Source organism: Prenolepis imparis, unplaced genomic scaffold (assembly GCF_030444845.1).
Source record: "Prenolepis imparis isolate NDT839.2.m4 unplaced genomic scaffold, iyPreImpa1.0 SCAF_5, whole genome shotgun sequence".
NCBI classification, from domain to species: Eukaryota; Metazoa; Arthropoda; class Insecta; order Hymenoptera; family Formicidae; genus Prenolepis; species Prenolepis imparis.
The window spans coordinates 2,836,386-3,124,743 of NW_028141163.1; the positions used below are offsets into that span (position 1 = coordinate 2,836,386).

Here is a 288,358-nt window from a genome sequence, read left to right on the forward strand (position 1 = left end):
TAATTATTTGCCTTTTTCTCTATATATTGCAATATAATATAAGTATTACCTTAGGAATGTATTTTATATTCAAACATATATTACTACAATAATATATAAGATACATCGATAAAATATTTGGTTCTTTGATAAAATTAAATGTTTAAGTGTTTTAAGAGAAAAACATATACATATAGCTAAATGGATTGAAAAATAATGTATTAGTTTATATTTTTTCTCGGAAGATATATATATTTTCAGAATATTTTTCTGAAGTTATAATTTAAAATTGTCTAAATTAATGAAAATACAATAGAGTTTAAGCGAAACAGGAACGCAAATATATCATTCATAATAATTATATACTAGACCACAATTTATTATTATAACATTTTTATTTATAAATTAAATATTGATATAAAAATAATATTAATGTCATATTTTTTTACATAAAATTTAAATATTTTTTTACATAAAATTTAAATATTTAACAACTCTTTTACATCATGTTTTTATTACGTTAATACTCTATTATTCTCTGAGATAAATTAGTTTAATAATTGATGTTTTATATATAAACAAATACATGTAGAAATTTTATTTAATTTTTTTTCGGTTAAATTAAACACTTTTTCTTTCAAAATATATTATAGATTAATTACTGTTTAATTTTATTTAATTAATTAATTTTTTTTTATTGTATTATATATATAAAAATGTGTATTCTCAATGTTATGAATGATAGATGATAAAATAGTAAAATTTGTTAAATTGAAACATTATACCTTTAGTAGATAATATCAGCGTTCTTTAATTATCTTCATGTTTTATTGATTGTTTCATCAAGAGATAGGGAAGTATTGAACAGATTTTTTATTTGGCAAATAACGATATGCGCATAAATTCTGTGTATAATAAGATGTAATTTAATAAATTTTTCCATAAAAAGCTAATAAAGCAAATCTTACATTTATATTTCTTTGTATAGCTATCTTTAAGTTATATACAAAGTTTTATTTTAATATTTTACAATATATTATTCAAAAATAATTGTCTTCAACTCCAAAGTATTTGCAATTTAAAATTTGATTTATTATAATTTAATAAATTTATTTTAAAAAATATAATAGTTTTACAAAATTTAGATATATGTGTATAAAATTATAAAAATCTTAGTTATATTTTAGTCAATTACAACTGAAAATTATAGGATATAAATAAAATTCGATTTTACCCAAATTGGACTTATTTGTAATTAATGTACATAACTAATTTAAAATACGGTACAAAGATTTCTAATATAATTATGAAGAGAAATATAATATTATATTATATATTTTTATAATTAATATATTACATATAAATTTGCATATTTTTTTGCAAAACCATTATTTTTCTATTTCAGGAAATCGAATTTTAAATTGCTAATATTTAATTATTTTTGAATAACATTGTAATATTAAATGCCAAAGATAACTATTATAATAAATACGAGCCTAATTTGCTTCACTAATTTTTCATAAGAAATTTCATTAAATTTTATTATACACAGAATTTATATGTATATGCATATCGAGAAATCTATTATTCTTCCTTTTTATCAGTATTCGAGTGTTTCAATATTTACCGGCTAATTTTTCTCCCTCTACCGCGCGACGCTTAAAAGAATGCATTAACATAGTATCCTCTAACAGAGCTGAACACAGTATAAATTTAAACAACATTTCCGTTTTTTTTCTTTCTCGTATAACTATGCGAGATGCAACGACGAAATTAATATACATAAGATCTCGATCTGTGACTAACGTCACAACAATAGAGAAAATCAAACAGGGAGGATTTTCCTGTCCGGGGATATATGATGTAAGTATAGAGCGGTGTAATGTGTGTCTTTTTTTTATTTACAACTTTACATTCATTTACGTTGCCAACTCGCCGAAGTGTATGTAATCCTCTTGATCTCCTTGTCGTTGCAGTTAGATGTGCTTTTCGTTTTTTAATTTGCGTGTCAGTGTCGGGACTGTCGGGTTACACTAGATATTGTCGAGGCAATAGCTATCCGTTCGACAAACTTTAGAGACAGAAATAGGCCTTACGCGTAATGAGCATTAAATACATGTTATATGCTCTTGTCATCTTGTAAGCTGATATTTTATAGGCGAAAATAGAGAAGGCGAAAGAAATGACGAAACAATATCGGATGAGAAGTAATATCACTCGACGAGATATATAAGTACAATAATGCATATCGATATTTTTCTACGTTTTATTATTGCTAAAATAGTAATCAAATCTCCTCAGTACGATCGACAACTCGCACATCGCGCAAGTGCACTAAAATAATATAATTTAATCTATGATACTAGAATTTCTTTAAATGTAACACGTCATAAACATTATTTTCCCGCAAAAATAAAAAACTATTATAGTTCTTATAATTGTGTATGTTCAAACGTTTATATAAGAATGTGTATATCGAACGTTTTATGGCAGTAAGATATTCTTTGTTTATATTTATATTTTTTTTAACAAGTAGCTAATAAAATCCTATTTATATAATTCTGATTTTATATAATTCTATTACATATTTTTATATAATTTTATTACATCATTACTCTACTGCCTATAAATCATGGTGCTAATCTGAAAAAAAAAAAAAAAAAAAAAAAAACCAGTCTATTTTTCAATATAATTATATAATTTAAATTAAACATTCGCAGGACACACAATAAACGCTCTTCACATTTTAATATTAGATATTACATGTCATTTATTTTTGCCATATAATCACATTCTTCACAGTTGCGGAAAAGTAGTATTCAGTGGATCACTTTTTGTTGATACAAAAATCTCAAGAAATTGCATTCTGAATATTTATGACAAAATGTCCCTATTGAAAATTGCTAAGTTTCTTTTATCATTGCTTTTCATAATATTTCATAATTCGTATTAATATATTTATGGATATGGAATATTTGTGTGTATAATACATGCCGCATCTTTAAAAATTTAGTTTTACTATTCTCAATATTTTTTTAAGTGTGTTTATATCTAAAACACTCTAATACTGTATATGTGTACGTAATTCTAAAATGTATATTGCTTTCTCTTTCAATGTGTCAAAAATTCACTACTACATTAATAATATTTTACTTTTCCGTCTTTTTTCGAGAGGAAAAAAATTTGGAGTAATATTATCGTTATTTACATTTTTTATTACAGAATATTTAATCACAGAGAATTCTGTGTACAATGCATACTTTTGTGTAGCTATTTCACACGCGATAATATACGCTCTGATTTAAATACTATATTTTGGCACAAATAAACTAATATCAAGAGAGACTCTTCATCCATTGAACTTATCTAATAAAAAATTTCTAAAAAAAAAATCAACATATGTGTATATGGCCTAAATGTTGATTTCCGGTTCCAAGCTCTCCGCTACGTATTTTTTTCCTACACTCGATCACAAATATATCCGGACATTAGAACGGGCAAGTTTGTGTTGCGTTGGTACGCACTATATCGTATACATTATACATGTATATATTATACACAGTATATTCTCCGTATACCCCACATTAACTTTATTTTATTGGTAGATAAACACAACAATATGATAAGATCGCTCGCTTGCTTTACGAAAGTACAAAAATAAGTATTGTCGTAGTGGACGAGGGAATATTGATATTATGAAAAAGGTGTGTGTGTATAATCGTGTTTTGATTTAATTGGCGCGCGCTCGCAAAAAACAAAAATAAAGAAGAACATCCTTACAGGAAATTAGTCTCCCTTGTCCGTGATCACACATAGAAAATAGAAATGCATTGCATCTTGCACATGCGTTCGCTCACTTACATATGTTTTCTCCATCCGTGCCGGATTAACCGCGGTTCGATCCTCATCATAGTTATACCTTGATAAATGCGCGCTATATGTTCGCATGCACATACATACACAACGCAAAGATTTTCTAAAATAAGACACGTTTAACTCTTGATAAATAATATATAATGATATATACGTGCATGCTGCAACGAAAGTATAGAAAAAGGAAAAAAAAAAAAAAAAAAAAGAAAGAAGATTTTATTCTGGTTTATTGTCGTACGAGGGAATCCACCATCACCGTATAAAGAGACGACAGGCAAGAACGCGAACATGGTTTCATCACCCGGTTATAAGAATCACCCGCTTGGGCGAGGCTACTTGGATTTGGCATGAGATTTTTTATGCTCAGTGTGTTCGTTACCCCAGACGATATTGTTCAGCGTCTCCCCGACGAAGTATAGAATCACGGAAAACATTAGCATCGCCGCGAAGAACAGGATCTGCAGCGGCTGCGTTAACACGTCCATCACGGGATACACCCAGACGCTGGTTTTGTAATAAATTATGTGTGACCTGAAATATTTAACACATTTAATTTTTCGAGATTTTTAGAATTATTAATTATAAATATATAATACGTAAAAATAAATGAAAACTTATGTAATAAATATAATAAATAAACTCGATTAATTTATTTGACAGCGCATGCCATTCCTCGATTTTACATAAAAACGATTGATATTTTTATATAAAGTTTGTTTAAATTTGATTAATATTTTTTGACAGAAATCAGCTGATTAAAACGTTAATTTGTTAATTAAATTTAAAAATAATAGTATGTAATAAAAATTATAAAATAATATGTTTTAAATAAAATGTTACAGTACTTTAAATTCGATTAATGTTTTTTGACAGTTATCAGCTGATTTCTGTCCAAAATTTTATTCGAGTTTAAAGTATTATAACACATTATTTATAACATTATTATTTTTATTTTTATAACATATTAATATATACGCTTTAATCAGCTAATTTTCTGTCAAAAAATATTAATCAAGTTTAAACAAACTGTACATAAAAATATCTTTCTTTTTTATGTAAAATTATCTATTACTAGAACAACACAGCGCGTAGCGCTTGTTCTAGTAATAGATAAATGTAAATGATACGACATTGTTTGTTGTATAAAGAGTGTTCTATACATATAAATAAGATAATATATATACATATATATAAAGATACAGACAGAGAAATCTAAAAAAAAAAAGATACTTATTTTTTAACAAGGGATACCATATAATATTGGTCTGCATCCTATTCTATATATAAGTTCTATATATAAATTCTGTATATATTTCTTACAATGTATTTTCTCCAGCTGATTATACGTATAGAGTTATTAAAGTTAAATATATAAAAATTATTAAAGTATTCCAATATACTTATTATATAAAGTGTTATTAAAGACCGGATACGCAGATCCGTTTCACTTACCAGCCTAAGTATAGGAGCATGAAGCTCAAGAGCATCCCAAGACCGCAAGATCGCTTGGGATATTGTCGTGGTGCGAGAATCATTTCGAGCACGGTCGTCGGCATAATCAGCGTGTGCATTACATGGTTCAACCAGAATGGAAGGTGATGGTCAAATGCTTGCGGGAATACTAATTCACGGTTCACGAACATTAATGTCCAGTAAGTCACGCCAACGAACTGTGCGAGACAGAATTGACATTACATTTTATCGAAATACATTATTTCGATAAATATTGTGCATCGATAGCAGATTATATTCATATAAAATCAAGCATATATAAAGTAAATTATCCACTTATCCTTAGATACAGGACAAATGCATAATTAGTTATACTTGTATGGAAAAGAGAGAGTAAAATTATGCCCCATTTAAAAAATGTCACAAAGTTTCGAATATTTTTGTTCATATCTTCTAAAGTGATTAAATTAATGCAAATAAATTTTTAATACAAAATTATTTTTTTAACATACTAGAATAATATAAGCGCCCGTCATTCTTCGAATTTATGTTAAAAATAATATTAAAAAAAAAATAATATAAAGTTTGCTTAAACTCGAGTAATATTTTTTGACAGAAATCAGCTTACTGTGAAAAAAATATTAATTGAGTTTAAAGTACTATAATATTTTATTTAAAACTATTATTTTAATTTTTATAACATATTATTTTAAAATATAATTAACAAATTAACGTTTTAATCTGCTGATTTCTATCAAAAAAGGAAACACTTTTAACGGAAACTACATTAAATAACAAAATAAAATAATAATATATTTAAATATATTTGCGATTGTGATGAATTTACTTAAGTAGGTTTATTCATACATGATATTTTTCTTATCTTTTTCATTAGAGCTAAACTATTGATATTTTCCGTTCTGGAATTTTGACATAAATACAACACTATAGAAAAAAATATGAAAAAATGAAATCAATTATACTTACTATGGCGACGGGAAATCCAAGACTCGCATGTAAATAATCCTTCAACTTTCGAATAAAGGGTGGATTCTTGGGGTTTACGTCATCGGTGCCGTAGAAATCGTTCAAGGAGCATAGTAAGAGGATTACGGTTTGTACAATCTAGAACACAATTGACATTTCAAACTGCTCCGATTAATGCGTCAATAAATATTTTAATTATTAGTACACAGTATATGGCTAGGATCATATATAAAAATATATCATTTAAAGCTAATTATGTGTGGTCCCTAAATTAATATTTTCGGCCGACGACCGATTTAAGCAACAATAGTCGGTTTCGTCATTAAGGCCCGTTTCTACCAACATCGGTTAACTTTAACCTCCGGTTAAATTATATCTTTGTCTCTTTTTAAGAACGTATCTGAAAAAAGACACACATATAGTTTAACCGTAGATTAAAGTTAACCGACGTTGGTAGAAACAGGCCTAAGATCGATTTGGATACATTAATAAAGCGGGCTGAAAATTGAGCGTGTAATTGGTCAAACACAAAAGTCAAACAGACGTCTGTGAAAGAGTTTTGAACGGTTCTCTTTCTTACTTTTTTGTACTTGAAATAAGCAGAAACATATATGTATATGTACATAAATGAATGATGAAGACTATTTGCTCAATTCAGAACAGCATACATATGTAAAATGTAAACTGCTATTGCAAATGTATACTTATCACTTAATATATTATTTGCATAGTTTACCATACACATATGACATATACACATTTGAGTGTGCAATCTTTTTCCAATCGCTTGATAAGTCGATTGGAGAAAGATTTCACACGTTAGTGTAAATTTTGTAATTAGTAGTCATATTATAATCAATACATGTGTTTATTACACATTATTAATATATACTTATTGTACGTAGCTTTACATCTCTTCCCTTCACTTTAGATATTTTTATTTAATTTTTTTTTCAAATATCTATATATAATAGATGATAATTTTCGTTATGTAATAGATATTAATTTCTTTTATATATATTGTCCCACGATTACCATGATTTTCAGGGTAAATTTTAGAGAAAATTCTCTCTGTGTATATTTATATAAATATAAATTTATATATTTATATATATATATATATATATATATATATGTATATATATATAAACACACGATCCTGAATACAATAAAATTTAAAGATCAAGCTATAGCGATGAGAGAATAAAATCTCGTTGCAATAAAATCTCGTTACGACAAACTTGATCAGATTTTAAATTAAATTCGGATTGTTGCGAGATCTCATTATACTTATAGCATATATCGCGATATATACAACGCGATTGAATCCTATCAACAATCCTAATAACAATTTCATTTGATACACTCGGTCTTTGAATGCCCACCTGTTCATTATAGCAAATAGCAAACCGGATTAATAAATCTGTAGACAAATGCATCGACAAATATTATTGAATGCTTTCAAATAACATTTGATAAGAGAACAAATAATTCAATTCGCTCTTTTATGAAAAAATTACCTGTTAATTATAATACTTCATGAAAATTTCAAAGAACAAAATATTTTAAATACGTCTACATATCTCGTATTATGCTAAATATTTCGTGACCTCAAGGACATAATCATATGGTAGTCTTACATCAACAACGTATTCACCTTGTTGTCATTCAAGTGGCGAGGCTCGAGTGGGGAGGACGTATACATTGTAATATTATTTATCGAATCGCGACAAATACTAGCGATTTATTTTATCTAAAATCACTACAAACTGCGTTTATTATCAAGTTGCGCGATTAATTAATCCCCGATGATTTTCGCGTATTAACCAACTAATATTAATTCGATTCACTTAATATCGCGCGACATTATAATTTTACCGACGTTATTATTGAATTTTTCGGTCATTAATAAAACATCGCGGTTAAAGAATGGATCGACTCCTGGCGTTGCATATTATCCATTTAATTAATAAATCATATTAAATCGCATCCTATATTTTAATCTCGCTTGTCAATCGGATACCGTAAACACGTTCCGGTGTTTATTAACCAGTGATTTATTAAAATAGATATTTTACGTGCCTTATTTTATCGGAATCTATCGCGCAAGTAATCAAGCGACTGTATATTCCCAGACATTTATTTTTTACACACATTCTACAGATATTTATCTTTTATTTTAACTAGAATGTTAAAGATTAACAAGTTGATCGTCAAGTCGTATTTGTAATGTTTTGTCCGAAAACCATATAAGTATCATACATAAATTGTTATAAATTATTATGCTGGCTATGCATTTCGAATGATACACACGTAATGTATTTTATACGAGGTTCTGTCAAAGCTTCTAAAAAAATACAATAAAAACAGAGCGTATCTTTAGTTTGTAAATGGATGGTTTATTACTGTGATGCGTGTATCTGATACGATATTCATGACAACTAATTTGTTAATTTGTTTACATAATAATACAAGATAATAATCATTCTAAAATAAAAATGTTTTAAAATTAGCATAACCGACAGACTAAAAATAACAATGTCACGAATTGCGTAAAAACCATGTTATTTTTGTAGCTTTTGCGTGTGAGTAGTTTTCGCGTTGTTTTTCAATGTATGTATATTGCAGTAATAAAGTGCGCATTCCGTGTGATTAACGTCAGAAATTTCGCGCGAAAAGTGCTGTGCAGTCATCGCGATGATCTAATGGTTAGTGCGAATGCAATCATAATCAACCGTGTTTTCGCAAGTGAGTGTCATGGGTGCTGCGAAGTAAAAAACGAACATAAAAGAAGGAGATGATCCGGAGAGGCTTCGGGTGATAGAAACAATTGTGGGATAAGCAGTTTTACGACTTATTTATGTATTGCTTTTCAGTTTTATTGCTTGCTCATCTCCGCGATAATTGCACTGTTCAACAAAAAATTATTTTTTTTCACTTATTAGAACGTCGTTTCTTCTACACAGAGAGAATTTTCTCTTAAAATTTACTCTGAAAATCATGGTAATAGTGAGACAATATGGTATGTGGAAAGAATTTTATGTGAATTTCTCTGATTAATATTTATCACGATAAAAATAATAATATCTATCACAATAAAATATAATTTTAATAATTTTACTATGCAGTTTAGTAACATTAATCAAACATGTTTTATATTTTATTGTGATAGATATTATTATTTTCAGTGCAGTTTTTTGGACGAATCCGGTTTCCAAATTGCTCAATTACGTCACAAGTTCGAGAAATTTGCAATTAAAATTGTAAAAGAGGATTATCTCTACCAACTTTGTCATTATAGTCACAATATATGACGTGCTGGAAAAGTTTTATTGCAATCAAAAAAAAAGTATATTGTTAAGATTTTCAACCTTCAAAAGGAATTTTTGGTGTCAGTTATAGTTAATATGATATTCATGATTCAATATGGGGTGTATGGATATCTTATTAACTATAACTAACACCAAAAATTCCTTTTGAGGGTTCAAAGTCCTAACAACATACTTTATTTTGATTGCAATAAAACTTCTCCAGGACGTCACATAATGTAGTTATAATATGACAAAGTAAAAATAGCTCTTTTTTTGTACTTTAATTGCAAATTTCTTAAAATTGTGACGTGATGGAACAATTTGGAAACTAGATTCGTGTTTAGCGTTCAAAAAACTATAAGAAATGACTAGTCACGTTCAAGTCAATTTTTTTTGTTAAACTGTGTTATCTATTTTAAATTGTCGTATATATTGTAAAATATTACCAGATTTTATTATAAGCACCTTAAAATATCTATAATAAAATAATTATATTAATTAATATTTGTATATAGACACGTGTAAAATATTTCTATATTTAAGATTCAAGATAATTATTTGGATTAGTTATATGAGAATTAAATTTTTATTTATTTTTTATCTATATGTTTCTCAAAAGTTATTAAACAATTTTTTTCTGGTAATTATCTATTTCATTAAATCTCTGGAATAATATCTGGAACAATTGAAATAGGAATAAATAAAAAATGGAATATAAATAAAAAAAAATGATTGCGCGCGTGATAATTAGTTCTTCAAATATTAATTATTTTTAGATACTTTTTTATGCATGTAATAAAATTTGGATCAATTTTTTATTTTACAACAATTATATACTACAATTCCACCATTGCGCATCGTTCAATGATAAATTATTTTTTATAATTTCGAGATAATAGATTTTTAAAAATTGTAACAAACTTTACATACACATACATATCTTTGTCCGCGCATGTATATGTATGTCACGTGCAGAACTCGAGAATTAATTAAACAACATTTGATAGAATTGATATGGGAGCTTATTCAGAATCGTTTGAGTTCAATTTCCATTTCAAACTATAATCAATCAATATGATTAGAAATTGACCTCTAACCTTGCTAGACCTTGCAAATCTTTTGTAAATCTCTGTCGCAGATAAGATTTTCATAACTCGAAGAGAAAATGCTTTTTATCATCATTAATAATACGCTCTTGAAGTTAGGTGATCTATGTTTCAGAAAATTCGGGAAAATATGTTTTGTATATTTTAGTTTAATTAAAAGGAAAATTTAATTTACTTAATAATATTTTATAATATATTGCGAATATTGAATATTTAATTTTGATATACATATATATTGATATTTTGATATATATTTTTTTTCTGACATAAGACATATTTTTCACAAAAGTTGAATATTAGATTATTCATAAAATATAATTTGTTTAAAAAATTGCAAAATAGAAATCATGCTACGTAACGATCATCGCAACGTGAATTGAATATTACTTACAAATTACCTATTAAATACACGAAAAATTACAAATATTAATATGTTCCGATAAAGTTTTGAATGATGACATTTATATTTTGATTAGTGCGCACAAAATTGTTTCTAGCACGAGAATAAAAAAAAAATTATAATACTTCTATATATTAATGACTTTTCTATAATTATTTCTATATATTTTATACATATACTATTTTTTATCCACATAAAAAAAGAGAAAGAAGGTTAATCGTTTCCAAAGAAAAGATGAAAAAAGATGTATGACTTACCATATTCCATATCGTTAAGTACTTCACGTTACCAGGATCAAAGTCTTCGAAACCTTTGGAGAAGCGATTAGTATAAGGATAGTGAAATTTGGTTAAGACATAGTGTAGTGCGAAGGTGTACACCACTAGACTGACCAGATGGACCCAAGTATTTATAGCGTTCGTCATCCTGGTGAAATTCTGTCAAATTCAATAAATGTGCAGAATTAGTAGAATATAGTAGCAATTGTGCGTTATAATAGCAAATCAATATCGATAAAGACTATGTATTTAGTTATCTATATATATTCATATATATATATATATATATATATATATATATATATATAATATCTATATGTATATTAAATATATTTAAGAACAGATCTAGAATATCAGATTAATTTCGATAGCAACAGTACATCGATATCGTGAATGCATGTTTTTGCTCTAATCTTTAATAATGCTAAAAATTTTTAATTATCAAATTTTTAAATTTTAATTATGTGTACACATACGATAAAATATCTGAATGCAATGTCTATATATATAATCGGATAAGTTTTATAATATCGGTAAATAAATTACTTTACAGTAATATAATATCGATATTAAGTTATGTAATATCGATTGTGTATGTATATGTGTATATATATATACAATGTGTGACATTAGAACTTAATACATTTAAATCGATTTTCCGATTATTACGTAAAAATATTGGTATGTATAACCGATATTTTTTTACAACAATTTCGAGTCCTGTAAATAACAAGATGATGTGAGATAAAATCAGTTTTTTTGTTAATTGGACAATTCATTGAATCATTGAATCATTGAATCATTGAATCATTGAACAATTCATTGAATCATTGAATTTTTTATCAATTATTGAACAATTCATTCGCCGAGTCACGTAATTATATTTAAATTTATACGTTATTAAAATCATTAATGTTATTCAGCATATTTTATACGCGTTTCGCATTGGCTCGCGCTTTAGCATGGATATAGCTTACAATAGCAATTTGTTTAACAATTACGATATCATGCATAAATGCCTCAGTTGATGAGTTAATATCGAAAAATTAGTTATTTAAAAAAAAAATTTAATGAAATGTATAAAATAAATGATTTTTGTGGTATTAATATTCTGTTAACAATCATGTAATATTCGTACACAAAATTCATTTATTATGATTACATTGTAATAATTTATTAGCTAATAACTATATTTTTGATAGATTTATACATTTTTCATTTGGCACATATCTAAGACTTTTATGGTTTGGCAATATAAAGCGATTAAATTAATTACACTGTACTTCACGTGGAGCAGTTAAAGCAAAACCAATCAATGCAAAAACTGATTTCTGATTTGTATAGTCTGTGAGTGTAACTTGTTTACGTTATTGCAACACAGCATTTGTGTATGTAATTTATTCGTGTAATTTACTCCCAAGGGGATCAAGAAAAAGAACAAAAACTTGCATCACTCTTTTTTCGCTATTTCAATTCTTAACATAATTATAGATTATTAGATTTTAAATATAATTTTAGCCTCGAATTTATATACGTGTGTTATGAAATTATTTATATACATTAGAACAATTGTAAGAAATATTTTCGAATGTAAGAAAAATATCAATTTAATTAAATATCAATTTAATATTATCCTGAAATCAGAAGTTATTGAAAATAGGCAAAATTATATTTTTGTATAACGCTTTAAAACCTTTTTTTTGCATTTCTCATGCGAAATGATGCAATTGAATCTTTTTTAAAGTAGTTAATGTAACTTCTTGCAACAATATTTTATTTTATAATAACACATTAACATATATCTACCATATTGAGATGCAAATATTGCCTGCATATTAATGCGTTTTTTAAGACAATTTTATATCGTACACAAGAGCTATGAAACCTTGGGAAAAATGATTGATATAAAATCTTTTTGCAGCATTATATACACAACTACAGCGTGTAGCGAAGATACAGTTTCCGATTAGAAACTTTGCGATTGCAATAATATAGTAATTGCACGTGTATTTTAATCACTTAATAATTACATAAATGACAAGATCCACGGGAATAACAAAATTTACGTAAGACTAGAACTACGTATCAATCTTAATAATGCTTATTCATGATAATAAGATGATAACGAGCTCTCTCGATTATGATGTTAGTAAAATATGACGATTTATTGTTTACTGTTTTTTTAAATAATTTATCATTAATTTTATTTTAAAAAAATATGCTAAGTCACTTTTATACATCTCTTATCGCAAAATTTTATTTTATATAAATATAATAATAGTTGGGTCGATTATTCTAAACTCGTATTAAATATAATAATAATTATGTAAAATTGTCTTAAAACTTGTGTATCTCATGTTCGCGAAAATTAAATTACTCTTTTTACATTATTTTTCACATATATATCTTATAGTCCCATCTCTTATACTCAATTCATCGAACAATATAATAAGATCAAATAGAATAATCAATGCCTTTATAGCCATCAATGTTAACAATTTCAAAAAAGATTATTGCAGATATAGAGATATGTGTGCGCGAATATATATAGATGCAATAATATTTTATAGGTGTATGTATAGGTATTGGTTCATATCAAAATATTAGAAAAATATAAGAATAAGAGTGTTTAACTCATTGTTAAACACGATTTGATCTTGCTTTACATGATTTGACATTACCTCGTTACTCCGTTGTTGATGATTTATTGTCAAGTTACGTAACGACCGAGAGGAACGTCGTTGGCTTCGCACTGATCACCATTCAACACTGACCGTTCGTATGCGACTGATGTTATACGCACATTAAAACTTATTAAAAGTTAGATAGTATTATCGAATGGCAAACACATGTATATCTATAAATACATGTACGTGTAGTTATAGGGATGATCTCACGTCAGTGTTGCGTCAGCAGTGATATAGATTGTGTCGGGACACGGGTTTTCGCTCGGTCTCGATGACGACCGCACGACGGCGCAGTCGATGATGAAAATGACGATGGCTACGCGTTCGACGATACCCGTGTATTACGATCCCTGGCCGCGGAAACTATGGCGGTTATATGACATTGCCACGCTAACGAAAACATATCAAGGCTAACGAGAACCATCTTCTTTCTCTTGCACACTTGAAGTTTGGGTGGGGAGAAGTATATTGATGGGAGAAGCTGAAAGACGAGTGAAGTGTATAGGAATTTTCTAGAAAGGAGAGAGAAATGTTTTGAGTGAATGACTTGACATGATATATATAATATCTTCGAAGCAATTTTTAAATTTAAAAAAAATAATAAAAATAGACAATTAAATAAGAGAGAAAGAACAGACATGTTCATTAGATAAGAAAAAGAACTTTGGAGAGAGAATAGTTGACTACAATATATTGTATAAAATAATTAAAATTATGCGTAGTTTTTAGTCTTAAATAATCATATTATCAATGATGCGTTTGTGTTTCAAAATATACTTTATTTAAACCATTTTGTATTTCATTAAATTTTAGACAATTTTAATTTATAACTTTAGAAAAATATTTTGAAAATATATATCTTCCGAGAAAAGATATAAACAAATAGATTTTTTAAAAATCCATTTAGCTATATATGTTTTTCTCGTCTTAAAACACTTAAACGTTTAATATATTTAAATAAACTTTTTTCGTCAAAGAAATATTTTGATTTTAATATTTAAAATAATTAAAATATATTATAATATATTTAAAATTTTTAAAATAATAATTTAATATTGTAAAAATATAATCTGACTATTTTTGTAAATCATCGATTTTTTCTCAGTTCCGTTAATGAGAGATATGATATAATAAAATTAAGAGTATTTTTATAATCCTTGACATACGTATGATATGAAAGGTCAGTGTTTTCATATTAGATTATATGATTCTCGATATCTTTTGCTCCCTGGATACAACAGATAATTTTTTCATTAAAAAGCATTTACATAATCTAAAGATTTTTAATTTTACATTTACTTAGTATATAGTATATAGATACAGAAATATTTTTTGTGTGTAATAGACATAATTATTTGCTTTTTTCTCTATATATTGCAATATAATATAATTATTACCTTAGGAATGTATTTTATATTCAAACATATATATTACTACAATAATATATAATATACATCGATAAAATATTTGATTCTTTAATAAAATTAAATGTTTAAGTGTTTTAAGAGAAAAACATACATATAGCTAAATGGATTGAAAAATAATGGATTAGTTTATATTTTTTTTCGGAAGATATATTTTCAGAATATTTTTCTAAAGTTATAATTTAAAATTGTCAAAATTAATGAAAATACAATAGAGTTTAAGCAAAACAGGAACGCAAATATATCATTGATAATAACTGTGTACTAGACAACCACAAATTATTATTATGACATTTCTATTTATAAATTAAATATTAATAAAAATAATATTAATGTCATATTTTTTTACATAAAATTTAAATTTTTAACAACTCTTTTACATTATGTTTTTATTAAGTTAATACTTTATTATTCTCTGAGATAAATTAGTTTAACAATTGATATTTTATAAACAAATACATGTAGAAATTTTATTCAATTTTTTCTTGGTTAAATTAAACACTTTCTCTTTCAAAATATATTATAGATTAATTACTGTTGAATTTAATTTAATTTAATTAATTAATTTTTTTATTGTATTATACATATATATAAAAATGTGTATTCTCAATGTTATGAATGATAGATGATAAAATAGTAAAATTTGTTAAATTGAAACATTATACCTTTAGTAGATAATATCAGCGTTCTTTAATTATCTTCATGTTTTATTGATTGTTTCATCAAGAGATAGGAAAGTATTGAACAGACTTTTTATTTGGCAAGTAATGATATGCGCATAAATTCTGTGTATATAATAAGATTTAATTTAGTAAAATTTTCTATAAAAAGCTATATAATAAAGCAAATCTTACATTTCTTTGTATAGCTATCTTTAAGCTATATACAAATTTTATTTTAACATTTTACAACATTATTCAAAAATAATTGTCTTCAACTCCAAAAGTATTAGCAATTTAAAATTTGATTTATTATAATAAATTTATTTTAAAAAATATAATAGTTTTACAAAATTTAGATATATATGTATAAAATTATAAAAATTTTAGTTATATTTTAGTCAATTACAAGTGAAAATTGTAGGATATAAATAAAATTCGATTTTACCCAAATTGGACTTATTTGTAATTAATGTGACTAATTTAAAATACGGTACAAAGATTTCTATAATTATGAAGAGAAATATATATTATATTACATATTTCTATAATTATATATATATAATATATTACATATATATATTTGCATTTTTTTGCAAAATCATAATTTTTTTATTTCAGGAAGTCGAATTTTAAATTGCTAATACCTAATCATTATTTTTGAATAACATTGTAATATATTTAAATGCCAAAGATAACTATTATAATAAATACGAGCCTAATTTGCTTTACTAATTTTTTATGAGAAATTTCATTAAATATAACCCTTTTTTTATTATACACAGAATTTATATATGCATATCGAGAAATCTATTATTCTTCCTTTTTATCAGTATCGAGTGTTTCAATATTTACCGGCTAATTTATCTCTTCCTACCGCGCGACGCTCAAAAGAATGCATTAACGTAGTATCCTTTAACAGAGCTGAACACAGTATAAAATTAAACATTTCCATTTTTCTTTCTCGTATAATTATGCGAGATGTAACGACGTAAATTAATATAAATAAGATCTCGATCTGTGACTAACATCACAACAATATTGACGTGAAAATTGATAATGTTGTCGAACGCGCGAACGAATATAATAATTCTTTTACCGATTCGTCGAGGTTATTACTTCGCTCGGTCATTTCGCCTCGTTGTTCGCCAACCTAGTGACGGCCCTGGACGGTCAGTAAGTCGCCGTATTCATCGAGCGGCGCCTACTTTAGTACGCTGTGACGAGTTAGTCGGTGCCGGCTGGCCGTGTCACGTCAGTGCACGCCATATTTCGAATCGCCAGTTTCGCGCCGGACGTTTCGAGCGGCGTTTCGACTCTCGTGACGTTTTGACATTTGACGTTTGACGCGCGCAAAATCTGCGACCCGAGAGCGGCGATGCGTCGCCGATAATCGTCATCGAAAAATAAATCGATTGTGCACCGATCATATTGGATCATCGTCTCATCGCGGAATTGTGTGTGGTTCTCTAAAACCGTTCGTAGAAGGCTCGGGTATACGAGGTAAGATCTTTTGTCTTGCGGGGTCTGTAATTAAGGTTACTGCAATTGTGTAATTTTGCAATAGTATTTTTATTATTATTATTATTATTCGCGCTATTCTAATGACTCTCCTCTGTATGCCTATAGCTTCTTTGAATAAATGTGCATAAATTTCTGCTTGATAAAAGCGTACGAGATATCGCAAATATTTCGGAATACTTTTTTTCAAGGTTATTTAAACTCATTTATCTTCATTAACGAAAGTTTGAAGTTAAGACGTAACTTTTTATTTCATTTGTGTTATTCGATTTAATATCCATAATGAAATTGGAGTTATCATGAGGAACATTCTATATGTATAATAACACACGATGTAAAATTCGTGATTACTCTAGAATACGCGCGCGGTTGCGAATTAGACAGGATTAGTGAAAGTGCACCGCAAAGACGGTTGCCTGGAGTTATGAAAATGTTACTTAATAAACATATTGACACTTGTGCAAGATTTGCAGCTGTGTGTCCATTATTATCATCTCTTTCACAAACAACTGCGTACGTAGGACGTACATATACTGGTCCATAAAAGAAATATCTCTTTTTTCTAGATGTTTTTTTTTCTTGTTTCTTTTTAGACACATTTATCTTTAATAGCATTCATATAAGAGTAATCGCGACAGCAGTGATAGAATAAATGCTCGTGATGCCATGTAATGCGACGCGAAAATCGATTGGTTATGAGTAATATCGTTCGTTTTATCTACGCTAATTCAATAGCGACCGCGAACTATTTGTAGTTTCTTACGGATGATAACCTGGCTTGTATATCAAAACAAGGCGCAGTCTGTTTAACATCGAAAGCCTTGAACATTTCACAGAAAGATGTCTGGGATTAAAAAATAATATCTCAAGCATGCGAAATTCTCACAATATATTTATATTATTTGAACAATTTATATACATCAGAGACAACAATAATTATCCCCCTCCCTCAAATTATGTTTCAAAATTCTTATTAAATGTTATATATAGTTTTATTTTTATTATAGTTATTTCTTTATACGAATATTTCAATTATTTTTCTATCTGACATTTGTAAACATATTTTTTATAATTATATTCATTTTCTATATATGTATATTTTGTATATATTTTATCTTTAGTAATTGATATTTTAATGGTATTAATATTAAAGTTCAATTAATATAAAATTAATATTAATTTAAATATAAAAGTGTTTATCCTTAATATAAAAATATTAAAGTAAAAGTTTCTGATATTTTTGTTTCGTTTTTCATATTTGATAAATGGTATCTAAATTTCTTCGCATCGAAATTTTTAGAATTTGAACTTTGTATTTTATTTCCAACTTTGTGTAGATGTGCAGATAAAATTACAGTATAAAGAAACGTTTAAAGTATATTTAACGTTTTATATGTATTGTGTTCAACAAATGTCATTAAGGGGCCGCGTAGATCGTAAGAAAATTATTAGACTTTTTATGGATGAGATATTACGATAGATTCTCACTGTACATGTTGAGGAAACGAGTGGAGGTAATGTCTCTCTTATTGTTGCCACACATCGCGTTTCTATACCGTTACATTACGCAACTTCTTCCTTTACTCTTGTATCGTCAGGAGTCACGCGCAAACGAAAGCGCGTTTCAGACAATATGTGTGTGTATATATATGTATATATATATATACACAAGAGAAGAAAAATATGTTTATATTTTCGTGCAAAAATATGTTACCGAAAAAAATTGCGGAGGATAATAATCGCCGCTATTGCGCACATTTTGCGTTATTCTATTTTTAAAACAGTTTTAAAATAATTTATACATATATATTGTCGATAAAAATTATCGAGAAGGTCGCTGCATTTACGCATCCTTAATGTCGATGTTATGCTTAAATATAATTATACGCAAAACGACATTAGTCGCAGTCTTTTGAGAAAAGATTTTGCACGACTGATGACTCGCATAGGTTGACATTATACATATTAGGTATTAGTGGAAGACATCGCGTGCGCGAGATAAATGCAAATGAAGAGGTTGTATTCTTAAAGTAAGACTAAAAACGATTTTTGTTGTACTTTAATGTTATATTGTACATTTTCATTATTTGTTATTTTTGTTTACCGTTTTAAAAGAAACAAAAGAAGAAAGAAGAATAAATAATAGTCGCGTTAATTCATTTTTAAACGTTACTTGTGCGTAAGCATTAATATTTAAAAAAAAGTCTCTGCAAAATATCATATATTATAGCGTGATCGTTTAATTATTTGCTTATCGCGACAAAAATTGAAGTACAAGATACATGTTTTTTTTTCTTGCCCCTATACGCTTCTTTAGAGAGGTCAAAGGAACTTATTAAAAATCTCGAATTGAGATTTATTTATTAAATTATTTATTTATTTAATCACGATGCTTCTTATTGTAAGGCAAATTTGTGTCTTGTGCACAACCAATTAATTTAAAGAAAAATTAATTTTTTTTTAACCTGATGCATTACCTCATCTGGCTCTTACTAGCTCGTTAAAATTTAAATATGTATTTGACAGAGAGCCTTACTAAAATTTTATTGTTAGTTCCAAGATTGTCACATGTGTACATACATTTGTCTCGATAGCGCGAAATCGATATAGACTTACTATTGGTTCGCTTTATGCAATATATTATTTTTTATAACATCTGTTCTGCAGTCGTTCTTTATTCGTTTGTACGTATATAAAAGGAATGCGCACATCGTACACTTTCGAAAAGCCGCATCAAGCTTTTGTGTTTCTAGAACAACCGAGGCGATGCATCAGCGCCGCTATTGTTCGACGATAATAAACCGGATGATGATGGACATCTGTGATAATTTTCTACGTATTTGTAGACTGATCAGAGATGAGATGCTAATGACGAGTTGTAGTACGACGAATATTATATCCAAATATTTTACGCGCATAATATAAAATGCGAATGAAAAATTTGGAGTAAGATTTTATCTTGCACATTCTGTATTCAAATAATTACATTGAGATTTTCCATTCAGCTTTTACACGTCATTATTCGCATGAGTCATAAAGTATCAAAATAATCATTAATCATGCAATTAATTATTAAATTATTTAAGTATGTATAATTAATTCCATGTAAATAACAATCTCTCAATATAATTAATATTTCAATAATATTGAACTATTAATTACTGAGAGATTGTTATTTACATGAAATTATTCACACAGTGTCTAAAGTTATTTATGCCTAATTTATTTGTGTGAGAATAAATGTATTTCGATAAAATACGACAATAATTTTTATTTAAACGCATAATCTCTTAATTTATACGAGTCATCAGTTCTAAATTCTTTTTCTAGGTTATTAGACTGCCTTCTAATGTTGTTTGTATATAATTATACGAAGCGCGTAACATTAACGCGCGCGCTAAACTAATTATAGATGAATGAGAAGCGACAGTGATGTGTAAATTATTAAAAAAAAAAAAAAAAAATTCATATATAAGTATCTGCTTAATATTCCATTGTCGGAATTTTTGAAGAAAATTTCATGAATTTTTTCCCCGAATATCTATATAAGATCGCGGGGGAGATTCGCAAAAATTTGTGGAATCGCAAAGATAGAGATTCGAGCTCGCCATTCGTGTCGAGATGCGAAATCGAATACGTACATGCATATTTGCATACGTCGTCGCTGTTCCGCTCGATTGACAACCGAATTTGCGCGATTTTTCGGACGCGCGGGATCACAATAGGGCAGGGAGAGACTGCAACGCGAAAGACCACGATGCGGTGAGTCAGCGGCGAGTCGATAACCGGCTCTCCTCTCTATTCGCTATCTCTCTTTCTCTCTCTATCTTTCCCCGTTTTGTATTTTTTTCTCTCTCTCTCGTACCATAATCTGCCGGTGATTTCCCTCGCTCCTTGTCTCTTCATGTTTCACATGTTGCTCTCTGACACTTTCCAACGAATCTGCGGATATCTCATTGCGTGCGGTTTATTCGGACGCGCAGGTACATCCCATCCTCTCGTGTTCTCCACCGCAACGTGGTTCTGATTAGAGGCGACAGAGAAAATCAAACAGGGAGGATTTTCCTGTCCAGGAATATATGAGCGTGTAAGTACGGTGTAATGTGTCTTATTTTTATTTGCAACTTTACATTCATTTACGTTGCCAACTCGCCGAAGTGTATGTAATCCTCGTTATCTTCTTGTCATTGCAGTTAGATGTGACTTTTCGTTTTTTAATTTGCGTGTCAGTGTCGGGACTGTCGGGTTACACTAGATATTGTCGAGGCAATAGCTATCCGTTCGACAAACTTTAGAGACAGAAATAGGCCTTACTTAATGAGCATTAAATACATGCTATATGCTCTTGTTATCTTGTAAGCTGATATATTATTTTCCATTAGAAATCTTTATCGCTAATAATTTAAATGCCTTTTAAGTGTCTTTTAAATGCCTTTTAAATGTCTATTAATCGAAGATAAATGATGTGTATCAACGCCGAGCAACGCGTTTTGTAATTTATGAAGACAATCTAATTTTTCGTATGAAATATATCTAAGAGATATCAATGAATGTCTATAATAATAGGGATGACTACGACATTCTATATCAGAAATGATTTTGAGATGACTTGCGTATTTCGTTAACTTACGAAATACCGAAGTATTGTTCTTTTCTTTCTCTTTCTTTCTTCCTCTGAAACCGGCTCCGAATTCAGAATATCGACTGCATAATTTTACGATTCATCTTTGGACAACGACTTTCATCGTGTTTTTTTCTGTCTCCTTTTTGCGTCAACAATAATAGAAATTAAACAGTTTATTTCTTGAAGTAATCATGCACGGATAATCAATTTTCTACTTCAATTTACTCGTAGAATTTACCTTGGAAATCATGATAATTATAGGGGACAATATAGTATGGAAAGAATTTTATGAGAATTTCTCTGATTAATATTTATCACAATAAAAATAATAATATCTGTCACAATAAAATATAAAACATGTTTGATTAATTTTACTAAACTGCATAGTAAAATTAATCAAACCATGATTTTCAGGGTAAATTCTAAGAGAAAATTCTCTCTGTGTGCATATTTTTATATTTAAATGAGGGAATTGAACTATTGCGTATTCAAATTTTTGCTTGATGTCTCAGTGTTATGTATACTCCAGTTTCTCGAAATAATCAACTCGATTGTGTTGACGAAGTTAGCGGTCGACTTGGAAAGTATAAAGGATCGCAAATCGATCGCTTGCCTGTTGCAAGGTCGTGCGAAACTTTCGCGAAATAATTATCCGAACCGGTCGAAAGAGCCGCTCGCGCAACTCGCGGCTCTTCTTACAAGGACGGTTCTCCATGAATCATTCGAGTATGTGAAGTTAGCCCTCCATTTTCTAAATTTTGAAAAAATTATTAGAGTTCTGGCTGCCCCCTCAAGAGTTCTAGAGTTCTCTATCGATTTTAGAAATAGTTCCGTCGTTTAAAGCATCGAAAATATCACTTGAAGTTATGGGGGGCTAACTTCACATTTTTTCGCAACTTTAAAGCCGTATAACTTTTTTATTATTAACTTTAGCACTATGGTTGATTAAGGATAATTGATAGAACTCTTTGGGGGGCTATCAGAACTCTCAATTAAATTGCCGGTTGTCGACAAAAATTTTCTAAGTTCGATAGAGGTGAATTTTTTTTCGGAAATCGGCAGTTCTGTTGACAGTTCTGGCAGCCCCCCGAATAGTTCTGAAGAAAACTATTAGCATTCGAAGCTCTACGATGCGAAATAGAAAAGTTCTCGTCGATCAAAATCCCGGAATCGAAAATTTTCAAAGTCCCCTAAAGGTAAAAATTTTTTTCGGAAATCGACAGTTCTGTTCGGAGTTCTGGTAGCCCCCCGAATAGTTCTGAAGAAAACTATTAGCATTCGAAGCTCTACGATGCGAAATAGAAAAGCTCTCGTCGATCAAAGTCGCGGATTCGAAAATTTTCAGTCCCCTAGGTGAAAAAATTTTTGTCGGAAATCGGCAGTTCTGTTCAGAGTTCTGGTGGCCCCCCGAATAGTTCTGAAGAAAACTATTAGCATTCGAAGCTCTATGGTGCGAAATAAATTTTTACCTTTAGGGGACTTTGAAAATTTTCGATTCCGGGACTTTGATCGACGAGAACTTTTCTATTTCGCATCGTAGAGCTTCGAATGCTAATAGTTTTCTTCAGAACTATTCGGGGGGCTACCAGAACTCCGAACAGAACTGCCGATTTCCGAAAAAAAATTCCCTCCATCGAACTTAGAAAATTTTTGTCGACAACCGGCAATTTAATTGAGAGTTCTGATAGCCCCCCAAAGAGTTCTATCAATTATCCTTAATCAACCATAGTGCTAAAGTTAATAATAAAAAAGTTATACGGCTTTAAAGTTGCGAAAAAATGTGAAGTTAGTCCCCCATAACTTCAAGTAATATTTTCGATGCTTTAAACGACGGAACTATTTCTAAAATCGATAGAGAACTCTAGAACTCTTGAGGGGGCAGCCAGAACTCTAATAATTTTTTCAAAATTTAGAAAATGGGGGGCTAACTTCACATACTCAAATCATTCTTCGGTGCAATGTGCGCTCAATGTATGTATAGTTGGATTCGCGCGAAAGAAGTAAAGTGAGAAATGAAAGTTTTGGCGAGCGCAATCAAATCGCATTTTTTATTTTATCGCGATATAAATCGCGTTTACGGGCATTATTTATTCAGTGGGAGCGGCTTTTAACAAGATAGAGTACTTTACGACTCGACCATCGGACTTTACATTATGTGCACTCATGTCCGAACATATGTATGTGCGATTCACAGCATTGCTTTTATCAGACACATTACTTCTTATATGTCAATTTTGTGTAATTTTTCGCAATTTTACATTATTTACATTATTATATAATTAAAAATAAGATATTATATCTAAGGAAATAAGATATTAAAATAAGATTATATCTAAGGAAATAAGATATTAAAATAAGATTATATCTAAGGAAATAAGATATTATATATCTAAGAGATATTATCATATAAATTTGATAATTGTAGAGTTGGAGTAAGAATACTAAATGTCAATGATTTCGAGATTAATATGATTTTCTATGCATGTCTTTCTTTATATAAGTAGAATAACTACATTTTTCATTTTATTTACATTCTTGATCCAATTTTTATTTTTTTATTTAACTTGGTCGAGAAATTGAGATAAATTCCTATTACTTTGCCAGAATATATACATATTTGATTTATATATAAATTTTTATAAAATTTCTTATATTAAATTTTTATTGAATAGAAATAATTTGCGCTTTTGTGTCTGTCTTTCTAATCAGTTATATAATAATAATAAATATAATATATTTTATATAAAATAGTCGATATTTTTCTGATAAAACTCTTAATTAATCTTTAATTATAAAAAATATTTTGTTTAAGATATCTCAAATAAATTCTATATTATAATATATAATCACATATAATCACATATAATAACTTTAAAAATATCATATAAATCGATATTTAAGAAATATTCTATATTTTTTTATATAAAAATGTGTGTAACAAAAAATATTTATTCCAATGTTTCAGACCGTTGGTGTATACGTAAAGGGAAAAAAAAAAAAAAAAAAAAAGATATAGCAAAATGTCCGAGTACTGTGAATATATGTGGTGTGATCCCGCACGTGGTCACAATAGCGTCGCCTTGGCACGTAGCATTTATGAAGAGGGGGGCAGGTTCGATAAGCGTGACAAGAAGCTAGCCATTAAGACTGTCAGAGCCATACTTCGACAAATGCCGGATGTAGGTAGGTAAAATAAAATCATACAAAGTCTAACTACCGAAATCAGCTCATCGTATCCTGTGCACGTAAAATTACAAAGATATTATAAACAAAAGTATTTATTATGATTTAATTTTAAATTTGCACTTTAGCAAGAAAATTCAACTTTGAGTCTTGAAAAAAAGTTATCTTTTTATCTAATATTACGTGTTTTTTAATCGAATAAATATATTGTAATACAAATTCTTCAGTTCACTTTACTTAATAAAAATATATATTTGATAAATGCATATGCATTTATATATAATATATATTTAAATAAAAAGTATATATATTAGAATTAATATAAAATAAAATAATTGTACAAAGTATGAATTAAATATTGAGAGATAAATAAAATAGACGCATCTACAGCAAAGAAAAAAATTCTAATAATTATATTACTTGAAAAAGGATTAAAAAATAATTCTCTGATTGAAAAAACGGAGTGAAAGAGAGTCAGTCAAAGTGCGAAGATTATTAATATATATTCTACGCGTAACCTCCGCGTAATATCCGCATACGGGATTGTGCTTCCGGTCATGCGTTTTCGCAGATAGCATTATAATGACGATCGGTTTTTCCGTCTGTTGTCTGCCTAGACCTGGGGCGTTGCACGGACGAATATATTACTCGCTTCCTGCTGGCCCGGAAGTATCGTACCGAGCAGGCGGCTGCTCTGATAGCCGCTTATCAGGCACAAATAACGCACCGCCAAGATATCTTCGGCAACCTCACCGCTCGGGATCCCGCCTTACAACGTGCGCTTCGCGCAGGTATACCAGGTGTTCTGCCCGCACGAGACAGGTATGATTATATGTGTGTATATGTATGTGAATCTACAATAAGTTTGCGAATTAATGTTCGAGGAATAACGAATAAATTCGTGATGTAATAAGGCCCCGTTATATTTATTCTTATCTTCTTTCCGCTATGCAATTAACACTTGGTACTACAATAGCGCGATTAGCACAGCTTCGTTTTGTAATAATTTGTATAATATATTTAATAATATATTATATAATAAATATATTAAATATATTATATAATATATTTCATATAATATATTTTTAAATATTTTATATAATATATATTATTAAATATTTTATATAATATATTTATATAATATATTTTTTTTCAACTATATACACACTCGATTAATGATCTATTTATAATGCTGAAGATAAAGTGCGCCTGAGATAAATTGAAATTTAGGACGATGGTGACATATGGGAGGAACAAAATTTTATTTTATTTTAATTATTATTTTAATGACTGGGAATAAGTTGTTGTTTATTTGTGTGATACTTAACTTGTTCGATTATAATTTTAAACGTTATTTTTTTATTTTACTATGAATCAATGTAGGAAAGGCAGATGCGTGCTGATTATTTTAGCATCGCAATGGAATCCCATAGCCGTGCCCGCATTGTCCGTTCAACGAGCTATCTTCTTAGTTCTGGAAATACTTATTCAGGATCCACGAAATCAGGTGCAAGTCACTTATCATCACTAATAATTGATTATTACTCCACGACTTTCACGAAGTTAATTTTATATTACTAATCTCTTTTTTTATCGCTTATTAAAAGACTCATAGCTTACGAAAGATTTATGTTGTATATTTAAAAGCTAAAAAAATATAATATTTTTTTTGTTTATAGCGTAAGCATAAAAACCACTCATACGCACACTACAAAAATATACATTTTATAATATATTAATATAAAAAAATGTTTTGAAATTATAGTTGAAACTATAATTTGATGCCGATTCACATATAGCTGAATCTCTACGCCTAGTCTAGACTCAATATTTATTTTCAAACTGGAATTATTGCATGCCTCCGAAATAGTCGATCTAACGATGATTTGTACTTTTTTTCTCAGCAATCTGGTTTCGTCGCTGTGATAGACTGGAGCGGATTCTCGTTACGGCAGGGTAGCGCGTTGGGCGCAGCGGCTTTGCGAAACCTAATAACTGCTCTACGTGGGCGATTTCCTGCCCGATTCAAAGCGATACACTTCCTTTCGGCGCCCCTGTACGTCCAAGCGACTCTGGCTCTGGTGAAGCCATTTCTGGATGAGAAGACGCGGAATAAGGTGAGGCTTGTGCATGATGCAGGCAACACTACGGCATTAAAAGACACGAATAAATTGCCAAGATACATTATAATCATATTTCAATACACAAAATGTAATTATAATTGTATTTAATTTTATTTCATTTTATTTAATTTTAAATTTGCTTAATGGAACCTATCAAAAATCAATTGGAACTTATCAATTGCATATACATATAGTTACAATCAATTGTCAACTGGACTTGAAAATTTAACTTTGATTATTCACGATTCTCATCTCTAGGAGAGATCATATCTATAGGAAATATTCAGCTTATAATAAAAATTAATCTTTATTGCTTATGGTAATGCGCGTGTAATCTGAAAATAGAAAAACGTGATAAAATAAAAATCATTGTAAAAATCGATGCGTAGCGCGGATGTGTATAGATGCTATATAAATTATCATTGCTCAGATAATGCGTCAGATAACTGTCAAGCGCGAAAAGCCGTTATTAACGTTCATCTTTTTTTTTTCTTTGCAGATCTATCTGCACGGCAACAATCTCAGCACGCTCCACGAGCACCTGCCAACGGACATCTTGCCGGCGGAGCTCGGTGGAACGGGACCAGCCTTCAACCCGGGATTATGGGCCGAGCCGGTCATCCACTCGGCGATGAAAGAGGCCGAGCTCGCCGCCGCCGCCACAAAGGGAAAAGAGCAGCTCGCCGACCAGAATACGTGCGTGCAAAAACCGACCAACGGATCGAAAACCGCAAACGGAAACCATCGGAGGAGTGACGACTCGTCCGTATTGACGAACGTGGATAAAACGCTCCTGAACAATCCTGCGAAGCTTCCCCCCGTAAAAACGCAAATGGATGTAGAATTAAACGTGATAAATAAGCGATCGGACGAACGAAGAGAAATGACGAAGCTTGCGACGAAAAACGGCGAGAGTAATGCTGAGGAACGATCGGTACTCAAACGAGACAATAACGGAAACGAGAGACATGATTCTGACGGCAGAACGGATCAGTTCAGGGATGACCTGGCGTTTCTCGACCCGGAGATCAACTTGAACGAGTTCGAAATGATTTCCAGCAGATCGGGCGGCGACGATAATTCATTGGATAACAGATTAGAAGAGAAGGCCCTCATCGTCGCTAGCAACAGCGAGGCACCGTCGGAAGAAACGAATCTCATAACGTAACGCTGATCTCCAGTTTATCCAAGGTATTGCTTCCTTGATAGGATTTTCTCCTTTTTTTTTATAAACGATATGAATCTGCAAATAACGGTCTCGAATAATCTCGAGGTAGCGTAATTTTATCGGTAATAGCAGCGGATTTCCTTATAGACTATTTCCTAGAATGTAATTTGGTGCGGTGCTTTTCTTGTTCCATTTTGCTGAAACATAAAATCGATATATAAAATTTTTACACTGATCCTGATATATTTTGCTAAGAACGAGTATTAATTAAGAGCACGACGTGAAAAGTCCTCCTGTATTTTCATACATTCTTGAAACTTATTTTATATTTAAAAAGATTAAATACATTTTTTAAAAATTAGAATAAGAGATAGAAAAAGAATATAACGTATATTTTCAGCTTCCAATTTATTATGATTCTTTCATTAAACATGTTTATTCATTATTATTGTGTTGGAATCTTTGTTTTATTAATTACATAAAGGCAGCTCTTATTAAAACAATTTAATTTGTATCAGAGAGATTATAACATGGAAACAATAGATATATATCTTCTCAATTATTCCTACATATTTTGAGATATAAGAATAAGAAAATATTTCGGAAATTGATTGTGATTGATCACTTTTTGAACTTGGTTGAGATTTGAAGAATGAATGAGAATTGAATGTGATTTTATAAATCACATACATGTCATACATATTTACAAACGTAAATTTCGTAGTCTCATTGAAATCGTGTTTTAGCAGCAAAATAAATCTTTGATACAATATATTATCTATTTTTTTAAAAATATTTTAGAGAGACACTTTAGATAGCATATTTATGAGTTAAAATGCAATCTTTTTAACTCACAAAGCTCGAATTATTTTAAAGAAACTATTGCAACTTGTTCTTCCAATGATTGCGTATTTCATTCATTAAATTTTTTTTCATGTTTGCATTTTATATATGTATGTGTGTACATATGTGTGTAGTATGGTATTTATTGGAATTAGTAAATCAAAAACACTTATCGAATGTTTTAAGATTAAGACAATTTGATATGCATTGCATCTAAGCATATTATAAATTTTTGACGTGATAAAACATTAGGTGAGTACTTAATTATATAAAATTATATTTTAAACGCGCGGCAATTTACATATTTTTCTTTTATATTATATCGACGAATTATCGACAAATTAAAATATTTTAATTAAAAAGTATTCAATTAAAATTTTAAAAGGTATCTCGATATATACATATTTGCGAAAATATTTATATTAATAAAATAGAGTTTATATGTTGATCGACATATGGCAGAGTAATGCTGGAAGAAGGAATCAATAGATATATATAGAAAAGAATATAATTGTGAAATGAAATAAATATATATATAATATAATAAAAATTTATTTCTTGGTAGATAAAATATATATATAATATATATATATATATATATATATATATATATATAAATTCTCAACATCAATACATATTTTAAATAACATTAAACGTCTTATCACATAATACCAAAAGCACCCTGCTACCATTTGAGTTCACATATATCACGTATGAAAATAGAAAATTCTATATAGAAATCTATGAGGTATATATAAATATACTGCAATTTAACATGTGTGAATATTATATTATATTATATACAACTATTTTGTCATATATGTCCGATTTAAGAGAAGTTTCAATTTTTTTTCTTTTTTCATGTAAAAGTGCACATACACGCGATGACATTCTAATTTTATATCAGATCGAACAATACTGTCTCAATATTAGTACAATCAATACAATCGGATACATCAACATTGATCGTAACATTAATTATCATCATATTATCTCATCAATTATATCATTATATTATCTCAAGAAATCCTAATCAAAAATTGGCCACAAGATTGAGAAAGAATACATTCTCATATTTAGAGATATTATAATACAAATATTTTCTTGGAATTTTATAAATGCAGTAGTAATAATGCATCATGTACTCTGTATCATGAAATTTACAGAATATCAAGTAATATAACAAATTATATACTTCATACTAAATGCATATTATATATGTATATATATAATAACCTTCATATAATAATTTTCATATATAAATTTGTACTTTATCTCGATAGTGTGTTCACGTACATATGAAAATCTTTGATATAAATAGTATAATACTTCGCAAGAAAAAGATGGCAGGGTTCGGTAAGATGAGGCGTTATGTGTATGTCATTCATTCATTCATTGAATTATTGTCTATGTTAGTACTGACATTAAGCTACTATTGCCGGAGGTACCCAACCTCCGAAACCTCGTTCCAATTCTTCTGCAACAGCTAGCGTCAGACGATCTTGATGAAGTCCCGCTACAACCTATAGGATTAGAAAAATAGATTATTTAAAATGCGATACCCTCATAATTCTAAGTAAAAATATCATGCAACGCAATACGCACCTGTATCCCAATGGGAAGCCCTTGTTTATTTAAGCCTAACGGACAAACTGTAGCCGGTAGGCCTAATACATTAATTATTGCGGTGTAAGAGAAATTGAACGGCTTGAACAATGGTTCGTAATGCATTGGAGCTGCAGTTGGATGCGCTGGATACAAGAACACACCATTCTCTCCCAAAATGTCCTGAAAAGTGCCATGAAGTGTTATAAAAGAATATTGCAAATAACATAATAGCGTTCAAAAAATTTATCTTGATATTGTATATAAATTTCTCTTCAAGATCTTAATCGTACCTTAAATTCTTGACGAAGATCTTTACTTTGTTGTATAAGTCGAACGTGTTTCTCGCTTCCATGCTTTATGCCGATTTTTTCGAATGCGGCAGTGAGAAGAGCGACCAAAGTGTGATTGCTCATGAATAACATCCACTTGATGAATTCCCAGCAAATATTAATCTGACCTTTTCTATCGGTTAACTCGTATGAAAAGTCCTTATCATCCTTCGCCGCCATATTTGCTAACCAGAGAGCTGTACTTTTTTTAAATTTTTTTACGTTTAATTTCGTGGCCTTAATCTTGTGCGCTTTCTCGAAATAGTTCAGTATTTTTTTCATTGCGTCCTTTATTTCCGGATCCACGGGAGAAACTAGATATTGACCGCCGTCGTCCTCCATATAATAGATCTAAATTCGTAAACATCGTTTCATTACACGATAAACTTATTAACCTTGCTTTCCCGCTGCAAAAGCATGCATGTATAAAGTAACATTAGGTTAAAGAGAAGTTAACTGTCTTTTATGAAATGTTAAATCAATTTGCCTTGATTTGTGAGATGTCCACTTTTTCATCTAGCTTCAGTAGGTCGGCATTCTTGTCCGCGAGAATCTTAAGAGTTAATGCAATATCTTGCGCGTATCTACACATTGGTCCAATAGCGAGTAATTGATCTTGATCATCACTGTGTGCACTTGGGTATTGGCCATCGTTCGAGACTATTCCTGTAATAAAAATATTCGCATTTTCACGAGACATCGATAATAAGAAACATGCGCGTTAGTCAAGTTCTCAATTTTCCTCACCCTTAGATGGCTTATGGCCAAAAATTCCATTGAAGAATGCCGGCATGCGAATAGAGCCGCCAATATCCGAGCCAATTCCAAGCGGTGATCCAGCTGCTGCTTGTATGCAGCCTTCGCCACCCGAAGAACCGCCTACAATGTGTCTGAAAGCGAATTACATGAAATAAAAAATTGTAAGAGAATAAAAAAATCTTTTGCCGCACGAGTTCTCTGTCGTACACTTAAATTCAAATTAGAGATATTGAAAAAATTGGATTTGTGCTCTCTATACATTAACATTTATATTGAATTAAAAATTCGCATTAAATTAAAAATGTATAATAATTATATTTTATACCATCAATCGTTATAATGACTATAATTTGCTATATTCTATATTTAATAAAATTGATTTCTTTCGAGCGTACCTTTTCGATAATTAAAATCTCGAAATAATTATATCTTCAATGAATATTATGATATATTATGCTATATTATGCTGATAATATTATATATCGTATATACCTCGTATTGTAGGGATTCTTAGTGGTACCAAACAAAAGGTTAGTGCTTTCCCACCACATCGCTAATTCTGAAACATTTGTCAATACCAGAGGTATAGCTCCAGCTGACCTCATTAATTTTATCACTTCTGCATCTTTATCAGCGACAGTGTTCTTTCGTAGAACTAGACCAGCTGTGTGTTGCATATTCGCTACCCTGATACAATCCTGCAATATAATAATTGAAGGGATATTTTCTTTTCTCTTCGCGATTATAATCGCGTAATTTCATGATATTAACGGATGATAAGCAAAAAACCTAATCGTTATCATTAATCTATTATATCCATTAGCTAATGAAATTGAAAACTAATGAGAATAAAAAGATATATATTTTACCTTGGTAGTAAAAGGTACACCAAACAATGGTTTCTCTTTGGCCAATAAATCTGCGGACGGAGCGTCTTGAGATTTCAACAATTGGTCGCATTTTCTCGCTTCTTCAAGAGCCTCCTCAAAACGTTCCGCGACTACACAGTTGAGTGTCGGTTGAATCTCTTTTATTCTTTCTATATATGAAGATACCACTTCCTCCGAAGTTAACTGTGAATAATAAGCAGTTATGTAGTTAATTTAACCGATATAAGTAAATGTATCATACAAGTCGATGATAAGTTTTATGCATCCCGGACATTTTTATTATCATGATAAACCAAGAAAGAGAAAAAGGAGAAACAGATCTTTAATCTTTTTTATACATACAAAATAATCAACGAAACAAAAAAAAGATAGAAAATATCTCTATTTAAATTGTTATTTGTGATTCATTATATTTTAATTTAAAATAGACATTAGTCATCATATAATGTAGAAATAAAACTTTATTTTGTCACGATGATTCGAAACGAGAGATAAATTACAAAATCGATGAGCGAATAGGAATTTATCAATATAAACTATTGAAAAATATTAAATATTCAAGAGATTCAGCAAAGAGTTTGAGAATAAATAGAGACTTACTTGTCTGTTTCGAATTTTTAACGCTAAAGTGGACGCGCTGTGCAGGAGAGTTAAATCTTTGATAGGTGGTTGAGATTCTGCCGGTCCGCTGATGTAAGCAATTAACAATAATATCCCTCTCACGATCACTTCCACGACGCGATGGAACACGTTCAGGATTTGTCGAGTTTGCATCTTGCTACGCGTTTGCTCTTCAATTGATATTCACCTGAACAAAATTTATAATCCATGTTTCTCATTAGTCTAAATGCATTCATATTACGCATGTACACTGAGAAAATTTTCTATTAGAATTTACCCTGAAAATCATGGTAATCATGGGACAATATAGTGTGGAAAGAATTTTATGAGAATTTCTCTGATTAATACTTATCACAATAAAAATAATAATATCTATCACAATAAAATGTAAAACATGTTTGATTAATTTTACTAAACTGTATAATAAAATTAAACATATTTTTATATTTTATTGTAATAGAGATATTATTATTTTTATTGTGATAAATATTAATCAGAGAAATTCTCATAAAATTCTTTCCATACCATATTGTCCCACGATTACCATGATTTTCAGGCTAAATTCTAAGAGAAAATTCTCTCTGTGTACTTTTTGCCGAGCACATTTTTAAGATTATGTACGGAGGTATATTTTTTTTCCTACGTATTAGATGCAAATTAGTTGAAATCCACGCTAGCTTTTAATTAAAATGCAGTTTAACTACACTCTTTTTTTTTAAAGCAATTTAACTGCACTCTTTTAAAATGCAATTTTCAAATGCATTTTAAAAGAGCAACTATTAAAATGCATTTAAAGATTTTAAAAAACAATTTTTGAACCTATTTTTAAAATTGTTTTTTTTTTTCGTTAAATTCAATTTCGCAAATATAATATGTAATAAAATTCATTCACATTACAAATTAGGTTTCGTTAACAAAAAATTCATCGTTATATTTTTGGATTTGAGATTATCTCGTAGTATGCAAGTATATATGATAACTTATCGTGCGTCATAATGCAAACTTTTTGTCATACTTGTTTTTTATTTCGTATTTCTATAATATGTATATATTACATTCGTGTAAATTACACAATATTATTTATGTTTTCGGATTGTCTACATTATCAAACACGATCTCTTAATGAATTTATTATTAAATAAACACATGTCGTAAATGAGATAGATTGCAATATAGGAAGAACATCAAGATAAAAAGATTAATTTTTTATTGTTTCGAATACAATCATAAATTTGATACGAAAGAAAAAGAAAAGTAAAAATTATAAAAAATTATGAAAAATATATAATGTTATTATAATACTTTATTATAAGTTTTTAAATTTAAATTTATTTTTTTCTAGTTCTTTATTCTGTATATGGAACATCTTATGTTGAAGAAAAAAATCAGCGATATTCTTTAAAACCTTCTATTATAAAAAAAAAATTTTTTGTTGTAAAAAATAAGTTTTGAATCAAAGTACAAAGTTGATCGATTTAGAACTTCGCTAAATAGGTGTGCAATTCCGTAATAAGGAGCGATACAATGCTTGATAAATTGCACGATTTGTCATGCGCGATTGCGTCTTCTCGTCACACTTTATGACTATGATTTAACCGACATGTTGGTGATAAATAAACGTCGGTATATAATAGGTAAGTGACGAAACATAAATCTCACACAATCAGTGTAGGAAAAAGCGCATTAATATTCTTAGCCAGACTGACCCCAGATAGAGAGAAGGAGAACGAGGATTCTACAACATAATACACGCTTACGCACTTGTTGCAGTGAACAACCATTAATGATGTAATCGCGAAATTACGTATCAAGGTTGACAGAACAATACGCGTGAGTTTAAACAGCTTTACAAATAACAGAATTAATACGACAGTCGTATGTACTTTGTTCCTATTTGGTTAAGTTTTTCCTACATAATCATCCGCACAATCGTTAGAATTTTAATTATACATGCATATAATGCTGTTGTGCGCTTAACATTGAAAGATAAAAATTTCAAAGTGCTTACTCTAAAAATACAGAGGGGTTGGTCACTAGTGGTGTACAAAAATTACCCTTGATACGGATTACCTTTAAATTACCTCAGATTACTTAAGATTACCTAATACAAATTATGCCCATCATACTTAGAATTTAGAATGATATTTTTTTCGATTATTCCCTTTTTTTAATTTAAAATTAATCTTAAAGAATTTTTTTAAATATATATTTTAATTTTTTTGTTGTAAACAGTAAACATTTTTTCCTATTTTGAAACATTAAAAAAATTTTTTTGATATATTTTAAAAATATTTTATTATTTCTTAACGCTGCCAATTTTATTCTCAAAAACGTTGGGAATGAAAATTTAATTTTTGTTACTGTTAGTTGTTTTCTTTGCAATATACATCCATAAAAATAAAGTGCGGTAAAAATGAAAATAATACCGGAATTACCGGCAGAATATTCAATACATGAAAATTGTAATATAGGTTTTGTTTTACCGTTAAATGACGATGGCTTATCAAAAGTTGTAGATAAGAATGCATTTCGCAATTTTTAAATGCTCGTGTGTTCGTGGCCTGAGAGAGGAAGACGTGGTACCGCGAAAACCTAACCACGACAATTCTTAAATTATAAAAAAGCACGTTTTTACGAAGCGTCGACTCTAAAAATCGACTGCAAATGTATATATTATTGTAAAAAGATACAATTCATCAATGACGTTCACTAAGTTCAAAAATTAAAGATTACCTTAGATTACCTACAGATTATTTGATATTACCCTTAGATTACTTAGATTTCCTATTAGAATATCCAAGATTACCTGAGAATGCTAAAGATTATTTAGAATTACCAAAAATTACCTTGAATTACCCAAAATTTCCTTTGGATTGCCGCTGAATTACCTAGCTCTTGTAGAAAAATTACCTCAGTGACCAACCCCTCGAAAAATACAAATTTTCACGTAGCATTTCAATAGCAATTATATAATACTCAAACTAGATTAAAAATTTGACAATTCCATAATTTTGCTTGTCAAATCAGTGCAAAATTATAAACTCTTAATTATAATCCTTGTAAAAGATCCAACTACGAATTGATTACTTTTAATATTAAATTATTCTTTAATATCAATATATATTTTTTTCTATAGTTTTTCATTTTATATATATATATATATATAAACGTTTAGTTTTTAGAATATTATTTAATATTACATACATAATTTTCACGTAGCATTTCAATAGCAATTATATAATACTCAAACTAGATTAAAAATTTGACAAACAGTTCCATAATTTTTGCTTGTCAAATCAGTGCAAAATTATGATAAACTCTTAATTATAATCCTTGTAAAAGATCCAACCACAAATTGATTACTTTTAATATATTAAATTCTTCAATGTCAATATATATATATTTTTTTTCTATAATTTTTTATTATATATACATATATATATATATATATATATATATATATATATATATATGTATGTATGTATGTATGTATAAACGTTAATTTTCAAAATATTACTTAATATTACATAAATATAAAATATCCAAATATTTATTATTAATATGATTAAAATTGTTTAATATTATATAAATATAAAGTTTATATAATATAAATATATTTTTCATGTTTCGAGACAATTTTAAAATGCGAACTAGATTTATTTTCCTCGTACGTAGTTTTTTTTCGGTCTCACCTAAATTATGTTTGCAAATTATACGTTACACGTGTATCTGGTCGAACGTTATACTTAAAACGAACAATATTCGTGACACGAAATGCTTCTCGTCGGGGCAAGGTTATTTTGTGCAATCACTCGAGATAGACGATTAAAGTATTACCACGTACTATGATTGAAATGCAGTAGAACAGCCGCGAGCAGAATTTAATATAGTATATCCTGTCGAAGATGTACAAGATTTCGAACGTCGATGCGAATCTTCTATTATATATTGCAATCGATAGAATTGTGTGTTCCAGGAAAATGTTAATTCAGCCAGTCATTATACGTATTAATATAAACTTCTTCGTTCATGGCTGTGTGGTCCATAAGATAGTTATTTTTTAAAATATTTTTACAACTGACAGATCTATTTATGACAAAGTTTGAACGATGGACATTATATTTGTGAAACTATGAAATATTAATACTTCTCTCTCTTTACATCACGATATAAAAATAGACTCATACATAACGAGCGAGATATGTAAACATAACAAAGTCTTCTCTCATAAAAGGTCATCTCTTTATTATTGCAATTATGTAATCGACATGTGTAAAAGATCTTAATAACTCTTCTCTTCCGTTTATAGATGGTAAGAATGAGTGAGTCGATATAGCCGGAATTAATAATTAGCCGGAATTAATAATTAATATCGAGGTTATCGAATATATCGAGAGCGAATCGAGAAAGGTTAACACTGTCGCAAAAAAAATATAAATAAATAAAAAAATACGCAAAAGGTTGATGTTGCGTGCGCGCAAAGAAACGCTTCGAATAAGCTAGGCGATGCGTGCATTTTATTTCACGATATATATTAAATATATTAAAACGCCAATGATAATACATTTTTTTTTTCTTTTAATCGATTCTCGGAAATACATATGTCACGTATGTCTCGTCGGTCGATCTAATCGATCGCATCAGGAATTTCGCCGACCGGAAAAGCTAACCAGCTCATAGCCATATGTCAGTCATTGACATTCACCTAATTTAGAACTCGTTTTCTCTCTTTCTCTCTCCCTCTCTATTTGTCTTTCTCTCTCGCAACTGTCACAGGACTATCAAAGAACAGTGAATATAAAATTTATCTGTTTCTCACAAATAACATCGAAAAAACTTTGAAGGTCGCGGCTGATTAAGAGGCTCCATAAATCGGAAGCCAACCGTTTCCACGATGATGTTGTTATTTATAATCCGGGGCCGTTCACGTGATACACTCGCGGTTCTCACGAGACGACGACTATCCTCCTCATGTCAATGTCAACATGGAAGATATAAGTCGATGCATCGATCCTTAGAGAAGAATCTTACGTCTTTCAGGACGATCTCTCCGAGATATAACGTTCTCGCGGAAATAAAGCTACCTGACCTATACCTGGCTACAGGAGACGCTTCGGCGTGCCGCGTCAGCGAAAGAAAAGGAAAAGCAGATGGAAAGAGAGAGAAAGAGAGAGGCAGAGATTTATTCACCGTAGATCCGGCCGGGCGGATAATAAGAGAGAGAGAGTGAGAGAGAGAGAGAGAGAGAGAGAGAGAGTGAGAGAGAGAGAGAGAGAGAGAGAGAGAGAGAGAGAGAGAGAGAGAGAGAGAGAGAGAGAGAGAGAAAGAGAGAGAGAGAGAACTCACCGATGGGGCGAACGGTTCGAACCAGGTGTCATCGACGGCAGGATGTTTACACGATCCCGTTGTAATTCCGCTCTATATCCGTTTCCTTCAATCCGTATCGTTCAACAAGAGAGACGCGGTTTTTTTTCAACCACTAGACTTCGACTGCCGCCGCGGCTCGCTCTTCTTCCAAGGAGCGACCAGCTCACTGACATCGACGAGAAGAGCCACCCACCGTTCACTGTATATATGCACGTATGTACAATGTATGTACATAGATGTGCCGCCGCCAGCCGCCAGTGAATACGCCGCGCGATTTACTCCCGAGCTCGGTTCGGCTCCAAGCCCGAGCTGTTCCGAACTGTCACGAGTCGAGCGGCTGCGCCTGCGCGCGACGCGAATATAAGAGCGGAGCGGACGTGAATTGCAGGAGCGAAATGAACGGACATCTTGAAAACCCGTTGGGCCCGCTGTCTCGTTTTTTATGCATGCGCATATTTATGTACGTACAGGATGTCATTGGACATTTACGATTTAAGTCTCAATAACAAATTTTCAATTTATAGAGGGTTTTTCCATTATAGAAATATTTATACGGATAAGAAGAAATATAATTAATATATAATGTATATTTATTTAATATATATTATATATATAAATTAATATATATTACACGTATTAATTGTAATATATATATATAATTTTTCTTTTTTTACTTGCTTATCGAGTCCATAAATTGATCTTTGAAATAAATTTTCCGTGTTCTTCATATGTCTTGATAAAAATAAATAATCATTGCGCGATATATTACATTTTCCGATTAATACATTTTTTCCAATAATAAAAGTGTGCATAATAATTAATTGTACAATAATTAATTAATTTTCCAATTTTTTTATAACGAGCAAATAAATTTTTCCAAAAAAATAAATTAAAGAAAGTAGAGCGTAAAGATAAGTGGCGACAAGACACATATATACGTCCCTGGCGCGAGACGTTCCACCAGCTGGCTGGACGGAGCATCCGAACCCTAACCTAACTAACCGTTTCTCCGAAACGTGACCGCGATTGTCGCGATATATACCCGACAGTGATTTCCGAGGTCGTTTTTTAAACCCTTCCGGCGAGGCGCACGCGTGTATTCGTTTCGTACGAGTGTATCGCGATATTCGACACGGCTTTGCGTGTTTAATCGTCCCCTATCACGACACGGTCGACATACATACGTAAATATTGTCCGGCAGTTGAACAAAATAACCTAATAATCTGCGACAGTTAGTCCGTATCGTATCGTATATCGTATGCGAGTATGTCGAAAGAGGGTCGAAATATGAGTATAATTTTGGTAAGTTCATGACAGATCCCGAAGATATGCTTTGTTCGCGGAAATCAACGAAAATCACGACGTAAAATTGGCGCGAAAAATAACACCTCGCTACACTTGCAAACACACGTAGAATTGTTTGGTCTCGCGATGTTTGAACTACGTAATATCTATATTATATATATGTACATATATAATTACACTTTCTGATACACAGGCAAGAAAATCGATTTCTGATTCATTTATCACGTATATGTACACATACTAATTGACAGATAAGATTATATATAATCTAGTTACATATTTTTTTATCTTATCTTATCTTATCACAATGAGAATGCATATTACAAAACATGCTCGTTATGTTATGACGACGAAACTATTTTGCGTATATGTGTGCGTGCGTGCGTGTGTGTGTGTGTATACACATATTTTATTCATTAAATTAAATGATTACTTTATTTCACGATTATTTGCGCGCGTCTAGAAAGTTTATACGATTAGATGAAAACTAAAGTTTCAGTATAGACAACACTTTGCTTGATTGCTTATGAAAATATAAGTAGCGCCTTTAATGCCGTGGTAAACTAGATGCGTACTTATGAATCATCTATTGAGAAGTCTATAAATGTAATAATAGAGGAACTGAATCAATATTATATCCACATATAAGTATGAGTATAATATTCTCTTTTATCGTTATTTTAGAGATTATAGACTTATTAGTTAATTTCAATAATTTATAAATTAGTAGTTAACTTTTTTATTAAAATTTAATTTTTTTAAATTAAAATTAGTTAATTTAATTTTATTAAAATTTTTATTAAAATTTAATTTTATATTTTGCAATACAAATAAGACATAAAACATTCTTCTATCTCCGATAATATTTCGTTTAAAGTCCAAAATATTTGAAAGTCAGCAAGGGTACATATAAGTAAGACTGCATATATCCATTGATGTGTAGCAGACCGAATGTCTCATTGCAACCAATTACCTCCTAATCACTCGACAAAGGTGCCTAATTTTATTATTACTCTGCTCTTTTGTCAGCAAGAATGTCGAGATGTTTCGTAAGTCGTGAACGAAAACGGCAGTCGAAGTTAATTTTACATGATAAAGCATTTCTCGAATCTGCTTCAGTTGCTTTAATGTCCTTACGTAGTATATTTTTTTCTTCAATTTTTTTGATATAAGAAAATTAAATGTTTCATTTTTAATTTAACACTTTTCAGATTTCTTACATTCTTTCTTGTTTTATCTTAAATAAAATTGCGCAGTAAGACTCTAATATATATATTTAATTTAATTTTATCATCAAATTTTTCAGAGAGATTCTCTCTCTATTTTTCTCTCATTTAACTCTTATTGAATTTTTTTATCATTGAAGTGATTTTAATCTTAAATTCTTTAAAAAACATGATATGAGAGAGAGAGAATGAAATGAAAATAAAACAAAGTTAAAATAAAAAATATATTCTTTAATAGAAAATGTTATTTAATATTAATATTAAACTTTTTCTATATAGAGATTTATATTGGATTCAAGATTATATATTTTTAATTGTTAATCCATTGTGTGTCTAATCTTTAAGATTTTAATACATAGATAATATAAATAAAGGGAGATAAAATGTTTTTATAGTTTTCTTAAATGCCAGAATTTATTGGAGTTTTTTCTACTCCTCCATCAATTAAAGCCGCAATCGTGCACATCGATGCACATGGTTGATTATAAGTATGCTAAGTTGCGTTTATTGAGGGACAATTAAAATTGCGCAGAGAAACTGTACGTAGAAAGCGAATCCGAGAGCGAATGTTAGTCGTGTCTTGACGTGTCTCGCTTTCTAAATTTCGAATCATATAATGTAGATAAAACGATGACGATAACCTTGCGATCAGCGCAGTAATGATGCATATTGCTGCAAAATCGATCTTGATGGATTTTTAATTTTTAGAAAATGTATCAACACATTTATAAGCAGAAAGAAATTACTTGATATATGAAGAAGTTATTAATGTCATTCTAATCAAATGTTTAATATTGTGAGAGACAATAACATGATGAAAAATTTTAGGAAAAACTTAGAAAAATTAATTTGTCCTTTTTAGAGACTAAATGATTCCACTAAAATTAATTAATTATTACAAAACTCTTGCTGCATGTAACGAATGATTGCGTAACTGTGTTTTAATTTACGAAATGTAAATTTTAATATTTTTATCTAGACTGTTAATCTAATGTAAATTTATAATAATAATTAGATATATATAATTATATATCGTTTTTAAAATAAAAATTAATTATTCTTATGGAAATACATAATACTATTTGATATTTATATATTACTTTTTTTACATTTGTGACAGATCTCTACAAGCTAAACCATGCGGTCTTCAGTGGGATATATCTGACGAAGCGTAACGCTTTTATTTTTTCAAACTACCGTGTGTATTTAAAAGGGAAAACTGATGGAGTCGACGAAGAAAAACGTTTCTCCGAAATTTCAACCGAGAGATCAGATTGGAAAAGGCAAACATCAGAATTGTGATACCGGTGATATTCAAGAAAAAATGAAGAAAGTAGACGTGAAAACTTCTTCACCTACCAGTCTGTTGGCCAAAAACACTTTGGTGTTACCTACTGGAGTCATTAGACCCGAACGAGTGAAAGCAAAAACCGAAACAATGCCATCGTCCGGATCTGCTACCGGTGAGAATATCCAATTATTTTTAACAAATATTGATTAGTCCAATCATTCAAAACGGAAGAAATAATAATCATCATATTCTTTCCTCATTCTGCAGAAAAATCTCTGTAAAGAAATATAAAAAAAAAAATACAAACGAACATAAAAAAAGCATGCTTTTTAATACTTTCTTATTTTTTCTACTTTTTGTGAGAGGAATAAAATTTTCAAAACTTTGTCTCATGCATTTTGATGGGAAAAAATTCTGTAAACGAAAACTATATGCAAGAGAGAGAATCTTCTTTCTACCCATTTTTTTCTCATCACACCGCGATCCAGAAGAGAACGTGCGAGTCTTATTATTTCATTCCAACAATATACGTGTTCCATTGTTGAATTGGATGATCAATAGATTTCCGTGTTACTGACTTCCCTGCCGTTGATCTTGGTACTCGGAGAAGCGCTCCGAGACTGGAAAGAGATCCTGCGTGTTGAGCTGCGAGTCGAGCGTCGTATCTATATCGCTACTATATTGATCTACCTGTCTCAGGGTTATATTCGGCCGCGTGTTTCAGCGCAGTACCCTCCGGTCCTTCACCACGAGATCACCGGAGAGATCTCGTCGCTCGACTCTCGCACATTCGCGGATTTTTCCTCCCGTTTTCTTACTTTCAGAATCATTAGCAGTTGCACCACTTCGCGCGTTGCCTCTCTCTCTCTCTCTCTCTCTCGCTAATGTAAATGACGTCGAGTGACGTCCCTTTTTCGGGTATACAAGCGCATTTAAAGTGAGCACCGCGTTGGAGACGCGCGCGTCATCTCGCCACGATGCATAATAAATGGTCCTCCTCGTATCTTTATTATTAGTACGTTGGTTGGATCGATCTCGTGACCTAAACCACACACACATACACACACACAGGCGGTCGAAACCATTTTCCATGCTATATAACTGCTGCACTTTTAGTCGAAACTATTTAACTCGAGTAGCATTGTTGAATTAACCGGGGGAGGATTTGGTTCACTTCGAGTTTATCTCCCCATTTTAGAAGTTTTATCAAATCAGATTTCATAATCAAGTGTATCTCTCTCGAAGAATTTAAACTAGCTTTTTAATTTTTAACGTAATAATTGTTTGACCTTTTAGGATGTTGTGCGGTGTTAATTAAGCTCCAAATAATGGATGAGTTTTGCACTTTATTTGAGATTTATTAAAGAAAAAATGAACGAAATTTTGTAACGTGCGAAAAGGACAATAAATTTCTTTAACATTATTACACACACATGTCTATATTTTTACAAATGAAAAACTAGTACTCTAAATTTATCAAAAAATATATCGTTATAAAAAAAGAACGATAAATATGGAATATATTTAGAAAGATAGGGAAAAAACATATAATATAATAATAAAAATTAAAAAATAAAATGCATTAAAGAGCAGCATTTCATTGCCTTGAAAATAGCAATTAAAGGACAATACGAGATATTGGATATCAGACAGGTGTCGGATTATCAGTTATTGGATTAAAAATTGGCGATCAATGATGTGGCGAACGATATTTGCGAATCTGTGAGAGTCTGTTTGAAGTTAAATTCACATGGTATTTCCGCCTCGTGAATTAACTAAACGTTCGTAATTACATGCACTTTAATTAATTAATTGGTTTTAATTGTTATATAGCAGAGTCGAGGCATCAATAGTTTCCGAGTTACAAGCGATTGAAAAGGAAGGGCTTTTCGCAAACTATACTACACTCTGTAGAGTTGAAAAGTTAGCAAAACTACTACTCTCCAGTTAATGGAATTATTTTAATAGAATTTTAATTTCACTTTATGAGATATATGTATATTTATATGATGAAAAAAATTGGAAATTTGCAAATAATTATGATCTCTCTCGACACTTTTGTTAAGGAAAAATTTGGTTCAAAAAAATAATTGATTAGAAAATATTTTTATATAATCTTATGAATTTATATATACACACATGTATAAATGTGTATATATATTCATAGCTTTTATCGATGCACACACATATATGACCTCGATATTTACCTGTAACATTATTACATCTCTAACGTACGTTCGATACTATTAATATGTTTCTTTCAAGGACAGATTCTTCTATTTATCTTTTCCGTTCTACTTCGTATGCGTGAAGAAAATTGAATTTTCACGTGGTATCAAGTCAACATTGAAAAATGTTCTGAGAATTTTTTGCGGCTTTCACCTTTCTCCTTTTTTCACGAAGTAATCATGAAAATGATCGTGTCTCCGCGATTTTTATCGTTCCTATGAAAAAATGCCACGATGCTGCGGCGCTTCTTTGGTTTCCGCCGCGGATGGCGATGGGTCTCCGCAGAGTCTTGGTCTGCAGATCCAGGATGGTTAGTAATTAGTGTAATTGCCAATTAATCCATTTTCGCGATCACGTGTATGCGCACGTGCTTATTGTTGTGAATAAATGGTGCCCTTTATACTCTCGAGCATTAATTTATATAGTAGATAGACGATGTCTGTTGCGTGCGAGAAAGAAGTGGAAGAAACAATTTTTTTTTAATATTAAAAATATGATAAAGTAAGGATAGATTATCCATTACAAAAAAAGTCACAACTCAAATTAAAAATTTGCAAAATAGAACTAAAGTAATAAAGATGTAATTTTAATTTATTTACGATAATTTTAATTGTGATATAATTAATTGTAAATTAGATAGAAAAATTAAATAGATTTACGCGCAGCTAAAGTTTGAAATTTATAGGATATAAGGATATGCGTGATACTTTTTTATTTAGACACGAGTTTTTAAATATATTTTTAAATAAGTTTATCTAATACACAATTTACGGAAAAATGTCATGTATATATAAATGATTAAAAAAATTTTTTTTTACAGGAAACCCACGAAATAAAACAGCCTTAGCACCAGGGCATAGTCTGATGGATTGGATCCGTCTGGGTAACTCGGGAGTCGATTTAACCGGAGTCGGTGGTGTACCACGAATAGTAACATTATCCGAGCTTGCTAATCATAACAAGCAAACCGACGCTTGGATCGCAATACGTGGTTTGTTTATTTCTGCACTTTATGCTGTCTCATTAGGAGAAGAACTTTTTTTCTCGTCGGCGCAATTATCTATAAACACGCTACACATGACAAAGACCGTAGCGTTAAATTATATAATTACATGATAATTAAAATCTACTCTATGATTTACTTGTTGACTTATGTACGCATAAATCGACGATTTTGATTCTTTTCGAAATTCTTTAAAAGAAAAATTCTTAAAATTCTTATTAAATTATCTAATTTAAAATATCTTTAAATTTTTATTCTATGTTTAAAAACTTTCACTTTTCCCCATTTTAACATTTAATTTCGTTTGCAGGAGTGGTATTCAATGTTACGCGTTATATGGATTTCCATCCGGGAGGAGTGGACGAATTGATGAAAGGTGTCGGCAAGGATGCTACGCAGTTATTCGATAACGTAAGATCCTTCACTCGCCGTCGTATCATTTTGTATTGCTGCGTCATCTTGCTAAGTGGTAATTGTTTTTATGTACCCGTAGATCGTTAATTCCAGGTGCACGCTTGGGTCAACTATCAGAGCATTCTACAAAAATGCGTCGTAGGCAAATTAAGCCGCGGCGGATCTTCCACGTCGAGTACCACTTCTTCCGTAACGGAAAAGTCGATTTCGAGTGCGAACAACCGTTCGTCCGTGACGTTAGATCTAAGCAAAAGTTCCACTGGTGAGTTCCTATTGTAGCTGTTGCATCGTGTCGTTTTCTGGGTCATCTATATTTAGAGAAGCATCGCTGAATTAATAGATCGTATTGGTTTGTTACAATTGCCTTTGTATATGTTTGTGCGCACCATTTTTTTTTTTTTTTTTTTTTTTTTCCCAAGAATAAACATTGAAAATTATATTCTTCAAAATATTATCAATTTTTACAAATTATTTTTAATTATTTTACTTATAAGTTAAGATGCTTTTGTTCAAATTTCTCTCTATTGGATTTATTATACTATTATATTTCTATATATTAAATTAATGATTTATTATTAGAATACATTGTGAACAGAGAGATAGATAGAATGAAATATATCAAGTTTCATATATTATAATTTTATGCATATTGCAGCAAGATATTTAATTGTTTTAGGACAAAAAACAGTTGAAGAAAACTCTTTAGATTCATGTAATGTAAATATGGATTGGCGGCAAACATCTAACTCCATCACTCTTTTTTATCAAACTATACGCGACTCTCCGGGAATATATTATCAATTGCAAAGGATAAGTGATTCAAAGATCATCTTTAAGCTCACTTTCGAAAAGCACATTATCATCGATGAGCTCGAATTAATTGCAGATGTGGAATGGCCGCCAGTGTGTAAAAGAGATTTCGATATAATGCAGGTAAATTTTATTTTAAATGGATTCATAAAAAACATATTTATCTCCAACACACGTTCCGTAAATTCGTGATTTAAATGTTGTAGGTAGATTTTACGTTCACAAAGAAGATTAAAGATATTTGGAAATCTCAGGGAAACCATACATTATCGCGAGAATCAATCACGAACAAACGCACGTACAGAGAGTACAAAGTACTCAGTAATACACCCCTTTGCAAACTAGTTAATTTATTAGTTTTGCGTGCGACAGATTTTCTAGAACTAATTCCCATTGGTAGACACATAGAAGTTAAAATGAATATAATGGGTAAATATACAATTATATAGATATTTTCTTTCGACGGGTTTTCTGTATGATATACATATATTTATAAAAGCACTGTCAAAAATATACTGATATATTCTGTTATATTTGTTGTAGGAATGGAAGTATCAAGATCATATACGCCTGTCCCACCGTGCCTTCATCCTGAAGATATGGCGCCAAATTACAAGCCAGATTGTATTTGTTTAATGATAAAGCGATATCCGAATGGCACACTCAGTCCGTCCATCACCAAATTACAACCTGGCCAAACCCTTACAGTGAGCGATGGTTTAGGTGCCTTTGTAATCGAATCGTTCGATCGGCATCCTGTCATTCATATGATGGCAGGTGGAACGGGTTTAACCGCGATGTTAGGAATAATTCAGCGAGCACTGGCAAGACGCAGCGTGTAAGCATAAGTACAGATATAGTATACTCTTGGTTTTTTTGTTTTTGTTTTTTGAGACTTTATTTGTGAATCTTAATTTCTCTCATTCTTGAATGTTTGAAATAATATAAAATAACAACAAAATAGTGAAAAACATGATATTAAGTATCGATAACAATATAGACAATTGCTCAATTAATAATATAATATTATTTGTTCTGTATGTCTTTCCTTAATTGATCTAACACTTTTCCAGAAAATTAATCAATCTTCTAAACTTCAATAAGGACGAAGACAATATGTTTTATGTGGCACAACTTGACAAAGTGTCTGCAGAGAAGAAGTAAGTATACACACAGAATGAAAGTTTGTGAGTGCATGCTTCAAATTTTGACAATTATGCTTAATTATTTCTGTAATTATTTCTATAAAAATGAAAGAGAAATTTTATCAAACTAAATTTTATCTAAATATTTGATACCTATTTTATTAGATTCAAAGTTACGTATATCCTTTCGCAAGGAGGGGATAAGTGGGAGGGTAGACGCGGTACTGTATCTGATGAATTGTTGAAGGAATTAATTGGCGAGTGTTCATCAGAGGGATTTGTATTTATGTGTGGACCAAAAGGATTTATGCTGTCTGCAAAAAAGTATACGAAAGCTTTTATTTATTAAACTTATATTAAGTAACATTATAATTTTATTATTATTCTCATCAAATTTATATGAATAAGTATCAACTTTTATTATAAAAAAGTAAAATATATATATGATTATTTTTAATTACTAACATCAGTTGTTATTTTTAACAATTTGCGAATTGATTTCCTTGATTATTATTGATGTATTATCATGTTTTAGGTGTATTCAGAATCTTGGTTGGAAGCCTCATCAAACATACGAATTCGACGATTAATCGTCTGCGTTGAAAGTATACGTGCCGAATATGTGTTTTCTTTCTTTCTAGAAAGCCTAATAAAAGATGATACTCGTACCTGTTGAATCACCTTTAGATAAACATTAGTGCAGATGTTCTGTGACAGCCATGTGGACTGTCATTAATGTGTCTATAACCAATGTGTATTTTTCTGGAATAATGAAGATTTTTAAGCACTTTTACTCCCGTCTCCGCCCATAATGATACATTCTTAGCTGCGAAAGATTGTAATACACACACTGTCTGTGTAGATTTACATGTCATTTTGCAATTGCGTGGCAATCAGGAAATAGAGATAAATTTGCGCGATTTAGGTAAAAGACCGAGGATATAACTCATATAAATATAAATATAAAAGATCTTTTTCATATAATTTTATTATGATTTTTTAAATCATTGTTTTGCATCTGTTGCAGAGAAAACGTTTCGTTAAAAAGATTGTCTTTATTAAAATGAATATTTGACAGGAAATCAGGTAATTTTTACTCTTTTAATTCGCCTTTTAATTTTCCTGATTTATGTATCATATTATTTGCGTACAGAAACGTAATTTAAAAACATGTTATATTGATATATGATATGACACATGATTGTTATTTATATTCCTACGTTATTATGTGATACAACTGATGATGATTTGAGGTTTTTTTTTCATGCCAAGTATAATAGCAAAGGTACTAATTTGGATTTTATATAGTATATTAGCTATAATTAGCTGTTGAGTTACAATCATACACATAGACAACATGCACATCTTTTCTATGAAGATTTCAAACGCCCATAACATAATGCACAATTAAATAAGCGGACAAAAATGCAGTGAGGATAATTGGTGAGTTTTTGTTCTTTAATTATGATTGTGGAATTTTGTATATTTCATTTACATAAGATGAATGATTTTTAATAAATGCGTATTATTTATTATTAATACGTATTGTATATACTATTTATATAATATTTTATTTATGTAAATAATTAAGATGAAATATTAGATTAAGATTCAAATTATATATTCTTTGAAAAAAGGTGATATATAAAAATGCTGTGCATTTATTATATATATATATATATATATATATATATATATATATATATATATACATATATTAATTAATTGAGATATTAATATTAATTGAGAATAAATGAATATTGAATGATTGCTGAAAGATCACTCGTGTTTTCTTATATTAAAATTTGAACATGCCATTATTTTTTTAGCTATATCTTGAAAGAAAGAGTTTTTCCTTTGTTAATTAATTAATTTTTAATTCTAATTATATAACTCATATAATTTGATAATTAGAAATTCAAATAAATTGCTACCTATTATTACTAATTAAATAATAATTTTACTTTTTTGAAATTTAATTTGCACTTTGTGATATTACATATATTTTTAATTTTATTTGCAGATATTCTTACGCGCGGTTTTTGTGTTTTGCGCTCTTGAAAGTAAACGCTCTTATCTCTGCTACAGTCGAAAAAACTTTGTGACACACGACGACTAAGATCCTCATATTTTCCCTCCTCACCTTCTGCATGTTCTTCACCTACATCGTGTGAGTGCTACAAAAATCGAAGAAATATACAACTCGGCTCTCGCCTCCGTTAAATTTCTTACGTTGAAAAACTGCCAAAGAGTATCCCGAGAGTGATATCCAGTGGATATAGCAAAGATGTAAATTTTCACCTTCAATCTCTCCGAGATGCCCCGCCACCCCCAATAATGTACACCGGGATATTTATCTTAGGCAACCGAGGGAAGAAAGCCGAAGAAGAAGAAGAAGTAGAAGAAGCGAGAGAGCGTAATAATAACGCACCCCCGTCCAACCCCCGGCCGTCACTCATCACCGGGCGAGCGGTTTACACAAAAGGGGCACCTCGCCGACCGCTCGACCGATAAGAGAACTTTCCATAATGCAAAACTTTGTCGAGACCGGCTTAATTTTCCGGCGCCGTATACACAGAAGTGCCTATTGATCGCGGCAAGTTCTTCTTCCCCGCGAGATATGACGTAACGACATCACAAGAGAGGCGGACAGCAAGATGAATGTCTTTCGATGTCGGCGGCGGCAAAGAAAATTATGTCACACAGGCGACGCGGCGCCTGTTGGATCTCAATCGCTCGATCGTGCGACCCCCTTTCCTCGTGTATATGTATGTGTGTATCCTTCCTTCCCGCCTCTCATCGGATAGTTACATAGCATGCGGCAAATTGCGCAAAAAGCTCGGGTACATTTTAAGCAAGATTGCTTGAAAACTTAACGATCTGGATACGTGTTCCCTCGTTATTATTACGCTATTTCGTCAGGGGGTTTCGAAATCTCTGCGATTTACGAGTATTTAATAATACACTTTGATTTTTATACGCGTAGAATCATTGAAACTTCCTTTTTTTTTCTTTTTTTTTCGACGAAGTGGGACACGTGGATATTGTGAAAGCGCTATGTCTTCGTCGTGTAATGATACGCTAACTCTCCCGAAAGTCACAGCTGACGAGAGATAAATGCCTCCTCTAAGAACACGTGTCCGCGGTAAACCTCCGTTTCTTCGTGAGCGTATTTGAAAACCCGATATCCCGTGATGTGGTCGACCGATATTGAAAATTAAAATTCTGTACACCTATATACAGCGGGAACGAATTTACCTCATATCTCGCGCCTCTGTCTACCATCAAAATAATAGTTCGTCGACATACAATGTCGACGTGTAGCGATGAGACACGTGCTCCTGCGGAGAGGAAAAACTGATGAACCAGCGATCAATTCAATTTGTAATTTTCTCGGAAAATCTAAAGCACGAATAATTCAAATCTCTACATTACACGATCCATATCTATCAGAAAATAATCAAGTTAAATTGATTTTTTCAATTGACTGATACGTGCATCAGGAAGATTCTTCTAAATAATCTTCTAAAAATGAAGTAAGAAAAAGTCAGCAACAAATATATATTAAAGATTAGCAGATTATATATATACATATATATTTTTTTAAATAGAATTTATAATTAAGTTGATTATGCCAAAAAATGTAATTACAGATTTTTAATTACAGAAAAATTATAGAAGATGTGATGAATAGAAGGGTATTTGCAAAACGAAATGTATTGGCATTTACATATTTTGGAGCGAACTGCCGAATGCATTATACACAATGGTCAAATAATGCATCGCGTTGCAAGAAAAAGGATGGCATTATTCCACAGTCTGCGGAATCGATCGCGCATTCGCTCTTTTGACACGATCGAGATAGAACTACGCATACGAAATAGGAAGAGGCGAAAAAGTTCTTTTGTAATACGAGCATGGTTACGTAAATACTTTGCCGATGAAAGGGGATGTAGAAAGGGTCATGTGGCAAGATGCGAGAAGTTTCGGTAGATGAGATAGCTGCTCGAGTGTGTCGGAAAGTGCAACAGTTTCTCTTATCAGTACGCTCGATAAAATAAGAATCTACTGAGAAAGCTACTAAGTAATGACGAAAAGTTAGTTGAGAAAAATGGACGAGTAAATGGATGCTTTATGCAATATTATCGTAGTTCTCTGTGCGAAAAAAGGAAAGAATATTGCATACTGCGCGAAACATGTACGTATGACGAATGAAGTATATACCTGTCTTTCAAGTCTTTCTATCAGAATGATGTCATCACCTTTTGCATATGGTATCGGTATCGAAATTGCTATTTGCAGACAGATCCGTGAGAAGCATGAATTTATCGTACTGCGGAATAGAAATCGGCAGCTGGATGACATCATAGTGGAGTGAGAAAGTGCACTTACGTTTTTCTGAGTTTTTACCGAGGAAAGAATCGACGAAAAAGTATCGTTTCGTAAAAGCTGCTCTTGCAATTTTAATGGATCGTAATTTAGTCCCGTTGTAATATATATATCGAAAATAAATTTTAGAAAATGGACGATATTATAATCGGGAACGAGGATTGCGATGAAGGTGAGCTTTAAATTTTATCGTTTTACTCCAAAAAAAAAAAATTCTGCACGTGAATATAAAACTTGGACAAAGTCTATTTTTAAATCCTAATTTAGAAGAAAAGTAGTTTTGCATAAATTGGTGAAGTAATTTTCATTATTAGACAGATAGAAAGACGGATGGTGAATACGGCGGGTGAATGGAATTGCGGAATAGATGAATCCTATTTTAAGTTAAAAAGTCTTCTAATTCTCTCTCTCTCTCTCTCTCTGTCTCTTTCAAACACACACACACACACACACACACACACACACACACTTCTACTCATTTCAACTTATCAAGGACCTCTTGAACCAACGTCGATAATCTCTAATCCAATTTTCCTTCCCCGTCTATATCATTGGTAGGATCATAGTTTAGAAAGGGACAGCGAAATTGTTGAGCCGGTTTGTGAACTAATTCCTACTGTGTTCTATTCGATCCAATTCCCATACTCTGGGGAATAGTTAGTGTTATACCTAATAATCGTACTTCCTTTGAAACGCGAGTTTTCAAACTTGCTCCAATTCCTCCTTCAGATCCAATTTCCCCCCCTCGCCTTTGCATACTATATATAACTATATATATCACTTTATAATTTAATAGATAGGAAGATATACGTGTGATGTGGATTATATGCATTATGTTTCAACTTGGAGATTAAGTGCTGTCGATGTTTAAATAATTGTTGAATCAAGATAGCATCGGTGTACTTAAAGAAAATCGATTTGCATTAAACATTATAGTTTGAAATAATAAAAGAAAAGATTTCGCAGTAATCAATTAATAATATAATGTATTATGCGCATTGCGTAACAATGTATAATTTATAAAAAAGAAAACTAAAGTTTAAATCAAGACAATATTTTTAAATATTTCTTATATCGATAATATCGATATATCGATAATATCGCTATATCAATAATATCGATATATCTCATATTCGATAGATACAGAGCATCCATTGCACATTAATGATCGTCACCGGCTGCAACGATGAACATCAGAAGAGGAATATTTTACTTTTCAAATAAGGTTAGAATATTTCAATAATTTTTTCCTAATCATGCGGGGAGAGAAAATACACATCAATTTACATAGACACATCCACGATAAATTGCAGAATGTGACACGCGCGTGAAAGAGGCTAGAAGTGGAAGGATGCGGAGCAACGGAAAGAGGATGCGGTGATGGTGGAAGAGGAAGAGGGGTAACCATTACACCCAGAGAAAGAGAGAGAGAGGGGTGGAAAGAGGCTGAAAGAGAGTCTCGCACCGGGGGACGGCAGAGGGTGCGGATGTACCGCGGGAACGGGCAGGAGGCAGGCATAGGGATGCTGCGAGAGAGCACAGAGAGAGGTGTTTCAGTCGCGCGACGGCTCTCGCCCCGGCCAGTCGGTAAGAGTCCTTTGTGATCGTTACGCTATCAGTGATTAGTTACATTACGCAGCGGGAAATCGCCGTCGTGACACGAGAGTGTCTCGCTGCTCTGCCGCGCAATTTTTCCCGCGACCTGAAGTCCTCCGCGTTTCTCCCTCTATCTCTCTTTCGAGCGCGAGCAACGTCAGACCGAGTCCCGCGCGCCAACCACCTGTGTCGTGTCGTCGTTAACATCGTCGTTATTATCGCCTATATCCTCGCGATATATTGATAGACATGCGGGTACATTCGCGTCGCGAAATACGCACGGATGGCGCGTCGCGTTTATCGTGAACGTTCGTCGTCCTCTCGCGAGGAGGACGTCCGGAAAAACGTGTAAGCTCGTCGCGAGAGAAGTAAGCCCCGGAGAGTCAAGGTCGTTCGGAGAGTGCAGCCTCCCTCTCTCTCTCTCTCTCTCTCTCTCTCTCTCTCTCTCTCTCTCTCTCTCTCTCTCTCTCTCTCTCTCTCTCCCCCTTCTCGCGACAGCTCGAGGGCGTTGGAAATTCGACGAGCCTCTGTGCCGAGTACCGGAAACGCAGGATACGAGGGGAGGATCATCTTCTCGATGAAGGTAAGAGAGATTATTTTATTGCGCCTATTTTATCGAGGGAAAAAATCGCGCGCGCGTGGACGTTTCTCTTTCATGCTTTTTTCTCTTTTTTTTTTTTTTTTTTTTTGTTTGATCGCCGCGAAGCGATGTGATTTGCGCGCGACAGGGAGATTGTTCTCGCGAGAGAGAGATGTTTTCTCCCGCGGCAATTTGCCTAACGATTACCGCTTTTTTTTCTTTCTTTTTCGCGCGGCGATTCGAAGAGTTTCGAGATCGAAATTATATAAGTTTGAACGAAACCGTAAACGCGCGCGCTGACCGCTAATGCGAGTTCGCATTAAGGTGGTAAGAGCCGAATGTAACCGCTTTCGATATCGAAGCGCCGATGCCGCAATCTAATTAATTATTATCTGTACGTAATACTATATGTTCAATGCTGGGCTTGTATTAATTGTATACTTAAACTTTTCATACGCGCGCAAGATTGTTATATCAATCGATTGTGTGTATATAATTTATGCGATATATGTATTTTTAATTTAAACTCGATTTGAAAATTTTACACATGCTATCGGACTACTTTTCCGAGAGTAAATGGAAATTTAAATTGCTCGATAATAATAATAATAGCATTGAACACATTGATATATAACGTATAATGGATTACATTTATATGTATATATACGGAGTAGAGAACATTTTTAAAAATAATTTTTCTTCTCCCATATTATATTATTATAATCACGACAAAACTATCACGTTTTGTGAGACAAAAACTTTGAGGGCTTAAACAATTTATTCAGAGTAATTTTGCTTAATTGCGACTTGCAATTAACACTACGTAATGTTAATTATTTTTCCATTTATAGCAAGCGTAATAATTATTAATATTTTATTTAGATGACGTAGTAATTTCATCTTTATCAACAATTTGATCCTTTTACAATTGATTATTTCATAGCGACGAAATAACTGTGTTCATGAAATATATTTCTGTATTTTTTTTTATATCAATATTATAATCAATATTAATTCACCCAGAACTGAATAAGGCAATCGAAAGTTTGCGAAAATAAGGGGTTTACGATTCATACTCAGCTTTGCGATTAGCGAGTACAAATGTTTGATGGTTTTTTTTTATTGATGTGTCAATTTGGGCAGCTTGTGAAATTTTAGTTGAAGCGTGTGAGACCAATTATTTTTGTGGAAAGTGTTTTTTTGTTTTCACGAAATATATTTAGCTAATTAATATTGGCTTATAAAATCACGTTGATTGATCATACGTGTATCTTGTTGAACGACTTTTAAAGCAAATATGTATTTCACGCTGAACTCGTGAATTTTAATCTAAAATAATTAATATATGAAGGACACTTATTTTGATGGTATTTTATTTTCTCTTAATTAAACGTATAAGGCTTTAAAATTAAAACTGAGTGATTTTTAAGAAAAAGCTCTCTTTTAAGAAGCAATAGCTTTTTAATCTGCTTTATTAAACAATTATATTTACAATTATATTTTTAAAGTATTTATTTTTTTTTCTTATAGTTACAAATTTATTAATTAGAGATATGCGAGGGACAGATATATATAACTTTAGCCGTTCGCCAATTTATAAATTCAATAACTTACGGTATTACAGAACGCAAAATACCTCACAAATCAATACTCTTGTCAAACGTTCCCGTGAGAGTTAATATCAAGTTTTATGGTTCAGGATTATATCGAAATATTATTTTAATAAATTTACAATGTGTGTCGGGAAATATACATACACCTATATATATCGCGGAACACAATTTTTCAAATAGATTTCTTGCACAGTTCCTCGGAAAAACACGTCTGTTGAATTGCTCAAAAACATTGACAATGAGATTGTTCCGAGATAACGTACGTCGTAATTGCTTTCGTGTGCGCAGCGGATCTTTTTTCGTCGCCGACCAATTGATCAACGTAACGCTCGTATCTCGTGCAAAGAGCGAAAAATAAAAGAAAAGAAAAAAAAAAAGGAAGACACGCGAAGAGAGGAGATGGTAACATCCGTGACGTATTGCGTGTCGGGAAATTCTCTCTTCTTCAGAAAATGTCTGGGCCCGCTTATCAGCGGCGATTTGTGTGCATAATCAATTTGCACGTGCGGATTGGGAGGAGAGAGCTCGATAAAGCGCGACGGCACGTTTGATCGCATAGGATAGGTGGGTGGGTGGGATATAGTAGGCGGAGAGGATTGAGGGGATTGAAAAGCTCCGCACAAATGCCGCCGTACGCGAAACCTCACCTCACCTAAGTGTACCTACGTGTACAAAGGGTACGGTTGCGTGCTTACATTGCGTCGCGCGCGTATATACCTACGTATATACATATGGCGAATGTCTCAAAGTATTTACGCTGCCTGAACGCTACGGGTGCCCAAACAGACAAATACATTTTCATGAAATGCAAAATATGGAGCGACGGTTACTGCCGCATGAATTAGTGAACACAGTCTCCATCTCCATGCGCATATTTCACCGGGCTGATAGCGAAATTCCTTCCTCGCTCTGTCTGACAACCATAATTCATAGTTCACGGGGTAAGCGTAACCTTAACCCGTTCAGCCACGAGCTGCAGAGCTCGTGAAATCACGGCGTAATATTGAAACGTTCTTACGTGACGTTTGAACGTTACATCGGTATTAGGAATTTCGGTCTAATCGGATTCTTGACATTTCGTGTAGAACAAAATTGGAGGAATGACATTTATTGAAATTTCTTCTTTATTTTAATTTCTTGAACAACGATAAACGATAAATTTAAATTCGATAAAACGCGACATATAATATACAATATGTAGTTATATACAAGATGTATTTTCTTTGAAAATCTTTATCTTGTTCAAAAATTAACTTTAATCAATTTGAAACGTGGAACTTTCTTTTCGCTCTCTTTCTTCCTCAGCTTATTTTAAAACAGTTGAATCGAAGCCCGGTTAATCTGCGAAACAAGTTTATTTACAAAGTGAATTCTCTATTGTCTTTGCAAAAGTAAATTTCGATATTGTAAGAGAAAACTCAGATCTTGTACAATATCTCTCGGAGTATATTTGGCCGTTATATTTATCTGGGACGGTGGAAGATCGTTTTCTCGTGAATGTCTCATGTATGTGATTTATAACGTTTTTTTCTGTGTATTCGATTACAAAAATACCGATAATACATGTTTTAGCCGATAAAATAAATTTATCGCGGTTATTACACAGAATCGCGGGATTAACAGATTTATTCGTCTTGCATCCGCATACGCTCTAAATCTCTAATTTCTTTTTCTTTTCGGAGTTAAAGCCGCTGATATTTATACTCTGGTAATATAGAATAAAAGATCTTCGAAGATCTTTGATATTTAAGAATAAAGTTGATATTTTTTTATAATCATACAATCTCTCAAGCAAAAATATAGAGTATTTTTAAGAAATTATAATAAGGTAATCAATTATCATTTATAAGTTAAAAAAGATATAATATGAATTTTTTATAATATATTTTTTATAATATCATATAATTTAAACTATAATATAATATTTAATTTTATATTATAATATTTAATTTTATATAATATAATATTTAATTTTATATAATATAATATTTATAATATAACATTTTTAAAAAATACTATATTATTTGTTACTATTCTCACTATTTGTTATATTGCGAAATAAGTATTTATTCTTTTTTAACTTACAAAAGCTAATTAGTTTTTGACTTATCTTATAATTTATTAAAGACACAATATATTTTTGTCCAAGAAGAGCTCAACTTAAATACAAAGACCTGGAAACAATATAATTTCTTTTTCTCTCTCTCTCTCTCTTTCTCAAAATATAAAAAAAATTATATTTAATTACAAACACGTGTCTAAAAAGAAAGAATATTATTTATGATATTATTTATAATTGAAATATCAGGAAGAAATACATGTATGTGTGTGTTTGCTGCTATATATTTATATTGGATATTATAGATATTATATAATGTTTATGTATGTGGCAGTTAAATACTTACGTTTCATAAAATATTAGCATAACGTGAAGTGACAGAAATAACCGTCATATTACGAGCCTGTAATAAAAACTATACATTATATATAATATTCTCATTATTAATCTCTCAGAGATCGAGATAGAGAAAGAGAAGGAAAGATGGAGAAAGAAAAAGAAAAGAAGAGAAAAGGGCTGCTATTATAAAATTACATTAAAATTATTACCTGCAGTATGACACAATATAATTAGCGTGTCAACCAAATGAAATGCTCGTACTATAAAAGTGTAACCTGTCATATGTAATTATACTCGAGACATTTTTTTAACTTTCAAAAAAAAATAAATAAATAAATAAATAAGAACACTATTTTTTTCAAAAATATGCGTGTTAAACTATTGAAATTTTAATTGGCAGTTATTATTATGTTACATACATATCTCACCGGTAAAAAATGCGCGCGTGTAACATCGTCCGCAAGAATTTCCGTGACACGGCGCGCGCTTTATGGCTCGTATATATTTTATTATCTGTAATTTTTCTCGTGTCGCACGACTGTTAAATGGTTGAGCGAGTTTTACGTTCGCGCGCAACAGACTCTCTGTGAACATAATCAAAGATAGAGTAACGAATAACACGGGATTGAATCAACTAGACTGGAAATCTGTTATCTATTATTGCGTCGCGGCAAGATATGATTCTCGATTTTCTCTTCACTTCGAAATACATATAAATAGCTCTGCTTATTGAAAATAATTATATCTTCGATTGTCAATCGTTTTCATTATGCAACAAGAGGGGGATACATTAATTACGAGAGGATTTCATAAAGAAGAAGAATAAACGATGACAAAATCATCGAGATAATTAACACGAGATAGAGAATAATCTTGTTCTCTTGGTTATATCGAAGCAACCTTTGCGAAACAACCATTGATTTCAATATACCAATTTTACGGTTCCAATGTAACGTTGGCTCGCTCAATAAATACTGTAAACCCGCGACAGAGTCTTGCGGTTCACCGAATCGATTCATTAAGGGATAATCCGACGACGGACTGTGCTTAATCGACTGTGCTTAAACAATGCACCTTCTCCGCGCTCTGGTATCGTGCTATAAATAAACAAGCGCTTTCTGGCCGAAATTTTCCCCCTAAACCCGTTAACATTTTCACGCGGAACAGCGCATTTAGGCCGATGAAAGGCATAATCTTCTCCCCGTATGTGTACGTGTTTCCTTTGCATATTTAGCGCCAAATATGGTTGCCCGATTCTCGAAACCTTCGTTTGCATTCAGCGGAATACGCAACCGTGTTCGGTATTAAATCCGGGATAGGAATACGAACTAAAGATCACCTCATATGCGGTGTATGTACTGAATATGTGTGTTATCTTCCCTCTATATAACGTAATATATATATATATATATATATATATATCTCTCTTTTTTGTAACGTAGCAGAACAATATTAAACGCACACATTAAATTTATTATAAGGCTGCAATCAATACAAAGTGCCCGAAAATAACGCTACATAATTTAATGCTAAATATTTTCAGATTCCGCTCAGTTTGTTAAAGCGACGCAAAAAGAAAGAAACACTCTTTTCAAACAAAAATACTAAAGTACTTATAAAGGTACAAATTGTGTAAACATTTTCGAAAATTTTGATTAGAATAACTCGGAATATCAAAATTGTATGCAATTTAATTATGTACATACGTACGCATTATAATTGCATTGCATACTGTGCGCTATAATAACTGCGCGGGGAAATGAGAGAAAAATACATTTTCCATATTATTTAAAAAGACAAAAACGAAACGGCACAAAACCCACTCCGGGCTTTTGCGCGAGAATAGCACACGTTTGAATTTTACACGACTTTCCGTCTTATTGGATTCCGTGGGTCTTCAAATTCTAAGTCGAGCGTTATTTTAGTTAAAAGCGGTTTTTCTTATTAATCGTTCTTATAATCAATATATCCTTGTGCTTCTTGTTGGATGCGCGACAATGAAACTTTCGCTATTTTAAAAGACACGATGAATTATTTCACATTGGCCTATATTCTGACCGCACGTTTACCCAAAGTTTTCAATGTAAAATCTAGTTCAAAGTTCCACATTTTATATTAGCGTAATGTAATTTTATACAGCGCTCTGTAGAGAGACATTACAGATTTATTGACGAAATTAAAACACGAAACGTTATTATTTTTATTGACTTTCTTTTTATTTTTAATATTGAACACGTTCTACAAACAAAAAGCTTCGCGCGTAAATTATATATATATATATATATATATTTTAGGACATAGATTAATAATATAATTATCTGCCGCGTTATTTTCTTCTCCACTTTCAACATATCTTTGTAATTAAAAAAACAACATATTTTCAAGTTAAATATAACTACTGTTTACACGAAAATTAGATTAGCGGACAAGTGCATTTCTGGAAATTGCAATCATCGTTATGCGCGAAAACAGAAATGTATTTCGTCATCGGGCAAACCTTTAATCTTTGTGTACAAAAGCAAGTGCTCGGCCGAACGCGGACTTCATCATCGGGTACGGGAAAAATGATTGAATTTTTATTCTATCGCGTGTTTCACGGCACAGAATGTCGGGACGCGGCATATTTTTGCCTCTGTTCATTTACGGGAACTGTGCCAACCGATAGAATGCAATGAATACGGTGAATTATCGGCCAGTGCGTCTCTATTTCTCTCTCTCTTCTCGCGCGAACGCGAAGCATATAAGATTCGATGAAGCCATTTTTACGCATTTGCCCTAGTCGATGAAAGCGTCTCTTACAGTCTCTCGCCTATCTTTTTTTTATAAAAGATTATTTTTACGAAAAAAAAATTATATATTTCGAGTAACATATATACCGAGTAAATTCGTACTCGCGACATGTGCGTTAAATTCGCAGGCACTTTGGTTAATAAATATACAAATGGCCAAGTCTTTAGCACATCGTATAGCTGCCGTTATATACGAACCGCTTTGTCTGCGAGATTATGATCATAAATGGTTCCATTGTAATATGCATATCACGAGAAAAGGGCAATACACCTAACACATTTAAGCTTAACGAATGACATAATTCTCGTTACATCTATCATTAGCTTACTTATATCGTCGAATGTATTATTTTGTAAAGTCCTCCCTCTCCCGTATCAATCATGAAAGATCAAATGGAAACGTAATCGTTAAACTTTATAAACGCAGTCAGGCAAGATCAACACATTTACGAGCAACGTCATATTTGAATGATATATGCGACCGAGAGCCGGTTTGCGGTTTCGCTTCTCACCATATACCACTGTCGTATATCAGGGTAACCAGAGATTTATATCCACGCTTTGCGTACAAGGGATATATATATTCAGTGATAATTTTTCTTATCGAAAATTCATTAACCATATAATTTTTTTCACAATTTGAAAATTATAAATACAATCTGCTTTAAAAGATGGAACATATTCCATTATTTTACTCTGAGATACGGAAGGTACAAGAGAATTTTAATTTCTCGAATCGCACCAATGATTACAAAGAACCTTCCTATATATATACGAAACCGTTTATTAAATAAGCTCGTCAAAATATACGGACTTTGTAAATTTGATTTCCGCCGAATATCGCGGTGTTTCATCATTAAATCGAAATTTTTCGGCACTGTTTCGCCCGCCTGATTTATCACCCGCGCGACTCGCGAACGTATTAACTCGATCACCAGGAGCCAGCAGGATCCGTGTCTCCGCCATCCGGCCGGCGCGGCGCTCTCGCGTGCACCGTCGAATAAATTTCCGTCACCGCCGTGCCCCGGTGATTCATTTCTCTCGCTGGCGAAGAGGAAAGACCGGCCGGCTTCTTGTCGGCCGCAGGGATAAGCGGGGCGGGCTCGCGTCTCTCGTACACGCGAAAAACGCGCGACGACGCGGCAAACTAGGAACTTAGCCATTGAAATATCGTCTCGGAAAGATGTTCGTGGTAGGAGGGGGTGTGTAAGGGCAATTAGTTACTGCCATAAATTACTATTACGCGCGCGCGTCGAGCTTTTCACTAGCCGGGCCGATCCCCCTTTTTATTCATCGTCTTCCCGACTCGTGATATCGGGTTAATGAAACGATGCACTGCGAGTCGTTGCAATTGATTTTAATTAGACGCGACGGGTGTCGCGAATCGTACGCGAAGAAGGACCGGAGCTGGGGAGACAATTAGGCCGGAAACAATATTTCAGGCTCTCTCTGGAATAACTTTTCCTTTCCGACAGACAGCATATAGAATCTGGAAGAACAGAATCGATCTTTTTTTTTTTTTTAGATGTGAATCAACAATTTTGATGGATAATTTCTAATACCGGAGTTTTGAATATGACATTATTCTGCTGCATTGATTTGTGAACACATACGTAGTATTTAGTGTGAAATATATTTTATTATCAAAACGTATGGGTTTACAAATCAATGTCTGCAATGATGTATTCAGTTTGTCGGAATTATTGTTTGAGCTGAAAATTTATGACGTCCATTAATTTTGTTATTACTGATACCATCTGTATATATCAATTTTATTGTTGTAGTATACTTTTTTATATGTATTTTTTTTCTAAATTTGACTTAATCGATATTTATTTAATTTAATTATTAAATTTATTTACTAATAAATTTATTTAATTTAAGAAAGATAAATCTGACATTTAAAAGATGTCTACTCCTTTCTAAAACGTTATTAATTTAGCGCAAATATTTGCAAACCGATGGTTTTCTACTATAAAAATGTTAGTTAACGACTGCCTCTGTCAGAGTCGTTCTGCGGTCGTTCCGAGATATCGACGTGTCAGTATTTTCGGGATAGTGTCACACCGGAAGCACTCGTTAATGGACCGGCTGGAGGAAACGCAATAGTCGAGCCGGGGCGCGCGCGCAGGTATATTACCGGGATTTTTCCGGTGACAATATTGAGGATGGAAATGCGAGCTATTGTCCCCTGGGTTCATATAAATCTAAACTTGTTCGCGGATTTACACATGAATCTCTCGCGCGAATCTATGTGCATACACGCGGTGTCGAAAAGTATTAAAACGTGTGAAAATGTCTCGCCCGCTGAAACAAAAATGATGAACATTTATGTTACACCGCGTACCGGTGTGTATTATTTTTTTCACCATAACAAGATATACATAACACTTTTGTTTTTCTAACTTGTGTTTCTATTATGTGTTTCCACGTTACGAACATATTTTAATCTTTTATTTTTAAAATTATTTTCTCACGATTATATTTAAGACACTCGCATCTCGAAATACTAATTTTTTTATTATAATAAAATTTCATATTAATTTATCTCTATATCTACATCTATTTTTACTCTACTAAGAAGAATCAACTTTTTAACTTATCGAAGAAAAAAAGTCTTTCTCCGACATTAATTATGTCAAACGTCTTATTTATACGTTCTCCGTTATTATCCCAATTCGCTCGAGGCGAATTAAGGAAAATTCAATCGTTGTAATGAGGGACGTATGTTCAAGCTGCGGGCAAATCGTAGCAAAGAGCCATTCGCGTTCGCGGTTGCCGAATTCGGCCGTACATTTCATTAATGAGACGAGACAGGCGCTGTGCAGCGGGGAACGATTAAGGTTTGTAACCTGTGGTTAAGCCTTGGTGGTATCTCCGTTCGCATGCGAACCTCGGCGAACGCACACACACACACACAGACAGACGCACACATACGTATATCGTTAGCGCAGGAATCACCGAAAATGGAAGTGAATTATCGAATTTTCCGGATTGGCAGCCGGAGCGACGTCGCATCGTCTCGACATTATAAAGGACGTAATATACAGGGCGGTGCAGGATGGAAAATGCAAGTGTGACTGGCATAATGTTTGTCTCCGAAAGATGCGGTGGATATCGTTTTAACCAAAATTTAATTTAAATCGTGATGCGCTCGAACTCTTCGAATATTCTTTAGCTCAATAAAAATGATTCCGAAATGATTAAAAATATACTATTTATCTTAAATAGTTGACGTAAATTGCTAAAGATATATCTAGCTATACATATTTAATGTTTGGAACTTTATAATTTTGAATTTTTTTTTGTCACAATATTTTATTTTATTTTTTTCAGAAAGTTAAGGTGAAAAAAGTTATATACGATAGCTCCTCGTTTAGAGAATGCGCGGGTTATTTGCAACTTTGATATTTGAAAATATTACTCAATCACGCGGCTATATACAGGGAGAAAGGTTAATTCTTTAGGATTAACGCTTGAGCTTTATTGGATCATTGTAATTTACACCGGCGCGTTTTCTCTCCCGCTTCATTCATTCATTCATTTGTAAAATCCGTAAACCGAAATTGGTGCGAGCGTTGATTCTGCGTAGATTTCATATACATGTAAAATCCCGCTCCGCAAGATACGCGATACAGAGTTGCATTATTCAAACAATCGTCGAGCAATCGATTATCAAGTTCTCTAGTGATGTTTTTTTTCCATACAACAAAATCGACAAAGCCGCATCGCTCTTCCCTCTCTTTCCCCCCTCCCGCCTCCCGGCCGAATTTAAATTGTCCTGCATTTTGATAAATATTTTCTAGCGTATTTGTTTCACAAATCGCGGAAGCGAGGCTTTTTGCGGAAAACCGGCCGCGGTAAACGTTGCACTGTGAGACAAAACAAACGCATATACAATGTTGGATGGACAAATCCATTGTGTATTTAATGCCACGTGCCTCGTTGAAAAACTAGCGTAATTATTTTTTAAATTGCCGATTACCGGATACCTCGGTAAATGCACTTTTGATCCGTGACATTGCACACCGGTCTTTTTTTTCTCCATATTTCATGTAGAAGCTTCGTCAATTGAACCACAAGCGACAAGCAATTTTCCCTGATATTTGCCTTCAAAAAAATTTTTTAAATAATAAATTGCCGGCAATTGATGTATGCCATAAAGCACGAGGGAAAGGGAAGGACTATATAACAAGATTAAAGTAATTTTTCCTCCTAGACTCATATTTCAACCTTTTTTCGAGTCCCTTGTCGCAAATGTCACAGTAAATATATATAAATATAAAACGTTGTTTTTTTTTGTTTGCGCGTAAAAACTTGGCGGTGACATTACTTTGCAGTACACAGAGGAAAACGGTTTCACGTTGCACGGAAAAAGCATCTGTTGTTTATTTTATAAAAAGACATTACGCTGCTTAATATCTCGGAAACGTAATTGTTTTTTGTTGTTGTTGCAAAAACGTACATACCTATACATATATATTTTTATATTACTATTTTTGTTTATAAAGTCACTGAAAATAGCCCGAAACCTTTAATTTTAACTACTAAATAGTATCTAAAATTATTTAGGAGTTTTACATATATATTTTTTTCTAGAGCTATATTTCAAACTTTAAATTATAGTTCTTCGAAATTTGCGCGCAATTTGTGCTAACGTATAAAGAGATAGATAATTACAGAATAACTTTAATTAATTTTAAAGAATTTTTTTATATTCATAGCGATGTTACTTTTTCCTAGCGAAGTGCGGCAGAAAATTAAATATTTATCGCACATTTGACATTTCTCGTGGATATTGCGCGTATACGCTATAATATTAAAACTGATAACACAGAGAGAGAGAGAGAGAGAGTATATATCGATCTGTACGAGCCGCCTCCGAACGATGTTTTCCTACGCGGAAGTACGGGGCGTACAGGTCAAACTGGAATCGCAACAACCAATTTCCCGGCGTGTCGTCGCATGCAAGTGCAACGTAATGGCACGGGTATCACGGTCGGGTTCTTGTTCACGAGCGCGATCGAATCTCATCGAGTGGAACAATGTAAAAAGGGGATTGAAAACGACGAAGGGAACACAGAGAGTCGGGAAAGAGCAAGCGTTTATACTCCTGTAGAAAATGACTCCCGTGCACAAACAAGAAATACTTTCTCACTCTCAACACACACATACGTGTATATATATATATATATATATATATATATATATATATATATATACACACACGAGAGGCTCCGAAGATTAATTTTCCAAATGCAGGGTCATTCACGTATTCCCATTACCGATTCGATATCATTTACTATACTCTTCGACCCTCGTGTGACTTCGAGGTTGAGCTCATTGTCAGAGGTGCTTGCGGTTCTCTACCATAAGTAGAATTGAAATCCCTCTATATTTCGGATCATTAATTATCGGGAAAACACGCGATTATCGCGTGATTAATAGAATTAATCGAGATGAGATGATTATTGAAACATCAATAGTGTATATCTATTTTTTTAATTAAAATGAAAATTGATACACCTTTTCAATTTAATAATTAGAATTTAAAGTATGTCTCTTAATGATCTACTAAATGGCATCCTTTGCGTTCTACTATTTCTTTTTTCTTTTAATGACATGATACATCATTCATTTTTGACGAACACATGTACGCTGTTTTCATTATAATATATGTGTTTGAAAGGATATGTATACGTGCGATCTATCTCTCACATGAGACCTTCGAACAGTTTAGGATTGCGCGTTAAATGGATAATACTACATCATACCGCATTTTTTTTTCTCTCAAAAGTTTGCGCGAGGATAGCTTTTCAAACCGAGCTTAATGGATGCTATATAAATTCAGGCTAACTTCTCAGAAGGAGTAAAATCAGCGAGTTCTCTTGGTCCTGCGGTTCCGCAGTTTTCTACCGTACGCTTTTTTCGCGGAGTGAGTGCAAGCTTTTAAAGATCTTCAACACTGACGATTTCAACTCCGCTTCACCTAAATCTTTGCTCCATCGACTAGAAAGGTACTTTCTCTTTCTCTCTCTCTCTTTTTCTCTGATACGAAGCCGTGGCAAACGAGAGAGATGATTGCGCACGAGAGTTTATTGACAATGCGAATGAACGTTTATACAATTATTCGGCGTGTAGATTGAATTGCGTTTGTCATATTGAAAATGATTGAGGGTACAATAATATTATATAATAATAATCGCATATTAAAAGACAATTTTTTTTAGCATTTTGATTTGTGCGAATAAAAACATGGAATATCTCGATTTTTGTTTATAAGCTCTCGCTTTGATTGAAAGGCTTTTTAAATAAAGCTCACATATAAAAAATCTTTTCTTACAAAGATCGAACATTGATTTCAGCCAATTTTTTGCCTGAAAATTTACAAATTGACATGCACCTCTTTCGCCAAAGTTGATCAATAGCCTATTACTTTCTCGATGCGATCTCGATCTGCGGATTTGCGGATCATTAATCGCGCGTATCTTACTTCTCATATCTTCTCATCCATCGATCTGCCTTCGAGTTGCGTTAAAGAAGGATTTAATATCGTGAAAGCAACCGGTTAACCGGCGTTCCACCAAGACGTAAAGACCCTTGAGAAATTCGCGCACATGTTCCCGAACGCGCAATGTTAGATATCAATGTGAATGTTTCTCTCTCTCTTTCTCCTTCTCTCTCAAGATATGCTTTAACTTACCCGGATCTCTCTTTGCTCCTTCTTAATTCCTGCGGATTTCAATGGCGGCGTGTCTGCGAACCGCGGCAATTACGAAGGAAAGGCTGGAGAAGTCGGAAGAATGAGCGTCATATAGCATTGTCTAACGATGCTTTCTCAACACGCCAACCGGATCTTTTATCACGCGAATCGATGCGATGGGCAATTACACGGACAATTATTATACAAGAGTCTGAAGTGGATAGATGTGCCGTAAAAAAAAAAAAAAAAAGGAAAGGAGAAATGTTTAACGATCAAAAAGACGCGTTGTTTGCATAATTTATCTCCGATCTCGATTAATCGTTTTTCGTCGGATTTAGATTGAGAATTACACGGTTTCTCGAGCGAGGACGCAAACAATCTCGAAAATATCCCCCGGTGAAGAGATATCGTAAAGATGTCTTGAAAGGCAGCTCTCGAGCTCTTTTAAAACGTGCCTTTTAAACGTTTGTTGAACCCCTCTCTGTTGTTCGAGTTTGCTTTCTTAATTGGAAAAGGACATCTTTCGAATATATATTTTAACGAAAGAAAGAATTGCGCGGTATGCGAGAGAGAATTTTAACAGCCTGATATACGCAATTATGCCACGTACAGATGTGTCGTGTCGTGGATGGAATAATATTTGTGTGAATTCTCTTTTATGTTATGTCGTGTAGCAATAGTTTATTCTGCAAACACGCGTCACGTGTATATTGTATACTCATACTATTTATTAATAAACAAAATACAAATGATTAATATTTGCTCGTTACGCTACGGGCGCGCGCATTTAAATAATCGTAGGGAATTTCGAAAGAGTGCACACAAGAGAGTTCAGGCACCATCAGACACCATCAATTGGCGATGATAATAATAATAAAATCCTACAAAATCAGTTTGGATGACATTAGCGAGGACATTTATTGCGCGCAACAAGTTAGAGATAAACAGAGCGAACTATATATATATATATATATATATATATATGTGTGTGTGTGCGGGCGATTAAAATAAAATTGAGATTAACGTGCATATATATGTACTACAACGTACAAACGCGCGATGAAGCTGCGAATCGAAAATGCAATTGATACTGCGACTGCAATTTGACGCGTGAATTAATAAATGCAGCTTTCGAATCAGATGGCGGGGAAAAACAATGAGCGAGCTAAATGAGAGAGGCGACGAAGAAATGTGCGCGCATGTGCCTGACATATCACCTATTTAACGTACACCCGGCGGCGGCTGCGATGTGTGTGGGGGTAGGAAAGGGGGAAAAGGGGATTGTAGTCATCATCCCCCTCGACTCCGACTCTCGCCATCTCGCTTCGCCTTCATCGGGGATTCTGACGCCCCATTCCCGGTGACTGGGGATCGCGACAATTAGGCGAGAATCGTCGTACTGGAGCACAGTCTGCCGTCGAAATTAATCCGCCGGGAGAATAACGTCCCCTTCGCCATTTTGGTACCTGCGGCGATGAGCTCTTCGGCATCGAGTCGTCACCGACGGCGCGCGACGATGTGGAAGAGAATGCGGTTATATAGACGAGATACGCGTTACTTTGCCCGTGCATATTGAGCGTCGCGGAAATAATGCGAAAGATAATTCAGCGAACGAGAAATTAATTATTTTTGAATTTTGAGCGATTAAAAAGAGCAAGTAAAATATTTCAAAGGTTTTCAAGAGTGTATAGAAATAAATAAAAACACTTTAATATCTTATTGTTAGTAGATTTTTAAATCTAGCATCTCGAGGATATTTATTGGGAGAGAATTAATATATAATATTATAAATATTATAAATAATATTAAAAAATTAATAATATTAAAAGTATAAAATAATATTAATATAATAAAAATATAATAATATTAAAAAATCGAAGATAATTCAGCGAAATTAATTATTTTTTAATTATGAGCTATTAAAAAGGGCAAGTAAAAAATTTCGAAGGTTTTCAAGTGTACAAGAATAAATAAGAACACCTTTATATTATATCTTAGTAGATTTTTTAAATTAAATCTTGAAGATATTTATGCTGTGTAAGAAAATTAATATATATATATTCACTGAATTATCTTTCGCGATTTTTTAATATTATTATAATAATGCGAATGAGAAATTAATTATTTCTGAATTATGAATTAAAAGAGCAAGTAAAAAATTTCAAAGGTTTTTAAAGTAAATAAGAACACCTTATATCTTAGCATTATTTTTAAATTGAGCGTCCCGATGATATTTACTGTGTAAGAGAATTAATATATGATAATATTAAAAAATTGATTTCAAAGAATCTGCAAATGAAGGAAGTGGAGACGGTAATTTCGGAGAAAGAGAGAAAGAGAAAATAGAGAAGAGTAAGGAAGACGATTTTTTTATAAATATTTAATTTATGATCGTTAAAGCGTACAAGAGCAAGATAAATCACACGAAAAAAATCTATGGGGCTGTCTCGAACCGCTTCGAAGATGGGTAGATCGGACGTGCGGTCGTTCCATTCTCGGGGAGAATTATGCAGGTTGCATAGAAATAATCGCCGTTAAAAGAGTAATATAATATATAAAAATTATTTTATTTTATATATTAAACTATGTATGTGTAAAAAAATGTATATATTATAATATTAATATTATAAAATATATACATATATATATATATATATATATATATATATATATGCTATTATAATTCTTAGGAACATATATTTTTTATTAGATTATTTTTATACAATTCTTTTTTATTGCGACAGATTTGTTTTCAATCATGCAAATCTCGTCGTTTTTCCAATTGAGAAAGTCACAGTAACAGATGCGTTTACATGACGTTTGCGCGAGTGATTTAATTTGCTCCAATTTTTTGCTTCACCCTCCAGCCGTGCCGCTATCGCGCGCAAAGGAAATAATGAATCATTAACTGTCCGACCACAAAAGATTTAGGTTCGGGACATCGCGGCTGACCCCCGAACCCTGTACGGGGAACAAAGAGCTCTTCCAGCTCGCGCTCATAATTCAATCTCGCAGTATTGTCCGTGGCGACATCGCGTTCCTCGACGGGTGTCATCTTTCGCCATTAAGCAGAGTAGCCGGACAATAGACGCGATTCGCTATTAACCCTTTCGGTCTCTAGAGAGTGAGACAGAGAGTGAGATAGCAAGGGAGAGAAAGAGAGAATTCTACGTCGGAAAGCGTGTTCGCGGTGCACCATAACTCTCTCCGACCGGGGGCACTCTTGCACGGTCGATGCATTTAGCACCGGTCGCACATAATGCACTCTACTAAGTAATTCCATTTGTTGCGTTTCCTCGGGGATTAAATCGTAGTGTTTTTCGTCCGAGCATCTCGGTCCGCCCACTCTCGACACGCCGATCGTTATCCTCCTTTCAATATATAAAATCCGGCAATAGATATGGAAAATTACTTCTTCACACGCGATCCGGGGTTTGAATTTAAAATGCGACGCTCGTATCACGACCCTACAATATTTTCGCGTAAATTATTCCGGAAAGAAGAATGGAATAAAGAGCGTGAGATATATACAAGGAATATAGTATACAGGCACTTGAATGAATGAAGTTCAGACGCGCGCTGCTAAAAGCTGCGATAAAACGGCGATTATATTTTTCTCACGTTCGTTAAGTATCGAGAACGATACGATACGAAAGCTGTTTTAATTATCTTGTATATATTTAATTATCACCGCTGCTAAAAACTTAAACGTTACTTTCCCGTTTACCGAGCTGTAAAGCTTATAAATGACGAGGCGAGCTTTATTAAAGAAATTTTAATTAATTATGGGATTGTATAAGCATCCGCATAAACATCAATGACAAAGTTTACTTTCATAATCTCTTAATCAATGAAATGTTTATCTTTCGCTGGGGGTTTTCACAAGAAAGGACTATTGTCGATAATGGACAATGGCACAGCACAGAATAAGATTGTCAATGAATGATCTTTTGCACGAAAAATGAACGCTTAGGCCCTTTATAAATAAAAAAAAGAGATGCGGTGATTATTAGCGCATATCCCGTATATACGCGGAATATTAAATTATAAAAGTATTTTAAAGTATAGAGATGAATTATTTATTAATTCCGTGATACATTAATCGTCTAATAAGTAATTAATCTATACTTTTAAATACTTGTATAATTTAATATTCTGTATGTAGGATAAAATTCTAATTTAGAGATCTTATACATTCAGATTAGTTTTTTGATCGAATTAACCTGACTCTTTACGATCGAAGTTTATCTTCGAAGTCGTCGAATTAATCGACAAATTGAGCAGAGATGTTGCCGAATATATACAAAAGTTTCGTGTACGGGCAGAGCTTAAACGTACTTCCAAAACTATGTGACTTGAGTAATATTGCATGAATAATAGAGAAAGGATTGTATGTGTGTGAGCACTAATATATAACAATGTATTACTACTCGCACCCTCTTCCTCCTTATTCTCTCCCTTGAGGCATGATATACATATAATAATAAAGTAATACAATATATTAAATTATATATGCGTTAAATGTATATAGGTGTTATATATGTATATTATACTTTTTCTAATATTAATATACATTATATTATATGTAACATGCTATCAATTCCCAAGAGTATATTTTCTTTACATTATTTTTATATCATTCTCTTTTCATGAAATAGAACTTGTTTTCACACAGATTTCTTTTTTCACAATAAGAAAGAAACAGAAGTGCTTACATAATGTTTGCGCGAGTGATTTTATTTGCTCCAATTTTTTTTCATTAGGCAAGAAGAATGCGCAAAGAATTTTTTTTTTTTTCAAACTTGTAGGCAAAAATGAGAAGAAAAAAGAAAAGAAATAGAGTAGAGAAATGATAATAGCGTTAAGTTAATGTGATGAAATAATAAATAATTAAATGTCGATCTCTAAAATACCTACTAATAAGAAAGACAGTATTTCAAATTAATTTGTAATTCAATTTTATTATTTTATTTCTATTTTATATTATTTTAAAATATATAAAATATCTAAAAAAGAGACGGGAAAGAAGGAGTTACGTTCATAAGAGTAGCAACTTTTTAGTCTTAGCAATAATGTCATTACACATAATTAAAACATTACATTAATGTGACTCGATTTAAATAGCCAATAGTTATCTGAGTTATTGAATTAATGTTCGTAATCACCTCTCATAACCATAATTTCATAATTATTATGTATAATCTATTACATAATCCGCTCAAATAATCACGGCATTTTGTTGAAATTAAAACCAGAATATAATCTATCTATCGCCTCTTGTTTTCGATACAATTTCTATCTCTATACCTGTTTGATAATGCGCGACTGCAATATATAACTGCGCTTTCGAATAACGCGTTTACAATGGCGCATCGTGGCGCCAGCCCGAGTATTGTCTTCTACTTATAACGAATCGGCAGTGTCTCCTCCAAGCTGTGCCGTTTTCCTTTATTTGCTTTTAGACGCCTGTTTATTCTAAAATCCAAGCTTGAAATTACGCGGGCCGAGATCGAGCAACGAAACAGGAACGCGCTATTGATACTGAGAAACATCATCTGCTCTCCTCCGCTTTGTACCATTTTTATGATGATGCATCCAATTTTTATAGTCCCGCCAATGCGCGTTCACGATATACAGTATAGCTGTATGCGCGGGACTTAGTAATGTACCGTTGAAAAATGGCTTGCACGACGAAAGGGTATACCCCTCATATATACTCCGAGCTGAGTTTGCAAATCGCGATACCCATCTCCCCTTTAACGGACCATCAACAAGTATCGACAGCTATTTTTTACGCTAGCCGTATCGATGCCGCAGAGATTGGCATAACTGCGTTTTAGAGATGTAACGCGCTCAAAAGCCGCAAAATGGTGTCGGCGATCCGTCCCGATATATACATATATAGATACTTGATTCGAGGCAAAAATCGGCAAGTTTTTGCCGCGAATTTTCCGAACGGCGTTCTGAGAGAGTAAGCTTATTACTTAAAAAAAAAATCGACGGATTCTTTACGCGCCGTTAATAATGGAAAGTAATATCCGCGATTGGTTTTCGCAATTTTTTTATTAAATAATCTAAAACTTTGTATTTACGCAATTAAGTAAAATCGATTCTATAATAGAGAGCGGAAATACAATAGTTGCGGCCGCATGTTTGTTCTAAAACAGCTGTTTTATACAAACATCCTCCGACTGTCGGAGTTTCGAAAACCGCAGTGGAAATACCGCGTTGCAAGGCAGACAGTCCATTTCTTCCCGTGCTGTCTCTAGCGTGTCCCTGCTTAGTTGCTACTCTACTAATGGTCCCCTATCTTTGTCTTAATTCTTCGAGCTGTGGCAATGCTGGTAGACAAATGGCATCGCGCGCATAGTTTCGAGGAAAGAACTCACACGGTCATTTGGATTTACAAGAAAGATAGTAAAGAGAGAGAGAGAGGATGGGGTGTGATAGCACAGTACTTAATCGATACCGTTGTAAAGTTTAATTTCGGTAATTAAATATAATATATTCATTATTAATTTTATAGATAATTTTTAGGCAATTAAATGTAATATATAAATCATAAAAATTGAGAAAATTAATTACGGCGATAGATTTAATTTCGACAATTAACTTCGCCTACGCATCCTTGTATAAAATTAATCTCTCGAAAATAAATTAAATTTGGAAGTATCGCGAAACCATTATATTTGATTTTCAATCGAAGGATTCGCGCGCGATTAAAATTAAACTTCGAGGACTTTCTAATTTTGGATCTAACAACGCGTTATCGCGTCATTGAGACTGTTTATCGATTAATGTATAATAAAAACTTGAGGATGCTCTCCTGCATCGTCGGTCGGGACCGACTGCATGCACCTTAAATTTGCATGTTTCCGCCTTCGTAACGATGTAATTAACAAGAAGTACCAATTAGCATCCACGTCATCGAACGTGACACGAGCCCGCGATATGCGATATCTTGTTGAGACGAGAACGATCGAATGTTTGGCACACTAGCAGAGAGAGAGATGAGAGAGATCCCTCGTTCGAACGTGCACGTGCATTAACGAAGTATAATCTGCGGAAAGTATCGCTTCGCGTTCACACATATCTCTATTTGCGTCCGCGAACAATCATGATTTATGGTGCGAACTGATTACCTTTTATCAAACTTTTCGCGGTTTTCGCCGAATAAAAAAGCTCTTTGTTATGCTAGAGGGAGAGAGAGCTTTCAAAGCTTTTATCTACAGATTTATATATGTACAAAGTATTTCAGATCCTATAATACTTAATTTCAGTCTCAAATTCCCGTATATCTAATAACAGTTTCTTCGTATGCATATAATTTGTAATATTATTATACGTTAATGTAACCCCTTTGCGAATTTAAATTTTATATTAATTGTCGGATCAAATTCTACGTGGAACGAGCTGGAAAGTAAGAGTCTGTTAATTACATTTCTAACGTCTAGGAAAAGGGAATTCGAAAATAAGAGAATTTTCTATAACGCGGTAAATTATTTAATTAAAGCAAAAAAAAAGAAGAAACACCAGCCTGTTCTTTTTTTTATTTTTATTTACATTTTTATTTACAGCACTTGTAGTATTTAGGATTAGTAAATTGGATTAATAAATTGGATTATATACATATATCACGTACTCTCTCTCTTGCGGAGAGCCCTCAAATTGTTCAATTATGTGCGCGTACTTTATAACACGCGCAATAATAATTGAATTAAATGGCACTGAAAAATGGAGGTTACGAAATCGACCGACCTTATTTTTCGCTACGCGCGCAAAGAGCAGCCGGGCGTTAGAGATTTCGACAGGCAGAGCCGAAAAAATTGCGGCTTCTTTAAAAGAAAAAAAAATTTCCTTTGTCAGTATCGATCGCGAGCCTAATTAATCGGCTCGGCGCGCGCATCGAGACTTTTGGTGCATTAACATCGCTGCAATTAGCTCGTTTCGTAGTCCTCCAATGTTCAGCGACCATCCTCTGTTCAGTTGGGGGATCTTTTGTTTCTAAATTAACTGATATCGATTTAAGAGAGTTGGCCATTCACTCTCGGTTGTAGAGGTGTCGATTTGTGTGAATAGAGATTCATATACGCATCCCTTTATTATTTTTGTGTAATTACCATATAATATATTTTTCAGCGTGTAATATAATTAAAAAAAAAAACATACTAAAGTGAACGCGGTAGCGAGATAATTTAATACTTAAAATACACTTCTTTCCGCTGAAATATGCAAAGCAATTGCAAATTATGCGAAAACGAGTGAACTCGTATACACGCACGCGTTAAGTAATTTTGAATAAATAAAGTTTAAAGGATAAAATTTCATGTTGTGACAACTCGTTCATACACGTGTCGCTTTTTATTTATTTTTTACATTTTGTAATTAAAATCATATTTGCATAACATTATTTGGTTACACGAGTTGTGTGATTTCCGCGTCCAAAAAAGTTATCTCAGTACGCTTTATACTTGAGATTGTGCACGGAATATTTTTGAGAATTTCGAATTAAATTATTATACTGTGAATGTGAATCTGAAGAATAAAATTTAATATTATTTGATCTTGTTATATACAGGGATTCGGACCAAAACAAAATTAGGGTTCGGTTTCGGTTTCGGTTACGGTTTAATAAAATATTTAATAACTGTTCCGGTTCCAGTTTCGGTTTTTTATAAATAAAAAAAACCGAAACCGTTTAAATTGCGATTTTTTCGGTTACAGTTCTGGTTTTTTAAAATTTTTACTTTCGTTTTTAATTAAATTAATTTCTAAATTATATTACTTTAAAAAATTATTATTAATTTTTATGACATGTAAATAAATACTTCATATTATACATGAAATTATATTTAGATATAGGTATATATAATATAGATACATATATAAATATATTTTCATATGTCATCAAAATTAATAATTTTTTAAAGTAATATAATTTATATATATATATATATATATATATATATATATATATAAAACAGAAAACATAATATCCTCACAGCTATCATTATTGCGATAATACATATACGTTTCAGAACATTAAAAAAATAATTATAATTGTATTGCACTTCGAGGAGATAGTTATCATAACATTTCCGTCATTTGCGCAAAAACAGAAAAAAATACCAAAAAGAACCGTAAACCGAAAATAATTTAACGGTCCGGTTATGGTTCCGGTGTTATAAATTTAATAGAATTTCAATACGGTTTACAGTTTCGGTTCTACTAAAAAAACGGTCATGGAACGGTTATCGGTTCTGGTTCCGGTTCGGTCCGGGTCCCTGGTTATATATACATATATAAATATAGGTAAAATTGCAAGAAAGGATAAAGCATCTCGTTAGTTTTTCGAAAAACAGGAGAGAGCGATTTACTTCTTTTTACATTGGTACTTATTAAGTTCAAGAGAACTTCGATGGGCCGAGAGATCGTAAAATCGAACTGTAATGTGCGACGAACGACTTATTATCGGATTAATTCGGCCTGCTAGTCTCTTTGGGGGTGCCTAATACCGTCCGGAGTTTCCTTACTTTTCCGATCAATCTTCGGATAAGATGGAAGTTGGCAACGTGGGATGGAAATCGAATTAAAAAAGGGGACGGGTGAAAATTTGTGAGAGTGGTTGAATGTGTGTGTGTGTGTGTGTATATATATGAATGCGTTTGTATTAGTTGATTCGATTCGATCTACTGCGCTCGCTCGACTGTATTTATTGGCTTTTGAAAACTGACTTCCGTTTACGATTGCTTGAAGGATTTGTTAATGAGGTTCAGACCTGAACAAACAGAGCACACACACTAACTCGATCTTGTCAGGATGAGGATTAATAACGTCTACTCCGGTTTATTCGACCTAATTCGATTCGACTTCTTCCTTACATTAGCCTTTTTAAATTAAGAAAAATATATCGAGCAATCTCTTATCGTTTGAAATCGATATAAACTAAAAATAACCAATCTTTATTTACAAGTTTTATATCACATGATATAGAACTGTCTCAAAAATGTTAAATATTTTAATTAAATTCGATATGTGAAATAAAAGAGCGAAAATTTTTAACATCTCTTTTCACAGATGATATGAACATTTTTGTCGCGACCTGTTTATTGCGGAAAAAAAAACAAACCTTATTTAAAATTTAAATAAGATTAAATTTGTAAAAACACGCAGCCTCACCATGCATATACGATATAATCTGTTATACATTACATAAACGAGAAAGAGAGTTTTAAAGAAGCACTATTTTCAAACTTTGTTTGCGGACGTCGTTGAAATTGCGCGAAAGTGGAAATCTAGCTTTTTCCCCACCGGGGCGAACTTTGCATGCGTGTCGACAAAGGATGCGATCGTTTTTTTTTCTTTCTTTTTTTTTCGACCGAATTCTCTCGATAATTCGGCCGCATTCAACTGCGCGCGAAGATCGAAGGGCAATCGGATTAATTCCGAGTCGTCGACCGCCCTCACACACGCCCTCACCCTACTCTTTCTTTCGTTTCCCCGTGGCCACGAATGGACAGGATAACGAATAGCACGAACGACGACTGAAGACAAATAGCGACTTGTTTGCTCGCTATGTATGCTGGGAAATCTTCAGCGAACCGGATTCGTACGTTTCGCACGAATAAATGCCCCTGACAATCCGTCCGTGCACTCGAATCGCGTGTAACGTCAATTGAAAAATATTTATGAAGCTCGATATTTATCCGACAAAAAATATTTTTGGACCGCATGTTTTATACATCGATTATTTCTGCATACATATGTATATGGAGATGTAAGAAAATCGCGTGCATCAGAAGTAATCAAACCCGGAATAAGATGCTACATATAAACGTAAATACGTATAAACATTTTAAAATATATGATAATTAATAAAAGTGTGATAATTAATAAGGTATGATAATTAATAAAAGTGATTATTTTCTTTTAATTTTTTATTTTCTAGAATTTTGCAAAATAATCTTCATTTTAAATGAGGAGGAACATTAATGAGAACGTGACTTTGCCTTATTTAAGAGAAAAGATAGTTGAAACTTTTTTAAAAAGATTAGACAATTTTTGATAAAGAAAGATACACAGATGTGTTTTTTGTATGTACATAAGTATAATAATGCGAAAAATCTCCAAATCTAGCATTTATTCTTAAATTATTTCGAGTCGAGAAACTGTCTGTGTGTGTTAGACTGTCACCAACGTTGCACGAAATAAAATGATGATTCGAGTTAACTAGCCCAATTAGAGTGGCAATTAATTACACGTTGTCGCTGCATGCGTCTGTAGAGAAACTCGTTAATTTTGAAATTGTAGAGAATAAGTGTTGGCGATGTTGCCGTATTTAAATTAAGATCTTTTATTTTGCTGCACAACTTTCTCCCGCATAGTACTATATTTGTTTTCTTTTTTTCTTGCCGTCTAAAGTCATGCGATATTACAAAACTCATTAAACTTCCATTGTTTTGTCTGCAAAGTTATGTAAATTTGTCTCTCTGTTAATTCGAAACAAATGAAAATGAAAAGGCTTTAATCCAGCTATCCTTATTAAATTAAATTTAATGTGTTTGTGCAAGAATAGTTTTCTATTATATTTTTAAACTGCAACTGCATATTTACTAATCAATCTTGATGGATCCACTTCTACATGATTGCAAAATTCTTCAAGTTTGTTATGTAATTACAAACTGAATTTAATATCAAACATATTTAAAGTCTGAGGGGAAACTAAAGTTCTCAGCAATTTTAATTTATAATCTTTCAAAATAGACTTTTTAATTTTAATGTCTTAGCAATATTTGTATTTATACAACACTACACTACATGTATTTCAATCTATTAACATAGAAACACAAAAGATGAAAGACAAGGAAGAATTTTTTGTAGTTTTGATGAATTTTATATAATTATACACATAAATCTCATTCCTAAAAAAAAAGTTCTACCGTATATTCTCCAAATATTTGCGCATAAAATTTGATGCAACACAAAAGATGAAAAGAGAAGGAAGAATTTTGTAATTTTGATGAATTTTATATAATTATACACATAAATCTCATTCCTAAAAAAAAAGTTCTACCGTATATTCTCCAAATATTTGCGCATAAAATTTGATGCAAAACGCAATTACAAATCATGTGGAAAGAAAGACGAATTTCTCCCTCGGAGCATGGAGAAAACCGATAAGTCAGAATCGACACGTGCATCTCATCCTCTCTCCGTCATCCTCCATCCGAATCGCGCCGCGTCGAGGACTTTATCAATTTTTCCGTGATATATATCCACCGATAAGCCCTTGTATTCACGTCGTCGCGGATTGTCTCGACGAAATAACACATATAACGGACATTTGAAACGATCGAACAGAGAGAAGCCCTCGATCGCGTCATATATTTGTAAAGGAATGCGATCTCAATTTCATTAAATCTTTAAAATTGTCAATTTTGAATTTTGTACATAAATTCCGCAGAGATCGCCGAAAACCAGACGCGATCGTTTCGCACTTTGACACATTTATTCAGTATAGGTAACGTACATACATCTATAACAGCTGTTACACGCGCGCTTCTCGCATTATATATATTATATCCCCGAGATCCCCGAACAGATTCTTCCGCGACGAGGACGAAGTTTGCATTCGCCTTATAAAATCTAGCCACGTCGTTGGGTGTTTTTCGCAACTTTTGGGACATCCTGTAGGGAAAAGAGCGTAGGGGGAGAGATAGAGAAGGGGTGGTTTTCCGCGGGATGAAATCAATAATACGCCTCCATTCAAAGCCGCCGTCGATGTCCTTAGGATCGATGCGGGGGGATCTCATATCGGGTCTCATATTGGGCGCCTGGTTTAACGTCCTAATTACTTGCGCTCGCTGGGAACATTCCAATCAAGAGACATCTCGAAGACGCGCTCGTGTGATTAGCGACACCCTCCGACAGTGAGGGGGTGGGGGGGGGGGCAAAGAGGGTACACGAATACTTGAAGAAGCGCGTGCATCAATCTTCCGCGAGAACCATTCCCGTCCGATGCAACACGCGATTCTACGTAGAGCATCAGTTTTCTTGAGGGAGATATGTCGGGGGTTCCTCTCGCCCTTATGTGTGTAACATCATAAAATCGAAAATATTTTACCTCTCTCTCTTTCGATGAAATATCGAGTATATAGAGATCTCTCTATATGTTGTTTGTTATTTAGTTATTGATTATACAGAAGCCGGGGTGGGGAAGTAATTAGGACGATATGGTGAATAAATTTGTCGTTGCAGTAATATTCTTCGATAATACAATTAACGATCATTAACATGAAAAATGATAAATTGATTAAATGGCAAATGTTGACTTCGATGTGTTCGATATGATGGCACGAAGAAATATAATTTATAAAAAAAAGTAATATAACTGGATTGTTGGAGGATAATATTTATCTGTAGTTCGCAATTACTGCGAATCGCGAATCTATATTGCTTTTATTGCAATTTTTTTAAACGTTCTAAACTTTTATTTGTCACTTTGTTTTTACTCGTATTCTATTTACTTCGATATTCAGTCGGTACAAAATAAAGTAAAAAGTAATTGAGGATGATATTTATTTGTAGTTAACAAATTGCCGCGATTAAATATATATTATTGCAGTTTTTTATTTTTAATTTAATATATACATTTTTCTTTTTCATATTCCACGCGTATCGTACTTATGTTCGATATTTATGTTCACGTAAAAAGAAAAAGAATAATTAAAGAGTATAATAATTTGATTGTCGGGGATATTTAATATTTATATAGGTTTGCAGTTATTGCGAACTGAGAATCTCCATTTCACCGCAGTTTATCGTTAACCGTATATATTTTTGTGCTTGCCGTGTATTTCATGCACGTGGCATATTATACGAGGGAAACTGTTTTAGATGAAGATAAGTATTTATTCATGCAGATCAGCGTCAGCGCCGAGACTTGTTTCAATTTCCACGCAAAGCTCGTCGCAATTTTAATAGTTTCCAAGTGTACATGTCGGTTTCTTTTGCACGAGCAACTGTACTCTCGGGAAGGGAGAAAGAGAGTCGCTTGAAATTTGCAAGTCGATATCGGTCGGTGGAGCTTGTCGTCTCACATGCGGTTTATTCCCGCGAGCTCATGAATCGCACGGCCAATCCGATGAAAATCAATACGCGTATTGGCAATTAAAATCTACGTCTTAATCATATCGAAAGAGAGAGAGGGGGGGAGGAGAGAGAAGGAGAGAGCTCGTGATAGATATGGGTCATGGAGTTTTATCGATTGGAACGCCCTGAAAAAGATGAGTATCGAGAACACGATGCGTTTTCCCGTTCGAATATCAATTTGCACCATTATATGCACCTTTATTTAAATGCTCTTTTGCGTGTAAGAATAAAAAACAACACACGTGGCAACTCGAACTAATCTCGGCAGAAGGATTGATTCCCATGAATTAATGATGGATTTAAGAGTATGATTTATTTATGCGTCGTCGTATTAAGCGCGAATGTGTAGAATGGAGGTTTATTAAAATTGTAAGCGTCGGGGACGACGTGAAGAATAATTACTGATTAATGAATCGCATAAATGCAAATGCAAGCTTATTCGTACAAATTCACGGAAAATATATTATTGTAATAGTACGTATATATTTTATAGTTTCGTTTTGTTTCAAAAAGAATATATGAATATTTATTATTATAGCCGCGCTCTCTCTCTCTCTCTCTCTCTATTATTGGTACTAAATTTATATTTTTTACAAGTACAATTTAAATCATAATAAATATGCATTAATTAAGTTATTTATTTTTAAATTTATAAATGTTATATTTAATAAAAATTGAAATTTTCCGCATTTTATTAGATCAACAGTGTGTGATGTGATTGCAATTGTACAGCTTTTGTGTGAAATTTTTTTTTTTTTTTTTTTGATGTTTTGTGTATATACATATATATATATGTATACACATATATATATATATACTTTGAATTTTTTGTTAAATCGACAGAGACTGGTTGTTAAGCAAATAATTAATCTGCAAAGTTGCGAGCAATCAATCGGAAAACACACAATCGTTCGCCTATATACATACATATATATATATATATATATATATATATATATATATATATATATATATATTTAACCGCAAGTGGCGTATATTTAATCGCAATCGCGCGAGCGATGGGATATTCATAATGCAACGATCAGCGACAAATGTGTCTCGTATCGTGCAATGATCTGTGATAAATAGATTGCTCGTGATTCAATAGCTACTTTATTCTCTCTGACCGGTCAATAATATATTTCGGCATCAGTTATTCCTGCGAACATTGTATATATAGGAATAGCTGTGAGACGGTCAAATAGTCTGCTACAGCGCTGATTATAGTCTGCCTAAATTTTTAATATTTAACGAAACATGACCCAGTTTTTTTTTCTCACGATTGTCAGCTTAGATCGATCATAAATCTTAAAGACTTTTCCAGATCCTTCAAAAATGACTTTCTGCCTTTATTTCATATCAATCAAGGCATTTTCATTTTTTAATCTGCGAAACAAAAATATCAGAAGAATTCACCGAAAAACTCATCTATCTTTATTTATTTGACGGAATAAGGGTTATTTAGGAAAATATTATCAAACGAATTAATTAATCCGGTATATTTTGTTTTTGAATTAAATCCTACGATTTAGGACTGCGAAATATTTTGTAATTGTGACAGTGCAGGATTATGACTCTACGAGATATCTTGAAACTAATGCGACGAGCAGGTTGAATTAGAAAGAGCTGCTCTCCCGCACGTTTTGCGATTAAATAGCATTCACATTTTAATTATTTCACCTGACCTGACAGCGTCAGTCACATTGCGGCCACGTCGGATCAGGTTGATGTGTACGTTTTATCTCAAGTACAGAGAAGTGTCTCGTTTAATAGTACAACAATATCTTATTTCAAACGATACTTGAAGACCAATTTTGGCTATAAATTGGTCTAAATTTGTCACGAACAAATTAACACCTCTCGGATAGCTGGTATAAAATATTTTGTTTTCGTTACATATGTATGATTCAAGTCAATGTTTTTTTTTTACATATGTTATATTACTTTTAGCTCACATCGATTTTGTTATTGTTTTAATAATTAATCCGTATAAATTTAAAATGATAATTTGGTTAATTTTAGTAGAAATAATTAATATTCAATAGAAATCTTTGTATCGAATTAATATAATAGAAATAATTAATAGCGTTATATCAAATCAATTTACGTAACACATAGTACTGTTTGAAAATATAATATTCATTAAATAAAATCTATATGAATATAATTATGATATTATTTTACAAATAAAAAATATGTTAATTAGGTACATATGACTTTTCATTCTTTTTCTTGCAATATCGCATTATATGATTAATACGTGTTAATACGATAATAATACGAGTAATAAAATAATATTATATATAACTTATTATTCGAATAATAAAATATTACTTCAATTATTATAATATTTTACATGCAATAATTTATGTGAGACATAATTTCCAATTAACTGAGATTTCACAAATTCTCTCCTACTAATTTCGTCTTTAGAGAGGGTCAGAGGGAATCACTTAATTCATAATTAATCTTAACTTAATGTTTGTAAAACGTATAATGAGAAACTATATATTCGCGGATGGAAGGGGATCTCTCTCGCTATGACTTGCTAAGACAGGCGTCATCGCGCATTCCTAAACGATTCGTAGAGCGCGATTTGTTCGCGAAACAACTAGTACCACCGTTCCTGGCACCGTCTCAACTGTCATCCGAGAAAGCCCGGGTTGGTATTTCGCGGCTCGAAGTCGCTCGAGAGGGTTGACGGTATCTTTTACTCGCATACCCCGCAGGCAGAGGAATGTTTTCATAGAAAATTAGGGGGGGATGATGAGGAGGAACAGGGAGAAGAGACGGCGAGATGACAGCTCGTGACGACGATGGTTACACGATCATCCACCGTGGTCGCGCGGAGGCTGCTCGGGGGGTGGATTCAATCTAGTGGGATTACCCGCGGCTCGGTCTCTATCGTCCGCTGTCACTCCCCCCGTTTCTCTCCCCCAGAATACTCTGGCCACGGATCCTTCCATCGGCCTGCTTCTCCGGAGCCAGACCGGAATTTCCTGTATGTCAACACGCATCTTTCCCGCTGTAGAGTGTCTTAATCCTTTGCGCGCCGATAATCTCGCGCGAGAAATAGAGCCATATTAAATATTCTATATTTTTGGGATACTTCCTCCCACTTCCCCCCCTCTCTCTATCAACTGTCTAATAAATTTCTTTAGAATTTTTAATATTTTTTTCTAATTATATATTTTTTATTTGCACACTGCTATAATTTATACAAATATTGGATAATAATTTTTACACAGTTATACAGTGATATTAAATTATTATAATAATATTCATGTATATAGGAAATGTTTTAAATTTCTATATTATATTTTTATATACATATGCAAACATTGATTAAAATTAGTTTTTTAATCGAAAAATTTAAAAAATTTGACGGATCAAAATTAACGCGTTGTTAGTTTTATTTTTTTTTTCGTAAAAAAATGTCAATATTGATGTTTCCTCGTGAAACCATATTTAACAATGTTTGAAAGAGACGGAGATCGCGAGGTTACGTATATAATCAATATACATTCATGACTGTATCCATTACACGCATGAAGAATCTGGCAAAAGCAGTAAGGCAATGTAAGCACGGACCGTATGTAATAAAGCGATTGCGCGTATACCCAGTTAATTTCGCGCCTGCATACATAAATGATAATTACACGGCTTTATTTGGTTGGGGAAACGGACTCTCGTTTTACGATATACGTATATACGCTTTTGCGCGTGCCCGCTAATTACAATATTATTCGATATTAGTTCGCGAACATATGAAAGTTTAAAACATATTTATCGAAAAATACTATACATACCCTTTCTCCTTCCTCCGAAGGACTTATAAATGCGCCATAGTTAGAACTCGGTTATATTGTTATCACTAATACGCGAGTGCATCTCGGCGATTATAATGAGTCGAGCATAATGAAATGCACTTTTTTATTCGTTATATATTCAGTTAGTATGCGCGTAACGCACGTACGTATTTATTTATTTTTTCAAATTTGTTTGTTCTTTTTTTCTTTTTTTTTTAGCGCAAGATGCGCGCGCGATATTAATCTTCCTCGGGTAATTTCGCTTCGAATCACGTATACAATTCTTTCTCATATGCTGCATTGTAAATTTAATTTAATCCCGAGGGACGATAATTAAACGTGCAACGATATGATGCGGTATATTTGTGATAAAGGAGCAAAAAACTGCTATTGATTTCACTAAAAATATACTAGAAGACTAAAGTGCGGATCTATATATCTATGTAGTCGGTAACAGAATTCTAGAAGCTATTTCAAGTTATTTATTTAGATGAATACCAAGTTATCTCGTCAACTGAATTTGACTTGCGTTTAAAACTCCGAGGAGGACGAGGGAGAGAGAAATTATATAAATATTCCTTCCTGGGAAAGATTAAATACTCATCAAAATTATTTGCATTGCTTATTCTTAGCATTTTACGCTAGATTATGTAGGATCGAAAAATGCTTCGGAATTACATCGACAAATTTACAGATTTTTTTTTTTTTCTTTTAATCAAAAGTTATCAAGTATATTTGAAATAACAAAGTGTTTTTTTTTTTTTTTTTCTTTTTTTTTGGGAGGGGAGGAAAGAGGAGTAAAATATACGCGTTGCCGTCGCCTATTTCTGGAACTTTATCCGTTTAGCTGCGCCGATTAAAAAGCGCTTTGTGAAAGGATTTACGACCGCGGTATTCTTAGGGACATTGCGAAAATTCTCCTCTTTCCCGGCCCGATGTTCGTCGTCGACGTGAGAGCTGAAATATACGCCGGAGTCGGCGAATACAAATCTGTCGTTTGTTTTTAACGTTTTTGTTATTCTTATTTTGCGAGACTTCACTATATGTATGTGTGTGTGTGTGTATACATGCGCATACGCTGCGGTTATGATATCGAGCTCGCAACAGGGTAAGACGAAGGATCAACGATGGACATAAATCTTGCGAGATAAAAATTGCGGAAGATCCAACGATACGTAGTTTAATTCTAAACATTGAAATAACGCGATTTATTATTTATCATATTTGTTTTGAAATATCCACACACATGTGATTAATAAAAATTATTGTTAATAATAAATATCACAATTTCGCAATTTTTATAAAAGAATGTAAAAATCAATCTTACAAGACAGTTTATTTATTTTTTTTATTTAAGAAGATTTGTATATATATATATATTATTTATTATTTATTATATAATATATCATATTTATACATTATAAATATGTGTATATACAGTGTAAAAATAATGCTTCAAGAAACATAAAATAATATATAATAGACAAAAAACCAGATCACTGTATAGCACTGTTATCATCATATAAGCAGTATATTCTATGAATATTTCGAAAACAGAAGCGATACAGAAGAGAAAGTCTGTGGCGGTAATGCGTAAATATACCAATATACCAGTTAGATTGATGGAAATGCGGCTACAATTATTATGGTGTTACGTGAGATTGAAAGAGCTCGTACACAGATGTTTTTAATCCTAACCGATTAAAATTTTTTTTCATGAATTGTATACTTTCGGGGAGAATGATTAGACAAGATCGTATATATAAATTTCAGAAAATTTTATCAGTTTAACATTCTATCTTATTTTTGAGTCTTAACTCGAATTTTCAGTTGTAATAATTTTTTTAGTTATTAATTTTAATTGATAAATATTTGAAGAGAGAGAAATATTATATCGTGTTATTTCGAAAATTATAAGTATGAGACATTGAATGTAGGCCGCGTAATTTTCGTAAATTGACAAAAGAATTTTTGTCGAAAGTGCAAGATTCATTGTCAGTGAAAATTACAAAACGGTCAGAAATTAATGGAATTATTTGATCGGCGAAATGGAATGTGTTTTCGGCGTATATGTCAATAAACTCCAAGCAACATATCTTGCGCGTACGTGTCCGATATGCATCCGATATCAATTTTATCCTCATCGACTCTCTTCTCGGACGAGTACATACATAATACATTCATCCTATAAATCTTCGCGTATATAAATCGAACGAATTTTATCTGCAATGCATATATTTAATATATATATATATATATTGGATGCATATATTTGATTTTATATTTGATGCTTTACCTTTACTAATAATTAATCTTTTCTTTTTTTCTATGTATAATAACGTAAAATTTGTGATCTTCATTAGCTGCATAATAATACAAAAACTATTGCAGTCTGCTTTAATAATGATTGCACATTGAAACGCATATTTCAACAATTTTACTCGAGAAATAATTATACAATTAATAGACGAGGCAATGTTAATAAAAGGGTTTTAACATATAGTCAAATGCATAATTTGCGCATAAATTCTGAGTAATCAAATTTTTACTGATTAAATTTCAAATTATAATTTTTCTGATATATATTACACACTATATCGATCTATATCTTCCTCTCGAAATACGTAGTTCGAAATTTATATTTCAGTGTACTCCGCAAATTATATGCGCATCCGAATAGAGGACAAAATTCATGGAGAATTTATGCGCGGACATACATATATATATAATTATAATTATATTAAATAATTAAATACATACATATATATAATTATATTAAATAGTCAAAATTATTCTAACTAAAATTAAACAAATCAGCCAACGTTCTCTCCTCCTTGCTTACAGACCGAGATGGAAAATAGTTTCCTAATTTCGAGCACACCGTTAAACGACCGTCTCCAGAGTCCGCTCAGACTCGTCTAACATCGTCAGTCCAGTGAAAGGGCGGAATTCAAGCCGAATTTGACAGTAAGGAAGAAGGATGTAATTTGCTTTTCGCGTCGATCCTCGATAAAACGGGGGTAACGTGACGTGAATAAAGGTACATCGAGCGAGAGGATAGAAGCGATCGTTGACATCGGCGATGTCGTCGGAAGCGTAAAAGACGCGGCGATCGTCCGTTCGCCCTTGAAGATGCTGGTGGACGACTGCGGAAACGGAATGGGGTGGACTACGGCTAGCGTGCGCGGGGGATGGTCCACCCCGGGATGCAGAAATTCAGCCATGAGCTTCGGCGGCAGCGTGCCGTCTTTGCACCCGACCGGCTCGATAAGATCGTTGCGCTCGCAACATTCTATGCAGGTGAGCTAATAAAGGGCCTGGCCCCCGTTCTTCCGTTATTATCGCAACGCGATCGCGAAATCAATCTCTAATTCATCTATCTACCTAATCTCTAATTAATCTAACGAGGCTCTCGCAAATATTAGTTGATGTCTGTCAAAGGTTTTTTTTTCTCCATTATATCTTTAATTAATATTGATATTTATTTTTGGAGGATTTTATTGTATGTACTTGTAATTTACTTTATAATGTGATGTACTTTAATTAAATTTAAGAATATGAAAATTTATATATATACATATATATATATATATATATATATCTGATCGAAAAGATATATACATTTAATATTTTTATTATATATATTTAATGTTTTTATTTTGTTTATTTTATTTTATTATTATATAATTTATTATATATATTTTTAAACCTTTTTACATTATATGATACAAATTATATTAATATTTCAATTATGATAGTATTGATAAATGGTTTCTCTCTCTCTCGTATAATATTACATTGCAACGTCAACGCAGAGCAATATTTCGTGGTAATAATAATAATAATAATAAACACGGATGATTGCATGTCACGAATTCCTCGACATCGTGTTTTCTGTCTCTCTCTTCCTCTCTCAAGCGCTTTGAAAATTTATCTTGCTTGCAGGCTCCGCCCGAGACACCGCGAAGATGCATACATTGTCATCCGGTACATGTTCCCAGCACCCCCAATAATTACATGCAACATCCCATGCAGTATTATACGCCGACTCATTGTATGGAGGGTCAAAATGGCACATATACGCCGCATCGTGGAAGTTCGTATCACGGCGGTGAGTTTACTTTTCAGTCTTAATACTTTTCGTCTTTGAATACTCGACTCTCGTTTACACAGGATTCCAATATTATCGTCTACTCTCTTTTCTTTTTTTGCGCGCTTTCGCGTAATTTAATATTAAAATATTTAATATAAATTTGTGTGTGTGGGTGGATATTATTATATTGTTATTATATATTTATAAATTTGAATTTGATATATAAATATTAGTAGAGATTATTTCGTTTTGTCAGAGGAGATAACGTTAAACTTGCAAGCGTTGATATTTAGTCATATTTCATTAAATTTATACTCAAAATTATATATAAACTAAACTTGAGTTAATCCAAATTAATACAATATATCTCCAAGAATTTATAATAATTTCGCGAATCGCGTGTACATGAGGTTTAGCTTTATCGCATAATTCTCTTTAGAGAATTTTCTTATAAAATATTTTCTTAGAAAATATTTTCAAACCTACGCTTTGTAAGTACACATATGTACACAGGGAACGTCGTTCTCGTAGAACGTATCGATAGAACTTTAGAATTTTTAGCAAAAACTGTTGTTCAGTTATCATGTCTTTTGTGTCTACACAAAAGCAAGAAGCCGAACGAGAAATAGGACAAGAAAAGGTTATACGATGAGAGAGAGAGAGAGAGAGATACGCTGGAATAAAAATCAATTCCACTTAACGGTGTCAGAGATATACCTGGGAATTTCGAGACTTGATGTATCGTCGAAAACAGTGTCTATCAAAAATGTAGGTCGACCGTAGGTTGATTTTCAATCTCGACCGACTCGGTGAAGCTCCGAGTGGCGCGATGCTTTACTTCTTTTGTTCGAGAGAATCAACAATCCATCCATTATGAATGGCAAAGAGAGAAGTTTAATATTCCTTTTTTTTTATTGATTAATATAAGAATTAATGTAGAAAATATCGAACATATGACTTTTTCTTTTTCATAAGATAAACGATATACGCAATGGTTTATTAATTATTATCATTTAATTACAAGACACTTCGTACGAATAAGTAAAAAAATTTTTCCAGCACGGTAGGAAATAGAAATATCCGCGAAGTTATCGCATTCGCATTCAATATACGTATCCGCGCATTCGAGAGATTCCTTTTTATATCCGAGCCACTTGCACGTTTTTATGCATTTATCGCAATCAACTGCGCAATTGCATTCTCGATGCTCCTCGCCGGGATTTTACACATTTCGTTTGAATCGCGGGAATGTGTGTGCGGTGCCGTGATTTCCGCTAAGGAGGCGACACGTTCGCAAGAAATGCGAACGTGCCGCACCTTTTACGGCGAGGGCATCCTCGTAACTCGTCCCGCAGCAATTTCGCTTTCTCGCGGCAACCCGGGGTCGGTGGTCGTCCCCGACAATTTCTGTGTCTCGCGTCATTTTCAGCAAAATACCTCGTGTCGCTCGTCCCTTTTCACTTCCCTCGTTAGATAACGCGTTCCTCATGTTACAATATGCGTGCTCTCCCTTTCCCTTCGTTCCTTATTTTCATTATGTACCAGGTAATGAAGAATACCTTCATTTTCGCTGCTAATTTAACCCTCCTAAAACGCGGCCATCTCACCCGTTATACGTCAACGATGATAGCGTACAAATAATCATCTCTAAATAGGTTTTAACGCGCTGAACGTTAATAAGCAACGCAGTTCGCAGCGACGTAGAAACTTATCCACTTACGGACTTATATGTTAGTTGGGATTCAATTGCATTGCAATTTAACTCGCGCACGCCAGACACAGTGGCACGATAATTTACAACTGATGTCAAACTGTCATATGACACAAAGACCATAGGCGAATAAACGAGAAACTACGAAATATATATATATATATATATATATATATATATATATATATATACACATATGAGATACATTTGCAAATCCAATTTTAATCGCGTCGCTAACAAAGCGATAAAGTTAACAGTGCTCGTGTGATACATTTACAAAGTATATTTTACAAAATATAACGAAAAAAAATTTATTATACAGAGACAGCCACAGAAAAACAAACAAATTTAGGGAAAAAACGATTTTTTTTGTAAATTTTAAATTGTGGGGAAAATATTATTAATTCTTCTTTATATTTTCAATCAAAGCGGAGCAAAGCATTAATTAAACGGCGATTAAAATTGCTCGATGAGAAATCGATTATCAGACTCGTTCAAATTTAAATGCGAGTCAATGTGCGTGGAAATTAAATTTTCGCCAAGACGCTCGTGACGATATAAACTCCCCATGGGGAAGATGTTTAACATTTCACGCGGTTAATGGAAAAGTTTTATATTGATCGGGAGACGCGACCACAACAGGCAATTTCGCACACGGGTCACCCATAATTCAGTTGGATATTTTTTCTCGTTGCAAAAAGAAAAAGAAAAAGGAAACAATAACGCTGCGAATTCGTGACACTCTTTTTATTTCACAGAGGTGGAACAAGGAGCGAACGCCGTTTTTCTATCCCGCGATCATCAACCCTTCCCTTCCCTTCCTTTCCCTTTCCGGACCTTTCCTTTACGTCCGACGTTACCTTTCACAACCCACCACCTTCGCCCTTTCAAAAGTGCATTTTGCTAAACCTCCCCTCCGCCTTCCTCTACCTTCGCGCAGAGTTTCTTTCAACTCGTTTCTTACCCATCTCGCCCTGTCTTATGCAAACGATGTTGCCAACCGCAGGGACGTTGCGAGTGGCGTCTAACAGCGATTCACATTGCGGAGGAAAATTCGACGCGAAAAATATTGTGTATCTCGAGTATTAAACGTTTCGATTCAACTCCCTGCTCGCTCTTGATTGCGGTATTTAATAGGGCGATATTTAATAGGGACTGCCCCTCCGAGGTTTTTCTCTCGAGCAAATTGCATTTCTGAGAATTGTTACAGAAATAACGCCCCTCGCTTAATCGATCTCGAGAAAAAAAAATTGCTCGAATTATTCTCGTTTCTCGATTAATGGCGCGATTTAATTTCAGACACTCGTCTGCGATACATAGACGGGGACGAAAGTATAGGTAACACGAACTGGGTCCTAGGCGATTTACGCAGTCTGCATCGTTGCGTACCCGCACTACGTCGTACAGGTACATAATCTCCTTCCTCTTTCATAACTATATACATACATTTTCTCATACGTGCTCATAATAATAATAATGGCTGATTATTATCATCCGTAATTTTATCCTTTATTTTCGAGCCTTTCTGTAATGTTACGTGAATAGAAATTATACGATTATTTAATAAAACTAATATAATATAACTGCATGAAATAAATTGTTAGTACAGTCAATTTATTATGACCATTTTTTTACTTTCTCATTTTCGCAAATTATGGCATATTAATGTACATATATAATTAAAAATGTATATTTGAATTATACGTAATAGCATAGTTTTGTTGGCAACATTTAATGTGAATTTATTTCTGAAAAGACATACAATTCTAAGTGATTATACAATCCTGTAGTTAATACTAGTGTGATACTAATATTTATAAAGACGTGTGTAATATTATAAAAGTGATTTTTAATATACTTTTCTGCCAAAATCGTTAATGATATTAATTTTACGAGATTAATTGTTGTAATTGTGTGTGTATTAATTTTTTACTACTATTTTAAATATTAAAAATCAAAATTAACGATATTATTACTGATATTTTTTTAGAATTATTTTAAAATAAAATCAAATAAAAAAAACAATCATTTTATGAAATAATGAAAGAGAAAAGATCTTCCATCTGAAGCAATTGCAAAAGTGTGGATACTTACAAGGGACATGTCACAACTGTCCGGAACCGATTTGATTCTTCTTCAAATATGTTGTTAAATACACAAATCTAAAAGACACGTATTTTTTTATATGTGCGGATATTGAGTTTTAAGGGGTGAAACATCCCTTTAAAGAAAAACGGTATTTTTCTTTAGGATCGAATATCTGGTAAACTATAAGAGGTAGAAAAAAAAGACGTACAACAAATTTTAATGGCTTGAAGAGTACTTTAAAGTTATATGAACAAAATTTTTTTATTTTTATTTTTTTTTAAATACCCCCATCACTTAATTTTTTTTTTCAAAATAAAAAAATTTTGTTCATATAACTTTAAAGTACTCTTCAAGCCATTAAAATTTGTTGTACGTCTTTTTTTTCTACCTCTTATAGTTTACCAGATATTCGATCCTAAAGAAAAATACCGTTTTTCTTTAAAGGGGTGTTTCACCCCTTAAAACTCAATATCCGCACATATAAAAAAATACGTGTCTTTTAGATTTGTGTATTTAACAACATATTTGAAGAAGAATCAAATCGGTTCCGGACAGTTGTGACATGTCCCTTGTTAGTCATTTTATTAAAAATTCAACATTTAACAAATATAAAAAAAATAATTGGTGCTGATATTAAAAGATGGTCATAATAAACTGATGAGAAACTGACTATGTGAATTACACGCAAATCCAACTATTAATCCAAAATCTTTATATCGAAACGTAAATATAAACTCATCTATTTTCCAAGTTGTTCGTTTTCGCTCTTATATCTAGAAATGCAAAGTATCAAATCCGCCCTTGTCGCGAGATATCCCGCTATCGATGAGGTATCGGAACGCGATTTATCTCCGAATTATAAAGGGGATAATCTTTCTTATCTCAGGCATAGACGTCGCCGGTATGCGGGCGCATTTCTATCCGGAAGGTGGTTGGGGCTGGTTGGTCTGCGCCGCCGGTTTCCTCGCCCTGTTGCTCACCACCGGGATGCAGCTCGCCTTCGGATTGCTCTACCTTTACGTCATACGTCATCTCGGTGATGTCCACCTGATGGACATAGGTATGTCAAGTATCTTAATTATTAATAGCTCTCGCAAAAATGTTCTCTCCCAACACATGCATAAAGGTTGTTCGAATATTTCTGAATATTCGCTGATGAATATTCTTTTACAATGCTGAAGAATTCGCTAGCTAAGAAAAATACCTGCTCTCTTTCAATCCGCGAGACACGAAATGTCGATGTATTTTTGCTCCGGAGAGTACAAAGCATCAATTGTCGATAAAATCCCCTCTCGTATAGATATTTCCTCTTATAAATCTTTACGTAGGATCGTACAATAAATAATATTATCCAGATGGTATATATATTTTTTAAATATTAATTTTTAACTCGGAACGAAGAAAATATTTAAATTGTGCAAGCCACTACACTGAGAGAATTTTCTCTTAGAATTTATTCTGAAAATCATGATAATCGTGGGACAGTATGGTACACTGAGAGAATTTTCTCTTAGAATTTACCTTGAAAATCATGGTAATCGTAGGATAATATGGTATGGAAAAAATTTTATGAGACATTCTCTGATTAATATTTATCACAATAAAAATAATAATATATCTATCACAATAAAATATAAAACATGTTTGATTAATTTTATTAAACTGCATAGTAAAATTAATCAAACATTTTATATTTTATTATGATAGATATTATTATTTTTATTGTGATAAATATTAATCAAAGAAATTCTCATAAAATTCTTTCCTTACGACATTGTCCCACAGTTGTCATGATTTTCAGAGTAAATTCTAAGAGAAAATTCTCTCTGTGTATATATATTACGGCGAATTTCTCCGTAAATATTTCTCCGTGTATCCGTAAAAAAAATAAAACCATTATTTGTCGAAACGATTAAATCTGCAGATTCAACTTCATTTCCGTGCACACACTTCCGTCGAAAACGAAACGTTTTCCGGTGACGCTCTCGCGCTCATTAATACTCCACCTTTTCGCCGGGTCGCTTTACATACGTGCTTTATATAGATATCGCGTGTAACGCGAATCTGCTGTGTTTTCTGCCGGATGCGCGCGTTGCCTCGGCATGTAGTTTTCGAACTTGAAACGTGTATATTAAAGTTCTATTTCTTAGGATATACAGGCGACAGCGCGCGGGGTTTTCGCGACGGGATGAAAGGCAACGAATTACGACGTGACTCGCGTAATTCACCGGGGCACCGCTGTTTTTTCCAACAGGTATAAAGGGAGGGGAGGAAGAAGAAAAAAAAAACCTTTGCACAGATTCTCTCGTTTTCGTAACGTTTCACTTTTCGAGTAATTTCACGTCGACGTATTTCCCCGGACAAAAGTTAATTCGAAGCATTTGTCTTCCGCCTTCAACGTCGCAAATTGAATTTCAAACGAAACTTTCTTTAAGGCGGAGGTGGACTACTATACGCGTGATTAATTGGAAACTAAATAATCCTATTACGTTTGTTTGTACTTTTGACATTTCATTTATTAAGATTATTTTATGTTAAGCACGATTGCGCCAATTTTTTTTTTTTTTTTTTTCGGCACCTTTCGAACGATTATGAGGACGATTAAGTGATGAAATTATAAAAATAATTTATCAAAAGAGGGCAATTTATTGCGAAAAATGAATATTTACCTTAATTGCAAGTTGATACAATTTGCGTGTCTCGTCGAAACAATACATTTCAATTTGTATTCATATGTTATCGTCATACACTGCACGCGATGCATCGTGCATCGCGGGCGGAAATTTAATTCTACTTTTTATTCATAATATTATATTTTTGAGTTATTCTACATTTTTCGATTTGCTTCGGGAAAAATTGTATTACTGCTCTTTATCATATCAGCATTTCCACTGTGCTAACGTACGAGAGTTTCTGTGAATTTATATATATTTATTTATCGCGATATACATATAAATCTGCCTTTTAAAAATTCACAATCCGTCAATCACTATTCAACCGACGCGTTCACAAAATATCGCACTGACATTGCAAATTGATTTTTGATACAAAATTTAAAATTCATTTTTCATAAATAAATATTCGCTCAATTGGAAAAAATTATTCTATCAGCTCAATAGAGTAGCTTATTAATATTAATTAGCTTATTTTTAAATAAAACAAATCATAAATTCTTCTAGAGCACAATGTATTAGAATATTAATAGTAATTATATAAATTGTCGGATATAAAATGTTAACATTTTATAACTGATTATAATCAAAAAAGAGATATCTAAAAATAAACGATTTTTTTTTTTTTTTTTTTTTTACGAACTAGTAATGTTTGCTGTATTAATATTTACGTGCTTTTTACATAAATTTCGGAAATTCAAAAATTGTGCAAAAAAGAATATTGCAATGAGATACTATACCATTTCCAACATTTTATTTTTCAAAAAATTCTCTGGATCATCCCTCATCTTGGATAAACAATATATATAACTAAGTCTATGTTTACATCAACTTTTCGATTTTATCGAACGATGTATTTTAAAGCATGCAAAATATCGGAGATATTTTTAAAGCCTAACATCAACCAAATAAAAACTATTAGCAACAAATAATTTTATATTTAATTTAAATAATATAATACAACATGATAAAATGATTTTGTTATTATAATATAATTATTTAGCTCAATCTCTCTCTCTCTCTCTCTCAGAAAATGTTGAAACAATTTTTTCTATATATTATTATAATACATATGTTCTGCACAGAATTGTGTTACATGAAAACCTTTTTGCTCTGTTTGAGTTGTTTTCATTCTCCATTATGCATTTTCTTGCTTGTAATTATATTCTGTTTTATACGACAGCAAAGGTATCGTATAATGAGTACACCGAAATTAAATAGAAGAAATAGATCTCTTGTTTATTGAGTTTTCGCGCAGCCTCAAGTAACAACCCTCGCCCCCTCTTTTCCTTCCACATTTACCCCGCAGGCAAAACGAGGAGTTAACTTTGTTATTGCGACTTATTTTCCTAACCAGTAAAGTGTTAAGAAGCGCTTAATTTCTGCATTATTCGATTAAAGGTTAAACGGCAAACTGTATCGCGAGCACGATCGACGGGATGAAGTATGCACGTGTATATATATATACCGTAGATATAAGATAAAAGTGAAAGGTCTTTCCCCTTGACATGACATTTTCCCGACCTTAAAGTGATTAAAGTGAAGAGTTTTATACATATCGATCGCGTGCCTGGAGAGGCGAGCTTCCTCTTCCTGGTTTTTAAACTGGTGATAAAGGGGACCTGTCTGTCATGCTCCAATGCGAATAAATTATACAAAGTATTATATATAAATAGAGGAGGAGAGTGCTATATACAATGCGCAACAGTCTTGCATTATTAACTGTTTGCGCGAAGTTAGCTTTGTCTTAATTCGGTTTATTGATTCGGTATATATAAAACTAATATTATGTTTACGGGAAGACCAATTAAATTGCTACGATCAAAGATAAATGTATAAAAAATACAGACGTTTTCGTTGCCACATTCATCGCCAAGCTAACATTTTATGCTCGTGTAATTATTTTTGAAATTTTAATATAAAAATATAAATGAAATTTTAATATAAAAATATTAATTTTTTTAAATAATTACGTAATTACATTTTGTTCGTCGCGCTTTTCTATTATTATTAAACACAGTCATTATCTTGCAAGTGTATATATAATTAATTGCACATTAACGCATCATCGTATGAGGGTCACCGGTGACCTAGGTAAAGGGGAAGGCTCAGTGTAGGTCACCGGTGACCGTTATGGCATCATGAATGGTTAACTTAAGTTACGATTAATTTTTTTATAGACTTTACATGCATAAGTATATACTAGTGAGATTATAAGAGTAAAATAAAACACATAGACAAGAGATACGGATTATAAAAATAACAAATAAAGGTCATTACGGAAAGTATAGAATAATCAATCGAGAAAATTGACGTAATAGCACACGCAATATATCAAACTCTCTATTTAACCCTTCTACCGTCAAGTATCGTCACGTCTTGGATATAAAAATAGATACGTCATACGGTTATTATAGATACACTTTATCTCGCTTTAATAATAAAATGTTATTAACGTGGAATGCTCGTGATATTGAATATTTCTTCCCGAACAAATGGATATTTTTCGAGAAAGTGAAAGTTTGACTTTCCTATGCTAAAAAGGGAGCTACGTATAGCCGTATTCCGTTGAAAAGGGCATCTTGCGGGAAGGAGAAAATATCGGAGGTAGAAATACCTCTGGCAAAAAGGACTGAAATTTTACTTATCCGAAGTCGCGCGTCGATCGCTTACATTTCCATACAAGGCGAGCAAGAATCGAACCATGTAACGCTATATATATGTGTACATACATATATATAGAGGTAAAATCGCGAGACGAAACTTGTCAAACTTAGCACTCAATCTCGGTGACATAAAGAGGCAAAAGTTTCCGATCGCGAGAACAAGATCGCCCCGTTTCCCGAGATCCGGGGAGGGAACTCGGATTTCATTCTTTCATATTTTTCAGAGAAACGGAAAAATCTCTTATACGATTCGATGCGAAACGCAATAAGGCGAGTAGAGAGTTCGTGCGGTGAAGAATTCCAGCGTCAATATCTTCCGGGTTCTCCCGATGTTCGGTATATATATAATATTCTATTCGAAGAGGAATAACACGTCGTTTCGAGAAATCCGCTTAAGCCTCATCAATAAACCGATACATCACCTGGACGACACGACGACATGAAAAATATTTTAACTTCTCTCTCTCTCTCTCTCTCTCTCTCTCTCTCTCTCTCTCTCTCTCTCTCTCCTCTTTACATCACACGTCGCCTTATTAAATATCCCCCCATCCCATCTTTGCGTATCGACAATTCCTCGATATTTGTCGACGTTCAATAACATCGCCCAGGGTATATAATGACAATGAGTATTGATCGCTCCTTGGAGCTCCTTTAGGCTATGTTCTCGGGGACACGGACAGAGAGAGAGAGTCCTGACTAAAGCCAGCTCTCGAGCATACATACGTACGTATCCATTCCCGAAACGGTACGATACGATCGTGGCGTGTTATTTGTCGATCGACCTCGCGCATTTCCTTCCCGTGACTCCTCAACCACCGGGAATCGAAGGGGATTTCTCTCTCTCTTCGGCTTGTGCGCGTCCGGGGGATACGTTCGGTGGTATATTTCAACCTGGGTCAGATACGGCCAGATACTCGCTGTCCACGAGTTTCATCCCCCATTTCGTCCCTCGAGCTTCTCTCGCCCAAGTACGATTAACGTGCCGTGGCACGCGCCGGTCATCACCATCGTCTGTGTATGTGTGTGTGATTTCGCCCCTTTCGTTTCGGTTTCTTACATAAAACAGCAGGCTATTTCGACGGGCTGAACCCCGCTAAAAGCGCTTCCTTTCGAAAAAGAAAGAATAGAGATAGAGATCCGACTAAATAAGACAAAAGTCGAAGAGAGTCGCCCGGAGAAGAAAACGATTCGATGCTGGATTTAGGTATATTTATCGCCTGACACTTGTGTCTGACAGAAATACGAGTATAATCGTATAAACTCCAATCATTCGTACATCGACATTACGATGAAAAAATGATAACGAGAGAGAGACAGACTCTCTCGATAATCCCAACACATCCTTGCATCGATTAATTGGGATTAGGGACTTTGTACTGTATCTGTGTTTAAGCTGACATGGAAGAGGGATATTATACGAAGGTAGTGAAGTCTTGGCTTCACCGATCTTCCTCCAGCCAGATAACGTCCGTTAAGTCTTTAATGGCCTGTCAGGTTTAATTCTACCGACGTCCAGTGACGATTGTTAAATCGGGAATCAAATGAGATTGTTAAGAAAATTGATGAAGTGGGCCATCCATCAGTTCATCAAGAGCTTCAATCTTTTTTTTTATCTCTTACTAGAATATTATTTCAATAATAATGCTCCTTTTTCGTCTTTTTTTCTTCTTTTTTTGAGCTTATTGGAAATTTTAAATCCAAAGCTGAAGTAGAAGAAATGTACGAAGAAGATTATATAACGATTCTATTATATATATATATAGATCTGTCATATAGATTTCTTTCCTCTTACTACTAGCCGCATTATTGCGAAAATAACATTTTCGTTCTTTTCATCCACGTGTTCCGGCTCTCTTCAACACACATTTTCTCTCTTTTCTTCTCTCTTCGCTTCCAGCAAGCAAGGTGCACATAAAAGAACTAGATTTTATTACATACACTTGGACAAATGGATGTCAATTGATTTTTGCAATGTTTTTCATTAAAATAGAAAATATAGCTAGGTTTGATTAGCTGCTCGTGTAATTCTTTCGTGTATTTCACATATATCAAATTTTTAATAGCTTACTAATTTTAATTTTTAATCTTAATTTAATTTTTAATTAAATAATTAAATAACTAATTAAATAATTTTTAATTAAATAATTTTAATTTTTAATTGTGAAGGAAATAGATTATCATATCAATAATTTTTATGCAGATATTCAGAATGAAAAAAAAAAATTAAATAATACCACAAATATATATATTTCTAAGTATGTAGATTTTATAGAAGGAAGGAAGGAAGGAAGAACGACGTAGGAAGTTAAGATTTTTAGCTGCGATGATGAGATAGATTTGACATGAATAGTTTGAGGTTCGTACAGAGGATCGTTCAAAGTTTCGCATGTCTTCCGCGCTATATCGTTACTACGCATCGCACCAGTTTAGGATTAACGCTACAGTCACGATATCGGACTTGTGTCGATTTACTTGCTCTCTTGAACGACAGCGTCAAGCTTCCTCAGAACTACCAATATATACTGCATCGCGCTCAGGAGTGGAAAATTGCTCATCTCCTGTTTGGAAGCGAGTTGCGCCAACAACACCGTTGCCAAGTAAGAGAGAACATCAGAATGAGATAGAGAGAGAGAGGAGGAAGAGAGATATAGAATACAGAGCACGAAAATGAAAACGAGAGAATGGAAATGGACTGAAATTTTCGGATTATCGAACAAAAGCTACTTCATTATCGCCGCAATAAACGCATAACAAATGAACGAGTCAAAAAGAGCGCTTTCTCAATTTAATCCTGCATATATTTATTTTTTTGTAAAATATCAAAACATCTTTATTCTTTGCAAATAATGAGTTTATCTCGTATGTCATAATAATGAGTAGATATTTATCGTGCAAATAATAAACATATAAATTATATTTTACATATTTATATTAAATCTTCTCTCTAAAATGGAGATTATAGTTTCATAAATCTTGTATAATATTTTGAAAAGAATTAAAAATTCCTTTTATAAATTATCTTGTTTATAAATGTAAGCTTATACATATATAAATTTGCCATTCTGTATTTTATCGAAAATCTTTCATATCATCTTAATAACATGGCAATTTTATCTCGCGACATGGAATATAATTTATTATGCAACCTAATAACGCACTTTGTCACTTCAACGTCGGGATTATTAACGCGATGTTTCATGATAAACGTGAATAATTCAAGCTCTCGTTGCGCTGGGATGATTTAATAGAGCTATCCTTACTTTATGATTTTGTCAAATATCTATTGTTCACAAAGAAAATGATGAGGAGGATTTTTCTAATTTCAGATCTATAATTAGAAAGATATATTAAAAAAAACTTTACTCAAATTATTTTAATGCTTGAAATAATATCGCGAAACTTAAAATCGTAATTGTACATGTTTGCGCTATGACATATCATTTGATCAAGTACTCGATGGATGAGAAAACAAATATTTATTACTCTAAGACACCTCATGTATATATAAATAATTTATAAACAGGGAAAGAAGCTGCGAGAGGAAAGTTTTGTTTGCTAGAGAAATGTTTGCGCATCCATACCTTCAATTATGTCGAAAAGCACGATGAAAGCGCACGACGGTGACTTGTTTTCACTTTACGCTTGTTTTCGTTAGAGCACAGAATCGTCCTCGGTCGTCGAGATCGATACGGTCGACCGATCCCGAGGGGTGAAGGGAAGGGGGGTGATAGATACGAGATACTTAGATCCGGGAAAACGTATGCGTTCGACTAAACGACGAGAGAGGAAGAGAGAGAGAAATGAGAGTTTGCGACGTGTTGCTTTTCCGGATGTCGAGATCTGGTCTCCTCGACATTCTCTCCCGATTCTCGGGGTCGGTATATAAGCTGGAAAAGACGGCCCCGAAGCTTCGGGGATTTCTCCTTCCCGCTTGATATATCGCGATGCATCGCGTCGCGTTGATGCAACCTGGAGAGCCGCTCCTGGGAGATGGCCCGACCTTACTAGAGATAGACCTAGTTTCGCAAAAGTTATACCTGCCTCTTCCTTCTCGCTCTTTCTCTCGGAGAGGACGGCTGCGCGATGCTCGTCGTAAAGAATCTCTCACGGATCATCAATATTTGCGGTCGACCAAAGTATTGACAACTTGCTTCGGTAATTAGCGTCAAAGCGAAATGTCCGCTATTAAGGCGAGATATGAGCGACGTGCACGCGCTGTCAATATCTTCAATTTACACCGAATTATCGCGATAGAGCTTTATATTGCTGTTTAACGCTGGTCTATGGTAGAAGAGCCATTTGAGCATGACAGCTACTCACTTGTCCACGCGAAAATTTGCGAATAATAATTCGTTGAGGATTATATTGAAGAACTTGATCGATTTGGGTCATGTTTCTAAATTAAAATAAATTACGCGGCTCGTTAATGGAATATAAAAAAGTTTTGTTTATTTATACTAAATTATTATAAAATATACGGCCTGTTAATAGATATAAAAAAATTTCATCGATGAGGAGTATCGTTTAAAATAAATCTTCCACAATTAACTTAGCTTTAATTATTTATAATACAAAAATATTGATTATATTCTGAGATTGAAAAGAAAATTATTTTTTAGTTGTCGACGTAGTAATAATTATGGAAGATTAAAAATTCATAGCCACGATGGGAGGAATTTAGTTTGATATTTATTTAATCATTTTATTCTATTATTATATAAGACTCGCTCTTTTATTCGATAAGAAACTCTGCCGTATATCTTTAGGCGCTACAAGGCTGTTCTTATCGACATATTGAAAATAAATATCGACCACTGAAAAGCCGCTTATGATAGTAAACTGGATAAGCACTCTTTCTACAGCCCCTTTTTCTTCCGCTCTTGCAACATCTGTTACCATACACTGTATATTTTCGGATCAAACATTTCATACGCGAGTGTTCATTTTTCCTCGATAAATTTAATTTCAATTTTTCTCGACCAACTCGTAAAAATACATTATACATATTTAATTTACACAGTAAGCCCTTTTACGTTTGTTTCTTTCTATTTGACTTTCCCATTATCCTTTTCTATTTTAGTCCAACTTTTGCACACACGTATTCCGACTTTATTCGTAAATCGTACGCTGTTTCAATTTAACTTCCGCTTTTAATTTAAGTTACCTTCTATTGCGTTTTCAGGAGCGAAATTTAATGTTAATAAATCACACGGCTAATTTGGCTTAGCTTTACTTTTTAACTACGTTTTTATTACACCGCCTTAGAGAGATATACGGTGCGCGTTCAAATGGAAGAGATATATAGATATTTTTTTCTCAGAATCTTCGTGAATGATTATTATTATGCGTCGACAACTGGACGAATACCTATATATTTTAGATCCAGACGAGAGGGAGAAAATGTACGCGCCGCATAAATGTGCCGCAATTGCATTTATACGTTCAAAGTTTGCGCTGCAGCTTCCGATTTGATTAACTGAACTGAGCATTAAGTAGCATTACGTGTACGCGGGGGCGGCATATGATCGATGCTTCCTATTTTACGTCATACTTTTTATTTTACGAAACCGCGGGCGTGAAATTTATCTCTCGCGCCGCCTCTTTCTTTAATATAAAAATATCCGCATCTTTCATTTACCGTAAATCAGACGCGTCCGTTTATTCATAATTCATAAAATTGCTATTTTTATCTAGCTATATATGCCTCTTTGTTGCGCGATGTCATAATTTTACGTGAAATAATTATAACGCATATCTTTCTGTAATTATTTAATATTTTTTATTATGCTGTTGTATTATATGGTTTTTTGTGCTGTTGTATAGGGTTATACAGTCCATCGATTATTATAATAGATGTCTTATCAAATTATACTTCAAGCAGAGGAATGATTTAATTTGAATTTATAATTGCATTGTTTTGAATTGAAATGCATTGAATTGATAAATTAGGGTGGGGTAACAAAAAATCAATGAGGCGAAAGTCGAACAGAGAACTTGTATTGTTATTGAAAAGTTTATTGATACTTTTGTATCGAAAACGTATTTTCAATGATAATAACTTTCTGTAAAATTCAAATTCAGATTTTCTTATTCTTATAATAATTTTCATTCCAGCGGATTAATTATTAAGATACAATATTGCAAGTTAAGAGTTTCGAGAAAACGTATCGGGTGAAATTTTCATTAGGGGAAAACTAACTTCAATTTCTACATCGCGATCCTAGTATAGTTTCTGTCCTGGTATGCCATATATATTTCAAATATATATGATTCAGAGCATATCGCTAGGGGTTTCTCTGTTTCTTAAAAGTTTTCTTTTCCAACATTTTCTTTCTTGAGCGGCGGAGAGCACTCAAATTGATTTGCGAGGAGGACAATCGAAATATGGACAGGAAGTTTGCGATAAGAGCCACGTAAACTTGATAAAAAACGACTGTAGCAATGTCTTTTACGATATTACCGAAGAAGTACAAGGATAATACGATTTCGAGCGAAATCTTCTTGATGCAGTGATTTTTTACCAGTTCGTTAGACGATTGTATATCTACATAGACGTAATTCTGAATCAGCAGGAATTTTCATCGAGCAATTTTTCGAGTAAATTTTTTCTCTTATTGTTAACAGAGAGAATTCAATTGTTCGCTGCTATTATTTCCCAGTAATCGAAATCTTGCTGATTTAACGAGGCAAAAACATACGAAAGCTAAAATAAATTTAAGTGTAAAACGAAGAATGAGATTTTATTTTATTTGCATCTCTTCTTTATACTTTGTCTTTTTCAATCTCTTTAGCAGATTGCAAGAGAAATTCTCTAAACTCTGACGTAGAAAAGAAAAAGGAAAGCTTCTCCGCGGCTTTATATACTTGTAATAACTTTCTAAAATATTTTTCCTACCTCTCTCTCTCGGATTGCCAAGAATTACTTACACAGAGAGAGATAACGGAAATTGCTCATTGAGACAGCAACAATCGCCGCTGGCAGTCGGACGGAAGCAATTGCGGAAAGTGTAATTCGTGGTACTTTTTGAAATGTAAGAAGAGAGAAATGACGTAGCGTTAGGCCACCAGCCTTTTACCGGCGCCAAAATACGTGGCGGAACTTGTGCTCGAACTAGAGCTGTAGCTAAAATATTCTCAGGGGATGAAAGCGACGTGGTGGATAGACGAGATGGACTCTTGCGAGGAGAGAGAAAGAGAGAGAGAGAGAGAGAGAGAAACGTCATTAAGCGTTACAGGGAAAATACGTAATGACGGACGAGCATCGAGAGACAAGCGTGAACAAAGGCTTTGCGCTCCATCGTCCATCCGAGTTCTTTGTCGCTACTGTATGTCAAGACCGCCGTGAATGGGTCTTTTATCCGCCGGGAATGTATTTAAAGTGTAATATCATCGGTGTGTTTCTCTCGTCCCACTTTGAAAAATTATCCCGCCTCATCTAGCGACGCGTTCTCATACATCATCACGGTGATGTAATAGAAAATATAAACTCTCGTATTATATTGCCTTTCAAGTTACAGCTTATGATAGACACGTTCTGAAAGAAAAGACAGAGACTATGCTTTTCCTGTTAAAAAAAAAAATAGAAATATTATACTACAATAATAATAAAATAGGACAGTCTTTTTGGATTCTCTTGAAAGAGTATTTTAAGTTTTTAACACGTGGGGTTATTTTTAATTATAATTTATATTTTTTAGCTACCTACTATATTAGTAAAATTTTGCTCCATTTATATACGCACTTTCGTTACTTTGAAAATTGTAATATATCACTCGTACACGAAGATAAAATTAATAATCGCATATCTGGAAAAAAGCGGGTATCTCATTGTGAATAAATTTAATCTGACAATGAGCTCGCGAAAACGCATCGCGAATTCAATCCTGAAAAATTCTGAAGCGAAGGGTTTATCGCGCCACTCGGTTGCGCTTGTGCAAATAGCGCTAAAAGCGTCCAGACTCATAAATTATTCGCGTAAGAACGTCGCCGAAGTCGCTACCTGTTGAAGCCTTGGCGCACCAATATCCAGGTCTCTCCTGGAGAGAGAGAGAGAGAGAGAGAGAGAGCTTTTTTAAGTCGCAGGGAAGCTGGACGATGCATATTCATTTCGAGCTCGCGTCGTTCCGTTTTTCCATCCATCAGTTTTATCTTTAATACCGAAATTACACAAAGCTCGGCTCAAAGATTAAAGGCCAAATCGCATAAATTTCATAGAGGTGTGAAAACATAAAGAGAGTATCGATGTCTCTTTAGTCTCTTGGAACGTTTTTCCTGTGTTCAGTCCAGAAATATATGATAAATGCAAGTTGATAAATCGATGGAACGTAGTATAAATTAATTGTTCGACGAGTCTATACCTTCGAAAGTCTGTTCTTTCCGGGATATACGGATATATACTCCGTATATATACCCACATATATTTTGCATCGCTATTTGATACGTGTCATGTCAAAACGTTGATGTTCCCTGATTTATGCGGAAATGTGCACGCGATCTTCTCACCAGAGAAAAAATGCGAAGAAAAAGGAACGTGAATAAAATCACACCAAAGCCAAGTAACGTGTAGCATCGCGTGCCCTTGTTATGCATATATAATTATATACGCGCGAATCCACCGTGGCAAGTAGCAATTTTCGTAACACGGCTTTTTGAACGTGGTGACGTAACGTTTGCTGGCTCTTTCGTTTTGGACGTATAATACGTATTCGCGCCTTGGGTCATATATTCCGTTGCATCGTTTTCCTAGTTCCCTTTTCCGTACAACACACGCATATATGTACATACATACAGGCCAAAGGATACGTTTACATCTCCAGTAAAGTTGACGCGCTCATTTGCAAATGTATAGGATCTCTCGGAAAATGTATTTATAGTTGCAACAACTTGTTTTTCTCATCATTTTCGGCTCTGATAATTTCTCATAAAAACCTTCACTGGGCTTTTTCAAGCACAATCCGACAAATTAATATGCGCATAAAATTATATATGTGCAAAAATAATGTGAAATATTATTTTTAGACTTTGATTGTGTTGCGCAAAATTCAGTTTGATCAAACATATATATATCTATATCAAAGGCTCTCGATTTTGTTTAATCTCGAAAGAGATGTAAGCAAATAACAGGATCATATTTCTCAATTAATTATAGGTACTGAGCTTTTTCTCGGTAAGAATTCAATTTTATGCTTAATTAACCAGCATTGAAACAGTCGGATTAAGTTTGAAACTTGTAAATGAGCGACTCAATTAACAAAAATTTGTTTCTTATTTAATCTCCATAAATTTTCATTTAAATATGTATATAATCAATTAATAATAATGTAATCTTATTATTAATTGCTGGTTTATGCTGTGCTACTAAACAAATTATAGCTCTTTTAATAAACGCGATGATAAAAACTTTACACTACATATTTAAACATCTTCCAATATCGTTTAATAATAAATTTCAATTAATATTTTTTCAAGTCAATTGCTATATTAATTTTACTCGCTATTTAAAATATCATTATTTATAAGTGTCAGTAATTTTTTTTAAATATTAAATTTAAGCCAATTCTTTGACTGGTGTGTTATACTTTTCTCCATACATTTTTCTAGAAACTTGTCATTGGAATTATTCACATCTGTCTCAAAACATTTGCCGAGCACTCAAAATTTCTAAACCGATAGACAAAATGGACAAGTAGACTAGGACCGACAGATAAGTTGACAGAATGGAACGAACAGACAGGAGGGGCTTAACTTCCGCAGCGCTATAAATGCATTTCATGTTCGATTATTCATATCTGCCGTGTTCGAGATCGACGAGATACGATTATGCGAGTCGTTTGCGAACTTGGCACGGTTTTGTATTTATAAAGAGAAAGAGAGAAAGGGAGATAGGCGTTTCGCCAAGTAAAAGGGTAAAAAGTGATGCTTTTTACGGGATTACAAGAGACGTACGTCGATACGATTGACGTAGTCCCGTCCAATTTTAGCATTACAGAAAGAGAGAGAGAGAGAGAGATGAGCTATAGCGGCGCTTTGACACGATGCCATTAAATCGGTCGACATTCACATTTCGCGCTGCGATGTCTTCGTGTCTGCAACTTGCACATCTCTCCCTCGGAATATCAGAATTTTCATCCGCGCAGCTGCGACAGGGTGTAAAATTTTTACATAAATCTGTGCGTGCTCTTCCGAATTACGATCGAAATACCTGCGGAATTGCCTCGCTCTTGCTCGCAGCATTTCCCCATCTTTCTAAATGCTCTACAAATATCTAAATATATGCAATTAATTTTTTTTTTTTTAATTGTAGATTTTCAAATTTGTTTCTTTTTTATATACTCTCTTGTCTCGTTTTTTTTTGTAAAATGAGGCATTCGAGCTACATTATCGCATCATCCGCTGTATCCGTAAACAGCAATTTAACGTTCGCCAAAGAAAATCAACGTAGCTCATGTTACGAAGATTTCCATCGTAATTGCGAAATCTGAGCGTTTCCCTTTGGGAGTAATTACGAAGAGTCGCGCAATAAATCCGGTGCAGCGATGACTTTGTCGAAAACATGGTACTCCAGAGAGAGAGATGCAAGGATGAAGAAGGGAAACTTTGCGCACTCTCTTTTCGTCATACATCAACGCGTTGTCTGTTGCATGATAACAAGATACAAATAACCAAAGTTAAGCAACAATCGTGTTGCAGGTCGCGTTATATATTATACAGTTATCCGATTCTTACTATACTTTATAGACATTTTAAAGATATATGTATGCATCTCGGGGAACGATGATCTTTCCATTGAGAAAAAGATCTTTCTAACAATCAGCTGATAAGAATTATTTTTTTAGAGGGGAAAAATTTTGCTTATTTAAATGCATGAGGTGACAAATAAAAAAACTTTTTATTTTCAAAATTTTCCTCTATTGAACGAATTCGAGTTCCATGTGGCGTGGTTTTCGAGTATAATAAAAACAAACGAGAATATTGGCAGAAATGAAAAACACGTGTGAAAAATTATTCTCTCATTCACGAGAGAGAGAGAGTGAGATGTATAGCGAAAGAGAGAAAGCCATCCAAGTTTCGTCGAAATTCAAGAGAGAACCGGATTTCTCGTTAGCGAATTCGACGCGAATCAATCAGCAAACGAGCTCGCTACTGCGCTGGTCCAGCGTTGTTGGTCCAGCACAGAGAAAAGAGAGTGAGAGAGTGAGAGGAGATGGAAACTGAGAGAGAGAAAGAGAGCCGAATAAAAGGATCGTCGCGGAACCTGCGTATAATTGGGGTGTCGTGAGGACCCCCCTCGATCCTTTCGCAGTCGCGCTCTAATGATCGTCCAAAGTGACTATCGGATAAACGTTTCAGTGTGGGCGGGGGCGTTGAGCGCCGCGGTTTCCCGCGGTTCAGCGCCGCTGGTCGTCGGCGCGTGTCGTCGTGGCAATACGAGGCTCACGGCGGTGATCGGTGGCCTCGTGCTGGCTCTGGCATCGCTCTTCACCTCGTTCGCCATCCAGATGCATCAAGTGCTCCTTAGGTGCGTAGAAACGGCGCGAACGCTTATGTACAGTTTCATTGGCTGCTTGAGAGACGCTTGAGTATTTATTTAGATACATTAGGGTTGTTCCAAAAGTAATGCCCCACATTTTTTTTCTTAGAAAGTATTTATTCAACAGATTTGAAATTTATACACAATATACATGGATGTTTCTTCTTTGCATATATTATTTTACATAACAATCTTCATTAATTTCTATAGTCTTACGCCAGCACGATACAAGTGCATGTTTGCCTTTACTGTATCAACTCTTGTCTTGTCCATGTAGCCATGTCCTCACTGTTTGAATTGCGCTCTCGTGATCCTCAAACCTTGTTTCGCAAAGATATCTATAAGTTATATCTTTAAGTGGCCCGAAAAGATGTATTTCGGAAATCAGAAGGAGTCAGATCAGGACTATAGGATGAATAGGGGAGCACAGTTTAGCGATTTCTTCCGATATCCAACTTTTTGGGCCACTTAAGGGTGCACTCCGCGGTTTGGAAGGTGACGAGGGTGTGATTCAAGCAGTGACAGGACAAGAATTGATATAGTAAAGACATACATGCACTTGTATTGTGCTGGTGTAAGGATATAAAATTGATTGAGATTATGTTGAAAAATAATATAAAGTAAAAAGGAAACATCCACATATATTATGTGTAAATTTCAAATCTGCTGAATAAATACTTTCTGAGAAAAAAAATGTAGGGCATCAGTTTTTGAACAACCCTAAAAAATATATACATATATATATATACTTATTTATTATTAATTTTATATATACACATAAGCACAATTTTTGTATATGTGTCATTGATAATCTAGTTTTATTTAATGAACACGGATAATTATAATTGCATTTTTATTATTTAAAAAATTTTTCGGTCATAAATTTTATTGCTAGTAGAGAAAAAAAGGAATGCTATGTAAAAAAATCTATATCGTTATACAGGGCTTTTTTGTCGAAATATGAGCGAAAGGCTCATTTTATATACAGCGAAAAAGAGCGTTAATTGCGTAATTTTTATCATTTTTAAAATTTTTCTCGGTCGCGAATTCTATCGGCAGTTTGAGAAGAAAGGAATATTGTATTCTACAAAATCCATATTGTTAGAAAACTTTAGTCGAGATACGAACCGTGAATAAAATGTCATACATTACATATGGAGCAACATACAAATCTACATTTCTGCGCGATATAGTTACTTATTCAGTTCAGTTTCAGCCTTTCAAAGTGCGGTTTTCAATGTTAACGTTTATATAATAGCGTCCCATTTTTCATTCGAAAAAATCAGGTTAAATAAAAAAACAAGAAAAAAAGAAAAAAGGAAAGAAACGACTTGCGGTTCGGCGCGACCCGAGCTCTTTCCAAGTTTTTTTGAAACGTCAACGACACAGTGTGTGTGTGTATACAGTCACCCTTTTTCCCCGATAAAGATCCCCGCAACTTACCCTCTTTCGCGCAGACTTGACTCGGGTGTGTATAAAGTCATACGATTTTACTTTTACAAAATGCAACAGCTACGGGCTGGTGTTGGGTACCGGCGCCGGCCTCGTGAGGGAAACCGCCGGTCTGGTATTGGGCAATTACTTCAGGAAACGGCGGGAGTTCGTTGAGATGGTAGTGCAAGCCGGCACCGGCGTGGGAATAGCGCTTTTCAGCGTCTTCTACAAGGAAGCCCTCGGGTGAGTTGTTACATGTTATCATGGGTTTAACGCGCCCGCGCAAGAGAGAGAGAGAGAGAATATGTACATTAAGCGGTAAATATCCTGAAGATATTACCTGCGCGTCTGACATTTCGCTCGAGCTGAGCGGGAAAGGATCTGCGCGCGATCGATCTCCGATCGCGGTTATTTCTTCGCACACACGTGTTGTATTATTCGATATATTTTATATCGTTAAACGAACAATGTGACAAAAGAGTTACAGGTATTTTGTTCGCGTTTGAGGAATTTATTACCGCGACTATTACAAACAAATGTCACAGTCATTTTTAATTTACGTCGTTAAAAATCTATCCGTTTTATGAAAGCGTATATAATTAGATAAAATAATCTGTACATATAATATATTAAATAATAATGTCTTATATAAAATAAATTATATAATATTGTTTTTGAAATAATAATTTGATTGTTTCTATGTCTCTTTTAGCAATTGAGTTTTTGATTGAATTTAAATAACACAACGTGTACAATTTTTATTTTAACTTTTAATATTTTAATGGAAAAATTATTCTCGAGATGCTTTTTTTACAATCATAATATACATATACATATATTTTACAATTAAAAAAAAATTTTATAATATTTTTAAATTTATTTATATATTGGATCAAAATTAAATCAAACAAACATGTGTGTACAATTTTTATAACTCTATTAGAGTGAAGCCAAGATAAAAACTGTGCATATTATATTATTCATTTTTAATAAAATAATTCCACTGTTAAAAGATATAAAAATATGATCAAAAATTTTTACAAGTTTTACAAATAATTTTAACTTTGATAAAAATTTAATCCGGGGACCTTTAATTATCGATACGTTTAATATTGAGATATTTACAAAAGGGGAAGGTATAGTGCATTATAGTTTACCAGAGACTGAGAGACGAGTAAGTCTGAGAAAATCTCGTACACACAAGTGAAAGCTAAACCGTCCGTATATAGTATGTACACAAATATACCCTGCCGCTTCCTCGAGGAAACGTATTTTCGAAAACGATCGTTGAAGAGAATTTCGCTAGTGGTGGGTAACGATATTTACTCGTCCAGACCAGAGAATCGTGACTCTCCCGAAACAAATTGCTCGCGACGAGAAGTCGGACGGACGAACGACGGTATAACGTAGATACAGACAGAACACGAGCATGTTTTCAATGCGTTTCCACCCTTTTATCGTAGGTTTTCGCGCGACTGCGTGTCCCCGCAATCCGTATATATATATATATATATATTCGCGGTTTGCGACAGTTTTCGCGGACAAAAAAACAGAGCGAACAGATTCGACGTAGAATAATTGAACATTCTATTCGGATTCAACTCTCTATCCTCCCTTTCGCGCGTCTCGTTTTTTTTATTTATTTTATTTTTTTTTTTTTATTTATTTATATATACCTTTCACCGACGCGACGTCAGAACAATTTGTTGAACGTTTGTTATCAGCGTTTGTTAGTTGGCATCGTTGATTCGTTCACTCGGCCGCGATTCTTTTGGCAATCTTTCCTCTATAATTTCTTTTATAATTTTATCTTCGAATGTTTGGTTCTCACGCGAACTCTATAAGATAAATTATATTAGTAAAATCTATGGAAGGTTATTATTTAATTAATTTCTTTTAATCTTAATTATAGCTTAAATTAGAGTCTTACTTAAGTTAAAATTGTGGAACAAGGTCTCGTTATGTAATTTCTAAAAGAGAGTCTCTAATATGATCCCTGAAAGTTTTCATACTTGAATACTAAATAGTTGAAGGAGGAAAAGAGTAAAAGGAGAGAAAGAGAGAGAGAGATGCCTCGATATTAAAACAATATTCATTTTTTTTCTTAATTTATTTTCTCCAGTGTTTGTAATTAAATGAAAACATCAAACAGTTTTGCAACAGTTTTTCACGCGTACAAAATGCGGGTGATTATTTATTATCGCTCAACATGAAAGAATAATGTTTATTTTATAGAATTATCATGAAAATGGAATAATTGATGCGTTTGAAATCTTCCATTAATGAGGCAAAAATATTTAATCTCTGTATACATATATGTATATGCAAACCTGTGTGTAGATGAATGCCAGATCGTTGCACATGCGGGTTATTAAACGTGCGTTTAATTGCCGTTGCATTACAATGCGGCGGTCTCTGTTAGGTACATAAGAGCCTGGTCCAATTAGAGATCGGCCTCTTCTGGACCGACGGGCATAATATCGTTGAGTTAGCTGAGCAACCCGTTAAGTCGATACGGCTTACTCAATAACCTGGATAAGTTTCTCTGCTGTAGGGGGTCAACGATACTGTACCAGGTTACGTATTGCAGTGTAAGAATTTACGAAAGTTTCGAAATAATCGGAACGGTATGTCTTGATTGGGAGTCGTAAGTTGAAAATTGAAAAAAAAAGAAACAATAAAATATACACGCAATCACAAAAAAAGAACATATATTACTTATTATTTTATATTATTTATTCTTTATATTATTTTTATATATTTATTATATTTATTTATTATACTTTTTTATATTTTCTCCGTATAATTTCATGACATATTTTTCTCCTTTTCTATTCGTGCATTAAACATTCAAAAATTACATCAGAGTTTTGATCGACATATGAATTTTGTGCTGATTTCGAAAACTAATTGAAAAGTTTCTCTCCGAGAGGGGATAAAATATTTAGGTAGCCTGTGTAGATTATAATTTGTTCGCTTTTGCAATTTTCCTTCGAGAGCAAAAAACTTATCGCTCTCGATAGACAGCGTTGTTTGTTTAATGGATTAACGTTACTAGTAACGCTAGTCACGGATAATCCCCGTGTTTTATCTTGCGTGGGAATCACCGCAATGCGGATACAGTTTGCCGGATGCTACGAATTTCTTTCATGATTATGGGTGGTGATATCAGATTTGTTCTTTCACAAGTGGCATCTCTCTTCGCATTCTTCCTTTTTTCTCTCCAAACCGAGTAAATGGCACTTCTTTTCCAACTTGAAAAGTGTAATCGAACAGAAAATATGTATTTAAAATATCTAATTAAAGTGTATTAAAAATTGATCAAAGGTATTCTTGACGATTTTCAGTCCTCGTTTGCTATTCATTAATTAATTAAATTAAACCTATCAAATTAAATCAATGTGTAACGAGAATATTAATACTTATTGTTAGAAAATATTATTATAAATGAATTAAATATTAATAAATCGTGGAATATATTGTACACATATTATTTATTCACAATTTATTGTGCATTATGGTTTATATAATTTATTATGTTTATGCATTAAATTAATAATTATTTAAATAAAATGATAATCCTGCAAGGTGAGAGTGACAGATAGGGGATAGAAAGACAGAGGAAGAAGGGATCAACTATAATTTGAAGTATATATGTTCACGTTATACCGTAAAATTTATTGTCGCTAAATTGAATATCTCTCATCTCTTATCCTCGAAAAATTAGATCGTACCTATACGTTAACGTAAAAATCTCGGGGGGAGCGTCATATTTCCACAGTACAATTTTCACCGTCAGAGAGGGAGAGAGATGTGGTGAATTTTTTATTTCCTTGCCCATTATACACGCCGATGCACGATCGGCCGCAATGTGTATTCCACATACACACACATTGAAAAATAGATATCGTTTATGCATATATAAAATTCCGTGGTAACGTGGGTGTCAAAACGTGCCCTCCAATTTGCGTACGTGCCACGAGCTGGTTTTTTGCAGGGTAATTTGCCCTCTCTCTCTCTCTCTCTCTCTTGCACATATGTATATCGAGCAACGAGGCGGTTTGTTACACGCTGCATGCGTTATCGAACCATCATCTCATCTCTGACCCGGACGCATACGCGATAAACATTTAATGCGCGTACATACCATAGGGATTCGATAGGGAGCGAATGAGGAAAGGTATACGTCGGCGCGGTACAGATCCGGGGAAAATAAATTCAACCGTTCGCGGAGATAACACGGCCGTGTCCGTGATAAAAACGTACGGGATGTGTACTATGAATAGTCATGAGCCGGAGTCTCATTATCCTCACGCCGAGGGATTAAAGCGCAACTTTTGCTCCCTACTGATATGTTGAATACATTCCTCGAGGAACTCTCGAGAGAGAGAAAGAGAGAGATCTTGCTTCTTATTTTATAATCTCTCTTTATGGGCGTATTTGCCAACATTTTCCCCTTCGCGCGCAAATGAGGGAGCTTAAAAATTGTTACGTCTCTCTCTTTCGCGTATTTTTTTTCTGTCTTTTTTCTTAAAGAAAAACACCCAGATACAAGGTACATGTGAGGTACTTTTGTTGAAAAAATATATATTCGTTCGTATTCTTTGATAATTAGGTTACGCGAGAATTGATTCTACAATTAGAAAACGTTTTTTCTAGCGGGTTGATATTTTTTTAGTTAAATGCTATAGTGCTTTCCTTTTTTCAAATTTTTCTTCATTTCTTGACCTCGACTTTATAATTTTTGCCAGTCGACGAATTCACGTTCCATTTCACGTTCGTGTTCTATAAGCTCAAGTAATATTTTAAAACAGTCGTTTAGCTTAAATATTTTTATCGCGGTTTTATATTATAATACTTTACACTTTATTTGACTAAATATTGAAATAAAAATGAGATTTTTCCGCGGAATGTTCAGATTACGCTGTATGAAAATATTAAAGAACGTTTTTGCAGAGCAATAAAACTTAAACAGATTTTACGCAATATTTTCTTGTTAAGGATTTTACGAAAACGAAAAATAATCGCGGTAGAACTAATTGTTCTTCTCAAGTTAAACGTAATATGACTTGATGATGCATTTGTATACACGTGAATTTCGCATAACTGCTTGCTGCGCGCGCTTGCAACAGAATATAGTGTGCAACATTGCGTTTCATAAATCGTATCAGCTGTATTAGCGTCAGGGCAAAAGCTACTCTATTATACAACTTTTATTACAAATTGCAGAAGTTATACGCGCGCGAATAATAATGCATAATATTTGAGCTTTAAAAAAAAATCGACGTGATCGTGTTAAAGTTTATCGTCTTTATTATCTTTTCGAACTAATTTCCGGAAATTTTTACGAAGTTACTCTTTGATAAGATTGTCTCTTCTAGAGCTGCATAGGAGTCACTTCATTTTTATAACAATATAAACGACGAATTATGCGATTTTACATTATGATATAATCTATTATAATTTAAACGATTTTTTTATAGCGTCAGATATTTTTACGTCATACATTAAATAAAATTTGCATAATAAACGTATGTGACTCATTATCACACTATTATAATTGAAAAAAAGATTATTATGTAGTTTAATTATTAATATTCTCACCCACACAATAATATTAAAATATTAATAATATTAATATTCGTTAATGATATTAAAATATGTAATAATTAAAATGTATAATTTTTACATTACATTGAAATAAATTATATATCGAATAAAATGTAATAAATGTTGAAATCTCGTTCCTAATATTTTTGGAGAGAATTCGCGAATAAGGATAAATACGATTAATAATATTATTAATTCTTAATGATATTAAAATATTTAATATTATTAAAATATATAATTTTTACATTATATCGAAATAAATGATATATATAATAAATGTCAAATATCCTTTTCCTAATATTTTTGGAGAGAATTCGCGAACGAGGATAAATACGATAATACCTGCAACGAAGAAGAAGAAACGTGCCGGGAGGGAGAAAGGATTTTCTCTGAGAAATGCAAATGCAGTAGCTTTAGCAGCGCGATATGAAACGTAACTAGGGGATGTTACGGAGCGCACGAACTCCGGATGTGGCAAGTAAGAAGGCGCCTGTTGAGCTGTGTGATTCAAGGCGCGGATCCCTCGCTCTCTGGATAGTCAGATAATCGTGTCTCCGTTCTTCCCAGGAAGCTGGGCTGGCGGCTGGGGCTTCAATCGGTAACCGGCGCGCTCTCGTTGGCCTTCTTTCTGGGGCTGATATACCGGAGCGCCTCTCTATACCACCCGCAACGTCGGGCGATATTGCATCTGAAGAATCAGCGCAGCAAGCTCAAGGAGAAGAAATCCGCGACCAAGGGGCCGAGGCAGCCCCTGGTCGATCTGAGCCCTCTGGGATCCCGTCCCGTGAGGATGCTCATGCTGGCCGCCGGAGCCGCCGGCTTCGGTCTCTACACCCCCGCCTTCTACATCGTAAGTGCACTCTACTTCTATATAAGTGCGATTGAGAGGCAAGGAGGAGAGCCATCTCTCCTCTCCACTCCATCCACAACGGAGGAGAATACCGTTGATCACCGTAAAATCACCTAGAAACCTGATGTCGTAAAAAAAGCTACGAAAACTACTTCATCTTCTCTTGCGCAAAGGTTTAAAATTTTTTTAAAATTCTCACGCGAAATATTTCCAAGGATTTTAACGAAGCAAATTTTCCTCAATATCGCGCGTAGTTATTTTGAAGAGAATAATTGCCAGAGAGATGGTTATCGATAGTCGAGGAGGAGTAGAATGCCCGAGGCCGATCGAAGTGGTATTTTATGCGAATCAAACGAACGAGGGAGTTTCGAGTTTCCTAATCTCCGCGATCTCTCCCCGAAGCTAATCTCGGAGAGTCGGACGAGCCAATTTCGATAATCGATATTAGACGCGCGTCATTACCGCGCGGGGGTATTGTGTGTTGGCGTTATCGGGAGGAGAGGATTGATTCGATATAGCGCGCGCATTTTCTCCGCGCGCGAAACCCTTAATGAGAAACATCGCTTACAGGCGTTGCAAGGCTACCAGGACGGGTTGGAAGCCAGCGCCCTGGTGTTGCTGCAGACCTGTCTGGGGCTGGCGGCCGCACTCGGATGCGCAGCCTGGGGGGTGGTCACCGCCAGACCTTCCGCTCAGTGCCTAGTATCCAGGCAATATCTCTGCCAAGCTGCGCTCATCGGGGTCGGTCAGTAACCAGTCTATTCCGTAATCATTTTCGTTTACGCGCCAACGAGTTTAATTGCGAAACAACAACTCCAAATCGCTCTTGACGTTCGATCATCTTCCCTCTACTAGGGGAATAAACCGGAAGGCATCTTTTTCATTTAGGAATTATCCTTCCTGTATCTCTCTTTATCGCGTCCTGAATCTACTGCACTTTTACCAAAGATTCTCCAATTTTATTTTTTTTTCTAAAGCAAAATTTCGGAAAAAAGGAGACTCTTTGCGTTTTAATACTTTTGCTGTGAGATCTTATAAGTTTCTTAAAAAAGAAAAAAATTTTTTTAAGCATTGGTTATATATAATATATATAACTTTTTCGATAAGAAAAGCTCGGCTTTTATCGGCGAATCTGCGCGAAAATACTTTCTATAGGAGAGAAATTACGGTGGTGAACAATACGAGTAAAAATATATTACGCGGCATAAATTTTGCACGTAAATAGGTGGAAATTGTAGATTCGACCTACCTTTCTCTCTCCTTTCAAGGGTTATCGATCCGAATTACGTTTCCTCTTTGCTTAAAGCTGTAGCCCAAGTGGCTCTTGGTAGCGTGCAAGGTTATCACGGACTCGTACTGGCCTCCGGGCTTTACGGCGCCTCGCTCGGCGGTGCGCTCTACTCTCTCAAGATGCTGGCCCTGGAAAGGCTGCGAGCGAGACATTTCGCCAGATCTTGGGCTCTGGTGCAAGCCGCGGAAGCTCTGCCGATCCTTCTCGGAGTTCCTCTCACAGGTATGCAAAAATTACGAGATCAGTTTCCCGCAAAAGGCGCACTTTGAGCTCTTCCTTATTTATTTCAAGATCGTTTCTCTATGACACTTTGCGTAGAAACCAGGAACCTTCCTCGACGCAAGCTCTCTTTCCACATCTTTCTGTCTGCCTCTCTCTCTCTCTCTCTCTCTCTCTCTCTCTCTCTCTCTCTCTCTTTCTTTCTCTTATATATTTATAAATTCGCGAAATGAAAATTTAAGAAAGCCTCTATTGAAAAAGAAAATTATATACTTTCATACTACTTTTGTACGCGATTTTTTTCATTCGAGCGATGACGAATATTGTATAAGATGTAACGCCGAAGAAGGCATTACGCGTCTCTTATCGTAGCATTTCCCGTAAAAAGATTCGACCCGCATCTCCCGTTCATTTTATAAAACGTATATACATAGGTACTTTCTTTAAACGCAAATTCTTCAAAGACTCGCAACAGTATTAGAGCTTTAAAGCACCAAGCTCGGTGAAATCCGCTCCGCTTGCTCCCTAAATCCGTCCCTACTAATAGTCTTACAGTGCCTTGTGTATGAATTTAATGTCCCGGCGTCCTAAATAATAATGTAACGGGAGGAAGGGGGTTGGGGAAAATTCTGCTGTCGCGCGCTGAGAGAATATTCAAGGAAACATGACAACTGTCATGCGTATTCAAGCGCTTGTACAACTGCAAGTTTTGGTCACTTTAAACAGCTTAATGTAGTCACTGGAAATTCACCGACTCGTAGAGACGCCTTTGTTATTGCATGATCTGTTGTAAGCCTTTGAAATGTAAGATGTAAAAACGTAGAAAGTTAAATGTGGCAAAATTAAATTTATAAGAAGAGAGAATTTTTTAATCCATTACCTCAGCTTATGTATGATATTCATTATGATAGTGAATAATTGGCATTATTAGTCAAGGATATTGATTCTCTATCGATTTTTGAAGAATTCAGAGAGATAAAACGTGATGAGAGAGATAAATCTAAAATTTGTCAAATTTTTATTTTCAAAATTTTTCAATATTTAAACTAATAAATTATGAAGTTTTATCACGTTCCTTCCGTCTAGAGCTTTTATATTCGCAAAAAATAAATTATTTCCAAAAGTTAATAAATTAATATTTTATTAATATTTTTTGACAGAAATCAGCTGATTAAAGAGTTAATTTGCTAATTAATTTTTAAAATAATAAAATGTTATAAAAATTAAAATAATAATATGTTTTATATAATATGTCATAATTCTTTAAACTCGATTTCTATTCTTGACAGTTATCAGCTGATTTCTGTCAAAAAATATTAATCGCAGATGAAGCATTATAACATATTATTTATAACATATTACTATTTTACATTTTATAACATATTATTATTTTTAAATTTAATTAGCAAATTAACGCTTTAGTGATATTTTTTGACAGAAATCAGCTGATTAAAGCATTAATTTGCTAATTAATTTTTAAGATAAGAATATATTATAAAAATTAAAATAATAATATGTTTGAAATAATATGTTATAGTACTTTAAACTCGATTAATATTTTTTGACAGTTATCAGCTGATTTCTGTCAAAAAATATTATTTTAATTTTTATAACATATTTTATTTTAAAATTTAATTAGCAAATTAATGCTTTAATCAGCTGATTTCTTTCAAAAAATATTAATCAAGTTTAAACAAACTTTATACAAAAATACCATTCTTTTTTTATATAAAATCGAGGAATGCCGCGCGCTTGTATTGTTCTAGTTGCATATAAAAAAAGCGAAAATTATAGAATCCTACTTCAGGTTCCATGTCAAAAAAAATTCAAGATTTCATAAAATATCCCTCATACCATATATAATAAGAGCGGCTCCAACTGTCAGCATCCCTATCATCCCTCGACCGGTTTCCGGGCGCGAAAATAAATTACGACGAATTTAATCGCCCTCCCGTTTTCTCTCTCCCCCGCCCGCTGCCCCCCTTTCCTCGCACCCTCTCTTGCCTACCCAGGTTACATGAACGCGAACAACCCGCGGGTGGGCTACTACGCGTGCACGTTGAGTTCCTTGTGCGGCGCGGCGCTGCTCTTCCTGGTCGGCTGGGGACGGCAGCCGGCGTCTCCGCTCCTGCCGGGGCCGAGGCTCTCGAGCCTCGGCGTCGTGCCGCCTCCGCCGCCCTGCGCCTGTCCGCCGCCGCCGCGGCCCCGGCTGCCCAAGTCGCAGTCCCTGCACGTGCCGCTCGACGTCGAGGACAACATGCGCGAGCGGGACTACATGGCCGAGCGGATACACGAGCCCGAGCACTACTGTCACCCGCAATTCCACGCGCCGCTGCGGCCCAGCAAAAGCGTGCCCGAGGGCCTAGGGCATCAGGACCCGTATCGGATGCGACCGCGACGTCACCGAGACATCACCGTCATAGAGCAGATTACCACCAGCGTGTAAAGAACGATGAAAGCGCGATCGCGAGATTTAGGCTGATTGAAACTCTCTCTCCGATGACGTTTGTTTTAGGTGAGCCTGGAGATCCTCCGCTCTCTTGGGTTTGTTATAAGTATAGGGTGTTATAGCGGTGTCGTGTTCTTATTGAGGATTTAAATTTTATCAATTCCATCGAATTACATAGTTCGAAGCGTACGGCAAATATTGATCTCGGAATTGTACAGAAATGCTTTCAGGAAAATTTCATGGAAAAAAGGTTTTTTTATTTCCTTATCTATGGAAAAGTCGAGCGGGGAAAAGAAGAATAATATTGCATTTTTCTTATTGCTTACGTTGCTATCTTGTGCTATGCTATTGTTACGCTGTTTTTTCAGCTCGCTTTTTTTTAGTCTTTGCATCGTGTCACCTAAGTGTAACGTACCGGACAATTTGGGGTTGCTCTTGAGAGGAAGAAAAAAAGATTGAGGACCATTAGTGTGTAAAGCTGGTGCGCAGTTGCAAGCGTAAGCAGAAAGTAAAATAGTAAATTTGAGAAAAAAAAAGAATCAATTGTATTACTTGTGCGATCGTGGAATCAAGGAAGAATGATAGTCTCGAGGCTCTCTAGAGAGATACATCCCTACAGCTTTTTCCTACTAATTGCTAAGATAAGATCGACTATTAAATTAAATTAGCGCATAAATAAAATTTGCATTAGTTGATACATCAAATAGATCAAATTGAATTATGTATTACGCGCGTTAGGAAAATATTTATTCGTGTTAATACGCTAGTTATTACTGCCAGGGAAGTGATTCTGTCCACTGATTAAACATACGTTTAAGAGCAGGATGCAGGACGACAGGATGGATGCAAAGGGAAATTATATGGCTTCTAATTTTTAAAAAATTGCTTTTTCCTTCTATTCTTCTTTTAAAAAAATTAAGCACAGAAAAAATGTAAATAATAATTACAATAAATGTGGGGGTAAAGAACGGTCTCCTTTAATTTATAAATGTACTATATTGAGTAAAATCGCGACAGTTTCTGCGTCCACTTTGTCGTTGATATCCAATCAGCTGATGAGCAAATGATAATTAGCGCGAGTATCATGGACGGACCGATATCTTCCCTATACAGAATTTCGTGCGAAACCTAGCGTATTTACATACACAGACGCATATATATGTACATGTATGTGTGTGGGTATGTAAACATAAATTAAGCGATCAAAAGCACACACTCGTCGTTAAATTTCCCCATAGATGAAAATATATGTATAGCGCGCGGAGCTGGTCTCCGGAAACATCGCCGTATAGAAATCGTTAAATATTAATAAGGATATAATACACATATCACAAAAACATATACACACATCTCACAAACACACACATTTACACGGACATTTTGAACGGGAACGGAGATAAAACCCAAGATGCAAAAGATCCCCTGATAGATTGAATGATTCCCGAATAAGAATCGATGGATATCCGTCTCGCAAAGTCGTCAATTTTTTTTTCATTTTCTTCAATTAGACAATTGGACTTGCAATCGCTAAATTCATTTGTATTCCCGTCTAGACTCACTTCTATCGCTTTCATTCGGGATTAAGAAAGATACATTTCGAGCAGCCGTGCTTATTCTATGTATCCAATAGCGAAGTTTTTACGAAACGTAATTGTATTATCGCGAAGTATCGGCTCTATTCCTATCAGCCTTTAAGACTAATTATAATCTCGAATCACATTAATCACGATAACGTAATTAGTACCTGAATATTAAGTGCTCTAGGTACCTAATGCAGTGGAGCGACGACGCGACGCGACGTAGCGATATGTCTCACTCGCGCTTCGTTATTCAATTATTATTCCTCTACTTTCACATATGACACCATATGTTCTCTTTGCTACCCTATACTATGTCGAAATTAAACATTACGCACCACCGACGCGAACCACCACGCAGGTTTTTCCTTACGCAGTTGACGAAAATCGATAAACCGTAGAAAGTATCGCAACAGCGCTTGCCGAGATAAGAAAGTAGTAAGTAAAAAATGTAGGTAGAATATATTTAGATCTCTGTAGTTTGAATTTGTCACGTTTTCCAATACGGTGTTAATATCGGAAACATCGCTATCTACTGGCAACGACAGTTGAATTTTATATATAGAGAGGATTATTATTATTAAGGGATTCTACATATTACTACGGAATTTCATACGCAATTTAATAAAATTAATATGGCGACGCCGTGTTTTAATTCAATCTCTGAAAAGTGGAACAATCTTCGATTCGATAAAATAAACAATTTTCAATTCGCACATCTCTTGCTCGAGAAAGGGAGTCAATCAATATATGTCTTTTAGCGTTTTTTTTTCTCACCTATATATTCACGTAAAAAAATTGTGATTCTTTCATAAGTTAGTTAAATTATATAAGTAAATCACTTTTACAAAATTACAGCAGGGATATATCAAGATTAAATCCCAGTCGCAATTTGTGCAATTGTTTACTAATTAAATGAATGAAGAATCGAATTTCTTTTTCGAAATTATTTCACATTAAAATAGCTATTTCATGTTACATTTAAAATTGTATTACATTATTATACGTATATATATTTGATTTTTGTTCTATCTAATCTAAAATAATCTAAAAATAATATTATGCGAAATAAAAACGTTATATTTCTTACAGGCTCCTCAAATGGCCCTGTAGAGTTTGTTAGAATTTCGAAACACTGTTTTTATATAAATTACATGTAATTATCGAGCAGCGAATTTGTTAGATCGTAAAGGTTGTAGTTTATAATGTTGCTCTCTTAGTCGCGTTAAAAAGATATTTCTTTGAATCAACATATATATAAGGGTCAAACGTATAAACATCACCAATCTTAACGTTCGTTATAAAGACTTTTTTAATATATATACATACATATATATATATACATATTGACTTTTGATGTGATGAATTGTTTATATACTGCCAATTTTTATAGGATATAATCGAATATATTCGATTTTCAATGGTTGAACGCACGCAAAATGAAAAATTTGCATGAGTAATTTTACGAATCCACCGACGACGAGATTAATATGTTTCGTGTTGGGACATTTATAAATAATAAAATATTTTCTCCCAACTAGAGAGGGAGAGTTTTCACGCAATCATTAAAATCGGGATTGTTAACGAATTTACATTAGACAAATAGCTCATCTCGGACTGTAAACAATCTCGATAGAAGACTATATGGATTTGTTTATTCTTCGTATATGACTTTGCGATTCTCATTTTTGTATTAATCTTATTTTTTTAGTGTTTTAGGTTTTTCTTTCTGCTGCATAGTTAACGAAACGTACATTATCTTGATTGATAGATTTTATACAGGCAAGATGGATAGTCGAATTTTTCGATCTTCTCATGTGTAAATATATTTTTTTATGTAACGGAATATGCACATATTAAAGAATTAAAAAAAGAAAAAACTAATAATAAATTAAACTCGAAAAATTTAATATTATAAAAAGATACATTTTACATACATTTGAGAGAATCTGTCAAAATTAAATCATTACAATAATTCGGATATCAAGAAATCACAGATTTAACTATATAAGTCTCTCAATGATAGATTTACACGCGTAATATGTTATTCAAAGTTTTTTTTCCCATTAATACTGTCTCACGTGACAGGAATCTGATTGATATTTATCCCATTTTTGTTATTAAGTAATTTTATCGTTCTTTTATTATTATCAAATATTGTAATTTTCAGTATATCATTTTTTAATATTAATTATATTATATTATCTATGTAAAATATAAATGTACAAAGGGTTAAACGCGTGCCTCGCAATATATTGTATGGCATTCAAAATTCTCTTAAACATACTCGAATTATTTAATAACGATATTAAATATACTTGTAACGAGTCTTTCTAGTTAGACCGAAATCCGAGCTTGAAGGTATTTGCACAATCACGAAATTGCGTTTGTAACGAAAATCTCTCAATTCAGAATATTCGTAATCCACACACGTTGGAGGAATCTCTGCGATAATCACATTTAATGTTATATGCTTGTCGTCAATCGATTCTTAGAAATCGCGTAACTCTGTTGCCTTGTAAATATACCTAAGCAAGGTTTCCCCCATTGCAACCCATGTTGAACATTTTGTAAAGTTTTATAAATAGTTCTACGTAGTTAAACAGCTGGACCAATAAAGTATATATCCGATTGTATGTGTTACGATTATTTCCGTTCTCTGTTGCCCTACTTTTAACATCTGCAACAGTTAAAATAAAAGTTTTTTTATGTATCAGTACCGCAGCACGTTTAATTTTTAATATAGAGTGTTTAAATTTATATATATATATTTTTTTTAAATACTCTCTCTCTACTTCTGCTGCTGCGCCAGAAATTATTTGTGTACTTTTCTTCACATATTTAAATCATATATTTGATATTTTTGCAACTATCATATATGTGTATATACATGCAAAGATAATTTTTGATTAAAAATTACACAAAGTCAAAGCGAATAAAATGAGGAATACACTGTGTATTTTAAATAATCCATTATTTATTGAAATTATAAGTATTTACTCCATCACAAGAATTATACTATATGATTTCACATTATCGCACAATAGAGATACTCCCTCTTTCCAAAAACATTATAAATAAAATGGTATATAAGGAAAAAACTCGATACATCGGTAAAAACATCTGAGAATATCCACGTCGAGAGGAATACATAATGCGTGAGATCCTTTAATAACTAATATAACCATCGATCTTTTTATCCTATAGTGTGAGATACGAATATGCTGCCTAGTTTGTCGGAATTTGTGAATACTTGAGAGGTGACGATAGTCATCTTTCCGCTATTATATCACAAGAAAAAATTCGGCTGCGAGTATAGCGTGCTGGCGAGTGGAATTCTGCGTGTTTTTATTCCGTAGACATATTCGTTGTATTTTCAGATCAAAAGAGAGATTACAATGCGTTGCGAAGTAATATCGGAGTTGTCACATCGATCATCGATATCCTAGAGAAATCACTAAACGTAACTGAAAGGACTAAACGGATTACGTTTCTTTATAATTGTTACAATTTGCAGGCACGTACTTTTCATAGTACTGAAATATATAATAGTGGATGATCAGAAGAAAATAAAGAAAAAAAAATAAAAAAAAAATCAGATGAAAATCACACATAAAAAATTTAAAGACATTCAAAAACAGACAAATATCTGCGATCTCTGTATCTAATTGCGAGTGGACCCTTGTTTTGGGGTTGTACTTGTTGCTACATAACAATATTAATTCGTTAATATTCTTGCGTAACAATGTAATATCTTAAATTTGCTCGTATTAATTACATTACATTTAAGTACATTCACAAGTGTGGCTCCACATACGAACTCCTCCCCCGGTTCTTGTCGCCGATTAATAAATTTACAATAAAGTGTAACACGCTCGTCTCTCGCAAATTTCTATCACTGCGAGAGGAGAATGTCTTCCATCACGTGATACGTAACATTCTTTAAATATATTAGTATTACTCTCCCCACATACTGTGTTGGCATTTTTATAAATATAAATAAAAAAATAGATGATGTGTTTTGTTCTTTGAAGCAATTAAAAAAAAATGAGATTCTTCATAATATCAGATTTAACTTAATTTAACACAATGTAATAATCAGGGCTCATAAACGATTTGTTAATGTAAACAAAAATGTCATATTCTTGTCAATTCTTTCTCCCCTCCGCCCACTCGTTTAACATAGAGATCTATAAATATATGTGCGTGCACATATGTGCGTATATTTTACATAGTGGCCAAAGACGGCTGAACTAATACAATCTATACATGAAAAATCAGGTATCAGTTGCAATTGTGCTGCAAATTATTAAATACTGTTATCTATCTCATGCGATAACGACTTGAATATTCAAAAATTAAAAAAAAATCTAAAGTATACATAAAATCGAAAATGTCGCAAATGAAAATATTTTCGACAATCAGTTTTGATGCGACACAATGTTCAATTACAAGCCCTGATTATAAATTAACAGCCTTAGAATAATTGAAGAGGAAAAAAAAACGAATTCTTAAACTTTAAAAGTAAGACACTTGATTGAAACATTTTCTTCATCTCTGAGTATTGTTCCGATATGAATATTTGAGTACAGGGATTGAAATCAGTATTTTATTCAACTGAATTTAAACTCCAATTCCATGAACTAGCAAAGTTTGATCCCTATGTTATTCGCGATACTGAATGCGACAAATAGTATAGCGTTGTACCTTAGTACGAGAAACTGAATTCAATGAAATCATACCAATTTCAATCCTTGTTTAAATAAGACAATCGTAAATATCGTAATATTTTGTTACACATCATATGTTTTCTGCGTCTGTATGTGTATGCATACACACACATATGCACATATATGTAACGCACTATTACATATGCATTATGCATAACGTGGCGTTTGTGCAAATAATCGAACACTTACGTCGGACTATTGTACAAATATATACGCATGTATATAGAATTAAGATACGCGAAAGGTATAAGAACATTTACTATTTCTTCTCTCTCCTCCTTTTCTCATGTTACACCGCGCCCGAAATATAACCGAAATTGTTCTATTTTAGACGTGTTTAATTCAATAGGCTTTCGCTGCTAGGCCGTGGTTTAGTAACCAGACTATGTAAGGCTCGTATTCCGCTCTCCGTTAAATCCGGAGGCCCGAACAGAAAATCTCGTCGAGCACTCGGGTTCGACAACAGGTCCCGCATGCTCTCGGTCGTAAGCACCCAAGAGTGTAATGAGGTTTGAGTTAAATTTACTTTCCTAGCCAGTGTCCCGGTAATGTGCACGTCGTCGATCCAGAAGTACGGCTCCTTCTGGGCTTCGCGGTACAGTATAAATACACTATCGGGTGAGTATAAGATTGCCCATCCGGCACAGTACGCGGGATAAAGTTTACCGGGATACTCCTGAGGGGAGACGCGCCACTTTGAGCGCCAGGATCTCTTCACTGCGGAAGCCGACAGAAGATCACAGAGAATCAGACGTCTTGCACCCCACGGCGAGAGGCCACGCGTTAGAAAGTCCAGCATGGCCGGTAAATGAACAAAAACGTCGTCGTCTAATTTAAGTATATATTTGGCACCTGAAACAATCGCATATATTAGAATGATCGATGATCGATTAGCATACTTACAATAATTGTATATTTTTTCAAGAGCAATACAAGAAAATGAATGCAATCAAATTGATTATTGCATTGTTAAGTTATTTCATGATACAAATCTATTTGTGATAAATCAATAAATAGAGATATGAAATATAAGTGTGGACACGTGCGAGAAATGAAATAAAAATATAACGGGGGTATAATATAATTAAGACGAGGGTATATAAAATTCAATATTTTACTTGGACAGTAATAAGTAGCCCACTTTAATCCCATAACGTGCTTGTAGGTCATGTTTCTATAGGCATCAAGAAAGTTTCCCTGTATTAAGTCTTGATATTTCTTATTCTCCTCTTCGAGCCTGGATTGATACTCCTCCGAGTATCCCACGAGAAATAATAAAGTCACGTCCGGCGCTTGTTGACCCCAGGTCTCCCGCACGACGTGCCTCTTCGGGAAATTCCCCGGCGCCGAGTGAACCAACATCAGCAGCAACGGCTGCGTGCGATTGCAGGGATTGTGGTTCATGGTGAATCTAAAGTCCGTGATGTTGATCAGCGTGGATTTATCATCGGACGGAAGTTCGTTTATCGAGTAGGGCTGCGCGGAGGGCGTGACGTTTCCGGGAAATATAAGGATATATCCTGGCGCGGCCACACCGCCGCTGGAATAAGGGATCGGTGATCCTGAACCATCGATGTGAATCCAGAACGAGAAGCATCCAGTTAGTGCCAGAACGACCACGAAGATGAGGGTGCATGGCGACGTACCGGAGGCATGGAGCCGTCGCTTATCCAGCATACTAATAAGCCCCTTTCATCATACACGTCGGATTCTTGCTGAAAAAAACAAGCAAACGCATTTTTTAATTAGGTCTTTCATTATTTATATTATTTCATTATTTATTTTTATTTACATTAAATCTCGCTCGCTCGTAACTCGAGCGATGTAAAGTCGAAAGTTATTAAACGATGCCGTTTGCAAAAAATTTCCCACACGAATCAATGAGAGGTCAACCAGCGCGTACCAGATATGATATATACGACAAGCTATCGACATCGAGATTAAACCCTATTGGGGTTGAAAGTGATTCTATTCTGTCCGTTTCTATATGATTCTATCGGGTATAAAAAAAATAATACTTTGACAGGTGTTCTTTGTCTCTGCATACTGGAAGAGAATCGATCAAGAGCTAACGATTACGTAGGATGCGTAAAACCAGCACTCGTGTACAATGAGATAGGTACCTGCATTTAATCACTATTTACATGCTACTTACGGCAGATAACGATATGAAACGTCACCTTGAGATACACACTTGTAAAATAATATAATAACGCGATGATAAAGATAAATCGCGATAAATCAAAACATAACAAGAGCTACTTACGATCGTCAAACAATTGCATTTATTTTTTATTTACAAGTGAATCAATCTAGGTGAGAAAATATTTACAGTCTGTGATAATAAAATAATTTTATTATTTTTCACTCGCAAGAGTATATAGTGAAATATTTCGCTAAATTATATTAAATTATGCGAGTCGAATGAAATTCAAATGTTTAATTAAAAATTATAATATTTATATATAGTGTCTATAAATATTGTAGTGATAACATTGTTTGTTAACTAATGCTATATATGCGATACAAACTTAAAATTAAATATCTCATCGCATAAAATAGTATCTACATTGTTTATAAAAAAATGTAAAATTTGTAGGAATCCCAATTTGTTTGACAAAATTGATACATTTCTAATTACATTACATTGATACATTTCTAAATTTCACGCAAATTAAATGGAAAATAAGTTCAATTATAAAACCAATTTTACTCAGGAAGAACTATGAAGAAACTTTTATCACGATATATATATTCATATAAATAATACAGATGGTTCTATACGAAAACCAATAAAAGATTTCTTTTCAACACACTCGACATAACTGTGCATAAATTTACTAGACAGAACTAATTCTATGCACAAATATAGGCGACAATCACAGTTACGGATTTTCTGTTAGCTCTTGCGATTTACCTGATGTAAATATAGAGAGAAACATTATTATCTTTTTAAGCCGATAATACTATGCGAAATGACGATATTGTCTGGAGAATTAAAAATTTATATCGCAACATTTTTCATTATTCAATATCTGACATTATATATCATGTATTATTCTCGTATTAAAATTTATGTCACAACATTTTTCATTATTTTATTCAATTCCATAAATGAAATTATGCATTTCTATTTTTATATCGCCTCGTTGATCATTTGTTTATTAAAAAAAAATTCTTTGTTTTATATATAATCAAGATAGCATTATTATCCAAAATTAAAAATAACAATAAAAAGAATCGCATCACACCTTTATTTTATATGTATATATTTATATAATAAAGAAGTGGTGCGAAAATTTTCTTTATTGCTATTTTAATTTTAAATTCCGGATAATAATGCTATCTTCATTATATATAAAACAAAGAATTTTTTTTTAATAAACAAATGATCAACGAGGCGATATAAAAATAGAAATGCATAATTTCATTTATGGAATTGAATAAAATAATGAAAAATGTTGTGATATAAATTTTAATACGAGAATAATACATGATATATGTCAGATATTGAATAATGAAAAATGTTGCGATATAAATTTTTAATGTGTGAATAATATATGATTTTTTAATATCATATATTATTTTCATCTTAAAAATTTACATCGCAACATTTTTCATTATTTTATTCAATCGCAAGATGAAAGAAATTACGTATATCTATTTTTATATCGCCTCGTTGATGACTTGTTGATTTTTTCAAAGAAAAAAAATCTTTTTGATGACAAGTAAAACCGCTTTAAATGCATATAGCACTTCGAGAGTCAAAGACGAGAGAGAATGATATTATATTACATTATACTAGTTGGGAGATTATAATTATTTGCTAATTATTTTTATATAATAGCTTGACGATAAGGCTGCAGCTGTGAGTTGTGAGAAGACGTAACGTGCTTTATGCTACCACTATAATTACCAAGAACACAAGATGGGGAGGAGGAGGAGGAGGAGGGGGAGGGAGAGAGGGGTAAGAGCAACTTGTGCTATATATTTTTCAGTCATATATCAAGGTCACGAGAAGTTCACGAACGAATAGCGACGGTTGGTCAGCACGTAATGAATTTGTTCTTTAATCTTGGCCGTGAATAGTAGACTGATGTCTATAACATTAGCGGGATGTCATCATGAAAAATCGATTTAATTTACGTTTATTGAACAAAATCAGTCTTAATGGAGCTACATTGATTTCAGATTAATAAACACGCGTTGCTTGTGTTATAATCAATGAATTGTGTGCGAGAGAATACATCCCAAAGTGTCTACGTATTTCTTTAACACCCTCTCCGTTTTCTCGCGAGGCTAAAATGGAATATCAAGAGGGAACATATGTAAAATAACATCCGAGATATGGAGATAACATCGGTCAATACTGTTCTACTGCGTTCTTATATTTGTTAAACAGGCTTTCAGCCTCACATAAGCTACGTGTGAGAAGAACCTTGTGCGTTTAATCAAGATATAATGAATACGTCGGATAATGAATACATAATATCACAGATTATATCCAGATATAATATATTAAAGGAGTAATTATTTTCTCACTCGTGGTGGAGCGTAGTTTTGATCGCATTTTTAGAATTATTTTTTTGTTGTTGAAAAATTCGCGTAATCTCGTTTTTTTTCCAGAATACACAAGAAATAAAAATATGTATTAAATGCGATAAAGCAAATTAAATGTCTATTTAAAGATTTTGTTATTTTTTTTATTATCGTATTAATTCCGTTTTAATTGATAGAAAAATGAAGAGAACGCGATAATGCGATGCAGATTTATCTTCTCATGTTTAATACACTGATATATCAAATTCTTTGAGATATTTTTTTACAAAGATCTTCATTACTAATGATAATATATTCATTGTTCGAAAGCGTTGAATTATAAAAATACCACAATAATGACTAATCGTGATTGCAACGTAACTTCGAAATAATTTCGTCTTCCTTGATTATTATTTACAAATATATCAGCGAATAATTAAGCAATTTCCCTAATTAATTCGAAAAATGCCATTATTCGGATTAAATGCAGTATTAGGATTACAATCAGCTTGTTATTCACAATATTATATAAAAGAAGATACTTTCGCGTTCGCGTAATTCGAACGTTTCACCGCGAAATGAATCGGAGAGGAACACAAGTGCTAATTTTCGCGCCCCGTCATCGCTACAATTGTACAAACGTGTCGCAATCAAAGCTAGCAATTTTCGCGGGTCTAAAATTTAATTGGGGATCGAGTGGGTAGTGTCAAAATCACCAAAGGATTTTATAATAATACAGTTGCTCTCGTAGCGAACGGAATGCTGAGCATACAAGGGTCGATTGCTTTGATCCTTGAATCATCGGATTCCTCGAGGTTGACATTATTGATCCGGAGAGTTCATCATGCACTGACACATGTTAGACCAATATTAACACTTGAAAATCGAAATTGAGGAATTATTATGAAATATCGTCACGTAAAATTAATAATGTAAAACGATATTCTATAATGGAAAAGCTCCCAAGTGTGAGATTAATTATTAATTCGTAAAAATAAAAACGCTTTTCCGAAATTACTTTTTTTTGTGCATCTTAAATTGTACATTAATCCTTATTGGCTAATTGATCAACATCTAAAAATAATATTTTATATTCAAAATACTTTAACAAATAATTTTCTTGATGAAAAGTATATTTTTCTTGTGTGATTTTGTTTGATCTTCTCTGACTATATGTCTCCAAAGAGATTACATTAAATAATCAAAATTTTTTATCGCTTTTCCGTAAGCAAAACATGAGAAAAATTAACGTGTACCAAGTAGACGTTATTTTAGATGATGAAAAAACAAAACATTGAGGGTTAAAAAAATTTTACAATATAAATAGCATTAATGAGTGACCCTAAAACTGACTGAAGAAACTTAACTTTTCTTCCAACTTATTTGATATATTATTACTTTGAATTGCAAATAATTTTACCTCTATTTCTCATTATGTCAGGCCTGAGTAAAATATCCACGAAGGATAGACGGAAGAGGAGCATTTTTACGCGCGTAAATCGTGCGTATAAAGACGGAATCCATGTATTATTCGCGCCACCCTTTAACACGCGCACTTGGGTTTGCCGACCCTACATACAGTACGCTACATCGGGTCGAGAAGAATTGTCACGGGATGTTCCACGCAGGCTCGAGAGGAAGAAAAAAAAAAAAAGAAGTCGACTAACGAGTTTGTGCCATACTCCGAACATGTGAAACTGGGTGATGACGTACACCCTTCATCTCTTAGGTCCAACACACGTCGCCAAACAACGTGGCACCAGATCGGCGCCTGTCAGGGACGGCTGTGTGAGAGAATAATCTTATGTTACCTAAGCTGGTTATAAAAAAAAAAAAACAATATTTTTCCTCGTTGCAAAAACGTGCGATCCATCCGAATGAATTTTGCTTGTCTCTCTGGAGGAATATTATTCATTTCGAGAGCATCGAATAAGCGGAAGAAAAAAACATACGATAGAAAAAAAATTTCGAACGATGATGTAACTTTGGCCGGTATTCATAGTCGGTTCTTATATTTAAGAATGTCTTAAGTACAATCTTAAGATGTGATTAACCAATCACAGAGCCGTATTTGCATCTTAAGACATTACTTAAGACGGTCTTGAAATAAGAACGGACTATGAATACCGGCCTTTGTCGTCTCGAAAGAGACACTCGGAGAAATATATGCTTTTTTATTTTATATATATACGAGAACGTTGGAATTATTTCCAACTGAAATAATGTCGCGGGTTCTTTCGCGAGCAATTGAAGGCCTGTGGACGATAAATTTTATTAGTTTCTATATAAATACGTCCTTGGCTGTACCATAAATAAAGAAGGCCTCGAAGAAACGTATAGAATAAGAATAAGACGTAAATCGCTGAAAATACATATAGCTAATTGAAAATACATATTGCGACAATTGCACAAGTTAGAATTATTACGAGTGCCAAAAAGAAAAAAAAAAAAACAAGAGCTTGCGTATATATGAAAATATTTCTCATTTATCTCGACAGAATATATTAATTAATAATTATCGGAGAATATTTTGTTATTTTTTTCAATTTTAATTTTTCTTTTCGACTCTTTTATATGAACAAGCCTTTGATGAAAACGCTGGCGAAAATTAGTTATTATATCCACCTGCATCAAAATAATTGAAACGATTTATTTCTTCGACCGGCCTTTTGTATAACAAAAGCCTCAACATCACGCGAGAACACTCCCGTCAATATTTCATTTTGCGTTATATGTAAAAGGGCTTTTCAGCACATTTACAAGGCGCGGTAAAGTGTAGTAAATCCCTCAAAAGGATTGGTTATTTAGAACGCGCGAAATGAAATGGAATTTTCGCGCGCGACGACAAGCTTGGAAGAAACTTGAATTTTCGATCGCAATAAAAAAGAGTTCGGAACAAGAATCGTCTGTATGATGACCGCATGATTTATTCATCGCGTTCAAAATTTTCGTGTCGTGCATTACAAAAGCCCACCGAACGCATTCTTCTCCTTCCGACGAGTCAACTAAAACACGAAAAGATAATCGAAGAGATACGTGACTTGTCCTGATCGCATCTAGGAATGCGAGTTTCGAAATTCTTCGTGCATTCTATGAAATTATTATGATTATTTACAAACGCGATCCATTGTTTGTTTCACATTTTATTTCATTTTTATTGCAACACATTCAATATGTCGAAGCAATATTGTGCAATCGCAGATTTTTTCACGATATGATTTCAATTTTTTAAATTTTCTATGAAATATCATTAATAATGAAATATTTTCAAGATAATTCAAGTGCTCAGTGTTATAAAATTTCACTTTATAATTAGCTACTAATCGTGTTTCGAGGAAAAGAATGTTAACATCGCACGCGAGCTTAGAAAATACGTGCCTTATTGAAATTGAAATAAGATTGAGCAACGATGAGGGTAACAAAGAGCATTTACGAAATATTGCGAGCCTTAAATGTGCGCTGTGTTTAACGATCCCCGAAAAAAAAAAAAAAAAAAAAAACGCGAACAAAATAATGATTAAATATCTGAATATTTATACGTGTACTTATTTTCCGTAAGATCCCTTTTCTAAGAAGCCTAAAGCCGAATTCATTAAAATGTATGTCCCGGGACATTTGCGTGCGTTTCTCTCTCTCTCTACGACATTATATGTATAAAATAAACTTGTGTTTGTGCTTGTTACGACATCTCCGAGCGAAAAGGGCAGAGTAGGGCCAGTACCGTACTAACGAGAGAGATGAGCGAGTATCCAACGTTTCGAGTACAATTCTTGGCCGAACAAAATTCCGAACGCCGGGCGTGTACGATTATTGATCCTCGTAGTTATCTAATAACTACTTTCTTTAATAACTTTGCAATTTGCGCAAAGTAGTTTGCGACCTTGCGTAACAGCATATCAGCTTTTTACGTCAAAACCGGCGTGAAAACGACAAGTTATGCATTTTCTCATTAAGTACACAAGGTCCCTCATTCTTGTCTCTATTTAGCACCAAACGCGCGGACGCCGGCTTCTAATTGTTTTATTTATTCATTGTTAGCGGAAAGATCGCTTATATCGATTCAAGAAAGTTGAAAACTGAACCTTTAAATTTCTATATTTCATATATACATATATTATATATGTGGAAAATTTGCAGTTAAAAAATATATATATAATATTTATATTACGAAATTCAGATTGAAATAGAGATATTTTTATATATATCGTATTTGTATAAATTTTATTTAAAAAACACATAAAAACACTCTTTATTATCATAAAATATAATTTACTATTATAAAATAATGGCATATAATGTTTCTTAAAATATTAATGGAAATTAATTGAGATTTAATTGAGAATTAATTAAGATATCTTTTTTAAAAGAGAACTTGGATTAATTCAACTCCGATTAACTTAATCGGCGATTTATTCAAGTGGCAGGTGTGCGGTTACGTATACAAGAAAATTCTTTCGATTGTATGTATAATTCATCATTCCTAATCTTATCATTTTTCCATCCGTCAATTAAAAAGAAAACATAATAATCCTACGTCTATATTAACAAAATATTATTGATAAGTTAATCGAAGTTTTATTGAAATGGCTTTCATTTTTTTATTCGATCAAAACGATAAAAGAAACAGAATCCTTTTAAAATAACACGCAGCTTATTTTCGTTCAATCGAGAAGTTATATGAAAAAGGGACTTTGGTCAAAAGTTTCGATGACCGGAAACACCCAGATCGGCTTTTGTCACAAAATCAGTTTTTGAGTTTGCTCAAAAGCGAATCTCCGCCCCTATCTCTCGAAACAGGAGCGTCTGATTGTGAGTTTTGCGTCGAGTTTGATTTGAATACTTACATACATTATATACATGCAGAGTCTAAATATACGTTCAAAGCAAAAGATACACGCGAAGGAGGAGATGTCGCTCCAAGATGCATCCTCCGAAATCCTCTCAAAAAAAAAAAAAAAAAAAAAAAAAAAAAAAAAAAAAAAAAAAAATCCGGAGAAATGATAGGAGAAAGCGCGAGAGTATCCTCTCGAGATCCTACGTTTCTCTCTCTCTCTGAATAAATAAATCCACGCGAACGAATCCCGGAGATTTTCGCGCGGATTCCGGCAGCCAAGGACGCGGCTGCCAGATGAGAAAAAAAATCGCGGACGCGGTGTGGTGACCGCGTTACACCGTTATGCGGCTAGATGCTAGATATGTAGAGAAAAGCCGACTGTGGGGTACTTACAAGTCGCATGTGGTGAGAAACTCCGAGAGCTCGCCGACACCCTCTGCGACAGCAGAAACCGCGCCACGCACATTCGGAGAAGCCCGGTTTAGCCGCGGAAAACACACCGACTCCGTCGAGCGACGCGACACGAGCTCGCCGACGGTTTGAGGTTATATACCAGAGAGGGTGTGAGTCGGAGCCGTGAGAGGGAGAGTGGGAGAGAAAGCGAGCGCGAGAGAAAGAGAGAGAGAGAGAGAGAGAGAAGGAGGAAGAGAGAGAGAAAAAGGGAGTATTTTCTTGCGGAATCATCTGGTCGCGCACGCACATCGACGGACGTGAGGGAAAAAAAAACACACGACACCTGTCATCGTTCATGCACCACGTGTGTGTGTGTGTGTGTTGAAATTCGCGAGAATGACCGGGTGAAAAAGGGAGAAAAATAAAAACCTTGTCTTGCCGACGAACGTGTTCTGAACTGGACTACGTACTCAGAAGTGCCTTTTCTTCTTTTTCCTGACGCCCCTCATCTTCCTTCCTCGGCCTGTGGCGCGCGGTCCTCCTTACTTGTGGCGACCTGTCACTCGAGTTGACGCGACCGTAGTAGTAGACGTCACGCGCGATATGCGCGAACCTCCCTCGCTATAGAACTATAGATAGACGGCGAGGAGAGGAGATGAGCGAGAGAGACAGAGACAGAGAGAGAGAGAGAGAGAGAGAGAGAGAGAGAGAGAGAGAGAGAGAGAGAGAGAGAGAGAGAGAGAGAGAGAGTCACGCGAAAGGAAGAGAGTGCGATGATGGACGCGAAACGCCACCCAATCCATCGACGCTTTCCGGAACCTTCTAGCAATCTTTATTTTTTTTATTATCGATACAGCTGCTCCTCTGATAAGTCGCACTCCGATCTTTTCTAAATTCCCGCCATATTTTTCTGAAAAATTAATTTTATTTTAAAAAAAAATTGTTTTTTTATTGTAAATTATGCTTTGTATGCACCTTGTTCTAGCTCCCTTTCATGAAAAAAAATCAAATAAACTATACTCGAAAGTTAAATATGTGATGGTGTTTTCTAACTATTAGAATTGTTCAATTTCAATGAAAAAAAAGAAAAAGAAAGAAAAAAAAAGGAAACGATTGACAGGTGGCTTTGACATTTGATCGTATCGATCTCTCACCTTTTCGCGATAAAGCGATGAGGCACTTTGAAATTGGCGCGAAACGCGCGAGGCGGTCGGCCGGGTTCGTGCATGAATTGAATGCACGCGAGAGGAACTCGCGCGACTCGAGCGTCCATGGCGTCCCCGGAGCTGCCGCTCCTGCGGGACGCGCGAAGCGCAGGGCGCATGCCCCGGGCGGTTTATTATCTTCTTTCTGTTCAAGTGCCATTTCGTTGCATGCAGTGCAGTCTATAAAACAGAATGCGTTCCCCGCGGGTCTCGAGTTTCCTATCACTTATCGTCATTCGTAGCGTATAAACATAACAGCACGCGGTCATTAACTCGATTCATATTGTGTTTACGTATCCGTTCTGACACATGGGAGCGCGGCCGGAGCGCGGCTGAAATTCGCGTCCGCTTTCGCCGTCCACGGACAATCGTAAAAGACGAGCCCGGATATCCGTTCGTGGCGTCCCCCAGGCGTCGTCTAGAATATATCTGACGGGATCCTTGCCTCGCAGACGAGAGGCCGCGCAAAAATGTCATCCAGCTACGCGGACGGGTTATCGCCGTACGAAAACAAAGGAGTATTGGGCCTGGAGGAGGTGAGAGAGGAAAAAAAAGGAAGAAAGAGAGAAAATACTCGAATCTTTTCTTTCTTCCTTTCTCTTCATCCTGTCGATCTTATCATATGCCGCGTATCGAACGATCGATACGATTTTTATCTTCGCGATCGAGCGGAAGCGATGCTTTATTTATTTTTTTTTTTTAATTTCTCGTTTTATCTCTACTCTTTGATTCCTCGGTTTGCAGAGATACGATAGCGTCGAGACTCTTCGGCTGAAATGCGGCCTCCTGGCCGAGTGGATACAGGGAGCTCGTCACGTAGTGGTCCACACCGGCGCCGGCATCAGCACCGCCGCGGGTATCCCGGATTTTCGGTGACTATCGCCTGCCGATTTCTCGAGACTGAATCTTTTATTCCCTGTCCCTCGTTCCCTCCCCCTCCGACCGTATTCACTTGTGTCAAGTCCTTGAACCGAAGATGAGCATTTGACATTGTGTATAATAATGTGTGATACACGAAGAAGCTTGAAACACGAAGATCAAGTATGAGATGTAAACATGTAACAATGCTGTTAAGTTGTAACGATGCATTTTTTTTTAGGAAAGAAAATCTTTTTGCTATTGCGATATATTTTTAAATTGTATATACATATATTTACAGTTTTTCTAAATTCTGTAGATAATTATGTAGCTCTTATATCGCAACACAAAACCAGAACGCATAAATGTGAGAAATTTAAACAGACAAGTAGAGTCTATGATTATTTAAATTTAACGAATAGATTGAGAGAAAGTTCAATAATTAAAATATAGCATAAAACATTGTTTTCGCCTATTTTGAGCAATATTTTCTCTTAGGGGTACAAATGGTGTGTGGACATTGGAACAAAAAGGTTTAAAACCTGCAATGAACATTTCTTTTGACGAAGCAGTTCCTACAAAGACACATATGGCATTGAAAAAATTGATAGAGGCCAGTAAGTGTTGATGAATGAAAAAACCTATAAAAGAGCTTTTACTATAAAATTTTTACTAAAAATTTTACTATTATAAAAGTGTCAAAATTTTCTTTATTCGACATCTGTTATAAGATTTTTTTTTTTTTTTAGAAAAAATCAAATTTATTATAAGTCAGAATATAGATGGATTACATCTACGATCAGGAATATCGAGGCAACATCTAGCAGAACTACATGGAAATATGTTTACAGAACAATGTGATAAATGTGGCAGGTTTGTATATAAATGTATAATTAAAAAAGGATATATAAACTAAATATTAAATAATGAAAAGACGTGTTATAATTACAATAATAATAAATATATAGGTTCTGTTATAATAAAAATACTGAAAATTTAAATTACTTTATAGGCAATTTATCCGTAACTTTGCGACCAAAAGTGTGGGAAAAAAGTCTTTGGATACTGTATGCAGATCGGAGCAAATAGGCGGTCGTCCATGCCGTGGCCGAATGCATGATACTATTCTCGATTGGGAGCATAATTTACCAGATAGTGATTTGACATTATCCGACTTACATTCCAGGTAAATGATAATACTCTGCATCAACATTCAACAAATAGTTGAAACATGCTAATATTTGAAATTATTATACATACAAACTATTATTATATATATATTAAAAATAATATAAATAACATGATAGCATAATTTTAATATAGCTTTTATGAAATATCTCAGGTTCTGCAACAAAAGTTCTGGCCAATATTTATCTCTAGTATCGTATATTATCTCAATATCACATATTTAAAAGCTCGCGTTCTTTTAGCGTTGCCGATCTAAGCATATGCTTGGGAACAACGTTACAAATTATTCCAAGCGGTAATCTGCCTTTATACACGAAAAAATATGGAGGTCGTCTCGTTATATGCAACTTACAGCCAACGAAGCATGTAAGATTATTATATGGCATTAAACTTATAAAAACATGTATGTTTGACGCGATTTTGTTAAGTACAATTGAAATAAATTTTGATTACAGGATAAGAAGGCTGATTTAATTGTTAATGGCAATGTCGATGAAATAATAACCGTAGTCATGAAAAAGTTGGGATTTGAAATTCCAGAACACGAAAGCAGTATGGATCCAACACGAAATTCCGACTCAACGGCCAAAGAAATGGACTGGACAATCCCGACCAGCAGAATAAAAGATATGAATATGCTGTACAAAAAGGTATGCAAACCGATGCGAAGGAAACGGAAAACATTTATGTACGAGAGAGAGAGAACAGATACTAAAGGGGAAACTAAAGCCAGAAAGCAAGCATTTACAGTTAAGCAAGAAATCAAATCAGAAGATAATATAACTACATCAAATGAAGTATGTAAAACTGAGAATGATCTCGTGGTTAAAGATCCTGTTAAGGCAGAAGAGAACGTAGAAGATGTTGAAACATATAGATATTCGATGGAAGACACAACGGAGCACAACACTGATCTGGAAATGAATCAAACGGTGTAGCAAATTTTAACGGAGCATGGTTTTAATGGATAATTTTCCATTCTAATGTTTCGATTATTCTCAGTGTACGCTACAGTTACTTATGAGTGCATATCGAATCATATTCATTATATGTGAGAAATATCCAAAAGTGGAATAAGTTTGCTGATATTCAATAGACATTTGAAACATATTCGTTGCATATTTAACGTTAAATTTAGTATTTATTATAATTTTCTTCTTTCTCGATTTCTTTAAGTTTTTTGTATCTGGATATACACAAAACAAATTTATTTATTTAAGACAATATATTAAACAAAATTATATCTGCATTACTTTTGTTTTTACATACTTATGTGTTGCTATTAGAACTTACATTCAGAAAGCAGTAACAATCTATGTGTCAAAAATAATATTTTAATTTGTATAATTTTGCAAATGTGTTCTGATTGTAAACGTAAAACATTCATTTAACGTTAGATGTGCAACGAGTTAATGTAAGCTCATAATTTTGTTTACAGGTCATGTCATTTATGGTAAATCGAAAATATTCCAATAATTGTATATACTTTTAGTATCTATAAAGTGTTGCGTTTGTGCTGCATCTGCTTTTTACAACTCGCCTATATACTTACGCATATGCATATTAGATATGTATTACGGCGAGAGATTTAACGTGAATTAGTTAGATCTCTCGACGAGCAACGTGTTCCAGATTTCTCGTGCATAATATGATACTTTTTCCACTATAGATTATTAATAAGATAATTGGATAAAAAAGATCTTCCTATAACATATTTCGCCAGTAAAAACTTCCATAAGCTTTTTTTTTTTAGAGAGAATAACTAGATTCGAAGTAGTTGCCGATTGTTAATAATAAAAATAATTCAGATATAAGCTGCTTAGTAGCCAATAATTTATGCTCATTAATCATCAAAAATAATGTGTATGTGTGTCTCAGATAGATTTTTACATTATTTAGAATGAAGACTAGGAATCTTCATATATATATATATATATTCTTCCTTTTTCTATTCTCTTTTTTTAATTTTTATTAATCGTAATGTTCAGCGATTATGATGCAAAAAAAATACTTATACTCTATAAACAATATATATCTTGATTAAAATCATTTTGAACGTTTTAGGTGGCTGAAAGAAAATATAAAGCCATTAAAATAAGAATGGCCTTTTAACAAAAATGACATTACACAAAAGTGATTGGATTGTAATGAAATTTTCGTTTCTGCTGGCGATACTCCATATAACTTCCCTAAATACTGCTTGCATAAATATACACAGACATATTATATTCCGGGCTTCGTGTGCGTTAAATCGTACTTGATGTTCGGATATGTCGCCTTACAGAAATCGACAACGCACACGAAACCGATTTATAAATGCGCGTCATAGTCGTGCATAGCGCGCTATGTTTGTGTGAGTTAAAAGAAAAAAAGGTAAAAAAATATAGCACTATATATTGCAAGCTGATGTTAGATTAACTGGTAAATTCAGATGTTGAATTTTTAACAGAGTGCGCCTTTTTCCATATAGTGTTGAAGGGAATGTTGAAAGTAAAAGTTTTAACGATATCTCGCAGTTAGTAACGCTAAACGATTTTCGCGTGTAGATGATATAAGCTGCAACGTATAGGATGCATTCAGTGATAGAGTGCAATATAGCGCGAATCATGTAATATTTATATTGTACATAGTGATGTTTGCTTCACTCTCATCGTAATACATGACTTTATTTAAGTAATCATTATTACTCGCCAGATATAATATTCGAAATAAAAAGTACATCTATGAAAAGGATCGTGTAATGTGTAATGTATACATAATAATGTCCCAATTATATATATTCTCTCTCTCTCCTCCAGTATTCATATCCGTAAAAATCCAATGCATCATTTTTTACAAAATTTTTTTAAGTCGACAAAAAAATTATGTAGAAATGATTAAATTATGTAATAAGACATTTGATATATATTAAAAGATGAATAACAATTATTTAATTATATTTTTTGTAACAAAAAAGGTGACTATTATTTATATTACACTAGAATATTACCATTATTTAAAAATTAACAGTTCCCTAGTATTGAATTGAAAATATCTCTAGATTCGAATGAATTGGTACGTGTATAATCATAAAATTTATTAATGGCTGCAATCAAGACTGTGCTATACGAATGTTTCGAAACATCGTTCTATCTTTATTCTCATAGAATGTAGAACAAAGATGGAATGATGTTCAATGCATTATTCGTAGTGCAGTCTTGACTGCAGCTAATATGTGTGACTGAAACTGATCTCGATAATAGAGCGATAATATCCCGATAACAATTGAAAAAATATCGATTACTGCTTCTAGCATTATCAATACTGCGTTTACATCTCTTTCCAAGGAAATACAGATCTTTTATTGCAAGAAAAATGTTAATTTACCATAAATAATTATTTCAGTTTCTCATTTATAATTATAATTATATTATAATTATAATTAATATTTAAGAGAAATAATATGTATATGTATATATTTTTTCTTCATATATTAGATAATAATATTCGCTCTCCCTCTCTCTCATCATTACAAAATAACTTATTGATACGCATAATTATATAAAAAAAATAATTATAAAAATGTATGAACTAATCGTCATTTAAACATAAAATTTTCACTGTGTTTTTACATTTTATTTCAGTTTCAGTTTTCCATCTTATTGTTAAATTTGTGACCAGCGAGTAGCTATATATATCTTCTTGAAGAAAAAAACGTGCCTGATACTCGCAAGCCTTTATATTTTTTCATCTCTCTTCCATTCTCTATAAACATATCTTTTTCCCCTTTCTAAAAAAGGCATGTTATTGACATTGTTGTCGCTTTTCCGCGATGCTGATTGGCTCTCTGTCGATTCGCGTTGTGTGTTATATTCGTAGCATCGAAAGGCTGTCATCACGAGGGTTAGCAGTTAGCAGTTTGACAGTTAGTCCAAAATAAAATAAAATAAAATAATAATATGTTTTAAATAATATGTTATAATACTATAAACTTGATTAATATTTTTGACATTCGCCTTATGTGTTATATTTGTAGCATGAAGAGGCTGTCATCGTGAGGGTTAGCAGTTAGCAGTTTGACAGTTAGTCCAAAATAAAATTAAATAAAATAATGACATGTTTTAAATAATATGTTATAATACTTTAAATTTTGATTAATATTTTTGCGGAAAAGAGGCAACAATACTTGCGAGAATCGACTAAATATGTCTTTTTTAGAAAAAGACTAGAATAACACAAGCGCGCGTTATGCCATTCCTCGATTTTATTAAAAAAAGTATGATGTATTTATATAAAGTTTGTTTAAACTTCATTAATATTTTTTTACAGAAATCAGATGATTAAAGCATTACATTGCCAATTAAATTTTAAAATAAAAATATGTTATAAAAATTAAAATAATATATAATTCCTTAAACTCGATTAATATTTTTTGACAGAAATCAGCTGATAGCTGTTATAAATATTAATCGAGTTTAAGGAATTATGTATTACATTATTTAAAACATATTATTTTAAATGTTATAACATATTCTTATTTTAAAAATTAATTAGCAAATTAACGTTTTAATCAGCTGATTTCTGTAACAAAAATATTAATCGAGGATAAGATATTACAACATATTATTTACAATATATTGCTATTTTAATTTTTATAACATATTACTATTATAAAATTTAATTACCTTACTATATTAATATTTTTTAATATATTTATTTAATTAAGAAATAGTATATTTATTAAGTTAAGAATAGAAGTGAGACATGAATACAAATTTACAATTAAGATTTCGTAGATATAATTTTTAACACAAAAATTATTTTCTTAATTAGAGTCACAAATATATTTCGTCCGACACTTTTCGATAATCTTGATATAATTCGAATTCCGAATGCGCAGTAGAAATGAGTTTCGACATATATTACCGCGATATATGCATGCAGTCACGCATAATTCGTAATAATGTGCAGACAATGTACTGTTAAAATGTATATAAGATTAATTTTTCGCACGTTTTGAAATATCGAAAATTAAAATTTTTAAGCCGCAAATCCCATACGGCGCAGATTTATATAAAGTATATTAGACCAAAAAGGTAGTACGCTGGTATGCTTATGGTACAAAGATAATCAGCAAACAATACACTATTGAAATATATATACGATGAATTTTTGGCTCGCCTTAAAATATTAGAAATCGATACTTTTTTACAGTTGACCCTATGCGACGCAATCTTATTCTATGTATATAAAGTTAAAACATTTGTACTCTGGTGTCTGTACCAAATGATTCTGTAATCAATGTACTATTAAAATGTATAATCGATGAAATTTTGGCTCGTCTTAAAATATTAGAAATTGATACATTTTTGCCGCTGACCCTATGCGACGCATCCCTATTTTAAGTATATCATATTAAAAAATTTGTACGCTGGTGTCTGCATGGTACCAAAAGATTCTGTAATCAATGTACTATTAAAATGTATAATCGATGAATTTCTGGCTCGTCTTAAAATATTAGAAATTGATACTTTTTTGCGGCTGACCCTATGCGACGCATATTTATTTTATGTATATCATATTAAAAAATTTGTACGCTGGTGTCTGCATGGTACCAAAAGATTCTGCAATCAATGTACTATTAAAATGTATAATCGATGAATTTTTGACTCGTCTTAATATATCAGAAATCGATACTTTTTGACGCGGACCCTGTGCGACGCATCCTTATATTATGTTTATCGTATTAAAAAATTTGTACGCTGGTGTCTGCATGGTACCAAAAGATTCTGTAATCAATGTACTATTAAAATGTATAATCGATGAATTTTTGGCTCGTCTTAAAATATTAGAAATCGATACTTTTTTACCACTGACCCTATGCGTCGCAACCTTATTTTATGTATATCGAGTTAAAAAATTTGTACGCTGGTGTCTGTTTGGTACCAAACGATTCTGTAATCAATGTACTATTAAAAAGTATAATCGATGAATTTTTGGCTCGTCTTAAAATATTGAAAATCGATACTTTTTACCGCTGACCCTGTGCGACGCATCCTTATTTTATGTTTATCATATTAAAAAATTTGTATGCTGGTGTCTGCATGGTACCAAAAGATTCTCTAATCAATGTACTATTAAAATGTATAATCGATGAATTTTTGGCTCGTCTTAAAATATTAGAAATCGATACTTTTTTGAAGCGGACCCTGTGCGACGCATCCTTATTTTGTTTATCGTATTAAAAAATTTGTACGCTGGTGTCTGCATGGTACCAAAAGATTCTGTAATCAATGTACTATTAAAATGTATAATCGATGAATTTTTGGCTCATCTTAAAATATTAGAAATTGATACTTTTTTGACGCGGACCCTGTGCGACGCATCCTTATTTTATGTTTATCGTATTAAAAAATTTGTACGCTGGTGTCTGCATGGTACCAAAAGATTCTGTAATCAATGTACTATTAAAATGTATAATCGATGAATTTTTGGCTCGTCTTAAAATATTAGAAATCGATACTTTTTTACCGCTGACCCTATGCGACGCATCCTTATTTTATGTTTATCATATTAAAAAATTTGTACGCTGGTGTCTGCATGGTACCAAAAGATTCTGTAATCAATGTACTATTAAAATGTATAATCGATGAATTTTTGGCTCGTCTTAAAATATTAGAAATTGATACTTTTTTACCGCTGACCCTATGCGACGCATTCTTATTTTATGCTTATCGTATTAAAAAATTTGTACGCTGGTGTCTGCATGGTACCAAAAGATTCTGTAATCAATGTACTATTAAAATGTATAATCGATGTATTTTTGGCTCGTCTTAAAATATTAGAAATTGATACATTTACGCCGCTGACCCTATGCGACGCATCCTTAATTTATGTATAGCAAATGAAAAAGTTTGTACGCTGTTGTCTGCTTGGTACGAAATGATTCTGTAATAAATGTACTATTAAAATGTATAATCGATGAATTTTTGGCTCGTCTTAAAATATTGGAAATAGATACTTTTTACCGCTGACCCTGTGCGACGCATCCTTATTTTATGTTTATCATATTAAAAAATTTGTACGCTGGTGTCTGCATGGTACCAAAAGATTCTGTAATCAATGTACTATTAAAATGTATAATCGATGAATTTTTGGCTCGTCTTAAAATATTAGAAATTGATACTTTTTTGACGCGGACCCTGTGCGACGCATCCTTATTTTATGTTTATCGGATTAAAAAATTTGTACGCTGGTGTCTGCTTGGTACCAAATGATTCTGTAATCAATGTACTATTAAAATGTATAATCGATGAATTTTTGGCTCGTTTTAAAATATTAGAAATCGATACTTTTTTACCGCTGACCCTATGCGACGTAACATTATTTTATGTATAGCAAATGAAAAAGTTTGTACGCTGTTGTCTACTTGGTACCAAAAGATTCTGTAATCAATGTACTATTAAAATGTATAATCGATGAATTTTTGGCTCGTCTTAAAATATTAGAAATCGATACTTTTTTACCGCTGACCCTATGCGACGCAACATTATTTTATGTATATCAAGTTAAAAAATTTGTACGCTGGTGTCTGTTTGGTACCAAATGATTCTATATTCAATGTACTATTAAAATGTATAATCGATGAATTTTTGGCTCGTCTTAAAATATTAGAAATCGATACTTTTTTACCGCTGACCCTATGCGACGCATTCTTAATTTATGTATAGCATATGAAAAAGTTTGTACGCTGTTGTCTGCTTGGTACCAAAAGATTCTGTAATCAATGTACTATTAAAATGTATAATCGATGAATTTTTGGCTCGTCTTAAAATATTAGAAATCGATACTTTTTTACCGCTGACCCTATGCGACGTAACATTATTTTATGTATATCAAGTTAAAAAATTTGTACGCTGGTGTCTGTTTGGTACCAAATGATTCTATAATCAATGTACTATTAAAATGTATAATCGATGAATTTTTGGCTCGTCTTAAAATATTAGAAATCGATATTTTTTTACCGCTGACCCTATGCGACGCATCCTTAATTTATGTATAGCAAATGAAAAAGTTTGTACGCTGTTGTCTACTTGGTACCAAAAGATTCTGTAATCAATGTACTATTAAGATGTATAATCGATGAATTTTTGGCTCGTCTTAAAATATTGAAAATCGATACTTTTTACCGCTGACCCTGTGCGACGCATCCTTATTTTATGTTTATCATATTAAAAAATTTGTACGCTGGTGTCTGCATGGTACCAAATGATTCTATAATCAATGTACTATTAAAATGTATAATCGATGAATTTTTGGCTCGTCTTAAAATATTAGAAATCGATATTTTTTTACCGCTGACCCTATGCGACGCATCCTTAATTTATGTATAGCAAATGAAAAAGTTTGTACGCTGTTGTCTACTTGGTACCAAAAGATTCTGTAATCAATGTACTATTAAGATGTATAATCGATGAATTTTTGGCTCGTCTTAAAATATTGAAAATCGATACTTTTTACCGCTGACCCTGTGCGACGCATCCTTATTTTATGTTTATCATATTAAAAAATTTGTACGCTGGTGTCTGCATGGTACCAAATGATTCTATAATCAATGTACTATTAAAATGTATAATCGATGAATTTTTGGCTCGTCTTAAAATATTAGAAATCGATATTTTTTTACCGCTGACCCTATGCGACGCATCCTTAATTTATGTATAGCAAATGAAAAAGTTTGTACGCTGTTGTCTACTTGGTACCAAAAGATTCTGTAATCAATGTACTATTAAGATGTATAATCGATGAATTTTTGGCTAGTCTTAAAATATTGAAAATCGATACTTTTTACCGCTGACCCTGTGCGACGCATCCTTATTTTATGTTTATCATATTAAAAAATTTGTACGCTGGTGTCTGCATGGTACCAAAAGATTCTGTAATCAATGTACTATTAAAATGTATAATCGATGAATTTTTGGCTCGTCTTAAAATATTAGAAATTGATACTTTTTTGACGCGGACCCTGTGCGACGCATCCTTATTTTATGTTTATCGGATTAAAAAATATGTACGCTGGTGTCTGCATGGTACCAAAAGATTCTGTAATCAATGTACTATTAAAATGTATAATCTATGAATTTTTGGCTCGTCTTAAAATATTAGAAATCGATACTTTTTTACCGCTGACCCTATGCGACGCAACCTTAATTTATGTATATCAAGTTAAAAAATTTGTACGCTGGTGTCTGTTTGGTACCAAATGATTCTATAATCAATGTATTATTAAAATGTATAATCGATGAATTTTTGGCTCGTCTTAAAATATTAGAAATCGATACTTTTTTACCGCTGACCCTATGCGACGCATCCTTAATTTATGTATAGCATATGAAAAAGTTTGTACGCTGTTGTCTGCTTGGTACCAAAAGATTCTGTAATCAATGTACTATTAAAATGTATAATCGATGAATTTTTGGCTCGTCTTAAAATATTAGAAATCGATACTTTTTTACCGCTGACCCTATGCGACGTAACATTATTTTATGTATATCAAGTTAAAAAATTTGTACGCTGGTGTCTGTTTGGTACCAAATGATTCTATAATCAATGTACTATTAAAATGTATAATCGATGAATTTTTGGCTCGTCTTAAAATATTAGAAATCTATATTTTTTTACCGCTGACCCTATGCGACGCATCCTTAATTTATGTATAGCATATGAAAAAGTTTGTACGCTGTTGTCTGCTTGGTACCAAAAGATTCTGTAATCAATGTACTATTAAAATGTATAATCGATGAATTTTTGGCTCGTCTTAAAATATTAGAAATCGATACTTTTTTACCGCTGACCCTATGCGACGTAACATTATTTTATGTATATCAAGTTAAAAAATTTGTACGCTGTTGTCTGTTTGGTACCAAATGATTCTATAATCAATGTACTATTAAAATGTATAATCGATGAATTTTTGGCTCGTCTTAAAATATTAGAAATCGATATTTTTTTACCGCTGACCCTATGCGACGCATCCTTAATTTATGTATAGCAAATGAAAAAGTTTGTACGCTGTTGTCTATTTGGTACCAAAAGATTCTGTAATCAATGTACTATTAAGATGTATAATCGATGAATTTTTGGCTCGTCTTAAAATATTGAAAATCGATACTTTTTACCGCTGACCCTGTGCGACGCATCCTTATTTTATGTTTATCATATTAAAAAATTTGTACGCTGGTGTCTGCATGGTACCAAAAGATTCTGTAATCAATGTACTATTAAAATGTATAATCGATGAATTTTTGGCTCGTCTTAAAATATTAGAAATTGATACTTTTTTGACGCGGACCCTGTGCGACGCATCCTTATTTTATGTTTATCGGATTAAAAAATATGTACGCTGGTGTCTGCATGGTACCAAAAGATTCTGTAATCAATGTACTATTAAAATGTATAATCGATGAATTTTTGGCTCGTCTTAAAATATTAGAAATCGATACTTTTTTACCGCTGACCCTATGCGACGCAACCTTAATTTATGTATATCAAGTTAAAAAATTTGTACGCTGGTGTCTGTTTGGTACCAAATGATTCTATAATCAATGTATTATTAAAATGTATAATCGATGAATTTTTGGCTCGTCTTAAAATATTAGAAATCGATACTTTTTTACCGCTGACCCTATGCGACGCATCCTTAATTTATGTATAGCATATGAAAAAGTTTGTACGCTGTTGTCTGCTTGGTACCAAAAGATTCTGTAATCAATGTACTATTAAAATGTATAATCGATGAATTTTTGGCTCGTCTTAAAATATTAGAAATCGATACTTTTTTACCGCTGATCCTATGCGATGCAACATTATTTTATGTATATCAAGTTAAAAAATTTGTACGCTGGTGTCTGTTTGGTACCAAATGATTCTATAATCAATGTACTATTAAAATGTATAATCGATGAATTTTTGGCTCGTCTTAAAATATTAGAAATCGATACTTTTTTACCGCTGACCCTATGCGACGCATCCTTAATTTATGTATAGCAAATGAAAAAGTTTGTACGCTGTTGTCTACTTGGTACCAAAAGATTCTGTAATCAATGTACTATTAAAATGTATAATCGATGAATTTTTGGCTCGTCTTAAAATATTAGAAATCGATACTTTTTTACCGCTGACCCTATGCGACGCAACATTATTTTATGTATATCAAGTTAAAAAATTTGTACGCTGGTGTCTGTTTGGTATCAAATGATTCTATAAACAATGTACTATTAAAATGTATAATCGATGAATTTTTGGCTCGTCTTAAAATATTAGAAATTGATATTTTTTTGACGCGGACCCTGTGCGACGCATCCTTATTTTATGTTTATCGGATTAAAAAATTTGTACGCTGGTGTCTGCTTGGTACCAAATGATTCTGTAATCAATGTACTATTAAAATGTATAATCGATGAATTTTTGGCTCGTTTTAAAATATTAGAAATCGATACTTTTTTACCGCTGACCCTATGCGACGTAACATTATTTTATGTATATCAAGTTAAAAAATTTGTACGCTGGTGTCTGTTTGGTACCAAATGATTCTATAATCAATGTACTATTAAAATGTATAATCGATGAATTTTTGGCTCGTCTTAAAATATTAGAAATCGATATTTTTTTACCGCTGACCCTATGCGACGCATCCTTAATTTATGTATAGCAAATGAAAAAGTTTGTACGCTGTTGTCTACTTGGTACCAAAAGATTCTGTAATCAATGTACTATTAAAATGTATAATCGATGAATTTTTGGCTCGTCTTAAAATATTAGAAATCGATACTTTTTTACCGCTGACCCTATGCGACGCAACATTATTTTATGTATATCAAGTTAAAAAATTTGTACGCTGGTGTCTGTTTGGTACCAAATGATTCTATAATCAATGTACTATTAAAATGTATAATCGATGAATTTTTGGCTCGTCTTAAAATATTAGAAATCGATATTTTTTTACCGCTGACCCTATGCGACGCATCCTTAATTTATGTATAGCAAATGAAAAAGTTTGTACGCTGTTGTCTACTTGGTACCAAAAGATTCTGTAATCAATGTACTATTAAAATGTATAATCGATGAATTTTTGGCTCGTCTTAAAATATTAGAAATCGATACTTTTTTACCGCTGACCCTATGCGACGCAACATTATTTTATGTATATCAAGTTAAAAAATTTGTACGCTGGTGTCTGTTTGGTACCAAATGATTCTATAATCAATGTACTATTAAAATGTATAATCGATGAATTTTTGGCTCGTCTTAAAATATTAGAAATCTATATTTTTTTACCGCTGACCCTATGCGACGCATCCTTAATTTATGTATAGCAAATGAAAAAGTTTGTACGCTGTTGTCTGCTTGGTACCAAAAGATTCTGTAATCAATGTACTATTAAAATGTATAATCGATGAATTTTTGGCTCGTCTTAAAATATTAGAAATCGATACTTTTTTACCGCTGACCCTATGCGACGCATCCTTATTTTATGTTTATCGGATTAAAAAATATGTACGCTGTTGTCTGCTTGGTACCAAAAGATTCTGTAATCAATGTACTATTAAAATGTATAATCGATGAATTTTTGGCTCGTCTTAAAATATTAGAAATCTATATTTTTTTACCGCTGACCCTATGCGACGCATCCTTAATTTATGTATAGCAAATGAAAAAGTTTGTACGCTGTTGTCTGCTTGGTACCAAAAGATTCTGTAATCAATGTACTATTAAAATGTATAATCGATGAATTTTTGGCTCGTCTTAAAATATTAGAAATCGATACTTTTTTACCGCTGACCCTATGCGACGCATCCTTAATTTATGTATAGCATATGAAAAAGTTTGTACGCTGGTGTCTGCATGGTACCAAAAGATTCTGTAATCAATGTACTATTAAAATATATAATCGATGAATTTTTGGCTCGTCTTAAAATATTAGAAATCGATACTTTTTTACCGCTGACCCTATGCGACGCATCCTTATTTTATGCTTATCGTATTAAAAAATTTGTACGCTGGTGTCTGCATGGTACCAAAAGATTCTGTAATCAATGTACTATTAAAATGTATAATCGATGTATTTTTGGCTCGTCTTAAAATATTAGAAATTGATACATTTACGCCGCTGACCCTATGCGACGCATCCTTAATTTATGTATAGCAAATGAAAAAGTTTGTACGCTGTTGTCTGCTTGGTACGAAATGATTCTGTAATAAATGTACTATTAAAATGTATAATCGATGAATTTTTGGCTCGTCTTAAAATATTGGAAATCGATACTTTTTACCGCTGACCCTGTGCGACGCATCCTTATTTTATGTTTATCATATTAAAAAATTTGTACGCTGGTGTCTGCATGGTACCAAAAGATTCTGTAATCAATGTACTATTAAAATGTATAATCGATGAATTTTTGGCTCGTCTTAAAATATTAGAAATCGATACTTTTTTACCGCTGACCCTATGCGACGTAACATTATTTTATGTATATCAAGTTAAAAAATTTGTACGCTGGTGTCTGTTTGGTACCAAATGATTCTATAATCAATGTACTATTAAAATGTATAATCGATGAATTTTTGGCTCGTCTTAAAATATTAGAAATCGATATTTTTTTACCGCTGACCTATGCGACGCATCCTTAATTTATGTATAGCAAATGAAAAAGTTTGTACGCTGTTGTCTACTTGGTACCAAAAGATTCTGTAATCAATGTACTATTAAAATGTATAATCGATGAATTTTTGGCTCGTCTTAAAATATTAGAAATCGATACTTTTTTACCGCTGACCCTATGCGACGCAACATTATTTTATGTATATCAAGTTAAAAAATTTGTACGCTGGTGTCTGTTTGGTACCAAATGATTCTATAATCAATGTACTATTAAAATGTATAATCGATGAATTTTTGGCTCGTCTTAAAATATTAGAAATCTATATTTTTTTACCGCTGACCCTATGCGACGCATCCTTAATTTATGTATAGCAAATGAAAAAGTTTGTACGCTGTTGTCTGCTTGGTACCAAAAGATTCTGTAATCAATGTACTATTAAAATGTATAATCGATGAATTTTTGGCTCGTCTTAAAATATTAGAAATCGATACTTTTTTACCGCTGACCCTATGCGACGCATCCTTATTTTATGTTTATCGGATTAAAAAATATGTACGCTGTTGTCTGCTTGGTACCAAAAGATTCTGTAATCAATGTACTATTAAAATGTATAATCGATGAATTTTTGGCTCGTCTTAAAATATTAGAAATCTATATTTTTTTACCGCTGACCCTATGCGACGCATCCTTAATTTATGTATAGCAAATGAAAAAGTTTGTACGCTGTTGTCTGCTTGGTACCAAAAGATTCTGTAATCAATGTACTATTAAAATGTATAATCGATGAATTTTTGGCTCGTCTTAAAATATTAGAAATCGATACTTTTTTACCGCTGACCCTATGCGACGCATCCTTAATTTATGTATAGCATATGAAAAAGTTTGTACGCTGGTGTCTGCATGGTACCAAAAGATTCTGTAATCAATGTACTATTAAAATATATAATCGATGAATTTTTGGCTCGTCTTAAAATATTAGAAATCGATACTTTTTTACCGCTGACCCTATGCGACGCATCCTTATTTTATGCTTATCGTATTAAAAAATTTGTACGCTGGTGTCTGCATGGTACCAAAAGATTCTGTAATCAATGTACTATTAAAATGTATAATCGATGTATTTTTGGCTCGTCTTAAAATATTAGAAATTGATACATTTACGCCGCTGACCCTATGCGACGCATCCTTAATTTATGTATAGCAAATGAAAAAGTTTGTACGCTGTTGTCTTCTTGGTACGAAATGATTCTGTAATAAATGTACTATTAAAATGTATAATCGATGAATTTTTGGCTCGTCTTAAAATATTGGAAATCGATACTTTTTACCGCTGACCCTGTGCGACGCATCCTTATTTTATGTTTATCATATTAAAAAATTTGTACGCTGGTGTCTGCATGGTACCAAAAGATTCTGTAATCAATGTACTATTAAAATGTATAATCGATGAATTTTTGGCTCGTCTTAAAATATTAGAAATCGATACTTTTTTACCGCTGACCCTATGCGACGTAACATTATTTTATGTATATCAAGTTAAAAAATTTGTACGCTGGTGTCTGTTTGGTACCAAATGATTCTATAAACAATGTACTATTAAAATGTATAATCGATGAATTTTTGGCTCGTCTTAAAATATTAGAAATCTATATTTTTTTACCGCTGACCCTATGCGACGCATCCTTAATTTATGTATAGCAAATGAAAAAGTTTGTACGCTGTTGTCTGCTTGGTACCAAAAGATTCTGTAATCAATGTACTATTAAAATGTATAATCGATGAATTTTTGGCTCGTCTTAAAATATTAGAAATCGATACTTTTTTACCGCTGACCCTATGCGACGCATCCTTAATTTATGTATAGCATATGAAAAAGTTTGTACGCTGTTGTCTGCTTGGTACCAAAAGATTCTGTAATCAATGTACTATTAAAATGTATAATCGATGAATTTTTGGCTCGTCTTAAAATATTAGAAATCGATACTTTTTTACCGCTGACCCTATGCGACGTAACATTATTTTATGTATATCAAGTTAAAAAATTTGTACGCTGGTGTCTGTTTGGTACCAAATGATTCTATAATCAATGTACTATTAAAATGTATAACGATGAATTTTTGGCTCGTCTTAAAATATTAGAAATCGATATTTTTTTACCGCTGACCCTATGCGACGCATCCTTAATTTATGTATAGCAAATGAAAAAGTTTGTACGCTGTTGTCTACTTGGTACCAAAAGATTCTGTAATCAATGTACTATTAAGATGTATAATCGATGAATTTTTGGCTCGTCTTAAAATATTGAAAATCGATACTTTTTACCGCTGACCCTGTGCGACGCATCCTTATTTTATGTTTATCATATTAAAAAATTTGTACGCTGGTGTCTGCACGGTACCAAATGATTCTATAATCAATGTACTATTAAAATGTATAATCGATGAATTTTTGGCTCGTCTTAAAATATTAGAAATCGATATTTTTTTACCGCTGACCCTATGCGACGCATCCTTAATTTATGTATAGCAAATGAAAAAGTTTGTACGCTGTTGTCTACTTGGTACCAAAAGATTCTGTAATCAATGTACTATTAAGATGTATAATCGATGAATTTTTGGCTAGTCTTAAAATATTGAAAATCGATACTTTTTACCGCTGACCCTGTGCGACGCATCCTTATTTTATGTTTATCATATTAAAAAATTTGTACGCTGGTGTCTGCATGGTACCAAAAGATTCTGTAATCAATGTACTATTAAAATTTATAATCGATGAATTTTTGGCTCGTCTTAAAATATTAGAAATTGATACTTTTTTGACGCGGACCCTGTGCGACGCATCCTTATTTTATGTTTATCGGATTAAAAAATATGTACGCTGGTGTCTGCATGGTACCAAAAGATTCTGTAATCAATGTACTATTAAAATGTATAATCTATGAATTTTTGGCTCGTCTTAAAATATTAGAAATCGATACTTTTTTACCGCTGACCCTATGCGACGCAACCTTAATTTATGTATATCAAGTTAAAAAATTTGTACGCTGGTGTCTGTTTGGTACCAAATGATTCTATAATCAATGTATTATTAAAATGTATAATCGATGAATTTTTGGCTCGTCTTAAAATATTAGAAATCGATACTTTTTTACCGCTGACCCTATGCGACGCATCCTTAATTTATGTATAGCATATGAAAAAGTTTGTACGCTGTTGTCTGCTTGGTACCAAAAGATTCTGTAATCAATGTACTATTAAAATGTATAATCGATGAATTTTTGGCTCGTCTTAAAATATTAGAAATCGATACTTTTTTACCGCTGACCCTATGCGACGCATTCTTAATTTATGTATAGCATATGAAAAAGTTTGTACGCTGTTGTCTGCTTGGTACCAAAAGATTCTGTAATCAATGTACTATTAAAATGTATAATCTATGAATTTTTGGCTCGTCTTAAAATATTAGAAATCGATACTTTTTTACCGCTGACCCTATGCGACGCAACCTTAATTTATGTATATCAAGTTAAAAAATTTGTACGCTGGTGTCTGTTTGGTACCAAATGATTCTATAATCAATGTATTATTAAAATGTATAATCGATGAATTTTTGGCTCGTCTTAAAATATTAGAAATCGATACTTTTTTACCGCTGACCCTATGCGACGCATCCTTAATTTATGTATAGCATATGAAAAAGTTTGTACGCTGTTGTCTGCTTGGTACCAAAAGATTCTGTAATCAATGTACTATTAAAATGTATAATCGATGAATTTTTGGCTCGTCTTAAAATATTAGAAATCGATACTTTTTTACCGCTGACCCTATGCGACGTAACATTATTTTATGTATATCAAGTTAAAAAATTTGTACGCTGGTGTCTGTTTGGTACCAAATGATTCTATAATCAATGTACTATTAAAATGTATAATCGATGAATTTTTGGCTCGTCTTAAAATATTAGAAATCTATATTTTTTTACCGCTGACCCTATGCGACGCATCCTTAATTTATGTATAGCATATGAAAAAGTTTGTACGCTGTTGTCTGCTTGGTACCAAAAGATTCTGTAATCAATGTACTATTAAAATGTATAATCGATGAATTTTTGGCTCGTCTTAAAATATTAGAAATCGATACTTTTTTACCGCTGACCCTATGCGACGTAACATTATTTTATGTATATCAAGTTAAAAAATTTGTACGCTGGTGTCTGTTTGGTACCAAATGATTCTATAATCAATGTACTATTAAAATGTATAATCGATGAATTTTTGGCTCGTCTTAAAATATTAGAAATCGATACTTTTTTACCGCTGACCCTATGCGACGCATCCTTAATTTATGTATAGCATATGAAAAAGTTTGTACGCTGTTGTCTGCTTGGTACCAAAAGATTCTGTAATCAATGTACTATTAAAATGTATAATCGATGAATTTTTGGCTCGTCTTAAAATATTAGAAATCGATACTTTTTTACCGCTGATCCTATGCGATGCAACATTATTTTATGTATATCAAGTTAAAAAATTTGTACGCTGGTGTCTGTTTGGTACCAAATGATTCTATAATCAATGTACTATTAAAATGTATAATCGATGAATTTTTGGCTCGTCTTAAAATATTAGAAATCGATACTTTTTTACCGCTGACCCTATGCGACGCATCCTTAATTTATGTATAGCAAATGAAAAAGTTTGTACGCTGTTGTCTGCTTGGTACCAAATGATTCTGTAATAAATGTACTATTAAAATGTATAATCGATGAATTTTTGGCTCGTCTTAAAATATTGGAAATCGATACTTTTTACCGCTGACCCTGTGCGACGCATCCTTATTTTATGTTTATCGTATTAAAAAATTTGTACGCTGGTGTCTGTTTGGTACCAAATGATTCTATAATCAATGTACTATTAAAATGTATAATCGATGAATTTTTGGCTCGTCTTAAAATATTAGAAATCGATACTTTTTTACCGCTGACCCTATGCGACGCATCCTTAATTTATGTATAGCAAATGAAAAAGTTTGTACGCTGTTGTCTACTTGGTACCAAAAGATTCTGTAATCAATGTACTATTAAAATGTATAATCGATGAATTTTTGGCTCGTCTTAAAATATTAGAAATCGATACTTTTTTACCGCTGACCCTATGCGACGCAACATTATTTTATGTATATCAAGTTAAAAAATTTGTACGCTGGTGTCTGTTTGGTATCAAATGATTCTATAAACAATGTACTATTAAAATGTATAATCGATGAATTTTTGGCTCGTCTTAAAATATTAGAAATCTATATTTTTTTACCGCTGACCCTATGCGACGCATCCTTAATTTATGTATAGCAAATGAAAAAGTTTGTACGCTGTTGTCTGCTTGGTACCAAAAGATTCTGTAATCAATGTACTATTAAAATGTATAATCGATGAATTTTTGGCTCGTCTTAAAATATTAGAAATCGATACTTTTTTACCGCTGACCCTATGCGACGCATCCTTATTTTATGTTTATCATATTAAAAAATTTGTACGCTGGTGTCTGCATGGTACCAAAAGATTCTGTAATCAATGTACTATTAAAATGTATAATCGATGAATTTTTGGCTCGTCTTAAAATATTAGAAATTGATACTTTTTTACCGCTGACCCTATGCGACGCATTCTTATTTTATGCTTATCGTATTAAAAAATTTGTACGCTGGTGTCTGCATGGTACCAAAAGATTCTGTAATCAATGTACTATTAAAATGTATAATCGATGTATTTTTGGCTCGTCTTAAAATATTAGAAATTGATACATTTACGCCGCTGACCCTATGCGACGCATCCTTAATTTATGTATAGCAAATGAAAAAGTTTGTACGCTGTTGTCTGCTTGGTACGAAATGATTCTGTAATAAATGTACTATTAAAATGTATAATCGATGAATTTTTGGCTCGTCTTAAAATATTGGAAATAGATACTTTTTACCGCTGACCCTGTGCGACGCATCCTTATTTTATGTTTATCATATTAAAAAATTTGTACGCTGGTGTCTGCATGGTACCAAAAGATTCTGTAATCAATGTACTATTAAAATGTATAATCGATGAATTTTTGGCTCGTCTTAAAATATTAGAAATTGATACTTTTTTGACGCGGACCCTGTGCGACGCATCCTTATTTTATGTTTATCGGATTAAAAAATTTGTACGCTGGTGTCTGCTTGGTACCAAATGATTCTGTAATCAATGTACTATTAAAATGTATAATCGATGAATTTTTGGCTCGTTTTAAAATATTAGAAATCGATACTTTTTTACCGCTGACCCTATGCGACGTAACATTATTTTATGTATATCAAGTTAAAAAATTTGTACGCTGGTGTCTGTTTGGTACCAAATGATTCTATAATCAATGTACTATTAAAATGTATAATCGATGAATTTTTGGCTCGTCTTAAAATATTAGAAATCGATATTTTTTTACCGCTGACCCTATGCGACGCATCCTTAATTTATGTATAGCAAATGAAAAAGTTTGTACGCTGTTGTCTACTTGGTACCAAAAGATTCTGTAATCAATGTACTATTAAAATGTATAATCGATGAATTTTTGGCTCGTCTTAAAATATTAGAAATCGATACTTTTTTACCGCTGACCCTATGCGACGCAACATTATTTTATGTATATCAAGTTAAAAAATTTGTACGCTGGTGTCTGTTTGGTATCAAATGATTCTATAAACAATGTACTATTAAAATGTATAATCGATGAATTTTTGGCTCGTCTTAAAATATTAGAAATCTATATTTTTTTACCGCTGACCCTATGCGACGCATCCTTAATTTATGTATAGCATATGAAAAAGTTTGTACGCTGTTGTCTGCTTGGTACCAAAAGATTCTGTAATCAATGTACTATTAAAATGTATAATCGATGAATTTTTGGCTCGTCTTAAAATATTAGAAATCGATACTTTTTTACCGCTGACCCTATGCGACGTAACATTATTTTATGTATATCAAGTTAAAAAATTTGTACGCTGGTGTCTGTTTGGTACCAAATGATTCTATAATCAATGTACTATTAAAATGTATAATCGATGAATTTTTGGCTCGTCTTAAAATATTAGAAATCGATATTTTTTTACCGCTGACCCTATGCGACGCATCCTTAATTTATGTATAGCAAATGAAAAAGTTTGTACGCTGTTGTCTACTTGGTACCAAAAGATTCTGTAATCAATGTACTATTAAGATGTATAATCGATGAATTTTTGGCTCGTCTTAAAATATTGAAAATCGATACTTTTTACCGCTGACCCTGTGCGACGCATCCTTATTTTATGTTTATCATATTAAAAAATTTGTACGCTGGTGTCTGCATGGTACCAAAAGATTCTGTAATCAATGTACTATTAAAATGTATAATCGATGAATTTTTGGCTCGTCTTAAAATATTAGAAATTGATACTTTTTTGACGCGGACCCTGTGCGACGCATCCTTATTTTATGTTTATCGGATTAAAAAATATGTACGCTGGTGTCTGCATGGTACCAAAAGATTCTGTAATCAATGTACTATTAAAATGTATAATCGATGAATTTTTGGCTCGTCTTAAAATATTAGAAATCGATACTTTTTTACCGCTGACCCTATGCGACGCAACCTTAATTTATGTATATCAAGTTAAAAAATTTGTACGCTGGTGTCTGTTTGGTACCAAATGATTCTATAATCAATGTATTATTAAAATGTATAATCGATGAATTTTTGGCTCGTCTTAAAATATTAGAAATCGATACTTTTTTACCGCTGACCCTATGCGACGCATCCTTAATTTATGTATAGCATATGAAAAAGTTTGTACGCTGTTGTCTGCTTGGTACCAAAAGATTCTGTAATCAATGTACTATTAAAATGTATAATCGATGAATTTTTGGCTCGTCTTAAAATATTAGAAATCAATACTTTTTTACCGCTGATCCTATGCGATGCAACATTAATTTATGTATATCAAGTTAAAAAATTTGTACGCTGGTGTCTGTTTGGTACCAAATGATTCTATAATCAATGTATTATTAAAATGTATAATCGATGAATTTTTGGCTCGTCTTAAAATATTAGAAATCGATACTTTTTTACCGCTGACCCTATGCGACGTAACATTATTTTATGTATATCAAGTTAAAAAATTTGTACGCTGGTGTCTGTTTGGTACCAAATGATTCTATAATCAATGTACTATTAAAATGTATAATCGATGAATTTTTGGCTCGTCTTAAAATATTAGAAATCGATATTTTTTTACCGCTGACCCTATGCGACGCATCCTTAATTTATGTATAGCAAATGAAAAAGTTTGTACGCTGTTGTCTACTTGGTACCAAAAGATTCTGTAATCAATGTACTATTAAAATGTATAATCGATGAATTTTTGGCTCGTCTTAAAATATTAGAAATCGATACTTTTTTACCGCTGACCCTATGCGACGCAACATTATTTTATGTATATCAAGTTAAAAAATTTGTACGCTGGTGTCTGTTTGGTACCAAATGATTCTATAATCAATGTACTATTAAAATGTATAATCGATGAATTTTTAGCTCGTCTTAAAATATTAGAAATCTATATTTTTTTACCGCTGACCCTATGCGACGCATCCTTAATTTATGTATAGCAAATGAAAAAGTTTGTACGCTGTTGTCTGCTTGGTACCAAAAGATTCTGTAATCAATGTACTATTAAAATGTATAATCGATGAATTTTTGGCTCGTCTTAAAATATTAGAAATCGATACTTTTTTACCGCTGACCCTATGCGACGCATCCTTATTTTATGTTTATCGGATTAAAAAATATGTACGCTGTTGTCTGCTTGGTACCAAAAGATTCTGTAATCAATGTACTATTAAAATGTATAATCGATGAATTTTTGGCTCGTCTTAAAATATTAGAAATCTATATTTTTTTACCGCTGACCCTATGCGACGCATCCTTAATTTATGTATAGCAAATGAAAAAGTTTGTACGCTGTTGTCTGCTTGGTACCAAAAGATTCTGTAATCAATGTACTATTAAAATGTATAATCGATGAATTTTTGGCTCGTCTTAAAATATTAGAAATCGATACTTTTTTACCGCTGACCCTATGTGACGCATCCTTAATTTATGTATAGCATATGAAAAAGTTTGTACGCTGGTGTCTGCATGGTACCAAAAGATTCTGTATTCAATGTACTATTAAAATGTATAATCGATGAATTTTTGGCTCGTCTTAAAATATTAGAAATTGATACTTTTTTACCGCTGACCCTATGCGACGCATCCTTATTTTATGCTTATCGTATTAAAAAATTTGTACGCTGGTGTCTGCATGGTACCAAAAGATTCTGTAATCAATGTACTATTAAAATGTATAATCGATGTATTTTTGGCTCGTCTTAAAATATTAGAAATTGATACATTTACGCCGCTGACCCTATGCGACGCATCTTTAATTTATGTATAGCAAATGAAAAAGTTTGTACGCTGTTGTCTGCTTGGTACGAAATGATTCTGTAATAAATGTACTATTAAAATGTATAATCGATGAATTTTTGGCTCGTCTTAAAATATTGGAAATCGATACTTTTTACCGCTGACCCTGTGCGACGCATCCTTATTTTATGTTTATCATATTAAAAAATTTGTACGCTGGTGTCTGCATGGTACCAAAAGATTCTGTAATCAATGTACTATTAAAATGTATAATCGATGAATTTTTGGCTCGTCTTAAAATATTAGAAATCGATACTTTTTTACCGCTGACCCTATGCGACGTAACATTATTTTATGTATATCAAGTTAAAAAATTTGTACGCTGGTGTCTGTTTGGTACCAAATGATTCTATAATCAATGTACTATTAAAATGTATAATCGATGAATTTTTGGCTCGTCTTAAAATATTAGAAATCGATACTTTTTTACCGCTGACCCTATGCGACGCATCCTTAATTTATGTATAGCATATGAAAAAGTTTGTACGCTGTTGTCTGCTTGGTACCAAAAGATTCTGTAATCAATGTACTATTAAAATGTATAATCGATGAATTTTTGGCTCGTCTTAAAATATTAGAAATCGATACTTTTTTACCGCTGATCCTATGCGATGCAACATTAATTTATGTATATCAAGTTAAAAAATTTGTACGCTGGTGTCTGTTTGGTACCAAATGATTCTATAATCAATGTATTATTAAAATGTATAATCGATGAATTTTTGGCTCGTCTTAAAATATTAGAAATCGATACTTTTTTACCGCTGACCCTATGCGACGTAACATTATTTTATGTATATCAAGTTAAAAAATTTGTACGCTGGTGTCTGTTTGGTACCAAATGATTCTATAATCAATGTACTATTAAAATGTATAATCGATGAATTTTTGGCTCGTCTTAAAATATTAGAAATCTATATTTTTTTACCGCTGACCCTATGCGACGCATCCTTAATTTATGTATAGCATATGAAAAAGTTTGTACGCTGTTGTCTGCTTGGTACCAAAAGATTCTGTAATCAATGTACTATTAAAATGTATAATCGATGAATTTTTGGCTCGTCTTAAAATATTAGAAATCGATACTTTTTTACCGCTGACCCTATGCGACGTCACATTATTTTATGTATATCAAGTTAAAAAATTTGTACGCTGGTGTCTGTTTGGTACCAAATGATTCTATAATCAATGTACTATTAAAATGTATAATCGATGAATTTTTGGCTCGTCTTAAAATATTAGAAATCGATATTTTTTTACCGCTGACCCTATGCGACGCATCCTTAATTTATGTATAGCAAATGAAAAAGTTTGTACGCTGTTGTCTATTTGGTACCAAAAGATTCTGTAATCAATGTACTATTAAGATGTTTAATCGATGAATTTTTGGCTCGTCTTAAAATATTGAAAATCGATACTTTTTACCGCTGACCCTGTGCGACGCATCCTTATTTTATGTTTATCATATTAAAAAATTTGTACGCTGGTGTCTGCATGGTACCAAAAGATTCTGTAATCAATGTACTATTAAAATGTATAATCGATGAATTTTTGGCTCGTCTTAAAATATTAGAAATTGATACTTTTTTGACGCGGACCCTGTGCGACGCATCCTTATTTTATGTTTATCGGATTAAAAAATATGTACGCTGGTGTCTGCATGGTACCAAAAGATTCTGTAATCAATGTACTATTAAAATGTATAATCGATGAATTTTTGGCTCGTCTTAAAATATTAGAAATCGATACTTTTTTACCGCTGACCCTATGCGACGCAACCTTAATTTATGTATATCAAGTTAAAAAATTTGTACGCTGGTGTCTGTTTGGTACCAAATGATTCTATAATCAATGTATTATTAAAATGTATAATCGATGAATTTTTGGCTCGTCTTAAAATATTAGAAATCGATACTTTTTTACCGCTGACCCTATGCGACGCATCCTTAATTTATGTATAGCATATGAAAAAGTTTGTACGCTGTTGTCTGCTTGGTACCAAAAGATTCTGTAATCAATGTACTATTAAAATGTATAATCGATGAATTTTTGGCTCGTCTTAAAATATTAGAAATCGATACTTTTTTACCGCTGATCCTATGCGATGCAACATTATTTTATGTATATCAAGTTAAAAAATTTGTACGCTGGTGTCTGTTTGGTACCAAATGATTCTATAATCAATGTACTATTAAAATGTATAATCGATGAATTTTTAGCTCGTCTTAAAATATTAGAAATCGATACTTTTTTACCGCTGACCCTATGCGACGCATCCTTAATTTATGTATAGCAAATGAAAAAGTTTGTACGCTGTTGTCTGCTTGGTACCAAATGATTCTGTAATAAATGTACTATTAAAATGTATAATCGATGAATTTTTGGCTCGTCTTAAAATATTAAAAATGGATACTTTTTTGCCGCTGACCCTATGCGACGCATCCTTATTTTATGTATATCATATTAAAAAATTTCTATGCTGGTGTCTGCATGGTACCAAAAGATTCTGTAATCAATGTACTATTAAAATGTATAATCGATGAATTTTTGGCTCGTCTTAAAATATTAAAAATGGATACTTTTTTGCCGCTGACCCTATGCGACGCATCCTTATTTTATGTATATCATATTAAAAAATTTCTATGCTGGTGTCTGCATGGTACCAAAAGATTCTGTAATCAATGTACTATAAATATGTATAATTGATGAATTTTTGGCTCGTCTTAAAATATTAGAATTGGATACTTTTTTGCCGCTGACCCTATGCGACGCATTCTTATTTCATGTTTATCATATTGAAAAATTTGTACGCTGGTGTCTGCATGGTACCAAAAGATGAAAAGATAAATATTATAATTCTTGTATAATATGTAATTAACGTACAAGCTGTGGATCGAGAATGCGCTACGAATAATTCGAAACATCATTCTATCTTTGTTCCATATTAGTAGCACATTCTCGACCGCAGCTTATATTGTATATAGTTGAAGGAAATAAATGACGCGCGCGAAGCGCGCGCTTTGTAGTGTACTAGGCCATCGTAAAAAACACATGACCATTCGAAAATCACCCCTACACATTCATAGTCGCGCTGTAAAAGTCTGAAAGTTTCATTGTGCTCTTCGGGATTTTCCCTTTGTAGTGGTGAAGCAGTAGTAGAGGAGTGAGAAAGAAAGAAGGGGGAGAAAGAGAAGAGGCATCGCTGCATCTACGTGCTACGTTAAGAAGGATTCATTTTGCGTTCCGCTGTAGGAGAATCGTGTTCGATCCTAAGTTGGGTCCAGCTAAATTTGCATTTTATCGTCTCAATTCAATCGATTTTCATAAAAGTGAAGAATGGACACGAATAAAAATAATCAAGAGGATGCAGCAGAATCCAGCATGGAGAACAAAGCCAGCAGTGTCGCAAAAGGTCGGTGTCTAATTGCGTTTCACGTTACAAACACATATGCAACGGGAACAGAATTCTTTTGTGCTTATTAATAAAGAGTCTGTGTATTTTCGTATTTATTCATATTCATTAAAAATCGGGCGACCGCGGAAGATCAGTGATGGTTTTAATGTGCCGACAAAATTTCAGTGTTTTTTTTATACGTAATTATAACTTATAGTCGAATAGAGAAACTATGTGAAAAAGACGCGTTATCTAAAAAAAAAATATAAAATCTATAGTTATACATCAGATATGCTTTACACGTGTATCTTATGTAGTTATATCAAATTATGATCTTTTTGTGATGTGTCGCAAATAGAAGTAAATTTTTTTTCTTGCACTGTGTGAAAATAAATTAATTTTTTTCGCATATTCGGATTGTTAATATCCAAGTGCCACTGAATATATAACATAAAAGTTTTAATTTTTACTTGCTTTCTCGAATGCATTTTGTTGAAACGGAAAATGTTAAATAAATAATTCTTCTACAATGCAAGAAATGGAGAATCGAAAATTATCTTTAAACGTATTAATTCTCTGTTAATTCTACAGAAAAAAATGTAACATTTTAATATTTGTTCAGCTTCGTGTATATCTAGAAATATTTTCTTCGATTAATATATATTACAAGTACTTAATAAACAATATTTCGCTTTCTTGAAATCAATCAATCATGGTATATGGCAACGTTTCTTATTTTACTGCAGGATTTAACGCAGTGTCGGCTAACATCAAACGATGTTAACAATAATGCCGGTACGTCAAACGCATCGTACATTTCGTATTTCCAGTATTGCTCGATATGCATAAGTGATAAGCCTTTTATATATGCGATCAATTTTTCATTTGATTCTTCTGTAAGAGCGTTAAATTAAGCAAATTAACTTGATCATTGCCGATAATTTACGCTTGTTACAATTATTTAAAATTAATAATATGTGTTTTAATCTTTATAATATTGCTCATAAAAATTTTAATTAATATCATAGAAGTAATAAATTTATATAATTTATATGTTATGATGTACAAAGTATTTATATCATTAAAAAATTAATATAATTTAAAATTATATTAAATTATATATATATATATATATATATATATATATTTATATATATAATGTCTATATAAAATAATATATATAAAAATGGAATATATAAACTTAAAATAAATATACAAATTCTTTAATACACGTGCGCAGCATCTGAATGAATCGAATTAACGACGGATATATTTGCTTATACAGCTTAATCTAATCTCTAAGAATCGTATATATATCACTTTACGACTGGCTCGTGTTTCTTTTCTTTGTGTGACAGTGTGACATTAAAATTTATTCTCTTTAGACTTTATTCGATCTCGTATTATTCTCCTAGTAGTCAGGATATTTGTTACATCTGTGTCTATTAATCTTGTTATATGTTTTTACTAATATGCTTTTTATATTCGATTTTATATTCGTTTTCTCGTAGCATATATGTATATGTATATATCTAATGATAAGTCTATCAATTTAGATTTTGCCGGTACTAGATCAGTATGATGTACAATATATATAAACATACATATAATAAAAGCAGTATGTTATATTAATATTTATTTGATTTATTTTTGATTTTAAATCACTAACGATATAATCTTGATTTTTTTCCGTTAATTTTATAATCTTTACTTTCTTTTCTACATTTTTTGTCACTAACTTCAAAATAATATAGTAGTCTATTTTATGAAAAAAACTTTTATAAAATGTTGATATTTTTTGATACACAAAAATTCTATTAAATCCTTTTTTAATAATTAATATATGTACATTATTAAATATTTTTATATACATATATAAAGAAGTTTTGTAGTAAAATATTTCTTCATAAAACGTTACAAAATTTTTTTACATTAACAAAAATAAAGATTAAAATTGATATTAGTTATATTGAATCTTTTCTATCTTTATATAAAATTGTATATCTTATTCTTTATGATTGTTATTTTAATTTTACTGATACAAATAATATTTACTTTGCAGAAGTTAAGGACGTGTGTCTTACACCTATAGAATATGAAGCCGCCTTTTTAAAAAATGGTATAATACGGGGTATTACATACCAAGTAAAAATATTAACATGGATCACATGGAAGTTGATGACCAAGAATGATGCAAATAAATGGTGGTTGGGTTCGGAGGTATTGAAGGCCTGGGGATTTCACGATCTAGTTTTGAAGTATAATAACGTAGACGGAGACGAAAAAACTTCTGACAAAAAATGCATGTATCGTTTCGTGCAAATCAAGCACATGTCGTGTTTAACCGGAGGCTCTAAGATCTCTATTCGCAATCTATTATCCTCAGAAGCATTCCATCGTCAATACAGTCTTCTTTACTTGTTCAAATCTTATATAAATATGATCGGCAAATTTGAGAAGATAGCGCCGGAGCAGATCGTGGACTTGATGGTCTTTACGAACAGAGACATCAGTTTGCTTACGTTCTTAGTGCCTATGGCCAATGATGAGATCTTCAGTTTCAAAGGAAAGGGCAGACGATATCGCTTCAATGTAGACCTGCTGCGAAGTGAATTGAAATATAAGGTGATAATAGACCATCTGCGGCAAATTTCATCCCACGAACCGCATATATGGAACTTCTTGAGCAAGATAGTATTCGTGGTGAACCAACCCTCCGAACCCGAATTGGAGAAACTCATTGTCAAAGATATGGGCAAAGTTTTCTGTACGCCGCAGCTCTTTTATAATGATCTGTACAAGAATGTATTCGAATGGTTTCTCATTCTCCAGAACAGCGTTGCGCCATATCTCACCAAAGAATACGTAATGGAACATCTCAAGAAGATGGAAGATATGCTGTTGGCTGAAAAAAAGAAGGATACATCTTTTACTGCCAAGTCACTCTCTCTTGCAAACTTGTCATTAACATAAACTAAAATTATGTGTTATCTACATATATAGAAATTACAAAAAGAATTACAGTTCTTCGTGTTCCTCTATGCATATATATGATATAGTCTTTTATTTTTTATCTTTAAGAGAGTGAGACTTTTTTACAATGTTCTCTTATGCATTTAAGATTAAGATTAAGACATTTTAGCTCTTTTTTATTCCGAAAAAATCATATATTATATAAAAGATTATCTATAGTTCATCAATATTCATTATTTATATCTATGTATAATTTATTTTTAAATGTGTCGACATTAAAATGTTGAACAAAATGAGCAAAATACTTAATTCATTTGGATTTTTAAAGGCGTCATTTAAGTATAAATATATGATATAAATCATAGATCAATATCTCTATTAAATATAGATATATTAATACTATAGATATAGATATTAGATTGAGTTATATTATTTTTATTCTTCTTGCCGATATGATATCTTGTATCCAGAAGATAATTCAAAGTTTTTTTTATTTCCTGCACATAATTAAGTTTACTTGAAAAAGCTAGAAAATATATAATAATTTTTATTATTAGTTGTTAAAGGCTTTTTTTGCAATATATTTTTATACATTTTTAACATTCAATTAAGTGGCTTTATAACATTCAGTTACAGAATATTTATCTTTCTGAGACTATGTGGCCAGGAAAAAATATTTGTTTCCAGATTACTTTTAAACTAGAGATATGAATTATTTAATTTTTTAATTAAAAAATGGCAATTTGGATAAAAATAAACGATGAATACGTATATCGTTTAATTGCATACCGTTTATTATTATTCTAGGTTTAAATTAGAGAATACAGTTTATCCATGTACACGTGCGCTACAATGATTACTTGATACCTTAGAACTTTCGTAAGTCAAGGAAAGTCACTCGAAAAAGATTCAAATGGATTCGTTCGCTTCGTTAAATATAGCTTTCCTTCGTTCGCCTACAGCATATCTATAAGGGCCTTAATTAACAATAATATCGGCGCGCGTTGATGTGTTTATCGCAAGATATTTTCAAATTCAATCCTTTTATATATATCTAAAAAAAAATCTAACTTTTCGTAAACTCTACAAAAGAAAGGCAACGTTTTAAAAAGGTTAGATTTTTTTTAATGCAAGGATTGAACTTGCAAACATCCTGCGACAGAGACATCGTAAAGACAAGGCACCGCAAGACGAGATCAAGAACAGATATTGACAGATAAGTATTCTCAACCTCGATTTTGAATCTGGCTAAAACCGTATTATCGCCATGTGTACAATCGTCTTCACTATAAAACTATATATCTAAGAATATAATGATGAAGGAAGAGGAAAGGAAATGTGATGTAAGTAGAGACGGAGAGAGGGGAAGGAGGATAAGATAATGTAAAAACAAACTAAGAAACAAAGTGGAGTGGGTGAAAAGAAAAGGTGAAGGAATAGGAAATACAAATCGTTTTCCTTTGGCCTAGTTAAGTCCGCCATCTACTCATCTCGATCGCTCTAATATAATCTACCTATCTACGTTAATAATTGTATCCACGAAGTGAACAATCGAACTATCTATATACATTATGATCCTTAAAATTAATCGCACGCGACGATATTTCAATTTAAATGATATAATGATAAACTTTGCTATATTGCTTTGCACATTTCCACATTAGCAGATGTGAAAATTGCATTTTTCGTTCATTTTTTCTCAATTAAAAAGAAAAAAAATTGACAATATTAAATACAAGATATCTAGATCTGCACTCTGCAATTCTTGCACGAACGAGTGTTTTTATCACCAATATAAAATTATTTTCGATTTTCTTTTTCATATTTGAAAGGTAGTCGGAAACATTTTCGCGAAATGTTCGAGTCGGAACGTAACATTCGTCAACGAACGTTCGCCAAATGTATTAGAACAATGCTTACGTTTATTATATATCAATTAAATTCGCACTTAAATCTATTATTTCTCACTCTTTTGTAGAAACACATGACTAACAATAAATAAAATTATAGTGCATATGGCGCTAACTTAACTTTCATTGCGTGAACAATGAATTCTTTGGATTTAAATGCAGTTTCGTCTTTCGTTGTCGCAGTATATTTGTTTATTTTTTTTTCTTTTTTTTTTTTTTTTTATAAGTATTCTGCCACAAATAACTGTATCATGGAATGAGAAAGTTGAAAATTTCGCGATCTCGCGAGCTACTGTCTAATACTGCGTGAACAAGAAATACAAACACACGTGTTATCTGTCAATTTCTAATGCACATTTCCTAATGTACATACACTAAGTAATAACATTGCTGATGAATTATTATTATTTTTGACAGGTCTTTTCGCGCTCGCAGTCACGATATGTACCATCCAACGAATGATGTGATATATATAGCCGTACAATCACATCACGAAAATCTTAAGTATATATGATCAAAATGTATGATTCATATATATGTATAAAGGTATGCGGAGAGAGAGTTACACACAAATGACGCGCTTCTCATAAGGAAAATGAAGACTCGAGGCGTTACGAAGGAACTTTTTGTCAGAAGCGTGGGTTGTTTCATTGATAAGAGAGCAACCATGTATATATATTCGTCTTAATCATTTCGCTTTTGGCTATTAAGCGACACGACTATAAAATGAAGAAAATATACAGCACAGGTAATAACCGACTACCTTTCAAGAGTAAAGAAAACGTGTGTGAAAATGATGTCAAATAACATACTTTGAGTAATATATCAAATTTAGTAAAATATCAAATTTTATATATAAATTTAATATATGATTATATATAATTATTAATATGATTATATATAATTATTAATATATATAAAATTTATATATATTAATAATTATATATAATTTAATATATAATTTAAATTTTATATATATCAAATTTTTAAATATATAATTTAATATTTTATCTTTAAAACTGTAGTTTCAATCAAATTTTCTTCTCATTTTTTATTTTATGCAAGAAGAACTTAAACAAGTAGAAATAAGAGAAGTCATAATTTATATATCTTTTTTCTCATCATTTACATATCTTTCAAATGCGGCACGTTTTATACACTTGTTTAAGTTTTTATTTATTGAAATAAATTTGATTGAAAACGCAGTAAAACTATCTGCACTGCATATTATTTTCTCCATTTTACAGCAAAACACTTTCGTGTGTCCGGTCGCATTTCTTCCACATCGCGGTCGACGTGTCTATCACTCGCTATGCTTCACGCCCAACAACTTGGCCGCGTCGTCTGCCGAGCTGAGAAGAACCTTGTCGAGCAAACCTTTCTCGCGTATTCCCAACAGATTGGAGATCAAGTCGTTGTCGCCGCTCTCGCTGGGTATCTCCGCAGGAGGTGGTGGGGAAAGTATAGGAGCAGGCGCGGTGCTCTGTGAACCGTCGTTTGCCATTCTGCCGGTGAGAGTAGCCATGTTGTCATAGTGATTGTACCGCATAAGAGCACAGGGTGCCGCGTCCGCCGTCGCGACCGCCGCTACGGTCGGCAGAGAGATTCTGTCCTGGGTACGGGGCCTGCTGGTGTTCGTGGAGATCGAGGAATGCTGCTGACTCTTAGGTGTTATCGTCGGCGGCTGCGAGGGCGAGTTGTCCTCGTCACCGCTGTTGCCTATGTACATGACGGAATCCACGGATTCGTGCTTCTTACGGTGGCGCAGCATGCTGTGCTTCAGCGTGAACTTCCTGGTGCAGATGTCGCATTCGAAGGGCCTCTCGCCCGTGTGAGTCCTCATGTGACGTCGGAGATCCTCCGCGGACCAAAATCGTCTCATGCAGAAAGCGCACACGACCTGAAAAAATGAAGCATTAATTGAGCTTCTCAAAAGCCAAATTGATCAGCTTTACGTTTTTTTGTAAATTTCCGATTACAGTGCTCTAGTACTAAATTAAGAAATTTTTTAAAAAGTGTTGAGTTAATCAGTTTGGCTTTTGAAAAACAATCATCAATTAATGCACGTATCACAACTTTGCGGACTCTTCGATGAACGAGATCATTTAATCGTGCAAATCTTTCAGAGAAATAAAGAGAGAGAAAGAGATCATTGAATGTCATTCCTTCTCAAATGATACAAATTAATTTAAACTACAAACTGGGACAAAGCAGGTAAATTATTTTTTTTTTTTTAAAGTATCTTCCGAATAGTTATATATAAATATTGAAAAAATAATTTCTTATTACCTTTCTATTGCTGTAATCAGGAAAGCGACCTCTCTTCTCTTCGCCGTCACTAGGATGTTGATGTCCCATCTGATCTTCGCTCGCATCAATATTCATAGTCGCCATATCGAGGGCGCCCTTGGCCTTCAACATATCGTACGAGCGCTTGTGATGCATTTTAATGTGATCCAGATTATCTTGACGTTCGGAAAAGCCGCTGTCGCACAAGTAACATTTGAAGGGAACATCGCTGGGACCAGGCGACGATCTAGGTGACTTGCGTGATCGGATGGTCTCGTTCATGGACGACGTCATGTTAGAATTCGCCTTCGTGGCTGCAGGATTCTCCGTGTTCTCGGACGCGCTCGAAGACCGGCTCTCGTAGTCACTTTGATCGTTCTGCGTGTTGGAACATTGCGGTGGACTGTTTTGTTGATCGCTAGACTCCGACCGGGACGTAGTCTTGCGATGCTTGGTCGATCGGTGCTTCTTCAGATTGCCTAATGTGGAGAAGGTCGAGCTCGGGCACTGATTGCACTTGTATGGTCTCTCGGGCACGTTTCTCATGGAAAACGTGTTGTTGCTGCTACTACTGCTGCTGCTCGCAACCACCTGAACGTCCGGCGAGGAAGAGTTTCTGACACGGCGCATCTTATTCGCCTTCGCCTTCGCCTTGTGTTTCCTCAACAAGTGGCGGTCGCAGTTGGACTTGGTGGTGAAGTGATGGGAGCAGTGCATGCACTGAAACGGCTTCTGACCGGTGTGAGTGAGAATGTGCCGTCTCAGCGATGAGCTCCAGGGAAATTGACGCGGGCAAAAAGGACACGGGACTCGATTCGGTGCCATCGAGTACGCGGACTTCTTCTTCTTCTTCTTTTTCTTAGTCGACGAAGACTCATTTCCGGAGTTTAAAGAATTCATGGAGTCGGACTTTTCGCTGCCGGAATTGTTGCCGCTGGTCGAGGCCACGAGGCCTTCCTCGTCGCTCAGGTATTGCGGTTGAAATTGCTGATACTGCTGAGACGCGTTGTCCAAGAGTTTCGAGACACTCGCGAGATCGGCTGCTCCGTCCTCGAGTTTGCCCTGCTGCTCTTTCCCGGTGGGTTCCGTTTTGATCTTCGTATCTTCGGTGCGTGTCGACTTGTTTTCAGCAGTGGTAGATTCTTCCGCGCTGGTCCTGTCTACGCCGTTTCGCGCAGCCTGTTCATCATGAGATTCTTCCGAGGTATCTTCCGCGGGCTCAAACACTTCCTTCTTCACGACGACGTCTTTAACGTTGCCCTCGTTGCTCTCTAACTGATCTCTAAGCAAGCTCGTGCTGAACTCGTGCTGAGTTTGCGACTCTTGACCATCCCTGTTGGTTGATTCCTCATCTATTACCATTTCGTCATCTGAATCATTGTCATCCATTTTATCGGCTTTTAATTGTTGTGCTAGAATGGCGTACTTTACTTGATCTGAGATAGGATGCGTGTTATAGTCCGCCGATGTAACCATTGATGAGTTTGGGAGGATGTTCGGATACGGTTGAGTTATTTGCGAGGTCGACGGTCCAGGATTCTGCAACATAGACGAATGATTCGCGGGCGGTCTGCCTCGGGTTGAATGTCCACCGCGAGGTCTTTGGCTCCAATACTGAGGATGTTGTTGCTTGATGTGTCGTTCCATGTTACTTCGCAAAGTGAATCTTGCCGTGCAGTGCTCGCAGCCGAATGGTCTCTCGGTGCGGTATCTACGCTGCTTCTGCTTGGGGATCAGCACGCCATTTTTGAGTACCATCTTCACGGGATCGTTCGATGAAATACCGTCCGTTTTATCGCGGCTCGATGCGACCTGGCTGACTATCTGGGCGTTCATCAGGTTCGCGTAAGTGTTGTGTTCGCTCGAGATTGGCGGGGTGTCTCGCGCCTGCGCGAATGCAGCATAACTGGTGCTAGGCAGTGACGGATCCACGGGAAGAGTGCTGCCGCCGGTCAACTGCAAACCCCTGACGAGCTCCTTCTGCAGTCTGCCCTTCTCGGCCAATTCCTGGCTGAACATGTGAGGATTGAGGAAATACGGCGGTATCATGGAGGCACCGGCGAGATTGCGATAAAGGGTACTCGCGTACAAGTTCTCCAGCGACGGCGAATTCTCGCGTGCTGTGTTCAGCAGAGCTTGAGTCAACAGCAACGCCGGATTCGCGGCGTACAGTTCCTGTTGATTGTTCTTAAAACGTTTCTCCTCTGAATTTTCGTTCTCCTTCTTCTGTTTCCTGCTCAGATCCAGAACAACGTCCATAGACAGATCCAACGGACCGTCCTCCCCCGAACTCAATACGGAGCTTGTCGTAGACTTGGTCAGATTCATCGGACTAGCTTGAATTCTTTGGTGTGTATCTGTTTTGGTATCGCTGACTAGAGATACGCTGCCATCCGATGATCTTGAATCGGCGTCCTCGTCGATCTTACAATAATTAGACTTCACGATCAGATCATGAGATATGTTCGAGTCCTCGGCGTTTCTTTTCACGAGATTCAGAGCCTGTATCTTTGTCGGTCTGTGAAACATGTCCGGCTTCTCGTAGCGATTCATCAGCATCTCAGCGCAAACGTTCGAAGGTCCCGGGTTACAGTCCATCGATACAGGCGGATAATGTATCTGCTGTTGAGAGGTTTCCTCGCGCTCATTCGGATAGACGAGCGACTTTCGCACGTCATCTCTAATACTTCTGGGTGAACTTCTCTCGACGTTTTCGTTCGTCGAGTCCTCGCTCGGATGATAGATCAGCGCATTCTTAACATCTTCCTTGCTGATCATTCCATGACGGTTCTTCACATGCCTCTCGCAATTGGCCTTGGTGGTAAACGCATAATTGCAAAGGGAACATTCGAAAGGTCGGTCACCGTTATGGGATCTCAGGTGCTTTAACAAAGCCCCCTTGTCGGTACTGGTGAAGGGACACATATTGCACGGATACGGCATTCCTGGTTCTACGTTCATATGCGCGCGATTGTGCCCCTTGAGTGCCCGCAAATTGGGGAACACGGACGTGCAAAGTCTGCAGGGAAACTCGCCCTTCAGCTTCATCTTCCGAAATTCCGCGGTGAAGGCATCCTGTGCCTCTTCTTCGTTATATTCAGACGAGCAGGTGCCCGAGGAACCCGAAGAGCCGATATTCGGATTGAACTTGATGTTATTCTCGGGCGTGCTGGTGTCCGATCGCGGGAAGGTCGGCAATCCGTTCAAACTGACGGACAAGATGCTCGGGATATCCGCCAGATCCTTCACCTCCTTCAGGTCCTTAATCTCCTGCGGCTCTCTGGGTTCCTTTGCCTCGCGTGCCAATGATGATTTATTCTGCAGATCTAGCACGGCGAAAAAGATCTCGCGCGTCGTTTTGGGATCGTCGGGCTGCGGGGACGGAGCGTCCAGTTCCGTTTCCAGATTATTGTTGGTATTGTCATTGTTATTATTGCTATCGTTGCTGTTTCTCTTGCTCTTGCAGGAACTCTTGCACTCCTTTTCGTGATCGAGCTGCGCCTGCTTGCATGGGAACGCATGCAGACACTTCATGCACTGGAACTGGACCTCGCCGGAGGCGAGGTGCAGCTCCTGCTCGCACACCCTTCGGGCGATCATCGGGAAGTTCGGTGACGAAAATTCTAGGTGAGTGAGATCGTTGAAACCGTCCACGATGCTGCGACGGCTGTTGTTACCGCCCGCGTTCTTCTTGCAATGACTCGTGAAACGATGATGGTTCAATTGCCGGTGACTCTTGAACGATGTGTTGCAGATCTCGCAGGTGGCCAAGGACTTCGGATGCGCGCGTTCCATATGAGTATCCAGCATCGCTTCCGTGACGAAGTCTTTGCCGCAGATGAGACACTCGAATGTCATCTCCCCGCCGTTCTGTTGGACCCTGATCATCATGGTGCCGTTATTCATCAGGGTTTTGTGCCTCTTCTGCTCCTCCGTGTCGCTGGTGTCGTCTTGCAATTTGCGCTTGCTCGCGCGATGACTACCAGGAGACGACGCCTGTTGCCGGTCGTCGATCAGGCTCGGTGAGTTGCGCCTGGCTAACTCGTTGTTGTTGTACTCGTCCGGATTCGTCGTGGCAGGCCTCTCCGAACCGCTGCTGCCCTCGGAGTCCGTGCAACTGTTCGGCGACGCTACTCGGTGGGTGCATCTCACGTGCCGGTTCATGTTGCCGTTCGTCGTGAACGACATCTCGCAGTACTTGCACTTGAAAGGTCGCTCGCCGGAGTGTACCAACACGTGTCGATCCAGCGAGCTAGCCGAGCTAAGCACCTTGTTGCAAACCCCGCAGCTGTAGTCCTCCTCGCCGCTGCAGTCTGTGCTGCGAGGTGAGTTATGGCCACGCAGATGATTCGTCAGTTCGTGAGAATTGGTAAATACCGATGGACACATCGGACACGGATGCGCACCGTTCTCCGACAGCTCGACCTATTTCCGGGGAAAAATACGCGATATTAAGTTACGCACACTTTGGATAAAACATGATTTCGATGCTTAAAAAAAATATATATATAATAATATATTGAATATATGTTATATAATAATATATGTATATATTTTTTTTTCCTTGACATCGCTCGTCTTTATATGATTAATAAGAGATTGCCAGAATTTCTAATTATCTACAATTACATACAAATGCAGTGTTGTGTCTTTTATTTCTTGTAGGATTAGTGTTATTAAAGCTTTTAACATAATATTGCAATTTTACTAATTTTGTACTTTTATTTATAGGACTGGTATATTAGCTGTTAATTAATTATATTACTCATATTAAATTTTTTTGTCTAAATAAATATATGTCGAAATATATAAATACTTACGCTTGATGATGGTGATGCGGCATCAATTTGTGTTTCGTTTTCCTGTTCTTGATCGGTTCCATTTTCAGATTCAACCGCTGTAACATATGAAAAAAATATTTCAATAGAATAAAATATATAAATGTGAAATGCATTTAATATAGTATATACTCTAATCTAAGTAATAATATAATCAAGCAATACAACGCAAAGAATAAGTTTTCCCAATCTTTGTTATTATCAATTTATTACATACAGATATTAATTTATTTTGATTAATATATATAGGATAAATATATAAGATATAATATATATATAGATTTTTTTTATAATATATAGGATAGATAAAATGCGCGTTTTAATGCGAGTCGTACTTCAATGAAATCTAGCTCTTTATATTTCTTACTAAATAATTTCGCAGACAGAGACCGATCTCAGGAAGACCGGAAAAACCCGCAGAGCGAGCTCGATCATTCTGGACCACAATCTGCTGACGAAACAGGAAAACCAAGACTTCGGATGTAACGAGAGAGCAACGGATTTATAAATTAAAGCTTGTAAATTAAACACAGAAGAGAGAACATTTAAATTATTTTATAGACTGTAATTATCTCTAAATATTCATTGCGGTTTTAATCGACTGTTGTGGCTTTATAGTAATTATCTCTCTCTCTCTTTCTCTCTGTCTGTCTCTATTTCGCTTTATTTATTTTTTTCCTTTTTTCTAAAAAAAGAATGCATCGATCAGATTGCATCAATTTACACAAATTAAGATAAAAAAAAACATAGCTATAACGCAATAAATGTAGTCGTCGCTTATACTTTCGTAAACTTCTGTAATTATCTACGATCATCAGAATAATTATCCAGATCATCCAACTCATGAAGATTTATAACGCGCTTAAAACAGTGTCTATAGTCAGTATCATAGTTTTTTCTCCCCCAAAAAATTACTAAAAAAAATCTTTAATTGCTCTTGTTCCTGACGCAATCATTACGGCATAATTCAAATCTCGTTATAATGGCGTAATAATGTAAATATATCGTATACGCATTGCGATGCGCGTTGTCCTTAAAATCCTTAAAACCGCGGATAAACAGCCATACACACACAAACACACACACACATACAGGACAGGACATAAATCTGACCGAGTATTCCGGAAGCAGATATCCCGAACCGCAAGTGAAGCCGGGACAATAACATTTATCAACGTTCTCGCCCGACACTTTAACCGCACTCGACCGTCTATTCTATTTACACGCGCTTTTGGAGAACGCAGTTAGCATCTTGAGAAAGGTCGATTAGGTCCCGTTTAAGACGCTACCACGATTTGGCTGATGTAAAGGCTGGCGTGCAGAGGCGGATCGCCTTCATATTTCCTTCATTAATTCGGGAATTGATCGAATACCCTATGTTCAGACTCTTAAAAGACTACGCGACCAGATAGAATTCTCTCTTGCGTGTTTTGAATATGAGATAAACTATGGCTAAATCATGTATTTTCGGTGTTTATTTGATAGATTTAATAATTTTTAAGATTTAAAATAAATTTAAACCTTTCCGTAAGCCCTGTAATTTTATTGTGTGATGCAGCAGAATAAAATAAGATGAAACCGTGACAAGAATTGTATTTAAGCTATTATTTTGAAAAAATTATTTTTAATTATTTTTAAAGAAATATTCCATTTAAATTTTAAGCAAGAATGAATTTAAAAATTTTAACTTTTAAGATTATAGATTCTTTAATCGGAGTATAGCGGTATTTTTAGACAACTTAAATTGTATCTATAAAAAAAACACCATTCTATTGAAAATTATGCACACAGTTAATTTTTTTTATAAATTAAATTAATAGATCTTTTGTTATTGATGTAAGATGAGATAAAGTTACTGGAATACAACGTAACAGCTCATCTTTCGATGTGTTAGAAAGTCACCTTTATATAAATTTCCTTATCAATGGGATTAAACTCGGAGATATTTCGAGAACAATACTTCAGAGATGTATCTTAAGAACACTGAGTCACTTTCCTTTCCAAGGATTTCCAGAACAAAGCAACATAACGAGAAGAATATATCTTACGAATCATATCGATTCGATATCACGTCCTAGTTAACTGTTTTTTAAGGTTCTTTATCACGTTTTCATCGAAATTAGAATCTGTTCTATATACGTATCTAACGGATAACGAGTACCAAGTTCACATGGAATACAAGACCTGATAAAGTTATGTTGTAGAAAAAAATATCTTTTCCTCTCTTCTCTTAATGAATTTCTACAAAATTAAAGTTTATTCGACGTATTGTAATAACTGTAATCGCGAGACTGTGATAAGGGAAATCAGACGATTAGCAATAAATATATTAAAAGAAACAGTTTGGAAAAATAAAATAAATTTTACAAAATTTCGATAAGATAAATCTTCTCAGATTTATATATAGACTCAAATCTGTTAAATTGAAATTATTCCGTAAAATCTTGGAGTTTATATATCTATGTTTTATATTTTTAGAATTTTTAAATTAATAAATTTATAAATAATATTACAAGGAATAATAAGTACATAAAATTGGGAGATCTCTCTTTTTAAAAAAAGAATATCTGAAAAATATAAATGTTAAAAATCGTCTTTTAATATATACGTATACATATATGTATACAATGTTTCTATTTATTCTCTGTCAAACAATAAAGTTTAATGGAGAATGCTTATTATCAAATTAATAACTTGCAAAATATATGTGTATAATCTCATGCAACGGTAAATGGATACCGGTGTTAAGCATAATAACTGACACCTTTAATAGTCGAAGGACGTAATACGGCGTATTATATTCTCTTTCCGGAAATCTCGCATTTGACTCGCCGATATTTATGCGCATCTTACGATAACACATATTAATAACAAAACGGAATAGTTTTGAATCAGAAATTAAGATAACACAATAGAATCTCAGATAGACGTGTTTTTTTTCGCAATTCTATGTTTTTATTATAATATTATGATCACGCTGCAATTAAAAAAAAAACATAATTTATCTTGTATGAGATACGCGATAAATAAGTTCCCTAAATATCGCATTACACAGTTCGCCGATTAAATGACTACACAGTGGTCGTCGTGTGGTCCTATAAACGAACCTGTTCGGTAGGCGCCTATATAAATGTACCTGTTGGCAGGTGAGCTTTATTCATGCACGTAAATCATGCGCACGCCCTGGTCAAGTGTGGAGAACCGAGTCCGATCAAGTTCGTCTGCGGTTTTTGACGCGTGCCTGATTATTAAAATAACCCCTCGCGGCCAACCGATCCCAACTAATATCCATTTTGATTGTCATAAGTAAAATTATTATTATTTTTATCATATTATATAAATAAAATAATTCATTAAAGTTTCGTATAAATTAAAATTTAGAAATAGCTGAAATTAATTGCAATTTTATTTCAATTATGTCTGATTTTGTTGAATATCAACAATGGGAGATCGAAAGATTTAATTGAAAGATTTAATAGAATTAATCATATGTCAAAAAAATTAATAGAATTTTTTTGATAGCATCGCATGATCTTACCTATAGTAAGATATCACCGTAAGTAAGAAAACGTCAATACGGTCGCATCGATGACGAGAAACGCGAGTTAAAGAAAAATAGAAATCGTTTTTTTCGTGGTTCACAGAACGTCGTAACGATTAGTCTTCGGTCTCATCGCGATCGTTAGAAATGGAAAGCACCGTGATGGAAGATTTCCAATTGCGTTGATTAAGAATCTATACTAAATTTCACTCGAGACGATCGATGCGACAGACTCGAGAGAAATTGATAAATGAAATATATATATTCAGTATATCGTTGTAATTACACAATATCGTGATTACACAAAGGGATAACAAAGTTAAGTTATAAAATTTGACGAATTTTATTTAGTATAAATAAAACTGACATTTTTTCAGCGAAATTTTTTCTTCAGTTTGCTTTTATTATTCTTCACTTAAATTTTTCTTAATGACTAGATCTATTTCATATTTTATAAATGCATTCCAACGATATTCTTACGAAAATGATAACATCTTCATAATCGGTTTATGTAACAAAAGTACAAAAAATAAAGAAAAATTTTCCGCGCAAAGATGAGATCAAACGATGGGATTAAATACGCTTTAGATTGAATAACATGTAGATAATATCACGTCTCGCACGTGGATTTGTGCTCGAGAGAGATGTAAAGAAATATAAATAATTACGTTGCAAAATTGCAAACACTTCATTCATAGATAAACGAATGCGAAAAATATAGTGTATGCATGCACTACATATATCTGACATCATATATTATATATGATATATTATGTTTATGTGTATATATATGTAGTCTCTATATATTTAATATATTTTGATATAAAATTTTAGAATATTTAAAAATCTATTTCACGCTATTAATTGACATCGTGCATATTTTTAAAAAAATCACTATAAATAAAAATTTAATAAAAATCACTATATATAAATTTCTATAAAATAATTTATAAAAATCAATGTATATCTACTGAGAGAATTTTCTTTTAGAGTTTACCCTGAAAATGATGGTAATCGTGGGACAATATGGTATGGAAAGAATTTTATGAGAATTCACAATAAAAATAATCACTATCACAATAAAATATAAAACATGTTTGATTAATTTTGCTAAACTGCATAGTAAAACTAACACAAAGCTAACATATTTTATACTTTATTGTAATAGATGTTATTATTTTTATTGTGATAAATATAATAAATCAGAGAAATTCTTATAAAATTCTTTCCATACCATATTGTCCCACGATTACCATGATTTTCAAAATAAATTCTAAGAGGAAATTCTCTCTGTATATAAAAAAGATATCTCTCGTTTCGCAAAAGATCAGCAGGGAGACTAAATTCGCAAAATGGACGAATTGGTGAAGAGAAACGAATGCGGGAAGGGCGACTCCCGTAATCGCGCCACGGTTTCAAGGGAATCGAGAGCGAGCGAGCTCTGGAGGACCAGAATGCCACGCCTATATCTGCATTGCACCCTCGCTCGGGACCTCGCCGGGGGAGCCTCGAGGGAAAAAGGGAGCAGTGTCGTGTCGGCACAAGGGCGTACATGCGCATTTCCGTTTCGCTCGCCCCGATGCGATGCCACCTACGAATCGTAGGATGCTGCGCTGAAGCAGCCGTGGTGGGGGTCGACGACGACCTGACGCCGGGCCGCGTCGCGATTGGCCGCCGCCTTTCATCTCTTTCCCGGAGCCTTTTTTTATCTCCTTCTTCCCCCTCTCCACCGCCCTCCCCCTCCAACGCACCCTCCATTTTCCCCTCTCGCCCGACCGTGTTTCTTTTTATCTCTCGCTCGATGTTCTCCTCTCCTCGCTTATCTCGCCCCTTTATCTCGCGCGCGCACTTGGCAATACCCTCCGGTTCTTTCTTTCTTATACATCTCGCTGGGTCTGCCGAGTTCGCTCTCTTTCTCCGTCTTTCTCTGTTCTCTTTTATGGTCTTCTCGTCCTCCCTCTCACCGTCACCCTTTTTTTTCTCTCTCGTCGACATCCGTCCGCGCCGACGATCACGCTACGCGTTTTTCTCCTCTTCGTCTTCCTAAGCCGCAGACTCACGCTCGCGTCTCGTTCTTTTTTTCTTTCTCGCTTTGTTTTCCCCTTCCCTTCTCTCCTCTTCCCACCCCTTTTTCGTAACCCTGCTATCTCATGCTCGGTCTTCCCTTTTCCTCCCTTGCTGCCCTTCTCTCTTTCCCTTTCGACGTCTGCGCCTCGTTCCCTCAACTTCCCCTCTCCTATCGTTCAGGTTCTCCCTCATCATCCCCGCTTCTTCCACGCTCGGATACACCCACGCACCACGCAAGAGAAACAAAGATGGCGGTTAATATGTTTCGAGAGTCGTCTCTCTGACAACCTTGGATTTACCCATCCGTAACGCACCGGAGCAACCCTTCGTACCCGCTGATGACTATTCTAATTTGCACACGAATACTCTTTCTCTCTCCCCTTCCCTCTCGCTCTTCCCCGCTCTATCTTCTTGTCTCCGATTATCTTATTTCCTTATCGATTGCACTGATGATACGTGCAATCGATTCAGCGCGTTCTTCAAAGAAAAACGATGATTGTACGAGATATGTTCTTCAAACATTGAATAAGGAATTTTGGTCTTTCTCATGAAGAATGGATAATCGGTTCGAGATGATAGAAATGTCTGTTTCGAAAGCGAGTATTTCCACAATCGTTTTAACATTCCATTTAAATTCCTTATGTTTTGTGAGAAATTTGGGTCACGATTTCTTTTATACATACAAAGAATTTAATCGAATTAAATTTATGTTTGAATATCAAACTTAATAGTTATTCTATTTTGATAATATATATAATTTTTTATACATTAATAGTTTTAACATTATTTTGCGCTGATCAATAATCAATTCTTTTACGAATTTGTTTTCTGCGATAGATTAGATGAGTAAGTAAATCATTAAAAATATAATTAAATTTTTGGCATAAAATAATTACACATACAATTAATTTTAACGAAATATAAATTCTTTATATATTGATAGCATAAGAAAACACTTCGAATAAGATTACTTCTTCACTCTATTGCTTTTTAATCTGAATTCGAGATCGTATCGCAAACTCACAAAAGTGAAAAGATGATATCTTTTTCTTCATTTTTAAAGCAAAGTTTTTTCCAATTTATTTTTTGATTTATTATACCACAGATATGTTTAGCAAAGTCTATCCTGGAGATACTTTCACGTTTTTATTTAGAAATTCATGAATTGCGCAGCTTCCGTATCTTAATCTCAGATAGTGCCGAAATTTTGATGCCAGCAATCGAAATAATTCGAACTTCGTTCTCGAAATTCCTCCAGAAATTTAGGCCACACGTGATTTTATAATTTTATTTTAATGCCGATATAAGTAATTCAGCGATTGCTATCTTTTTCTCGACATTCGTATCTTTATATCGGAGTATTGAGGTAAAGATTGAAAAATAAAAAAAAAAGAAATATATTAACCACAAAATAAAATCGACATTCTTATTTCCGGTCGACGGAGACGTTCCCAAGGGATACGATTCTCGGGTTTGCCAAGACGCGCGATATGGATATAGAAAAGAATCGTCCGTCCGTCTGTCTGTTGTGGCTCATTAATTTCACGACCATGAGGGGGCGAATAGAGTTCGCGAGGTGCCCCGTGCGAAGATGTTCCGCAAAGTACCAATCGTATACGTGGCCCAACCGAGTGTTTCCGCATGTACTTAGACGCGGTTGTCATACCGACCTACCTACGGCCACATCTATAGATTGACGCCGTAATAACGCCTATACAAATCCTAGACCGACCTTACGACGCCTCAACGGGGTGGCGGAAGAAGGGGGAAGAAAAGAAGGGCGGAAAAGCGATGATAATATAAACGACGGATGTCCGATCTTTAGCCTCGAGTAGATATCGATCATTCGCATCGAGTTTTTCGCTTAAAGATTAGTTTGATTCATCAGAAAAATTATTTCTATGATCTTGTGATACTTTCTCGCGCAAGAAAAATCTGGACCTCTACATAAGATAGCGAATTTAAATGCATATAGTAAACTGTCATTCTATTAGTGTTGAATTCTTGCGGCAATTTAATGTTTTATTATGTATTGTTAACAGAACGAAAGCTTGGTTTAATCTTAGATCTAAATTTTACAAAATAATCCTCTATTAATCAAATAAGTTTCGATCAATGGATTTATTATATTGTCGCTTTTGATCAAATCTTACGAATGAAGAAATGAATGAAGAATGATGCACATCTCATAAATCTTTTTTAGAACTCGAGGCTACCTTCGACATGTTTGATAAATAGTATAAGTCCTTACGACGTAAATAGTATAATCTTTACAACGCATTTCCAAGAAAAATCCATTAACCGGCACTCTATATTTTCTTACACAAAGTAAGGCCGACCACTCGCCTATGATTCTATTTCCACTCTACTCGAATATTATTCTGTGCATGAAATCGGCGTCGTATAAATTAGAATAATTATTTTCTAATATTAAATAGAAGACGCTTAAGAAATGTTTAAAAATCTTTTAAACAGATATATGCATATGCATCGATACTAATTATAAGATATATTTGATTCTCAATAAGAAAAATTAAGCGCAAAGATATATGAAATCTGTTTTAATCATTTGAAAATTCTCTTACTAGTACGATGAAAATAATTATTTTACCGATATTAATTATTTGAGAAAAATATGCATTAGGAGTGATTTATTTCGATGATTGATTTGCAGATCGATCTCTTTGTTCACGTTGCAACTTTTTAGTTGTTGCGAAAAGTTTTCCGAGAGTTTTAACAACGCGTGCACTTTCTTGTCAATATAAACATCGCTAATTAATCTATCTCGTTACCGAAGGGCGCCCCTTTGCTGGGGTGAAAAAGGGAGCGGTTGACTTTCTGCACCACACCCTAATTCAGGCTTCGTGGAGCCGCTCGTATAATCATCCCTGTGCTCTCTCTATCAGAAAGAAAGAAAGAAATTTTTTTTCGGATAGCATCCGAACACGTAATATACACACACGTAATATAGTTTAATTATAGTGTATGTAATTAAATTTTAATTCGAACACTGCATTTTTTTAAAAACATTCAACATACATATATAAAAATATTTGATGATAAAGATAAAAATACAAAGAATAAAGTAAATCTTAATATATTTATCTAAAGCTAATTCTAATGAAGCATTAACCCTAATGAGTGGGAGTTACTATAATCTTCCGTCATTTTTGAAGAATTTAAAGGATCTCATGATAACAATCAGAATGTATCTTTTTTAACTTTCATAATCTCGTTAAAAACAATTATTAAATATTCTATAAGGTATTAAATTTTAGAAAGCGTAATATGTGTTGTGGGGGAATATCAAATCCGATATTACTCATGTCATTATATTATCACATCTTAATCATTCGAGATTAAAAACAAAGATTTCTCTTTCTTTCTTTATTGCGTTTGTGTACTTATTTCTAAATATATCATATAAGTATTATTAAAAAGAAAACAAGAAAACATAGTCATTCGTAAAGAGAATACTCTAAAAAAATAAATTATTTTTTCATAAATAAAATATTTTCTTAAATTTTCGAATTGCGTGTCTCTTTATCTTTTGCGTCGCAGCTTCTTTACTGTAGCAAAGTTACATATATCTTTTCAAGTCATAGAAATCCGTTATGTTGCGTGTTCAAAGTTACACCATAAATATATTTCATATCTCTCACAAAACCATTGCATGCACTAAATCAATATAAAATATTTGTCTCTGATTGATATTTCGAAAGCTAAGATATCGCTCGACTTTCATAAAAGCATTTCGACGACCAGATAAAGGTCCTTATCTGCTAAATTTGGCCTACCCCGTTAATTTCTCCTCTAAATACATCGTTAAAAAGAGAGAGAGATTAAAATTTCGACACGTCACCATCGCGACGTCTAGATCTGCGTCGCACCCTCTGACATTTATGAGCTACCCCCTTCTGCCATTATCGTCAAGAACATCGAGGAGACACTGATGACGCGAAATTATTCAAGAAAAAAAAAGAGATATCGACCGGAGAATATTTTCGGAGACGCGATTCTCGAAGAACAATTCGTAACCAAGTATTTCTTGTATGCGATAATTTTTAACATTGTTCCTCCAATATTTTTCATTTTCAGAAAAAAGGACATCTCGTAATATTAATCGGCAATTTGTTGAAACGTATAGCGCATGATGTAAAAGTAATGTGTAATGTTACATGTGTAGGCATCTCTTGAAATCCAACAACTTGAACTAGACGGACGCAAATTTGCTGCGAAGATTGGCTACAGATCTGATGATCGAAATCACTCGCGCGCGATACCTCGAATTGCGTCACCAATACAATTGATGTAATCTCGTTATCTCGAAGCTGTGAGCTTCGTTCGCGGAATCTCTCGACTTAGGCCTCGCTCTCTAATACGGCCATGACGAAAACAGGTGAATCGCCCGCACGCGCAACTTTGTATAATTTAAATATTGTAAAATTTCACGTGACGCGCGCGCGCGAGATAGAGCATACGAAACGAACACACGTATAAGATACCTTTAAAAGAAATAAATTTCCCCCCAAAAAAAGAAAAAAAAAATTACGGAGTATCGAGGAGAAACGTCTGACATTCGTGAAAGAAGGAACATGTCAAATTTATCGATCCTCGCAGCAAATTGCGAGATTCTTTATGGAAAAAAAATGTACGTGGCGAGACGACACGATGCATAAAAACTCTAGTAAATATTAGCAAACATGGCTAAACAGAGATGGATACGCGAGAGATCGAGGCTGATTATTTACCAAAGTACCTTGAGAGAGAGGTTAATTTCTAAACAGACATACCTTTCTTCGAATATTCCATGATGCTGTGGCAGACGAGTTCGCTCCTAGCCGAGGTATCACACCGACGAGAGGGGAACTCCGAATTCCAGCATTCGAGCGAACTGAGATTTACACTTTAACACCAGTCTATGAAGAAGAGGTACGAGGGAATATGCTAGAGCCGCGATGACACACACCTATACTCTATATCGCGTACACTTCTTCGACGTTATCCCCCCCCACCCTCGAAGTCCGGGAGATTCGATTGATCCAGATGAGAGAGAATCACCTCTCGAGAATGCGAACCGCTACTCGTGCTCCGATAAAGAAAATCCAACGAGTCGTCCGTAAAGGCGCATCATCCCGAGAGAAGAAGTATATCACTCACTCTTTCACGCGTTACGATAAGGGATGTTACATCGATCGAGTACTCGTTCAAGGTCGCGGATGCAAGTCCCGTCTCGATTCGGAGTCGTCACCGCTCGGCGTACAACAGAACACTGTGAGAAGAAGCGCGTGTAAGAAGGCCGTGGCGTCCGCTTCGTGGTACTCGGAGCGTCTGAGCCTGAGGTGATCCCGAAACGAGAGGGACCCCGATCCTCTCTCGAGGGAGAGAAGAGACGCGCGTGGCGGGGGCGACCGACCACACGGCGACGACGTTCGTGGCGGCAGAGTAGGAGCAGAAAAGGTGAAGAGGGAGGGTGGGCGGGGGATGCGATCCTCTCTGTTCGAGCACGGTTTGGTGGGGAGAAAAAGATACGGGCGGCGAGAGAGAAGAGAGGAACCCCGAGATCCATGGGAGAACGGGTCACGACGGGCCGACTCGCCGCGCAGTAATGCCTCTCTGACAGTTTCTCTCGGCCTGTGTTGCGCTGGTACCTCATCATCCCTTCCTTTGATTGGTCCGCCGCGCCGTCTGACCCCTCGCCGCGCGCGCGCAGCGTCTCGCTCACCCGCACGCTCTCTTCTCCTCCTCTCCTCTCCGGCGATCATCCCCACTCGGCTCAACCTCTTCCGCCCGCACCCCGGACTTGGGGTTCGCTGGAGAACCGCCGAACACATCTACGTGGATACATGGGCGCCCGAATGGAAATGTTCTCTCCGACCAGGCGGATTCTTTACCGGTCTCTTTTTTTTACTTTCCCTCGAGAAATATTTGCGCTCTTGACCTTACCTTGTGGAGTTTTTTTTTTCCCTTCCATCGCATTTTTCTTTCGTTCTCCGTAGAGCGATGTGCGTGGATATTAATAGCACGAGGGATACGGGATCATCTCAAGGATGTGTAATATATATTTTTTTAATTCTATTGTGCGTTTGAAAGGAAATAAAATCTTGATAAAATGTATTAGATAAGTATGAAATGACGAATTACGTTGATATATGTGATTTAATTGATAAGAGATAAGCAGTGCACATTAATTTTATAGATGAGATAATATTCAAAGGAGATGGCAGAGTATGAAACACCATTGTTTTAAATTTAAATTTGATGGACAGCAAATCGTTATTTTTATTGGGGTATATTGACACCATAATTATTATGATGAAATTTTATGCATTATATGCGTAATTAGCATACGTAATCTAATAATAAATATTTTTAAATAAAAATATCATAAATTCCTCATTTAAAAAATACTTAAATATTTGACTGTATGCATATACATATATCTTTTTATAATTTTAACAAGATATTTTTTGAATGTTTCATTAAATGATTTTTAACATAACTCAATGTCTTGTTAAGGTCCATGTGCTTTGCATCCATATGTCTTACGCTTCTCGCATTATAGCGTGTAAATCATAATTGCTAACTGATAAGAATTACGTCATCAATAATATTTCTCGATGATATCTCTCTATCTTGAAGTAGGAACAAGAGATTCTTCCGTTCACGGAAAATATTTACATTCCCTACGTTTCTATAACGAATTAGGAGAAAAATCTCAGACATGCGATTTCATCATCATTCTTTCGCGCATTATACGCCCGCATACTTGTGTTCGAATTAATTTTTTGTTATCGAAAAAAACTTTCGCATTTATTTGTTTTATGCGTATCTATAATGTACTCACAATGTATATATAAATATTGTAATTTAATTTTAAAAAATCAACTAGAAAGATGTAGTATCTTGGATATAGTTCTGCAAAAAAAACATTAAAAATAAAAAAATTTCAATATGTAAGGATTTATATAAAAATAAAAATTTTTCGTGTCTGTAACATGTGACAGTTGATAAAAAAATATTAATAATTATCTTCCGCATAAATAAAATCCGAATAATTTATCGTCTATTATTGGGGACCACACACCATCTTTGAAGGACTGTTCGTCGAGGAAAGATCCTATGATTTGTTAAGAGTATATTCATGTTGTGTGTGTGTGTGTGTGTGTGTGTGTGTGTGTGTGTGTGTGTGTGTGTGTGCGTGCGTCGGAACGGACCGTTGGAAAAATAACCGACTGCCTCATTTGCCCCTTCTTGCAGACGCCCATGTTATACGTTTTCCACCGGAGCAAACCTTCGCCCTTCTTGCCCCGCCATGTTTCTCCTCCGCTCGCTCTCTTGCAACGTTCACCGTTCTGTCTCCTCTTCCCCTACTCGTCCTCTTTTGCGCTCCCGCTGGTTCTCTTTTTCTCTCTTTCTCCTTCTGTCTCCCAGACAGGCGCCGATGTGCTACCACTACATACGATTCAAACCGAGTCGGCGCCTAACGCATCTGCCACCCACACTAATACACGACCACCCCCCTCGATGGATCGTCTCTTTACCATCTACGTTCTCCACGTCTGATGACGACGCGCGATGCTTCCCTCCTGGAAAAGGATGGGCGAGTCCGCGGCACCGATTCATCGATCTCTCACCTGATTTAGTGTCTTCCTATCTCTAAACCAGGTTGCCTTCTCTTTCCTCTCCCTTCGCTATTCTCCCCTTGGCTATCTTCCCTTCCATTGCTATCGAGAAGTTAATGAAATTACTTCGGAGCAATATTATGCGGTAGAATTGTCATAGAATAATAGAAAAATTAAGAAATAAGCATTTTTATCAAGACACGAATACGATCGGGAATGATCTGCGATGACACGTCAAACGTTATTCAAATCGTCAAGACCATTTCGTGGCAGTTCTACATGATAAGACACAAGGTCAACGTCATTGGATGGATGACCGCGAGCGTTAAAGTTTCATAGATAATGCACGCTCGAACTTGCGAGGCATAATATAGAAACAGTTAGTCAATACATTGTTTTATGATTCTGAAATAAAAATTTTTTAAATCGCAAGGAAAAAATTTTATTTGTCAAACGTATAACTCGATAGAGAGAGAGAGAGAGAGAGAGAGAGAGAGAGAGAGAGAGAGAGAGAGAGAGAAATAAGCATCTTGTTTACAGCAAATGCATCCATATCTTATCGAATAAAATATATTTCAAAAATAAATAAATCGAATAAATACTAATAAAAAATTAACAATAATAGTAATAATAAGTAAATAGCATTTTTTTAAATATCGTCTATTCCGCAAAAAATTCAGATTCAGAAGCGCGTTATCATCGAAATTACTGTGAGCTGCCTAATCTATTTTTTCCTTTTATCTAAAATTTAAAAATGAAAACCTTAATGATTACAATGGACCCGCTCAAGAACGCATACCTATGCGTTCTTGAGCGGGTCCATTTTTATTTGTCGAGCGTTTTCTTTGAAGGTTTTTGACGTTTGAAAGTATAATATCCGATACTTAACTCGATTGCTGAGGTAAGCAATCGACTCTGTCTCAGGTTGGCTTATCTAAGCAATCGACTCTATTTCAGGTTGGCTAGAAACTATGTCTGCCCAGCGAGATGAACATTTTATCTCATGGCCAAAGATAGTTAAGTATCGGATATTATACGTTCAAACGTCAAAAACCTTCAAAGAAAACGCTCGCTTATGCTAATTCTCGATACCTGGACTTAGTCACTTTAGTTGACTAAAGTCGGATCACGAGATTGACCCGATGACCAGATGCTGCAAGAGACCGTGAAGCAGAGGAGATGGGGCAACCCTTTGTCATTGTTCAGAATCTCCGTCGGATTAATGTAAAAAAAGAAAAAAAAACGTACCGTAGTTTGAGCTTTATTGACTTTTGTTCTACTGAAAAAGGGGAGATGCTATGACTTTTCTTTCCCCTTCGAATATGTTACCGGAAGGAAGATCTTAAGACACTTATTCTTTTTGAGAAAAATAATTTGTTGAAGAAAATAATTCTGTTAAATTTTGTATAAAAATTAATTTGAATTTTTATTAAACGTACATAAAGAATTTTACGATAAAATAAGTTGCAGATGCCATGTATAATATGTACGTAGATATTCTAATAAATAATGAAAATTTATCTCGTTTATACTAGAGCACTCATTAATATTCAAAGAGCATCCTCTTATATTAAAAAATACAATCTTTTAAAGAGATAACATTGTATAAAAGTTTATTTTGTATAAATTATAAAAGAAAAATATCCTTGGCTGATAAAAAGTTCTGACGAAATTTTTAAAACTGAAATAGAAATTGGAATTTAAAAACTTTCGATATGTCTTCAATATATGCTCTAAAAAAAATTAAGATATTTCCTGATTTTTTCTCTCTCTCTCTCTCTCTTTCTCTCTCTCTCTCTTTCAGCTCGCTTTTTCTATACAAGGAATATAGAAAAAAGCATATTTTGCCGTAGAATTCCAAGCGGCGCGTTTTTCGCATTTTTTTTATAGTTTTATTAGTCATTGTTATATGCTATTGAGAGATAAAACGGATATTCATAGCATATACTTTGTTCAAATAATATAGCTGAAAGAATAATTCTGAGAATACAAAAGAACCATCTGGCGCCGGCATTCTTTCTTCTGTGTTTACCAATCACGAATTAATCATTAAGATATTTTTAAGAGGGAAATTTTATTCAAAATAATTTTGTAATACAGGGTTATTCAAAATGAGTCATCCGATTTCAAATGGTTATATTTTTGAAGTTTACAAATACATAGTGATTACTTATGCATCAACCAAAAGAAAAACTGTCCAATCTCTTACTTTATAAATGCTCGACATAACTTCCCTTAGTTCGCATCCAAACAGCATCGAAACGATAAATTCCTCCCATATTTTAGCATATTATAACACTGATTTAGCAGCTATTACAAGGCAATTTTAACTAAAGGAAGTTTATCGAGGGCTTATAAAGTGCGAGACAAAACTTGGAATTTTTTTCCTTTTAATTGATGTATCACTAATAAGTAAACTTCAAAAATATAATTTCAAATTGGATGAATCATTTTAATTAACACTGTATATCCATGATCCGTTGACATATAATCTTGTAAAAGTTTCTCAATTTTCGAGATTCACAATATAAGCAGACTTTTCTTCTTTTTATAGATTTTTCTACCGCGAGGTCAACACAATACATTATAATTTTCTTTTATTTTTTTCCATTTTATAACATTTTGCAGAATCATAATTTTGACATGTCAGAATATTTCTTTTCTTTTTTTTTAAGAGAAATGGATATTGGTTCACGCTTTCTTCTTTTCAGAATATATGATATTGCTCTGTTTGTGTCATCTCCATAAAATATCTAATCCTTATATTCTTCAGATTTTAAACTCGATTATACAGTAAAATTTTACAGATCGAGCACTGGAAATATCGCTTTATATTATTGCTTTTTTTGTATTTCTGTTTATACTTAATGCAACGATATAATTCGCTTTTTGGTTCAGGCAACGGATTTTATGTAAATAATAGATTAATTAAATTAAATTAAACAAGTATGTTTGCATAACGCGTTTCATAACGTCGTATGCAATTTTACACATAAATATAGTCATACATTAATTAACTTGAAGTCGTTTTATTTTCAAGGAAAATTTGTTTAAGCAATCGAGATGTCTGTTAAGAGATAACATCTATGTATTAGTATCAACGCGATGTCATCAGTAGTTTATAATATTTAATTTTTAATTGCATATGACATAAAATTAACACTAATTTAATTCTCTCTTCCTCTATCTTTATTTTAAATAATCCCTTGTCTCTCCAGTTTTTACTTTCGTTACTTAAATAACTATTAATTTATATACATATATGTATATATAATAACAAGAAATATACATATATATGCGTGTATGTGTGTATGTTATGTATAATAATTGTGAACCAAAGATGAGATCCGAGAATGAGAGAGATATGTTATTTCTCAATTTTTTAAAAATTATAGAAATCAAGAAGAATTTCCGGAATTGATCTCTGTAGCTTAATTTGTGAGAATTATATATGAAAATTGTCGCTTGAAAGTATAAGAGATACGATTGGAAACAAAATACATTTAATATAATTTAAATGAGGAGCTAAAGAATTTTCTCATGTTGCACATATAATATTATATATTTCAAGAATATAATCCAATTCGAAGCTAACGATAAGTTCGACCATCACGCTTTCTCTGTGTGAGTCAATCTTTTTACCGGATACATGAGATAAAAGAAATAATCCGTCCATTAAGAAACAAATATTTGCCTTCAGATACTTATTATTAAAGTAATGTTTTTCCAGAGAGAAGTCTCTGAAAAATAAAGTTTCTTTTTCAAATCTTATGCTTGAATAGATTTCTAAAAGCTATTAGAAATGTTATCAGCAGCAATATATTTACAGTGAAATATATTAATTTGAGAAAATTTATGAGATTTTTCAGAAAATGAAATCTCACGCAAAACTTTAAAGAATTTTATCAAAATGCGTTTAAAAGAATCTTATCGCGGCTGCGCGTGAAGACGCGACGTTTTCCACTAGTGTCCTTCAAGCAGAGGGAGAGAGAAAAAGAGAGAAGGAAAAGAGCGAGAGAGAGATGTAAAGTGCGCGACGGTGATGCTGCAACGTCAATAGCTTCTCCGCTCCGTAAAACTCAATAAAACCGATAAGAAACGTGTCGTCGATTAGATCGTTCTTGTTTGCTTCTCCGAGTCCTCGCCCATATTTGTAGTGTAATGAGTCATCCCGGTATGGTCCATCCGGTATGGTACGGATTGGGTCAAAGTCTCGCACTCGTGATAAAAAATCGTATTCTCGAGCGATCGTTTTCGTCCATCGCGTCATATGTCTGTGAATATCGACAGAAACAGCGTCGATAAAACACGCTAGTAATTAATGGTCCAGGTGGTCCAGATTAGATTACGGTCGTAATCGTAGCGGTTTTCGATTAACTAACGTATCTTACACGAGGCAGATAGTGTCATCTGCGCGGAAGAAGCAGCGCTTTCTGTATTCTTTCTATATCGCCTTTATTCATTGCTTAATGACGTCCCAAAGTTACTTCTAAGTTCACTTCGTAATGACGAATCTGTGTCTTCGCTTGTCTTTTTCTGATGCCAAATCTCTGGTCACGATAGAAATTTATCTTACTCTCAAATAAAAATCGCGTCATATATATATTTTTAAATAATTAGAACACAGTGAAAAATGATTTAAGTACTTACATATATCCAAAAAATGGATATAAATGTTAGTATAATTAATGTATGTAAAATGAATAGAAACGATGAAATAGCTGTAAATGAGAACGGATTTGTACAAAGTTATGTCTTATACGCGAGAAATATTCTCATATCTCACTTCCAGATAATGTTGTATCTCACTATCTCGCGATCGCTCGAAAGGGATAGTCACATTTTTTTCTATTATCAGATTCACTGAATTAGATTCAATCACGATATATTTCCTATGAGCTATTATATAAATGTTAAATATTTTGATTGCAAACTTTGTTTCACATACCCAATTATTTTAATATTAATTATATTAGTTAGTATAATATTTTATACTCTGGAATAGCCTCAATTTTTTTTTTTTTATTTATCAAACTTAATATTTTCAAGTGTGAAGCGAAAACTAACACAATTTTATCATACTCGAGATAAATAGAGATATTTGAATAAATCATAGAAAAATCTTCTCATAATTATTATAGAATAGAATTTAGATTCAGAATCGTGTAAATTTGTTTGCGGAACAATTTATGTTAAAACGTTAACGATCTTAAATTTGCTTAAATTTATTGCATATATGATATACGCAAAATATAAATATTTTTTAAAAATAAAATTTATATATTTTTTGCTACATATTATATTTCGATTTATTCAAACAATTCTCTCAATTATCAGTGTATATACATATATCTATGACACGTATCTGGATAAATCTAAGTCATTTAGCCTTCGGAGATAAATGACACACTTAACAACATCTCGCGGCGAGCAGAAAGCTTCTCTTACGAAATCTTCACGTTCGTCGCGTTATAGAAACTTCAAGTTTACCTTCACGGACCGGAAAAGCAACACTGTGTCGCGGCACAGATGGTGTGAAAACGGTGACGCGGTGAGAGAGAGATGACGGTTCACACGTACAATACAATTTGTACAGCCCTCTCTCGATTCTCCTAAAAAATTCGATCAAGCAGATGCCATCAGCCGAGGAAGAGGAAAGACAGAGCGAGAGAGGGAAAGAGAAAGAAGGAGACGGACCTTTATATACTCGACTTTTTTTCTTGCTCAACTTAACGCGGGAGACACACCGGTACGTAGAGAGAGACCCACTTAGAGTCGCAACATATCTGAACAGACACATACACAAATACATATACAAATACACACGCATGCACGCACGCATCATGTTGTTGCGCCCTCACGTAGGTATACGCGCGGATAAAGGTGTACGAGGAGAGGAAGCTACGAAAGTTGCATACGAAAGGGACCCAGCTAATCCACGTGGACGGTCGCGAGCGTATCAGTTCGCCTCGAATGTAGGTTATCCGTTAGAGTATGACCAGCAATTGGAAGTACTGTTTTAAAAAGATTGAGAGACAGTGCGGGAAAGAAAATTAACGTCGTCTCGCTGGTGATACTTCTTCGTACGTTTTCCTGTGTCCTAACGATCGAAAATTTCGTGATACCATAATATAACAGACGGTGACTTTATAATATAATCGGCACATTCCTTCGGGCTTGGGTGTAAAGATGGACACTGTCTATCTCTTAATCCTTACGGTTCATTCATCGCTTGTTGCTTTCTCCATTGGAATTGCATTCCAACTCGTTAACATAAAATATAATGGTACGTTTAGTCATAAGTTAATCACAGAGATTTCTCGACTTATTATATTTTGTAAATTATTTATTGTTTTTTTGTTGAGAGAGAAAGAGAGAGAGAATCGTGATATTATTTACGATGCACGAATGAATAATATAAAAGAATCGACGAGAATTGCATATTTACAGAAAAGATTAGACATAAAAAAGCAGAAATAGACGATAGAAGTATATATTGCTATTCCACACAAGCTTAATCTCTAAATCACTTGTAACGAAAACTGATAAACCCACAAAGACATCTGGAACATCATTACATCATCACATATGAGTTCTATATTTCCTTTATTGAGAAGAAAATTTCAAAGTGTATATAGCGTTTGTATCAATTATAAAAATAGTTATCGTAAATGAGACGAATTTATAGATTTGGATAATATATTTTAAAATAAAAATAATATAGATTCGTTTCACGCGACAAAATAGTTTTCATTTTCATGATTAGTTTAAGATTGCTTTCAATCTTTCATTCATTATATCTTTAAGTTTCCTATGTAATTAAATTTCTAAAAAGTTCTATTAATCTCTGCCTGTTTGCTTATAATTAAAAATTATAAGTTAAAATATCGCGATATTATTATAATAGAAAATTTTTATAATTCTAATTAATATAGTTGAAAAATATTTTTATATAAAAAGTGTAAATGTATTTCATACATTACATAACTCTAAATAGAGCGATCACTATACAGATTTTTCAATGTAGAGATTCTATCTCTTACGAACGCACGCAATTTCTTACAATTCGCACGTGCTCTTTAAAGAATTAAATAACAAGGTTGATAAACTTAAAAAAAAAAAAAAAAAAAAAAAGGTCTCTTACATCACAAATTATATCTCTGGTATATCTTTTATCCCGATACTCAGAAAGAGATGATGCATTTATCGCACATTACATATACACATTAGCAGTTAAATTGGTTGTTTTACGGTTGAATCTCGCTCGTGGTTCATTATCGAGTTAACTCTGGTTCATAAGTGGCTAACTCCGATGACGGGTCGAATCCGCTCTGTGTATCTCCCTATGTATGCATATATACATATATATGTATTGTATATATACAAATGCGTCACTACAAATGCATAACAGATGTCTGCGCGGGTTGTGTAAATATAGATACCTGTCTAGCCTAACTCTAGGACAGCTAGAAACCTTCGGTTCTCCCAGCACCATTATATGCTCATCAACGACCTTCCATGGGGTACTGGCTGGCCTGTATGTATGCATGTATGTATCATTAATGCACGTCGTGCACGCAAGGAGCACGCGCTCCTCGCCATCTCCGTCTCGTTCTCACCGTTCTATTCTATCCGGTATAGTGATTACCGTTAAATCGTTAAATTCTACGCTTTATCATAATGCGCTCGCTTACTCGGCGCTTGTTATCGATTTTCTGCCGGTAGCTTATCGTTTGGTTAGGGTTTAACCCACTGGTGACAAACGATAATGAATGCATATATCATCGGGATTAAATCGCTGCTCGCTATACTGTCGGAAATGTGTTAAAAATTCAGAGTAAGGAATAAAAAAAATGACAAATTAATCGATGACAATTAAAAAAAATCCATCCTTTTGAGTCCGTCTGTAGCGAAATTACGCTAACGATCGGAATCGCGTGTGCACGTTGCATTGGTTAATGATATTATCGTTAAATCGGTATATACGATTGCGATGCAATGTGTTGTCACGTGTGTATATAAATGTCAAAGGCAGCCCAGGGAGAGAAGAAGACAGAGCGTTTCGGAATTCTGTACGCACAACGCAACCTGCAATGACTAATACGCGAATGAATTTCGCTATACTATTTATTGAGGGTCACCGAACTCTCTCTTTCTCTCTTTCTCTCGTATCGTACATGTATGAGATATACGCGCGTACAATATGTTTATGTTTCGCGCGGATACGTATATATATATATTCGCGTGTGTATACGCTGGGTCGAACAATATACGTGCAATTATACGCCATGTGTCGCGTGTCTAATAATGCCGCGGCAATTATACGAGCCGCGGAAATTTCGCTGACAACAAACCGCCGCTTTGTTGCCCAACTTATTTTTAACGAATTCTCGCTGAACGAGAAATGAAACGAGCTTTCTCGTCTGGCTCGCGGTGTTACTTTACCTCAAATTTGCAAACACGTACGACTCCTCATTAATTTTCACTTTGACGACAATATGTTATATAAAAGACTTTAAATATCAGAAACAAAACTTAAGGTTGCTTTCGTTAAATATTTCAATTATGAGAAAGATTCTTTTAGATTGTATTCTAAAATTAATACGCGTAATATTTTAGTCATACAAAAGTATCAGGAATTTCCTCAGCGAGAAGAATCATCGTTATGGCAATTTGTCAGATATAAGAGTTCCTAATTTATATACGTTCAGATCTAGATCGGCTCTTATTTGAGAAGCAATCTTTGAGAAACGAAACATTTTTCTCGAAATGACGTTAAAGGAAAACTTTCATATTTCCGACGATGTATGTATTCATAAGATGACGGGATGTAGCGACCTTGCCGTATGAATGACGCCGTGGAAACCTCTATGGTGACGAACGACGCGCGAGAAACCTTAGAGGAGCGACGAGAGGCAGCGCGCGGACCACCTGTCCGAAATACTTCCGTCACGAACTTGCGGTATAGAGAAAAGATCAATGAAATCAGAAATGAGATCGCGATAATTGCTTCCCGTTTGCGCCGGAAGCAACGAGAAAGCACAATGACACGTTCTTCGAGGAATATCCGAACGGAGTGGCATCTCCCAAGTAACGGTGCAACGAAAGAGAAAACAGTATTAGAAAAAATAAAAAATCCGCTGTAAGAACTGATCTTTACCATAATTTTTATGTTTTTGTAATTTTAATTAGCAAGTGTGGAATAATCTCTTTCAATCTTCTTAATAAAAAGAGACCATTTGTATAAATATACAATATTATGACTAAAAATTTTTATCGTATTTCGAGTCTGTAACTAGATAAATTTATGTTGTGTGAATTTCGACAGCTTTTCTCGATAAAATAAACTTTTCTAACTAAGCATACAGACCATTTGTGGCGGAACAAATTATGGAATTTTCCATATAGTTGAATGAAACCTTTTGTATATAAAAGAAAGACCTCTCGTAGGGAATTGCCACTAAAATGTTATTTGTAATCTTGTTTGTTTAAGAAAGGTTTTAAAGAATAGAAAGTTTTCCTCGTCACCTTTTAAACATCATTACTACAATTTACTGAAACAGTGATCCATTTGTGAAACATTTCATTCAAGTCTGAAAAAAAAATTCTTTAAACGTCACGAGTGCACAGAGAGAATTTTCTCTTGTTAGAATTTACTCTGAAAATTATGGTAATTGTGGGACAATATGGTATGGAAAGAATTTTATGAGAATTTCTTTGATTAATATTTATCACAATAATAATATCTATCACAATAAAATATAAAACATGTTTGATTAATTTTACTAAACTGCATAGTAAAATTAATCAAACATATTTTATATTTTATTGTGATAGATGTTATTATTTTTATTGTGATAAATATTAATCAAAGAAATTCTCATAAAATTCTTTCCATATTGTCTTAGGTACGATTACATGATTTTCAGGATAAATTCTAAGAGAAAATTCTCTCAATGTAAAAGCTCGAATTTAAGAAAAAAAAATTTTGATCTCGAGATCGTGGGTAGATGCATATTCACGAAGAGAGGAACGAACTTGGACGGACCAATGACTGCTGCGTTCATTCGTAGTTCCGGCACGTCTCGTTCGCGGATGAATGAGACTTCGGAAACACGAAGAGCATAAAAAGCTTGTATCGCTCGTGGAGACGCGATCTGTAATCTGCTCCTCATCTACGCGCACACTCGCTTATAGTTAGACGTGCATCTATGTAATGAAACACATTTACCAACGCAGAGGTTTGTCGGCTGTTGCACGATGCATTTCGTATCACTGCCATATACAAAGTAGAATGAAGATAAGAATAATACGCGATGCCGCGCGTTATCAAAAACCTCAAGTCTATCTTTCGTAATTAGATAAATAACAATAGTATTTTGTTATTGACTATTTTTTTTTAAATCAGATAATTAAATCGATGTTTGACAACAGCAATTTTCAATATTTTCCAGAGTTTAAAAAATCCTTATCAAAGATTAAAAAATATTGTAATGTATATTGAATTTTTTTGCAAATATATATAAAATATATATATATATTTTTTATAAATATTATGAATTAATATATATCTTAATAAATATATATAATATATATACTATAAATTTATATATGCATATATATTATATATATATATATATATATATATATAAAATATATAATATATATATATATAAAATTTATATATGATGTGTATACATGTAAAATATACCATATATCATATCATAAAAACTCAAACTCACGTAATGCAAAGCGCATCATAAAGAAATGTAAATCCGTCAATAGAAATACAGAAACTTTACGAGTCGATACGATTTCGTGTATTGTGCCATTTCGCACGTAATACATGTACGCACGCGATTGGCCATGTGTGTGTATGTATCCGCTGTTGTGTACACGACAGTGTCGATTCTCCGCGTTGCATCGCATTACATTGGGAGGCTGCATCACACGTGGGAGACAGGTAGCTAGCTTCCGGTCGACGGGGACCATTATACGGGATGCACGAAACGGAGAGAGAACCGGAGAGCTGCGTGATATCTCTCGATTATTCTACGTTTCAGGCGTCACATACGTTATGTCAGATGCCATTTGTCTTATAGTCAAATGATGATTTAATATTTGTCTGATTTTTTTTTATTAATAATTGGTCAATATCTTATTTTGCAAGAATGTTAAAAACGTTTTTCATTTGATACAAGTCGTTTATAAGATTCAATGAAAATATAATTCTCGAGTATAAGAAAATATGGACAATAAAGGTTTTAATTAACAAAATAATTTTTTAAGAAAAGATTCTTACGCGACGATCACTCCGGATTCTAATTCAGAAATTACAGCTAATATATTTATAAAATTTTGCGATTTAATTTAAAATGTGTGGGAAGAATTTCATGTGTCACGCATGTGAAATTCTTTCACCTCTCTTGCGGCTATCGAGAAGAAAGAGTATGCGACCTTTTTCGGACAGATTCAAGATTAATGTTTCGCAGCTCGATTTTTTTCCTTCCCGAGCGTTAAAAGTATGTCAAGTATGCGTACCTGTGCGGCATCGTATCGACTTTCGAGAGTCTGGCTGGTCTCGTCGGGAAGCTGCATCACACGTGGGAGACAGGTAGCTCACTTCCGGTCGACGGAGAGAACCATTGTACCAGTTGGCAGAGGCCCGTTTGTGCGCCCGCAGACGGACCCGCCGTGTTAAACTCGCGAAAGAGATCGTATATAGGACAGAATGGTGTACGGAACAGGTATGAGAAGAGAGACAGAAACAAAATACTCTAATCCTCTATTATGTATCCATATGACCGCGCTAATAGCTATTCTCGCTATGACGTCTCCTCGCGGTTCTCCTTAACTTTTCCAAGCATATTTGTATTTGTATAAGTCGCAGGTCATTGTACGTGAAAACACTTTGGTCGTAACTAACAATAAGTCGTGAACAAATCGATAAATCACAGTCGAACCAATGTAAGAGCCGTGACACATGGAAAAACCAACAATAAGTAAAACACTAAAGGCCAGTTTCACAAACGTCGATTAACTTTAACCTCCGGTTAAACAATATCTTTGACCGGTATTCATAGTCCGATCTTATATTTAAGATCGTCTTAAGTTCGAGCTTGAGATGCTACGCAGCCATTTCGATTGGTTGAATGGGATCTTAAGTCAATCTCTGACCGGACTATGAATACCGGCCTTTGTCTCTTTTTAAGAACGTATCTGAAAAGAGACAAAGATATAGTTTAAGCGGAGGTTAAAGTTAACCGACGTTGGTGAAACTGGTCCTTAAAGACCTAACTTGAGAATTTCATCCTTCTGGAATTTTTTTCTAAGTTTTAAAATGACTGCTTTATTGCTCGACCATGATCGGTCGGTTTGCTTACAAGTTTGCATTTTTCTGTGTGCCACTACTCTATGACCTGATTTTAGACTGTAATTGATCGATTTATTACCTTTTATGGTTACAACTAAAATCATTTCACGTGTCATGGCCTTAACAAGCGATAATGTTTCTCTCGACATTGTACAAATGTTGTAATTGTTGTAGCACAGGACGATCAATGTTTTATAATAATATATCTATTCAATATTTTGCGGCCGATCGCCGCAATAATCTTTCGTAAATTCCTCATACATTTTTATGTACATTAGGTTTATCTTGAATAATGCAGAAATAATTCTTGCCTGATAGATATAAACCTCTATCCTTACAGATTTTCTAACAATAAATATAAATAAAGATGAGATAAAAATTTAATACATTTATTGTGTTCATGTAGTAGACAAAATAAGAAATATTATATTTTGTTCTTCTGAGAAACAAAATAAATGTCATTTATTTTGTCTATATGTCTCTTTTTTCTTCTTTAAGTATATAATATATTTTAGTATTATTTTTTTTTTTAAGAAAAAATGTACAGATATTATAAAAGATCAAAGAATCTAGGATATATTCTTTTTCTCAAAAAAAAAAAAAAAAAAAACCAGATTTAAACTGAATCTGACAATTGAGCAGTTTACATTCTAACAAAGTCCCACACCGAAAAAAATGTTTTCTTGAAACTCATACTTAATAAGTACTCTTAATAGATATTCTTAATGAATAAGAATATTTCCATCTTTATTTTTATTTTTTGGAATATCCTCTTAAATTGAGAATATATTCTTAATTTTTTTGTAACTTTAACGCCGCAATAAATAAATATAATAAAATAAAATTATTTAAATTTATAAATAAATTTATAAGTTTACAATTAATATTAAAAATAATAATATAATAAGCAAAAATGTGTATTTAACTATGTCAAATACATAAAAAATATTCAATTATATGCGTGTAACATTTAAATATACATGTAATAAATAACAAATATCCATTTGTAAGACATTTTTTGTTATCACGATTAATAATTTCAATCATACATTGATAAAAAAAAACATCCCATTATGTATATATTCTTGCATGTTAAGAATATCTAATAAGAATATTTAATAAGAATATCTCTTTAGAGAATTTTCCTCTTAAATTAAGAGGATCCTTTTGGCGCCTATTTTAGTGGAAGATACTATAAAGATAAGTGGCATATATTTAAAATGAGAATACAATTTTTTCGGTGCAGTGAAACTTCCCGTTTTCAGAATATTTTAGAAAATCATAATTTATTGCGTTTAACTTTATTGTGTGTCAAACAGAATTTGCATTATTATTTAGTTAAGAATAACTTCACTTAGCTCTTGTATTTAACAAATTATTCACGCCAATTAAACGGGCTCAAAATAACTTCCAAACCTTCAAACTTAATTAACCTGTAAGGTTAACGAATGAGAAGGATTCACAGAACATCGTTTCTAAGAAAAAGCTGTAAAACAGTATACATATAGGATATTGTTGTCGTAATATAGGGAAAAAATCTTTTGAAACTTTGAACAATTGCACACATAAATAGGTCTTTTATTATCGCGGATCCTTTTCAGAATAAGAGAATATATTCTTCAATTTTCTCAAATGATGATTATAAAATATTTTGTACCTTCTTTCCTTTGTATTTTAAGCATCTATATTATAATGGAGATCTATAATGACGATGTAATTTCTTAGTGTTATATCGATAACGATAATAAAATTTATACGATTATAGCGTAGAAGAGGTTCGCTTAATAATGAGACCTTATTAAAGGACTAAGACTTTGCTTAATAAAAATTCTTCTCTCATATACAAAATTCCGCTCGCTCGCTTCTCTCATTTCCTCCTCGCGCCGACTATTTGCACATCTGTAATCCACTTGTCTTTATTGCGCACTTTATTTACGAGTTTCTCGTGATCGCGCAAAAAGATTGCCCCGTAATTGGGAATCGGCGCAATCTCTCGCGATTAAACTCATCCCGCGCGATTATTCTCAACCTCTTATCTCGTCCTCGTTTGCAGGAATATTTTGACACTCATCGTCATCGCTTCATTCGTTACAAATATCGGCTCTCCACGTAAATGAGACCGTCGAAGAGATACGGTATGCGCGCGTGTAAGAGTTTGTCGAACGGATGACAAAGGCGTGTTCTTTCGCCGAGAGAAGATAATGCGACGTTCGTGTACACAGGTGCCGGAGAAGAGGCCACGCAGATGCTGCGTCTAATCGTAAGACGCCTCGGCCGGACGTTATTGTGACGTTAAGAGCGGTTATCGCGTCGAGTTTAACCCGGATTAACCCGCTGAAAAAACCCGAAGGAGTAAGGACCGAACTTCACGCTTGTGAGTTATTTATATCCTTGTTGCTTTTTTAAAGACTCGGCATTAGACAATCGCTTTTGACGTAAACGCGCACATCGAACGCGTCATTACACACGCACCGTCATTAACTCTCGTTGACTTTCACGAACGAACGACTTTGCTTGGCGGTCGCGTCGATTTGACGAAGCGATCGGAGATAATTCTTTTTTTTTTTTTTTTTTTTTCATTGGACCTATTATTGTGTAATGCAGGAAAATATGCCGGCGAGATTTCTAGATAATTTGTTCGCAGACAGTGATGATAAGAGCGGGAGATGCGCATTTAATAGCGAAAATTTCATCTTCTATATCCTCTATTATAAAAATATAAAAATATATTTTAAAAATAATTTAAAAATAATATAATTTATATGTATATTAATATATTTAAAAAATAATATAATTTATATAAGAAGACACATACAGTACCGGTCAAAATTATATCACCTTTTGATTTTTTCAGCATAACTTGTTTTAAAGTGCACGGATCTCTACACGAATCATAACATATTTTGAAGGACGGTATAACATATATTGAATTATAATTCAATGTTATACCAACCTTCAAAACATGTTATGATTTGATAGAGATCTGTGCACTAAACAAGTTATGCTGAAAAAATCAAAAGGTGATATAATTTTGGCCGGTACTGTATAGTTTTAAAACTATAGCTGAGAGAAAATGTAGCATGAGAAAATATAATGCTCACAAAAGGCAGATTATCAAGGAAATACACGTTGATATTTTTAGAGAGCTGGAAGAGATGCATCTCTCTCGGTAATTCGATGATGAGATTTCCTGTGATGGTTTCCTGTGCGCGCGCTGGCCGCCGTCAATTATTCGGAGAGTCCACTTTTAGGATATAGCATGACTAAGAGCAGTGATGCCTCGTCGCTCGTGCAGCAGACCGCGAAGATGTAATAATTCTTTGTGCTCATGCGAGCTGCTCCTCGCCGTCGCTCGCATGATGATGCTTCAGGCGAGCGGCGGCGACGGCGAGGGAGAGGCATGATTCTCTTGCGAGATGTGTATGTTCACGGTACGCCGATTTTCCGCTCACGCCCGGAGATTCTGCTCCGGCAGAGAGGTATATGATTCTCCGCTTCCTTCTGTCGTTAGCTCGCGCAACCGTATACCGCGAATCAATTCCAGTCTCTTTACTCGCGCCAAGGATGGCTTTGTACGTTCGATGATTTCTGACAGAGTCGAGCCGTCGCGAAAATTACTTTGGATCCACACATGTTAAAAAAATATATACCATATAATATAGTGTATAATGCATTTGTTTAGATGCTGCATCTTCAAGATTGCTACGGATGCTTTAGACTTTAGAGTCCTTCCAACGTTATAAACACCGGAAATACAGCGAGGAAGATGATTGTCAGTTGATTGATGTTCGGCTGCGATTCCAAGATATGATCTTAATCCAAAGAAAATAGCTCGCTCTAATGAGTTATTCTACATCTGCGAGATAATAAGGTGATACACAGACGTGCAATGAATAAATAATTACGTGAGATGGAGAAAACAATGAAGCTGGAATTGAAGTTGGTAAAATCACACTATTGCGTTTATTTTACCGCGAATATTGATAATATTTCTTTATAACTTTTGCGATCAATAATACACATTTTACTTACAAGAGGAAAATTCCGAAAGTTTAGCCGTAAAAGTTAAAAAGTTTAAAAGCGAAATATAAATTTTATAATTAACACATAGTGAATGTGTGAACTCACGTGCTCTCCTCTTTTGTGTGTATTTTTAAATTATTAGTATTTTTAGAATTTAAAAAAAATTTTTGTAATTTATAAAATTTATTTAAAATTAATATTTAAATTATTTTATGTAGTATTATATAATGCGTATATATGTGATGTATGATATTTTATCTCGCAAAGTGTGTAACCTTGGCAACACTTTTTGGCGTGCTGAGGTGGATAAAAATGAGAAGATTTCATAAGATATACGAAATGCTAAAACTCGTTTAATTACGATTACGGCGATCTTCTCTCACGGTCAGAGATTCTGTTCTTTGCCTCTTCCCCTTCCCATTAGCTTAATGCTCGTAACTTTTTTATAATATTACGGTACTACACCAGCTCTCCTTCTACATCTCGAGATAAAGTAAAACATGCGGAAGGAAACGCAAGTCTTTCTTTTAATTTGAGCATTATGAATCAGAGCGTCCACACAGTTGAAGCTCAATCTCGTAATTGACTAATAATTAAATACAAAACGTAACAAATATAAGCTTTAAAATTGCGTGACGCAAAACATTATTTAAAACATTTGATCAACGAAAACCGTCAATTACTGTCAATTTAACTCGAAATGAAATCGTATATCGTATTACACAATCTTGAGCAAAATAAAAACTTAATTAATTCCTTTTCCTAGAAGAAAAGCGAAGAGGGAACGATAATGCATTCTTACACTTTTATATGTATATAAAAAGCTTGCAAACTATTCATTTAAAGGTTAATTAGCGCAGGAGATGATTCATCAAATTAGGGCGACAAAACAGTGACGTGCGTGAGATCGGTGGAAAGGAAAGAAAAGAAGAAAAAAGAAAAAAAGAAAAAAGATGTCTTCGCGTCGCGTCGATTATACGACGCTAATTATGGTCTTAATCGTGCGAATCTATTTCGTCCCGACGATTTCGCGTTGTTAGCTTACGCGCGATCGCGTAGCCCGATAATGCAACACCAACACATATGTACATCAGTTAGTTGCCTTCGGAAAATGCATTTTGCACGCGAGGCCTCCTCCTGCCATCTTCGTGTCCGCGAATTCTGTCTATGCCTTACTCGAGCGTACTCTTGTCGTCATTACCGTAACGTTATACACTCATTTCTGTTACTTATTGTCGCAAATGTGTCTCGTCGTATAAATTCGCGAGACATGTTATTACAGTAATAGAGAGTGGCTGCGTGCACGCACACACATTATAGGATACGCGAAATTCCTTCATCTTGTCGAATCCTAGAGATCCTACATTTTACGCGTCTCTCGTAAGAAAAGAAAATTTCGTTCATTGCTTCTTATTATTTTCTTTCTTGTCCCCCCCAAAAAATAGGAATTATCTTCATTGCCTGGCTTATCGGTATCCTCGGAATTTCCTTCGCGTATACAGGATTAGATAATAAAGATAATGTTCTATAGAGTAGAAAGCAAGTAATCGTTGACATTGTCCGCTATTACTTGGTCATTTCGCCTAATACATCCAAGACGCTTAAATCGAATTAAAAATTAAAAAAAAAAAAAAAAAATCCGGAATCGGTCAAATTTTATTATATATTGCCAATCCTAGGAAATCTTGGCCCGTTACCTCTCCCGAAATCTGTCGGAGAAAGTTAATTTCACTCTCAAATGGACACTGTGTTTTGATATCTCTACAATTTTTCTTCCACTCTGAAAAAAGACTCACGCGCAAACGTCAAAATGAGATCGGAATAAATGCATCGCTATGCATTTCGTCATCTTCGACGGAACGTTTCGACATTTCGACAAATACATATATACATATACATCCTTAATTGCTGCCCGTTACTTTCTTCGGATTAGGAAATCGCCGTTTCTGATACATTCCTGCCGAAACGATTTTGAGAACTCCGCTCGTCGACGTCTTTCATTCCGATCGCGACTTCGAGGGCGAGGAATTCGTCCGAATGCAAAATTCAGAGGTTTCGTCATCGGTTGCAGTGAGGCTTCCCTCCGATTCTCGCGGGCGCGGAGTTCCGCTCTCTTTTCCGCACTCTCTTCCGTCACACGAGGCACATTGCGGCTTTGCGCGATTTTGAAATACTTTCCTTAGCAACGAGCCGACGATAAATTCGCACACCGCCCACGCGGTGCATCGAATGCGCGCGCACTTTTACGCGAGTGAAGAAAGTGCTCGTTGGCTCACAGAAATCCGAAACCGATGCGACGCGGATGATTTCGCAATCTCCGGGGAGAGGGAGAGAAACGTCTCGCTTATTCTCGAGCGATTTAACGACTGCAGAAATTATAAAAATGAAAATACTGAACGATGCGAAATATTGTGCCGATGAGAGAAGATTTTTTTTTTAAGCAAACGGAAAGAATTGTAATTGTACGCGTTATGCCATCGTAAGCTTTTGGAGATGAAAGAGAAATAGTTGATGTTCGCGCTCGTAAAAAAAAAAAACGTGAGTAACACGACACGTTAAAAAATATGAGGAATTTGACACTTATGTTATATTTATGGCATATTTCGCATTTTTCGAGAGTTTTTGGGGATAAAGTTTTCTTCCTAAAAGATAAATAAAGAATGCATACTTTCTTTCTCTTTCTTATCATCATTGAGAAAAATTATATATTTATCATGTTTAGCATTTTTTAATTGTTTTCTATTTTTTTACAATTTTCTTGGAGTTCGTTGGAATAAAATTTTCTTTCTAAAAAGTAAATAAAAAATGTATATCGTCCAGGTTTTCTCTCTTTCTCTCTCTTTCTACTACTGTTAAGAAAAATTATTTTACGGTAATGCATATGTGTATAATATAATTATAATCGCGATTTTTAAAAATTGTAAGTATTCTAAAAGATCTTTTTATATAGAATAGCAAAAGAGTGCGCATTTTGAGATTTCTAATTGAAGGAGATTGCGGTCGCGTTAGCTCGGCTGGAAACCAGAAACCGATGCATCAGAAAGGTAGGCACGCGCATGAATGTGACGTGCGTGTGTCGATGCACGGGATCGCGCGCTCTCATCGATTTTTTTTTTTCTTGCACTGCCCACGACACACGACGTCGCATAAGCGAATTCCAGCCAAGACCGCGACTTCCGGACCTTCGGAAGCATCCCGAAGCCGAAAGACGAGGCGAAGCCGCAGATTGCGCAAGATCCACGTCATTTGATCTGAACGTCATGAGATGTACAGCGTACAGCGAAACAATACACTTGAAGCGTCGCACATGCACCGATCTCGGATACGGTATCGCTGAACTGGCAAGAGGAAACACCCGTGATCTTTCAATGTCGCCATCTTTCAGGAAATATACAGTCTGAATAGTAACCGAAATACGGTATAGCTATAATACACATAATGTGATGTGTACTGTGCTATACTTTACACGTTCGTAGAATGACATGTATATGCATATATGAGTTGGCAGAGAAGTATCGGTATAATAAGTCATCATTTTTTAATAATCAAATACCACGTTTTGTATAAATACACAGAGAGAATTTTCTCTTAGAATTTACTCTGAAAATCCTGGTAATCGTGGGACAATATGGAAAGAATTTTAAAAATATGTTTGATTAATTTTACCATACTTTTAGTAAATTTTACTATATTTTTAGTAAAAATAATCAAACATATTTTATATTTTATTGTGATTAGATATTATTATTTTTTATTGTGATAAATATTAATCAGAAAAATTCTCATAAAATTCTTTCCGTACCATATTATCCCACAATTACCATGATTTTCAAGGTAAATTCTAAGAGAAAATTCTTTCTGTGTATAATCTGATATGACATGCAACAATTTCAAAATTTTTAATAACGCGCTGAATTATAATAATATAATATTATATTATTATTAAATAAAATAACAAATTAAAAAAAAATAATAACAGTCAATAAAATAATTTTTTTTCCGTAAAAAAATGATTATTTATATCTCTGTTACACACATATATGTATATACACACGTGTCGTTAAATTCTCATCTCGACTAATCGACCTGCGACATAGTGCAATTGTCTGTTATGTGTATGTATGTACAATACATTTCAGTCATCGAGATTACCATCGATCGTCGACATAAAATTTCCGATATGCACGTCTATACCAATCTGTCGCGTAATGCGTGTCACATGCCACTCGTAGAAAGCAACGGTGCCAGGGGCTTGACGTATTGATGTGTTTTATTATGCGCGAAGCGTTATTTCCTTCTTCTGCTCGAGCCTCTTCTTCGGAAGAGACGTATTGGTTGCAGAGCATTGCCACGCCCTAAATCTTTATCTTATCTATTTTAGTAGAAAAATGCGGTTCTCAAACATAATATATCACTTATACAATGGCCTCGAGAGAAATTCTTCAGATCTTTACGAGGGGAGAAAACCTTTCGCAACTTTTGAAAAAGCTTTTCTTTCATGGATACAAATTTCAACATTTTCCTTTTGTACGTCAAGATAAAATAAGATTATTTATTTAGGTCAGGCCTGCGGCCGAGTTACACATTTCGGCCAATTTTTGCTTGCTGCTATCTTTATACTTAAAGAATTTAGATGCTATGAAATAAAAAAAGTGAAGATAGTAGCAAGCCGATTTTGCTTGAAAATCGGCCGAAATGTGCAACTCGGCCGCAGATTTGATATTTAGATTATTTATTTAGGTTATTTATTTAGAGTTCTCTGGTGTTTCATCCGAACAGTTCTCATTTTTTCTTTTTTTTAGAGAGAACACGAACTTTATGGTAAATTATCAGCATTATTATTATTCTCTCATTTCTTAATTTTAATAATAATCTCGAAATTTATCATACGCGTGTACAAAAGTATTCCTACACCTACACGTTTTTTTTTCTCTATTAAATCTTTGTATTTCTAATATCAATCGCATTGCTACTTAATTTTTCGATAGAATAAACTTTTAACTCAATGAGAGTGATTCGTGAAAGAGGTGACGATAACGTATTGCGCCATCGACCATTGCGTAATGATCGTAGGAATACCAAGGGGAGAAAAGTCACAATGCCCTGAGCGAGGTTGCATCTACAGATTGTTATGCGCCGAGCGTCATTTCCTTCTTCTGATTGTGAGCTCGAGAGTCAAGAGAGAAGAGAGGAACGCTACAGGAGAACGTCGACAAAAGGAACCGCACGGAAACAAGAACAAATAGCGTTTGACGGATGAGAGTGGAAGTGTGTATGGTAAACAATAAATGGGAAAAGAGTATTCGCGAAACTATTTTTCGAATATGAATAGCTGCTCTCTCTGTAACCTTTTGTTGCTTTATCTACATCTTCTGTCAGCCTTGAAAGCCTAATAATTTTTTTATATATTCCGTTGATTCACGGTTAATTGAATAACACTATATGTATATACATGCTCGATTAAAGATTATTTATATATAGAAAATTTTGAGATAATTTTCTCACTCTTTTTTATTAACAACTTAATTTTCGATATTAAGTAAAGTTTTAAAATTGACTTTTAAAATTTTGTAAAAAATATAGTATACATTCAAAATCAAATAAAGATCACATTTGATCGTCTTTTACTTCTATTATATTTAAAATATTACTTGTATTATACTAAATTTAAATTTTTTAAATATTGAGAGAAATCTCGTAAAACTAAATGACAGAACGAATCGTGTTGCCAAATTTGCGGATTTCCCTGTAACACGTCACCAAGGCATAAGCACAATCGGTTTGTTATGCGCGATACGTCATTTCCTCCTTCTCTCGACTGCTCCTACAGGGGATCGGAGAAGTCGTGGAAGAGGAAGCCGAGACGCGAGAAACAAGACACGAACGGAGGAGTCACGAACCAGACGGACAGGAAGTGGTAGAAAATTATACAGTGGTCACACAAACGGCACGTGTGTTAACACGTCGCGCAATGCTCGTCAGCTGATTCCGTCAGCCGAAACTGATTCCGGGCAAACTGGCCGGAGAAATGGTCCATCGAAAGATGAGAGACGGTAATAAAAAGGTCAAGTGCGTGCCTTGCGAGCCATCTTCCTTTTTCCCCCTTTTACATCTACTTCTACTTTCGGTGTTTCGGTGTCTTTTATTCCTTACGACCGGTCTCGCTTTGTAAGATCCTCTCTGGGATATATTATCTACGTAAAACACACTGTTATATGTACTCTCGCGTACAGACGGCATCTCACTCTCAGACGGATTCGAGAGATAAAATTCCATTGCATGTGTTGTTTCAGAAAAAACCCTAAACGTAAAAATCTACGTGTACAATTTTCTTTTTCGAGAATTTTCGACATTCTTACTTTGACGTTCAATTTTCTCTTCTTTTACAGAAATCTTCTATTATAGAAATCAATTTTTATTGTTTAATTATATTTATTACCTTGTGTAAATTTCTATCTTTTTAAATTTTATTTATATTTTATTATATCTTTTTTTTTATTTTATGCATAATTTAAAAATTTTTGTATTAATTTTTTTATGTTATTAACGATTTTTGGGTTCTTCGAGAAAAAAATACGTGAGATACAAATAGATGTCCGATTATTATAAAGCTGCATCTGTATAGAATACCAAACTTACAATTAAATGCGACGAGGAAAGGATGTCCTTCTTCGATTTAATCGCGAGCTTATTGTTGTTCGATATGATAAGACTCGTCTTTATATCATCCGGATAACGCAGGTCGAAATAAAGCGCGTGGTTTTTGAAGACTACCACATCCTGTGTACTTCTATTAAATTCTTACTTTATCAGATTCTCATAAGCTTGAAAGATTATCTCGATGGTAAATAATACGAAATATTTTTTCAAGACTGATTTTAAAAAATGTACATTAAATTAGATTGTAATATGAGAGAGAAACAGAGAGAAAAATAATTAAATATTTGTGTCTAATAAAAAAAAAAATTGCATTTTATTAGCTATCTAAATCCATCGGATATTCGATTAAATTGACAACATACACGTAAGAGAAGAGATCCACATACGAGATAAATCAATTCGGCGAAGTGAAAATGCTCCATTCCCAGCATACATGCGTCAGTAAACGTTATTAATGACTCGCTATCATCTCTGAATAATTTCTGCGAGGAAAAGAATGACATAGGGAGGGGAAAAGGAGACATTATACGACGAACGGAAGTTCCAGTCCGGACTAATAGAATTATGACGTTTAATTACGGAATTACGTAGTCTCTCGCGAGCGCAGAATCGTGCGCGGGTATATATTCGTCAAGTTTCTTAAAACTCGTATACACGTACGAGAGACCTTTAAGATGTATAACGAGAGAGAGAGAGAAAGCCCGTGGTTAATTTGCCCATGTCACGCCGGCCGTATCGTCGTGGAGCACGTTCTTTTTTTACGCGTGTTTACGCAAGTACTATCGCACGACGAGTTTGTATTATATGTGCGTGTGTCGCAAGAACGCATTATCACGTAAGTTACCTGTTTCCCCTCGAATCCCGATGTCAAATCTTTCAGTCGTGGGATAATTGCTCTAGACGCTCAATTGTTATACAAATACTTGAGAATTGAGATGGGTCGACAAATATCGACGTGTTATCGATTTTGACGTTTCTCACGTCGGTTTAAAGGCAATCGTATTAGGTATATTATTATACATCAATACATACATACAAGATAAAATAAGATATGATCTGTATATATCACCAATCATAATATCACGAAATTGAGATCATTTCGTAGAAGTTCCATGCTGCGAGATAAAGCGATATCTTTTTAATAATATATGAGAAATTAATAACCTTGTAACTCGCTATTAATTTTAATTGAGTGTCGTTTGTGTGTTTGTTCCATTATTCTTTTGAAAGTGATAAAAATTGTTCCAGCTGTAAAGTGAATAAATCTAATGAGATTAAGCATATAGAGGTTTTGTCACTTCACTGATTTCGGAAGTAATTGTAAGTCACGTGTAATAAGTAAGTGTCGATGACCGAATAATGGTTCAATGCGTGATGCTAGTTTTTCGTAGAAAACATAATCATTCAGGGAAATGTCATACGTTGATTGTTCTTGCGACTTTACGAATTCATAGTAAATTATTGCAACTCGTGTATTATATATTTTATGAATTAATTTTAAGTAATAATTGCATAAAAATGAATTACTATTTATGTATATGTAATGAACTTAAAGTCATCTTTCAATAAAAAGGTTTAAGTACGTGTCGATTCTCGCTTCTTCGCAGGATTTATCTTAATATAAAAAAAATCCTTTCGTAATTGTTTATAAAAATAATCATTTACATTGCTTTACGAATTTTTCAAAATATGTATCAATTGGTATCGTGTGAACAATTTGATGTACAGAGGAGGAGAGGCATTTCTCGCGAGATTATAATTGCAGTTGCGGAGCAATTAATCGGAAAGCCAGCGATATAAAGCATCATACCGGACATTACGCGTATATATGGGAATCAAAGTGAGGCGTTGCCTTTCAATGCGCGTAATTACGAGTCTAGCGAGCAGTGAGAATCTATGTAAAACGCGCGCTGCAGCGGCGAGAGTGAAATGAGCGGCCAGAGATAAATCAGCAGCGCGTTTTCTTTTCCTTACCGGAAGGGGGAAGTCATATTCTAAAAAGCACCGGGTATATACCTGGTTTCGCGATCGCGCCGCGTACCTCTCAATTCGCTTATAAATAGATACATCTAGATTGAAATGAATCGCTTCCTTCTCTGATGAGAGAGAAAAAGAGGGAGAATTAGCATTCGCGGAATTAAAACAGAAACTACTCTCTTCATGAGGTATTCTGCTTTTTCCACAATATGTCGTATGCGAGTACATCAGACAATTCATTCTCTCATATGTCGTATATCAATATTTTAACACGATAAAAAATATCTAAAAAGTTTGAATTACATGTATTATACATATTTTTCGGTATTTTTTTTAAATACTAATAATATTATTACAAAGAGGGAGAAAAAATATATAAATTAAATAAAATATTTAAATTTGACTATATATTTTCTTGTAATTTTTTTTTTTAGCTATATAATTTCAATTGTCAGTCATTAAATATGACAAAATATATTGATACTTTTCGCATTATTCTTTACGCGATATGTAATGATGAATAAAGGAAAAAAAAAAGTTTTGCACTCATCATTTCGGACTTCATCATCGCCTTATCGGTCAATCACGAAGCGTGCCTTCGTTACCCGACGAATTCAAGTCATAAATAAAACCGCTTCCTCATCATTTTCGAGACTTTCTTAGTTCCTCTCCGATGAGCCACCCTGCGTGATGCTCTTACGTATACCGTATCTACGTATGTACCAATCCGCGCGCTCCGACACGCTTTTGCTACCTGCGAGCACACATACATATACACACACACATACACACAATTGTACAAACAGGCGTGAATTAGATCGGTACCAAAGAAAGAGCGAAAGTCATTTATCCGTCGATGTGGATTTTAATATGGGTTAGTAGAAACGCTTCATGAAACAGCAGCGCAAAAATCATGAAAAATTGTCACAAAAGCAATAAATTTTAAGTGACATATTTAATTATTGTTTCAGAAATAAGTAAATCGTTCTATGCAAAAATGTTTCCACTGTCTACTCTAAACAATTATCCTCCATCTTTAAAATTTGTCATTTATATTCTACAATGACAATTACAATCATTTTGCAAGATGGCGAAAATTCCAAATGATATATGATAATTAGTCGTTGCATTATTTTTAATATTTGACGATTTCCTCTCTCTTTCTCGAGTTTACGAAGTCATCTGTAAAATCGCGCGGCTATCAAGAAGCATTTTTTTCGCTTTCTCGAATAAAAATGCTAATAAAAGTGCGTATATATATATATATATATATATATTATAACGGATCGCTCAACATCACGAGAGCGATTGCGCTCGGGAAAAGACTAAATTAAATACACACAGGATATCCCGGTAGTATAAAAACTGCCTTTTGTACGTACATAATTGGCACTGAATATGTTCTCTCTCTTTCTCTCTCTCGAAAAAATTTTATCGACTTAGCAAATTATTCAACAACCAAAAAAAATCAACTCTCGGGCTTCTAGTGAATTAAGACACTTTTAGAATTAATAGCAATCTTTATCTCTTTCTCTCAATTAACCTGAATTCCGAAATATATATATATTTTCCTTAATGGAGCAAATTAACATCGCACTTTGCTGCTGTATCCTTCAATTTGGACAGTACCCTAGGTGTGTTCCTCGTGTGAGACAGACCGTATACATGTGTGTCTCTTCGCTTCTCCCCCTCCTCCTTTCTCATTTGTTGTAGGTATCCGTTCTACGAGTAAGCTTGCTCGCGCGTGAGTTCGCGTACGAGTATCTCTCGGCTGGCTGGTCGCCGGTTTCTCTCGCGCTAATTAGCAAAAGTTTGCCGTGCAATAAACGCGTCTAGCTTTACGTAATCCTCGGACTGGACACTCGCGCGCACAATGCCGCTCATTAATGGCGTATCCAATCTGTCCTACCGCATCGAGATTGCTGAAATAATCTCACCAGAGACTTTCCTCGACTTTCCTCATTGGACGGATCCTCTTTACGCAGCTTCGATGTTAATTATTATATAAGGTGAATTTTAGCAGAAAAATTATTATTACTTGGGATATTATTTTAGCATATTTAAGATATCAAAATAAATTTTAATCTAATGCAGATTACATATTTCTAATCGTCTTTCAATTAAAAATACCTATTAAACATTCCGTTTCACCTTTCTTCAATTTGTTTTGTATTACCGAATTAATTTATTTTAATTACAAGGTGTTGATAAAATAATGGTATTCCCATTAGAGTTTCGAAATTCGAAATTGTCTTTCAATCAAGTTTAAAGCATTAACTCTCACTAAAAGAGAAATAAATTCAAATTCGTTGACTTAGCATATTTTTGAAAACATTTCATTATATACGGTTATCCTGTTTGCACACACTTTGCTCGCAGTGATATACCGAGAACGCGTACTGATCGTATCCGCAAGCATCGAATAGAGCCCAGCCTCTCTCTTCCTGGATCGGCTCGCTATGGTGCCGTGGCCAAGAGTAGCGCTTATTTCCCGGAAAATTTCCTCGTACGTTCACCAACCATTTCTGCTCGAACAATTTCGCAGTGCTCGCTTCGACGTTTTGATCAGTGATGCTTTAACGGAAGAGAGCGAGAGAGGGGGAGGGGGAGAAGGCAAGAGGAAGAGAGAAAGATTAATTCTTTTAAAATTCGAAATACTAAAGAGAAGAAAGAGATAAACAATTATAGAGAAATCAAGAGGATTTGTTTTAGCATAAAAATTAATAATATATAAAAATCAGCTTAATGTTTTGAGAATTTAATTGACTTATATATGATTCAGTAATTATTGAATCAATAAATAACAGTATAACAATATTTATTTAACGAATAAATTGGTTGTTCTCTAACTTTGATATTTAAAGAATGAAAATCTCTGATGAAATCAAAAGAGAAAAAAAAGATAAGGCATAAAAAAGATTTGGAAGAGCTAACACAATTCTTGATTTCTCGTCAAATTTTTCATTGTTCAAAAGCCATGTTTGCAATTTTATCTTTTCCCAAAGATAATCTTTTGCTTCACTTTTGTCCAACGATATAACTCTTTTAAAATTCCTCTAAACTAGTTGCTCTGTTGTCCTATAATCCTTACGAAAGAATGCATGGATGCTCTCTATTCATTCGTTATGAAGAAAGATTTATCTTGCTACATTGTCATAAAAACCATAAATTTTCGAGCGGTTGAGCGATCTGGACGTGTATTTATTACGTTGTATTATGTTGTCTTGCACTGAAATATCCAGTTTTAGACAAATGGAATTTGCCTAATATAAAGAAAGTCTACGGAGGCTCGGAATCTCATCTGATCTTCACGATACGTCAAAATACATACGCTTTTATACGTGACTGTTTCTTTAGCACAGATATTTTGTCTATCTTTCACATAGAATATTAAATTTTTTGCTTTACTTAAATATACATATATCAACAATCTAAAAATCTTCTTATATAAATATTTGTATCATATATTCCGTGAAAAAAAGCTTATTTTAATATTAGAAGATCACAACTTTAGAAAAAAACACAACTTTAGATTTTAGATTATTTACGGACATATTGCAAAATTTTTATAAATTTCAACTTTGTATAAAAAGCATTTTATTTATAAACGCTTCCTTTTCATAGAAAGGTCACTAAAACTCTTCAATATAGCTTTTTGTATCTATTGTTCTGCAATTTTATTATTTATTTATTATTTAAATTTTACAAGAAGATTGATATTCTCAGAGCCTTTCCATAATTATTTTATAATATATATTTCCGCCGAATTGTCATTCGAATCTCCTATTTTTTTAAACTAATATGAATCGACTTTATATTATGATTAAATTAAAGTTCTACAAGGTTCTTGGCAAGATAACACAACACTAAATAATAAAAACACAACACACAATAATAAAAAATACAATTACTACATATATTATTACATACGACGTTTTTATATATTTATAATTGTTTTATTTTTTTTATCGTCGATAAAAATTTATTTTTAAATGCTTTATGTATGCATTTGAATTATATTTTCGTGAAAGGGCAGAGAAAGAAAAATTCATTTAAAAAGAAAAAAATTCAACCAGTTTTCTTCTTTGAATAAACTTAACTCTTGAGATGAGATATTGTGCGAGAGAGAAAAATATCTTGTCATACAATTTTTTTCCTTTTCCTTTTAGTGATTTATGTCAAAATGTAAAAAGCCAAAGTTTGCACTGATATAAAGAATTTTAAAGCAAGTTTTCTATTGATATGAAAATTAGATTCTTTGGACAAAGACAAGCATTTCCTATTTATTCAACAAGATCGCAAAACGAAATTACAAAAACCTAAAAGAATTTATTGTTAGCACTAAAATAGCAGCACAATGCCGTTATAAATTTTATTCAAAAAACCTCTTTTCCTTTCCCCCTTTTTTCAGAGAAAAATAAAGAAGCATAATATACCTTCAACCTTCTTTAGACAGAGTTAAGAGAAAAATGATTTTTCTCTGAAAATATTCGTAAAGTATCATACTACAAGAATACTTTTCCGAAGATTTATTTTAAAAGATTTACTATCGTATAATTAACCTATATATGTATATGTATCTTATTACATGCATATTTAAAGAAATAATTAAAAAATTAAGCTATTTTGTATCTGCCACACACAATCTCATATATATGTATCTTTATATCTTATAACTCTTCCCCCTCCTTCGTTTTTTCTTTAAATATTTTTATTCTCTCAGTGGTTCAGTGGTTGTGTGAGAAGCCTAGTTATTTTGCACAGAAGAAACGCGATTTGAATACGAGGGCAAGTATATAATCTCTCAACTCAAATCAAGAAATAATCACTCTAAAAGGAAAGTCAGATCATTTTGGTTGCAAAATCTGAAAATTATTGTTGAAGTTGGTACCAGCAAAAGCTAATTATTTATATTAATATTTTTATATTTCTGCATTTAATTGAATAGTATTCCGCTAACTTTTTTATTATATTACTTTAATTAATTTCAATAAATTATTACTTATTGAAATTTCAATAAATTGTTTATTGAAATTACTTATTAAACCTTGGGACCAATCGTACAATAAGAAGCTAGAGCTTCTCGACAAATTATGAAACATACCAGATTAAATTAACAAACCTACTTTGAAAAGTATCAAACATACGAAGTAATAAAATCGCAGGTAAAATCGAAAAATCAGCTGATTTCCTCCGATATATTCTAAGCGAATCAATCTCTTTTTTCTTCACAAGCGATATCGCTAATCGGCATATGTGGTCACAGTCCGTGTCAGCGTCTAACGGGGCAATCGTGCAGAAACGGTAGATGAGAGCGAGGAACGCGAGAGAGACGAATGAAGAAAGGAAGAAGAAGAAGAAGAAGAAGAAGAAGAAGAAGAGAGGAGACGAAGAGGAAAGCACGGAGGATGAGAAACGCACACGGAAAAACGACGAGCTCAGAATCAGGCGGTGCATCGTTAATGCAGATTGCTCGATTGTGAGTTTCATTCGATGAATCATGTGCTTTCCGGAGTGCGTGTCCGCACGCATATCGAGACACGCGCAATATTGTCGAGGGTTTTGTGGGGTACCTGATGAATCATCGCGAAATTTTCATCGCGTATACGACTCCGCCTCAATATCGTTCGCTAAGTATTAGACATTATGAGAAAAGTTCCGAAGGAACGATTTTTATCAAAAATATAATGTTCGATAATGTATTTTCGCATTCTTTTTCGATGACTTCATCTTTTGGCAGCTTAAAAATTTCTCATAAATAATCCTTTCCAGTCGCGCCCATTAAAAATCCATTAAAAACTTTCTATCAAATATCACTATTTGTTTAGGTTTTAAGAAGATATGTCTCTATTGTATTATATCTATTTTAAATAAAAGAGTGATGATTAATAATCGATTAATAGTGAAAGTGATGTTTTTAATCTTAATTAGCTACGCAAATAGAATGAATCTCGAATAATGTCCCTTTGTCCCTATTAATTATGTATTCCGAAAATAAATAATAAGATAAATTCTAATAAGAAAGTTTCATTTTCATAAAAAAAACGCGCTTATACATCTTCAAAAATTTCAGATATTGATTTCTATCTACCGATATTAATATTTTCAACATATTTCCCATAACGCAATGCCTAAGTTTATCGTTTATCAACGTATACGATGAAAAGCGACATTGAAATATTTTCCAAGCATATACATATAATATAATATAATTTCCATATATTACCAAGCATCACGAGCGGGCAAACATGCGCGTCGCATATAAAAAAGAATCATGCAGTATATGTATATACACTCACCCATTTCTCCCGTCGTTTGTTCCACATTCGACCTCCGCAGTTGGGCCATCGTCGCCAACCTCGGACCTGCAATCGATCGTTTTAAGATCAATGTCGCTGCGAGGAGAGATACGGCGAAGAGAAATGATAAGCGCGTTTTCCCGATATGACAAAAGCCCGAAACGAGAGATTCCTCTCTCGGGCGCGCGATCGTTTCACCGTTACTTTGTACGTGAGCGCCTTGCACATTCCTGGACCGTGTCCAGAAACGATCTGAATTCCAAGTACCAGTTACCATAATCGGAGATTCAGAGTGCTCGGACGGCCGTTGGTCTAGAATTTCGAGTCGCATCATAATAGAAGAAGAATCCTCGCGACCGGAGGGACCCGAGATTCGGAGAGAATCAGAGATCCACCCCTTCATCAGGTCTCGCTCCAGTTATCGGCCAATGGCAGCCCAGATCCCTCACCCTTAAATCTAGGCCAACTCTTTCCAATACCGAGACCACAACCCCTTTTCTCGGCGTCGTTATCGTTTAACGTACATTACAACTGGTAAGCTCGGAGGGACGTTCGTGAAAGATATGAGTACCGAAAATCGCGATCCTTTTTACGGATAAGGTTCGTTTATTAGCAGATCAAAATGCAGAGAGTATGATCAAAAATAATAGATTTGATATAATTCATTCATTCGGATGATATTATAAATTCCGATTGCGATATAAAATACTTCTAATATAATTCTATAAATCTTTTAATAATAATATTATTATTAAAATATAATATAATAATAAATAATTTATCTGTAAAAAAATAAAGAGCAAGCACATGTGTAATTATTCTCAAATATTCTCAAGTATATCTGAAATTATTCTATTTTGAAACACATAATCTCGTGATCTTTGCTAAAAGTTGCGCTATATTATTATTCGCATATATATTGTATGCAAATATAATAAGATTCATGCAGACAAGAGCGAAACAGCAAAGAGTTTTCGTTCGACGTACGTCACATCGCATTATCATTTATAAATTACTTCTTTCGATAACATTGTGATTTTCCATAAATTATATTTCAATTATATATTTATGTCTATGTGAGCTAAACTATATCCGAAAAATTACCGTCGATTTCATTTCTTTCTCCAGTCGAAAAATTTATTTATATAGCAGTTTATCGTAGCAATAATTTATTAGTCGGGTAATATAGTAATATAATAAATTACAATACAATATCTATAACGATCTTAAACGATTAGATGGAACTACGCAAATTGACATCAGCGACAACCGAATGTCTCGTATATTTGACGAATGACTAAAGTATAGAAAGAAGAAAAAGAATATAAAGACTCGCGAGGAAAATTCCGATCGCGTTCTCATAATTAACTTACATTATATGATATATCTCGAAGGATATATTGTATCGGAAATTTCGAGAGACAGCAAATGCGCAAATTACACGTAATTGCATCGCGCTGGCAAGTAAATAAACGAGAGAGGAATAAGCTACTAACAAGACGACTAATGGGGCCAGCGGAAGACGCGATTATCGGAGAACGGACTCATCCACTTACGTTTGTTTCTGCATTATCGTTCCTACAACGCGGCTCATTAACAATACTGTGCGACTCGCAAGACGACGCAGTATTACGAAAGTTCAGCGATAATACTGCCTCGAGAAATTCTATTTAACTAAAATATTTTTTTTTAATCTATATCAGAGACGACGTCAATATATGGCGGATTCGAAAGATGCGTCGACTTTTTAAATACGAGATATTTTCCCCGTTATCGAACAATATCTCGAAACATTTTTTCGATTAAATTTGATCGTTGCGTCTCAATATTAGTGAAAAATAAATTCCAATGTGATATATACGCAGCTTCGATATATTTATATTATTATTAATTAATGATCAACAAGACAACTGATCAGTTGTACATCATGTAATTTCGCTATTACGAGAAATCTATATTTTCGTTTGTTGCCTATATCTTGAAACAAGAGAGGCCAGTCATAGATCGTATCAAGCAGCACCGTCATCCTTCGCATTTATTATCATCGCGACGATAAGCGCAGTCGACCATTACTTACGCGGCAATTATACGGCTGAAAGTCATTGTGTTTCTCTGCATGTAAAATAGTGCATGCTGAATTCTAGATCATGACTTATATATCCCGGACTGATAGTCCGGGAATACTTCAAATCATCACGCGTGCAAGTTCGAGAGTTGCCAAAAATAATCGTCGCCAACGAAAACGAGAAATTGTCACCAATTGCTTCCAGAAATACAAATAATTATGTTGAGCGTATTTTATATATACATATATTATATATTTTATATCGTTACATATCTTATATAAAAGTTTACTGTAAAAATCTGATATTTTCGACAACTCTAATGACAATATATATTACTAAATAGTCATAAAAACTTAGTTTTATAGAAATTATTTTTTTTTAATATTTGCTCAAAAAAATTGAAAATTTGAAAATTCGTTCGCTCTATATAATAAAATGCGTAATCGTAACATATTATTCAATTTATTATTAATCTCTTTACAAAATTTTTGTAATATTTTTCTCATGCAATATATAAATAATTTTTGCTCTTCCAATGCGAAATATTTTCTGTTCAAGAGCGCTGCGCTGACAGTGGCAGCCTGCGAATTACCATAAATGACATCTAACCATTGATACTTTTCGCCTTATCATCCGGCGTGATAAAGACATCGTGCTGCCTCGACGCCGATGAGCGCAACTTCATTACTAAGTAAGGTCGTCGGAGAAACGCAATATGCAAAGGTGCCCGGCATGTCAATCTTCTACGTGAATCTCGAATCTTCCGCGAATACATAATTCAGACTCATGAAAGTCAGTATCGTTCGTAAATAAGCAACGCGTTTTATACATCGGCATATATTTTTAAAAAAACCCCCTTTTTCTATATATTTCTTTTTTATCTAATATATATAAACTAATAGTATTAATATATATTCTAACGTACGAACGAAAAATGAATAAATAAAAATGTCATCTTATTAAAAAATTAGAGGACCGTGTAAAGAATATTTTAAAGAAATAAGAACACTTCAATTTTTTTTATCAAAAAAGCAATTAGATAGAACAATTAGATAGAACAAGGTTTGCTCTTTCCAGCAGAAAAATGCTAATGTTATTTATGGAATTGTCAAAGATATTATATATTAAAAATTATTTCTTAGGACGCTAATTGTTATACAAAATCAAATTTACATTATTTAGAAGAAAAAGTTATTTAGTAAAAATGCAGGCAAAGGAGAGAGAGGACACTGCCGTAAAGAACTGAAATCTGATGCAATAATATAGAAAGGCAATGTGCATATATAGCAATATATCGCATTGATACAGCGCAATTGAGACCAGACGAAGGCTGGACCACTGACGGAGATCTTAAACCGAGTAGGGATATCCTTACTTTCATTGGTCAGCATTACGAGGCCAATGGAGAGCAAGGACGTTACGCTTGCGCAGCTTCCTGCAGTGGCTTCGTCAAGTCTTTCATCTCGTTGCAGAGAGACGACTTTGTGAGAAATAAACCCTACTCAAGTACGTACATATTAAGAATGCTGCATTAGACTCCAATAATAAATGTCATCGCCTAGAATTTAACAATAGAATCCTATATGCTTGTCTGTATGTTTTTCGTGTGAAAATAAATATTTATAATTAGAATAGAGAATGTATGTGTATGTGTGTTGCCTGCTGGGCCAATTACTGTATTTTACATGAATATTCTTTCTTATAATAATAAAATAAAATCTAAATATGATATATAAAATATGTGAGTTTAATTTTGGATACTTTCAAATCACAATTAGACGAAATTTGATAATAACATTTGCCTTTAGTCTCTAGTTTTTCAAATGTTTTTTAGATGTTTGAGTTTTCATACACATCAAAATGTGTCCGAATTGACGTGCATTAGATTGAAAAATCTAATTGAACCTGAGAGCGAGAGAAAAAATTTGTTAAAATCATATTTCATTTACTTTACTGAAGTGCTGAGAGAAGTGAATATTTTATTTACTTTACATATGCAGGAACACATGTACGCAAAGAAGAATTTTAAAACATAGTTATTTTTTATCAATTAATTTTTGACTAAATGACATCACGTGAGAGAAACAATCTATATTTTTGTATTAACAAGCTATGCTTCTTGATTCCCGACGAAGCAGAAATTTTACACCCTTTTCTCGGATGTGCACAACCCTATTATTATTATATCAAGTTCTACCTGTGTGTGTGCCTAGATCCCGAAACGGAAACAACTACAAAAACAAACCAAAGTCTCCTACAGCGGACAGACGGAAATTGTCTTTATCTTTTCCTTCTTTTTTCTCAACGATCTAACCGTGCACACGTCCGGTCGATGAGGACATTCGACCGCGACTTACTTCCAGAAACGGACGGCTTCAACTACACCATGAAATTGTTCAAAGAAAGAATTCTGTCTTTTTGTAAGTCTTATTATATATCTTCATCAATAGTCACGAGTTTGAAGTCATTCATTAATATTTTCACCTTTTGTAAATTTAAATTTTAAAAATCGATACAAAAAAGATCCAGTGCATCAATTTATTGAATCAGTATTGAAATGTGTAATATTTATTTATATAGCATCCATATTACACAAGACACAATCAAATTTGCATGTATACCTACATAAAATTTTCAAGTTACTAATTATTTTTCAAAAAAATGTTTCTAAAATCTCTCCCTTATTTTCTATTTTTCGTACTCGTGGTCACGAATAATATAAATGCATGCGTAAGCTGAATAGATCTTTAAAAGAGATACTATTTAAATCGTGTGCGTCTTTCTTATTTTTTTATTATAAATATATACAATTTCGTTAGTCTTTTCTTAACCGTTCTATGCGAAAATTAAACGCACATCGAACGCGTCGCAGTCCCCGGCCGTGGTTATAAAACCTGGACCGGTCTACCCTTGTGGCCAGGTGAATCAAGGTTACGGACGGGGGAAGGTCCGGCGGTCAAAGGTCGTATACCTGCACGTTCCTACGGGATCACGTAAATGCCCGCGCTTGTGCCCGCGCTTGCGCCTCTACCTGCTCGTTACGAGGGTTACGTGGAAAACCTGTTTCCCGCGGGATCAGTTTGAACCTCGCGAATTAAAGGGATTGTGGACAAGAGAGCGGTCCTCAGGTTCGCAGGTCAGAACGAACGGGCATCCGGACGGAATCGGGGCAACGGCCCCGATCGAGGGGTCGCGCAGGTACATATAACCCTTTTCGCGGGTCCATCCTAAAACGTCCTTATTCTAGGCGGACCCTGGACGCGGCGCGAGGAAAGCTCGACGATAAAATATGACGCACGTGTCTTTCGACGGCGTCGTGTTGCGACGTTCCGTTGCTAGTTGCTATCTGCCCGACGATTGGTGTATTTGAATATTTTGCACCAGTCGGAGAGGGAATGTGAACGAAGACCGTTACGATCCTAATGTCACCTAATTTTTCACATCGTGAACGTGAAACACTAATGCATCAACATATTGCGTATACTAATACCTATAAAGCTTAATTTGTATCGTATATATACATATATTCGCATATATGTATGTTCAATTTTGCAAAAACTGACGCATAAATTTTTAGTTATGAATTTCAAAGATAAAATTCATTAAAATATACTGTAGCCCTTAAATACTTGATAATTATCATTTTTATATAATAAAGTTATTCAAATGATAAATTAATTTTCTGAGATTATAAAATGTACTCCCATAAGAGGCAATATATTATTAGCAGAATGTATCCTCGGAATCTTCATAAAATATGTTAGATAAATTAATGGTTATATTAGGTTGCGCTGATTTAATTAAAATAAAAGAACAAAAAAGTTTCAATATCGTTTAATTTGTGAAAATTAATGCGGACTTGGAAGATTTAAATTGCAGATTAATTCAAGAAAAATATCTGTGAAAAGAGAAAGAGTTGGTTTATAATAATTGCAAATTTGTGTTAAATTATCTTTTCTTTTTTTCAATTTTCTTAAACAAAACGTATATTATCGAGAAATTAAGACGCAGTTGACGCCATCGATGAGAGAAGGCCTCATAAATATCTTTCGAATGATAAAAAAAAGACCTCCATGAACGCGCGTATATCGTTATATAACGGTAGCGCGAGTGTCTTTTATCGAGCGAGCCGTTTTACGAGAGAAATAAAAATAGTGACAGCAATTTTACGATTCTTATGATGAGAGCGCTTTTAACGATCTAGGGAGATACGCGTAACTCGCGAATTCTTATTATCCGGGGAAAAACCTACAACGATACATACGCGAATATACATTTACACTATATTTATATCATCATTTGGCATTAATTGTCATTGTTTGATCCTTCCTTATTTGTGGGAACATCTGAAATGTTATATCAGCTCAAAATAATTATACAATAAAATTGTTATATATCAATATCAATGACTTTTGATAATCTATCATTGCATCGAGTATCCCAAATAAATACCAGGTTTAAGTTTTTTCTCATCGTGTTTAAGTTTGTCTTCCATCGTGGTAACATTGAATTTCGATAAATAAAAGTGATAATGCGGTTCCAATTTTTTCAAGGATGAGAAACTGTAATATGACGATACGTTATGTCGACGTATCCATGAATATCTATCCACAATTATTTTCTTGGGTAAAAAAATTTTCAGTCTACAAATTTTTTACGTAAGAGCAATAGTGGAGAATAAAATTTTGAAAACTTATATAGATAATATGCATATGCAATTGTAATGAAATATGTATATATCAATGGCTTAGAAATATACAAAAAACAATAATATGTGTATTACAAATGCGCCAATGTTTCTTAATATTGATATCTCATAAATGTAATTCTTTATCGTTTGTAATTTTTCACGATTTTTTGTAAAATAATTAAATTTTCCAACGCTTCGTCCAAGGATGAGCATCTTCTATGACAAACTTGTTGGATATGTTAGTGTTACTTTAAATGTTAGTAATGCTCGTAAATCCTAGATGTGTGTTACCCTGTACTATTCTCTTCTATACCAGTCTTTGGATAAAAAATATTTCGTAGTCTTCGTTGACCAATCGTCTTGCTGGTCTCTAAGAAAAGTGGTGGGGCCTTGCATGCGCGATGCTCTAGTTAATGTCAAGTTTGACCAACGGAAATTTGTCGGATATTTCAACGGTCGCAAACCCACCACGCAAGCGTCGAGCAACTTGCATAATTCAGGGTGTCATCGTTTGTAATCTACTGCTTGAAGCAAAATTTCTCTCTTCACATGCTTGAGAAAATTATATGTGTATGTGTGTAGTCTTCAAAATCATTATTATATCAGTTATATAAATAATATTCATATTTTTTGCCTAAATAAAATTTAAAGAAAATATGCTGACGTCTTTTCGCTATTTTCAATCCATTAATTCACGATTCCGCGATTTATTATTTGTACTTTGTGAATATTATTTATAAGAAAATTTTTTCAAACCAATAACGATGCTTAAAACGAGTTTCTTCTTTTTTTTATCTTATGATGGCTTTCGGCCTAAGCGATATACCACCGCGGTTAGTCAACTGTGACGGGGGAGAAAAGGGAGAAGGGGGGGGAAAGGAACGATCGTCCGTTGCTCCAGTTAACGAAACCGTACCGGACAGTAAGGAATATCAATATCGGGCGGCAGCCTCGTCCAGGTGTAAGGACACCTTAAGCGCATCCCTCAACGGCCGACCAAACGTCCGAGAATCTATTAGAGCATATAGTTTTTCCCAGACCGCCATCGCGCGTCCGCTGGCCACGTTCGTCAGACACATCGAGCTGGCCACGAAGAAGGTCACTTATGCCTAACGGATTTTTTCGACCTGATTTAAATAGGTCCGTCTTTTCTATCCCTCCCTCTCCTTCGCCGCGACGGACATTGTCCAGGTAAATTTTCGTTACCGGCCGCATCGTAAACGGAAAAAAAAATCTTCAGGTAGCCAACGCGTTCATGGGAATAGAGAAAGTTGACCATTCGCCCGGGTCACTCGATGATCTTGGAATTAGAATATCTCAACCCCTTCTGGGATCTCGAAGATTTTTCTCCCATGAGTGAGAATTTTATTTACCTGGGTCATGATTCCCGCTCTTCGGACCGATGGCGACCGCTTCAGATTTCATCCCAAAGACCGATGGAAGCGTGTGAAATTGCGAGAACACGATTCATGAACCATTTTTTGGACCACTTAGAAGCACTTATAAAATGGTCTTCCGTGTGTTAAATTTTTCGGTTTTATAGAGAGAAAGATTATTATTATTATTATATAGATTTATAGATAATTTTTAATGACCAAAGAAATTTGACATCCACATTTTATGATAATAATTTTCATATTTTGGATTCAATAAAAATGTTTAAAATATATTTAATAATATTTAAAATTTTTAAGTTAAAACAAAATATAAAAAAAATATACTATTATGTGCAGCGAGTCCTTTCGTAGAAAACACTAAAATGAAATATTCCTACATAGGATACCCTCAGGAAGGACGTTCAAAAATGTGCTTCCCGAACGCAGCCTTAGAATGCTTTAGATGTGGTGCAATATTATAGAGATAGAGAGATATTATTGATTAGAGGAACTTTTAAAAATACCTGTGCACGATCCACAGACAATTGTCCACAGACATTGTCAGTCTATCTGTCCATGGACAAATATGTCCATGATGATATTGGGAAGAAACACTGACAATGAGAGTAAACTCTTAACATCTTAGGTCTCTTAGGTTTTTAGGTCTTATCTGCGTGGGAAAAACTTTAAGTCGGTCTTTCATATCTTATACGAGATATATTTCATTATAAGAACGCATAAAAATAATGTTATAATGTAATAACGTTAATATTTGAAATGCCTGCAGTTTGTTGACAAAATCTTTCAACAAATGATATTGCTCTATTTTGTGATTATTTTATTAATGTTCTTTTAAATTTGAAATTGGAGACTCCCAAATAATATGCATGAAATTAAGTATCTATTACATAAGGCATAATTTAGTTATCGATATTCTTAAACTACTGCTTAATTTTGCATAGTAGGCTAATTCTTGCTTAGAATAAACAATTTTTACTAATAAGATTAAAGACGCACTAATATGCACATAAACATGGAATGTTATCGCCATTCGTGCAGCATCGCAATGCTTACACGTTCTCATTGTTAGTCATTGAAACAAAATAAAGCCAAACGTCGCCGTTGGTCTGTTTAAGCTTCCAGAACCACTGATACGTTCCGATTAACATAAATTTGCAGACCGAACGTCCGGTGTGCTGCCCTGTGACGCGACAGACTATCTGCGTGGTAACAGACTGTTTTGCATACGCTTGATCCTTAAATACTGCATGTTCACATAAATGTGTGGTCTCCGTTTCTGCGCGCACGTGCGCGTGCGTGTGTGTGAGATGTACGAAAAACATATTTCACGATATTATCTATAGAGACTAACTGAGAGAAAAATGACACGCATGTAAATCATAGAAATTTTTCATTTCGATTGACTTAAGAAATCTCTCAACACACCCATTAAATTTTAATTACAATTTTCTTAATAAATTTTATGCGCAGCACTTATAAAACGCTAACGTTTAAAGTCCGATTTTAGACGATCTGTAATTCGCGATAAAATTTAAGGCAGAATTCTATTTGTAAATTCCATGTGTAATGCTATGACATGTAAAGACCATGGCACATGGAAAAATGTAAACAGAAGAGCGTAAACAATAAGCAAATCAACATTTTTTGATTTGCTAACTGCTTACGTCTTATCAACCGATCCATGAGAATACTTGACTGTAATCTGCTTAACACTGAAATATTTGAAAAAGTGTGATATGTACACACATATACAAAATATACATACAGGTACAGCAAGTGAAATTAAAAGATCGTCTCGAAAAAAAATATATAATAAGGAAATAAATAAATATGCAATAAATATATGCACTACACGTTCTCTCTACTCGCAATTGCTACGATTATCGTATCGATAAACACGCATATTTTGGTATCGACAAGTAAGAAAAAAAATCCAATAAATAAAGCCTGAAAATCGCGATATAACTTAAAAGCGAACATTGCGCAGACATCGACGTTCACACGTTGGCTATAATCAGAGCAGCGTAGAGAGCATCCTGGGCGACCCCGGAGATCAATGAATGATCGAACTCGCGCGACGATTAATATTCATGCGAATTCATGAGGCAGGGGCAGAGGAAAAGCGTCGAGTCCTGATTAGCCTCGTGTATATCGGGCGGCTATTTGCGTGAATGTAACGATGATGTTGCGACGTGCGCGCCGAACGGAGTCAGAGGTCACCGTAAACAATCCCACGTGTGGGAAAGGCCGAGTCGAACTCGGCAACGAGACACGACATCAGCGTCGCGAAAAAAAAAAAAAATGCAGATATAACGAGGGATCGACCCGAGAGGTGATGAACAACGCGCGTGTCTTTGACGCACGAAGAAGTGCGTAGAGAGAGAGACCGGAAGTCGGCTTTTCGCGTGCCCATCGAGAGACGTTGTCCCACTTTGGTCAGCCGCGAATCTATTTCGTTACCGCTCCGTTTGAACGTAATCGCGAGCAGCGACGACGACGTCAGGAAGCGACTTGTAACGGTGGTTGACGATATGCTAACTTTATTTGCGTCGCCTCGAGATCGCGATACTCGGGCGTTTTCAAGTTATTGCGTGAATGATAATGAGAGGTAAAATGTAACGGGAGAGAAGAGTAAGGGAGATAATTGGAAAATTCAAGATAGAGTGATCTTATATAACGACACGTTACGTATATATAAAGTGTAATTAGAATAATTAGTTATATCCCCCCCCATTCTCTTTTTTCTAAGAAAGATAAAGTGTGATTATATTATATGCTCTAATTATAGTTATGTAGTTTAATTATATTAATTATATAAATTGATTACAATAAATTAAGATATAAATAATAAAATTATATTTAGAATATAATTATATATATAAAATATATATAGAATATTATAAAATAATAATTACATATATATGTTATATAGAATTTTTATATAAAATATATATAAAATTATACATATAGAATATAAATATTCTATATTTTTTCCTACTTCTCGCATGAGAAAATTTTATTGCAGAGAGCTCAATTAATTAGATTTGATGCAAATCGGCGCAATTTATTCCCAGCTCGATTTCAACAAACGGACTTAAGAAAATCGTGTATTGAAACGCGCGTAAATGTTTTTCTACTGATATTTATTATCAATACAAAAGAGACAAAAAGCAATTTTTATAGTCTAACGGTGAGTGATGCGTGAGAAGTTATCTTCCTACAATTTCTCGCACGAGCTCACGTTTCGGATATAATGGTATAGTGGACGCGATTTCAGATAAAAATTGTCACGCGAGATTTTCATGTCGCTACTTCGATCATGGATTTCCGCATGTATGCCACTTCGACGCAGCAGCGTCTGCGAAAAAAATGTTCATGCTACTTCGTCGTCGTCACGAGTTTCGGAAGATTGTTCTGGCCTTAAAAGTTTTTATTGGCAATTTTCCAAATATAAATTTTCTACGAAAAATTATAATACTATAATAATCTTGCTTTGATAAAGATAGAGAAAAAGAAAAAGAGGGAGAATAATAATTTTCTCGACTAAAACAAAATTATCTTTCAATCTCTAATTCATTTATTTGACAAAAAATAGTAATTTGGATTTTTTATGCAAGATAATCTCTCTCGTAACCGTGGAATTTCATTAAAAGCGGAGAAAACTTTCCTCACACGCGAATCGAGCAGGTACATATGTTTCAACAACAATGCTACGTGAGTTTATTACAGCGATTGCGATTAGATTTACTACCGAGGAAAAGTCGGTTGATTCGTATATAGGTAAAATAAGAGCAACAAAAATGTATTAACATTCCGGTTAATGTATTAGATAATTTTTTTATATCAGTCTAAAAATACGTCGGTTCAAAGGACTAGATCAAGGGCTATAACATGACAGTGCAGAGTGTAAAGACGTGAAATATCAGTGATACGAAAAAAATGGGAAATATAGCGGGACAGATCGAGCGAAATCTCTCGCCTGATAGAGCCGTCTCTCCGTCTCTTTCAACGGGATAATCGCGGTTGAAGCAGGTGTCCCCGACAAGCGTGGGAGACTCGAGCGCGCGCCTCCCGGCGCTGTTTCTCCCAACCCATTACTGTAACGAACCGCCGCGCCGGAGGGTCGTCATGGCGACGTTAGAGAAACACACACGTGGGGTGTAGCAGCTCGCTCTCCTTTTTTTATTCCCTCCATCCCTCACCCTCGCCATCCCTCTTTCCGCCCCTCGCGAGCGGCCCTCTCCGTGACTTTTCCCCCATTTCCATCCACCCATCCACCTGTCTCTTTCCTCTTCTCTCACCCCTTTTTCTCCTCTCCCTCGCGATCTCGTGCGCCCCCTTTTTCGTCGCTCTTCCCTCTTCCCTTTTTAGCCCTTCGACCTCTTTCGTGAGTGCGAGAGAGCGGCGGAAAAATAAATGTACACGTCGCTGTTCTCTACGCCGGCTGGACTATCTCTAAATAAAGGGGCTACCGTAGAGACGTCCGCGTATACACGTTTGTGAATTAAATCCCCCGAATGTGAGCCAGCGGCGTTACCATGATGGCCGGGGCGGGTTGCCATCGCGATACCGGCCACAACATAAAATCACTTTGACGATTTGTTTGGGGCCATTGATGCGCCATCACACATGCGGGAATCAATTTTATCCCGGGATATTGTTGTCCCCCTCTCTCTTTCTCTCTGCCACCCTTTTCGCGTCATCGCGATGAATCGTCCCCACATAATATCCTCGGAAAACACCCTCTCGCCCTCTCTCGTTATTTCTTTCCTCGAATTGTGTCCTCGATGGACGTGGCTGGAAATGGCCACGTCGCGTTATTCTAATTTCTTTTAGCGATCCGCGCCAGGTCGCTCGTGTTGATGGATCGAACACGATGAAAGAGCTTAATGATGTTCTTGCGCGAGAGAGTCCGATATTCATGTATTTTATCTATCTCATACGACTAAGTGAAGTCTTATAGCGCGATCGGAGTAAGGTATTCTAATCGCGATTAATCATGAGTATTTTTAATTTTCATCAATTTTTTTTCTCGTTACTTTTATTAATGCTCTCTTCGAGTATCGCGAGGGATCTCGCTCTTACAAGCGCGAGTGTATAAAGATATCATAACTTTTATACAAGATATCGAAAGGGGTAGTTTAGGTCACCATTATCCTGTCATAGATTATTGATTTCTGCCGCTACATCATTGCGTGTGTCACTATTACGTTCGAGAGTCCTTGACCAACTGAGCTTTTCTTTTAATGATAGACATTATGCCATTAACTACGGAAAATGTTTAAGGATATTATATACATATTAGATATAAAGTTTTCTTAAATATAGCCTCTGAGAATCGGTTAGAATATCAAAATAAACTTCTTTTTATAAGTTTGTCACACAAGTACACAACATTTTATTTTTATACATTTAAACATTTTTAATGTTCAAGAATATTTGTACTTATATTTTTCAAATAATTTGACAATCAAAATGTAATTTTTGCAAACAAAAATATAAACTTTTTCATATATTATTTGTATATATTTCCAAGCAGAATATCATTGGTTACTATGACTCCAGAGTACCAACATAATGATGTAGCGTTTGCAAATTTGAACGCGATTAAACAATTTCGTCCACGGGATAAATTCTTATCTGTCACGTGGTACTTGTATTATTACGTACTCAGCCTTATGTATATGTATATATATGTCTGCGTTAAGTGGAATGTGATCTCAAGTTCAAGCTCACACGTCACGAATAGTCGACTTTGTTCGCATAGCTCATCTAAAGTGTTTTGCCGCTTCATCACGCTATAACGCAATTAAAACCGATAATCACGCCCTTATCTATATAATCGTGTAGCCACCGTTTTTGGCTCTGAATCAGATTATTAATCAGATCGTTAAATTTAAATACCTACTAATGTGCGTATAGCGATATAATAACATTGTTAATACAAATTCGATATTTTCAGGAGTTCATCAATATCATTTTATTATATAGAATTAAGAAAATATGCGTACAGGATATTAATAAAGGGACAATGTGCTATTCAAGTTATTTTCCCCTTTCATTGTTTTTTTCCAAATTAAGGAAAGTTTATATTAAATATATGTATACACATATATATTAAATATTATATAATTTTTTTGCTGATAATCGTGGAAATCGTCATAAAAAGCTTTGTCATATCGATAAAAATTTATATTTACGTTAAAAATGAATCGTTTAAAATTAAAAATTATCGTAGTAGATGCAATAACGGAGTTATTCGCGATTCCTCTTTTCTTGCTCCAAGTTCGAGACTGTTCGGTACTTTCAATTGTATCGCGCTGAAATAACGCGATTCGCGCAAGAGGAGGCGTTTACTTGACTTTCCAAGTCGCGTATATATACGGAATATCGGTACGCGACACCTACAGATAGACCGACGGACGCAACGGGAGAAGGCAAAGACGGTTACGTGATCCGCGATTGTTATGTAAATATCGCTGCTCGCTTACGCGCAGGGACGCGAAGCGCGCGTTTGCATTTTTTCTGTTTTATGTGTATTCTTTCTTTCTTTCTTTCTTTTTTTCTTTCTGTTAGATATTTTAAGCACCTTGAACTCGTAGAAATCAAATAATGTCGATGGCGCGTTATTAAAAATTGGAAAATAAATATAAAAATATATCGAATATATATTAAATCTTCGTAAATTGCTGTGATATAATTTTTTATTATATGTAATGTATATATGTATAATGTAGTGTATATGTATAATGCTTCTGTCAGAGAGAAAATGAACGCAGATAAAATTATAAAAATATATCGAGAATCAGTAAAATGTTAATAATATAAAAATATTAATATAAACTATAAACCTCTGCAGAAACAGATAAAAATAAGTTGCACATTCTCTTTTTTATATTTTATATAAAATATATATCTATAATGAAAACATAGATTTATATATAAATATATAATATATAAAATATATTATAATATGTAAATTCTACATCATATAATTAAATTAATTTAATTGCTATAAATATTTATGTATTATGAATATATTAATATTATGAATATTATGTATATACGAAATATTCTGTATTTCGCCCGAAAACGTATAATTTATAATTCAATCATCATTACGACGTTAATTATTATCGATGCGCCAATTACGGAACGCTTTATATTCTTTCATCAAACACGTCGCTGCAATTAAAGTTGCGGTAAAGTCACCGTCCGCTGAAAGCGATTGAATTTACTAATGCAACGCGTGTGTGCGTTGTTGGCCTTATTTTATTCGATCAAAGCTCTCTCACTACGCTGCGACGACGCAATGCGAAATATCCATATTCGTGTTGCGGTTGCAACAGCACGCTGGATAGCATCCATGCACGAGATTTTCGCAATATAATGTAGCGCAGCGATATATTATGATGACCGATGAGGGGCGCCCTTATACTACTTACTACCATCTCTTATTGGCCACGCCGATCGTTAACTAAGGCGCATCCAGCCTTATAGCTCTCCGCGCTTTCACTCCGCACATGCCACGTGATCTTGGTTTTCCTTTTTTCACCGGCTAGAGGAAACCGGCGCGTCTCTCTCTCTCTCTCTCTCTCTTTCTGTCTCGAAAGAGCCACGAGGAATCGCGCTACCGCCGATGCTCACACCCGCTATTGTGTTGCCTCCAGGAGGCATATTTCGCCATGTTTACACCGTGCGGCCACCTGCTCTGTTATGGCCAAATTGCCCCGTACGATTCGGGAATCTCCGACCTTTAATGACGCGTTAGAGCGCGCCGATTATAGTTTTTCTGCGCAAGTCTCTGAGGAAAGCGAAAGGCGCGGTGAGAATGAGAGTGCTCTTAGAACGAACGCGCACACATATCTGAAGAATGAAAATAAGATCAACTGGCCGCAGTAAAAATTTAATAATCGAGAAATGTAATAAAAAGATAGCTGATGTGAATATTTGATAGATAATAACAATACCGTGTTCTCTCGGGGGGAAAAATAAAGACTATAGACAATAACGCTATGGATAATGTATGTCCAATAATTTCCAAGTTACACAATAATTTCGAAATCAGGAGCGCACACGATATCGCGCGACATAACCGCAGGGGATTCGGAATTGTCGTCGTCTTCCACACAAAAAAAAAAAAAAAAAGAAATATGTATCATATCTTCGAAGAGAGTACTGTCCTGTCCTGGTGACTCTACGCATAATCATCGAACAGGGGAAACAAGAGCGGGCGCCGATAAGAGCGCCGATGCATGCGCTTATGTCGCATTCTCGTTTGACGACTTTACGTGACGAAGGTGTAGGAGGTAAAAAAAAAAAAAAGACTCCCGCTCCCGACGATAGCGATAAACGGCGTATCGGCTATTCGTGTTCCCTTTTTTTCTTTTTCCTTTTGTCCTCGGGTCTCTCGAGCAGCGACTCCTCCATACGTTGCATAATGCATAATGGCTTTCCACGGAGCTCCGCGATACTCCGTTTTGATTCTCTCATGGAAAGTTTTCTAGGAAACGCAACCGCGCTAATCCTTTCACCGGTCACGCCCGGATATTGTTGTCAGCTAATCAAAATCGGGAGCAACGTTCTCCGGAGAGAGAAGTTATTCGAGACTGGATATTTTTCATGTGTCTTTTTCTTATAAGCAGATGCGTTTAACTTATTTTTGCTGGGTATCTTTGTTTAGAGAAAAATTCATTTGTATATTCTGTTTAGACAATAAAATATTTTTTAAATAATATTTTAAAAAGTGCACATAGAGAGAAAGATTATATAAATATATTATAGAAAGATTATATGTATAACTTGCATTTTTTATCTCTTAATAGGATGTGAAAATGACTAAATGACATAATTTATAATTTTCACAACTGCGTACGAGTGTAATGTTATGAGTACAGACGATTTAAACCGTGAAGATATATGTAATTTTCTAAAAAATGATGACATATCATAGAGAGTGAGAGAGAGAGTGAGAGAGAGAGTGAGAGAGAGAGTGAGAGAGAGAGGGAGAGAGATGATTTCAGAACTTCTTTATTTCGATGATTTACCAATCTGAGAAAAAAAATATCGCGCTGATAATTTAGAAAAAACAACTCTACCTCGCTCGTAAAATCCGCGGTACAAAGTATAAGCTGCCTGTTTTGTTAATTTCACATGCTTCGCTATACGTAAACCGTAACAGCATGATCAACGCGGCAGATAAGCACATACGCGGAAAGAAACAGAGAGCTGATATAGAGAGGCAGAATATTTTTGCGATTACCAAACTTTGCGTTCTTTACATTCGAACGCGCAAACGTTCTCTCTACAGTTGTGTGCACACATTGCTAATTTCTCCCGGTGAAAATTAGATTTGATAAGAGATTGCCAGAGTTTATATATGTTCAAAATGACGTTTCTAACGAGAATACGTCTAAAATATTTCCTCTTACATATTTCATAATTTTCTTCTTTTCTGAGAAGTAGTGGCTTTTTTAGAGAGACAGACTTTTATGAAAAATTAAAATATATATGTATATAAACTTGAAAATAGTTTTTTTTTTTTTTTTTGTTTTCCTTATGTATCCCTTATTTTAAATTTGCAATTTATTTTACCTTAAACAATTTCACGTTTTAATACGAGATTGATCTGAAAATTTTATTCTATCTCCATCTTGTGAATATCAGTAATATATGTCGCGAATTTCAAAGTTTCCTGTAAGGGTGATTTTACAGCTGCCACCATTGCACCTGTAGTCCTCCCTCGTTAGAAAGTTTCGAGTTGGTTCATTGGCCGGATAGTAATATTCTATCCCTTCAATGAGCGCTATGAAATACGAAGATAAAGGAAAAAAAAAAAAACTTTTTTGTCTTTACTAAGGGATCGAGGACCGTTATATAGTTGCCGAAAATTTTTTTTTATTGCAAGAAGTTTCACCGAAAACATGGTGAAATGACCTGCAATAAAACGGTGAATTGGCTTTTTCATTTACGCCCCTTTTCACCGTTCCTTTTCACAGCAAAGGCTATTCTCGAAAGCCCTTGACAAGGACTGCCCCTCTTTCTCATTCACCTTCATCTCCCCGCGCTTATGAAGGGATGGAATGCGTTATCCCTCGGCCAATGAACCGTTCCAACTGGAGTTCCCAACCTGAGAGAGGACTACAGGTGCAATGGTGACAACTATAAAAAACACCCTTATAGGTATTATATATATGTACATTAAGAATTTTTAAATTGCGAATCACAAAAATATTCAAAAGTAGTATAAAATGAAATATGATCGCAAAATTTGTATCCAATAAATCTTGTACCGTATTCAAACGCGATTCTTAGAATAAAAAATATAAATTATTACAATAAAAAAATAATATTAAATAAATGAGCGAAAAAGAAAAATGCACAATAAAAATTTTACATCATATAACATCTGCCGGGGAAATGTTAAAAAAAAAAAATCTTATTGAGCCTAAATAATATTAAACAAATTACGTAGATTATATTCTGCTTGTAATAGCTTGTCCAAGCCGTGTATATCTCATTCTTTTGAAACAAACAATTAGTCTAATCATCAATCTCTCTACAATTCTACGTACACAACATTTTCGCAATATATCGTTTCAGACTCACTCCTCCTATCCGACGCGCGATGCATAATTAAAAAAAAAACATCCGCATACGTAGATATAGGTAGGTATCTCTCTCGCGTGAGCGGACAGCAGCCAGCCGGAGAAAAAGGGGGAGAAATATACAGATATACTGCGAGTGAGTGTCGATCGATATATGCCGTGACCAGCAGACGCGGGCGTTCTGCACGTCGCGTCGCGACGCATCGGGCGGGATCGGGTCGGTTTTTCTAGGAAACGTTCATCCGCCGCGGGATCGACGACCGTTACGCGAAGATGCCGATTAAAACCGGGAGAAAGAGAGAGAGAGAATGGTAACGCAAGGTAATGTAAATGCGGATGCGGTCGGCGCGTGCGCCTGCAGTAGGGCACGGCAAGACGACAGCTGTTTCAGTCCTCAGGCAACATCAGCGTTGCACCTGCCCGTTTGCCTGCCTGCCTGCCTGCCTGCTTGCCTGCCTGCCTGCCAGCTCTCGCTCGCCTGCTTGCTTTTGCTCGCCTGCCCGCTAAACCCACCTATCTCCTCCACCTATATATGTGCGTCTCCACGCGACTCGTGCGAGCATCTAACGCGCACGCGAGTCCCTTGGTTGGCTACCTTAGGTCCGCGGATCAAGGACCACGCGAGAGATGAAAGAAACATGGAGATTTGTGTGTCGAGGATTAAATTTCTCGCGCAGACGCTCGGGTTAATGACAGGTTTCGGATACTTCTGATGATATTCTGGCGATCTATCTTAAATGTTATATTCAACATTTTTTCTGATTTTTTTCTACTTTTTGATTATTTTATCGTAAATTTTTTTCCACGAGAGAGAGAGAGAGAGAGATTGCAATTTCGTATGCAATGCACTCCAGTTTTTTTTAAGTCAAAGGAACAGAACGTGATGTATCGAAATAGCTCGTGCGTATTCATTAACACATCGGGCTGGGCTTCAAAGTGCATAATGTAAACGTCGGCACCCGCATGAGCGGTCATCGCACGCGTTCGGGTGCCTCCATATGCTGGCGCGCGAACGAAACGTCCGAAATTAAATGCTTAACGGGATTTAAAAGCCGATTCTCTTGCCGGTGAATGTTGCTTCGGTACGTCAATTCGTTCTTTCGTTGAACTTATAGATATGCCATACACCATAATTAAATCTGATAATTAAGAAAATAGAAAAGTATAATAAAACAAATCATCGAGTAAAATTACTTGGAAGCTGCAATATCTCTTATTCTCGCGTCTCAAACACAATCGACTCTATTTTTTTTCATATAATTTTTAATTTATAAAGAAAATATTATGGATCCATGTACAGAGTTGAAAAGAATGTAAATAACTTATTTAAAAAACTTGAGAATAATATATTAATATTATTGTTATATTTATATATTAAAATGTACAATTTCACAAATCTCTTATTTCGCTTGAAAAATTTCTATATGTGCGATTATGTTTCGCAATTTATTCTCAAAATTGCGCTCTAATCTCATCGAGATAAGTACAGTCGTATCAAGACGAATCATATCGTTCGTCAATGCTTTGATAATCCTCGGCTTATCGCGCGCGCGAAACGTGAATCATATACTGCTCCTGTCTTAAAACTGACGGAGAGATGTCAGCGGCTGATGCAGCGCGCATCACCGCGGGATATACGCGTGATCATTTTGCAAATTCGCCAGATGTAAAGCTGCGACGGTCGCGGCCCGATATCTTGGTTTGTATGGCAGGTCGACGTAGCAGCCGCTACTTAGAAAAAGACCGTTGTCACGCCAGACCTACTTCGCGACAGTAACGGAAGTCTCTTGACCCATCAATCCCTCGATTCTTGGTCAAGGGGTCAAGAATTGAAGAATAAATTCATACGTTATCATCCGATAAATTAAGATCCACGGATTTAAAAAAAAAGAATCTTCGATCCCAGACTTTTAAGATTATATTTATATAATTCAACCTGCAAATATTTTACTATCTAGTCTAAAAAGGACATTAAAGTTAATTATTGAAAAATTTTATAGCATTAAAAAGTTATTTCTATCGGATGATTAAGATAATAAATTTCGGATCCAAATTGTGCCGTTTTTCTTACAGTTGACGCAAAGTGGAAAATCGTCGACGTGAAAATTCCATCGATTTCAACCAATTGACGAAGAAAAAAACGGGGATTTTCACGGATCCGGAGATGATTATTGCAGGTTGATATAGAGCGAATATCGGTAAGCGCGGTTAGTCACTTGTAAAAAAAAAAGTAACATTACAGTTATACTAAACGGTGTTGTTGCTGGTACTCGCGCGTATAATATGAGATGTCCCATATGTAATACGAAATAATACCTTGTCTTCGATATCGAGACGATGAAAATAATATCGAAGAGGCATACGCGAAATTTTATGTTAGATAGGGTGTTTAAATCGACTTACGGGATATGCGTAACAAATATGATTTAACGCTTTTATTTTAAAAAGTAGACATTATAGAATCTTCAAATTATATTTTTCAAATTTTAATCTCAACTTTTTACTTGCAAGCTTTTAATTCTTTTGTATTGAGTCATGTAGTAACTTATTTCCAACACATCGCTTCTATAACAGGCAGAGAGAAAGAAGCAACTTTAAACAGAATTTATCTTTAATTTTGATTTAAGAAATTGGAAACAAATGTCATACAATATAATGAATGAAGGTAAAGTTATGCTCGTAAGAGTGATAACAGATGTTATAATGGCATTAGATAATTAATTTTAAGTTAACAGGCAACCAATAATGGGTGTGGAAAGATGATTTCTATATGCGTGTCTATAATTATGTTCGTGTATCGTTAACGAGAGAAGAAAATCAATACTCATTATAATAACATTTTAAATCTTTACATTATTAATTTATCATTATTCAACAAAATAAAAAAAAGAACATACTCTTTAAAAAATACGAATTGTATTTGATATAAAATCTTTGTTATGTTATTTATTGAAACTAATCGTGAAATTCTCTTACTCATTTTTCAACACATTTAAATAAAAGGTCTCAATATCTTTTGCAAATAAACAATTGCTGGGGGATATTTCTTTCCTTCCATTTAAAGGTTTTTAGGAATATCGATAGAGGGATCTTAATGTCAACGAACGCGTTAAAATTAGGACTCAAGTAAGGGCATAGACTAAGGAAGGAGCGAAAAATCTGCGGCACTGGGCACCTGGGCCTAGAGAGACGGACAAGCGAATTAATGTTGTCCGATCCAAGGCGATCAAGTTTTCGCACCCACCTACGTGCCACGTCACAAAGTCAGCGATCTCCCTTCGATCGTATGTGTAGAAGCTAAAAAGTTTCCGCGCGCTTTCTCTCTCTCTCTCTCCCTCTCCCTCGCCCCTCTCTCTGTTTCGCTAGCCGATCGACTTGCAACTCCGCGAAGGGTCCTCTCTCGGTGGCATAGTGCCGCGCACCCTGACATTATCTCCCGGTTTATTATATAGGTACCTGGTGGCACGCGCCATGCGCTCCGGCCTCGGCAACAGCTGCTCCTGCGCCCGAAGACCGGAGGTGGATGAATAAAGTGAGAGGCACACCTTGCTGCAGGCGCGTGCCGGCAGCTTTCAAGATGTGAATACCGCGAGATCCTCCGTCTGTCTGGGCCGTTGATCTCGACCCTTTTATCTCCGAGAATCGGAGACGGTGAAACGACCGCCGCCGCCGTCGCCACCATCATATAATACATTTGACGTACGCGAGATATCGATCGCTGGCGACTAATTGCCTGCGTCAATCGATCCATCAGACGAAAGCGTGACGAAAGCGTTGTTTTCAGAAAAAAAATTAGCACAGACGCGTAATTTTAAAAAAAATTATTTGTTATTTTCTCTCTTGTAAGGCCGGCTAAGAAAATTTTCTGTGTGAGAGGCAAATCTGTATTCTAAGATTCCAAATTCCATACTTGTAAATTGTAAATTATATATTTATGAAAATAAATTAATTAGAGCATAAGTAAAAAAAATGTGCGAATAAGTATGCCTTGTTTGTATGACGAAAGTATTGTTTTAAGAAAAAAATTAACAAAGGCACATAATCTTTTTTAAAAAATTATTTGTAATTTTCTCTCTTGTCTTAGCCAGCTAAAAAATTTTCCTGAGAAGCACAGATCTGTATTCTAAAGAATTCCAAATTTTATACTCGACTCTTGTAAATTATAAATTGCACATTTATAAAAAATATATATAAGCATAAATTTAAAAAACGTGCGAATAAATAAGTCCTATTGCGTGACGAAAGCATTATTTTAAGAAAAAAAAAAAAATTAGTAAAGCCGCGCAATGTTTTTATTTGTAATTTTCTCCCTTGTGGAGCCAGCTGAAAAATGTTTCTATGTGAAAGATCTATATTCTAAATAGTTCCAAATTCCACACTCGAATCTTGTAAGTTGTAAATTACACAATTATGAAAAATAAATAAATTAGAGGAAAAAAAATGTCAAAAATGTGGGAATAAGTATATGCCCTGTTTGCGTAACTTCTTCTGAATATAATCGATCGGGTCAACAGCATTATCGCTTACACTCGAGATAGTCGTCGTCCGCGCATCTGCAACCGCCGCGTACCATCTTGCAGATGCGGAATGCGTTTGCGCGTGTGTAAAGAGTTAAGAGTGTTCTTGTTACGACGCGTGCTGTTCATCCTGGAGTATGTAAGGCGGCACCTGCTACCCGAGATAACAATGCACAGCCGGATCAGACTACGTCTGTATCTTTTTTTTCTTTTTGTCATTTGAAACGATAATCTTTCAAATATTGTCGCCAAGTTGATATCAGGCATTTTTTTACCGTTAAATCTCTCGATAAACCTTGAGGGGAATGTATTACGAAGAATGGGAACGCACTGCGATCATATTTTAAACCGATATCGATATGTGTTCGTAGATTATAACTGATAAAATAAAATGATATTTTTAAATAACTTGAAAATTAATGTAAATCGATTTGAGAAATTTTTTAGTAGACTATATATTAAAAGAGTGGTATTGAAAAAAGAGAAGCTCCGAAATATATATAAATATATAATATTATATATTTTTTATTAATAAGAAACTTATTAATATGTGTTAAGAAAATTGGAACACAAAAAAGTTTTATCGATAAAGATAACATATACGGTATCTATTTTTTTCTCACAAGTTGTACTGGTAGCTATTTTTAGAAATATTGTAATCACCTGTTGACGCTCTTAATACGTGAGGATACAATGTGTAAACTGCTTACAGCCGTCTTCAGTAGCGAAAGAGTTAATGAAAGAGGAGATAAGTATCAACAGCGCGTCCTTCATCCGTTTTCTTCTCCGAAATATACGTGTTTTCAGTCTCATATCGATGTATGTGTATTTGTGTATACGTGAGTCAGTATTCATAGAGAGATATCACCTGCTGCGGTCGATAATATATAAAGTGAAGTAAACTATCATGAAGACAAAGCGTCGTCCCGAGACGAGAGAATTGTCATTATACTGTCTACTTATATTTAAAAAAATATTGCATCACTTTATTCTCTAATATATATATATATATATATATATATATATATATATATATATATTTAAAAGATTTAACTTATATACACATCGTGAAAAAACATTCCAGCTATAATTATTTGTCATAAAATAATTATTCTAGTAAATTTAATGTACCGATCGATTTCTAATTAGTTAGAATTATTAATTACATGTGACCACACACGTTTACATGTTTCATTCCGCGCAAAAATTTTTAACGTTCTACGAATTACATATCAGCTGTTTTTTAAAACGTTTTTTATTTCCGTTTGTTCGCATCTTCGTCGAGAGCGGATGGTTCCGACAATAAGCTAGTGATCGAAGGCAGCTGGACCTTCTTCGAGTCATCTGCCTCTGTAGCTCGCGATGCGATAACTATCCCCCTACCCGCGTCGGCTACATTAATGGATATTTATTATCGTCATCGAAGGTGGCTACTCAAAAAGGCAGCTGACTCCGAGAGATCGAAAGGATCAGTCGTAAATGACGTAATCAAAAATTGTGGTAATCATAAACTGTATTTATCGCAACTTCATATTTCGTTTTATGCTAAACCGTTCCATTTTTACGCGATTTAATGATTCGTATTAAATTTGAATTTTTTAAATATTAATTTTACATTTACGATATATTTTTTTGAGAAATAGTTTTATTTATTTATACATAATCTATTATATTTATTTATATTTATAATCAAAGCAGTTCCCCCAACAAATATATAATTTATAAAATAACGTTCTACAATTTTTTTAGTAATATTAAAAAAAAGAAATATATATGTAACAATAATAATAATAAAGTAAATTATTATTATGTTACTTTATTTACATGTGAAAAGTGATTTGTTTCTTTTGAAAATAGTGATAGTGAAATAATAATCCATCAGCAAAAATTAATATATTGATGGTAACTGCATGTTATCATATATTTGATACGCACATCCATATATCTCATTTGGGAGAGAGGGCTCTTCCCTTTATCATCGCGTGTACAAGTCTGTCTAAAATATGTTTCGACACAAAAGTAGATTTCATTCACAGCGTGAGCTATTAAAACCGAGTATGAGAAGAACATACAAGGGGATGAAAGATGAGCCTCAGAAATGGCTCTAGACTTGTTAAGACCCGAGGTCAAAATATCTAAAATTAAAATGCAACGTATTGTGCATTCATAGATCAATAAAAAGATTGAGCTCTTGTTCAAGTCTTTTATGAATGTGTAATTTTTATCAAAATTGGTCTTTCTGTGAATAAAATATATGTTTTATATTAACGAAATATTTTTTTTTTATAAAGATTTTATATAAAAAGTAGAGCATTATATTAAAATCAAACGCGAGAAAGAATATATCTCGTAAGCCGTGATAATTAAAGTCGCACACGCGATCGGGATTTTTGCATACGTAAGTCCTCAGACGCCTCTTTTTTCCACTTAGTTCGCCTTTTAATAGAGCCGCCTCTGATGACGGCATCATGTCAGCCGGGAAGGCGCGAGTGGGAGATGTTGTTCTCTCCTAATAATATTGGTGTCCCGTGATCAGATAGGAAATTGCATAGGGATGTTTAACGAGGGGGAAGAGAGACCGGGGCTAAATGCCACGCTCCTAAATGTCAAGGCAGCATCCCTCCAGTGTATAGACCGGGGTACCACTTAATACGGGCGCTAACCCACGTTGCGGGCTACTGAATGTGCACTGCGTCACGTTACTTTGTCACGGTACAAAGTCATTTTTATCCCCCGTGGGATGGAGCAGGAGGGTGCGGATAGGTGTGTCCTGTGTGCGCTTCGTGAAAGATATTTGACTCACCACCGATTTCGTTACAGTTCATAACATATAATTGTGTGTGTATATATCTATGCTGTATTTTAATAGAGAAACATTGGAATATAAATCAAGTTCTTCACTTTTAAAAAATCTAATGTACTATCATATAATTCCGTCTCTCTCTATCTCTAAAATTATTTAAGAATAATAATTACAAAAATAAAAAATAATAATTTTTTTTATTATTATATCTATTGCGCCCTTTTATTCTCATTATTCAAATTTTTTTGCGAAAATTAAATTTTAATAAAAATAAAGTTTCTCTGTCTCTAAAAATATTAAAAAATAATAATTACATTTTTATCATTATACCCCGCAGGAATATGCGATTTTTCATCGTGTTTCTGTAGTATATATGAGACGAGTCGCGCGTCGAATGGTTTAGCCGCGTATCCGCTTCATCGTGCCGGATTATAAAAGCTCGCGAACATGCCATTTAATGCGGACGGTGGTGCCGGTATCGGGTTGAAGTATATCGAAAGGAGCGTGTATCTATTAGCGCAAACGTGTCGCGCGCGTGGTCGATAACAGGAGAGAGAGAAAGAGAGAGGGACCCCGCCCCCGCGTCGCGCGGGATGTTCATCGGACACCGTATATCCTGTTATCCGGCCCCGCTGCAGAATAGCAACGTGCATCGCGCGTTAAAAAAAAAAAACCATAACAACGCGCGCATTGTGATCCCGATGCAACACCGGCGCGGTGAAACATCTCGTTTCACCGCGCGTCGCGTTACGACGCCTTCGACGGATGCGGAGATCTTCTTCAGTCTCCGATTCGATACATGTAGGTAGATAAGAGCGATCCTATCTCCCTGCAAACTAATTCCTTTATCAATCGAGGAGGGGTTTCCTGTTTCTCGTTCGAAGAATATAATCTCGCGTCTGTGTCTGACGACGCGAGATATATATATATATATATATATATATATATACAGGGTTGGGCAGATACTTCAAAACAAAATATTTAAATACAAGATACAAGATACTTTTTGATATATATTTAAATACTATTTAAATACTTTGGTTTTGACATATATTTAAATACAAATTGTATTTAAATACATTTATAAATACTTTCAAATACAATTATTCTTCAAATTTCCTGATTATATATTGAAAGTAGAATTGTATGAAAATAGAATTAAAAGTAAAATCAGCACTTTGAAAGAGAGATAAGTTCATTTATTTTAACTTTAAACTTCGTAAAATAATAATAATTAAAATAATAGACATATAATGGCATATATATTATATAATTTATATATTATATATAATAGCATATATTATAGTAATTTAAGTATAGGTTTTTCAATACAGTATACATAGAGTATACTCTATTTATTTATCGTCATCACTATCACTACAAACTATAACTTTGTTAATTCTTATTGCCTTTTAAAAATACCAATGTTTCAAACATTTTGTCAGATAGAAGGCCACGAGTAGGCGAATGTATAAATCCCGCAAAAAAAAAACAGTCTCTCTACAGGAGCAGAAGAACATAGACTAGTATCAAATTTTATAAACGCCTTTTTCACACGCGGGATAGTAATGTAATTACATAAATACATTTAAATACAAGATACATTTAGATTAAATAATTAATTACAAAATTCAAGATACTTGATTATTCGATATTTAAATAATGTATTTAAATAAGATACATAGCTCAATACGTATCTCAGATACTTTAAGATACATATCTGCCCAACCCTGTGTATATATATATATAGGCTTGTCATTAGGCCTTATGTTGAATGTGTCGAGAACAATCGCGAGTAAATATACGTATTGTACTTACGTGAAAAATACGCAAGATTATATTTTATAAATCCAAAGACTTTAGATGATTATCTAATTTATATTATGTAAAAACTGTGAGCTTTAGTCTATAAAAACTCTTAAGACAATTAATGAAATATTCTTGTTACAAGTACAAGGTAACTATTTTATAAATTGTTTTAGATGTTTTTTTTTAATAAAAATAAAATGATAAAAAAATACACACACACATTACTATATTATTGAACATTATTTCAACTCCATTATTTTAACTCTGTTATTGAATAAAAATTTTCGGATGACATCTCATATTTTTCATATCTTTAATCTGGAGATAGATCTGAAATTGTAAAGTGGAATTGTGATATCGCAACGTGACTTTGCGTCCGTCTCGGTATGCAAAAGTGTACGGACCGAAGTATGACTGATGAGTCAGACAACGACGTGGAATGTCGCTAATGAGTCGCTCTTTAAAGGAAACGCAAGACCTACGCCATAGCGCAGTGTGAATCTTATATTCCGAATAGTTTCATTTTCGGAAAAATATAGAGACAAAAAAATATATAACAATAATCAATTTGTATATATATCAGTTTTTTAAAATTTTATATTTTTTAAATATTTTTTTACTCTTTCAATCCGTAAAATTCAGTCCGTAATTGTGAGTTTCGAGATCTAAGCTGTATTTTTCTATTGAATTTGTTCATTATATTATTACAAATAACTCTAATTATATTTTACAACGAGATATTACGTTTGTATGTGATATTATCGCACGATTATACATATGAGTCGTTCGCTCGAAGAACGACTTAAGTCGACTTAAGTTTTTGCACAAAAAAATTGAAGATTTAACTAAATGATTCAAGTTATTAAATATTTTGCTACTCAGCAAAATAGGAACGTGTATATTAAAATATATAAAAGCTGAATAACATAATGATTAATAACTCAAATCACACAGTTGAATCTTTAATTCAATTTTTTTTTGCAAAAACTTAAATCGACTTAAGTCGTTCTTCGAGCGAACGACTCATATATACATTAAAAAGAATTAAAAAGTGTGAAAATACGGTTAATTAGAATAATTTAACAATGATATAAAATAAATTTGAGAAAAAAATTAAGTTCACGCGCTACGGTTGAATAAAGGTTCCATTTATCCTCTATGGTGTTACAATTTAGAAAGGGGAATATTTATGCCGGTGAAGAGCGCGAAAACACACAAGATTTATATGCGACGTACCATTGCTATGAGAGCGGTCCCAATTAAAATCACGAATCTTAGAAGATAAAGAACTTGGGAGGATTTTTTCACGATAGTCTCTCTCTCTCTCTCTCTCTCTCTCTCAAGATCTCGAGGCGGTCCCCGAAGCTCGGATAAACGTTGTGTAAGATATCCGTAATCATAATACAGCGGTACCTTGAATTCGCGTGTTCGTAACTCGTGGGAACTGGTGTAGTGTCTTTCAAGAGCGTGGGTTAGCAGTATTAGTGTTTTTACACAGGAGGCACACGGAACAATGCACAGGACTGTCGGCGTCCGTTCCGCATTGCTGGCTACGAGATCATCAGCATCGGTTGCAACCAATACGAGAAAATCAGCTGTTGCTGGTTACCTTCGAGATAGGTTCACCTATCTCGAGACTTTGATAATTGTTACCGCGCGATAACGCATGTGATTCGTGCGTCGAATAACTGTCTGTGGAATGATTATAAAGTTCTGTCGAGAAACGATATTCCGCAGATAATGATCGGCATTACGAAATCAGAAGTATATATATCTTGCGTTTGTCGCGTTAAAACGAGACGATTATCTCCTATTCTTCCGAAACCGAGATAACTAACACAAGGACGATCGTAATCTCCGTAGTGACAAAAATTACAAAATATTTTGTAATAAAGTAAATATAATAAATAAATATTATTATATAGCAAGTAAATTACTAAATTATATATCAAAAGGAATTTATATTCTTAATATGTGTGGTATGCATGATAAAGCTCCATTTTTATCGAAATTTAAAATTTTAAATCTGTATTCTATCGGTAAATTATCTGAATTTTTCACTTTTAATTTTTTTAATATTAATTCGATCCAATCGAACCGCCGAATTAAACATTGACTAACAATATATAATACAAAATATAAGAAATATTGTAAGAAATCCCAATTTCGAAATTATTTATGCTCAATCTTTATACAAAATAAATTTTCACACTGAACAGACAGAAGAGACAGACATTAAAAAATGAAATATAATTGATTTTTTTAATGAGTTTGATATTTATCCCTCCCGGTGAAGCTGTTCTTGCATAAGTGCTCTCTTATTCCTCGGATTGAAAAACTGCTTCGCCGTCGTAATAAAAATTACGTCTCGGTTTTTTGCGCTAACATCCAAAGGACGCGTCGTCGCGCAAACTTACGCAACAGAGTAAGTATCATCCTCTCGCGGTCGCGCACATCTCGAGATTCATCATCATCGTACGATCCACACACAACGTCGCAGTATTTCTCGTATTCTCCTATTACGCAAATACCAATTCGTTTCCCTCCCCCTCGCGTAACCTCGATTCACGTGCACATCTCTCTCCTCTCTCGGCCCGGGGAACAATGGCGCCATTACGGCTACGGGCCTCGTCATCGTACTCACGGGTTTCTCAGCACGCCAGTCGGTGTTACCGCGATTTTCACGAAAGCTGCACGTACAATGGCTTCGTGTCCCTCCCGACAGACGTTGTTTGAGACGCGCGCTATCGATTAATCGAAGAACGATAACGCGTGCGATACATCACGGATAGCTTTCTCTCTCTTTCTCTCGTCTCTACGCTTTATACTCTCTATATATAGATATTTAGAGCGGCTAAATTAGATATGATTTCAACAAAGCATCGATGTTACCGTGTAGTTGATGAAGAAGATATTTTTTATATCTTATATTATTTAAAATAATTATATCGTATATATACACATAGTTTTTATATATATAATATACGATACAATTTTTTAAAATATTTTAAATAATATTTCAAATAATATATATATAATCGTAATATTATTTTCTACGAACATCATATACAATATCTAATGTATGCTAGAGATATAGAAATAAATATACTGATAAAAATACGTAAAAATTGAAAAATATAATACTTTTCTCTATTTCTCTCTATTATATTATATATATATATATATATATATATATATATATATGCCGTTTATTATGGTTGAAATTCTTACATCCACTTTAAGCATTCTATTTTTAATATTTCATCGCGACTCTTAAAAAGTTACGTTTATCCGAACCTTTTCTTCTCCAGAATGCGTTAGCGAACTATAACGAGGACCGTTTGTATTCCACGGAAGACACTCCACGGAGCAGAGCCACCGAGGTCCCCGGTTATTGATCGGCGCTTAGCTTGCTAGCCTCCGGCCGGAGGAGGACCATACTGGATGTGTGTGTGTGTGTGGCAATATACGGATAATGTTAGCCTATAGCTGTCGGAACACACACATACACACATACATAGGTATAAGCACGCGTGAACTCAAACACAGACGAACGATCGCCCGCCGTTCGCCACATACATACATACATACATACATACACACACACAAACACACACACACACACACGTATCCAAGGTGCACACGTGTGAGGCCGAACCGCGCCGCGGAGGGCTCCAACTTCGAGCCGGAGGATCCGATGTAGGTGCTTTCGTAGCCAGGGCAACCTGGGCGCTCGTTCCAGCCGCGTAACCACACCCTCGATTCATCAATTTATTATTCATCTAATGACTGTTCACAAGCACGCGCGCACGTTTTCCTCCCCACGCGTGTGCATTCCTCCTCTCGCGCGATATAACTTCTTTTTTTTTTAAGCCTAGGAGCTACCGATTCCGAGGTCTTGGAGAAGAGAGTACGATTGCAAGTGTAAAAAATAATTTTTAATTATTTTCAATTATAAAAGCGCTATTCAGTTATTAAGTATTAGAAAAAAATACTCATTTTTCTGACAAATTTGTTAATATTCTGTGTATAAAAATTGCAATTTTATTTTTAAATATTAGAAGAAACATTTCTCTCTAAAAGAAAAGTATATGTAGTAGGTAAATTTATTAGGCATAATGCACTGTTCTGTGTTATAATCTATCATAATTATGTGTATTAAGATCATAATATAAAAATTATTAAAAATAAACTAAGAAAAAAATTCAAGCAATTAAATTAAAGTCTCTCTTGTGAACTTGAATGCTTTGTTAAATGTATATACATATATTATTTTATAATTATAAAGATTACTGACATAACGCAACTGCAATACGATGCAAGTAACGTTACATCCTTCTCACGTGGAACGTGACCGAGAACGAAAAAAAAAAAGAGAAAAAAAAAGAACCAGAAGCGATCGATACACCCATGACACCTGAGACATTGCAAACGCGATGACATTACGATTCCGTCGCATCCCTGACCGAAAGGTTAGCTTCAAAGCTAGCAAAATGACGAGAGAGAGAGTGAGAGAGAAAAAGAGAGATTATCGTGATGACTTCTCCGCGCTTGGCAATCGAATTCGACACGAACCTTTTTCTCCCTCGTGGGCGCGTTTTCGTGGGTCGTAACAACAGCCGATCATCCATCCACCCCTACGCTCACGTCCATCGCCGTCGACCATCACCCGGGATGGGGACGGCGCCAAGGTACGAATGCGAGAACTTACGGGGAAGCCCTAATGATCGAGCGCTTCTTCCTCGAACCCCAGGAATCTGATTCGATCGAACGAAAGAGAGAAGGGAAGAGAGAAAGAGAGAGAAAGGGTCAGAGAGGGTGGCCGAGAGCGAGGGATGCGAAAGACGGGGTAGGGTGCAAGGGAGGAAACAGGGCTCTCTGGATGGGCGGGTAATGGTCGGATGGGTGGTCGGTCTGTAGGCTAAAGTCAGATCTCCAAGGTTTCATAGGTGTGTTGGGCACAAACAGTTGCCAGGTAACCGGCTAGGGAGGCAACCGGTCAATACCACGGGCTCTCGGGCTCACCTCTGCATGAGCTAAAACGTCACCGGCGGCGGAGAGAGAGTTGCTCTCTCCACCTGTCTCACCCTTCTACCCGCGCGCGCGTTCAACCTACCCTGGCTCGCCCCCGGACTTGCACAGCGATGAGGCACACCAGCAGCAGCAGCACCACCGCCGTCGTCGCGTCCTCCCTCTCCCCCGCCTCTCCGCCCTTCCCTCTATCGACCACCACCGCCGCAACCTCCGCGTCTGATACTCGATAACGACGGCGGTTCTGTCCGCCCGTCGTTTCCACGTTTCCCGATAACTGCCGGACCTTAACTATTAACGTAGGGGAAGTTATTCTCTCCCTTTTCCCGGTTGTGACTGATAACGTTCGTAGAAACTAATGTAACAAGCCAGCTGACGTTCCGCGAGCGTCGTATCATCTATTTTAAAATAATAATCTTTTTCAAGATCAACTATGTAGACAGAAAAACTCTCTCAAAAATTCGATTTTACAGATCGCATCAAATTCGTTTGATAAGATTCATTCCCTCGACTGATGAAATCAACATTTATAAAATATTCTATAAATTATTCTCGCATTGTACAAGAGAAAAAAATCAGATATATATACATTATATATAAGAGCATCTGATAGGCTGATAAATGATATTCCAACACGCGAAGAATAGAAGCAACGTAATTTTTCCTCCAAAGAGAGGAAGTTTTCGATTGACAGGCGCGCGATGTTCTTCTTCAACACGTGGTAGCGTGTTATTAAAAAGATCCGAGCCGGAATATTTGACTAAATTTTCAACGTCAATGTAGAATAATATCAAGGCCATAGCATAGATTTTTCATAACATGCGGACGTGGGAGAACAAGCGGATTCGGCCACGTGGTCAACATTTGACTAAGGATTCGTGAATAGTGTATATGCACAGGACGAATATGTATATACTATACATATATACCAACGAACACACGTACACAGACAATTCTGTTAAATTATTAGATAATAACTGATAACTGCGATAGTAATGTAAATATCAAATATACATCTTTAAAAAGGAAGAGATAATATATCGAGAGGAAGAGAAAGCCATATATACAATATATTTTCTTCTCGAAAAAGTACACTAAGAGAATTTTCTCTTAGAATTTACCCTGAAAATCATGGTAATCGTGGGACAATATAGAAAGATTTTTATAAAAATTTCTCTGATTAATATTTATCACAATAAAAATAATAATATATCTATCACAATAAAATATAAAACATGTTTGATTAATTTTACTAAACTGCATAATAAAATTAATCAAACATGTTTTATATTTTATTGTGATAAATATTAATCAGAGAAATTTTCATAAAAATCTTTCCATACCATATTGTCCTACGATTACCATGATTTTCAGGGTAAATTCTAAGAGAAAATTCTCTCTGTGTATGAATGAAAAATTCTACAACTCAGAACTCGCGCAATTTTATTGTTTTCAATTTTTTTTTGTTTTATGCTATTAAGGTGGATTCGATTTTTAAAAGCTGATGAAAGACCCTGCGCTTTTGCGAAGATGTGACAACAGTATAGATAAAATATCACAGTTTGGTGCGTATAATATTAAACAAATTCATAATATCTTTTATGTATGACTGACAATGAGAGATCGAGAGCATCTAGCAGCGATTATTTAGCACAAAACAATGTGTGACAGTTTTTTTGTATCCACGTTTGTGTATATACTATATACATGTATAAGAGCAGCTACGATCCCGTTTATACATGCATCGTACATCGCATGCATACGTAAATTCTTGTTGTAACTTCGACCATAAACCTACCCGGTGGCCTACTTCCAAATTTTACGGTTGCCAAACCCCCCCCTTCACTGTAGCAAACCTTTTTTATCAAAGTATCTCGGAAATATATCAATATAACGTCTTTTTTTATATTTAAAATATCTCAGTATTTATTTAACATTTGCAGATAGAAAGTTGCTGCGCTACTATATTAATAGGAAAGTTTATCTCTTATTTATTTATATCTCTTATCTCTTGGTTATTTTATTTTATAAAAAGCTCGAAATATCTTATATGTTTTTGATCGCTAAGATAAAGATACCGTATTGAATGCCAAAAAATAAATATTTAACGATTATCTAACTTTCAGATTGTATTTCAGTTTATCACGATTACTTTTATCAACGTTTTTATACTTTATCGTTATTTGTTGTGTTTCCATTGTTCGCGCGCTACTTTGAATATACTGTATATCTTTCACACACGTCAGTACATTGCGTGTCCAGCCGCCAAGCTAACTCGTTACTTGCCCGTTCGCTTCTCGGAATCACAACCACAAGATACCCTGCGCGAGGAAGCCCCTGGGACGCTCAAAGGGGTGTTCTCGTTCTTCTCGTGCTTGGTATCAAGCGCTAACGATTTTCTATCCGCATATTTTTTATTTGTTTTTACACGGATTTGCGTAAGATATGGAAAAAGATTCGACTGACTTTATAGGCTAAATGTGACAAATTATAGAATTCTGGAATAATGCAGTGTTATTTTACATCAGATAAAAATTCTCATTTATACTCATCTCGTTGTCGAAACTCGTATTTTACAAATTACTTTTTTTTCTTAATTTATTAAAATACGTCTTATCAATTATATATGTGTGCTATGTGCTATATATGTATATATCATTCTGTTTAAAACTTTTCTAAAATAAAAAATAATATTTATAAGAATAATGTATCATTATTATTTTTTAAACGTGAAATAATTAATTTCAACGCTAAACAAAATTTAATTTATATTTATCTATATTATGTATATATTTAGATTCTATTCTTAAGCTTAGAAAAAAATGTCTTCTTTCAAAAAATTAATAGATGGACAGCATGAATATTATATGCAGAGGATATTAGTTTGATAATAAATCTATTTAAAAAAGTTTTAGTAAGAATGTTAATCGGAATCTAATGAGCCCTATAAATTCTCAAAATATAGCATGCTTTTCCGATACTATAGTAGAGATGATTAAGATAAATTTTCTTCTCGGAATAACGTTTAATATTGTATACAGCGTTTTACAGCACTTCAGAAATATTTCCTGGAAACGTGAGACCAAAGAAAATCCTTTCCCAATCATTTTCTAAAAGTTTCTTAAATTATATAGCTGCGGCATTTTTCAAAGAATAAGAAAAACAAGTTCTCTCCCTCCTCTTCTTTAAACAATCTTGTGTTATTTCCAACAATTTCTCTTTGAATAATTCTCTTTATTCTGGATTGACAATCACATAAGAATCATTCTTTTTCTTTTCTTGGAATAATGTTATTGTTATCTATCAAGTTTAAAATTTATCGTAAAAACGTTAAAAAACTTCAGATACGTTAAATATTTATACACTTTTAGATATTTTCCAATATATAATAAATCATTTAATCGCACTTGTAAATTATTTGTAAATCAGATTTTGAAAATTATATGTTGCCTAATTATACGATATCGCGCATATATAAGGAGTTTATACAAAAATTCACATATATAACTTCTATCTAAAATATTTATATATTATAGTTTGCACAGAGATAACTCTAGAATTAATAAAACTTTAAACAGAAATCACATGCGAATCTTCGTACATGATCCTTGCATATAGGCGCAATCGTAAATGATTATCCTACGATAGACCTTTGAATAGGCGCTACAAGATTGTCATTTACATATGTGAGAGATTATTTGTCAGAGATATTTTACTATAACAATATGGACAGTTATAAAATATTTGGAAATATATAGTAACAAAATTAAATTGCGCGATAACCGCGTCACAATATAAAATTTTTTTTAATATAGTCATACTAAATTTCCTCTAAGATCTTTGAAGATTAGTTAATTTCCTTTGTTAGATTGTAGCCGATTATAGCCTGTACAATTTTAAATCACAATGCTTTATACGTTACATAATTTAAATTATGTGCTAGAAACATATTGCCTGTTTTGCAAACAAAACAATTAATATGTCCACATAATAATAATGGATTACAAGTGACTCATTATGTGCACTCGAAGACGCCGAATACACCTTTCTAATCTCATTGACTATCTTTTGATGGTAAGAGATCGCGACTGACGCGGTTGTTACGCGAAGGTAAGGAGATTGTTAAGATGTGGAAAACGCATCCATCGGAGTAGAAATAATGACAATTTTCTCTGTGACATAATCGAGAGCCAGCAATTTTGAAAGCGACACTTCTACCTCAAGCAACACTTCCTCATAGTAAAGCCATTGCAGTTACAGTTACAGAAAAAGATAAATCCTCTTTATTATCAAAGATGTTTTATAAATAGTATACCTATCTTAAGAGAGATCTCACAAAGTCATCTATTTTATTTTTTATCTCTTGATTTATAATAGTGTAATTTAATTTTTATTTATGTACAAAAAATTTAATAATATTAATGTAACATGTTGAATATTATCATTGTTAAACTATGGAGATTTACATTACTAATATAAAAATAATGTAAGAAAATAGTATAAGGAATTTTGAATTTCAAGCGATAACGAGATGAAATGACGCGAATTGTGTTGTACTTTACTTTCCTTGTCAGAATATGAATAATGACATAATTTGAAAAAAAAATCAATACTTAAAACGGAAATAAGAAATTGACGTAATGGGCCATTTCCAAGCAAATATGCAAACCTTTACCGCAATCGTTAGACGCCTTTAGATTGATGGGGCTGATATTTTTGTATTAAAGATTGTAATATAATTTGCTTTAACGGGCTGACCTTATTGCTCAATCACTCAAGAGATAATAATTAAATAAAATAATAATATGTGTGTAAAGCTAGCGTATAATTTCGTGGAAACTTATAAATAATTAAGAGTTCTGGCTTTATATTCAATAGTAGAACTATTAAAAATAAAGGTAGAATTCTTAATTATTTATGAGCTTCCACGAAATGGGACGCCAGCTTCATACACACCCATTACCGCTATAAAAATGTTATAAAATAAACAATTTTTCACTCACCGATACGTGCAATAGTGGAGTTGTAGTACACAGCACACACGTTGATCTGAAAACAAAATATTCAAATTATGCATGTGTATATACATGTGTGCGTGTGGGTGTTTTTAAAGTCTGGAAATGGTCGAATATCTCAATGCAGTTTTTTAAAAAATATTTTTTTGCATACCTCACAGTTGCCCCGCTGTCACCCGATGCCTCCCCGGGCCTCCTCCTCCTCTCTTGGGCCATGGTAGCACTCACTCCCGACACGCGAAACTTTACACGGCACTCCCGACGCGACGCGTGAGACACACGCGTATTTCGCGTATTGCACTTGCAATAAGAAATAACGATGCGAAAACTATAATCGCACGAATCAACGTCCGTTCGACACTCGAGAATCTCGCAGTCAAACTTGCGCGCAGCTTGCTACCTGTAACATATAAAATAAAATAAAACATTACTATTTTAATTTTTGTAACATATTATTATTTTAAAATTTAATTAACAAATTTTTGCATTATTAATATTTGTTGACAGAAATCAGCTGATTAAAGCGTTAATTTGCTAATTAATTTTTAAAATAATATGTTATAAAAATTAAAATAATAATATGCTTTAAATAATGTTATAATATTTTTGACAGTTATCAGCTGATTTCTGTCAAAAAATATTAATCGCGGAGAGATAAGGTATTATAATATATTATTTACAACATATTACTATTTTAATTTTTTACCATATTATTATTTTAAAATTTAATTAGCAAATTAACGCTTTAATCAGCTGATTTCTGTGAAAAAATATTAATCGAGTTTAAACAAACTTTATATTATTTTTTTTTTTTAATATTCTTTTTAACATAAAATCGAAGAATGCGGCACGCGCTTGTATTGTTCTAGTATTATTATAAATTCGAGAATTTTATGATCGAACGATATATATTTCTCCTATATATGTTTCTGTACGTTCTTTAAAATATAAATATTTTATTAATTTTGCTCAAATATATAAAATATTATTTTTTAAGATGCAAACCGCAAAAATTGCCTAAAAAAAAGTAAAAAATGTTCTATAATCTATAATATCATATGAAATGTATATATCAGTTTTGTCCTTTCGCAGAATGACATAAATGTAAGCGTGTCAATAATACATTTTACAAATGCAATTGCTTGACTCTGGTCAGAAACTTTAGTACTTTAGTACGCGGATTCCCTCGATTCCCCTTTACACAACAACGGCAGGTTATACATGTATGTACCCGCGGGCGAGTCGATTCTTCTCTTTCTGCTCTGTGTACATCCGCACCTCGAGTTCGTTCCTCACCTGCACTCACCTGTCTTCCGCTCACTTTCCTTACCCTAACGTGGACAGCGCTCTACTTTTGTTGCATTTAAACGATGTGACTCGCGCAGTGCCATATATACGCGGAGTTTTCACGTCGTTTTCGGTCAGAAATACCGGATACAATCCCGTTAAAAGATTCTTTCTTATCGATTCTCCTCCGTTCCGTATCTCGTACCTCGCCCGATATTATTTAATTAAAATAAAAATTCGACATTTTGTTTATCAAGATGACATGAAATTATAACAAAAATTATAACTATACCATAGACACATATATGATACTTTAGGCCTTGGATGCGATGTTTTTGTACGAAGAAACATACATATGTATATCACAAAGATCGTATCTAATCTCTCGCTTTATTCTTTTTCTCTTTTTCTTTCTCTTTCATTATCCAAACTAAATTTTATATATCGGTTTAATGAATGCACGTGACTCCGTCATAGAGATCGTTGAACCCAAGGAGGCGCTGACAGGACAGAGAATCCCCCCCTACATCACAAAAGACTGCCGAATATACAGGGTGCCCAAACAAAGCTATATATATATGTATATATATGTATCGGTAGCGAAGCTGCTCTTGAAAAAAATCTCAAGAGCGGACGTTTAACTTAACTCCTTTAATGCTAAGAAGTTTTTATAATTTAAAATATATTTTAGATTGTTAACAAAAAAAAATTCTAGAGTATTATGAGAAGTTTCATAGAAATTTCAACAATTTTCACAACGCAAAATTTCTTTTTAACTCTAAAAATATATTTCTATAGTCATCTATATTGAGAATTTTTAAATGCTCTGCGCAGCGAGAGCATCGTGGAACATTCTGCAGTCCTTGCATTTCCAAGTTTTCCGCGGTACACCATGCTCAGTCGCCGCTAATGAGGGAAATTGATCAAGATGAAGTTTCTCACGCATCCGGGAGCTTTTCTTGTAAATCTCCCCGCGTTTCGCATTTCTCATTACATCCAACGGCAGTGTGCCGGGCGTGTCGACGTCTCGCACGTACACAAGTATATTCTTTTATGATTGCTCGTACCTACACTATTGCGCGATATTCTTATCGCACCGAAACCGCGTCCACTAATAAGACAGAAAAGAATGACGCAAAAAACGAAGAATGATTGTTGAATCCCCGAAATTTCGTATACAATAATCCTTTCTGACATCTTTTACATATATTCTTTCAATTAAAAATTTAATCAGAGATATGCTCATCGGAGAATGAGATATGCAAAAAAAATAATAAAGGATATTTTCAGCTTTTTAAAATTTTTTTAAAGACTATTGAATTAAAAAGGCATAATTTCGAGCATTTAAAGAGTCATTCTCTCTGCACCTGAAGCATTCGTGCATACGATGCTCTTGATCTTGCAAATGTTTCGAGCTGTTTATCTGGTACGACGAATGTCACGTTCGCTTACGAATGAAGTAGCGAAGATTCGACGGTTCTGATTTGTCAACTAAATTTCGCGCAATGTGATCTGCTACATTTGCTTTACGGCATTGTAATTATAATCCGAGAAGGCTTCCTCGAATTCGTATAGAATACCACTTGCTTCTCGAGAAATAAATCTTGCGGATGAAGTGTTGGCAAAACACAACAACCGATTTTTATATATTCGTCACATATTTACGTTCTGTGTGTTAATGTATTAATGTAAAACTTAATTAATATATGTAGAAGTAAAACTTTTCGCGAGGGATGATAATAATAATCTATAATAAGCATAATTCATAATGCAATCAGTTGACTTTCAAAAGAATATTTTCAAGTGCACCTTGCAAATCACATACAGTTTTTAATTTAATGCTCCATTTTGATATAATTAGAAAAAAAAGAAACACGCATATGTATGTATTTACGAGATTATCTGAAATATTTCTAATTTCTGGGCTTCGATTTACATCGTACAAGCGATTCTTGTGTTATTTATAACTTCACAAAAAATGCTTAGCCAACACCTGCAATTTCACAATGAGGTCAAAAACAGGCTATTTAGAAGATGGTACGCATTTTTTTCTGAAATCGGATCCAGATTGTTTGCGCCAACAATTATTGATTTATAATATATATTTTTGAATATTGACAAAGAAATATTCATCAAATGTGTATAACTCGATTATTTTATAATTTAAGAAAAATGTATAAAAAAAGAAAGCGATAAAATAATAAAATATATAGTAAAAATTATGTTTTCTCATAATATTTGTCAATTTCTATTCAAATTCATGTTGTTAAAATAATATCTAGCCACATTTTTTTCATGTTCATAAATTAAATTCGACATATATAACTTTAAGGAAGATGTGGCTGTAAAAGTCCGTTAAATACAAGCTGGATCGCATGGCTGGCTCGAGCATAAACGACACTAGTCATGAAATTAACATGCATATATATTCGATCGTTTAGAGGCCCGATAGAAGATCGAACGAATGCATAATGAGGAAGAGTGACCCTTGATTTACCGATCTTTCACCTCTCCCGACCAGGTGTAAATTATTCATTAGACTTTTCGAAAATTAATCAGTGGATTTATTCGGGATGTTGACTCCATTGTTTCCTTTTCTTTTGTTTCGTTCAAGGGATAAGTTAAAACGCAAGCTGTGTACCTACAATAGCCTTATAAAACGTAGAAAAAAGATTTGCGTCACGACGTGTCGCACGTTTAATCGCGTAATCTCGTACAAGGTCGCAACGAAAGGATCTCGGAGAATGTGGAAAATTTGGCGACTTTTGTCGAGGAGACAGCGAGACGCGAGACCCGTAGATAGACGTATAGTACGCAGATGCGTACCTCGCGTCCAGATGCATCCGTGTACGTCGTGATACGCGCGCATTACGTGCATACACGCGCACGCCGTGTGTGGGTCCACCTGAGTGAGCAGACGAGTGAGTGAGCACGGAGGAGAAGGTGTCTCACATGGGTGCCTCTGTTCCCTGCAACACGAGTCCCACAGATGGGGGAGACATCCGGGCAGCTGACGTTCAAATGAAACTGACTGACTGACTTCGGCTTAACCGACTCCACATCCTCCTTCGATTAAGGAGAACTACGTCCGGAGAGCCTGGAGAACGCCCAGGACGGGGGGATTTGCGCGCCATCAAATTATTTCGTCGATATATGCCTCGGACTAAAGTCGCGCTCTCTCTGCCTTAAGTATCCTGCTTAAGTATTCTCGCCATGCTACTAGTATCGTGGGAAGAAGAAGCGTTTCTTCTTTGTTCGGTTCTCTTTCGTATTCCGAGATTCTGTCACTTCAGCAATTTGTCAAAGATTTATTTCATCTGTAACTATGGATCGATCAGATACGGGATTAATCGCGTTAAATCTCTTAGACGTAATATTAATCTTTTGATGCAGGATAATTATAATATTAAGTCCCGTTAATTTCTTGATTTTTTATTTCATATAATAAAAGCACGCGGATAATATGTAAAAGAGAGTTTATTTCTCTGTTATATTTTTTTTTACTATAAATGTTGATAAGAAAATCAACTAGAGATTAATATAAATTTCATTTCCATATATTTATATTTGTAAATTTCTTTATATATATTATTTGCAGCAGATAATTTAATTTTATCTTTCGAGAGTAAAGTATCTCTTACATATTTCTTAAAGATAAAAACTCGATTGCTTTCGAGCAGTCGCGAGCACGTGATAATCGAGTTGCTGAATGACGAAAGATCATCTTGCATCTTTATTTTCCCTGAACACTGGAAATCCGAGCGAATGTTTGTAATATGAACGATGCTCCACAACCTTGCAGATTGGCACTTGTGCGCTTGTTATCGTGTGTTTTATTAATTAAAGACAAAATATATGCCGAATCTAAAATTTGTTTGAAAGAAAAGATTGCTCGCGTATCGATGCGATTTTCATTAGGATATCCAGCTTACAATTTAATTGAATATTGTCATTATTAACTCGTATATAAAATTATATTTGCGACATTTATTTATTGCACAGCCTTATGCCGTGCTGTTTTAAATTTTTCATGTCATTTTAAAATAAAAAAAACATTTATATGCATCCAGATATATCGCGCGACAAGTGTGTATATAATTTCCCCAGTGTAAATTAATTACGAAACTTTATCGAGGGAATCAATAATTCTCTACGACCATCTCGATCTCTAGCCGGTTGCTAAACTTGTAATCAAAACGTCTTATCGTAATAACACCCTTGTTAAGTGAAGTTTTATTGCCATGTAATAAGTTGCAATTAGTAATACGGCCGGCACGAAAAATTACTCGGGTTAAGCTTTCTCGCGTCGTGAAAACGCGAATATACGTATAGGGTTTATCCGCTAAAATTGCGTGGCATATAAGAGCCGCATGCGAGCACGCAATACACCGTGCTCTTTCAAGAAATCCATTACCTAGCCCGAAAGGAAGATATCAATAAGACACGAGGCCCTCGTGTCACCTCGTGTATCGTCTTAGGATCGCGCCCATGATCGTGTAATTCGTGTAAACTGAAACGCGCGAGTTGAACGACTTGTAACCCTAAGCGTGGCCGATCAAAAGCCGCTCATCGTCTCATTACGCATCGGATTTTGCTTATACAGTATGTTCATGAGTCGCATTCGCATTCGCGAATAAATTGCGTCTCGAATGAAAGCCGATAAGAACACGGGAATGTCACGTCGCGGAGAATCTCTCTTGGAAAGAAGAGCCTTATTCATCTTCTCGTCATTAATTGTCTTTTTTATATATAATTTGTACGCGGCTCTCTCTTTCCTTTGCTCTCTATATTTTTCGTTATATTTATAATTAATAAAATTAAATATACATATATTGTGTGTATGTGTGTGTGTATAAAGAAATTTACAAATATATATAAATAAAATCTTAATCTTTATCAATTCTTGCTTATCATCTATTCTATTTTATTTCCAACGAGGTAAACGCGCAAGTAATTTTGAAAGGTTCTCTCTTGTCTCTATCGAAAGGAACATTCGTCACTCGGAGCAGGATACCGTAGGGCACGACACGGCCAGAGATGGTGCGCCATTTGTACGAGGGGAGGACAGAGGAAGTAGAGAAAAAAGAGATAGTGTACCCCAGGGACGGGGAGTAGTCCGCAGAAAAAGAGAGTGAGCGAAAGAGAGAGAGAGAGAGGGAGAGAGATATGGAGCATGAGGGAAAAAGAGAGATAACGAGGGGCCGCAGGTAAAGAGAGAGGAAGAGGTCTGTGAGACTCGCGTGAGGGCGAGCGGGATCGAGAGAGCGAGAGCGAGAGACAAAAGGGAGGGAACGGATAAGAGGAAACGTGGGCACTCAGGTGTGACTCTCCCGCGGGTTCTCCTGTGCGCCTCTCCTTGCCAGCAGCAACAGATACGCGGACCTTGGTCTCTCCCCGCGCGCGCGTCCGGAAGTGCTCTTTATCTCTGTCGGTCTGTCCCCTTCGCCCGTATATATGTATGTAAGTGCGTTGAGTGCTCGTCTACTCTCCGCACGCACACGCGTGCGCGTGACACACGTGTAATGTAACGTGTAACGTAACGTAACTCACGAAATCGCTGAACCACCTCTCGCTCCTTGGTCTCGTGAGATCTTTAACAATCTCTCTCTCTCTCGTTTTAATGAATTTTCCGTAATTATGCTTCCGAATTATGTTTACTTGATTTTCTTCAGTTTACTTCATTTTTTAATTCGCGAGAGAAACCGTGACAGAATAATCTTAATTCTATAAATGTAATTATACTACTTTAGGAGTTAATCGCGGAACGTTAATCGCATTTTTCTTTGTAGCGGGTTTTCTTAGGAATATATTTGGCTTCTTCGCACTCTCTTTTTATCTCTCTCTTTCTCTTTGTTAGACCAAAAAAAAATAACAGAAAAATTGTTTTATATTTTAATTATAAATTTTATAACTTTTGACGAAATTAAATATAATTCGCGTGATGCAACAATTTCTATGTAAATTTTCAAATATAATAAAGACACTTGGCTATACAAACAATAGAGCTAAGAGATATTAAAGTTAGTTCTTTAATATATGTATTATATGTTTAATAAATATATAATAACAACAGTTAAATTATAGAGAGCAACAAAATATCAAAAATTTAATACAGCTCTTCATCAGGTTTTCGCTAATATATTTAAACAATTAAAAAATGTATTTGTTTATAATATATATAAAGTTTTTAAATTTCTGTGCTTAAGACTTAGCGCATGAGATCTCTAGATTATCGAGAAAAATTATGAGTGCTGTACGTCTCCGAGTGATATCAGATAAACAACGTGCCACCCTTCACTTCATATCCCGGAAATCGACTCAACGAAATTTCCTGGTGTACGCGGACAATCGACGTGACGGTTAACAACGGGTGTGCGTAGCAGGTGGTGCGTATTAGTGATGTAACGAATATTCGTATTCGCATTCGCGAATATTCGCTGATTTCAAAGTATTCGCATTCGTATTCGTATTCGCAGAAAATATGCGAATGTTTTGCGAATATTACTTTAGTAAAAGTTGGTCTCTTTAGAGGAAAAAATATATAAAATGTTGTAAAAAATATACGTGTTACGTAATAAATAAATAATATAGTACACAAACAGAAATAAAACTCGTAAAAACTAAAAACATGTGCCACTCGCGGGCACTCTAAATAAACTAAATAAGAATGAACGCGAAATGACACGACGGTAAACAAAGTCACGCCCCCCATGTCGCCCGCGCGTCCCACGAATCTTACGCGCGGGCCAACCGGCTACAGTTAGCACTGGCAGGTTCGTGCAAGTCAATATTCGCATTCGCATTCGCATTCGCGAATATCCAAAATCGCACATTCGTTACATCACTAGTGCGTATATATATACCAATACCGAGATATTGTACAGTGTGCGTGATACAGACGTCTATATATCATATATCTAATCATACACGACTTTGCAATATTTGGTAAAAGAAAAAAAAATAGAAAATATACCTAGTAAAATTAATTTTAAAAAACTTTTAATTTCTATAGAAAATTATGAATGTTGAATAAATTCGCATATGTATATTCTTTGAAAAATAGATATTCAGAAAAAATTATGGAATATTTAGCATTCTTGACTTTCCTTTTCGAAAATGTAAATGTAATGAATGGATCAAAGAAATATTTTAAGATAAATAATGTATATTTATGCGCAGAGAAAGTGTTTAGAGAGACAACTATAAATAATAGAAAAAAATTATTATATTTGTAAAAATTCCCGTAAAAGTATAAAACTAATGAGATAAGAAAAGAAACAAAGTTGAGGATCTAATGAGCATAGGCAAACGTAAGAAAAGCAGGAATAGTATAATCGTGATCCAACGAGAGGGAACGTAATGGTATAATATTCATGCAGTTTTGAGAAACTTCCGCTCGTTTCGTTTCATGTGCAAACAATAAAAGTATGTATGTAAGAAAGATTGTATCAATTTTGTTTATGGATCTCCTTTGCAAAGCATATGACGAAAAAAAAAAAAAAAAAAAACATCACGAGAGCGAAATACATAAATGGTACGGCGGAATAGTTGCCTCTCAGGTCGGTCTTAATCGGATAAAGAGATCAACATGCTGGACAAGCTTCCCGGCTTTCCTAGCTTCTAGTCATGTAATGTACAATAACATAATATAAAACGCCTAATTGAATTGTTTACAGTTAAAATTATTCGCACGTGGAACAAATTGAATACTAAAATGAAAATCTACCACAGGATCACACATCTAGACAAGTTTTTTTCTCTTTGATTCCTTAAGTCTGTTTACGATATAATAATTTATGATATACAATTCTGCACATATTATATTTTCTCAAATAATACAAATCACGAAAAATAACATAAAATTCACACAAAAGTCATATTTAAAAAATTTTTATAATACATTTGAAGAAATAAAATAGGATATGATTATTACGCGTCTCGTATCTGACGGATTCATATTTAATTTGATGAAAATTTTCTTACGGAATAATAAAATATAAGTCAGTAGTTATTCGCTCTCCGATAATTTAGTTTCTAAAAAAGACGACATAGACAATGATCGGCACAAAGTATCGCGATATATACTTTTCTATGTGAAATAAAAATGCATCTCTCCGCGTATAATATTAAAACAAGGTAAACTGTTAAATCGTTACATTCCTTCTCGGTAAGTCACGATTACATCTCCAGCGTTACCATGACCGGGGAACCCGGTGAGGGGCGGATCGCGCGCGCAAGAGACGAGGGGACTAAAATAATTACGGGAAACCGAGGTTTAGAGAGCACCGAAGAGGAAAGGAAGAGAGAAGAGACGCAAGAAGAATGAGGGACAGCGGGCGGCAGAGGAGAGACGAGAAGAGATGTCGGAGAGAAGCAATGCTAATTCCCGAGTCGGAGAGTGAGTCGGGAGCCTCCGAGAGGTTTCTCACCTTCTACGGTTTCCCTCCCTAGCCAACGCTAGGCCCACTCGTCCGTCGTTCTCGTCGGGGATGATTCTACTTTGCACAACACCGACTAATCCGTCGACGAGTTCGACTCAGACGTGATCAATTAATTGTTTAATATAATTTCATAATATATTCTCAATTGTTTATTTAAAAAGAGATAACGTGCTCAACATTAAATTTTAATAACATTGTATTTCTTTAGTTGCAAAAAAAAAAGAAGTTATATTTATGTAATTTAAAAACTAGGCTATAAATAAATATAAGATTTACACAAGAATATGTCTCTTGTACGTGTATAGTGTATGTATTAATTTAATTTAAAAAAATAAAATAAAATAAAATGTTTTAAATTGCTCGATATTCAATTAATGAGATAAAAAAATGCAATATATATAAAATTACAATTTAAAAATACCTCGTCCGCAACGTATTTACATTGTTCACATCAATCTACAAATAGATTTATATCATTGATTAATTATATTTAATTGAATTAATTTATTACTTTAATTACATTTGCATTTAATTTAGTATAAATAAAGTATGTGACTCATAATTTTTTAATATCATTTGTTTTCAAAATTCGCGTAATCTATCAATAGAATGATTCACATCATTGATTGATTATATATATAGTTAAGTGTAAGTGTTCTCGCGTGTAACCAGACAAATGCACATGCATATATGCACGTGTGTGCACAGGTGAATACTCATCAAGATCGCAGAAATCATGTGACACCTATCGGATATCACATGAAACGTGCAATACTTAAATGATAACTAAAATATTATTAAAATTTTCAAAATAATTTTTTATATAATTTTTATAAATTGATTTTTGAAAAATCCTTCCTCGCTGCCTTCATTTTAGATAAAATTTTAACACATACACACACAGAAATAAAGAGATATTCTTTAATATAGTTGATGATATATAATTAAACCGACAATTCATGATAGTTGATTAAACTGACAACAAATACTCCCAGTAATAAATTATTTAAAGAGAAAAAAAGAGGGAGAGATATATTGTAATATATATATATATATATATATATATATATATATATTCATATATATGTATAATAAGAATTAAAACGGCAATCTGAAAAGATTAATACAATAATCGAGAATCTGCATTTTTTCAGGTTTGTCATTTAGCGAACAGTTACAATCGCAATTCGAGAAATGCTACATTCATCTACCCTGACGAAGCAGAACGACCGTTACATCGTAAAGCTCATCGCACACAGATTTACATAAATGCATAAACACGAAGTGTCTCGCAGCTAATAATAAAACACTCAAAATAAATTCTGCGTAACAATATGCCGAGCTTATTGTTGAACATTTCATTGGATAAGACACTTATGTGCCACGTGCATACTGTTATGTCAATTTGCGCGCGACAGTCTTGAGTTCTGTCAGGAAACTTCTCTTCTGCATCGACGATCAGAGAACGAAAAACCACGCTTGAGCGTCTCTAATACGCCCCATGTTCGCGATCGTTCGGAAAGTTGTTGCGTATTTCTCGATAAAAGAGCACTTCCCGAACGCTCGAGTGAAATGTACTCATTTAAAAACGGATTGCGCCAATCGTCAATTAGCGCTAATCGCGGTTAATTTTCCCTATATGTATGTAATGCGTATAACTAGGTCCACGATCTGACTAAGAATTAAGGGATAAGGAATATAGTTAAGTTAATAAGTGACTAAAAAGTTTATTATAAATCTATTAATTTTTAAACTATAAATTTTCAACCTCTCTTAATTCCCCCCCAAATATTTCCCTCCCGAATCACTTGTTTTTTTTTTTTTTATATACGATATCCTTATAATTTTTTCACGTTGTATATTCGTAAAAAATGAATGTTTCTATATACAAGATTAGATAATATATATCTAATCATGTGTATATAAAAATAGTTGCAATTAATATGATAATTTATTAGAGTGTGATTTGACATTATTTTTATTCCTGTACATATTCTGTACAAGATAGAAAGATATCGATATCTCGTATATAGAAATGATTTATTTCGCAATAATTATTCAAAGATTTCTGAAAAACTTTCGAAATTGTAGAAGATGATTTGACGGATCATAGTTTACAGATGCCGTTCATCTGTGATTGACAGAAATTATCGATACCGTAATGTTCGGGTACTAGCCGGAAGTAAGATCCACGTGTATCGTGCATCGCAAAACTGTCGAAGAGAAGGGGAAAGGAGACAAGGGACTTTATACTTTCTTAGCGATCCGACTCAATAAATCGATCACGTAAAAGAAACGTATATACGCAACAGTTTTTTTGCATATTCATGCACAGGCATTAGTTTAAACGAATGCACCGGCAAGTCTAAGTTGACCCATTTTGTATTGTATATCAGCATCACGTTAAAGTTTTAAAGAAAGATACATACAATTTCCCTTGATTATCACGAAAAACTCCGTTTATCAAAACAGCTACAAATTTTATTGAAAAAAGTCTTAAATGTTCGTTTCCTCTGAGGCTAATTCAAGCAGTTTAATTAAGGGGGGAACCTGGTTTAGTAGGCTGAAAAATACATAATTTTTAGAATTTTTTTTCTCAGCTAAAATAAAACCAATTAATTCCAAATTTTAGGCACAGTTTATTATATATTTAAATTATGTAAAATAATTTTTTTATTAAAAAATATTAAAGTTTTATTTAAAAAATAAAGCTATATTGATAGCGCCCATTTTTCACTGTGTACAACCTAGCGATCGTAATTTTTGTCTGAAACAAAAAAACCAATTCATTTCTTTAATGTTATATTATTACCTTCTATTTAAACTAAAAAAATTAAAAGAAAAGCAAAAATTGAAAAACTTTTACAACTTTAAAAAAAGAAGTTACAATTTTCACGAAAAAATTGCGACTTTTCTTTACAAAAAAAATAATCTAATTTAACTTTTCTCAAAAATATTTTAGTGTTTAAATAGAAGGTAATAATATAACATTAAAGAAATGAATTGGTTTTTTTGTTTCAGACAAAAATTACGATCGCTAGGTTGTACACAGTGTAAAATGGGCGGCGCTATCAATATAGCTTTATTTTTTAAATAAAACTTCAATATTTTTTAATAAAAAAATTATTTTACTTAATTTAAATGTATAATAAACTGTGCCTAAAATTTGGAATTAATTGGTTTTATTTTAGCTGAGAAAAAAAATTCTAAAAATTATGTATTTTTCAGCCTCCTAAACCAGGTTCCCCCCTTAAATTGAAGAAAAAAATATTGAAAGTATATTGAGGACATCACCTTCATAAACTATATATTCAATTAAATCGATTTTCGCAAGAAAGAACATGAATCAATTTTTCTACGAAGTTGACCTCTATTGTAGAAATTGTATGGTTAGCTAACATCATGAATCCATGCAAAAAGGTTTATGGCTTATGACACACAATTAAAAAATGTTATTTTTAAAAATATTTCTTATCGTGTCCATTCCAAATTAATTCGATTTATCGTACTCTTTCTCTTTCTCTTTCTAGCTAAGAATAATTCTGGACCTATTACAAGCGTTGTACGAAGCGTTTTCTTCACTATACCGTCGCGATCTCCCTTTCCCTCTATAAATGAGAAAGCTCAATAAGGTACCGGGTGGCGATCACGATCTCACCGCATCTAAAATCACCCGGCGGTCCTCGTGATTGTATTAATTCACTTGACAGAATACAGAATACGGGACGCTGGGTGTATACAGATGCCCCGTGGGTTCGCGCGTGGATGTATTGTCTTCTCGGCTCCTTTCTCGCATTAGCATAAGAATTCAGCGTGTGCCTGATGCGCCTATCAATCGGCCCCCCTCGGTGAATCAAGACTTAAATCTTGCACCATGATCACAACCGGCAGTCCGAATGTCGAAACGTCGTCATCGTCGATCGAGAAATGTGAAACGCGTTGGAACCGTAAAAATCGACACTTTCAGCCTAAATAATCCGTGGACACACTTTAAAAAGAAAACAGCGCCGTACGCGACTTCGAAAAATTCGGCTCTGAGGCTTTCACAAGAACGCATATTGTCCGATGAAAAAAAATTTGATCCTGTCGCAATTGAAATTTTGTAATGATCGCATTAAATGAAAGCCAGGAGAGAGACTTTAAAAGAGAGAATAATATTTATAACTTCGTTAAAAAGTAAAAATCTTGATTTAGCGATGCTTTTTGCTTATGAATTTCTGTGACAAATTTTAAATATTTCCCATGGTTTTTTTTTTAAATTTAGCGTATTTTTACTACTTCTTTGAAAGCAAAAGTCTCATAGTATATACGCTAACATATAGTATAGCAAAGAGTAAATATAAATCTGTCATAATACACGCAGAGAGAATTTTCTCTTAGAATTTACCCTGAAAATTATAGAGTAATCGCGGGATAACATGGTATGGAAAGAATTTTATGAGAATTTCTCTGATTAATATTTATCACAACAAAAATAATAATATCTATCACAATAAAATATAAAATGTTTGATTAATTTTATCATGCAGTTTAGTAAAATTAATCAAACATGTTTTATATTTTAGTGTGTACATATTATTTTTATTATGCTAAATATTAATCAGAGAAATTCTCATAAAATTCTTTCCATACCATATATTGTCCCCCGATTACCATGATTTTCAGGGTAAATTCTAAGAGAAAATTCTCTGAAGACTAAATCTTACAGAACACAATATGATAATCCAAATCTTTTAAAACACCCATATGTAGCATACTTCTATCTAATTTTGTGCGTGCTACAACCGAGAAGACTGAATCGTTTCGGCGCGAATGCGCGGCGCAAAGTCGAAGTGAGGAACGAAAGGATCGACGATCCAGTGGTGGCTCCAGTCCCAAGAACAGAAATTGTTACGTGCTCGCTCCGGCAGCGTGATCCGAATGCTCATGCGAGCGACGATCGGTCGCGGTCATCCAGAGCCGAGAGGAGAGAGACTCACGAGAGTCCCGTAGCGTTACTCAAGTGCGGAGGAGCTTTCTTCGATGGACGACACACACGTATGCGTTTATATGTATATAGTACCGTAGCTGCGCGATGAATAAACGGAGGAAAGTCCGGATGAAACATTATTTTTTTATCACAAGCCTACTGTACGTGTAAATTAATAATAATAAGATGAAAATAATAAAAAATTAAATATATATAATAAAAATAATATATATTATATATTATAAATATAATATATATATATATATATTGTTTTTATATTATTTATATTTTATAAAATAATATATATATATATATATATATATATATATATATTGATATATTACATACACTCAGAGAATTTTCTCTTAGAATTTATCCTGAAAATCATGGTAATCGTGGGATAATATGATATGGAAAGACCTTTATGAGAATTTCTCTGATTAATATTTATCACAATAAAAATAATAATATGTATCACAATAAAATATAAAACATGTTTGATTAATTTTGCTAAACTACATAGTAAAATTAATCAAATTAATCAATATTTGACGTGGGATAATATGATATGGAAAGACCTTTATGAGAATTTCTCTGATTAATATTTATCACAATAAAAATAATAATATCTATCACAATAAAATATAAAACATGTTTGATTAATTTTGCTAAACTACATAGTAAAATTAATCAAATTAATCAATATTTGACGTGGGATAATATGATATGGAAAGACCTTTATGAGAATTTCTCTGATTAATATTTATCACAATAAAAATAATAATATGTATCACAATAAAATATAAAACATGTTTGATTAATTTTGCTAAACTACATAGTAAAATTAATCAAATTAATCAATATTTTATATTTTATTGTAATAGATATTATTATTTTTATTGTGATAAATATTAATCAAAGAAATTTTCATAAAATTCTTTCCATGCCATATTGTCTTACGATTACCATGATTTTCAGGGTAAATTCTAAGAGAAAATTCTCTCTGTGTATAATATATAATTACATATAATATATAATAACATTTTATAATTAAAATATAATGTATATTATATATTATATATAAATATACATATATTATAATATATAAATATATATTATAAAAATAATAGAACAAAAAATATATATATACATATATACATATATACATATATACATATATACATAGAAAAAAATGTTAGAGAAAAAACTAATAATTTATCGCGTTGTCATTTTTATATTTTAAAAATTTCGTCAAGTTATCATGATACTATTTTAAAGATATTATTTTCGGAGTATATATTTATAAATTTTTTTAAAATTAAAAAAAGAGAAGTGGGTGCGAAAGCGGCTAGCCACATCGCTGCGCACGTCAAAAGGCGATTGTCCGTCCATGCGGAAGCAGAGAGACCACGGCTCTGCATCTATCCCTCGATCGCCTCTCACTCGCAGGACACGTACTCGTCGTGTCCCCGTACACGTCCTCGCGTGTCGTAGGCTGTGCGTGTACGCAGCGCGGTATGTATCAGCGCGCCGATACACGCATCGTCCACTTAGGCTCGCGATGCCGAAACGGCCGACCGGGATGTCTGCAGACGGGAATCTGCGCGCGGCGACGGTATCGAGGGCAGCTCTCGCGAGGAATTTAAAGAGCAGATCGATCGTAATCTCCTAGGCACGCCCTAGGTTCTTCCCGAACGCGCCCGCTTTCGGTCGCGATTTCTCAGAGTTTAGCCTTGAATTATTTTCGGGAGGAGAAAGAGAGAGAAATATCGTGGATAAAATAAAATCATATCGTGATCGATAAGATTGGGACGTGATTAAATAAAGATGATGTAATTGATCGTTTTTTCACGAGATTCTGATTTCAATAAATAGCAAACGTATTTTGTTCCGAGCATTCTCTTTAATGTATATTTAAAACGGACATTAATATTCTGTAATCTAGAATAAAAATAAAAGATATCGAAAAAATAAATTATTTTTTAAAAAATATTATGTAATTTTCATTATTGGAATAATATTAATATAATTTTTTTGTCTTATTTTATTGAGAAAACCCTCAAAAATATAATACAAGAAAAGAAAGAGAGAATCTTCAACTTTACAGTTTCTATAACTTCCTTAGATATATATCTACCATAGCAAGCGAAAAAACAGTTGCGATAAAAATATTTTTCCGCATATCAAAGAATCAAGTAAAATATATATCGATCATCAATCATCGGTTTATTCTGTGTTCAATTTAACACTAATGGATTCGCTGATATAGCAATCAGGCGAACAAGATTTAATCTCTCTAACGCAAGTTCGAATAGTTTATACAATGTTTTGATAAACGAAGTTTCATGACATAAATGAGCTCAGCACTATCTATATATATTCTATCGCAGAGCTTTCTGTGCTGAAATTCGAGACAGTGTCCTCTCGCTTAATGTCTGGGTATTTAATGCGTTTTACTCACCAAACAGGTAGACGCTTTTATGAATGCGACTGGCATTGTCTGTGGATGAGACCGCCGAATAAGGATGGTAGCCGAAGATGATCAGGAGGGATGAGACTGCTTAGCAAATAAGGACGTGACGTAGCAGCGACTTGACCTATAAGGCAAACGGATTTGCTGTTAATAGTCAATATGCATTAGACAAACAATGAGCGGATCTTGGGGCCGCACACGATGCCAATCGTCTCTTCTACAATGACGTTACAGAGATTTTGAGAAGGTGAGAGAGAAGGTCATATTTATACCTATGAGGATATTATTAAACACTGTGCTTGTGTGCGTACATACATAAAGAGCAGTTATGGGTTCTATCTTGCAAATACCATGTTAGATATCAAATAAATCAAAATATCGATGAAACATTATTTTTAAAAAATTATTTTTAAAAAGTGCGATAAGTATAATTGAAAACATGTAATTGAAGAAAATATAATATGAATATTTATACGTAATTTATATTCGATATTGTTTTCTTTGCGTAAATAAAAAAATAATATACATATATTTTTATAATTGTATAATATAATAAATAAATTACAAAAAAAAAATATATATATATATATGAAAAGAAAAAAAATAAAAGTAAGTTTAGTCGCTCTGAAGTTGAATAATTATCATTTGCTCCGCCTTTTATTCGCGCTATTAAATTTTTAGACAAATTATGGATGACACACGTATCTATAACCAATTATAGCCGATGTTAAGCGGTCAATGAAATAATAATTAAGAAAATATTTTTAGAAAAAATTTACCGGAGAAAATTTATATTCATCATGATTCTCGACTCGGGAACATCAAATTCAGACACAAAAATAAAGGATAGCAATCATAATATAAAAAATTCTAAGGTAAAAAAAGTGTTGATTTTCCATCGATTTAAATTTTTAATAAACAAGTCTTCGTAATTAGTCTTCTTAATTCAGGCCATTATTTTTTTGAAACTTTTTATATTTTATAAGTGCTCTCTCTCTCTCTCTTTCTCTTGCGCTAGAATATATTTTGATTATTACTACAAAAATTAATTTATGCATCTTTGAAACTTGAATAATTAATTTATTGACCCGATTACTTATTATTTTAATGCATCTATATTTATTTTTGTACTTGTTTCAGACCAAGACATTATACTTAGGCATAATGTGTTTTGCAACAAACTGTTTAAGCTTGATCGCTTTGGAAGTTGGTTCATACGGCTCATTCCGTTCTATTTCGAGACCCGCCATCTTTAACAATTTATTACGCCGAAATTACAGTAACTAAACTTTAACCTAATATAATTAATCGACAGAGGAGGAGAGGGAATAAAAGAAAATGTGTATAATGATGGCATATAAAAAATAATTTCCTGATTTAACATTGCTCAGATTTGAGAATTAAGATAATGGTGGTAGATATGCTTGCGGCCTTGGTATCAACAATTATGCTAACAATTGGCGATATCTATGGAATCCCGTATTTATATTTGCCATGGCTTATCAATACTATCGAAGGAATAGCTCTTTACGAAGGACCAGCTCTTTTCGGATTGGCATACAACGTATTACCTAATGCAAGCATATCGGCAGGATTGTTCATATTTATAACATTCCTTTTATATGGTAAAAATATATTGAAAAATATGCAATATTGATATCGGAAAGCCTTGCTGATAAATACGGCAAAGAATTATTTAATTCTTTATAGTAGTAACAGTTTGTAATATTAAAGAAACTTTTAAAAGCCTTTTATTTTTTTTTTTTTTTTTTTTTTTTTGAGAATATAAATTTTATTATGTATTAAGCATTTTTTATATAACATTATATAGGCAAGAAATTTATGCGAAATATCACATTCTCAAATATTTACATTTGTTGTGACAGTATAAATTTTTTTTATTACATTTAATGTTATTAGATTTAAAAAATAATTTACTAATTTAATTTAATTTAAACTTGCAATGCACAAATCGAATAATTATAATTGAATTTTATTTTTTTTTTAGTGGAAGAACTATGTATATGGAAAGATGTTTTCGTGAGTTTCGAACGTTGCTGGAGAAATTATAATAAAAACAATACAAAATCGGCAAAGATAGTGAATAAAGAATTATGCAATGAAAATAAAGAAAATCTTAACATATCTTCAGGAAAATTGAAAGATCATCAAAAAATTGTAAAAAACGATTTATCGATTAAAAATCGTTGTAGAAGCACGTTTACAGAGGTGACTGGTTAAATCAATAAATCGATCTATCATAAATCAGTATAAACATATGATATATTAATTTTGGCATATATTTAATTAATTCTAATCTTTATAATGGAACAATAATAATTAATATAAAATATAATTATAGATGATGGTCAGAAAAAGTAGAATATTTTATAATATTATACGATTAAATTTATATTTTTGTAGCTAAATTATTCAGCTAAATATACTTAAATTTGATTTAAATAATAACAATCACATTATCGAGATTATGTACATATATGTATATGTACACGAGAGAAAGAGAGAGAGAGAGAGAGAGAGAGAGAGAGAGAGAGAGAGAGAGAGAGAGAGAGAGAGAGAGAGAGAGAGAGAGAGAGAGAGAGAGAGAGAGAGAGAGAGAGAGAGAGAGAGAGAGAGAGAGAGAGAGAGAGAGAGAGAGAGAGAGAGAGAAAATGTACACACAAATTGTTATGCAGCACCAATATATATCTTTCTAAACGATTAAAGTAATGCAAGAAATAATGTGATATATCGAACTTTATATATGTAATAACGCGCGGCGTAAAACAGCACTCACAACGACCTCTGTTTATACTTATATTGTACTAATGTATGTGTGTATGTATGTATGTATGTATGTGTATAGCTGCATATATGCGTGCGATAAGAAAATATTTCAGAGAGAAATAAAATTAGTACATACCAATTAATTGTGGCAATAATCGATTGTCAACAATTTCACTCCCGATTCGACACTCCCGATACCCGATAATACGATATCAACATGAAAAAATGGTCAAGACGCCATATTACTTTAATGATTCCGGGAATGCATTCTCATCGAGATATACATTTCCGAGATACATTCAATAAGAGAATTTGTTTCGCTCGTAAAATGACAGGAGATGCCAAAAGACGATGAGTATAAACGCACGCAAATTCCCATATCGAATATATCACTCGGAGAATCATTGAAGAAGCCTCTCAACAATTTCTCAATCGTCCGTCTCTCTCTCGCCAACACCGGCAAGTACGTGAGGCAACAACGATACACGACTGAACGATATATTAACGGACGAGGATCGCGGGGACCAATCGATCGCGAACGGGAACATTGATTAATCCGATTACGACGAGCCCAGAGTGGATTTTTACGTTTATTCGCGAGAACGATCCACTTTTTACGCGATCGAGACGCGGCGCGATCTCACCTTGCGGCTCCGAACTCTGAGGCTGCGCGATGCAATGCTCGCGCATGCGCGTACCGTCCTTTTCCTTTATCTTCGCCGATTAACAGTCCGTTTAACATTCGATCGTGATAATATGACCCAGAACGATTACGTAAGTGTATCCGGTACGAGAATGCAACGTCCATCCGCACGCACAATTCATTTTGATGCTAATATAAGGGAAAAACAGAGAGGAATAGTCGTCGTTGCGTTTTGAACTCACTACGTCACGGCGCGAAATAAAAGGCGCGTTTGCACATGCGCGTTGAGACTTCTTAAGGTCATAGAGTAGAAAAATTATATAAAGGCTATAGAACAAAATTATTCGTGTCAAAGTCGCGTCGGGATTGGTCAATTGTGTTTTTGTCCAGTCTCGAAATAAACCAGTCTGAATATAAACCATAAAGTTTCTCGTCCTTTGATTATTTTTGTTTATGGATCTCTGTGGTTTACACAGTGGTGAATAGGTTATTTTGTTGTGAGAACAATTTTAAGAATATTTCTTGAAATTATATAAATGTATCTTAACAAATTTGTAAAATATTTAGTGCATTTCGATTAATTGCTTTGTGACAATTTTGTAAAATAATGCTATTATTTTTCTGACAATTATTGATCTCGTGAGAACATCCTTTATGTATTCCTTTATATGAAAATTCTTTAGATCAGTTAATGATTTTAAAACATTAATTTTTTATATTTAATAATTAAACATTAAATTTCTCTAGATTTTAAATAAATTAATGTACTCGTTTCTCGATGTTATCATTTTTCTAAAAATATATTCTACTTATACTCAGCTGTAATATTTGACATAATTTAATTATATTTATTTACAGGAGACAGTAATACTCTACCGAAGTTTAGTTAAATATATTGAAGAAAGGATGTCGGATGACTCGAGCTTGTACAGATTAGATGGGACTGATGAAGCTCAACCAGTAGGTCTGATCATTCGTAAGAAAGCTTCAGATCATACTTTTAAGAAGCCTTCTCTGCTAGGCCTCGAGAAGCTTGCAGAACGAAAAAGAAGAGAACAGTCACAGGAACCTACCAGCTCAAAGTCTGACAAATCTGAAGGAAAGGACAGGAGATATCGATCCTATGAAGAAGAAACTCCTACTCACACCGGTGGTGTCAACACTGAAGCACAACGGAGATTAGAATCACGGCTCAAGCGTCAGAGATTGAACGCAGATGATAGAAGTTCTAGAAATTCACACAGAAGTCGCGAGAGAGACAGAGATAGACGAAGAGACAGGGACAGAGACAGGGATAGTCGGGGCAGAGATAGTGCGAGGCAAACGCCTCTCAGATTCAAAGATGAACCTCAGACACCTAAGTTCCGAACGAAGGATCCCACTTCCAAGAGCAATTGGGACGACGACGAGGACGAAGAACCGCGACGGTCGAGCTGGGATCATCCTACACCGAATATTTACGGCAACAGAGATGGTCGCGATAGCGTCAGAAGCGAATTTACTCCTTCCTACAAGTACAATCCTTGGAACAGAGATTTCAAGAGCTCTGGTGCCACTCCGCTGATAGAAGGAGAGGAGAAGGAATTGTGGGAAGAGGAGCAGCAAAGACTGGATAGAGAGTGGTACGCGTTGGACGATGGAGAGAACAACGCTTTTGCCAACGTGTCTGAGGAGTACACACAAAAGAAGGAAATGGAGCTGGAAGCCAGGAGACAGAAGCGCCTTTCGGCGCAACAGCGACAGATAAATAAGGACAACGAGCTGTGGGAGCGTAACCGCATGTTAACGTCGGGAGTTGTGAGCTCGTTGGATCACGACGACGACCCCGATGACGAAGGCGAGGCGAGAGTTCACTTGCTAGTCCACAACGTGGTCCCGCCATTCCTGGACGGTCGCATCGTGTTCACGAAACAACCAGAACCGGTCGTACCTGTACGTGATCCCACTTCCGACATGGCCCTGGTAGCCAGGAAAGGTTCTGCGCTGGTCAAGGCGTATCGCGAACAGAAGGAGAGACGTAGAGCGCAGAAGAAGCATTGGGAATTGGCTGGGACGCACATTGGCAACATTATGGGTGTACACGATCGGCGTAAAGATGATAAAGAGCATGCGGGACAAGAAACGGATTTTAAAGCCGGACAGAAATATGCACGTCACATAGGAGCGGGAGAGGTAACGGGGGAAGCTAAGCACAGATCTATCCAGCATCAAAGGAGAAGTCTCCCCGTGTTCGCAGTACGCCAAGAACTGCTGAACGTTATCAGGGAGAACAGCGTCGTTATAATAGTAGGTGAAACAGGTAGTGGTAAGACGACACAATTGACGCAGTATCTTCACGAGGACGGCTACAGTCGTTATGGTATGATTGGTTGTACTCAGCCCCGAAGAGTAGCCGCTATGTCTGTTGCGAAAAGAGTGTCCGACGAAATGGCCACTGCCCTAGGCGACAAAATCGGATATGCGATACGTTTTGAAGACTGTACTTCGAAGGATGTAAGTATAACAGTAGTAACACGTATTTCTCCTAAAATGTAAAATTTCTAAGTTTGTTTATAACCAGTAATATTATATAATTTGATCTTATTCTTGCAGACGATCATCAAATATATGACTGACGGTATTCTACTTAGAGAAAGTTTGAGAGAAGGAGACTTGGATCGTTACAGTGTTATCATAATGGACGAAGCTCACGAACGATCGCTTTCCACCGACGTATTATTCGGTCTTCTTAGAGAGGTTCGAGTGCCTTTTATCCTGTATTATGATAATCTAAATATTCTCTTCCCCGAAACAGCCCTTTTAATTTAAAAAATACTTACAGGTTGTCGCTAGACGGCATGATCTAAAATTAATCGTAACTTCCGCAACGATGGACTGCAGCAAGTTCTCCGCTTTCTTCGGCAACGCGGCAACGTTTCAAATACCTGGACGCACGTTTCCCGTCGAGGTGCTGCATGCGAAGAATCCGGTCGAGGATTACGTAGACGCGGCTGTGAAGCAAGTCATGCAGATTCACTTGCAGCCTAAGAGCGGCGACGTACTCGTCTTCATGCCTGGTCAGGAGGACATCGAAGTCACTTGCGAAGTTCTGAAGGAACGTTTAGCTGAGATCGAGTCAGCACCGTCTCTCTCCATCCTGCCCATTTATTCCCAGTTACCCTCGGATCTGCAGGCAAAGATCTTCCAACGATCCGAGGGTGGTCTTCGCAAATGCGTCGTGGCGACTAATATAGCAGAAACGTCGCTGACAGTCGACGGAATCGTTTTCGTCGTCGACTCTGGATACTGTAAACTGAAGGTGTACAATCCTCGAATAGGTATGGACGCTCTGCAAGTGTATCCCGTGTCGAGAGCCAACGCCGATCAACGGCAAGGGAGAGCTGGTCGTACAGGTCCTGGTCACTGCTACAGATTGTATACGCGAAGGCAATATTTGGACGAGTTATTATCGACTGGCGTTCCCGAGATACAACGTACGAATTTAGCTAACACGGTGCTCCTGCTGAAGTCGCTGGGAGTACAAGATCTATTGGCGTTCCATTTCATGGATCCACCGCCACAGGATAATATACTCAACTCCTTGTATCAGTTGTGGATTCTGGGCGCGCTCGATCACACTGGACGCCTGACCGCTCTCGGCCGACAAATGGCCGAGTTTCCTTTGGATCCGCCGCAATGCCAGATGCTCATAGTCGCCTCGCAACTCAACTGCACCGCGGATATCCTCATTATCGTCTCCATGCTGTCAGTCCCATCGATCTTCTATCGACCCAAGGGACGCGAGGAGGATTCGGACTCGGCGCGTGAGAAGTTTCAAGTACCTGAATCGGATCACCTGACATATTTGAACGTGTACAATCAATGGAAGGCGAACGGTTATTCGTCTTCCTGGTGCAACGATCACTTTATACACGCGAAGGCAATGCGCAAAGTGCGGGAGGTTCGCTCGCAGCTCGAGGAAATTCTGAAGCAACAAAAGATGGACGTCGTCAGCTGCGGCACCGACTGGGACATCGTCCGGAAGTGCATCTGCTCCGCCTATTTTCATCAGGCAGCGCGTTTAAAGGGCATCGGCGAATACGTCAACTGTCGTACCGGGATGCCGTGCCA

At 34.0% G+C, this 288,358-nt stretch overlaps 10 protein-coding genes and 2 long non-coding RNA genes across 23 annotated transcripts in view; 8 read left to right on the forward strand and 4 right to left on the reverse strand.

Moving 5' to 3' along the window:
- Positions 1-3,173: 3,173 nt before the first annotated feature.
- On the reverse strand, positions 3,174-14,433 carry LOC145935907 (androgen-dependent TFPI-regulating protein-like). The gene is made up of 5 exons (XM_083037684.1): positions 14,068-14,433; positions 11,366-11,545; positions 6,292-6,429; positions 5,305-5,522; positions 3,174-4,383 (listed from the first exon to the last, which is right to left on the reverse strand). Exons 2-5 carry the CDS (start codon positions 11,531-11,533, stop codon positions 4,185-4,187), a joined length of 723 nt encoding a protein of 240 aa, XP_082893810.1. The 5' UTR covers positions 11,534-11,545; positions 14,068-14,433; the 3' UTR covers positions 3,174-4,184.
- A 2,923-nt stretch (positions 14,434-17,356) lies between these two features.
- On the forward strand, positions 17,357-30,013 carry LOC145936822 (clavesin-2). Its single transcript, XM_083039420.1, has 6 exons — positions 17,357-17,659; positions 25,267-25,484; positions 26,102-26,306; positions 26,868-26,991; positions 27,389-27,601; positions 28,107-30,013. The coding sequence occupies exons 2-6, from the start codon at positions 25,322-25,324 to the stop codon at positions 28,773-28,775; spliced, it is 1,374 nt and encodes a 457-aa protein (XP_082895546.1). The 5' UTR covers positions 17,357-17,659; positions 25,267-25,321; the 3' UTR covers positions 28,776-30,013.
- A 137-nt stretch (positions 30,014-30,150) lies between these two features.
- Positions 30,151-39,722, reverse strand: LOC145936820 (fatty-acid amide hydrolase 2). Its single transcript, XM_083039416.1, has 9 exons — positions 39,172-39,722; positions 33,805-34,012; positions 33,184-33,387; positions 32,807-33,012; positions 32,303-32,445; positions 32,043-32,221; positions 31,517-31,906; positions 31,224-31,406; positions 30,151-31,141 (listed from the first exon to the last, which is right to left on the reverse strand). The coding sequence occupies exons 2-9, from the start codon at positions 33,976-33,978 to the stop codon at positions 31,043-31,045; spliced, it is 1,578 nt and encodes a 525-aa protein (XP_082895542.1). The 5' UTR covers positions 33,979-34,012; positions 39,172-39,722; the 3' UTR covers positions 30,151-31,042.
- A 431-nt stretch (positions 39,723-40,153) lies between these two features.
- Positions 40,154-49,291, forward strand: LOC145936819 (cytochrome b5 reductase 4). Its single transcript, XM_083039415.1, has 11 exons — positions 40,154-40,495; positions 42,845-43,187; positions 46,065-46,235; positions 46,558-46,658; positions 46,755-46,923; positions 47,338-47,594; positions 47,678-47,900; positions 48,015-48,309; positions 48,545-48,631; positions 48,782-48,940; positions 49,152-49,291. The coding sequence occupies exons 2-11, from the start codon at positions 42,947-42,949 to the stop codon at positions 49,204-49,206; spliced, it is 1,758 nt and encodes a 585-aa protein (XP_082895541.1). The 5' UTR covers positions 40,154-40,495; positions 42,845-42,946; the 3' UTR covers positions 49,207-49,291.
- A 118-nt stretch (positions 49,292-49,409) lies between these two features.
- On the forward strand, positions 49,410-127,582 carry LOC145936818 (monocarboxylate transporter 4). 3 transcript variants are annotated; one of them, XM_083039414.1, is made up of 19 exons: positions 49,410-49,541; positions 49,644-50,059; positions 50,640-50,905; positions 50,979-52,152; positions 52,284-52,814; positions 52,919-53,053; positions 53,135-53,177; positions 54,146-54,230; positions 54,319-55,184; positions 89,489-89,944; positions 90,590-90,755; positions 93,748-93,855; positions 95,423-95,596; positions 111,224-111,392; positions 112,917-113,081; positions 119,016-119,298; positions 119,869-120,043; positions 120,605-120,811; positions 122,821-127,582. In XM_083039414.1, exons 10-19 carry the CDS (start codon positions 89,777-89,779, stop codon positions 123,252-123,254), a joined length of 2,049 nt encoding a protein of 682 aa, XP_082895540.1. In that variant the 5' UTR covers positions 49,410-49,541; positions 49,644-50,059; positions 50,640-50,905; positions 50,979-52,152; positions 52,284-52,814; positions 52,919-53,053; positions 53,135-53,177; positions 54,146-54,230; positions 54,319-55,184; positions 89,489-89,776; the 3' UTR covers positions 123,255-127,582. The 3 variants fall into 3 exon arrangements, with proteins under 3 accessions (XP_082895540.1, XP_082895539.1, XP_082895538.1); XM_083039413.1 differs by having other exon boundaries at positions 52,919-53,048; XM_083039412.1 differs by having other exon boundaries at positions 50,979-51,384; positions 51,860-52,152; positions 52,919-53,177.
- Positions 127,583-127,799: 217 nt separating this feature from the next.
- Positions 127,800-139,975, reverse strand: LOC145936825 (beta-1,3-galactosyltransferase 5). 6 transcript variants are annotated; one of them, XM_083039428.1, is made up of 3 exons: positions 139,801-139,975; positions 130,683-131,275; positions 127,800-130,416 (listed from the first exon to the last, which is right to left on the reverse strand). In XM_083039428.1, the coding sequence occupies exons 2-3, from the start codon at positions 131,239-131,241 to the stop codon at positions 129,902-129,904; spliced, it is 1,074 nt and encodes a 357-aa protein (XP_082895554.1). In that variant the 5' UTR covers positions 131,242-131,275; positions 139,801-139,975; the 3' UTR covers positions 127,800-129,901. The 6 variants fall into 6 exon arrangements, with proteins under 6 accessions (XP_082895554.1, XP_082895551.1, XP_082895553.1 ...); XM_083039425.1 differs by having other exon boundaries at positions 130,683-131,279; XM_083039427.1 differs by having other exon boundaries at positions 139,760-139,975.
- On the forward strand, positions 131,324-133,514 carry LOC145936240 (uncharacterized). The gene is made up of 2 exons (XR_014425358.1): positions 131,324-131,683; positions 133,412-133,514. It is a non-coding gene; the product is annotated as an uncharacterized LOC145936240 (long non-coding RNA).
- A 684-nt stretch (positions 139,976-140,659) lies between the features above and the next one.
- Sirt6 (sirtuin 6) lies at positions 140,660-145,317 on the forward strand. Its single transcript, XM_083039423.1, has 7 exons — positions 140,660-141,071; positions 141,280-141,407; positions 141,892-142,010; positions 142,143-142,266; positions 142,406-142,579; positions 142,824-142,947; positions 143,037-145,317. The coding sequence occupies exons 1-7, from the start codon at positions 141,006-141,008 to the stop codon at positions 143,517-143,519; spliced, it is 1,218 nt and encodes a 405-aa protein (XP_082895549.1). The 5' UTR covers positions 140,660-141,005; the 3' UTR covers positions 143,520-145,317.
- A 23,604-nt stretch (positions 145,318-168,921) lies between these two features.
- LOC145936148 (uncharacterized) lies at positions 168,922-172,266 on the forward strand. 2 transcript variants are annotated; one of them, XM_083038048.1, is made up of 3 exons: positions 168,922-169,156; positions 169,885-169,933; positions 171,201-172,266. In XM_083038048.1, exons 1-3 carry the CDS (start codon positions 169,109-169,111, stop codon positions 172,109-172,111), a joined length of 1,008 nt encoding a protein of 335 aa, XP_082894174.1. In that variant the 5' UTR covers positions 168,922-169,108; the 3' UTR covers positions 172,112-172,266. The 2 variants fall into 2 exon arrangements, with proteins under 2 accessions (XP_082894174.1, XP_082894175.1); XM_083038049.1 differs by lacking the exon at positions 169,885-169,933 and having other exon boundaries at positions 168,923-169,156.
- A 620-nt stretch (positions 172,267-172,886) lies between these two features.
- Positions 172,887-263,678, reverse strand: LOC145935932 (uncharacterized). Of its 3 annotated transcripts, none has more exons than XM_083037736.1 (5): positions 263,637-263,676; positions 225,714-225,779; positions 181,131-181,207; positions 176,311-180,735; positions 172,887-175,921 (listed from the first exon to the last, which is right to left on the reverse strand). In XM_083037736.1, the coding sequence occupies exons 2-5, from the start codon at positions 225,760-225,762 to the stop codon at positions 175,325-175,327; spliced, it is 5,148 nt and encodes a 1,715-aa protein (XP_082893862.1). In that variant the 5' UTR covers positions 225,763-225,779; positions 263,637-263,676; the 3' UTR covers positions 172,887-175,324. The 3 variants fall into 3 exon arrangements, with proteins under 3 accessions (XP_082893862.1, XP_082893863.1, XP_082893864.1); XM_083037738.1 differs by lacking the exon at positions 172,887-175,921 and adding an exon at positions 175,922-176,057 and having other exon boundaries at positions 263,637-263,678; XM_083037737.1 differs by lacking the exons at positions 225,714-225,779; positions 263,637-263,676 and adding an exon at positions 191,550-192,372.
- LOC145936317 (uncharacterized) lies at positions 244,627-248,880 on the forward strand. Its single transcript, XR_014425372.1, has 3 exons — positions 244,627-244,794; positions 246,547-246,671; positions 247,926-248,880. It is a non-coding gene; the product is annotated as an uncharacterized LOC145936317 (long non-coding RNA).
- A 21,025-nt stretch (positions 263,679-284,703) lies between the features above and the next one.
- Positions 284,704-288,358, forward strand: part of L(1)g0007 (ATP-dependent RNA helicase l(1)G0007) — a 4,236-nt gene continuing 581 nt past the window's right edge. Inside the window, exons 1-4 of one of the 2 annotated variants that reach the window (XM_083037820.1) lie at positions 284,704-284,745; positions 285,107-286,741; positions 286,841-286,984; positions 287,070-288,358. The exon at positions 287,070-288,358 is cut by the window's right edge and continues 581 nt beyond it. In XM_083037820.1, the coding sequence (XP_082893946.1) occupies positions 285,155-286,741; positions 286,841-286,984; positions 287,070-288,358 (3,020 nt within the window). In that variant the 5' untranslated portion in view covers positions 284,704-284,745; positions 285,107-285,154. The other variant, XM_083037821.1, reaches the window with a different exon arrangement.

Bases quoted from the DNA above. Each gene is read 5' to 3' on its own strand.
- LOC145935907 (XM_083037684.1), bottom strand. From the start codon at position 11,533: ATGACGAACGCTATAAATACTTGGGTCCATCTGGTCAGTCTAGTGGTG. The intron at 5,523-6,291 runs GTAAGTATAATT...TGTCTCGCACAG, and splicing joins TTGGATTTCCCGTCGCCATA to TTCGTTGGCGTGACTTACTG. The intron at 4,384-5,304 runs GTAAGTGAAACG...TAAATATTTCAG, and splicing joins ATGCTCCTATACTTAGGCTG to GTCACACATAATTTATTACA.
- LOC145936822 (XM_083039420.1), top strand. From the start codon at position 25,322: ATGTCCGAGTACTGTGAATATATGTGGTGTGATCCCGCACGTGGTCAC. The intron at 25,485-26,101 runs GTAGGTAAAATA...TTGTCTGCCTAG, and splicing joins TCGACAAATGCCGGATGTAG to ACCTGGGGCGTTGCACGGAC. The intron at 26,992-27,388 runs GTGCAAGTCACT...TTTTTTTCTCAG, and splicing joins TTCAGGATCCACGAAATCAG to CAATCTGGTTTCGTCGCTGT.
- LOC145936820 (XM_083039416.1), bottom strand. From the start codon at position 33,978: ATGCAAACTCGACAAATCCTGAACGTGTTCCATCGCGTCGTGGAAGTG. The intron at 32,446-32,806 runs GTATATACGATA...ATTCGCTTTCAG, and splicing joins AAGAATCCCTACAATACGAG to ACACATTGTAGGCGGTTCTT. The intron at 31,907-32,042 runs GCAAATTGATTT...TTACGAATTTAG, and splicing joins TGGACATCTCACAAATCAAG to ATCTATTATATGGAGGACGA.
- LOC145936819 (XM_083039415.1), top strand. From the start codon at position 42,947: ATGGAGTCGACGAAGAAAAACGTTTCTCCGAAATTTCAACCGAGAGAT. The intron at 46,924-47,337 runs GTGAGTTCCTAT...TAATTGTTTTAG, and splicing joins TCTAAGCAAAAGTTCCACTG to GACAAAAAACAGTTGAAGAA. The intron at 47,595-47,677 runs GTAAATTTTATT...TAAATGTTGTAG, and splicing joins GAGATTTCGATATAATGCAG to GTAGATTTTACGTTCACAAA.
- LOC145936818 (XM_083039414.1), top strand. From the start codon at position 89,777: ATGCTGGTGGACGACTGCGGAAACGGAATGGGGTGGACTACGGCTAGC. The intron at 111,393-112,916 runs GTGCGTAGAAAC...AAAATGCAACAG, and splicing joins ATGCATCAAGTGCTCCTTAG to CTACGGGCTGGTGTTGGGTA. The intron at 113,082-119,015 runs GTGAGTTGTTAC...CGTTCTTCCCAG, and splicing joins TTCTACAAGGAAGCCCTCGG to GAAGCTGGGCTGGCGGCTGG.
- LOC145936825 (XM_083039428.1), bottom strand. From the start codon at position 131,241: ATGCTGGATAAGCGACGGCTCCATGCCTCCGGTACGTCGCCATGCACC. The intron at 130,417-130,682 runs GTAAAATATTGA...CGATTGTTTCAG, and splicing joins GGCTACTTATTACTGTCCAA to GTGCCAAATATATACTTAAA.
- Sirt6 (XM_083039423.1), top strand. From the start codon at position 141,006: ATGTCATCCAGCTACGCGGACGGGTTATCGCCGTACGAAAACAAAGGA. The intron at 141,408-141,891 runs GTGACTATCGCC...ATTTTCTCTTAG, and splicing joins GCGGGTATCCCGGATTTTCG to GGGTACAAATGGTGTGTGGA. The intron at 142,267-142,405 runs GTTTGTATATAA...ATTACTTTATAG, and splicing joins CAATGTGATAAATGTGGCAG to GCAATTTATCCGTAACTTTG.
- LOC145936148 (XM_083038048.1), top strand. From the start codon at position 169,109: ATGCAGCAGAATCCAGCATGGAGAACAAAGCCAGCAGTGTCGCAAAAG. The intron at 169,157-169,884 runs GTCGGTGTCTAA...ATTTTACTGCAG, and splicing joins AGCCAGCAGTGTCGCAAAAG to GATTTAACGCAGTGTCGGCT. The intron at 169,934-171,200 runs GTACGTCAAACG...TTTACTTTGCAG, and splicing joins CGATGTTAACAATAATGCCG to AAGTTAAGGACGTGTGTCTT.
- LOC145935932 (XM_083037736.1), bottom strand. From the start codon at position 225,762: ATGGCCCAACTGCGGAGGTCGAATGTGGAACAAACGACGGGAGAAATG. The intron at 181,208-225,713 runs GTGAGTGTATAT...CATATGTTACAG, and splicing joins ACAAACGACGGGAGAAATGG to CGGTTGAATCTGAAAATGGA. The intron at 175,922-176,310 runs GTAATAAGAAAT...TCATTTTTTCAG, and splicing joins CTGATTACAGCAATAGAAAG to GTCGTGTGCGCTTTCTGCAT.